At 37.8% G+C, this 213,624-nt stretch overlaps 2 protein-coding genes and 1 long non-coding RNA gene across 3 annotated transcripts; 1 reads left to right on the top strand and 2 right to left on the bottom strand.

Moving 5' to 3' along the window:
- The first annotated feature begins 493 nt into the window (after positions 1-493).
- LOC134670034 (uncharacterized) lies at positions 494-73,838 on the top strand. The gene is made up of 16 exons (XM_063527702.1): positions 494-559; positions 21,984-22,171; positions 36,209-36,306; positions 41,032-41,166; positions 48,797-48,925; positions 49,126-49,239; positions 51,533-51,658; positions 52,586-52,714; positions 66,297-66,426; positions 67,086-67,208; positions 68,221-68,310; positions 69,260-69,383; positions 70,006-70,094; positions 70,712-70,841; positions 71,984-72,075; positions 73,088-73,838. The coding sequence occupies exons 1-16, from the start codon at positions 556-558 to the stop codon at positions 73,229-73,231; spliced, it is 1,845 nt and encodes a 614-aa protein (XP_063383772.1). The 5' UTR covers positions 494-555; the 3' UTR covers positions 73,232-73,838.
- A 7,595-nt stretch (positions 73,839-81,433) lies between these two features.
- On the bottom strand, positions 81,434-131,814 carry LOC134669867 (atrial natriuretic peptide receptor 2-like). The gene is made up of 9 exons (XM_063527485.1): positions 131,810-131,814; positions 131,318-131,530; positions 119,285-119,425; positions 118,555-118,684; positions 86,812-87,053; positions 86,245-86,339; positions 85,552-85,770; positions 83,172-83,263; positions 81,434-81,556 (listed from the first exon to the last, which is right to left on the bottom strand). The coding sequence occupies exons 1-9, from the start codon at positions 131,812-131,814 to the stop codon at positions 81,434-81,436; spliced, it is 1,260 nt and encodes a 419-aa protein (XP_063383555.1).
- A 28,481-nt stretch (positions 131,815-160,295) lies between these two features.
- Positions 160,296-183,061, bottom strand: LOC134670040 (uncharacterized). Its single transcript, XR_010099008.1, has 3 exons — positions 182,949-183,061; positions 173,577-173,669; positions 160,296-160,328 (listed from the first exon to the last, which is right to left on the bottom strand). It is a non-coding gene; the product is annotated as an uncharacterized LOC134670040 (long non-coding RNA).
- Between the last annotated feature and the right edge of the window lie 30,563 nt (positions 183,062-213,624).

Consider the following 213,624-nt stretch of genomic DNA (forward strand, 5'->3'; position numbering starts at 1 on the left):
AAGAACAATTTACAGTATAATAAACTGTACTTAATTAACAAATACCTATACAAATAGCCGAATGCGTAATGGGCACCCTACCAAGGGCAAAAAAAATTGCTAGGTATTTTTAATTATTAGCCTTAGTTATTTTCATAGTAGTTAGTTTTAGTTTTACATTCATTCACTTATTACCTACATAATAAATATAGTTACCTTCTAAATAGCCCCATCCAACCTCAACATTTTACATGCAACAAAGCTTGTCAAATACATCCACCAACATTCTAACATTTCTAACTCACCCAACCTCATTCCTCTATTACAGTTCATACAATCATCAACTCTAGCTCCTGAACAATAAACATCGATTTCCCATAACACGTACTGATAGATACGAGTATTATGTAGTATTATTATACAAGTATTATGTATAGAGTGGTTCTAACCACCCTTATCTCAGCTATTCCCGTTTTCCCTATTCAGTACCTCTGAAGCCGCAGTGCCGAACACACCCCTTGCGGTCTGTATGCGGGGTAACGTAAACAATTTGTTATAAGTGAATTGATTATACAAATGGGTGAGTGAATTGTTTTTTAAATTTGAATTGAGTGGTTGTTTATATTGAGGAATGGATTATGCTTATTTTGTTTTCGGTATAATACCGGCTAAAAAGTTACCCTGACGAATTCAAAGAAGTTTTGTTGTGTTAAACAATAAAAAAAACCCAGATAATGGTGACTTGAAAAAGCTTTTAGCATTTTCATTGTGTTTTTAAATCATATTAGACACAAATGTCCTAAGACAAAAATAAGGTTAAATAGGATTGTAGGTATTTGTTATCTGATGATGATGTTATTGCGTTCGATGTGTGTAGTTTTAAGCTTTTACTGTACCACACTTAGATTTTATGTGGGAAAAAATCATCATCTTTTATTATTTTTTTCTAACTAATATTTTTAGGACTTTCGGGAGGCTGTGAAGCTTGAATATATATATTTTTTTAATTTTGACCATTAAAGGGTTAAGTATGATCAAACATCGCTCTTAAATTATTAAAAGCAGCTGAAAACTAAAACTAAAAAACATCATTGCTTTTACATTTCTTTAGATGATCAGTAAGTTACTTACATTACAAATAAACCGGCCAAGTGCGAGTCGGACTCGCGTTCCAAGGGTTCCGTATATTACACAATTTTTAACAATCAGTGCCGGATTAAGATATTTTGATGCCCTAAGCATTTCTAGGTGCCCCCTCTCCCTAGGCCCCTAGGGTCATCAATATTACATTGATTTTTTTGGTAAATTGAGAGAAGTTCATTGCCGCATTACAGCTGAGAATGGAAATCAGTCACATCATTTTATCACGAAAATTGACAGTGCCGCAGCAGTAATGTTGCAACAGAGTAATGCTGTTGCAGTCGCCACCCGAATGTCACCTTTATCATAGCTTAGAAAGTAATAGAAACGGAAATTTTTCGATATATAAACGCAATATGATAGACAGTTGTATATTTTTACTTTTAGTATGGAAATCAGTTACATCATTTTATCACAGAAGTTGACAGTACTGCAGCAGTAACGTTGCAACAGAGTAATGTTGCTGCAGTCGCCACCCGAATGTCACCTTTATCATACCTCATAAAGTAATTGAAAACGCGAGCGAAGCGAGCGCGAAAATTTTTCGATATAAAAACGCAATTTTACTTTTAGTCCCAACCAGGCGCGAATCCAGGATTGCATACAGAGAAAGGATGGGACAGTTTTCTATCAGCCTAGCTTCGCATAGGGCTCGATATTTAAGGGTCTCAGCGAGGTTGTTTTCATGCATAAAATATGCAAGAAAGCAGAGCTTGGAATTGAATTGGCGAAGTGTGAGAAAGGCAGTAGGCCCAGCTGCGAAAGAGGACAGCTTGGATTTAGATCCACGCCCAAGTGTAATTAAGGCAGAAGATCAACTTTGCCGTAAGGCAGAACACTGTTAACAATGTATTTTTTATGTGAAACGTGAGTGAAATCTCTTTAAAAAATCCGCAGGGGTCGGATCAAAAACTGTAATTAAGTCCGACTCACGCTTGACTGTACATTTCTAATAGGTTTTCCTGTCATCTATAGGTATAGACCTATTTTATGTATTTTTTTCAAAATTTTAGTCCTAGTAGTTTCGGAGATAAGGGGGGGGGAATGGTCATTTTTTGCCTATTTTCTTGAATAACTTCTAAACTATTTATTCGAAAATTATAAAAAAAATATATTTAAGATCCTTACAATCTCTTTCATTTGATATGTAACATGATATAGTTAGAAAAAATATTTTTTTTCATTTTTTCATTTACCCCCAAAAGTGGCCCCCATGTTTAAAATTCATTTGTTTACGTTACATGTCCGTATTTGGGTCACAAACTTACATATATGTACCAAATTTCAACTTGATTGGTCCAGTAGTTCCGGAGAAAATCGGCTGTGACAGACGGACAGACAGACAGACAGACGCACGAGTGATCCTATAAGGGTTCCGTTTTTTCCTTTTGAGGTACGGAACCCTAAAAACGAAATATTTATTTACGATACAAGTGCGAAAAAGAGGAAATTCGTAATAAGTGGCGATAAATTCAAACACGACCGATGGGAGTACTAAAGAGAGAAATATACTAACAGAATAAAATAAATATTTAAGTGGGGCTCCCATACAACAAACATGATCTTTTTTGCCGTTTTTTGCATAATGGTACGAAGCCTTTTGTGCGCAAGTCGGACTCGCACTTTGCCGATTTTTTTATTTAATATTTACAGCGTTCAAGTTTAATACCTAGTTACTCATCTATGCAACGTTTTATATCGGCTGTAAAGAATCGGTTGTAAACATTAAATTATGAGATATTACATAAATTACCTAATTTATATCGTTATACTTCATTACTTATTCATACTTATCAAACCATATTAACTGCGATATCGATATCTATAGTCTGTATCTTTAGGTATTTAAATAAAAGTAAACAAACAATTCGTACATTTTCGGGTAGTTATAACATTTATTGGTTAACCAAATACAAAACCGCCTGGATCAGTCACTGAACGACCTGACTTTAACCTACATTATTTGTGACGTTCCACAGCAAAAGGTGGGCGCTTACGTCGCATAGTGCGCCGCAATAATAATAGCGTCAGCGCTAACCGCCATAAGGTACCTTTACCCGTGGGTGGGATATTCTCTTTACTAGGTATATATCGTATCTAGTAAATCTCTAATTCATTTCCCGAATCGCGCCGTTAGCGTTTTAATGGACGCTCGGAAGCGTGTAGACCATAAATAACGTTGATATAGCGTTATGCGTGCATTTTAATTGCTATGCTGGATGTTTATTTGAAATAGGAGTGCAGAATGCAGCATATTAGCTCATATGGCGTGTCTAGATTGAACTAGATTTTTACCCGACTGGGAAGGAAAGGGTTTTTGAGTTTTTAATTATGTTTGATAGAAATCGATTCAGCTTTTTGAAAAGTATCAATTATTTTTCAAAAGGTTAAAAGGCAATTATGGCTGATAACGTAGGGAGTTTTTTTTTATTTTTTTATTTAATCGTTATTTCCATAGAGTTAAATATTTCATACCGCTATATTATTTATACATACAGCGCGATTTGGAAAGTGAATTAGAGATTAACTAGATACGATATAGTAAAGATAATATCTTTACTATATCGTAATAGTAAAGTTATTAACTTTACTATTTCATATCTAGTGAATCTCTAATTAATTTCCCGAATCGCGGCGCCAGCCGCCATAAGGTATCTTTTGCCGTGGAACGTCACATATCTTTACTATTTCATATAGTGCATCTTTTATTCATTTCCCGAATCGACCCGATAGGTATATAGATATAATAATTGTTGTTCCTCAAACGTTAAAGTCAGAGAGTTCTTCGTGAAATTTCTATTTTAAAAGAAATCTCTTAGAGAACTTATCTTGAAGCTTTGTAAAGGAAATCCTAGTAACTTTTCCCGGAAAATGAGCTGAACTCAGTAAAGTATTTGTGAAGCTTCAACAATTTCTTGTGGAATTAATTATTGGTTGAATTGATTGAACCAATTATGATGAAAGATGATGATCAATTAGCTTCACAATAGCACAAGCAAACCCCGTCATCAATATTTCACTTAATTGAAAAGGGTTAATTAAACTATGAACCCTTAATTCGCCATTAGTATATAACTTCGCCTTAAGTAGCATTTATAGCCTGACAAGTTCTTTTTTAGCCCTGATATAATGTCGCTACAAACAGCTTACATATAGCAACAATACGTGTACGTCATGAATAGTCGGGACAGTGTGTATTGGCATCGTGCAAGAGCGAGTGAGGTATACAATTATGTACATGTGAGTTGTAGAAGTATGTTTCCCAATCGAAACCCAATCGAAAGAGCATGTTTAGTTGATAATTAAGTATGAATAATTTACCTATCCGCCATAATTTGATTCTAAATATTCGACCTCCGTATATATATTTACCAGATTCAGTCACTCGTGGTGGTAATGGCTCATTCTTATAATAAATATTTTTGATTATAGCACTAAAGACGCCTTAAATGAGAAAAATAATAATTAAATAATTAATATTCATATTTAGTACAAAACTAACCAGTTTATTACAAACTCACTATGAAAATCAGTACCCGTCATATCAACAAATAATTTCACAACATTGTTTAATGGAATGCTACTGAATCCCGTATCCTTTTTCTGTCGCAAGTATTTTAATGTATTTAAAATTATTTGTTTAGCATCGGTGTGAATTTTTTTGGGCATTTTGATTGCAAAATCTATTATTATCCTGAAATATTTACAATCATTTTCGATTTGTTTACATCGGTGACATTCAATGACTTTCAATGTCGGATGTCAAACAAAATAATTGCCATTAAAATAAATTAGTTCCATCGAAAATCCGCAACGTGGCGAGGGCTAAAAAGGAACTTGTTAGGCTTTAATCATAATTTCCTTTGTTCCACCCAGACAACCAAGTTTGATAACTGATTAACTAGACGCACTATTTCTTCCGCGGAGATAACGAGTTATGTAAGTGGAAGTCTAATTCCATTTTCTTACAAGGAAGGGTACCCAACTGTCCGACTCCGATTTGATTTATTTTGATATATGTTATAGAGTAGTCTAAAATAACGGACACGTATTTTTTTTAGCTGCCCAAACTCAACCTGTTAGGAGAAAATGGCCTTCAAAGTACTGAAAATTGACCAAACCTTCTAATTTCTGAGAAGAACTTTTTCAAAAAAATTGATAATTAATTAATTATTTGATAGTTAACTAATTATTTTCGTTATATTTTGGAGAACATGAATAAAGAATATTATGGGGACGTGTTTTGTTATTTCACCACAAACTCATTTTTTATATAAAAATATATTTAGTATTATATTATATTATACATTCAAATACAAGTACTGTGGTTTGGTGTGACCACACCAAATACCAATAATTATTGCCCTCGCAAATTTTTTATATTTTTTTTTTTAAAAGACGGTAGTCTATGTCATGTGATTGTTCTTTTCTTTTCTGGTTTTTACTTGTGTATTAATTTTCTATGTTTTCCTTGCTATATGAATAATAATGTTCATGTTTTTTTTTTAAATCAATGTAAATAATTTATTTGTGTGTCGTTGGCGTAATACGTGTCGCCATTAAATTTTAGATTAAGTCAGGTCCCCACAGAAAACCAGCGCCACGGTCTGCCGCGGCATCATGCTGAGTGGGGATCCTATTTTAGCGTCCTAATCTGTTTTATGTCTGCATACTTTTCTTTTTTTACATGTACTATGTTGTGACGTTAAAATAAATGTATTTCTTCTTCTTCTTCTTCTATATATATTTTTTATATAAAAAATGAGTGAATGAGGTGAAATGACAAAACACGTCCCCATTCTTTATTCATGTTCTCTAACATATAACGAAACCAGTAATTAATTATCATTTTTTTTGAAAAAAGTTCTTCTCAGAAATTAGAAGGTTTGGTCAATTTTCAGTACTTTGAAGGCCATTTTCTCCTAACAGGTTGAGTTTGGGCAGCTAAAAAAAATACGTGTCCGTTATTTTAGACTACTCTATAGCATATATCAAAATAAATCAAATCGGAGTCGGACAGTTGGGTACCCTTCTTTGTTAACCCTTAAAGCGTTTCTGTCACTTTTTTAGTACAGGTCCGAATTCAGCTACTAGTTGTCTAGGGGGAAAGTATCTTCCGCAAAGAAAACTAGTTGTCTGAGTGGAATTGTTCTTCCGCGTTCGTAACCGAGTGTGATAAGGTAGTTGTCCAGGGGGAACGTACTTTCCGCGTAAAAAACTGGTTAACAATATAATAATAAATAAATAAATAATAATAAATATTATAGGACATTCTTACACAGATTGACTAAGTCCCACAGTAAGCTCAAGAAGGCTTGTGTTGTGGGTACTCAGACAACGATATATATAATATACAAATACTTAAATACATAGAAAACACCCATGACTCAGGAACAAATATCTGTATCATCATACAAATAAATGCCCTTACTGGGATTCGAACCCAGGACCATCGGCTTCGCAGGCAGGGTCACTACCCACTAGGCCAGACCGGTCGTCATATGGACTAAGATGTCCTTAAACATAACCGAGAACAAACCAAAACCTTCCTACTAACCCGGGGCTAAGCGGTTAAACCTTTAACCCAGTATCAATTTGTACTGGTAACCATGATTACTCCAGGTTTAATCGGTTAACCCCGGGTTAGTGGAATGGTGGAAGTGACACTAAGGCCCACTTGCACCATTCCACTAACCCGGAGTTAACCGGTTAAACCTGGAGTTGCCATGGTTACCCATATAATTTGACACTAGGTTAACGGCTTAACCGCTTAACCCAAGGTTAGTGGGATGGTGCAAGTGGGCCTAAGTTAATTTAGCGCCACTTCCACCATTCCACTAACCCGGGGATAACCGGTTAAACCTGGAGTTATCATGGTTACTAGTATAACTTGACACTGGAATAACGGTTTAACCGATTAAGTCCGGGTCAGTGGGACAACTGGCGCTTAGCGATGTTAAGGAATTAAAAAGAAATAGTTTGGCCATATCTATCTGTCCGAGGCTTTGTTTCGTCTGATCGTTAACTAGTGTTAGAAAGCTGGAATTTGGCACGGATATGTAAAGTCATCCTGCATTATATGTTGTGATAGAACGGTAAAATAAGAACTATAAAAATAATCGCTCCGAATAAAAATGAGTCCCACCCCCTCTAACTTTTGAACCATGGGTCCAAATATTATGAAAGAAAAACGTGAAATGAAACCTTAATAAATGCTTTTAATGAGAACTACAGCAAATATGATCGGTCCAGTCATTTTTGAGTTATTGAAATAGTTATTTACCTACGATACAAGTGCGTAAAAGAGGAAATTTGAAACGAGTGGCAATAAATTAAAACACGACCGAGGGGGTATTTTAAATCGACACGAGTTGCGAATTACCTATTCGCACGTGTATCGTACAACGTTTTACAGTACATATGGTCCTTTAAACTTTCGACATACTCACGAAAAGTGCTATTTTACGCTCTAGTGCGGGAAAATAGGACCATACGAGTATGTACTGTAAAATCTTTTGTACTTAGTAAAAAGACGTACAAAGTGCTGCAAAGGTAAGTAGGTACTCCCTTATGCTTATAATATATATGATACTTACTAATGCCCCCGTTTGACACCCATTTAGACAGAATAGTACTACGAAACCCTACACTGAGGATAGCCCGACATGGCCGATTTTTTCAGTATACATATACTACCGATATATTTAGCTACGTTCACATTTCCATATTAATATCGTTTTCAAGTAGGCGTACACGTGACGTGTGAGTTGTTCATTTTACGTGAAAATGTTCAGCGGAATGAAATAAGAGAATTTAATATTTTCCTCACGAAAGGCATAATTATGATATGATATTTAAAACTTCCGCGTTTTGAACACATATTAACTCACATTTATCGACGGGTCTAACGCGAAATTTATTCAATTACCTTTATTTACCAACGTGTTGCAACATTTCGACACAGGTTTCACTGGTCGTGGTCGCGGCTAACTGATATTCCAGCAAAATGCCAAAACAGAGATTTGTGCAACTACCCGACGAAAAATGTATGGAAAAGTTTGGGGTAGACATCACATTTTCAAACCACCCGCTACACAAAATGTTAATTATGTGTAGCGGTCTACATAGTGTGGCTACATTTTGGTCTATCTAGCTCATTCAAAAATGTTTGATAAAAATTACCGGCTTACAGTTTCCCATTATGGCATTATGGATTTAATTCCCGAAATATCAATATTCAGTTAAGGTGACAGTCCATTTCTAACGACAGCTGCATTACTGTTCATTTTACTGTGGAAAATGACAATAACAGCGACGCGTTCAGTACTAGTAGTGTAGCTGCTGTCAGAAATGGAATGTTACCATTAATCAATGAAACTGTTTATGCTCATTAAATACGAGTAAGTATTGTGTTAAAATCTTCCGGAAAACGGGCATTTTGTTTTGGCAATATAATATAGTGTAGTTGACATTTTGGTTTGTGTATACATTTTACTAAAACTTTAATCATAAAGCTGTTCAGAACATTAACAAGTCATGCGTTTAACCAGCAAGAAATTAATATCATAATGCCCACAGGAAAGACTCATAACGCTGAAAAGATTTTGACCCTGTCAGGCAACTTAATATTCACAGCATATAGGATGCGGAAGACATTTTATTATATTAGCCATCCATCTTTTTTGAGCCATCTCACTTAAATGTCGCTTTTTCTGGGGATATTATGAGAGAGTCACCGTCTGGCAGATAAAATTTGATATTGTTTTATTTATTAGGCATGCGTTTGGTTTTTTGTTCCTTAGTCCAATATTTTGTTTATCGTTTTAACCAGTAGCCTAGAATATTTTAGATTACATCAACTCTTCTTGTCTATCCTGCTAAGTCCTGAGTTCCTATAAAAATAACATATTAAAATCGAATTTTGAACTATAATGGAATAAAAGAAAGTTCCAAATTCAAAACTGCAAAAATGGCTCTGGGTCTTAGGAGGCTATACACACAGTGAGCGCTGCCTCTAGGGGCCAGCCGGTACAGACGGACAGCATTTGAACTGTACCGCAGCTGCAAAATTCTAGTTAGCATACACTTCCGATGCAGTTGATGTAACTGAAATAACATTCGAGTTGTAGTTTCTCAAACTGCAATAGGACTGCATTACAACTGCGCACGACGACGACGACACGATTTCCACGACGAAATGTTCCCTGACTGAGTGTGCTCGGAGTGCCACAAACAGAGAGAGATGGAGGAGTATCGCAACAGCCGCAATAAACATAGAAAAGGACAACCCATAACCACGACCACTCTGACAAGAGTGTGCGACTAAGGAGGAGGACAACTGCGCAGCTAACTTGCAGCTAGTGGGCGTTCGACAGGAATGCATGCTTAAGCGGGCCACTCACACACCTGCCACAGGGGCAATACCGGTCGCACGGCGGTCGGAGCAATTTTAAGCTGTTTTCTACACACTAGCCTGCCACACAGTGTGTAACTGATAGTCCCGCTGAACGCACGTCGACGAGAATGGGTCCTGTGTTATCAAAGTACCAAAGGATTGGTCCATTTGGTTCGGTAGTCGCCAATGAACTGACTGGAATTGCCCCAATCGTACTACACATGTAACAACCTAGCAGGGCGGTAGATACAATCTAGGGAGCTAGGAAGGTCTTGCGCCCCTGCCGCCCTGCTGCAGGCCCAATCTAAAAATTGCCCCTGCTTCTCTACACACATCACAATTAAAGAGGCAATTAAGGGTCCAATTCCAATATTGCCCCTGCGGCAGGTGTGTGTGGCCCGCTTTACGGCAAGCGGACTGCGCTGTTAGTTTACAGTTCAGATGCAGCTAAGCCAACTGCATTGGAACTGCATGCAAACCGCCATTTTGCGGTTGCGGTGCAATCCAAATGCTGTCCGTCTGCAAGTCCCATGACATGTGAAATGGCAGCATTCACTCAGAGTAACCCTTTTATTTTACTAACTAATTGTCGAAAATGGCTAAAAGTGTCGCTTCAAGTATTGGTACTTAATACACAAACACCTTACAAATGGTCGGAACACCAAAGTTGTTCAAACTTTTTCAATGCCGTGAAATTCTATTGAACCCGCGCACTCCATTAAAGTCGTTCTACGATACACTCCAAAATACGCCAACATAAATCTTTTTTAATATTATTGATACTTTTTCTCACAATATCCATGACCACTATTCATTGAGCCTCCAAGTATCATGGAACTCGGGCGTTATGTAAGTAAATAGCACGATCCCTTGGACTATACAGAATGGTTCTTTTTTACACGATGGCATATTGCCAAAAAGGCAACGTCTTTGTGCCTATGGCTTTAAGGAAAAGGGTTACACTTCATAATTCAGTTTGTGGCTGTCGTGAATTATACTTAACACATTCATTGCTGCTAAGTGCTACGGGTTACGCTCGTAGCGCGTAGCTACGTCTTCGCCGTATGGAGCACGAACAGTGTGCCCGACAGTCGGGTTTTTGCCGCTAAATGTGTTAGACCTCGTTTATAAAATCTCATTTACCCACGCCATGTAGGTACTATTTGTTTCGTTGTCATGGGAAAGAAATACTATTATGTTTGGATCAACGACCAAGAGTAAAGTCTATATTATACAGGCCCATAGCAGGTCCCATAGTATAAGTTGCTCAATGTAAGCCCAAAACCTCCCAGGCAACGGGAATGCATTAATTTTTAGCCAGCCTGTATATAAATACAAAAACAAATCGTAATCTAACAAGGAAGGGTACCCAACTGTCCGACTCCGATTTGATTTATTTTGATATATGTTATAGAGTAGTCTAAAATAACGGACATGTATTTTTTTTAGCTGCCCAAATAAAATAAAAAATATATATAATAAATAAATATATTTTTATATACAAAACGAGTTTGTGGTGAAATGACAAAACACGTCCCCATTCTTTAGTCATGTTCTCCAACATATAAACCAGTAATTATATATCAATTTTTTTGAAAAAAGTTCTTCACAGAAATTAGAAGGTTTGGTCAATTTTCAGTACTTTGAAGGTCATTTTCTCCTAACAGGTTGAGTTTGGGCAGCTAAAAAAATACGTGTCCGTTATTTTAGACTACTCTATAACATATATCAAAATCAAATCGGAGTCGGACAGTTGGGTACCCTTCCTTGTAAGTTGATGTTTTGCAACGTATTATGTAGGTACTTACTTTTTAGATGATTCGCTTAGATAAATACTTTTAAACTTTACCAATCCAAACTTATCTTATAATAATCTTACTCAGCTAAATATCGTAATATCTTTCAATCTCTGCCGCAGTCGAAAATAGAATTATATTTTTTTCATCTAAATGAATCTGTCTGCCCTTATCAGAGTTCAGTCATGCAGTTTCATTACACATTGTGCTAAAACTTATTCTATGTGTCACATTCGATTAATCCTTTGTGGAGGTTGCAATACCTTGCAAAATAAAATATCTTTGGCATCTTTTGGCTAAATGGTTTGATTTGTCTATAATAATGGAATGTTACTAATATTATATTATATTAGACTTATATTTAACTGACATGGACAAAAAGTTAATAATCATAATCATAATAATTTATTTATAAAACCAATTTATACGTCATTAACAAATAATTAGTAGTAGTATCTAAATATAGTAGGTACATAATTTACTAAAATACATGGTACTTATGATAGTTATTACAATAACATAATAAATACTCGTATGTTATGTAGGTACTACAGATGTAAAAAATGTGGAAAATACAAAAAAGTCGGATAATTTCTCGGAAGCTTTTATTTTTTTTTTTATTTTTTTTTTTTTTGAAACAGAACATTTCGATCCCGGCCTGTACAATAATATGAGAAGTTTCGAAACTTTGGAAACTTTCCTTTGACACATTTGTAGTAGGTAGGTAGATAAAAAAATCGTTCATTAAAGTGCCAATTACATATTTATTCACATACAATATATATATACAGTGGTACTACTAAACGAAATTAATAACTAGCTTAAATCTAAAATAGGCCCCTGGGGCATTGTACCAACGGTTCTGGCGGCATTTCCCCGCTGTATCGCAATGCTGCATGTAATGCAGTGCCGATTAATTGTTATTTTGTTTGGAAATGTGAAAGAGGAAGGATAAAAAAACTTAAAGTTCACTATTTATTACTAAAGGTTAGATCCAAATTAGCAAGTCAAAAGAAGCAAGGGGTTTTTCTTTAATGGAAATAAAACTGCAAAGGTATTTGCAAGCTAAATGGGATTTGTGAGCGCTCTAGTAAAAAATGTTTCATCAGATATTTGATTATATCTCCACATATGCGTTCAAAATCACAACTTACGGCCAGCATAGAGATAAACCACTTTATTATAAAATATTTCCAATCTTTGAAAATTCTTTATATTTAATAATAATTTAATGACGCATGAATGCCCCAATGCAGATGCCGTCCGTTACAAAACTTACCTAGTAAAAAAGCGTACTATACATTAAATGATTTTTTTAACGAAAATATGGATGAATAACCGGCACAGAGAAAAGATAAGTTTGGAAAAAAGGTTACAAGAGAGACCATTGTAAATCATACATTAGCCCTTAGGAACTGGCTTAAGCCTATAATGCATGTTATCTCATAAGTTAGTGTTAAGTATTGCTATACCCTTACAGGGTTCATGTGGAACTGTACTAGTAGTTTTTAAGAACTGTATACTAATATGAGTGCAATAAACAATTCTGATTCTGATTCTGAACAATCAGGCATTAAAACACTCGTGTGATGTTTTTATGAAACTTGCTTTTAGTTCGTTTCATAAACTCACATTATGTGGCAGTCACATAAAGTACTAGAACTCGTTATATCCAATTAAATTAAATATTTTAAAAAATGTTTAAATTATCCTGGCTTGAAAAAGCAATTAAGTATAATTACTTGTATGCCATTGAACTCTTGATCGAAGAGTTGCCTTTGATTTTTCAGATTTATACCTAAAAGGACAAATAAAGCTGAAAATTACCTCATTTTTAATTAAAATAGGTTAATAGACTTAAAAGCGGCTCGAGTTATTTATTTACCAACCTTTTAAGGAACGTTAAAACGTTAATTATATCAGCTACAAAAAGTGTAAGAAAACGCTCCGAAAAGCAGTGGCGGATTTCCCATAAGGCACAGTAGGCCCGGGCCTAGGGCGGCACATTGTGACAAAAAATTCGCTGATGATAACAAAAAAAAACTCAAAATTAGACCAGGCAACAAATTCTCAAAAAAGTACCTATAGAGGGAAATGCTTGCAACACAATTTTTGACTTTGTACCTATTTTTATTTGAACTATCTAGGAGGTGAACATATCAAAAGTCCCCGGCCGTAGCCCTTGAGCCAGAGAGAGGTCTCCGAAACTGCCGGACCAATTAAGTTGAAATTTGGCACACATATGTAAGTTTGTGACCCAAAGATGGACGTGTAACGTAAATAATAGTACATTGTGCAACATGGGGCGTAAGTTGAATATTGCAAACGAAAGTAAGTTAAATCGCGACGGCTTGCCGGAGCGATTTATAGGCTCGAGTTTGCAATATTATTACGCCCCGAGATACACACAATGTTTTTCATCACACTTGCGATACAAAAAATAAGTTTATAGACAAAAAACTGTTAATTATGGCACTAGAAACTTCATAACTCCCTAGGGAAAACGAAATTTCTATAACTCCCGCTACGCCTACGTACAATTCCACATTTACTGAGCGAGTGTGATGAAAATGAATTTTAAATATGGCCTCCATATTTTGGGGGGTAAATGAGAAAAAAGTTTTTAAAAATAAAGTTTTTCAAACTATATCGTGTTACATATCAAATCAAAGAGCTCATTGTAAGAATCTCAGATTTTTTTTATAATTTTAGGATAAATAGTTTAGCAGTTATTCAAGAAAATAGTTTTTAATGTTTTTGTAGGTACATGAAAGTCAATGTTATTGGTAAAACTGTCACTTAAAATGAATAAGTATTTGCTTATTTTTTTCATAAAACCTATGTTCCTAACATCATGTCACAAGGACGTATAGTTTCTAAGATATAATAAGCGAAAAACCGAAAAATGTGACCTTCAAACCAAAGCCTCCAACTTTTGATATGTTCACCTCCTAACGAGTCCAAAAAAGTTACTAAGTAAAAAATGTGTCCCAAGCATTTCCCTCTATAATATATCTTTCCGTTGCCTGATCTAAATGTAGTCAATATGACGGGTGCTGATGCTGAGAAAGGGGCGGCTACAAGGCTTGGGGCCTAGGGCGGCAAAGACTGCAAATCCGCCACTGCCGAAAAGCCCTTCAAAATATGACGTACGAAGATACAGAGACTAATTATAAGATTTATAAGCAATATGACTGAATTTACAACAGGATAAGTAGGATAATTATCACGATAAATGTATTACTGTATTAAGTTGCTAAATTATAATGGCTACAAATATAATGACCACCAAAAAATACTTTGGTACCCTAAATAAAAAAATCATGCTTACTCGTACCAAAAAAAATTACTGAACACCAAAAAAATAAGGCCTAAAATTACAAATGTACCGCCATTTTAATTACGACTGCACTTCAAATTGTATTCGAATACCAAATATATTGAATGATTACCAAAAATCATTAATGATCACCAAATCTTGAAGACCAAATAAATGCGATATTTTCACCTAAATAAACTACTGTGATACCAAAAAATTTATACATATTACCAAATAAAGTAAAATGATGCCAAAATTACTAGCCCCTCCCGCTCAACCCCCGTACCTCGCACCGCATAACTTAGGTAGGCATACTGAAATGCTACTAGAAAAGTATGTTAGGTTAGGTTTGTACTGCTATCAGTTAAGTGGGCTAGGTTAACACTGCGACCCTTACAGAAACGAATTGCTACTAGAAAAGTGGGTTAGGTTAGGTTTGAACTGCGACCCTTACAGAAAAGAAATGCTACTAGAAAAGTGGGTTAGGTTAGGTTTGAACTGCGAACCTTACAGAAACGAAATGTTACTAGAAAAGTGGGTTAGGTTAGGTTTGAACTGTGACCCATACAGAAACGAAATTCTACTAGAAAAGTGGGTTAGGTTAGGTTTGAACTGCGACCCTTCCAGATAAGAAATGCTACTAGAAAAGTGGGTTAGGTTAGGTTTGAACTGCGAACCTTACAGAAACGAAATGTTACTAGAAAAGTGGGTTAGGTTAGGTTTGAACTGCAACCCATACAGAAACGAAATGCTACTAGAAAATTTTGCTTTGCTTTAATAGGATAGCAAGATTTAAAAATTTGGTTATAATTTTACATTAAAATGGAGTTCTAATTTTGGTGGTCATTTACTATTTTTGGGTTTACAATGATTATTTTGGTGTCATTTTATTTAATAGGATAGCACGATGTAAAAATTTGGTTATCAATTGACATTAAATTGGGGTTTGAAATTTGGTAATTATTTACAATTTTTGGGTTAATAATGATTAATTTGGTGTCATTTCCTTTAATAGGATAGTAAAATGTAATAAAATTGGTAATCATTTCACATTAAAATGGTGTTATAATTTTGGTGATCATTCATTATTTTAGGGTGGTAAAGTAGATTTTTTTGGTATTAAATTTTATTAAATCTGGTGATCAGTTAAATAGCAGCCAATTATAATGTGTTATTTGTAAGTGAAAATTAATTAGTTTGAACAATGTTTGCCATACTTCACGCCTGAAACACAGGGAATCGTAGCTCAGGCACATGTAAACTATCACTATTTTTAAGTCTTTGTTTTATATGAATGTAACCATGAAATACGTGTTTTTTGAATAAATTATGTTATGTTATCTTATTTTATGTTATGTTATGTTAAGGAATGTTAAAACGTTAAGGAATGTTAAAGTAACGATCAGTTATAATCAGATATTGTCAGTGGCGGATTTGCCCTAAGGCCCGGACGTAGATCGGCAAAAAATTAGGGATGGCAAATTTTGACAAAAAATTCTCTCATGATAACAATAAATACCTAACTTAAAATGTAGTCAATTTGATGTGAATGGTGTGGGCGGCTGTGAAGTTCCACAGGAAAAGGTACCTTATGGCGGCAGGTCCATAAGGTACGTTTACCCGTGGGACGTCACATATGTAAGTTGGGTGGCAATGCAATATTATGGTATAATCGAGCTGATCAGATAATGGACACAGGAGGCGGCCATGGCTAGTCTGTGATAAAACAACTCCACCTACCTAATTATATTTAAAGGGTAAAGCTGCTACCCAAAGGTTGTCTGGAAGATAGAGATCGCTTTTTAGCGATCAGACCGCCTGTTGTTACCAAGTCTTAAGCATGTATTTCACTTTTTGTATTTTTTAACTGTATGGTGCAATAAAGGATATTCACTTGCAAAGAAAACGTTGCGTTGTAAGTAAAATAAAAGCTTCTAAAAAGGCTTGGCAGCCATTCAAAGCTGATATCATTTCTTATCGAAAAAACTGTTCGTTTGTTGTTTTGAAAACTTTACCCCTTTTCAAATTTGTTTCGGTGTGATAATTTTTATTTTAACTAACTTTTATACTTTTACACATCAGGCTCAAGAATATAGGGTGGATATGTCGCAGTCGGATCGTATAATCCGCCGTATTACATTACGGCTAGCCGTTTTCAAAAACAGGGGCGTTTTGAAATGCGGCGGTTTAACGATTAGCCGTATTGAATGCGGCTGAATGAGAATCCGCCGGAATGTATTCGGCGCCATACGTTCTTCAACACGGCTAGCCGTAATGTAATACAGCGAGTCATTAGCCGCCGCTTTGACAGTTTTTAGTTCCCATTTTTAACACTCGTGGCGCTGCCTGACAAACGCTGGGGTGTCCATCAAATCTGGAGTTTGTCGGACTGTTTCTTTTCAAAAAAAAATTTCCTTCGCAACTTAACTAGACGGAGCCCCGCTTCGCGGGGCTCCTATTTCTGAGCGGTTTGCCCTTCGGGCATCTGAAGCTACCTAACGAACCTAACCTACCTACCTATTGATTAAGTGAGACGTCCGTGAAAACATTACACTTTGGGGAAAAAAGCGTAGGTAGGTAATTAGGTTAGGTTCGTTAGGTAACTTCAGATGCCCGAAGGGCAAACCGCCCAGAAATAGGAGCCCCGCTTGCGGGGCTCCGTCTATTTAAGTTGCGAAGGAAATGTTTTGGAAAAGAAACACATGTAGTGCGGTGGGACCATGGTAGAAATAAATTAAATTGCAAACATTGTCAAACTCCGGTTACGTAGGCGACCGAAAGAACTGGTCACTCTACAATGTACGATGCGGCTAAACGTGGGCCGCCTTATTGAAGAACGTATCGCAGTGACAATCCGGCTAATCGTCGAACCGCCGCATTTCAAAACGCCCCTGTTTTTGAAAACGGCTAGCCGTAATGTAATACGGCGGATTATACGATCTGACTACGACAGATATACCGGGTGTGGCCTATAATATGAGCAAAAAATTTAACTGTAGGCTGTATTCCTCATACTGATCAACATTTGTTCAGCGACTATTAAAAATAACTTGTAGTTTGATTTTAAAAGTTATTCAAAGACGCAACGTATTGCGAATTTTGTTATGTTTAAGGCTTGACAAGCAACGTCAATCACAATGATATGGCGTGGCGATGGCGTCCAAGGCGTCCATTGAAGATAATATTTATTTTGTATGAAAAATAGGGAGTCTAAATACTTAATAATTTTTAAAAGTTGTTGAACAAAGGTGTCACCGTTTGAGGAGTACAATCTATGTTTTAATTATTTGCTCGTGTTACATGCCACACCCGGTATAGGTACAATAGTAAGTAAGGTCCTGTTAAATAATAAATTATTAATAAGTTAAATATTTTACTTTTATATTCATATTAGAAGTCCGCCAAGCTGAAAAATGACTAGGCCGGCCATGTTTGCCGCATGCACCCATAGAGGTGGGCCAAAATAACCACGGTATGGGTGTCACAAGACGGGTGAGGACCTGGTAGGCCCAGACGGAGATGGCGGGACGACATGGACGCATATCATATGGCTCCTCTACACGATGGGCCAACGCCGGCCACTCCAAGAGACGCAGCCATGCGGAAGAATGAGATAGCAAGAACACTTGCTCCCTCTAACGCATAAATGCGTCCCTTGGAATGGCCGGCGTTGGCCCATCGTGTAGAGGAGCCATTAACGACTGGCCGGAGATTGCTCAAAACCGAGATGAATGGAAATCGAAGGGGGAGGCCTTTGTCCAGCAGTGGGACACCGTATACACTATTTTTATTAATCACCAGCCTAAGAGTTGAAATAAATAAAGAGTTGAATAATAAATAAAAAAAGTCAAAAGGCCTGTTAAATGATGAACTAAAAAACCGGTCAATTGGGCGTCGGACTCGCTTTCCAAGTGTTCCGTACATTACTAAAATTTTAACAATATAAGTACTTATTTTTGTATGAGGAACGTGAATGAAATGTCTGTAAAAAATAGGGGCTGGCGTCTAGCCCTAGTCTGTGGCCATGAGTAAGCCCATTCATAATAATAATAAAAAAAACTAAACAATTAAGTCCGACTCACGCTTGACTGCACATTTCTTACAGGTTTTCCCGTCATCTATAAGCAGAAAACAATTTGTGTATTTTTTCAAAATTTTAGACCCAGTTTAGGAAATAAAGGGGGGGGGGAAAGGTCGGACTAGGGCATGCAGTACCGGTCCCGGTACCAAGAATTTCATTTCCCGGTTCTGGGCATGGCCGGAACCGGGATTCCCGGGAATTCCCGGTTCTCATATTCCCGGGAATTCCCGGGAGCATGCCCTAGGTCGGACGTAGGTACTTATCACAACAAGAGCACCACGACTATAAATTCGACAGCATATTGCACAAAATATATACAAAAATGTACAAATGGCGGACTTAATGCCAAATGGCATTCTCTACCAGTCAACTATAGGGCCAAACAGTTATATCTACTGTTGGTGCAGACAGAGAAATATATCTATTAAGTGTAGTAAGTATTATAAATTACATAAATAAATAAAATATAAATAAACTACTACATAATTACACAATACATACTATAAATATAATATATATATATATAATGGATATTATTCGATCTCTTGTTTTAGCAAATGCTTACGCAATATCCGCTTAAAAGAAAACTAACTTGGAGCTTGTCTAATATTTAGGGGGAGGGGGGTTTATTAAGTCATAGGATCACTTTTTTTCATCAATTCAATTTTCGATCAATTTTTCCTGTAGGAAGCTTTTAAGCAAACGTCACAATCTCAGCTCACGACTAAAGAGAAAATAACCACTTACGATGTAGACACGGCTGTCAAATCATGTCAGGAGCTATTTCGCTGATTTTGCTTCATTGAACCCACAGAAAAAACATCCTCCAGACTGAGCATAGTCGCGCCATCCCCTGCCACGCATACGGTAATTTTACTCCATGTTCGAGTCGAAAGTGTGTGTGACGTCCGTGTCTTTGAACGGACCAATCACGGCACGGGACTTCGCTCACCTCGTCCCGCGCACCCCCGCATTTTTGGCATCATCGGTTGCATGAAATAATTGCTCTAAACTCGTTCTAGAGGATTCCAAGTCTTTGATTGAACCTCGTCTTTGGACCTAGTGTTCATATTGTGGGTATTTCGGGATATGTTTACCGATATGTTCTGTCTACAAAATGGATATTACACGGATATTTATACTCCTACTATCGGCCAGTTAACATTACATATTTTATACGAAATTATATTTCATTTTCATTTTCATCTTTTCAGCCTATGATTATACGTCCCACTGCTGAGCACAGGCCTCCTCTCATGCGCGAGAGGGCTTGGGCTATAGTCCCCACGCTAGCCCAATGCGGATTGGGGACTTCACATACACCTACGAATTTCTTCGCAGATGTATGCAGGTTTCCTCACGATGTTTTCCTTCACCGAAAAGCTAGTGGTAAATATCAAATGATATTTCGTACACAAGTTCCGAAAAACTCATTGGTACGAGCCCGCGACCTCCGGATTGAAAGTCGGGCGTCATATCCACTCGGCCACCACTGCTTCAAATGAAATTATATTTAAATCATAATAAATAAGTAAAACCAAAATATTAGGTACTTTGCTAATCCGCGAAAAGATAATAACGTGCTAGTCAATCAGTGCTAACCGTTATACTTACTTGCGTGTTTTTACATGCAATTAATAATGTTCCCATCCTCCAACCGTTAAAATAAATACGCAAATAAATATAATAAACCAGCACCAAAAGAACAATGCTCGACACGTGTTTCGCCTCTCCACGAGGCATCCTCAGATGTTGCCGGACGTCAGACCGTTTAGAGGAGGATAATACCAAAGAGAATAATAGTATAGAGGGGTCCTGTCATAGTAAATTTTGTAGTCATTGTAAATTTACTCTGACATCTATCGACACACGACTAAAACTCAAAATAAAGACGAATAAAATTATCAAAAAAAATTATATATACCTATGGATAAATGATTTTATTATTTTTATAATCATTTTGATCCATGTTCATTCACTCATATCTATGTGTTAAAATTGTTAAATATGAAACGGTGTCGTCACGCCATCTAGCCGGGCATAGGCCAAAGGTGTGTGCGCCATCTATCCGAGAATGACTTTTTCTTGATTTCCGAGGCACGTTTTTTTCTTAGACTTTATTCATCTTATACGAAGTTACATATGTCTTTGATAATAAGCAAGTACCTAAATATAACGGGTTAGCAGTGATTGACTAGGTACGTTATCTTTTGCGGATGGGATGGGTAATAGTAGTTTATGTGACTGCTACATAATGAAAGGCATTAAAATACGAGTGTGGGTTTATGAAACGAATGAAATGAGTTTCATAATAGTATCACACGAGTGTTTTAATGCCTAATTATGTACAGTTACATACACTGCTTTATCTACACACATATTATAAACTTTCTATGATATATTCACTAACTTCATATTACAGCCGACTTTGCTCTCTGGCGGAACTCGCGGATATGAGATGGCGTTTCCGAAATATCTTTATCGCACATTTTACACGAAACTTTTGTTATAGTTCCTTTAAAAACAACAAAACAAATTATATTTTACTTATAACGTCATCTCAACTGATATTAGAATGGGGGTCAAATCAAATTGCTTTTTTTTTTCAGAGATGTTCGAAATTTGAAATGCATTACCAAATCGATTTTGATATAGTAATGAAGCTATTACCACATTTTCACAGATAAAAAATTTGCTGCAACAAAACAGTTTATCGTAATGTGGGCCATTATTTACGAATTTTGAAGGCATCATAGACAGTTTATGATATGTGTGTAGATAAAGTAATATTTTGGTTTTAATTGATATGTATTTCCGCAAAATAACGCCTGATTCTATTCATTATTTGAATCATAATAGTTGTGTAAATATGGTCTAAAGTTACCTGATTTATATGAGAATTAGCTCCTGCCCACGATGAAAACTATTAATATATCCTTTCCCGGACCTCAAAAAGTTCTCTCTATCAAATTTAAACAATTTTTTCAATCAGCATCATTAATCCACGTAGACAAAGTCGCAAGCAGTAGCTAGTAAGCTTATATGTATGATGACGACCAGTCTGGCCTAGTGGGTACCCTGCCTGTGAAGCCGACGGTCCTGGGTTCGAATCCTACTAAGGGCATTTATTTGTGTGATGAACACCAATATTTCTTCCTGAGTCATGGGTGTTTCCTATATATGTATATTGCTCTCTAGCATCCATAGCTTTGCTTAGTTTGGTACCAGGTTGATCTGTGGCTGCCCCCCCTAATAATTCCATATGTTCCACAGCTTCCCCCAGCTCGGGCAAGCCGGACCGCCGCTGCCGTCTCCGGCGCTGGTGCCGCAGCCGCCGCTGCCAGCTGTGGCGTCTGCTGTTACTGCCGTTCATCCCCATCCTCGCCCTTATCGTGCAGACTACGCTCTCGCTGCGGAACAGCGTCACCAATGGCAGAGAAGTCGCTGATGTGGAAGAACAAGTGAGTCCTAGCAAGTATATGTTCTACAGCGTCCCCCAGCTCGGGCAAGCCGGACCGCCGCTGCCGTCTCCGGCGCTGGTGCCGCAGCCGCCGCTGCCAGCTGTGGCGTCTGCTGTTACTGCCGTTCATCCCCATCCTCGCCCTGATCGTGCAGACTACGCTGTCGCTGCGGAACAGCGTCACCAATGGCAGAGAAGTCGCTGATGTGGAAGAACAAGTGAGTCCTAGCAAGCATATGTTACAGCATCCCCCAGCTCGGGCAAGCCGGACCGCCGCTGCCGTCTCCGGCGGTGGTGCCGCAGCCGCCGCTGCCAGCTGTGGCGTCTGCTGTTACTGCCGTTCATCCCCATCCTCGCTCTGATCGTGCAGACTACGCTGTCGCTGCGGAACAGCGTCACCAATGGCAGATAAGTCGCTGATGTGGAAGAACAAGTGAGTCCTAGCAAGCATATGTTCTACAGCGTCCCCCAGCTCGGGCAAGCCGGACCGCCGCTGTCGTCTCCGGCGCTGGTGCCGCAGCCGCCGCTGCCAGCTGTGGCGTCTGCTGTTACTGCCGTTCATCCCCATCCTCGCTCTGATCATGCAGACTACGCTGTCGCTGCGGAACAGCGTCACCAATGGCAGAGAAGTCGCTGATGTGGAAGAACAAGTGAGTTATAGCTCCATGCCATTTCCAGAAACTCAATTGACTATAATGTGCAAATAATTATCGAACCTGCTCACATCATTTCACAGGAATTGGTTGAGAAATATGACCTGTAGGGGAAAATAGCTAAACGTACGAAAGCATTTTTGCCCAAGCTGAAACGGAGAAGCTTTTCTTCACCCGGTTAATCAAAAAATAATAGACAGCTACATATAAGGTAGCATCTTTCATTCTCGACCTCAATGGCACTTATGATCAGGAAATATGGAAAGATTAAGCTTTGAATAAGGGCGTAAGTAGCACATAACGCGATATGATAAATTGGCAGTTCTCTATGCGATGACAGCTCGCGAATCGTAATCGTTGCTAGGTTGCTAGGGTAAGACCACCAGTGAATGAACACTTAAGCAATTCTCCAAGTTTGAAAAACCATTGCTCAGCATTCATTAATAATTGGAATAATTAACTGCAATTTAATCAATCGTCATTTAATAAATAAGAAAGTAATTTCTGCGCTTTTTAATTACTTTCATAGTTTTTGAGTTATACCAGAATTTACCAAAAACTACCCAAAAACCTATTGAATGAACAGAAAAACTATTGAATGAACACCGAAAAACCCAGTGAATGAACATTATTTAACTCTTTTTAATTAGCATAATAAAATCATTTTTATCACAAATACCGTTTCCGGCTCTATTTTAATAGGTATAGCGATAGCGTTTATATCTTTTTATCCCTCCATATTGACTTCGAATCGATTAGAATGTAATAAAATGATGGTTATTCACGAATAACATAGAAACCCGTTACATATTAAAAGGAAAAAATAAAATCAACCATTAAAACAAGAACCAACGTGCATATTTTGATGAAAAGGGGTCATGCTCACCAAATAATGCTTAAAATAATAAACTTGTCACTGCATTGTTCGTGGTTACACTGTTCATACATAGAATTAGTAGAAATCCAATAAATGAACAAGCCAAATTTTGTATTGTTCATAGATAGGCATGACAAATCTAGTAAATGGACTATAGAAATTTGGTTTGTTCCAATACTGGCTAAATGAATCAGAATCGTTTTCTATGCAGAATCACAAAAAACAAGCTCAATACGATTGCGTTTACATATACATTTGGGAAAAAAATGAAATCTACGCGACACCAGTAAATGAACACACTGTTCATTTACTGGTTTCAGAACATTTGATGAGCCAGTAATGGAACTATAAAAAATAAAGACTTAATCGCATAATACGCCGACAAAGTGTCCATAAATAGAAGGTTCAACTCTTAATCTAACCAAATAACTAAACTTTGTACTGGTAAAGATTAAATAAGCACTTCATATGTTGCTTCAAACGTACGCTGTTCTTATCTGGGATCTAATATTTCCATACAAAACTTCAAATCCAGAAATACGTAAACTTCAAACGCCAGTCACATCCTAACTGGTCGAAAATAAATTTATTACGGGTTGTCATTGCATATGAAATAGAGTTGTTAATAAGAAAAAAAATAAGACAAGTGGAAGAAATTGCTATATTTCTTATTTTAGACAAAAAACGTGATTTTGTTCATTCACTGGGGGGTGTTCATTCACTGGAGGGTTTACCCTACCTAATTCAGTATAACTGTGTTTCTTAGGGCCACCATCCCAATAACCCGGGGTTAAGCGGTTTAACCGTCAACCCAATGTCAAATTGTACTGGTAACCCCATGGTTACCAATGGTATGGATGGTAATGAGCATCTAAGGCCCACTTGCATCATTCTACTAACCCGGGGTTAACCGGTTAAACCTGGCGTTACCATTAACGCCAGGTTTAACCGGTTAACCCCGGGTTAGTAGAATGATGCAAATGGGCCTTAGATGCTCATTGATTGGCCTCTACGACCGTTAAACCAAACCAGCGGACGAAAAAGATTTTTTTTAAAGCCACAACTTACCGATGCCAATGCTCATTGAGGGTTTCCGCGATCGAAATTTTCACTAGTGGCAACACCGTGACAAGAGGCCTTTTTGACAACTGCTGTCAAAATCCTCCAATAAAAAAAAACATGGTTAAACATCATTGGTGGATTATGACAGCCAGACCTCTCGCCACGTTGCTGTCATCTAGTGAAAAACTCGATCGCGAAAACCCTCATTCTTAAAAGTCCTTATCGACCCTGAGTCACTGTCAAGCATAGAAGGTAGGATCGCATAGAAGTGGTATACGCGTGCCTCCGTGAGAGACAAAACATACGCAAATGCGACACTGTGATTCGAATTCATTTGTTGCCCACCATTCTCCATACTAATAAAAAGGTGGGGAACAAACAAAAAGTGAGACTGTGACAAGGACAAGCAATAATACCGCTTTCTCTGCTACTCCTACTGAAAGATACATAAGACTATCTCGTTCTGTCAGTTACCCCCACCACTCATGCCAGATCCAGGTATATCCTAGATTCATGCTGTCAAGTGACAACTACTTATGCATCCATCTCTTTCTGTTTAATACAAACTTACGAAACAAAATGATGACATTTGGTGGAAAAAATGCAGTCAAATTGTTTCCTAGACTTCGCCGTATCGTCTGCGTGACCGCAATTTTAAATTTTAAGTATTGACGTCATTTCATATCTGCATAGCTCCCACGGTCTTACAGTTGACTGCGTATTGACACATATTAATGTTCAACTACAATATCTATTGACACATAGTTATATTGGCACAATAGAGTCTCAAATATTGGCGTAAGATTTATATATTAGCGATACATTGTACATATATGGTGCTTTTACCACACAAAACGTGTTTATGTCGAAAATTTAATGGGCCATAATAATATTATTATTGTACCTACTGTAAAAGGTTGTACAATTATACACGTGCGAAAACGTAATTCCCAACGACGGGCGATAAATTGAAACACGACCGAAGGGATTGTTTTAAATCGACACGAGTTGCGAGTTCCTACTTTTCCTTACTTACCTTAATGGTCTCATAATTCTCATACAATGTCAAGTTAATAGGTATATTAGGTATCAATGGGGTTTGTAATCAATTGTCTGAATTTCTGTAATTGAGACATATTGTTTCCTTTGGCCATTAATGGAAATTCGTTCGTATTAGTCACTTGCACGTGTATTTATACCACAATAGAAAAGTCGATCAGTATGTCAACTGGGCTACGAGTGTGAAAGTCGTAATAGCCATTTCTAAATAAATTTGGAAACCTATACTTGGTCAAGCAAATCTTGTCAGTAGCAAACTGCGGCAGATTTGAAAAATCGCGGGTTAGCAACACTGTTTTCGAATAATTCCAAAATCAGGCATCATTTGTGTTTTATCTGTGGAATGTGGATCGTATTATGACAGCCTTCTCTTGTTTGTTTACACTCTGAATCGTTGCTATTTCAAGAGAAATTTCTGCTGTTATGTCACCATTTAACACCAATATATTAAATAAGATTGTGCATGAACTCAATCAAAGTCAAGGTGCCTATACAATGTACAATCGTGCTCGTTGATTGTAAATATTTGTTAAATTTGAATTTATGATAGTTACATTTTTTGGTTCGATATGCATTGCTGCTTTTCTTAGCGCAATACTGCTCTTTGAGTGTTTGACTTTGCTCTACATTGCTACTGACACACTTTGTCAATTGTGTCAATTGTGACGTCTTTGTTTGAAAAAATGTCAATTTTGACACTTGTTTGACACTGACATAATCTAATCCATATCGTTTCAATATCTAGTATTTGACGTATCTCATTGTTCGAATACGGCTGTGAGTAGAGATGCAACGGATAGTTGTTTGGCCGGATACCGGATATTCGGCCTGACCATCTGCCGAATACCCGGTATCCGGCCGCCGAATATTCGGCCAGCGGCACTATACTATACTATACAATATTTCGGTTTTTCAGGTGCGCAATCTGCAGGTTTGACCTGTTTCCTACAGTTCGTTTTTTTCAGCATTAGAAAGAACTTGCAAGAAGGTAAGCGATCTTGACATGTCTTTTAATTGAAAAACACTTTATAAAAATCAAAAACTATTACTTATGAAAGCAGAAGAATATAAATGATCGTATTAGATTCATAATAAAATTGTTACATATTTGCCATAACTTATTTTTAAAAGTGTTTTTCAATTAAAAGACACATCAAGATTGTTTACCTTATTTCTAATGCTAAAAAAAACGAACTATAGTATACGTTCGCGCGGACTCATTTCTAGGTTCGAAATGAGTGCGCGTGCAAGTCAGTGGAATGATTAAATTATTTTAAAATAATAAACAATTACGATTATGACCGTGTCTGTTTCTTAAATCCAATTTGTTTACTCCGAAATCAAGCAATGTTACTATCCGGTATCCGGCTGGATAGTAAGTCACTATCCGGTATTCGACCGGATAATAAAATAATGGCCGGATAGGCCGGATACCGGATAGTAACCGAATATCCGGTGCATCTCTACAATTCAGTCTCAAATATTGGCGTAAGATTTATATATTAGCGATACATTGTACATATATGGTGCTAGTTTACCACACAAAACGTGCTTATGTCGAAAATTTAAAGGGCCATATTATTATGTACCTACTGTAAAACGTTGTACAATTACTCGTGCGAAAACGTAATTCCCAACGACGGGCGATAAATCGAAACACGACCGAAGGGATTGTTTTAAATCGACACGAGTTGCGAGTTCCTACTTTTCCTTACTTACCTGAATGATCTCATAATTCTCATACAATGTCAAGTTAATAGGTATATTAGGTATCAATGGGGTTTGTAATCAATTGTCTATATTGTTTCCTTTCGCCATTAATGGAAATTCGTTCGTATTAGTCACTTGCACGTGTTTTTATACCACAATAGAAAAGTCGATCAGTATGTCAACTGGGCTACGCGTATGAACGTCGTAATTTTAGCCATTTCTGAATAAATTTGGAAACCTATACTTGGTCAAGCAAATCTTGTCAGTAGCAAACTGCGGCAAATTTGAAAAATTGCGGGTTAGCAACACTGTTTTCGAATAATTCCAAAATCGAGTATCATTTGTGTTTTATCTGTGGAATGTGGATCGTGAATGATAGCCATCTTGTTTGTTTACACTCTGAATCGTTGCTATTTCAAGAGAAATTTCTGCTGTTATGTCACCATTTAACACCTATTAAATAAGATCGTGCATGAACTCAATCAAAGTCAAGGTGCCTACAATGTACAATCGTGCTCGTTGATTGTAAATATTTGTTAAATTTGAATTAGGTAATGATAGTTACATTTATTGGTCCGATATGCATTGCTGCTTTTCTTAGCGCAATACTGCTCTTTGAGTGTTTGACTTTGCTCTACATTACTACTGACACACTTTGCTTGACAGACTTAAAGATGTAACTTACTTACCGTTTTTTAAGCATGAAACATGAAACATTTTTACAAGGTACAATCGACGTCAAAGATATGTTTACACTTTTGCACCTTGTTCCTTTGTAATAAGGCGAAAAATGTAAACATATCTTTGACTGTACTCAGTTTTATTACTGTTTAGCTAATATAAACTATGTCCACGTTGACCTCATTTTTTAGCGATGTGACAAAGGTGCCGGCTAGTGTAGGTAATAGGGATTCCGATGTTTTATTGAGGAAAAGATAAATTACCTATCATTTCAGTAGCTGATGTATTATTTATTGTTTTGGTTTTTTCCGTAGAGCCAAATATCTCCAGTTACTAAATACTGGAGACGCCTTGGCTGTAATTTTCTGTACAAAACAGTGGGAGCGGCACGCCAAATGTATGGTTATTTGTACATTATTTGTACGTAACGTACAAATAACCATGTCACATAATCGTCAGTCCATACAAAAGCTTGCACAACTCTGCAAGGTTTTCGGCAGAGGAGTAAGCTCTTAAAGGCACTCCGGTTATTAAATGCTCTAAGGTTTGTATTTATAAGTAGATAGGGATTGACCATTTAGCGACGGGGCACAACTAAAAGGCACTTGGAATGTTACCAGCACAAAAAATATTATATTATATTCGGTTTTCAACTTACCCCAACGTACAGTCAGCAGCAGAAGTTGCTAAGCGGGCCAGGTGTTCAAATTGATCTTGACGCGACTTTATCGTTAAGAGAATAACGTGTCAAGGTAATTTTGAACACCTCGCCCGCTTAGCAACTTCTGCTGACTGTACCTTAACCCTATCTTCTACAGTATTTTGTTCCCGTGTAATTCGATCTTTGATCCTTTGAGTAAAGAAAAATGGAGTCTGTCAAAAGATACCCTTGTCATAGTAAATTCCCCGTAGGTAAAGGATTAAGCACTGAGAACACGACGCTTAAGCGTTTATTCACGCTTGCATTGAGCTTGCTTGTTATTGAGTTAAGCTGCCGTATTCGAACTTCAAGATATTCACAAGAGACGACATGTCCTAGATTCATTCTAGATACGTTATATGTAGTTTAGATATCAACTAGATCTCTTTTGCAGCGCAATTCGGGCAACCAATGTCACTTTTACGTTAAATAGCGTAAGATATCTATTAGATGTGAATTGGATCTCTAAGTCATATCCTGAGGAAATCGTTCAAGAGTATCTCCAGAATCGCGCAAATGTCAAATTTGACAGGTTAGATCTTAAACATATCGTTATCGTATCTTGGTGATGTCTAAAAGGTATCTAATAGATGTCTATTTCAAAATCCGAATCGGGCCCAATGCAACGGATAGTTGTTTGGCCGGATACCCGATACCGGATATTCGGCCAGACCATCGGCCGAAAATTCGGTATCCGGCCGCCGAATATACGGCCTGCAAAACGCACAGCGCACCTGAAAAACCGAAATGTAGGTATAGTTCCATCTACATTTCGGTTTTTGAGGTGCGCGTTGTGCAGGTTTTGACCTGTTTCGTAGTGAACGTTCGCGCTTTCTATTAGGTTCGAAATGACTGCATGTGCTGACTGCATAAACGAATACAATTACGACCGTGACTGTTTATTATTCCAATTTTGTTTATAGTAGGCCACTATTCGGTATCCGGCCGGATGTTAAAATAATGGCCGGATACCGGATAGTAACCGAATATCCGGTGCATCTCTAATTAACACGTTCGCGGACGCGGATTGCATAGCATCCGTTTTTGCACTACTCCTGGTGACGCGCATGCTATAGCATGCGTTATCCGTTTTAAATTTCTGCATTGAAATGCTTATCAATCCGCTTTACCACAGTATAATATTATTCACCAACTTTTCCTCTACCAGTCACCAGATTCAAAGTTTGCATACTGCCATTTTACATAGTTTTATCGAAGTTAAAAATTATCCTGTGACGTCTCCAATTGGGCCCCCCTTTCTGTGACGCACATGCTATAGCATTCGTCCTTGTATGGCAGCTCCCTTAGTAGCCCGGCAGGTGCGTCTGGGAGTAGACACGTGCAATTTGGGTGAATTTCGTGCGCGATAGCCATTTTTACGGATTGTTTATAACATCATAATTAATGTTTTTCTCACAATTTCTTTAAGTTTTTCAATGTGTTTTAATAAACAAACATGTTTACTTGTGGTTTATTGTGCTACAATCAAATTTTGATAAGGGTGAATGTGAAAAAGTGAGGCATGAATGTGTATACCTATCATTCAATTAATTACGTTACTAGTTATAGTTTTGATGATATAATTGTGAATTATAAGCCTGCTGGTGCTGGCGCTCGATGATCACTTCTTACAAGGTAAGAACGTTTATGACAAGTATTGTGGGATAATTCTTGTATATTTCACGCCTTATGTTTGGTGCAGATGCATCCGAAAAAGAATATAAAGTTGGGTGAATCATCGCTTGACAGGAAAAGTGGTGGACGCTTTACGTCCAGAACTTAAAGCGGCGGTGACTTACAGGGAACTCAAAAAGTGTAATGCGGTAGAGATTGACGATTTTGAAAGTGGTGGTGACGTAAATGTTGCGTATACCTTGGACAGCTGGAAGAAAAAACCTCTCTCTTTTATGAGAGCTCAACCGGCTCCACTCGGCTCTCTGCAACATGCCATGAGTGGGCATTTAGATTCTTCAGACATATTATGCGGTCTCCAACGCATGATGTGTAGTATCACATAATTTTAGGTCCAATGAATGACGAACGTGCTTGGGATGGGGCATGTATGAGAAGGACATAATATTACAATGATAAGAAATGGGGGATCAAAACAGAAGTAGAAAAATGTTTGAAGAGGTCAGCAATGAGTCTTTAGAGCAAAAATCTCGCCTCTAGGAAGTCAGAAGTCTCAGCCATTAAGTCCATCAAGTACGATGAATGAATGCTATAACATGCGATGTCATATAAAGATCACATCTTGACTACGTCATGTGACGGAGATGCTTATGCATCCGAATTGTATAGCATTTGTTGTCACATAGCGTATAAAAAATATACTTCATATTGACGCGGATTGCATAGCATCCGCCTTGCATATAGCATTACGCGTCATATACAAACCTAAAAGATATATTTGTAGTGACAGATATGCTATAACAGTCGCAAAATTTCCATACAAAATTTAGGTGTCCAAATGGTGTGACTGAGCGTCCGCGAACGTGTTAAGGTATTATTTAAACATCCGGGCTGAGAAGCTTTTGCATCCAGTAGGGTGGAACCAGATAAGGGCTATAGGGAAATCAATAGATGCCAAGAGAAAATTTCAAATCATACCACTTGTAATACGAAGTGTTACTTAAAATAGTTACAATGATACGACTAGTGGTTCTGTTAGCTTTCTAACGGCGCGATTCGGAAATGTATCAGACATTCACTAGATATGAAATAGTAACGATATGTGATGTTCCACGGCAAAAGGTATCCTATGGCGGTTGGTGCTTACGCTATTATTAACGCCGCTCCAATATGATTGCGGCCATAAGGTACCTTTTGTAGTGGAACGTCACATATCGTTACTATTTCATATCTTGTGAATATCTAATTCATTTCCCGAATTGCACCTTAAATCCCTTTAGTCGTAATAGCCTCGTAAGACCCAAAACAATTTTTACGCTTTTGATTTTGGAACTTTCTTTTATTTCTATAAGCGCCACTTGCACCATCCCACTAACTCTGGGTTAAGCGGTTAAACCGTTAACCAAGTGTCAAATGGTACTGGTAACCATGGCGACTCCAGGTTTACCCGTTTAACCCCGGGTTAGTGGAATGGTGCAAGTGGCGCTAAGAGTTCAAAACTCGATTTTAATATGTACTTGTACAAGTACACGGGGACTTACGAGGATAGAAAAGCTCCACGCTCCCCTTAAAGCGCTGGTAGCCTAGCGGTAAGAGCATGCAACTTTCAATCAGAAGGCCGCAGGTTCAAACCCCGGCTCGTACCAATGAGTTTTTCGGAACTTATGTACGAAATATCATTTGATATTTACCATTCGCTTTTCGGTGAAGAAAAACACCGTGAGGAAACCGGACTAATCCCGATAAGGCCGAGTTTACCACCTGGGAAGGTCAGATGGCAGTTGCTTTCGTAAAAACTAGTGCCTACGCCAATTCTTGAGATTAGTTATCAAGCGGACCCCAGGCTCTCACGAGCGTGGCAAAAATGCCGGGACAACGCAAAGAAGAAGAAGAAAAGCTGCAGTAGTACTCGTAACAGATGCTCGGTATTTCGACTTTTTATCAAGCTTCAATTCGAGGGTTTATTTATTAAGACGAAACAGGAGCTGAGGTTTAAACATTTTAGGCAAATATACCCGTCTCGCTAACGGAAGCGGCTCCTAAAACTAGTGCGATAAGGACAAGGCGAAAAGTCCTGCGTAAAAAACTCAGAAATCGAGGTTTCGTACTCCTCTGTTTCCTCCTCCAAAACTTAACCAATCGTAACCAAATTTGGAAATCTAAATGATTATGAAATTATCTGTGTCGGACCGTTTTGATTTTTTGGCTAATTGATATCAGTTTTTAATACCACGGCTCTCATTGCGCCATAGTCAATTAGTCCATTTTAGCCATTTTTGAAGGGCTCTAGCGCCTTAAAAAACAAAAATATCAAAAAAGCAAAACGGTCCGACACAGATATTGACAATATTAATCTGTGTTGAAAAAATCATTGCTCTAGCTTCAAAAACCACGTAGAAAAAGGAGGAGTACGTTTGTATGGAGGAATGACCACTCCTGTTGGCTCTTAAGGTTAAAGGCAAAATAATAACATAAATTACTTAAAAATCACAAATCATGAAAAAGACTCGAGGACTTTTATAATAGCACAAAGCGCAATCATGTAATGAATCTTATCAGTGATGTTTTCAGACAAAAGGACCTTTTCATGTTTTATTATACAAAATTATTTTCTAGTTTAAATATATTATTATCCTTTTTCGGAGTCATTTGAAAATGCCCATACAAAATGAGTGTGACCTCTGCCATAAGTAACACACATGCCAGGGGCATAGAGGACCGGCCCCACAATTTAGATACCTATTAAATTGTAATTATATTATCCTTCTTTATATAGGTAAAGTTGTAAATATATATTTATATTATTTAGTGTAGCCATACGATCAAATTATAATAAGTAACACACAATTTTATCTTAGCTGATATTGTAACCAAAATACATTCTCTGCATAAGCTTCTTCCATACAGCATAATGGCTGATCACAGAGGGCGTACCGCAGAAAACGAAAAATAGTTATTTGTACAACAAGAGATTAAAGTTTGATATTTCTTCGAGTGCTTATTTTGAGTCCCGTGCAAGCGAAAGATTCTATAATAGATCTATCTGATTCTAATTTAGAGAATCTAATTTAGAATCTTGAGCGTAGTAAGGGATTCAAAAGCGCACGAGATGTAAATAACTTTGATCTCGTGTAGTACACAAAATTTTTCACCCTAAGCAGTGAGAACATACCTAGAGGGACAGAGATAATAGAACCCAAGTATATGCTCACTGAGTGAGAGACACTCGGTGAGCAAAATGCGATTTTGCTCACTGAGTGAGACAAAATGACTCAGAAGAAGAAAAAAAGAAAGAAGCAAAGTACCCTTGTTCGAGCTGCTGAGGTGAAAAAAGTTTTTCGCGATTGGCACTCAGGTTGGACTCAAAAAAATCTCACTAACAAGACATGTCACAAATCATGTTATCTCTCCCTAACGCATGTTGTGTTCTTTTTCTCGCATTTTACACTACTTCAGTGAAGCAGTCGGCACGTTTTCCCTAAACAGTGATACTGATTATGCCACTCACCAAGAGCAACTTTTACCAAAATTTTTGAGATTGTTTTGGCAACCAAATTAATATTATGTGATAAAATTCTGATATTCTGGGGTAAATGTTTGTGTTTCCATCAACATTAAGGTTCAATCGCTTTTGATGCAGATTTAGACGTCAATTCGAGGCTTTGTGTGTTACTGTGTACATTCTGATGTCATAATAATTGAGCGACATCAAAAAAGAGGAAAGAGAGCGAAATTTGAAAGGATCTTTATTTAATATATTCCGAAGACGAATGGGCAGATTTGGAAACATTTTATTTTTTTGTTTACGAATTGGTCTCATCCATTGTTCATGTTCAACCATCAGGTCGTTTTATAATAGAATCCTGATGAAACAGTGGAAATCTAATCAAATATAGTCTAAAATGTAGTCTAGTTAAATATAGTCACAGGTCCTTTTTGCTGCGCCCTGTCTGGGCGTAAGAATACAGCTACGGTATCCCCTGCCTGTCGTAAAAGGCGACTAAAAGAGTTCTTAGGGTCGGAGACGGTCGGTCGGTCGCAGCTAGGGACTGCGACTGAAAAAAGAGGGGACCCGCAAAGGGGCATAATGCTAGGACGGCACTGGCGCGTTCATTGGAGATCCCAGAGCCGTTCAAAAGGCGCCGAGGAGGACAACTGGGAAATTTTAGTTGGTGACAGTCCGACATAACTTCCGCGCTGTCCTTGTGGTGCGGAGGTATAACGGATTTTCCTCCCAATAAAAATAAAAAAGGTCCTTTTTGTTAGAATGTCACAGATTATTCCATCGGTTCCTCGTTGCTTTATTTATGATAGCCGTCTGTTAACCAGCGCGTCACGTGGCGGCGAGCGCGCGACTTGACACTGAACAAATTAGTGCCGGGAAATATTGTACATGGAAAAAAGTTAGATCGCCTTTTAGCTTGTTGCTGGGCAGGTTTTTTTTATATAATTTTTAATTATAAAGCACTTAGGCTATTTTATTACTAAATCAAATCAGGTATTCTTTATAAAACGTCGAAACTTAGTAAACAATACTATGGGGTAAAGGGGCCCAGAGATTACCAGTTCGCTGGACGATAACAGCCTGTCAGTTAACTATTCGGAACTGTCACCTTTTGCGTTTAGAGCAATTATTTCATGAAACTGATGCTGCCAAAAATACGGGGGTGCGGGTGACGAGGTGAGTGAGCTCCCGTGCCGTGATTGGTCCGTTCAAAGACACGGACGTCACACAAAGCCACTTTCGACTCGAAAATGGAGTAAAATTACCGTATTTGTGGCAGAGGGGGTAGAGCTACTATATGCTCAGACTGGAGGATGTCTTGTCTGTGCGATTAACTTACAGGCTAATATCGCCTGGCGAACTCGTAATCCGTGGGCCCCTTTTGTAGTAAGATAAAGGTATCGTAAGATGTTACACCTTAGGTTGTGTTAGACCAGAAGCACTTTTTAAAGAACCCAATTACTAGACAGATATTTTTAAAACTTGATTAACATAAAAATATCCCGTTGAATCAGCCCTCCGAATAAAAATCACGCCTTGACGGCAATTGGAAACGCAATTTAATTGTTTAGCTACAAATTCAAACTGTTATTCGAATAACTGTTATTTACGAGTGTACAAAAGCCTCTATAAATATTAAGAATAAAAAAAACTGTTATGGACCCTTAAGCCTGCGTTTTCCAATGAGGCGGAAATGAGAGGAATCAACCAATAGCCGGAGAGCTAGCCACCACCGCTGAACAGCTGCCAGGCGCCCGAATTAATTAATAATGATAGTAAGGCACACTAACTAGAGGGATTTCGTTGCTCTATAAATATAGGTACCTATTGCCGTGGCCAGCTCTTAGACCACAATTACATTGGTTACACAATACTATCTCGCGGAGCGGACAAGCGATGTAGGCCAACCAATACTGTTGTTATTGTTATGTTGTGTTGTTGTTGTTGTTGTTGTTATTGTGTGTGTGTGTGTGTGTGTGTGTGTGTGTGTGTGTGTGTGTGTGTGTGTGTGTGTGTGTGTGTGTGTGTGTGTGTGTGTGTGTGTGTAACCAATGCTGTTGATTGACTTTTCTCATTTCCGCTCGTCTCTGACTCAGACTGATGGTGGGACCAAAATAACAAGAACTCTGAAAGTAATATTATTTTTCTGGTTTGTACAGGTAAGCAGAGCTACAGAACTGGGCAAGCTTGTGACAAGACTGCAGCAGGAGCGGTCAGAAGTGGCTTTCTTCATCTTCACCAATGGGAGTACTTTAAGGTAACTTGTTGATTTACTATACCTGTATGTATGTGTTATAACTTTCGTGATTGTTGCTATTTTAAACGGGTATCCATACCTAATGCCTGACAACAGTTTATTTAACCCTGAGATAGTGTCGCTTCAAACAGCTTACTTATGGCAATAATGTGCGTACGTCATGTATAGTCGGGGTAGTGGGCATTGGCTTCATGTTGATACTCTTATAATGTCAAAATATTTCTTACAGATAATTCGGTTCTTTCAATTTACCTATTCGTCAAAATCTAATTCTAAATATGCAATATTTATATATTCTTCGTTTTCTGACTCTGACGAAGTCTGATTTTCATCAGATGTTGTGTCGCTTTCAGGACCACCAACCTCGATTATAAAACGTTCAGTCTCCAATTCGATTATAGGACGTTTATTCCTATAATCGTCTTCAATTTTTTTAACATGGTCACAGCAATTGCTCCAAATTTCTTGAGTTACTTCCTATACGATAATAATTTATTAAAAATGTATAGTAGTTTATGTGACTGCTACATAATGAAAGGCATTAAAATACGAGTGTGGGTTTATGAAACGAATGAAATGAGTTTCATAATAGTATCACACGAGTGTTTTAATGCCTAATTATGTACAGTTACATACACTGCTTTATCTACACACATATTATAAACTTTCTATGATATATTCACTAACTTCATATTACAGCCGACTTTGCTCTCTGACGGAACTCGCGGATATGAGATGGCGTCTCCGAAATATCTTTATACGAAAAGATACGAAACTTTTGTTATAGTTCCTTTAAAAACAACAAAACAAATTATTTTTTACTTATAAAATAATTAAAAGATAAACTGTACGTCAAATGGCGGCAAATGAAAACTTTTTTCACGCACGTCACGCATTCGTAGTTTTTTTTAAATTCAGAGACAAACTAGAGTCGGGGTCGATTACCATATCGTCCGATACCAACTTACATGCGAGATTTGTCAATATTGTATGCAATTGTCATTTGATTTCGAATAAAACGTCATCTCAACTGATATTAGAATAGGGGTCAAATCAAATTGCTTTTTTTTTCAGAGATGTTCGAAATTTGAAATGCATTACCAAATCGATTTTGATATAGTAATGAAGCTATTACCACATTTTCACAGATAAGAAATTTGCTGTAACAAAACAGTTTATCGTAATGTGGGCCATTATAATAATAATAATAATAACCCCGCAGGGGCAGCTTGTGGCGAGCTGACGGTGAGTGGCGACACCGCGGACCCCTATTCCAGAGGGCCCTGTCATCTGGCCCTCGCCTCTGTGCTTGCCTTGATTGGCCGGCCAGAGTGGAGTCGCAAGAGCGGGACCTATGCTCCAAGTTGGAAGTGTAAAATGTCATAACGCCGGCGGCCCTTGAACGGATTACCGGGATCTGGCTACCGCAGACTCACCTCTCGACAACCTCACAGCCGCTCCAAAGTGTTGCCCTGTTGTCGCACTGTGCGTGCGGCCATTGCGGGGCCAACTCAATGAGTTGGCGAGTCACCACCTGTCTTATACAATTTTGAGACTGATTGTCACGGCAGGTGTCCGCTAGTCTCTCCCATAGCCCATTATCCAGTCCATCCAACTTTCAAATCTATAGCCCATGACCTTAGTTCCCATCGCAGCACAAAAGTGCTGCACTGCAATAGTCTTTGCACCTGGCGGGGACCATCTCTTGATGTATCACATTGTGCGTTCGGGGATGGTATCCGCCACGTGTATCCCTTGCTTTTAGATTAAAGTGTCTTAAAGGGCCTCTGCGCTGTTGGCTTCGGCCCCACGTACGCCTCCCAAAGGTTCGGGACCCCATGGTCCCGAGATATGGAAAAGACATACAAATAATAATAATAATAATAAGATTAGATTAGATTAATTAGATTTCATCAACTCTCAATAGCCCTTACACCCTGGCGGGTGCTGCCTCTGCGTGCGTCCCATGACACGGGTAAGGGCAGCATCCGCTCGGTGTACCCCTTACATTTCATTAAAGTGTCAAAAGGGCCTCTACGTGTTGGCTTCGGCTCCGCGCACGCCTCCCAAAGGTCCGGAACACCATTGTTCCGTGATGGGAAAGACATACAATAATAATAAAATTCTTTATTGTGCACTACTAAAGAAAAGTACATAATAGAAAAAAAAAAACAGGACTTAAATGAGTAGGTAACAACAGGCGGACTTATCTTATTATTATTTACGAATTTCGAAGGCATCATAGACAGTTTATGATATGTGTGTAGATAAAATCATTAATGATATAGACTGAATTCAAAATATTTTACATAACTAAATTCTAAACAATAAAATAAGTTTCATGAATTTTATGCCTTATGGCCGTATGGCACATAAGACCGATATGGACCTAACATGTCATCACACTAATGTTTTGTCCCTTTTTATGGTATATCTCTTATTTCCATGGTAATCCGAATCGGATTCCAAGTAGCCAAGTTAATGCAAGCCACTCACTGTAATTGCTTGCAACATGCATGAGTCATTAAGTTGATTGTGTCCCGTCCACACCTTCACTTAAAGGTGACAGTCCATTTCCAACGACAGCTGCACTACTAGGGAATGCAAATCGGTTATTTTTTGTATGGAAATAACCGCGGTTTCGGTTAATAACCGATTTTTTCCATACAAAAAATAACCGAAAATAATCGATTTGCATTCCCTATGCACTACCATTCATTTTACTATGGAAATTGACAATAACACCGACGCGTTCGTGCTAGTAGTGCAGCTGCGGTCAGAAATGGAATGTTACCCTTAGGATGACACACGCTAGAGCGGACCGTGCCCGGGACGAGGCGTCCGACGCGTCATTTTCTATGACGGCTGATCGGTGATCACGTGGTGCTTTCCATAGAAAACGAAGCGCCGGAAGATGCGGCCCGGCCTCGGCCCGATCTAGCGTGAATCATACTTTAGTCTTAAGCATAGCTACCATTCCCACTGGACTTTGACATGTTATTCAAACTTAAGGCCCTATATATTTTACATTTTATATATTTTATTTCTGTGTGTCTGCTCTGGCATCATGGCCTCTAAACTGATGTGCCTAGTACTGTAAATAAATAAGTTATAAGTGTTCTTTACCTCGAACCAACTATTTTCTGTTTGGCCTAAATGTTAACCGGTAAAGAATGACGTGTGGCATTAACCCTTATCTTGGCATCGTAACACCCGTGATACATGGAACTTAAAAAAATCTAGCAAGTTCACTTTATTACCTAACAAAATAATTCTACCATCAATATGTCGAGCTACCCTCCTTACTTATAGAAAAAAATAATGGGCACGAGTGTCATTGTAAATTAATTAGTAATAATCAACATGGCGCCGCGGAAACAATAGATTTCGGTTCGTACAGGAAGTTTTGCATTTATTTCTTATGTTAGTATATATTTTTCCATAATCTACATTTTGATGTCTTTACTGGCTCTTAATGCATACATATTTACAATGCCTTTGAATTTAAAAACATTTAATACATAGAACCTTACATGAAACTGTTATGTATTATATTTGATACAGTGCCAAGAACTCAGAAATGTACATATCGAAAGGATTGTATTACATTTAATACATTGCCAAGTTATCGTCAAAATAGATTTATATGATTTTTTTATTTTTTTATTTTTGTGGGGTTACAAAACATGCTTCAATTATAGAATATTAGTTGTCGTATTATTTAGTTATTTAACTTTGATTTTTTTAAGAACTAGATGTTATTTAACTATATATTCGTATGCTGTAGCACTATTGCTACGCCGTAGCCCGTAGCACGGAAAAATATGTGTATGGCAAAAATGGCCCCAAAGTAAAAAAAAAAAAATTTTTTTTACTTTTAATTATTTGTTTACTTTTCATATTTTACTCAACTTTTTGCTGACGACTTTTTTGAAACTTTACGGGATCAAATTTTCCGCCCATGTGATCAGGTATTCGTAGATATATTTTATATTTACAGGTTTAATAGTCATCTGATGCTTTAGATTGCGTTTAATTAGCAGTAAATGCTAATTTCTGTTGCATTACATGTTTTATTTTTATTAAAATCTACATTTTTCTTTTAAAAAGTAGGTAACTATTTTGTCGAGTTATTGGCACTGTATCAAATATGATACATATGATTTTCCGAAACTGGAAAATCCTGGATTTTTTTTCTTATTTTTTAATAGTCTAGTATGCTCAGTAGGTGACAAAAAACTAAAAAAATGTTTATATTTAAGATATTTTGAGCCTTGCCAAGATAAGGGTTAAGTGGGCCTTTTGTGACTGTATATTTTTTTACTGTGCAATAAAATTTAAATAAATAAATGCACCGACTTAAGCGCAGCTGGTTTTGCTTAAGGACTGATTTAATTCACTAGATGACAGTGTTCTCATTTGGTCGGGAAGTGTTTATTTTAGGAAGTTTTAATAGCTAGCTTAAACTTTCAACCAGGAAATTTTAAAGATTGGTAGACGAAAGACGTAAATTTGCTAAATAATTGGCAACTTTCGATGTTAATTGCCATCAAATGTTGCTAATTTTAGGCAAGTAGCAAATTTTAATTTTCAGTAAGTAGCAACGTCTGCGAACGATGCTATTAACCTTATTAGAATAAATTTAAAAGTAGAAAAATTCTGTCTTGGGTGAGACTTGAACTCACGGCCTCCGGAAAAAAAGTAGCTAATTTGTTTTTATTGCAGATCCAATTTATCAATGCGTTTTACGATGACTGACAACGCGCTGCTGCAGATGGGCGACCTCCCGCTGCTGGCTTTCAAGAACAGACGCAAACCGGTCGACGAAGAGACGTTCAGGACAGAACTCGGAGAACTCAGGTAAGTAGGTACAGGCTTTTTATGGTGTCTCATCATTCTCTTGCCCTTGTCCCATTCACTTGGGGTCGGCGCAACATGTCTTTCTCTCCACCCCTCATAAATCATAAATTATTTATTTGCGTGAATAGGGTCAGATTGCAGTTGCCTCTCTTTACGCCCGTCATTTCATCATTCACTTGCGTTCGTTTCATATCATCTCTCACACAGTCCATCCACCTTTTCTCGTACTTCGTTACTTACCTACATATTCATTCGTAATACGACCTTTCGGCGATTTGCCCTTACTTTTTCTGTTTTCATGGGGTCTAACACACGCAGAAAAGGTGTTATGATATTTTATTAAGATGCCACGTCTGCAAACGATGCCATAAAGCTTAGAAATAAATCAAAAGTGAAAAAAATCACTGTCTCAACAATATAGGTAAGCCTTAGTCTTTTAGTACACCTGCATGAAATAAGATCTTTTTCGAGCAAAGGTGATGAAAATTAAAATTGACGACGTTTGCTTCAACAATTGTTTGGTCCAAAATATTACCAGACTTCGCTCCAGGCAACGATGCAGATGGTCGAAGATCGAGCAGTGGTAGAAAGAATAACCCATACATAGGTAGGAGTTACGTCCTTCAGACATGAGATCACGACCACGAAGTAGAAGTTTCAACAATATTCTTAACTTTAGAGAACACAAAATATACCTGGATTCGTGTTAGCACCGTAATAAGACTTGGGGCTGATTTAGACGGCGCGTGAACTCGCATTGCGATTTTAGTTACATTGCGGACTGTTGGTTACGTCCAATTCAACCGGCCGATCAAAACCCGCAATGTAATGAAACTCGCATGCGAGACCTCGCATCGGCTAAATGAGCCCTTACTCATAAAAACTAATAACTCTTTAAAGTTTCTCGTAAAGTTTAGTCGCTCGTAAAGTTTTTCGGTTCCACATCGTTAGGGCTAAAATAATTTCTTACTGCCTCGGCTAACAACGTAATTTTGCACTTATACGAAAATATATTTCGGAGAGATAAAGTTAAAGAATAAAGTTCATATTATTATAATAGATGGTCTAAAGTTGCCTGAATATTTATTAAAATGTTGCCCGTGGGAAATCTAGACAACTGGAATAATTTTGAAAGCGTAAAAACTGTAATCGTAGGTACAGTCAAGTGTAAAAATATGGGTGCACTCATGTATGTATGTATGTATGTATAAACTCTTTATTGTACAAAACACAAATTTATGGCACAGGATAGGCAGTACAAAAACTGTAATCGTAGGTACAGTCAAGTGTAAAAATATGGGTGCACTCATGTATGTATGTATGTATGTATAAACTCTTTATTGTACAAAACACAAATTCATGATAGGTACTCAAAAATATGTCCCATTGTTCTGTTCGCTGAAATACGAGCTTACATTCCCAGACAAGAATAGTACCTATTTTCTAAAAAGACTTATATAATTGCACCTGTGATTATTAACCGACTTCCAAATCTCAAAGAAGGAGGTTATCAATTCGATTGTATGTTTTTTCTAAAATAAAATAAGTTTAACTCAACTTTCACGTTGTTATAATTTCGAGAGGGGATTTTTTTTCTTGTATTTGTAAGAGACAAACGGCTCGATTCGGGAAATGAATTAGAGATTCACTAGATATAAAATATGAAATAGTAAAGATATGTGACGTTCCACTGAAAAAGGTACCTTATGGCGGCTAGCGCCGCGGTTCGGGAAATAAATTAGTGATTCACTAGATTTGAAATAGTAAAGAAAGTCACATACGTTCCACAGCAAAGGGTACTTTATGGCGGCTGGCGCTTACGTCGCATAGCGCCTCAATAATATTGAAGCGGCGTTAATGCTAGCGTAAGCGCCAACCGACATAAGGTATCTTTACCCCTGGACGTCACATATCTTTACTATATCGTATCTAGTTAATCTCTAATTAATTTCCCGAATCGCGCCGAAAATGTAAAGTAGGTAAGTGAACCTACCTTAAGTTCATGTTTTATGACGGATGGGCCTCACAAGATACCTAAGTATTAAATACAAAACGAATTTGTTTTTGGTGGTTCAGAATTCATTAAAAGCAACCCTCCCGTATTGGCTTACAAACAAAAGTAAACCAACAAATAAGAAAAATAATTGAATTGTATAAAAAACAATTGAATTGAAAAAACAAACAACACAGGTTCAGCGCCCGATTGACAGTGAAATCAATTAAATGGATCGCAATCAATCGTCATCAAGATGAATTAAGTAGTAAATCTGTATCAGCGTTCAGGTGAGGAAAAATACTGAGACAATTGTACTAGGATTAATAGTTTTACTATTAGAGTTTATTGAATTTCGTTAAGACGGGGCGGAAAAGCAGGAAATTAGAAGGGGAGAAAAGATTTGATGGGCTGTGCGAATCTTGCGACGGAGTAATGGCTATGGCGCGGGTTTTACCTAGGTACCTGTTATCTCAATTACTCTGAAAAATTATACGTCCGTTTCAAATTTTGCTCGTCAGATCCCTCGAAAATATCACTTACTATTTTTTAATAATAAAATTATACTACTATGTACCGCAGTGTACCGATATATGTACAACTGAAAATAAATAAAAAACAGACATGTTTTTGTGTTTTCTTTCTATCAAGAAAACTTTAACCTTGCAAAGGTTTTGGTTAGAGTTTGCACTTGCAAATATAGTCTAGTTTCCGTATAATTTTTGCATGGCATTTGCTTTGGCTGTCACTATCTATTTGATGCTGACTGTACCTAGCAGTGGCGGTGTGTCCATAAAAGCCGAATTCCACCGGTTTGCCTGTTTTAGGACGTTTGAGCAGAGTTGTAAAGGACATATGTAATATTGTCTTCGGTTACCGCGGCAGTTGCTCATGAAATAAAACTATTGAAACGTTGACCACGAACGCTGTAAAGGGTTCGAAACGTCGGGATGAATTCAATATACTCAATATAATTCGTTTCAAGTCTTATTTCATGTAAATATGTAAGCAAAATGGATATGTTTGACGCGCCGCCACTGGTACCTAGCTAATCTAATGCTAAATTAGACAATATTAGGTACTTCAAAAGACAAGTTTGAAGATTGGAAGCTTGAGAAATTACTTTCTTTTCTAATGAATGTTAAGAAAATATGTGCATCCATCATGTCCGTCGAAACTTTTATGTCCTGGCTCATCTTCAATCAAAGTTGGAAAGATACTTTCACTATAATCTACTTACTTCATTCTTATACTTTTATTTTCTTTCTGTAATCTAAGTACTTAGGTATGATTTTCCATAGCTGAATTGTTTCTATGTGGTTTTTATTATATTTTTTATGTACCTACTTGCACATTAGACCAAGCACAATAATACAATATATCGGATAGTCATTGATGTATGGATTAAATATTTTCTATTCGTGTACAATTTCACTGATCTCATTGAAAGTTACTTACGCATTCGGCGCTTCGTCACTCATTTAAAGAATTCATTGAAACGTCAACTTAGTTAGGTACCTATTTACAAAATTATTACCAACTTCTCTGTGGATGATAGTGACATCGGTGGACAATGGCTGCAACCAATGCTTTAGACACAAGTGGCACAACTATAAAACGTGTTCAAGCATTGGTTAAAGGAATTGCCTTCGAGACTTTTCGCGTTTTGCACTAAAAGCTGCGGTTTCGTGATTGATGATGATATTTTGGTAAAAAGTCAAACTTCTTTTTATGTAAAGGGAATGATTAGAATAGAATACATTTATTTATGTCTCATCATGGGTGGTTACATAAAACAGGTTATAAAACGAACAGATGAAAAAAGGACTACACATACGCTGATTTTCGTTAGGGCCCTAATTTAAGACTACTTAACAATAATGAGAACATACAGACAAAAAGATACTGATTAGAGTGATTAGGTACCTATTTATATAAATTTCACTTGAAACCTATTGTTCAGACATTGCGGTTTGGGGAATTCTTGGTATGAACAATTGAACATTTAAGTAATATATATCTATCTACTCACATATGATTCATTGCAACTGTAGTTGCGAACTGTCACCCGTATTTTTACATAATAATAGAGGTCACTGAAAAATACCAATCATGTGAGTGGCTATATGTGTGTAACAATTTCTAGCAAAGAATACTAATACCAGACATATGTTACTTGAATATGTCTGCTGTCGTTTTTAAGTGAGAGTTTCAAAACAACTTTGATTGTACGGGGGTGGACTTTAAATAAAGTAATTAAAATTTCAAACTGTTTTTGAAGTGGTTTTTTTTTAAATCGATTATTAAAGATATTATATGTTATCTATTTAAATGTATCTGCACACTATATAAACTTAACTCTACCTTGTATCGTTTTCTTCCCACTATTATACTACCACTCCCACAAATGCAAGGCTAAAGACCCAACCAAGGCTACTTGATGGGTTTTTTAATACCCCTAATGGATATAATCTGACACACCCTGTCATATACTGGCGTTTGTTATAGTTTTTATCATTTTTATAATCCCTTATGAGCATCCCATCGCGTGTAAAGACGCCTACACCACAAAATAGATAAGTACAGAAGTCAATCACATGTATGTACTTTACTTTTCATACCTACGCTCGGCGGTCGCTCTAGGGTTGCGATTGTTGCGAACTATGACTTATGCACAAAAAACTATCGTGGTAGTGGCACTCGTATCTATCATATCGTATCTCGTATTTAGTTGTTCGATTTATTGTTGAGGATGCAACGGGAAGAATGGAAATATAAATAACATTAATAACTCAAATGGGTATTTTAATGTTAATGTCATTGTCATTGTTATATTACAAATTTGCCACAGAAAATATCTTGCGATGATTCCGAGGTTGGCGAAATACACGATTATTATATTTTTAAGTGTAATAAATTCGCATTCTCATGTACAATGTAATAAATTCGCATACGCATTCTCTCTGAAACCACTGGTAGCTTAAAAAACGACAATTCACCGTTTAATGTTGAATTTAAACAACCGTCCACTGTACAGTTATAATAACTTTTTGTTTTGTTTCTCCATTATTGCACAAAAAAGTTCACAGACGCGTGTCTCAAGCGGATGGCTCTCGCGCTCGCACTGGTCCCAACTGGTCCGAGATATCGTGTCCGTGAGCAGTGTCTATGTGTGCGTTGCTCGAGCGCGCTTTGTATGTAGATTGATTTCTGTACCTATCTGTTTTGTGCCTACACATAAGAGGCAAAGCATTTACTAATACACTTCAGCAGGGTTATGATGGTCGCACTTTATGGCTTATGGTGTCACCTTGGACACGGTCAGGCGTGGCTCACTCCGCGATTTCGTCGCTTTGGTACAGGTAGCTAAAAGTACATTCCACACCAATTTTGGGGAAAGCCATAAGCCGCGCGTGGCGCTGTCGCCACCTAGCGGCCATATCTGTGCTGATCGTAATAGACGCGTTTTGTTAGAGAGTGAGTCTTCTGTACCTAGTACTATTGTCTATTATTTATTCTGTGACTGAAACGTGACCATAGGCCCGCTGGTTAAGCGACGACAGCTGAGTGGTTTAAGACTTAAATCACATAGGATGCGACTCTGTCCGTCCTTGCTAGGACTCATTTCTCGGTGTGATCCGAGCAGATACAGAGATAGCCTCTGTTGTTCTGATGTGCGTAGCGACTTAAATGAAATAATTATGTTTTACACTTACATGTGTTAAGTAGTCCTTTGCCTTTGTCAACTCTTTGAACACCACCCTATCATGTGCCGCGCGTTATCGACCTTGTCCGAATGCACGAAGGTTGATATTGGGCTATAGCCGCGCATCAGTTGACGCCTATGGTAGTCAAAGGTTTAATCCAAAAGCATTAAGCAAAAGTATTACATTTTAAAAGCCACAACTATACTCTGTATCTTAAGGTATTTAAATGAAAGTAAACAAACAATTTGCACATTTTCGGGTAGTTATAACATTTATTGGTTAACCAACCAAATACAAAAGCACCTGGATCTGTCACTGAACGACCTGACTTTAGCCTACATTATTTGATCATGTAATGTCAACTGGCTTAAGGAGCCATTTGAGGGTAGATTTTGTTTACTTTTATTAAAATACCTAAAGATACAGACCAAAGACGTTAAGTTGATGACTAAGAATAAACATACAATATCAAACGATCGTTTTTCTATTAGTGTCTTTTAGCTAAGTACTCTCATTTCAATTAAGCCTCATCACACTTGGAAAAAGAAAAGGCCCATTAAAAGTATACGAGCACGCTTGCCTACACTCATTCATGTTCAAGAATAGGTCCTTCATAAAAGAGACAATACAGATTTTATTGTGAATTTATTGCTGCAATCGTAAAAACGAATCAGGTATATAATCTTGAGGCGTGTTATGGGGACGATAACGTTATGGAAATGTTGCTTTGTTTTATCAGTAAAATAGAGTGAACGCACCTTCCAATGGTACCTATTGATAATGCTTTGTATCTACCATCGCTACTATCGCCAGCCTTTATTAACTTAACGTAGACCACCTTTTATTAGTTGCAGAGACAGGGTAACGAATGAGAAAGTGCTAAGAAGCACTAATGAAAGGAGAACTATCGTGAATACCTACTATTGAAAATAGACGCGGAAAAATGATTGCACACTTAATAATACGACGCGTCCACTTCTTTAAAACTATCCTGGAGGGGAACATAATCATAATACCTTGGAGCTTGGGACGGATGCTGGTGTGGGATGCTACCTGTGTAGACACGCTGGCACCGTCCCACCTCCAACGGACTACTGTAAGAGCGGGCGGGGCGGCGGAAAGCGCCGAAATTCTAAAACGTAACAATTATAAGAGCCTCGGTAGAGAGTACCATTTTGTACCATTTGGAGTTGAAACTCTAGGTCCATGGGGTCCCAGCGCGCTTAAGTTGTTCGCAGAAATCGCGAAGCGTCTGGTTGACGTTACTGGTGACCGAAGAGCTGGCGGCTACCTCGCACAACGTATCAGTATTGCGATACAGCGGGGAAATGCCGCCAGCATCCTTGGTACAATGCCTCAGGGGCCTATTTTAGATTTAAGCTAGTTATTAATTTCTTTTAGTTGTACCACTGTATATATGAAATGAAATGAAATGAAAACATTTATTTTCAGGCAACTATTGGCCCATAGATAAATACCTTAAAACTAGCATACATATTAATACAAAATATATCTTAAAACTAAAAACAAAATTATGGCTGCGATGCAGTTCGCAACCCCGCAGTGTCAGGGAGCCGGCCGCGGAACCGCCGGAACTTGACACCCTTCGGCCAAAACTCCTCCTTGGTGAAGGTCGCTAGTTGTTCAGTCGGAACGCTCATATATATTGTATATATATGAGCATATATATTGTATTACAAGTTAAATAAAACCTTGTATCATAATACCTAAGGACAGATATAAGATAGGACGTAAGCAGGGTAGAATTAAACCCCGACGCAGCTTTTTAGAACAAGTGAAAGAAAAAGTAGGTGTCGTATCAAAAAGTCTAAGAGCTGGCGCAAGATAGGGAAAACTGGATGATACTCCACCGACAAGAGAATATCTCTTAATGATGATGAACATTAATGACTCACTGTTTAATCCCCAGGGACAGCATATACACGGAAAAGTCCATGAATATGACAGATGTAGTGGAGTGGTACACCAACGCTAACGCGGCGCTGCTCAACCATCTCACTAAAGAAATTAAGGACACAGACAGCAGTACCATATGGAGGTAAAGCAAATACAATTCTTATTATAAATCTCTTGTAAACAGATTTAGGTGTCATAAACTAAAAAAAAGTGTTCAAACCCTTCAGTGGAAAACGGTGTCTTCAGCTTACGCCTGAATGAATGAATGAATTACTTACATGAATTAATATATAACTAGTTCATAAATAACGAATAGCTATTGATACAACAATTTTGTTTTAGATATTTAGTTGGCTTCAAGAACATTCTGCGCAGCATAGAATGCAAAGGCATCGCGTCCGTTCTGGGAATCAATTACTTTGGGCGCGGTACATTGCAACCGAGAGCACACGAAAGGTAGGCAATATTCTAAATTAGATCTCTTGAAAATAGGTAATACAGATAATTGGAGTGCGTTATGTAATAATGAGTTAAGCGACCATCAACTTCCTCGCGTTATCCCTCGGGTTTGCTTATCATCTAATCCCGAGAAATGGCGTAGGCTACGAAACCGGTTACGGTTACGGTTACGGTTACGGTTTTTACGAAAGCGACTGCAATCTGACCTTCCAACCCAGAGGGGAAACTAGGCCTTTTTGGGATTAGTCCGGTTTCCTCACGATGTTTTCTTTTACCGAAAAGCGACTGGTAAATAACAAATGATATTTCGTACATAACTCCGAAAAAAATATTGGTACGAGCTGGAGTTTGAACCCGCGACCTCCGGATTGAAAGTTGCATGCTCTTACCGCTAGGCCACCAGCGCCTCAATGAGTTAAGCGACCAAATCAAAAAATAATGTTAGGAATCGATAGAAGGATCGATAGAAAACATGATAAACTATATTTCAAAACTAATTTATTCTGTCTTATTGCAAGGGGTGGAATTAACCGCCATAAAGCCTACACTGACTAACAGGTCGCCGGACGATATCGGCCTGTCAGTTAGAACAAAAATATGACAGCTCCGAACAACTGACCGGCCGATATCGTCCGGTGGACTGTTAGTCAGTGGTCGGCTTAATAGACTTCGTTAGAAGATATTCGCATATCGTTACGTACCTAATGTATGTCATTTATGTCAGTACTTAATATTGAAATCAAGACGTAGCAGTGTTGCCAACTCGGAAAAAATGCTAGACTATTGTCTAGATTATGCCAAAATTATGCCAAAGTTTTTTGAAATACCTAAAAAAAATGCTAAAATGTCAACTTGAAATTAGTTACTGACAAGATCTGCTTGACCAACTTTATATAGTCCGTCGACGTCCATCCGTCCACAAAAGTCAAAATTCATATGAAAATATGAACCACATAAGGCGATGGCGCATATTGTTGCTGCCAAGTTGGTGCAAACTTGGCTTAGACTAAATTATGCTAAAAAATATGCCAGATGCTAAATGGAAAATTTTGGTGCCAAAGCAAGTAAAAATATGCCAGATCTGGCATCAATTATGCCAAGTTGGCAATGGCAACACTGAGACGTAGCTTCAACAAGAACTCGAGCGTTGAATATAACATTAGGTGATGAGAGGTATTGAGGGAAGAGATTATATTAGCTACTACCTTACTAAGGCCCGCTTGCACCATTCCACTAACCTGGATTTAATCAGTTAAACCGTTAACCCAGTATCAAATTGTACTGGTAACCATGGTAACTCTATGATTTAACCGGTTAACCCTGGGTTAGTGAATGGTGCAAGTGGCTCTAAGTAAATCATATTAAATAAAAAGTAAAACATTTTCATAAACGTACTAAATAAAACAAAATGTTTAAGCAAAAATTATTCATGGAATAAAACAATGTTTATTTACTCGTCTGGCCTACCTATACGGCCTTAATTTTGTTATCATTATTACATATTTTAAATTTTCTCAGTCTACTCGTGGCCACGTGTAATGCTAGTAATGTAATGGGCCCGAAACGTCTGAATGTATTTTAAATGAACTATAATATTTACGCGATTTAAACTGTTTTGAATTGTTTTATATCACGAATAATTACGTCGGTAGCCGACGACAATATTCTTTTCAGGCAATTCTGCATCTTTTTACACTCGGGGCAAAAATACGTTGAAATTTTTTTTACTGCGGCATTATTGTTGATAACTTTAATAACAATAATAACAAACGTTTGTCTTTATGTATCAAAGCTAAATTAATATATTTTCAAAATAATAAACTTACGTTTTGTTTTAGTTAATAATTTTGCTATCTATTTAGTTTAATTTTTAATGTCATTTTGTAAGATGTGTAAGCTAGAAATATTCTTTGTCAACGTAATTTTTGGGCCACCCTGCAATGTAAATTTGTAAAGCTTTCAATGTTAAATTACCTAGTTACCCCGCGTTTATAACCCGTTCCTTTGTCAGATGAACTTCAGTTCTTCTTCTTCTTCTTTCTCGCGTTATCCCGGCATTTTTCCACGGCTCATGGGAGCCTGGGGTCTGCTTGACAACTAATCCTAGGAATTGACGTAGGCACTAGTTTTTACGAAACCGACTGCCATCTAACCTTCCAACCCAGAGGGGAAACTAGGCCTTATAGGGATTAGTCCGGTCTCCTCACGATGTTTTCCTTTACCGAAAAGTAAATAATTAATCGTTCAATACAGTCACTTCAGTTCAATTCTTCTGAATTCGATTGTACAGATTCATAGCACACCTGGTCCTTGGGAGAGATCTATTGGACAACACCTTGAACTACGTGCCTTCGCTCATACCACTGCATGTGGACATCAAAGAAGACAGTCCGGAGTACAAGGAGTTGGAAAAGAAGTAAGTGTGTTTAAACACAAATATTTTATTAATTTCTATTTTCTCTAAGATTCATTTTTTGTTTTTTAGGGTTCCGTACCCAAAGGGTAAAACGGGACCCTATTACTAAGACTCCGCTGTCCGTCCATCCGTCCGTTCGTCTGTCAGACAGTTGAAATTTTCACAGATGATGTATTTCGTTGCCGCTATAACAACAAATACTAAAAAGTACGGAAGCCTCGGTGGGCGAGTCCGACTCGCACTTGTCCGGTTTTTTTATTTTATCATTTGTGACTCCATTTTGGTTTTCACGGGCCTATAAATCCCGGTCTTTTGATAGGCTTGCGTGAGGATATCAGATCCAACACGTAGAGGCCCTTTGAAGAGCATTAATGTCATGGTAGAACGCCAGCTGGAACCCGTTCACAGGTGCAACAATAGACACCCATGAGTCTCAGCAGGCATTATCATTTTATTAGTAGCATATTATGGTGTCCCACTGCTGGGCAAAGGTCCCCCCCCTCGATTTCCATTCGACTCGGTCTTGAGCAATCTCCGACCAGTTGTTGAGATATGCGTCCAGGTCGTCCCGCCTGTTCGGGCTTGACCAACTGAACTGAACCGGGACTGAACCGGGACTGAACCAGATTCTCGCCCGTCTTGCGGCACCCGTGGCTATTTCGGCCCACCTCTGTGGGTGCATGCAGCAGACATGGCCTGCCCAGACCTATTTCAGCTTGGCGGTCTTAGTTCCAATATCACATCAGTAATGCGCGTTTTTGACCGCAGCGTAGAGTTACGGGTTCGGTCAATCCCTTTTACTCCCAGCATGCTGCGCTCCATAGCTATTTGGCAAACCTTCAATTTGGTCTTTTAGCACCGTAGGTTAGGACAGGCAGAATTCTTAAATAAGAAATTATACTAATTAATACAAAACATTTTGCCCAGGAACCAGTTAATCGTGGACAACAGTCTCCAGACTGGGAACCTGACTGAGGCCATCTCTTACTTCGACCAAACGACGACTCTCTTGGACAAGCTCCGCGCCGTACAAAAACAACTACGGGGGTATATCAGGTAACAAATGTAACCTCGAGAGGCCATGGTAGGAACCTATAACGCTTAGGGCCGCTAACGCTCTAGTTTCCTAGGATAGCTGTGCCGTCATATAGCGGCCGTCTCCATAGAAATACTGCGACATCAATATTTAGCCGTATTATTTAGTATGGAGACGGCCGCTATATGACGGCACCGCTATCCTAGGAAAACCGATCTTAACCGCTAACCCAGTATCAAATTGTACTGGTAAGTACATAGTAACTAAGGTTTAACTTGTTAACCCCGGGTTAGTGAATAGTGCAAGTGGCGCTTAATACATCGAAGGAATTTTAATATATTTTGTTTGTTTCATTTCGTTATATTTTGAAACAAAACGTAGATATATACTAGAGATGCAACGGATAGTTGTTTGGCTGGATACCGGATACCGGATATTCGGCCTGACCATCGGCCGAATATCCGGTATCCGGCCGCCGAATATTCGGCCAGCGGAACTATACCTTCATTTCGGTTTTTCAGGCGCGCATTCTACAGGTTTAACCTGTTTCCTAGTAAACGTACGCGCGGACACATTTCTAGATTCGAAATGAGTGCGCGTGCAAGTCAGTGGAATGATTAAATTGTTTTAAAATAATAAACAAGTACGATTATGACCGTGCCTGTTTCTTAAATCCAATTTTTTTACTCCGAAATCAAGCAATGTTACTATCCGGTATCCGGCCGGAAAGTAGGTCACTATACGGTACCCATCTGGCCGGATAGTAAAATAATGGCCGGATACCGGATACTAACCGGATATCCGGTGCAACTCTAGTATATACTCGTACAATCCATTTATAAGATAAAATCGTTTAGTGAAACGTATTTGTGGTATTATCTATGAAAAGGGACCTTATTGTCGATGGCGCTTACGACACTAACATCGATGAGCACAAAACGTAGTAGTAGAAAATTGGAGATTCTGGCCCTTTTTAGTTATTTTGATTTCCAATTCAGCAATTAAGTTTCTTTGATTACTGAATCATTCAATGTTGCTGTCTATCCAATGCGGAGGTCAATTTATGTTATGTGACACTGATGAACTGATCAGTCATTGGGTTTAATGTCCCTTTGTAGTTTTTTTTATAAATAACTCGTATACGGTGACTTGTAGCAAAAAATGTTCTGATACATAAGTAATCTACATCAAATTGTCTACATTAAATATTCTATACACTTTTTCGCTAGGTTCAATATTTAAAAAAATATTTAAGGTGGAAAGTTAATTATGATCAATTGTCAATAGTTTTTATAAATAACTCGTAAACGGTGGCTTGTACAAAAAAATGTTCTGATACATAAGTAATCTACATAAAATTTTCTACATTAAGTATTCTGTACAGTTTTTCGCTAGGATCAATCTTCTTCTTCTTCAACCTAGCGTTTTAGCTAGCGTCCAGTCTTCAGCATCCTCTGGTATGAGATTGTTCTCTTCCATGTCCGTTATCACGACGTCTAGCCAGCGCTTCTTAAGCCTACTACGGCCGCGTGATCTAGGGCCTTGGACAGTGAGGTTAAGGCATCTATTTCCGACGTAATCCACCGGTCTACGGCGTATATGGCCATACCATCGGAGGCGACTTTCCTGCAGCTTATCCACTACGTCACGGATTCCGAGGCTGCCACGGATGTGTTCGTTACGTATGCAATCTAGTCGCGTAACGCCACACATCCATCGCAACATCTTCATCTCCGTGACGTGAAGCTGCTGGACATGCCTTCCGAGGATAGGCCAGGTCTCGCTACCATATAGTTGGTATTTGTAATATGGGCCTTGTTGCCTGAATTAAATATCTAAATAAATAAATAAAGACTGGTCGGATGATGCTCTTGTACACAAGGCCCTTTAGCTTCACTGGTATCCTGGGGTCGAAGAGGACACCGGTTACTTCTCGCCATTTTGCCCAAGCAGCGCTAATTCAGGCTTGGACGTCGTGATCGATTTCACCCGATTGGTGCAGCATGAACCCAAGGTATTTTAATTTATTCGTTTTCACGACAAATTCGTCTCCTACCTTTATGGGGTCAGGGTCCGTGCCGCCACATGCCATGTACTCGGTCTTCGCAACATTTAGTTTTAGACCGTCGTTTTCTAGCACACCCTTCCATTGGTTCATTTTATGCTCCAGTTTCTGTTTGTCCTCATCTGTAAGTGCAATGTCGTCAGCGTACATGATAAGCCATGGAGATGGTTCGTGGACTTTCGCTGAAACTACGCTGAACAGAAAAGGACTCAGGGCTGAGCCTTGGTGAACACCAACTGTGATCGGGAATGGGTGAGTAGAGTATCGCCAACGGTGGTCCTTACTATGGATTCCGAGTTGTGGTACATGTCTCGAATCATGTCAACATAGGTTTGTGGCACATTCTTCTCCTTCAAAGCCCACCAGATTACCTGGCACGGTACGCAGTCAAAAGCCTTTTGTAGATTCAGAAAAGCCATATGCAAGGGCTTTTTCTTTTCTCTGTAGGCTTCGACTAGCATTCTTAGGGCAAAAATGGGATCTATAGTGCCACAGTCAGGACGAAACCCATACTGACATTCCGAGACAGTGCACTCTTGCCAGAGCCTTGAGTCGATTACGCGCTCGAAGAGTTTCATGGTGTGACACATGACCTTAATACCGCGGTAGCTTCCACAGTCCTGTACACTACCTTTGCCTTTATAAATTGGTGTTATAATGCTCAATCTATATGAGTTGGGCATCTTGCGTCTGATGAGGATGCGATTAAAAAGGTCGGTAAGTATGATCACACCACGAGGACCTATCGCCTTCCACACTTCAATAGGTATGTCGTCAGGGCCCACGGCCCTTTCGGTTTTTCATGTTGCGAAGGCAATTTTGTACCTCGTCTGGTATAATAGGGGGGCGTTTTTAGAATTAGAGTCCGTCGCGTAATGGAATTCCACACACCAAAAAAAATTTTTTTTTGACTAAAAATGGGTTGAATTAAATCTACTATTTATATTTTTTATGAAAATGTTACTTTCTTTCTATATAAATTATTTATATTCCTAATAAATCACTTTAAACTGAATGACAGCGAATGTGACGATCCATTACGTTACAAGTTTTAGGCAGGTTTTAAGTGAAGATCGGAGTGTTTTAAGTGAACCAATTTTTATTTATTGAAATACAAAACAATATTAATTTTCTAAAAACTAATAACAACTGCAATACTAAGTATTACAATAAAGTTATTTAAAGAAGTCTTTCCAATACGTCACATTTTTCGTTTTAATTGTTGCTTTGCAATCATTTTGTTATAAAAAACGTAAGGTAAAGGCATTATAAAAAGTTCTTTTTAATAATTATCATATATTATTCTTGCAAATGAGATCGAAATCAGTATCAATTATCCTAAAAATTAATATAAATTCTAATAAAATCAATCACAGCCACAGTAGGACAAAGTAACGTTATGAACCATAATATCGCGTTTAGGAACTACATGAAGGGTTTACATGTGCGGAAAATAGCTACTTAATTTAATACCTACTTAATGTTGTACTAAATTAAATAATTTAGTAATTAATACCACGGACGTAGAAAGTTAACTGGATGGCGGACATTGGCCAAAAAGTGTGTCCACATGAGATAGTCAAGGTGGGCCGTTGTATCTCTCTCTAATTAGGGTGACCATACGTCTTATGTATGTGGGATATTAGGATAACATTTAATACATATATAGTTTGACCAGGATCTTTTCTTAATCGTGCATAAGTTATATTAGTAATAGAAATCATACTGTCTTTTCGCCTAAAAAGGGATGGATATAGTTTTTTTCTCTTCTGTAAAACGCTTCACACAACCTTAGGTACTTAATTTAGTTGTTCTAAAAGCTGTTCTAAATGGTGTGTTCACATTACGGCACATATGCAATTAAAACTACACGAGGCGAGGAAGAGAACCCTATGGAGGAACCTGGTCTTCAACAGAAGGATATGATGTCACGATCCTCAGTATTGAGGGACCAACTGAGGAAGAAGAAAAGCTGTTACTAGTAGACGTAGGTACTGGACCACGAACATGGTCGATCGTCAGTCAGGTCAGATCGGTGGTCCGCCGTAACGTCTGTCAAGAACGCAGGTATGAGTGAGAGATATAGAGAGACAGATATGCTGACAGAACCAGAGGGTCTACTGCGAACGATGTTCGACGTGTTGCCTCTCTGTCACACTTACGTACGAATTTACAAGTGCGAAAAAGACGCATCGGGGTAGGCTCTCAGGACAGTGGAGGAATTACATACAGTCTTTGCCGCCTTAGGCCCCAAGCCCTACATAGCAAGCTCTAGCCGCCCCCCCTTTCTCAGCACCCATCATATAGACTGCCGCCCAAAATATCTGGCCGCCCTAGGCCCGGGCCTACTCGGGCTTAGGGCAAATTCGTAACTGCCTCAGGGTCGCGTGGGTCCGCTACGCCCGCTTGCTATCGTTTTTAACTAGGACGCTTGTCACTGGACCATAGACACCGAAGTTTGCAAATCGCGAGCATCTTTCTCTGTCACTGTAATTACTCCTTTATAGGAGTAAAAGAGAAAGATGCCCGTAATTTGCGAACTTCGGTGTTCACGGTACTAGGCCACCTATGCGAAAAGAGAAGAGTCGTGAAATGTAAAGAAACTAGTGATGTGCCGTTCCTAGTAAATTTTCCAAAGAGGGTAAATTCCCAGTAACGTTTCTGGTATCGTCCCAAAAGTCAGTAAATTACGATAAAGTTCTATTTTTCTTTTATTATCAATGTGTTTATTATTTTTATAACAATGCATAAATGTGTCTGTAATGTTTAAGGACTTTGGATTACAATTTTGGCAATTATTTATTCCGTATTGGCTCTCATTTCACCAATTTAAACATGCCGAAATAAATACATACCTATTTATATAAACTTACTTAAGTACCTAATAAGAATTGTGTAACACTGATTCTCATCGTGCCGACATCATGGTCACCCTAATGAGTTTGACAATGTTGTCTTGTATTTTTATCGCAAAATGTAATAATTGTGGCTTCCTGGTGAAACAATATTCCACAATTAGAAATTCTTTCACTCCCACAACCTTTAACGCAACATTTATTCACCATTTTTAGGAAATTTTGCATTCACGTGTTTTGATAACATGTCATAACGATAGGGATACCAATTAACATTCAAAGTTTCTACAATGTCTACCACACCAAAATTAATGTTTTTTTTTGTTGTGCGCGTGCTTGGTTAAATCAGTTAATAATATTGACATCATACGTATTTACAAATTTCTTAAAAGATATCAGAACCTTACTCTGAATATAGCATTTAAATAATATAAGAAGTTATTTAATTTGAGTAGTATATTGATATGAATACTACCACAATGGTATATTTTTAACATTGGCAACATGTGGGAGTGAGACACCGCGACCCACCTTTTCTATCTCAAGTGGACCGTTTTCTCTAGTCTGGTACGAACATCTTTCTAGCTCGGTGATAAAGTTTAATTTAGTATGGCAAAAAAAGTGACAGTGCAGTCCATCTTATAAGTCCATGATTAATACCTATTGTTATAGTTTAACTTAACAGATTTTGAAATTTCCTGCAGTAATTATGCTTTCGACTGCAGGAGTATTGCAGCACGATAATACTGCCGACTGCATTACTGCTACAAAATCAAAATAGATGTTGCTGCCCAGTTTTTTTACATTTGCAGTTAGCAGTATTATCGTACTGCAATACTGCTGCAGTCGAAAGCATAAGCTGCGCCTGCCACTAGCGTTTCTTAGGTCGAGCCGCCACTGGTGCTAAGTAATTACTAGTAGGTCGAGTAGTTAGAAGAATATAGCTAGAATAAAATTATTTGTGTGTTTTTAATATCACTCTACCTACTATATTTTGGCAACTTAAACTGACGGCATGTAAACCGTGCATTTTCATTCCATACGTCACGTTTTTTTGTTCCACTAATACATCACGTAACGTTTTGGATGTGACGTAGGCATGCCGGTTGGTTAATAAAGCGAAATAGCGGTCTGATCGTATGAATTTTCTTAATTATAATTATTTGATATCATACAACACATAATAATCTAACGTAATTCATAAATATTTAGTCAATAATTGACTCCTTATCTTCAGTTTAATTCAGTTCGTCGTGGAAAACAAATTTCTGCACATCGTGACGCACAACCTACACTAGCTTTTTTCGAGCCCAATTGCCTTGTAAAACCTAAACACCGGGTAATTATAGGAACATAATGTTACGAATGTTACGATCATGTAAAAATCCGTATGATATTAGTAGATTTTTGCTACTAAGTTGGTAAAAACTCCGTGACGTTGGTGGAAATTCCACTACGTCGATATTGAAGGACAACAATAAATTAAACTTTAATGCATATTTTTACTTTAGGTGCTAAAAAATAAGGTTTTTAATAGATTTTGGCGGTATGATCTTATCACACAACAACCAGGTTCGGGCCTAGAAGGAGCCAGATATACAGGGTGAAATTTAAATCACTGGCCATATTCATTCCCGGCACTAGGTTACACTTAAGGAATCTATTTAGCGAAAAAAAGAGTACACTTTTTTTTAATTTTTATTTTTCAATTTTTAAATATTTTCCACGAGTCGTGGTCACCCTATTACCACAAATGTAAACAAACCTAATAGTAGGTTTTAACAACAACACCAGCAAAACCCTTATCTGACCTTCACTAAACCTTATAATCGTTGCAATAGGGTCCACTCAGTTAGTGTTGGCGATGGTAGGCAGGTTTATCAATTTCGAGGGTAGTCTAAACTAAACCATTCCGCGCTAGCGGTAAACATAACGGTAAGCATAAATGATTAGTCACTCGTCACTCGCCAACCTTAAAATAATAATCTCGCGCGTACTAAGGTTAAAAAAAATGTTTTCGAACCGGGAATATTACGAATTGGTACGGTGTTATTTATTAAGTAGTGAGTGTTTACGTGGTGCACAAAGATTATACGAAATGGAATCCGTTCCACGCCTTCGCAGACAAGGATTGAATCCAAGAGTACCATCTCGTGGGACTTTCGTTCATTGCGTCGATTTTTTATCAAATGTACGTAAGTTGATTCAATTTTTTAAATACGCCTGAATGCAAAGATTCCTGACCTAGTTTTTATTCATTGTTTTTAAGCCACGGACGTTTTGTTAATAATCATTAGTCAGAAATAACATTTTAGATTAAAAATGGGTTGCCTTTGCATTTTGACGGTTCTAAGCCCGTTAATATGAAAGGAAAAATTAGCAACTTATGTAGGTAATCTCGCTGCAATAGGGTTCATAATTGGTGACGCGATTGCAAACAGCGGGAGGGGCGGGGTGTCAATGACCTTAACTGATAAGAGAGAAGCGGGTGTAGTGGGTAGTTGTCGGTTCACCATAACGTACGAGGTTTTTAGGACAACTTGATGATGAGTTATTTCGAAAAAAATGTACTGAGCGGTATTAAAAGAAAAAACACGTGTTTAATATTTTTTCGAGTTCTTTCGGTTGTTTCAATTTGGCCAGTGAATTAAATTTCACCCTGTATAATATTTGGATCCAAAGTATGCAAAGTGTGCATGGGACACTCAAAAATCATCTCCCTTTCTTCAGTTTTTGTCCATTTTCTTTACTTTAAAGTACCATTTAATCAGTTATTTTTACCATAAATACTCAGGTAATAAATCACTTTACAATTTTTGTATACATGTAGTACACTTTAAAAATAATTTTTAATGACTAGAAACTTAAAAGATATTGACATAATAACTCTGGAATCCTATATAGTTTGGACCCCGTGGCATAAGAAAAATAATTTTTAATGACTAGAAACTTAAAAGATATTGACATAATAACTCTGGAATCCTATATAGTTTGGACCCCGTGGCATAAGAAACTCGAAGAAAGTTATGTAAATAACATGGTTTCAATGTTTAATCGTTTTCTTCTTGCAATATTTGATAAGAACAGCCCTCTAAGACGCAAACGTATTGCAGACGAAATATGTCCATGGATAACTGATAATATCAAATTCATGATGTTACTTCGTGATGAAGCATTTAAAAGAGCGCATAATTCTAATTTAGACAAGCATAAAAACTATTATAAACAGCTGAGAAATCTGGTTACCTTAAGCATTGAACGCGAGAAAGAAGCATATTTCACCCACTACGTAAATAAAAACAAAAAAAAACCTAAATTGTTATGGTCACATCACATCTAAAAAAGACGACTATCTTCAGTGATATAATATTTAAAACTTACAGTACTAACTAACTTATTTACTTGCTTTTTAATGGGACATCAGTTAGCCGCGACCATGACCAGTGAAACCTGTGTCGAAATGTCGGTAAATAAAGGTAATTGAATAATTTCTTCCAAGAGAAACCTGAGCACCTCATAACCTACACGAGTGGGTTACACTCCACCCAGATAGACTACCTACTCATAAGTCATGAGTGACTGAGTCATGGGTGTTTTCTATGTATTTAAGTATTTGTACAAGCCTTCTTGAGCTTACTGTGGGACTTAGTCAATCTGTGTAAGAATGTCCTATAATATTTATTTATTTATAAGAAGGAGCCAAATCAGCAAAGTATCTAACTGCAAAGTTATTCGAGAGGTGGCGTAGCTACTTTAACGAGTTACTGAACACGCAACACGCAAATGTGTCTCCTCCGGAACTGCCCCCTAATCTTGGACTTGTTGCCCCTATTATACCAGACGAGGTACAAAATTGCCTTCGCAACATGAAAAACCGAAAGGGCCGTGGGCCCTGACGACATACCTATTGAAGTGTGGAAGGCGATAGGTCCTCGTGGTGTGATCATACTTACCGACCTTTTTAATCGCATCCTCATCAGACGCAAGATGCCCAACTCATATAGATTGAGCATTATAACACCAATTTATAAAGGCAAAGGTAGTGTACAGGACTGTGGAAGCTACCGCGGTATTAAGGTCATGTGTCACACCATGAAACTCTTCGAGCGCGTAATCGACTCAAGGCTCTGGCAAGAGTGCACTGTCTCGGAATGTCAGTATGGGTTTCGTCCTGACTGTGGCACTATAGATCCCATTTTTGCCCTAAGAATGCTAGTCGAAGCCTACAGAGAAAAGAAAAAGCCCTTGCATATGGCTTTTCTGAATCTACAAAAGGCTTTTGACTGCGTACCGTGCCAGGTAATCTGGTGGGCTTTGAAGGAGAAGAATGTGCCACAAACCTATGTTGACATGATTCGAGACATGTACCACAACTCGGAATCCATAGTAAGGACCACCGTTGGCGATACTCTACTCACCCATTCCCGATCACAGTTGGTGTTCACCAAGGCTCAGCCCTGAGTCCTTTTCTGTTCAGCGTAGTGCTAGACAACAGTTTCAGCGAAAGTCCACGAACCATCTCCATGGCTTATCATGTACGCTGAGGACATTGCTCTTACAGATGAGGACAAACAGAAACTGGAGCATAAAATGAACCAATGGAAGGGTGTGCTAGAAAACGACGGTCTAAAACTAAATGTTGCGAAGACCGAGTACATGGCATGTGGCGGCACGGACCCTGACCCCATAAAGGTAGGAGACGAATTTGTCGTGAAAACGAATAAATTAAAATACCTTGGGTTCATGCTGCACCAATCGGGTGAAATCGATCACGACGTCCAAGCCTGAATTAGCGCTGCTTGGGCAAAATGGCGAGAAGTAACCGGTGTCCTCTTCGACCCCAGGATACCAGTGAAGCTAAAGGGCCTTGTGTACAAGAGCATCATCCGACCAGTCTTTATTTATTTATTTAGATATTTAATTCAGGCAACAAGGCCCATATTACAAATACCAACTATATGGTAGCGAGACCTGGCCTATCCTCGGAAGGCATGTCCAGCAGCTTCACGTCACGGAGATGAAGATGTTGCGATGGATGTGTGGCGTTACGCGACTAGATTGCATACGTAACGAACACATCCGTGGCAGCCTCGGAATCCGTGACGTAGTGGATAAGCTGCAGGAAAGTCGCCTCCGATGGTATGGCCATATACGCCGTAGACCGGTGGATTACGTCGGAAATAGATGCCTTAACCTCACTGTCCAAGGCCCTAGATCACGCGGCCGTAGTAGGCTTAAGAAGCGCTGGCTAGACGTCGTGATAACGGACATGGAAGAGAACAATCTCATACCAGAGGATGCTGAAGACCGGACGCTAGCTAAAACGCTAGTTTGAAGAAGAAGAAGATTGATCCTAGCGAAAAACTGTACAGAATACTTAATGTAGAAAATTTTATGTAGATTACTTATGTATCAGAACATTTTTTTGTACAAGCCACCGTTTACGAGTTATTTATAAAAACTATTGACAATTGATCATAATTAACTTTCCACCTTAAATATTTTTTTAAATATTGAACCTAGCGAAAAAGTGTATAGAATATTTAATGTAGACAATTTGATTTAGATTACTTATGTATCAGAACATTTTTTGCTACAAGTCACCGTATACGAGTTATTTATAAAAAAACTACAAAGGGACATTAAACCCAATGACTGATCAGTTCATCAGTGTCACATAACATAAATTGACCTCCGCATTGGATAGACAGCAACATTGAATGATTCAGTAATCAAAGAAACTTAATTGCTGAATTGGAAATCAAAATAACTAAAAAGGGCCAGAATCTCCAATTTTCTACTACTACGTTTTGTGCTCATCGATGTTAGTGTCGTAAGCGCCATCGACAATAAGGTCCCTTTTCATAGATAATACCACATTTTATTACATGGATAAAGCCCTCCATAATTCTCCTGCAGGTGCTGAAAGTTCACGAATGTAACCTTAGACCCCTATAAAACTTTATTGGAAGTTTAAAGCTATGGGTAGCTACGTAAATAATCAACTTGTACAGTCGCCATCAGATATATCGGAGCGGCCGAGGTGTTCAATAATATCTGAACACGCACTCTAACGCCTTGACAACAGAGGCGTGTTCAGGTATTTGTGAGCAACTTGGCTGTTCCATAACCATTATAGTATAACAAAGCTGGAGAACGATTCAGATTTATCTATTTGTTAAGGTTTTGAATTGGTTTTGATTGGACCATGACGATTGTATTGGTGACTGGCGTGCATCTCACCAGTACCGTCTTTACTATAAGGGCACACGGGGCCCGTGCCCTGGGCCCCCATCCTCAGGGGGCTTAAATTTGCTTAAATTTGCTTTCTTTACTTTCCAAAAGGGCCCCAAATTCATATGTGCCCAAGGACCCCAGCATAGTTTAAGACGGCCCTGCATCTCACGCACAACTTTTACTTCCTCACGATTTATTAAGCATAAAAATAGGTAGCTAATGATGTACCCAAGAGATATGACATGCATAATTTGAAACAGAAATATACTTCCAGAGATATAGAGTAAAAACGTTAAACCCCACGCTAAATCTTCTAATCGGGCCTAATCTTTTCTTCCTTTCTAATTTCCTGGCTGTACGCCTCCTCTAAATTGTTTGAAGAAACGTCAATTTTTACACTTGTTTGACAATGACATATCCGATCCATATCATTTAAATATCTAGTATTTAACGTATCTCATTGTTCGAATCCGGCTGTTTATATTTATCTCAAAGTGCAACAATTTCCACAGCATCTAATATCAATCTAGCCGCTCCACGTTGCAATCGCATATAATTGAATACGTGACTCGACCAGCCGACCGTTGCCATTTGATTCTCAGGCTTAACTATATTAAAATATATCTCAATTTAAATTGCCAGTCGTTGGGTTAGCCGATATTTGTTCAGTGGGTATAAATTTTTATTAGATTAAAGGTCGGGATTTATTAAAGTGAAGCTGGGACTTTTTATTATACCTTGTGGCCGCTTTTATAGAGTGGTTTTCAAGGAACCGTAACATTTGAAATCATTGATATAAATTATATTGTCTCCTTTGTTTTTTTTGTAACAATGTACATATTATTATGTATACTGTGTGTTTAGCAATGCACGCACGAGAACTTTCCAAAGTTGCGAAACTTTCCACATGAGAAATTATCGGTAACTTCTGAGAATGTTCTCGAGAACAAGAATTTATTTATCGTAGTTTATACCATGAATATTCACGATAGTTTAGGTGTAGTCCTTACCCCCAGAAAATTCCGACTTTAGGTCGTCCGCTTCCGGTCAGAAAACGTATGACGGCCCGGCCAAACGGTCAGACTTAGGTGGGGGGTGCTCGACCAAATGTCATAGACGGACCCTGGCAGTTTTTGACGCCGCCATTTTTTTTCAATATGGCTGACTTTTTCTTTTTACTTTTTTAATTTTGTCCTAGCGCGCTGAAATTTTGGTCACGGAATCTCAGGGTCCCCTAGATACCTATGAAAAAAAAAATTTGGTAAAATGCTACAATTGCGGGAAAACTGGCCACTTTTATTTTGTATGGCAACTTTTGAACGGTGCGTGATAGGTAGGGGGTGCTCGACCAAATGTCATAGAGGGCCCCGAGATAAAATAAAGTGCATAAAAAAAAATCAAAATGGCCGACTTTTTTTTTTAATTTTTTCAAGTTGGTCCGAGCGCGCTGAGATTTGGCATGGCGGGAGACAGAGGCCTCTAGATTCTAATGAAACAAAAAAATTTTTTGGAAAAAGTTGTCGAAAGTCGAAATGTTCTCTGAAATACAGTGAGAATTTAAGCAACTTATTGGTAAACTTATCACATCAACAAAATAGCTAACTGTAATAGACAATAATACTTATATGCATAATAACATTTAGTTTTAAGTTATGCCTATTTAAACTTTATTTCAAGTATATTCTCTTATTTAAACAATAATTTCCATGTTGCAGGAATGTTCTGAGAACATTCTCGAGAACGTTTCCGCTTTTTGGGAATGTTCTGCAATTTGTACATTGCTATGTGTGTTATTGTAGCAACATTCTTCGATTAATTCATGAGGTGTTGACTTAGGGAGTGTAGGCATACAAGGATCCACTGAAAACGCAGTTTATCGGACAAGCAAAAATGCAAGTCTAAACTAATAGTAATTTAGACGACAATCAGAATAACAACCCACTTTAACATATAAATTACTTATATACTATTTTCTTAATTATTCTTTCAAAATATTTTAACACATTCAGTGCTAGCGCGAGCTACGCTCTACAAGCGTAGCCGATAATATTGGAAAAACCGTATGTAGCGAAAAGCGCCTACGAACAAAGAACCGGGTCACTGGCAGTGAATGTGTTAAAATCGATATACAATTCTATAACTGAAGTATTGAAGGATATATTAAAAGCTAAAGGTACTTCAAGATCTGATAATTTGCGTTAACTATCCATTTTCGGAAGAATCGCACACGAGTGAAGTTTAAAAGCTATTCGCCAATAAGTAGCAGTACATTTACGTGACAATCGGCTACCACGAGTTTGCATTTGACAGTTACCTTGCAGACTGCATGAACTTTATCACATTTTCTTCTCTATCGCGCCAATGCATCAGTGCGAGCGAAGTGGACTGATAGGACTTTAAACTAAGGTTACTCGTATATCCTAAAATCTTGACTGTGATATCCAGGGAAGGAGTAACAGAGAGTTTGAGGGAGGCGCGTCGCAGCGAAGCAGTATGCGCTGGCATTCTGGTGCTGGTGTGTGTGGTGTCACCCATCATCATTGCTCTCGTCAGGACAGCCGTCAACACTATTCAGGTTTGACATATTACAGTCTATTGAGTGTCTTGCAGCTGGACTAATGTCAATAACGGCCATACAAGAGTCTCTCAAACAGCCTATACATAGCGCGACGGTTGCAGCAATGGAGCAACGTCACTGCCATCAACACGTCAAACCACTTCATTCCCATCAAGGCCGCAAGAGGGCGCTCGTTCGTCACATCACTAATTCTCTCCTTTATATCCACGGCTTTTTTCGGGCCGGTTGAGAAGGAAGGAGTCTAAGCCGTCCAGCCATTTTTCTGTAGTAGGGTATATTCCTTGACCTTCCCTGGCGCCCACATGATTGCTCTAAGTAATCCAGTTAACCTATGTAGATGCTTCGTTATCAATCCCGTCGTCGGCTCTCAATCCTTTAATGTATTACCCTATCGCGAGCGATTGCGAGCGATTTTAGCTCTTAGTGAAATGGTTTAGTATAAATTAATTTGACATCATTTAAAAGCTAATTTAATAACCCTTAATCTGATGTCTCTATTGTTTAAGTGTTTTATTTATTGTTGAGATTGTCGGCCTTTTGAAAAAATCGCTTGAGCCCGTAGATGTGCGATTTCCGTGACTCTGAGTTCTTCCTTGCTACCCGTACGAAAACTCTACGATTTGCTAGTGAAACTAGTCATAAAGTGGTTTTTACAGGTATATGCCACAAACTTGGCCGAGAAGGCACGAGAACTGGAATACGAGAAGGAGTTGAGCGACTCTCTCCTCTACGAGATGCTGCCAGCTACCGTGGCTAAACAGCTGAAGCAAACCCAGCAGGTAAACACACACACACACACACACACACACACACACATACACACACACACACACACACACGCTCGCACGCACGCACGCACGCACGCACGCACACACACGCACCCACACACACACACACACACACACACACACACACACACATACGCACGAATGCACGCACGCACGCACGCACGCACGCACGCACTCACGCACGCACGCACACACGCACGCACCTACGCACACACATACACACACACACACACACACACACACACACACACACACACACACACACACACACACACACACACACACACACACACACACGATCCTGTGGCACCCCATCTAAGGCGGAGTTGGTTATTTTAGACGGTACTCCTCCAATGGTTAGTCCGTCATCCCCCCTGGTTCCTCCGAACCAAGTGGCATGCGTAAACGCATTCCCAACGTAAAAAAAAGGCAATAGCATGGGCCATAGACCGGTGACCCCTCGGTTTAAGTCCAAGTTGTGCAGCAGGGTTAAGATTGAACAATGATTTTATAATTTTACTTAGTCAACTGCAGCTGCGTCCCTGATACACCTACCCGTTACCATTTCCTTCACTGGAAAGCTACTGGTATCAAATAACACACTTAAAGCAACGCACTTATTTAGTCCACTGGTCTCACCAAGAGTATTTGGGCTACAGTTCCATGCTTATACACTATAAGCTATACAATTTGGGACTTCACAACATGGTTGAATTTTTCGAGAATGGATGCAGCTTTTTAATAATTAATTATTTTACTGAAAAACAAACTGTTTTCAAACGATATTTCGTACATATATGTTCCGAAAATTTACTGGGCATTGGACTGATTGCATGCGGATTGCATACGTACTTCTCATACTTACAAAACTTCAAACAGTCCGTAGCAAAAAACGTCGTAAAAGCTCCGGGTAGAATAATGCCCATGGGCTTCCAAACCATTTTGCATTCTCCCTTTATGGTTATAAAGTTTAGAATTTAATGTCTTCCTTACTTGTTTTCAGGTCCCGGCAGAGTATTTTGCCTCGGTGACTGTCTACTTCAGTGATATAGTCGGATTCACTGCGATTGCTGCCGTGTCCACTCCTTACCAGGTAAAATAGCTAATAAGGAAGGGGAGAGAAAATTCTTGTAACTAAATATACCTGTTTCCCCATGATTGTATATTTTTAACCAACTTCGAAAAAGGAGGAAGTTCCCTTTCGTTGGAAGTTGGAACCTTTCCTCGGAAAAAATCCAAATTGTAAACGTTTTTGACGTGTCATTTGAGGAATACAGGGTGTTACTGGCCATCGGGCTTTAAATACAGGGCTCAATTCTACTCGCTAAACTGAGCTACTTTTATTATGGCACCAATCCCGAAATCCCGAATTTTTTTTTACTTTTTCATACATTTTGGCTGATCAGATGTCGACATTTTCTATGGAAAAGCCAAAAACTTTTCCCCGATTTTAGGGTTGGTCCCATAGTAAAAGTAGCTCAGTTTAGCGAGTAAAATCAAGCCCTGGAATTAAAGCCCCATGGTCAGACACATACTGTATAATTATTTGTACCTATTATTACATTATTATTTGTAACAGTGAATTATTTACGACTGGTATTAACAGTTAGTCATAAGTAGTCAAACTGAAACTTATTCGGGTATCTAATTAAACAACATTTTATTTAATGCAAATATTAAATTAATATTGTAATGTGTAATGTGTTTTATAGGGGTTTTATTAAATTTTAGATTGTTAACCACAGCTGTATTAGTTTTCATAATTAAATAGTCTACAGATTTTAAAGGCCCAAACACCTAACCTAGACATTAATTAATTGTACATATTTATTGATATGTCGAGTATAGGGAAAATTGTTATATATACCTGTATAATTATGTTACATTGATTTGTAATTCTTCATCTCATTCTTTCATTCTCAGCTACGATTTACTAAATTGAAATAGATAACTAGATTGCTTAGATTGCCTGTTAGGGTAGATTTGCTCTAAACACTGTCTATGCTTTTACCGTTAATTAAGTTTTTCTCATCATATTACAGGTCATCAGTTTCCTGAACTCAGTTTACAAGCTGTTCGACGACCGTATCGAGTGCTACGACGTCTACAAAATCGAAACCATCGGTGACTCCTACATGGTAGCCTCTGGGTTGCCCGTTAGAAACGGTAAGGGGCGTTTTCTAAAATAAATATAGAACACCTGATTCTTTCAAATCTGGAAAATCTTGGGCTCATTTTACTCAGAATCGACAGCATTCTCGATCATACAATTAAAAAAAGATGTCCCAAGATGTCCATTCCATTACGTCACGTTTTATTTTTATTTTTTTCACTTGTATATGCGGAGGTAGTGGAATGTACAATTTTCATACAAATTTTCGGATATTTTTTTTATCATCAGGATTGAATATATTATGCTAGTGATTCTGAGTTGAAAGAGCCCAAAAACACCAGGATCTGTGAGAATCAGGTGTTTTCGTTTTCACATTTGATGCTAATCCGCACACCGCTCAGAAGTGCGAGCGGGACATCGCTTTACACAAAACCTACTAATCGATGCAACCAATGTAAATTCGAGAAAGAATACACTAGAGCATTGATAAATTATTTCTCGACTTGAGTGATAAGAGTAGACGCATTGGCCAGAGACCGTGCGCATTGCATGGTCTACCACCTTGTGATTTAAATCGAAAACTTTAACTCGACATAACACTCCACGCCAAAAAATAGGGACCTCCCATACTCCGTACAGTTTGCGCCCGGTCCTTATAGACTTTTTTCATTGCAGGTAACAAACATGCCACGGAGATTGCTAGTATGGCGCTAGAGCTGCTAGCGGCCACGGCACACTGCAGGCTGCCACACCGTCCCGATCAGGTACTTAGGTAACTGTCTCAGTGTATTTGTTTGCCTTTGCTTGCCCCGAAGCTTACTGTATAGCTATACTAAAAACATGCCACGGAAATTGCCACTTTGGCGCTAGAGCTACTAGCGGCCACGGCACACAGCAGGCTGCCACAACGTTCAGATCAGGTACTTAAGTAAATGTCTCCGTGTACTTGTATGCCTTCGCTTCCGTGCAGATTGTTGTACTGTCACAATATAACATGCCACGGAGATTGCAAGTATGGCGCTAAAACTGCTAGATGCCACGGAATATTTCCTGATACCACACATCAGGCCAGTAGGTACTTAGGTAATGGGTAACTGTCTCTGTGTACTCGTTTGCCTTGCATGTGGCGTAGCTTATGCTCTGTCTAGTAGTCATAATAAAGAAACAAATATGTGACGAAGATTGCAAAAATTCTTAGCGTTACTTAGAAATCAAAATGTGTTCAAATACTGCATTAAACATTGAACAGATAATTTCCAAATGACATCATCATGACATCATCATGACATCACTCGGGGATGAATAAATGATGATTCTCACTCGCTGTTTTAAAAAAACTTCTTTATTTCGCAAATAAACCGACTTATTTCTTCATACACAGACGTTATGCATGAGAAGCGGTATTCACTCAGGGCCGTGCGTCGCGGGGATTGTCGGAAGCAAGATGCCGCGCTACTGCCTCTTTGGAGACACCATCAATACAGCTAGTCGCATGGAGAGTACTAGCGAGCGTAAGTTTCCCAAATATAATAATATTAATGTGTATATATTTGATAAATATTAGTAAAATTGGCAATAGATACGAGCCACTTGTGTAGGCCCAATAGGATTCGGTCCTCAACTAATACATGCATGAGTATGAGTCTCTGTAATTATTATGTTATACTAATTGTCAAGGAATTTGATATCTGTAATAATTTGTACAAGAACAATGAAAATAATAAGAGTTTGATATAGATTGTCACTGTACCAAGGTACGAAATCACTAATTAGGTTCCATGGCTGCATATTATGCTTTTCAAACGTAGGTGAGGTTTAGATACAAGATAAACTTATATATCCAATGGCTCAGGCTCGGCTGCTAACCTCGACTCCCTACAACTATGTACGTGGTGTACTGACGTGCCCAAAATGTGCTCGAGTATTTAGCAAGAAGATAGGGTACGTGAGCCACCTAAGGGCGCACCAGAGAGTGGATCAACTGCACTCTATCGGGCACACAGTCGGGGTATCTATTGTTTCCCATAATAAAGTTTAAAGTCCTATTGCCCTATTCGAACTTCAAGATATTCACAAGGGACGATACGTTCTCGATGAAATTTAGATACGTTATAGTTTAAATATCAACTAGTTCTCTTTTGCAGCGCAATTCGGGCAACCAATATCACTTTTACGTTAGATAGAGTAACATATCTATTAGATGTGATTTGGGTCTCTAAGTCATATCCTGTGGAAATCGTTCAAGAGTATCTCCAGAATCGCGCAAATGTTAAATTTGACAGGTTAGATCTTAAACATATCGTTATCGTATCTTGGTAATGTCAAAAAGATGTCTAATAGATGTCTATTTCAAAATCCGAATCGGGCCCCTAATGTATTGTTTGTTCACATTTTCTTTAGTCATAATTTGGTTTTTCTCAGAAGCGCGTAACTTTTCAGGATTGCCATAAAACAAACCTAACTTATCTATAGGATAGCATTACAAAAATCCTGAAAAGTTAACGGTTTCAGAATTATGACTAACGATAATCTGACAAACAAAGGGATCAGTCACAGGGATACAGTCGCTGTGGCCGAAATCGGTCTGGACCGCATCATCATCGTCTATAATCTTAATTTGTAATTTTTATAAATGTATAAGTATTTATTTTAGCGATGAAGATTCAAATCTCCGACGACGTGAAGAGAGCTCTGGACCGGAACGGCAGGTTCATCACATCCCCTCGAGGGGTAGTTGATGTCAAGGTAAATATTTAATTAATTTTTAAAGGTAAAACTTTTCATAACTATACCATTTCTCTATAGACATTTGGTCATCAGTTTTATCATCTCGACCCTAGCCAAGATGATCATCGTTTGCGCCGTAGCAAGCGAATCGCTGTCTCTCTATCGTACTAATAAGGAAGTGTCATAGAGATACAGATAGCGTTTTGCTACGGCGAATATGATTGTTGTCTTGGCTAGACCCTCTGGTCGGAGAGCCAAGCTGCATAGTTGGCCAAGCTACAGCTCATTGTCTCGTTTCTTTCCTTACAGCTATAAGATAAGATGCTGGATTGAAAATGGCCGGTCCGACACAGATATCTATCCCAAAAATATAAGTGAAAATAAGTGAATAAAACAAAATCATGCATTTAAGTGATGATACGATTCGCTTCGTCTTTCGCCTCGCCATTCCCACGAGTGTATAATGCCATACCTCATTCGAGTCTCTATTGTTTTTTTTTTATAGGACATTCTTACACAGATTGACTAAGTCCCACAGTAAGATCAAGAAGGCTTGTGTTGTGGGTACTCAGACAACGATATATATAATATACAAATACTTAAATACATAGAAAACACCCATGACTCAGGAACAAATATCTGTATCATCATACAAATAAATGCCCTTACTCACCTTACTGGGATTCGAACCCAGGACCATCGGCTTTTCGCAGGCACGGTCACTACCCACTAGGCCAGACCGGTTTCCCATTGAATTTTAAGTTATAATGTATTGCTGTCCGCATTTTCGTTAGTCATAATTTGTTTTTTTTTTCAGAAACGTAACTTTTCAAGATTGCCATAAAGGAAACCAAACCTTAACCTAAACTATCTACAGCTACCTTACGAAAATCCTGAAAAGTCAACGGTTTCGGAATTATGTCTAATGTTAATCTGACAATCATTACATTATGACTTTCAATAATTATTAATAATGTCAATTAAAAGGATCCGATCTCATTCAGCTATTATTATGGCCCTTTATTTTCAGGGCAAGGGTGAGATGGTCACGCATTGGCTAGAGGGTCGGTCGGGCCCGTCGCCGGTCCGTCTCTCCTCGGGCCTAGATACCAGCGCTCCCAGCTTCCTCGCCCGCATCCATTCCCAGCGAGGCCGGGACAACAGATCACATTAATATTATCCAACTTGAGGCTAGAAATGTGGTTGGCAACTGTCAAAGGTTTGCATAGATGGCGCCATCATAGCTTGCATCTTTTTCTATGAGATTTGGTTTAAAGAGCTGGGCATCAAAAAAAAACGTAAAATTGACACAATTCTAAGAATTGTCAGGGCAAGCTATGATGGCGCCATCTGCTTAATACTTCGACCGACGAACCCCATTATGAGTCGTTTTCACAATGAACATCTAAAGATGAATTTTTGTCCTTATTCATAATTAATTACATTATTCATAATTAATTACACGGGGAAAACAATGTTTTTTGTGTTGATTGTGAATTTAGGAATGATTACTATGATTAGCCATCATTTGGACATACATACTAAAATTTGTTTATTATTTTTCGTATTGTATAAATGTTATTATTTATTCGAGTAAATATATGTGTTTGATATTAATCTAAGACATACCTAGTCAATCAATTCAGTCATAAAACTCATAAATGTCTTTACTTTCAACATTTTTGTAGCTGCCAGTACCTATTTGTAACGTAATTATAACCAAATTGTACCAAATAGATGTTTATTAATTTATAATAAAGAGAGAAGGAAAACGAGGGGAATTAAGAGTAGTTTAAATTAAAATAAGGATATATTTTATACGCGAACGGGAGCGAAGTTACAGAAATATAATTATGTACTAATACTTAGTTGCGGTTTTATTTTTATCATATTTAAATGACTAAGTACCTACATATTTAATTTGCTGGTAAAAAAATATAGTTTAAATTAACATTATTTTAATGTGACATGTAGAATATGATACCACCCCGGAGCCCAAGAGGGGATTTTTGTAGTTACTCGAGCGCGTCAGATTAAGATGTGAGGGATATATTGCTACTCCGTGGTACCTTAACCACTTTGAGCCGTTGTAAAAAAAACCGGGCAAGTGCGAGTCGGACTCACGCACGAAGGGTTCCGTACCATAATAATAAAAAAAAAACAAAAAAAAAACAAAAAAAAAGACGGTCACCCATCCAAGTACTGACCACTCCCGACGTTACTTATCTTTGGTCAAAAATCACGTTTGTTGTATGGGAGCCCCATTTAAATCTTTATTTTATTCTGTTTTTAGTATTTGTTGTTATAGCGGCAACAGAAATACATCATCTGTGAGAATTTCAACTGTCTAGCTATCACGGTTCGTGAGATACAGCCTGGTGACAGACGGACGGACGGACGGACGGACGGATAGACGGACGGACGGACAGCGAAGCCTTAGTAATAGGGTCCCGTTTTACTCTTTGGGTACGGAACCATAAAAAGCTGTAGAAGCTCTCCTGCTCGCTTGAAAAAAAAAAAATTTTTTGTCTTCCTATCACCTAATCTTTCGATTTTATTAGATCTCTACGACGCTCGAGTAACTATCCATTTAGCATCGCCGGATCCCCAACTATGACAATGTTAATTAAAACTACACCTCTTACATCGATTTTTGGTCCCTATGACAGTTCCTTCAAGTCTCTTTTAGTGGGGCTTAATTTGATGACTAGGTACTATGCCATAATACGCACGAGAATTGCCTCGTTGCTCTGCAGAGTGCGGGCCAGCTCCAACGCTATCCTGGCTACTGTAGCGGGCCTATACGACTCACCTATAATGGGGCATTTTGAGTGTCTTAAATAAAGTCTATTTTAGTGTACCGAATAAAAAAATATAGACTTTAGTTGATCATTATTGTTATTGCTGTCTGTGTTTGTTTGTCGCTTTCTGCTTTTGTACCAACAACTTTTGAATTAAATTAATAAAAAAAATAGGATACCCTAAATGAAACAATTCATAAACATTTATAATAACATTTAATTGACACTTCGTTAATACAATAAGATTGGCCTTGAAGTTTCTTAATGTGTAAATAATTTATATATCTTACAACGACAGGGTCATCGTTACCCTTATATTCGAAAAACTTAACGATATCTACAATAGATGAAACAGTTTTTTCATGAAGTTAAAGATTGATAAATAAAAAGGCCATTATCTGAATATTATTAAATTTAAGTTTTAGTTTAAGTCTGTCAAGCCATTTCTGTCAGTGGACAAAAGCAGCAAATTCAAAAAATGTAGGCGCGAAGGGTATGGCCATAGACTAGGAATCCTCTAGACCGAGTTTAGAGCAATTATTTCATGCAACCGATGATGCCAAAAATGAGGGGGTGCGTGGGACGAGGTGAGCGAAGTCCCGTGCCGTGATTGGTCCGTTCAAAGACACGGACGTCACACAAAGACACTTTCGACTCGAACATGGAGTAAAATTATCGTATGCATGGCAGAGGGGGTAGCGCGACTATGCTCAGTCTGGTGGATGTCTTGTCTGTGGGTATGGCCCACAGAAAATTTTAATTTCGCGCCTTGCTACTAACAAACTTGTTTGACCGGCTATAGCATATTATTTTCGGTTGCATCTTAATATTTTTGACATGGCTTGAGTACGGTGACAGCTGTCATCTCCATAGCTTAAAACACAAACGGCGCAATTCGGGAAATGAATTAGAGATGCACTGGATATGAAATAGTAAAGATATGTGACGTTCCACGGCAAAAGGCATCATATGGCAGCTGGCGCTTACGCTATTATTAACGCCTCTCCAATATTCAGCCGGGGAAATGGTACCTTTTACTGTGGAACGTCACATATCTTTACTATTTCATATCTATTGGATCTCTAATTCATTTCCCGAATCGCGCCGAAAATCTCGCAAAATAGAGATTGTTACGCAAAACTCTACGTAGAGGGCGCTACTAGCACAAACAGAGGGTCTACCGCGAAACACGAAAATCAAAATTTTGTCATCTGCCTCTCTATAACTCTTGCATACGAGTATGCGACCGATAGAGAGGCAGATAACGAAATTTAGTTTTTCGTGTTTTGCGGTGACGGTGACCCGTATCTTACTTATCTTATTGTTTTCGGGGGCCCTTGCGGATACACTTCGACCCATAGGGATCTTGTGTGCAATTACTTACCCCCTAGAGAAGATCCGTCAGCTACTCAAGAGCTTTTCCCACCATACCCATGTGTCGGATGATGGAGCTCATGGGTAGCGTTTTAAAGTCCTTTGGTTCCAGATATCCTGCTCCAAAGTCCTTCATTCCTTGTCTGGCGAGGGCGTGACATTCACTCATTAAGTGTTTCACTGTCTCTTCCTCTTCACCACACATACGACAATCGGTGTTGTCAGAGTGTCCCATCCTGGCCAGAATTTCTTTGACCCCGTAATGGCCAGTAAACACCCCCGTTATGATTTGGAGTTGTCTTTTGCTAAGTTTCCAAAGCTTTTTGCTCCAGCCGGAGTCTACTCCTTGCATAAAGAGATTTGCATGCTCGGTAGACCCGTAAAACAAATCGCTTTGATGCATCCAGTCATAGTGAAATCATGTCAAAAAACTGTTTACGGCATAATATGTATAAGTTAATCTATGGTTTACAATATGTGCTAGTGCTGCACTCTGGTGGCAGAACATTGCAGTAATACCCCCTATTGTCTAGAGATGAGGATGACAGTTGTCACCGTACCCAATCTAAGTGAAAAATACTTAACTGAGGCTAAGTGAGATATATCGGAGCGGCCGAGGTGCTCAAAAGTATCTCAACACGCACTCTATAACGCCTTGACACTAGAGACACGCAAATCTGCACACGGCCACAGAATAAATAGTAGTACTAGGTACAGAAGACTCACTCTCTAACAAAACGCGTCTGTCACGATCAGGCCGCGTAGCCAAGATGTCGATCGCTTACGCTCCGTAGCGATCGAAACGCAACTGTCACTGTCGCACTAATATGGAAGAATGATAGAGAGACATAATGCTTGTCGTTGTCGAAGCGATAGCGATTGTAACCTTGGCTAGGCCGGCTGCACAGATATGGCCGCTAGGTGGCGACAGCGCCACGCGCGGCTTATGGCAAACCCCAAAATTGGGGTCGAACGGATGTACTTTTAGCTACCTGTAGCAAAGCGACGAAATCGCGGAGTGAGCCACGCCTGACACGGCTTCAGTGCGTGAGCGAGACAACGTTGTGCACGTATAGAGCGAAGTCCTGCTCGCACACCGGAGCGGCATACAATGTGAGGACCTTAGACTGCAAAGAGTCGGACCACTCTAAGTTTCCATTCTATGCACATCTATGGCGCTCCCATGGGATATGTATGCATCATCAGGCGTGACTCTCACTCCGCGATTTCGTCGTTTTGCAACAGGTGGCTAAAAGTACACCCGTTTCACACCAATTTTGGTGGCTCGCCATAAGCTGCGCGTGGCGCTGTCGACACCTAGCGGCCATATCTGTCCTGATCGTAACAGACGCGTTTTGTTAGAGAGTGAGTCTTCTGTACCTCGTACTATTATTCATTCTGTGGCATCGTGTAAAGTCGTGCGTGTAATCTTAGCGTGGTCAGAATCTGTATTGAAAAATGGCCGACATACGACATTTAAATCTTAAATACTTGGGCGACCAACTAAGCTCGAGATATCACGATCCTTTCTACCGTTAAAGCATTCTGGAGAATAGTTATAACGCTTTATAAACCCAATGTTTTGAACATATACAGGGTTTATAAAGTACTTTTCACCACACCAGCTCGGAAAGGGTTACTTTGCACTTTAACTGATAGCAAAGTTGCATTTTATTCACATATGAGGCAAAGTAATCAAATGCAAATTTCGAGTTGTTTTCTTATTCCAATGATGATTTTGGATGATAAATATTTAATAACATTCATTTGGATTTGATTTTGTTTGATATTTCACATTTAATATTTGCTTCGGGTTGGTGTGGTGAACAATGTTGTTTCACTCGGGGGCAAATTTTGTTTAACCCTCGTGCTTTGTAACCCTCACAACGCTCAAGATTCCATTTTTTGAATTCGCTTGCTCGGGTATCAATATTAATTAGCACGAGCGATTAAACAACTACTTTGCCCCCTTGTAAAACAAATAACTATTTTCACCACACCAGCTCGTAAAGGCTCTCTTGATTGTTCAAAAACTGACGAGAAAGTTGCATTTTATCACACAAGGGTGCCAAAGCAATTCGATGCAAATGAAATGAGTTGTTTTCTCATGAGAAATTGCAATTAGTAGGAACATGATAATTTTTAATTATAAATATTTAATGTATTCATTTGGATTGATTTGTAATTTTTGGCAGTTTGTCACGTTGGTGTGGTGAATTTTTTTGTGTTTTACTCGGTAGCAAAATTTGTTTAATTCTCGTGCGTTAAAACCCTCGCAACGCTCAATATTCTACTTTTCGATTAGCTACGCTCGTGGTTCAATGTAGGAATCTTTCGCTTGCTCGGGTATCAATATTGGCACGAGGAAATAAACAAGAACTTTGGCTCCTTGTAAAACCAATAACCATTTTCTTTTCTAGCTAATAGAGCCTACTTTGCAATCATTTATTTAACTACTTACTGTCATAAATACTCTACTTAGGGCCACTTCCTACTAACCCGGGGTTAACCGGTTAAACCTGGACCACGGTTACCAGTACAATTTGATACTGGATCCACAGTTTAACGGGCTAACCCCGTGTTAGTGGGAAACTAGTGGCGCTTACTGACTTAAATACACTATTTAATGTGTTATAATAGGTATGTACAGTTATTTTATAAGAATTATAATACACTAGACCTTTCGTTTCGATATCTGTCTGTCATCAATCATTTATAATTACCTACTTGGTCCAAAACCTTCGGGGACTAGTTGGAATAGATTTTAAGATACCTATGTACCTCGTCTATGGACGTCGTAAAACTTTTGACATTAATTTGATGCCCTAATTTGCATTTACATTTTTTTTTAATAATGTACGCAGATTTGGCCAATGCCTCGATATTTTTTCGATTTTGTATCGATAAACGTGTTTATTCTAAGTTCTAAGTGTCGTTTGTAATAATGTTTTTGTTTGGGAAGCTATATACTTGTTATTCAATTATTTACACCTGTGTTGGCAGAGGGTACCTAATGATTCTCCGAAAAACTTTTAGCAGATCATCGATTCGCCGACAACGATTCGCCGAACATCGTTTTGCAGAGTCATTTATTTGTCAGTGTAACTTTTGGTCGACTAACGTTACGTAGACTCTTGGTTCACATACCGTTCAGTTCGCTTCTGTGTAAATTAGCAGTACCTAACTATTATTGGACGATTTCCATTTAGCAGAGTAATCGTTTCGTTTAAGCAACGTTTAGTCGAATAACGTTTCACACTTTATATATAAGTCGTTATTTTCGAAACAAAAACTTTTTGCAGAAATAAAGAAAACCCATATAAAGGATGAAATATAATATTATCCTATTTTAAGTAAATTATGGTTCATAAAAAATATTATATTTGTATGGTTTAGCTTTATAATATTTTAAACTTTCGCGTTTTGAACACATATTAACTCACATTATAGATGAGTCTAACGTGAATGTAATGTGAGTTAATATGTGGTTTAGCTTTGTTTTGCCGGAAATGTTTCTATAGATTTTTGTTTCACAGAAAAAAAATTCAAGTAATTTCAAATGGCAAAATCTTTACACACTTCAAATAATTTTAGTTCGGATTAGTTATGGTTCACCAAAAAATTTAAACATTGGTTTAGTTTCAAGGACAATTTGTTCATGTACTTAATTTCATTTCACAGATTCATGGACCTGTAGAAAAGTTACTTCTTATAAATACGGTTTTAACCAAAATTTAAGATACAGAATGGTCATTTAGTCGAATTTTATTTATTGAGTCGTTATTCGTCAATTAACGCAATCTGCTTTTCTGGAAAGAATTAATTTTTTAGGGGTCGCAGTTCTAACCTAACCTAATCAACTTTTCTGGAAAAAGTTCGTTTTTTTGAGGGTCGTAGTTCTAACCTAACCCAATTTTCTGGCAACAGTTCGTTTTCTTGGGGGTCGCAGTTCTAACCTAACCTAACCCACTTTTCCAGCAACGGTTCGTTTTCTTAAGGGTGCAGCTCTAAACTAACCTAAACTGCTTTTTTAGCAATTTCAATGAATACTACGAGTATGTGAAGGTTAATTTAGTAAAGTAATAAATTAGAGAGAAGTTTTTCTAGTCAATATTAATGCCAAATGAACATTCGACCTATTGTGTTTCGACCAATGGTTTCTCGGTTAATTATGACAGTTACTAAATGATTATTCTACGAATAGTAAATATGCGTATCAATTTTCTGCTTATTGACTACTCTCGCAAACGACTACTATGCGTAATGAGATTCGGCCAATCGTTACTCTGCCAAAGAACCCGTCGGCGAATCGTTGTCGGCGAAACAAAAATCGGCGTAATTTTTTTCGGAATATCAATAGGGCACCGTTGGCAGAATATGCTGTTAAGAACCAAAAAATATATAATATCTACATACACATACATCGTTCAAATAAAATATTATTAGTATTATATATGCTTATGACTTGGGCTTATGATGATATCAAGTTTGATTATAAAACAGGTATTTTTTAACATTTTCTTCATAACTAATATTTCTAATGTAATTGTACGATTTATCAGTTTCAACTAGCCCCCTTTTTCGAAATTTACACTCCATACTTTCGTATACACATTAGCTTGCTGAATTTTTTAATATATCTAAATATGTTGATACGTACAACGTACAATACATAATTATAAGTACATATAGTGTGATACCTTAAGTATTTTAACTCTTTGGATGTCTAAAACTCATATTTTCATGGATCATGAACGCTTAATAAGCATTATAATGTACAGTCGAGTTCATAAGTAGGTATACATTTCAGCACCTTAATCCATTGCAATAAGGTGAAAAAATTTATAGATATTTATGAGTTGTAAACTGGGTCGTATTTGCTCCCTTGCGACCATGAGCCCACTTTTTCATATATAATTCTGCACCTATGCAAATGAATACATGTAGGTATATATACATGGTTACCACATTTTTCTTTCAGTTAACAATACAGTTTTTTAATAGTCCCGATTTTTAACATCACCTAAGGCCTACTTGCACCATCCCACTAACCCGGGGTTAACCGGTTTAACCGTCAACCCAGTGTCAAATTGTACTAGTAACCATGGTAACCCCGGGTTAGTGGAATGGTGCAAGTGCGCGGTGTAAGCTTGAGAAATAGTCACTTAGTTATTGCAAGGACACAATTTTCGTCTAAACGTCTACGATATGAGCATTTCTATGAAATCCTGGTCGTAGTCCTTGAGTCGGGGGCCACACGGACTTTCGATTTGGAGCCCTGCGAGCTTGCCGACCAGCCAGAACGTCTCCATCTGGCCTTTGCCCTGTAAGTATTATAATGAAAATAAGTTAAATAAGGTCAACATGGGTAACAGGCACATAACAGAAAAAGTAAGGGCAAATCGCCTAGCGCGGTACGGGCATGTGATGCGGAGGGATGAAAGTCATGTGACGAGAAAGGTATTACGAATGAATGTGGAGGGAAGTACGAGGAAAGGGAAACCGAGGAAAAGGTGGATGGACTGTGTGAGAGATGATATGAAACGAATGCAAGTGAATGATGAAATGACGGGCGCGTGTGGAAGAGAAAGACACGCTGCGCCGACCCCAAGTGAATGAGACAAGGGCAAGAGAATGATGAAGGTTAACTTGGGTAGACCGGTACAAGTCGATTCAAGAAAGATGGCACGAATGGAAACAATGACTGAATGGAAATATCTACATATATATGTGTATAACAGATAAACCAATAAGGGCCACCCCACACAAGCGACTTTTGAGCGTAGGCGTCCTGTCAACGCTATAGAAGATGGCGTCGCTGCGCAGTTGCGCCAACGTTGCGTCAAGCAGCAGCCATAGAGTTGACTAGACGCCGACGCTCGACGCTAGTGTGAGGTGGCCCTTAAATGGTGGCTCTGGTTGTATAGTGATACATGTGTCAGTCAGCACATACAAACAGGTATAATTCGTTTCATTCATTCCATTTTAGCCAGCTTTTGTGACCAGCCTGTAAGTGTGGCATATGGGTAGGTGTGGCTGGTCTTCATATTGGGGCATGTCTACACATTGATTAGTGTTTTTTGCGAGTTGATACATTTGTTACTTATATTTACTTATATTTACTGACAAATTTACGAGTAATAAAATTCATTCATTCCATTGTCTAGCGTGTTTTTGCGCAAGAAATTCCAAAGGGTCTAGCAGGCTAAGCGAACAAGAAGTGCCCCCAACGACGGATTTGGTCATTCTTTCAGGTGGTGTACTGGCAGGTCCTAAGAACTCTCTATGCTTAATATCAGTCCTCGATCTTCTTTTGTTTTCGAGTTATTCAGGATAATGTAAAATCATCAGTGTATCATTGAAACTGTCATATTTTGTAAACCATTCAAGTTAGATTAACCAAACAAAATTATATACACTGATGATTTTACATTATCCTGAATAACTCGAAAACAAAAGAAGATCGAGGATTGATATTAAGCATAGAGAGTTCTTAGGACCTGCCAGTACACCACCTGAAAGAATGACCAAATCCGTCGTTGGGGGCACTTCTTGTTCGCTTAGCCTGCTAAACCCTTTGAACTGGTTTTTCCATGGTCTTCATAGCGGTTATATCTAACATGCGTAATGGCCCTGGGGCGTACTTGCAAATTACGAATACCATAGTCTTATAGTTCCTAATCCAGAAAAATAATAATTCAAGTCGAATATCTGATACTTATTACAAATAAATAAAGTAACACACATAACAATAACAACCTTATTATTTTTTTTTTTCGGATGAGAGGAATATACCTAAGGACATATCTAATTAAAAATGTTTGATTATAAGATATTTATACAATGAAATGCTGAAATTGTTTTACCATAGCGAAACTTTAATATTGGTAGTTTCATGATGATTCAGGTAACAATAACATTTAGTTCAATCATACTTACAGGAATATCTTTAATGCCTCTCGATTCCACCTCGTACCCACCAATAAGGTCTAACGCTATCTTTGTCGTATCTGATATGTGGATTTTCATCGCTGCAACAAGGACAAGAAACCGGTTACCAAAGTACTAGGGTTTTACGTGGACATATAGTTTGTAGATTTCTAATAGGCCCCGACAGCTAATCCTTTGTCTATTGTTAAGTAAAACCGCTCCTGCTACCACCTGCATAAAAAATCGTTCGTTCACTTTACCCAGGTATTTTTTTTTTTTTATCTTCGTATTTTAAAGGGAACCTGTATCAAACGGGACATGTCGGCTCCGTTGGACCTCTACATTACCTACATCACACACACATTACCTACATTATATTATCTAGTTTCAATAAATGTTATACTAGTTATCAAAAAAATGATACACTAATTTTGCAGTTTTAGATAGAGGTTCCACCAAAATCGACTGAAAAACCCCAACATCCATTACTTTATAGCCCCCAGCTTCAAATAATTGTGCCCTCTTGCCTCGAGTCCGGACACATTCCATTAAGAAGTGCTGTACATCTTCGACGGAGCCGCAGATATCGCAATTGGGCGAATCTGCTTTCCCCATCAGATGAGCAAACTTATTTAATGGAATGTGACCGGACCGAAGCCTGTGGGCACGTACAATATTCGCCCGGTTTATTCCCCAGGTAATTGAATTACAAATCCTATGAAAATTGCAATAAGATTCAAAATGAAGTAATGGATAAATATTTTGTTAGGATATGTGTGGTCCGTCCAACTCGCTGAGTTGAACGCTACAGAACCAGTCTAAAATATCGGAGACCGCACCTACACTGGTTTTTTGAGCGTTGGACTAGCCCGCGCTCAGGTGCCAATTAGAATAATTAAGACCCTTTTTTGCAGGTATGAGCACGTGCAGTTTTACTTAACAATAGACAAAGGATTAGCCGACGGGGCCTATTAGAAATCTACAAAGTATACCTAGTAGACAAAACCGTACTCATTTACAACGGGTAGTAAAAACTTCGAACTAAAATAAATAAGCGATAATAATTTCTAAGAGGCAGGCTGTCTAGCCGTAGCTACGCAAATAAATATAAATTGGCTGTTTGTTTGATTGACTGATTGATTGATTAAATAAATTCTTAGTAAAAACCTTTAAAAAAATTGACTGTTCAAATATTTAAAAATTATCGAAGATCGATTCGGTCTAAAAAGACAACTAAAAGTGACATTCCATTTCCAAATGCAGCTGCAATACTGTTCATTTTACTATGGAAATTAACAATGACAGCGCCGCGTTTCCATAGTAAAATGAACAGTATTGCAGCTGCAGTTGGAAATGGAATGTCACTCTTATACTGTAGCCAATTCTACAAACTGTATAAGTACGAGTAGGTAGCTATCATGAAGCGTGCTGATCATTTCGGTAATACCTCAAGGATGTTCATAGAAATTTGGGCAAACTGCATCTTCACCACCACTAATGCGCAAAATATTAATTAGCTCCAACACAGTGTACTTTAATGGAAAGGTCTGTCTATAATCCAGTAAATTTGTCGAATTTTGTAACCTGGCTCTTTTGCGTCAAATCCGGTAGTTCTGATTTTCTGCAGACTTGTTTATGATGTTGGCCCAATGAATAATCCAAGTTTGTGACCTCGAGCGCCGAACGCAACTTTGTCAAAAATAGAATAAACCGCATTTTTTTTAGATTTGGGTGATTATAACCCTAAAGTACTAGTTTTTGGTAGTAACTTCCTAGGTCGTTTTTAAAGTAGACTAAATTTGCTACAATAAGACACTAGAATTGTCTCTGTACATCTAATATTTTCCAAGATAAAGCCTTTCAAAATTTTATATTAAAATTTTTATATTTTTAAATATTTTTTCAAAATATTCCATAAAAAAATGTATGAGTGATACATTTTTTTATGGAATATAAATATTTTGTAGAACGTGCCGGTGATGAATTCCATATAAATTACCAACCTAACCCCTATATTATAGCTAAGAACTGACGTAAAATTATAAAATTTTGAAAGGCTTTATCTCGGAAAATATTAGATATACAGAGACAATTCTAGTGTCTTATTGTAGCAAATTTAGTCTACTTTAAAAGCGCCCTAGGAAGTTACTATCAAAAACTAGTACTTTAGGGTTATAATCACCCAAATCTAAAAAAAATTGCGGTTTATTCGATTTTTGACAAAGTTGCGTTGGGCGCTCGAGGTCACAAACTTGGATTATTCATTGGGCCAACATCATAAACAAGCCTGCAAAAAATTAGAACTACCGGATTTGACGCAAACGCAAAATGTATAATTTTACTGTATTACTAGTCCAAATACAAGATCCCATTTTTCCCCGTATCTTACCTTCCCCCGTACTTTCCATACGACTCGCCGTATTGATAGTATCACCAAATAGGCAGTAGCGAGGCATGCAAGTCCCCACCACCCCCGCCACGCAGGGCCCCGTGTTGACGCCGGCGCGTATTTTGAGGGCTTCACCGGGGCAATGGGGGACTGTTGCCCCGTCCAGTGCCCGCATCAGTGAGAGAGACATGTCCGCTATCTCTGATGCGTGCTTGTTTCCTGGAAAAGAATAAGCTTTGTAAATACAAGCTCTTATTTAACTTGCCCTGTTAGTATTTAAGTTTGTTAGTTAGCGTGGGCAAGCGTGGGTCAAATCTCGGAAGCTAAATTTGACACTTCCCGATTTCCGATTGAGCTAAAAATTTGCATCGTACCATCGAGCTGATCTGATGATGGAGACAGGTGCCCATAAGAGCTCAGAGATGAAACAACGCAACATAATTGTAGTTAGGGTTTTTAGAATTGTCTCGATGATATTAGTTGCCCGTGGTAAGAAAAGTACAGTCAGCGATAAAAGCTTCTACCAAAAATGTTTTTTTTTTTGCCAATTACCTATACTTCTTATATGCCAATGAGTTGCGTCGGGAACGAGGGGTGGGTTGTTTGAATAGTTTTAGTAGGTTTTATATGTAAGATCTACATAACTTTGAATAGGAAACTGCTTACATACAGAAACTTGTAGAAAATACAAACCGTTTCGTTGAGGCAAGCCAGAGACAGCCATGTAGGCGTCGCCTATAGTTTCCACTTTGTAGACATTGTACTGCGTTATTTTCTCATCAAATAACCTGAAAAAAAGAGGACAAATACAATCAAAGAACAAGCAAGTGAGCGTTTCTTATATTTTTTGCCATTTTTATATATTGTGAACTTTTTTTTGCCACTTTTTTGTTATTTCTACTCAGAATCACAAGCTCTTTCGATCCTCATGGGATAAAAAATGTCCCAGAGTTTTTTCGTATTGTATTAACATTTCCCCATATACTTTGTATGGCGGTAACAAAAAGGAAAGTTTGAAAAACTTATGGAAATTTTAGGACACTTTTCTTCTCCTATAAGGATGAAAAGGGCTCGCGATCCTGACTATAAATAATACAAAAGTGGCAAAAAAGGTCACAATAGGTATACAAAAATGGCAAAAAATAAAAGAAACGCGCTCAAGTAATAAACTAGTGGCTCTGTGAACCGCAGACCCCTGCGAACCCCCGTGGCTCCGTCATTATTATTATTTTAAACAAAACTGTATTTCTAGAACCTCACCTGTACAGCATATTGAGCATATTGATAATCTCCATAGGCGTACTATTGGCAGATATGGATGTGAACCCCACAATATCGCTGAAGAATATGGTGACGGCATCAAACGCCTCTGCCGGGACGGTCTTCTGCGCTCGCAGCCTTTGCAGCACAGGCATCGGGAGCATCTTAGACAGAAGCAGGTCGCTTTTCTGCTTCTCTGCCATTAGCCTCTGGGTTGTGGTTGCGATGGATGAGGAGAATCCCTGAGAAAGAGACGAGTACTCTTAAAACAACAATTTTGCGTTAGTCCCCGTAATAATATACGTCAATAATAAAGAAAGTTTAATAACTTTCATTTGAAAGGATATACCTACGTCTTGAAATGAACTAAGGTAATATACTTAGAACAAAATTTAATTGTTATAGTGCTTTTTTTTTAATTCTCTTATTATGAGAAAATAGAAAAACAACACTTTCATTTCATATTTTCGCAAGTTTAATTTTAAGATAATCTGTCCTGGAAGGTATTGATGAAAAATCTCGTTTTCTAAGAATTGTGTTTTTTCTTGTCAAATTGTAGATTTTCTTAAACTTTGATGCTATTCTAGTAGTCAGTACATATTTTCATTGAGTAGGTACATTTTAATTCAGAGTAAAAAGCGGCTTTTGGCGGTGGGTTTGTGTGACTCTTAATAATCTTAAATATCAACAATTGAACATAATATAAATATTTGTGGCGTTCAAATAGATTCAGTGAACATATTAAACTACAACTTGAAGGCCCAATTCTGCCGATCAACAAAGAACGGTGGAGGGAGCTGTATCTATGTCAGGACCGGAATCCCATGCATCGAGCGAAAAGAAGTCATGGAACTTGCAATTGAATCCCAGTTCGAGATCTGTGCTGTGGAGTGCATCGGACTTGACCTCGTCATCGCGTGTGTATACAGACCCCCGAACGGTGATGTACCTTTATACCTATCTATGCTAAATAAGCTTTTAAGTTTTAATTTTATTCAAAATTATAAGGTGATAATAACTGGTGATATCAACATTGATTTAATACCTAAATGTAATAATGTAAAATTCCTATTAAATACAGTACATCAATTTGGGTTTAAGCAACTAGTAAATGTACCTACTAGGATAACTAATACATCAAAGACCTGTATCGATCACGCATATAGCAATATAAATAAAAATGACATTAAATCTGTATCGTGTTATGACTTGAATTTATCTGACCATTTCTGTGTATGTATAATTGTTGACATCTCAAATAATCAATTAACTCAACTTAACCATATTTCTAAAAGATCATTCACATTTCAACGAAAAAATGACTTCACTCAATGTCTTAATTTTTATCAATGGGATCAAATTCTTAATAAAAGTGACTGCCCTAGCAAAACAACTGAACTCTTAATGAATGTCATCAAACATTATTATGATATCTATTTTCCTATAAAAAAACATTTAGTAAAAAATACTGTAAGTGTGTGGGTCAACGAAGCTGTAAAAACTTTACGTAAAAAGATAAACAAAATTAAACAGGTTTTATCATCGCACTCGCAACCTGACAGCACTGAGTCACGCACCGATCGGCTGATGCTGCAAAGTTTAGAATGTGACTACTGGACAACGTTGAGGCAAGTACGTAGTAATTTTATTAACAACCTTATATCAAACAGTAATGGTGATAACATGTGTAGAAGTGTATGGCGGGTAATATCGGCAGAGACGGGCAAAAATATGAAATGCAAGGGCGGTGCAATTGATGTATTTGTTAGTAAGGCTGCGGGCGGCAGCGTCGGCCAGCGTGCAGCCGCTGCCGCCGCGCAGCTAAACAGGTATTACATTGATGTGAATGTAAACAACTCAAACCCGTGCGCTCGCACCGCGCTCGCATATCTAGATCAATACCTACAAGATGCACCGCCTGCACCCTACATGTTTGAACCATTCACGTTGAATGAAATATTAATAACATGTAAAAGAATTAAACGCAAAAAATCCAAAGACAACAATGACATGTCTACTGAAATTATTGACTGCTTCCCGCCGGTTGTAATCTCATTATTCCTATTATTATTCAATAAGTGCATCCACGCCGGAGTATATCCTGATAGCCTAAAGGAAATTAAAGTACAGCCTGTTTACAAAGGCAAAGGTGAGATGCACCTACCTAAACATTTCCGCCCGATATCACTGATACCAGTTATTTCAAAAATATTTGAGCGAATGATGAGCAATAGGATAATGAATCATATTACATCTAATAACTTATTAAACCGGCAGCAATATGCCTACCAACCCGGGCGGTCGACGGCGGACGCGGCGCGCGATGTTGTGACGCGGGTGCTGGCGCACCTGGAGGGCGGGCGACAGGTCGCTGCGGTGTTCTGCGACCTGTCGCGCGCCTTCGAGATGATCGACCACTCACTCTTACTAGCCAAACTCTCCCGCTACGGTTTCAGCGGAAGTTTTCATGATGCTGTTGCCTCGTTTCTAAGCAATCGAAGGCAATCTACATACGTGCTCAATACGAAGTCAATTCTGGAACCGTTAGGATGTTCTGCTGTTCCTCAAGGATCCGTGATGGGCAATAACTTGTTTCTGGTCTTGGTAAACGATATCACAACCGCTTGTCCCTACCCCGAGTATGTGATGTTCGCAGATGACACCTGCATCATAGTCAACGCCGATAATTTAGACAACTTAAAATTGAAACTTTCCCACGTAATGCATCAAATGGCCGAGTGGTTTACGGCAAATGGTATGTTACTAAACGTTGATAAAACTAATATAATACATTTTCAGTTAAAAAAGACACACAACCCAATAAATATAAAAGTAAACGATATCACAGTTCCCCAAGTAGACACGACAAGGTACTTAGGGTACATGATCGACGCCGGGCTGACGTGGGCCGCGCACGTCGACCACATGTGCGACAAGCTGTCCTCGGCGTGCTACGCCCTGTCCAGACTCGCGCCCACCCTGTCTGCCAATAACCTACGTAAAGCGTACTTTGGATATTTTCACTGTGTCTTAATTCAAGGAATTGACTTATGGGCCACGTCGGCCACCTGGGAAAGACTCTTTAAATTACAGAAACGTGCCTTACGCATCATTGATCGGAAACCACTCGACCATCCGGCGAAAGAAATATTTAAAAATCATAAGATTTTAACCTTGCCAAGTATATATATACTGACAGCTTGTAACTACATACGCGAGAACCTACAAACCTACCAAACACTAAATAGGACGTCACGTAGGCAACCGCTGCTAATAGCTCCGAACCGGCGGCTGGCGAAGGCCCGTGCAGCGCTCAGTGTTGCCGGGGCGAGCATATATAACCATGTTCCTCTAAACATAAAAGAGGCTAAAACCAACGCTGTATTCTCTAAAAACCTGAAGGCAATGTTAATGGACCTAGCGTGTTACACTGTCTCAGAGTTTCTGCAAATGACCAACCCGTTGACCCTAACACATCAAATACCTAATATGTAAATCATAACCTGTAGGTATGTTTACTAAAAACAAATTAATGTAATAAATAATTTTAAGGTAATAAACTTAATGCATAATGTAAATAATTGACTAATTATGAACTGTGTGTACCTATTATGTGACTTATAAATATGTATGTGATATTTACGAATAAATGATCTGAAATCTGAAATCTGTTTCTGTAATACATATATAACACTACTAGGTCAGTCGCATATGTGACGCTAAAACGACAAAATGATTCAATACCCATTAATCCCATTATTTAATAGAAGTGGCGTATGACGTTACTAGAGGGCGGAGTACCGGTGGCAAATTTCACACTAAATGTATGGAGTCGCCTAAGTATTCTTATGATTAAATAAATAACGAATAAATGATTAATTTTGCATAATAGTTTTTAGGAACTTATAGAAATTATCTTACGAGCATACAAATATAATGTAATATGTTGTTAATATCTATAATACTTAATAATATGTTTTCTTATCAAAACATTATCATTAGGTACTAAATACTAGACTAAGAAGTTATACCTGCCAAACGATATATTATTTTCAAGACCATTCAATTACAATTGAGGACTGGAATTATGTGTTCGAGGTCCTCCTTACAATCTACACTTAAGTGCGTATCCATGTTATAAAATGACTGGACTATGGCCACATGTTCCTGGTTTTTCGGAGTGAATCGGTTTCTTAATTTATTTAAGATCCATTTATGAGTGGAAAACGATCGCTCTACATCTACCGATGTCATGGTTGCATGTTTAAGGACTTGTTTATAATTTTCCATTGTAATCATATTCCTTAATTCGTCAGCATCTGGGTTTCTATCTAGAACCAATTCGAGTTTATTTCGCACGGTTTCACTTCCGTGGAGGCTTAAAATAGTCCTAACTATATCTATTACCAGAAAACTTTCTTCTATCGGAATTTTAGTGCATAGTGTTAAGTACTTACTTCCAATTTACGAGTAGGTACCATACTAAGTACATTAGGTAAATGAATAATTTTATTATTCAAGCCTAAAACAATATTTTTTATAAAAACGACTCCATACCTTTTGTGTGAAATTTGCCACCGGTACTCCGCCCTCTAGACGTTACAGACCATAGTTTATACAGTTAACTTTTGTGAACCCTATTTACGTGGACATAAGGTCCATTGACGTTCAGCTAAGAATGTCACTCTTATTATGTATTCATAGGACCTGAAAATATGTCGGAGATGACTCACTCGTGAGTCATGCCGCTGAATGAAATAGTATTAATGAATGAATGTGATCTCAAAGGAAAACTAAAATTATAATTAAATTACTTAATATCACCGTTTAGAACTATTTAAGGAATATCAATTTCATTGGTATCCTTCCCGTTACCAACTAAGAGGAAAATGTTAATGAACTTAATTAAGCACTTACATTGTGTTTTTTTTTCAAATTACAAAAAAATACTGTATTATACACAGCCAAGAACTTGAGTCAACTGTAAAGTGTTTGTACGTACAGTTGGGTGTGCAAGTTATCTATATTTATGAGCCTAGAGCGCATGTCGTAGTTGAAGGATTATAACATTTATTGAACTGGGGCCAAATTCGACATGTACAACTGTCAAATTTCGCATCCACGTCAAATCAACAGTTGATTTTATTGCATACTGAGTGTTGATTCCATCAACGGTGGATAATATCATTTGGTACAACCAGTACAACCAAAACTCAACTCTAAACTAAGGATGGTTCGGTTTGATTTGCTTGTCACCCTAACTGTGGATTGTTAATGTCAAATTTTGACATTGTACGTATTCGAGAACTTATGATTTTTCCCACATCAACGGGAGATCAACACGATACGTCAAACGTCGCTTGTCGAATAGGGGAACTGATGTAACTAATGGCCCGATTCCAACTTTAAGATACGTCAGTTAATAGATCTAGAAAAGATATGGATTAGATTAGATATGTCAGTGTCAAATGTGACGTTTTTTTCAAACAAAAAAATCACTTTTGACAATGACACATCTAATCCATATCGTTTCGAGATCTATTAATTGACGTATCTTAAAGTTCGAATAGGGCAGTAAATCTACGATGTAATTTTAGGCGGTTATCAATATCATATCAATGTCATCATACTGATGCAGTTTACGCACGCAGCGCCATTGTTGTTTCGGTAGCTTTTGTAGAACGAAAAGTAGTCATAATTATTCTTGTATAGGTAATATTCGTTAGTCTGTGCGGAAAGAAGAGTCATGGAATGAGTGGGGCCCAATACATACCACGACTCTTCTCTTTCCGAACAGACTCTACACACCAGATTTTTATTCTCCGACTAACCTCCGACGTTACTCCAATGAATAATTAAAATGAAACGTACCTGCTGACGTATAATTATAGTGTTTATTCCCACTTGACTGTTCGTTAGTTCGTTACGTAATGTAAACGTCTCGCAGAAGAGGGCTTCCCCGTATTGGCGTATAAATCATTCAATTAATTAATTATAATTATGTTTTTCTACGTAAGACCTACAACTGCCTGAGTCGCATACTAATGTGATATATTGAATAATTTTACGGTTTAGACTCACTTGTTTTTAGTGAATCGCGCGACATGTTTCGGAGAGCCTGGGTCTCGTTTCTCAAGCACTAACAGTGCGAGCAGCGTTCACGACGGCCGTGTATCGCGCACAAGTGAGTCTAAACCGTCAAATTATTCAATGTTAGTAGGTATGTCTCACAACAGCTTAAATTCGATTAATGTGATGTATGTTTGTAAATTTATTAGTTGTGCCGAACAATGCGTTATTGTCAAAGCAAACTGAGATACATTTTCATTTCTGGGTAAAAAAAGGAATAGTATACTTACCTAATCTTATTAGAGAAACTGACATACATTTTAGGGCCGTCGCATCTAAATCCGAACTCGGACTCATGCGCGTCTACAGTACTAAATTATTTGCATTTTGTCAGATTTACTTTATGGGTTTTACTTTATGGGAGATTTACTTCAGATTTACCATGGACGTTCAGATCTGTCAATAATACCTAATGCTTTGAATGATGATTCCTATAGGTCCCATGTATGAAGTTGAACTATAGGGGGCAGCATAGTAGCCGTCAGATTTTTGGCGCGAGGCGTAAATGTGTCGTTATGCTTCCGATGTAGCCAGCCCACAAGATGGCAGAACCGCACAAGGAAACGTACCGACGAGAACGGTAGATGGTAGCACTTGTTTTGGCAATGTACATGTACACATATGTTTCCGATTCAGGCCACAAGATGGCAGACCCTCCAACGCGCACGGTCCCTATAGCAGTTAATTTTATATGTAGCTGTTACGTAAAATGAATATCGGTATTTTTTTTTTGAAGTTTAGCATAATAATTTATTAAGGAATGTAACTTTTAAGTAAGAAAAATACAGCAAAAATATATTCTTCAACTATTTTTAGCTATCGGCGTCGGGTTGATTCATAAATTTCATAGAGTTGTTCATGAAATTGATATTTATTCTCTGCGATGATGATTGTACCATCAATAATTTTAGCATCCCTCATACACACTACTTTAGATAGTTCTTTTATACGTATATATTTTAAAAGGCATTTTGCGTGGTTACTTCGATAATCCTTATTAATAATATTTATAGTTTTAGTGACAAACGTGAAATTTCGTGCCGCACCGTCGGTAAATTATTGTAAAATCCTCCGTCATTCCTCCGTGATATTTACCTACCCTTGAGAATCACGTGTATATATATGTTTATATGAACTTTTCTTGTAGGTACCTAGCGTTATCCCGGCCTTTGCCAGGGTCCGCTTTCCTACTTGCTTTCCTCCACTTTGCGCGATCCTGTGCGTCGTGTCATGTGAGCCCGTTCATGCTCATATCTTTCACAACATCGAGCCATCGCTTTTTTGTGTTTATATGAACTTATTATATTTCATGTAAAGGTTAGGTGTCGTCATATTTATTAATATTACGTTACTAAGTTATACTGAATGAATGGAAGGTTCAATATATATTACTGTATGAAATGCCTACGTTGCTACGCAATGCAAAGTTCATCGAACCGGCTCGTCAAGTCGTCACAGACCGGCCTGCTGCCTTGACCTGTGGACATAATTATTGTGAAATATTTGTTTAACACATCAGAATGCTAAAATTAAACAATGTATTGCCAAAAATATATCGGCGCAGGCTAAGCAATATTGTAAGCATGGCGTCACGATAGATAAAATTAAAAGAAGGCATTTATCCCTAGTAACAATTCGTCAAGTAGGTAATCTTGATAGTCTGTAATGTTTCCTAATTATGATTTTACAAAGATATAAAAGATTTCATTGAGTTTACATTTTATTTAAAGATAAAATGGTTTCATAATACCGCTACTTTAAGAAGCATTTTAATTCTAAATCCGAGATAAGAATGGCCAGATCAAATTTGTGAATTCAGCGCAAGCTTTGCTTAGTTCGAGGGTAGGTCGATCTGTGTAAAGGGGCCCACTAATTAACAGTCCGCCGGCCGGTATCGGCCTGTCAGTTGTTCGGAACTGTCAAAATTCTGTTCTAACTGACAGGCCGATACCGTCCGGAGGACTGTTAATCAGTGGGCCCCTTAAGATTGTCTCCAGATATTTATTATTATTATTTATTTATCAACAGATGCCTACAAATTCAATTGACTATACCAGATTATTTGAAGAATGAGAAAATCTTCTTTTTACTTAAGGAAATAGTCGGAAATAGCATCACGATAGACGGACTTAAACATATTAGTATGGACATTATAAGAAGAAAAATAGTTACTTATATAAAATTACACTTTTACATTGATGTGGGCTAGATACTTTGATATCAGTAACATCTAACATAATAAACGCGAAAGTATTGAATACATCGAATTAGTCTATAACAACACAGTAAAGTAGGCTTGGATTAGGCCACAAAATGGCTGATCCCCCAAACAGTCAAATCCGCACGATCCCCATTATTACGTCGCAAGGGTCATTTTGGGCTCCATTCATTTACTTTGTCAAAGCCTTTTGTTACTTACGTCGATAACATTTTATATGTAAGTCCACTTAAATAAATAGATGCTGAGACGGTTTCGTACCGTACTCAAATAACAATTCCTGTGGTTAAACGCGATATACCTATTCCTTTAAAATAGTTTTGCATAATATCAAGAGTAGGTAACTATCGCAGTAACCTACGACAATATTACGGTACGTACCTATAGTTGAAGGTTTCCGGTTTGGATCGTTCTTTCATCCGGTACTTCAGATGCTGACTGTTCCTACCTGACCTGACCTATTCAAGGGATAGAAGGCATATAACGTTTCAATTCTCTTTGTATTGGGCAATTACTCGGTTGCCGACACGTTGATTTTACAAAGATATAACGACACAGAAACGACAAAGAAAGCCAAGTTCTTGAATGAATGAATGAATGAATATATATTACTACCACCACAAACCTGTGTCGAAACGTCGGTAAATCAAGGTAATTGAATATAATTCGCGTTAGACCCGTCTATAATGTGAGTTAATATGTGTTCAAAACGCGAAAGTTTTAAATATTATATTTCAAATATTACTACTTATACTAACTAGCTAGCTAAACACATGAAACATGGTCGCCCTAAATCTACTTGGCGCCGTTCTTTGGAGCAAGAGCTGGGTGTATTGGGGGTGGGGTGGGAGGAGGCTGCCCAAGCTGCCCAGGATCGAAGTCAGTGGAAGAAAAGGATTCGAGCCCTACACCCCAGCAGGGGGTAACAGGATGGAAAGAGAGAGAGAGAACTAGCTAAACTAACTACATATGTACAAATAAAGCTAAACTTACACACTACGATCTTAGCAATGACCTGCACCTATGCCGTCAACGCGATTTTATATGCACTAGATGTTGTGGGAAGTAGGCAATAAAGGATGTCTTCGAGTCATTTCACCCGGGTTTACCTGCGTTACGCCATCGCCAGCAACCTCAATGTCATCGGACACACTGACGCAGTCAACCCTTTTATATTGAGGCTCGCTCGACCTAGGTAACGTTAAAACCACAACAGACGTCTATTGATGACACCTTCTGTGGCGCAACATCACTGATGCATCGGCCAAAGGTTATTTAAATATTTAGATTTATTATAAATAGGGTAATATAGGCAACGTGTCCTTGAAATGTTTTTAAAGATCATCTTAGTGTTTCCTTTTAATGTCAAAATATCTGGGAGACCGAGCTGTGCTCGGAAAACATATGAACACTCAAAAACACGCGTTTTCCCAGAGATGAGACCTAGCTAGATCGATTTATCGCCCCCGAAATCCCCCATATAGCAAATTTCATCGAAATCGTTATAGAGCCGTTTCCGAGATCCCCGAAATATAATATAGGTATATAAATAAATATACATATAAATAAATAAACAAGAATTGCTCGTTTGAAGGTATTAGACAGGTAGATAAATTACCATATGAATGGTCATGAATACGTGTAAAGGCTTAGGTTCTATCTTCGATAAAGATAAATAGAAGGAACCTGAGGGCCGCGAACCACGTTCGACTTGTTGCCGTCACACTTACGTACGAAGTTACAAGTGCGACAGAGAGGCAATACGTCGAACGTGGGTCGCGGTAGGCCCTCTAGAGCTGCTACTGAAACGGCTGCCACAAGGAACAATTTCCGTACAGAAAGGACTCTTACTACAAAACCGAAGTTTGACAGCGATTCAGGGAAGATTCATGCTGTCCCTTTCTAATGGCTCCTCTACACGATGGGCCAACGCCGGCCACTCCAAGGGACGCAGCCATGCGGTAGAATGAGATAGCAATATCACTTGCTTCCTCTAACGCATAAATGCGTCCCTTGGAGTGACCGGCGTTGGCCCATCGTGTAGAGGAGCTTTAATGTATGGCACTATCCCTTTCGGCTATTTAATTGCACCAAGCAGCATCGCCTGAAACAAAAGTGCATACTCACTGCTCTTACTAACCCTACCATTAAAACGTCATAATACTAGTATTGCTGAACTCTCGGGGACTTTCAGCCTGGTACGTAAGTATTATTTATACTTATACTAAGTACTACAGACTTGAAACAAGTTAAGGGATGCCCCTAACGACCTAACCTGTTAAGGGATGTCCCATAGGATCTAGAGGTACATTCATTTTAGTATGAATCATCCAGGTTCTGATATACGATTAATTTGTGTGATTCACGCGTATAATACTTACACACATCGTTTAATTAGGCTTTATTTAAGACTCTTAAAGTCATAACCATATAAGGCAGCACTGCTTTTGCTAATAGTACAGTCATCAGGCTATATTATTTTATATAATAGTCATTGTCGTAAAGGAAAAGCTTAATTTTTCGTCTCATTATGAAAGCAACTTTTTACGCTAGGTTTTTCGGCAATTTCTTCGACGATCTTTTGTATGAGAGGTTAGGAGTTTCCAAAAGCTTTCTTAATACGAGTTAATTTTATTTATCTTTTCTATAGAAATGTCCTTCCCAGACTACTTGTTAAAAGCTGTACCTATGATGTTAGAATAAAATAATTATATTTAATTCGTTAACACATCCGTTTTTCGGGACGATTACGACCCATAAATAAGAAATAAAGTACACTTTGGATTTGAATGTATTTATACTTTTATAAAGGACATGTGTGTGACAAGTTCCTCGCGATACGACCCTAAAGTCTGGATGTCTAGCCAACATGCCAATGATTTAGGCTCCGTAGCGAACGAAACGCAACTGTCACTGTCGCAGAAATATGGAAGAGTGATAGAGAGCTTTGTCGTAGCGCAAGCGATTGTCACCTTGGCTAGACATCCTGGACCGTTTGTGTCGTTTGCCTGTGAGTAAGTGCTGCCTGTTGCGTCATGCGTCTACGCAGCCGAGTGAGTCAACTACTAATGATCCTGTATTACATAGATTCCTAGAGATCCCAATCCTAAAGGGGCCCACAAACTACCAGTTCGCCGGACGATATCAGCATGCCGTTTGTTCGGAACTGTCACCTTTTGCGTTTAACTGACAGACTGATATCGTTCGGCGAACTGGTAATCTGTGGGCCCCTTAACACGAAACGGCAACATTTAAAAACCTGCAATAACAACATGTTTTTAAAACTAAGTTGACACTTTGCATACCGTGAAATGATGTTGATGTGATGATGCGCATCCGGAAAAAAAAACCTTGAGCTTACGCTATCAAGGTATTTTTAAGTTGGGTAAGGTTTTCCCCACAATATTGCAGTCTGTGAGTTAATTATGAGTGTGTATTGTTTCTTTGTTAAATTTCGTAATAGACTCTATTTTCTTGTATGGAATGACAGGCTTTAACAAAAAGCGTAAAGTGTTAAAAAAGGTAAATGTGAATAGCAGTGGTGGCGCGTCAAACATATCCATAGGCAAGCCGGGACTAATTTGGCTTACATATTTCCTTTACAACTCTGCTCAAACGTCCAAAAACAGGCAAGCCGGTGGGAATCGGCTTTTATGGACACGCCGTCACTGGTGAATAGGTATTAACAAGAAACGTTATCCATGTACTTTTTATAAAAAAAGCATTTATATTTAAACTTTCGAATTACCTAATTTAATTCTTCCAAAGTTCCCCCTATTAACTTCTCTCAACTTGATATCAATGAAGTACCTACAGAATAAATATAAATATATAAAATTTAGAAATTTACCTTAATTTGGTAGGTACTTATTAGGAAACTGAAAAATAATATTCGGGGATTTCGGAGGTCGATCACAATAAATGAAAATTAATGAAAAATATTTATATCGAGCAACTATTTTTATGGACTCGTACACAAATCACAATAAGTACCATTATTTATCCTTTTTAACGATTTGTAATCCAAGGATTACATAACAACTTAACATTTTTTTTCGATCTGTCTTTTACATGGATTTAAAAATCATTATGCAATTTGCTCAACTATGTTATCCATTTACGTCATTATCATTATATAGTGCAAATGATATAAATGATTTCCCAAGTCTGGAAAATCCGTTTCCTTCTGAATTCGTCACATCATAAGGAAAGCCGGCGCCCGCGCACGCGCCTGTTTTACATAAAACCAGCAGCAAGGCTCTGCGTAGACGCATTCACGTGTTAGCACGCGATCAGAGCACACGTCCTCCGAAGTACTCTAAAGTACCTTAAGTAGTAAGAAATCATGTGGCCTTTAAGTGTCATTTTGTGCCTATGCGCGACAGCCCTAGTTGCAGCCATTCCAATACAATCAGACAAATCGATCGCGAGTGAAATCGGTGTCTCTACAAGCGATATGGACCGTAAATCGGAAATATGGATACCGCAAGATGAAAAAGGAATGCTTCAGTTGCCTATGGATAAGATAGAATCAGTGCCCAGTGATAGAGTAAAGAGGATGAAACGCAGCGTTATGCCCCGGATGTGTCCGGCGGGAAAAATAAGAATTGGCGGGATTTGCATGCAACGCGAGACGTGTGAAGAGTAAGTTTTGAACATTCTTGCATTTTTTTGTCATCTTGTAGATAAATAAATATATTTTACATTCAATATCTAACCATAGCCTGCTTGCGGAAGAGGTGGGCCGACACGGCGGCATACAAGCACTCGAATATTTTAAGCACGAACTTATATTTACTAGTTAAGCATTTTTATTAATATAGGTAATTACTGTTTACATAATGAAATATACTATTACTTGCAAAATAATATAAACAACTATGATCATAAGGGAATGGATTAATTCATAATTTTTACACTAGTAGATTTCGTTTAAAAATGTTTACATTGATATAGTTACTGAATTATATGGTCAGTCGGAATTGAACATTACAATAAATATGCAAAATTAATAGATACTAATATAAATAAGTAGTACTAAGAATAAATAATAAATCCTTAAACATGTCATTCATGATACACAGTAAATTCTCAAGAAGTGGAAATAGGATATATACGTACGTTACGTTACTTCATTCAAGCTACTCAAGTATTTAAAATGATATAATGGTACAGAATGACAAGCCATTTAACTATTAAATTGCTATAATTGAGCATTCAATAACTGCGGTCAGGTAATAGTAAATATAATTAGTAAATATATAGATCACTTAGGGAAAAATAATCGCAGTTTCCTTTGGCCTTTAACAAATAGGTTTCTCCGTGTCTATATACAAAGCTCGTTAGTTTTTTATTTATTTATTATTTCCTTTTTTAAATCGCGATATCTCATTTGCGGCGTTCTTAAATAGAGAAGCACATCTTAGAAAAAATATATGTACTTTAGAAAAAGTTGATTTTTCCTCATTTATTACTAATTGAAAAGCACACGCTCTTAAGAGACCTTCGCATGGCCTTAACAAGCAAAATGTCGTATGAGCGTCCTAACAACTAACATTTAGAAGCCATTCAAAGTATAAAAGTAGGCAACATGTAATAGGTATAATATAAATAACAAGAAGATGGCGCCGCACTTCTAGACGTTAATCGTTGTTGATTGATGTAATTAGTGATCGTAAATAATGTATTTACAATGTTGTTATGCTTTTCCTTGTATATACTACACACACTAGCAATGTTTGATACCTATCAAACGCTAGTGCTAAACTGCTACCTAGCAGTAAGTAACCAATAGTAATGAATTATGGAAATTACTCATGCAGTATTAGATTAGATGCCTGCCTGCGTAGCCATCAGTGGCGGCGCGTCCATAAATGCCGTTTCCCACCGGCTTGCCTGTTTTTGGACATTTGAGCAGAGTTGTAAAGGAAATATGTAAGCCAAATTAACCCCGGCTTGCCTATGGATATGTTTAACGCGCCGCCACTGGGAGCCATCATTTATGCTCCGTAGCGAACAAAACACTACTGTTAGGTACTGTCCACTATAATTAAATGGGTAAACATTAAATTAAATTTTCATATTTTTAATTTGAATCCTCAATAATATATCCTCATCCAGCCCAGCAAACTCAGTATAAATTTGAACCAAATTATTTGGAAAATAGAGTTGATTTTTCTTTGGTTCACGTTTTGAGTAAAAAAAATAATTTTCAGTGTAACCTAAACCTAACCAGGCTTTTTATTCATTACTATAAAATGGTATTTTTTTTTCTTTTAAAATCACAACGGACAGGACGAGGGTATTGAAATAAATTTCGTCTGTTTGAGAAGGCGATGAACCTAAGGAAAATGCTACTTGATTGTGTATGAAAGGTTCTAATTATTATGTAGATAGAAACGTAAGTGTATTGTAATAATGTATATTAGGCCTTAAGAAGTTGAGTAGGGAGACCGAGGTGAATTGTGACAGAGGAGAGTTGTGACATTGTCGATTTTTTGGAATCTAATAATAATAACTGTTAGTGAGCTCGCAACAGTGTGCGTTTGTTAGCTCGCAACTTGAACTAACAAACGCGCGATATTTCGACCTAGTTTTTAGTCAATAGATATCAAAAAATCGACAATGTCAGAACTCTCCTCTGTCACAACTCACCTCGGTCTCCCCTAAATTTACAGTATCATAATTAAATATAATTTTGACGAAAACAATCGTGAAGTTTATACAAGCCAAATAGACATAAACGCTCTCGCTTATAAATGTCATAAGTACTAAGTTTTTTTGACATTGAGTCAGGAGATGACGTTAATTATATCAAACAAAACAAATTTGTTCTTCAAGATAAAATGCAATGCAATACTACCTACTTTATTACATGCACAATGAATAATTGTTATATAAATAATTATCACAGATTATTTTAACAAACCGGTATGTCAAAGTAATATAGGTTAAATTTGAATGGCGAAAATTTTTCTGCGTCGAACACTAGTACTTCTACTTTAAGGCGCCCACTGATTAACAGTCCGCCGGACGGTATCGGCCTGTCAGTTAGAGCAAAATTTTGACAGTTCTGAACAACTGACAGGCCAATACCGTCCGGCGGACTGTTAATCATTGGGCCCCTTTACATCATGGCGTATATTGAACGTATTTCGAGCGTATTTTGTACTTAGTTGTATGCAATTTGCAGGCCAATTTGAACGTGCAGCTGTCATCCGCGCGAGCGTATCACTCGCACTAATACAAGTCAAAGCGAAATGATTCCTTTATAATTCTGATATCGGTTTAATGTCAGAGCACGTTCGAATTGGAACTGTAAGCCTAACAAAAATAAAGCTATTAATTCGAATGTTGCGTGTATGTCACACTTTCAATACTTTCAAGAGTGTTGAAAGGAATTTTATCATTCAATACTGATGTAATTTAGTATGTGTCACCGAAGCGATCACAAATTGGGAATGTATTTGTAGTCATACATATCTGTGACAAATAGTTCACAGAAAACTTACCTCACTGATTTTTATAACTACTACTTACATTGGACATTTACATTCTAATAAAAATTTAATATAGGTACTCATAATAAATAGGCACCATAATCCATAAGTGCGCTTACATATGGTCCGATCCGAGATCGAATGTCGGATACATACGACCACAAACGAGTAAAAAAGCGCCTGTATATCGTACCTATTTTCTTCATTGTATAAATATTTATTTATAAAAACATAACCTTAAACCAAAACAGAAGGACTTGATGCCAAATGCACTGTCTAGCAGCTGTTTTTCTCCAAGTATCATCTGACATCCGATTTCGGAGCGGACAATGTAAAAACTCTGTAAATATTTAAGAAATCGGATGACAAAATTATAATCTCTAACATAATAAAGATTTACCCTTTTTAAATGATTTTTCGATACCTTATATAATTATTATATTTATTTATTTCTTAGTTAAAATCAGCATAAATGAACATATTCCTTTCTTTGTTTCAGAACGGGGGATTGTTAGCAACATAAGAGCAATAGTGTCAGTTTTATGCAAGCCTCAAATACGCAGCTTTAAAAAAGAAACTTTTGTTAAAGTGACTTTTTGTTACCAGTGCCGTTTAAGGACCATCCATTATGTTTACAATGTTATTTGATAAAACTATGAAGTTCGAGTTCAATATTTGGTTCTTCGTAACAATCTGCCAAGAACGCGCACTCAGCTTCTTTGGTCATGTCATGCGGTCTAAAAGCACGACCTAGAAAGGCAGATTATCTTGGGCCAAATAGAGGGAAAGCGAGCGCGAGGAAAAGCACCCACGAGATGGTCTGATGTTGTGAAGAGGGTGGTTGGCGGCCACATGCAGTGCGTGACCCATATGGCCTATGATCGCACACTGTGGAGACGTAACATACATGGTCGAGATCTTCATCAATGAGGGACCGAGGAAGAAGAAGAACGATCTGCCGGTAGATACAGTGAGCATCAAATACATAGATAGTGACGACCAAAGTGGCTAAATAATCGGAACACATTTTTATTTTTAAAATAAAAGGTTTGTTACGATATACTTGGCCACGTTGGTCGTCAGTCGCCACTCTATTCAATGCTGAAATGTAAATAGCTGTCAGCAGCATGATACGAGTATAACGAAAGAATTTAGACTTACCAACGTTATAAAAAATTGGCTGTTGAGTTTGATGGCGTTCGGTTATTTGTTAAAGCCTAACTAAGTTTGGTTGGCCAACGAAAGTGATTTGGAGCAAACGCCTAAAGGGGCCCACTGATTGACAGTCCGCCGGACGGTATCGGCCTGTCAGGTAGAAAATTTTGACAGTTCTGAACAACTGACAGGCCGATACCGTCCAGCGGACTGTTAATCAGTGGGCCCCTTTAATTATACTACAAATAATTTGATTACAACGAAAACAATTCTGAATACTTTAGACATTAGTAACCAAATAGTTATTAGAATGTAAATACCTCAACTAGTCGGTTATGTATTTAATACCAAAACAGTTTGTGTGTATGTGTATGAGTTAAATAGGCCAGTAAGTAATTAGCTCATAGTGATCTCGTGTGATATATTTATTGTTTAATCCGTTGGAAAAATGCAAAACATGGTGCTCTCTATTTCTTGTAAATTTTCAGTATAAAAAAAAGCATTGTCTCGTTTTGACTTGCTTTGAATTTAATAGGAACGTGATTATTTGGTATATCCTCTAGCCGCCCAGACGTCAAAACGTGCCAAGTCAAATGCAATTTTGTCTTGTCAAAATAAAGATTCAAATTGGAATGAAACGGGAGACCTTTTAATAGGACTCTGGGCGGCTAGAGGAATTATTAATGAAAATGTATTCATAGATTTTAATTTATCTACTAGCTATAAAAGCTTTACGTGCAGGCGTATACTCGTACTAACATTGTAATTGTACTTGTTCAACTACTTTTTCACTTATTTATTTATTTATTTAATAAAAGACACTGTTACATGGCATTACAGTGTATAGTCAGGCCGTAAAAAGTCTGCAGCGATTTTGATAGCCCATGCAGAACAAGTGTCATTTTAAACGTCAAACTTCTATGAAATTATGACGTATACATAACACTTACACTGCGTGGGCTATCAAATCCGCTGCAGACTTTGTTTGGTGCAACTATAGGTAAAAGCGATAGTGATATAACATAAGTGTCAGTTACGCTTATTCTATTATTATAAATAGTTATTTTTAGCTAAGCAATAAGAGCGGATGCTTAAATACAGTATTAAACCATCGTACGTTCCAATAAAAGTCATTATTAGTCTAATTTTAACCTTCAAGGGGCCCACAGATTACCAGTTCGCCGGACGATATCAGCCTGTCAGTTTATCACAAAAGGTATATGTGGCGAATAACTGACAGGCTGATATCGTCCGAACTGGTAATCTGTGGGCCCTTTTACTTAACTTACCTAACTTATATTTATTTTATCTTTAAGGTTAAGTAACTTAAGAATTTTTGCTCCTATTTACCGTGTTTTTATTGACTACTTATATTCAATTGCTATAATAAGGCAGCACGCATTTTATAGAAAACTAAGTTATTGTAAATATGTATTGATTAGTTGTGAGATTTTAAATAAGAACACGGTAAAATATGTATTGAAGAATATATTCATAATTTAAATAATTTATGTTTAAGTAGGTTTTATCTGACTTTGATCGCTGGGATAACATACCTACCTACTTAGATTAAATGGTATTTTAGATTAGATACTTCGTGTAAATTATTATTTTTAATTTTATTGTCAAGCTAACGCAAACTAATTAGAGTGAGACCAAAAAAAGTCTGCAACAATTTTGATAGCTCGCGCAGTACAAGTGTTATTTTAAACATCAAACTTTTATGAAATTATGACTTATAAATAACACTTTGCGCTGCGTACGGTATCAAAATCGTTGCCAGCTTTTCTTGGTGTAACTCTACAGATAATGAGATTATACATTCCTTAATTAAGTATTAACTTTGTATTGTTGTTACTCGTACTATTGACATTACAATATAGAATATTATAACAATACAAATGTTGAAGAGTAAAGGTTGTGTTTGTATGATACTTGATGATTGAAATATTATACAATATTTATACATTTGTAATATGACTGTTTTGTTATATCGAAATACAATGTAAAACAAATGTTATTGGTTTTGTTATTAAAACATCAATTTTTAACGAATGAGTTGTTTTCCTGTTTTCTATAGCTTTCCATATATTATACCTATAACAAGAGCAAGACATACCTAAATAAAGAATTCCAATGATGATTAGGTATATTGCTGCATACGATAATGACACTAAGGCGCAAATATCTGATATACACGGTGTAACATGAGGAAACCTAATAATTTTAACCACGCATTTCTGAGTTCAAAAGAAGGAAAAAATGTAATATGAGTTTAGGTAAATTTCGCCAAAAAAAACTTTTTTTTTGTTTTGTTTTTTCAACTTTTTGAATGTATTTGTACATGAGAAATAAATGTTATTGGTAAACTTGTCACTTAAAATTGATTTTTACACTTTTTTTTTCGTAAGTAAGTAACGTAAGTGTTTCCAAAGTGTTTCTTGTCATTTTTTGACATCTATCAATAAGGATATTTAGACTACGTCCCATAGCAGCAACATCGCCATCAAAAAGGCCTTTTACACTATGTAACAATAACAACTTGTTTTTTTTTTAATTAATATTATCTATCAAACTAGGCGAATTTCAAAAAAGTTTATAAGACATTTTTGCCTCTAAATATAATCAGGCTGTGAAAATTATTCGGTTTCCTCATGTTACACCGTGTATTGATATTACAATTATTCACCGAAAACGGGACGAAAAACCTTCAGTAAGCATTTTAAAGAAGCATACTGTAACATTCCATCAAGTACTTATATTATTCACTTAAAATGTCTTTAGCGACAGACTAGAAATGTTCCATTTATTTGAAAAGCATAACGCATGAATCAATGTTTTGCAAAAACAAAGGATATACATTTATTTAAGTCTGTGATATTTCTGTAGATAGGTAGGTAGTCTAAAAAACATTTAACAAAGATTAAATAATTATTCTAAAGGGGCTGTTCCAACTTTAATTTTCTACACGGTACTTCGAAAAACAACTGTTTATTGATTTATTTTAAAGTAAGAAGTATTGTTCAAGTTATTTCGGTTATCGGCCTTAATAATGAATGACACACCAACTCAAACATATTACAAAATAATACTTTTGAACTGTGGGTTGATGTTTTAGATTCATCATTGCGAATTTCCGCTTCTACTTACTAAGATATACTGCCGTATTCGAACTTCAAGATATTCACAAGAGACGACACGTACTAAATCCATTCTAGATACGTTATAGTTTAGATATCAACTAGTTCTCTTTTGCAGCGCAATTCGGGCAACCAATGTCACTTTTACGTTAGATAGAGTAAGATTAGATGTGAATTGGATCTCTATGTCATATCCTGTGGAAATCGTTCAAGAGTATCTCCAGTATCGCGCAAATGTCAAATTTGACAGGTTAGATCTTAAACATATCGTTATCGTCGTTCGTTATGGTGATGTCTAAAAGATATCTAATAGATGTCTTTTTTCAAAATCCGATACGGGCCAATAGATGTTCCGTCAATAAATTTCAATATGGCATCGTACTACGAAGTAATAGATAAAATGTATCCAATTTAAGACGAAGATTTTCAACAAGTGTATTTTTTACCTTGCCTCTATTTGCCTCTATGCCAACAATACTGCAGAGCATTTTCAGAAAAAAGGGTAACGACAGCTTTTGGATTATTTCTACTCAGGACTATCGAGGTATCGATTTAAAAAGGAAAAAGAAAATACAGTTTTATGATGAATTTTCACATACATTCTCCATGGAGCGTCACAAAACTGACACCCAAAATTTGTATGAAACACTGGTGACACTTTATATCTTTGTTTTAGTCAATACCCAAGAGTTGATAGTTTTTCAAAAAAAGTTAATGATACACATTTTTTCTAAAAAGTCCCTACCGATAACACACAGCCGAGGAACTTGATTTTTGTATCATTTGGTACATGTTACGCCAAAAATATATTTTCAATGACTGATGACTGTCCTAAACACTAGGGGCCCACTGATTAACAGTCCGCCGGACGGTATCGGCCTGTCAGTTGTTTGGAACTGTCAAAATTTTGTTCTAACTGACCCTTTAACTCTAACTAACCCTTTTACACATAAATTGATGCGTATACAGACAAGTCGAGCCCACAATACATAGGTAGGTAACCAATAAAATGATTTCCGTTGTGTGACGTGTCCTGCACCTTTACTAAGAGTCCAGGGGCAAAACGATGACAGACCCTTTACGCCACATTGACACAATACATTGTACAGTCGCCATCAGATATATCGGAGCGGTCAAGCCGCTCACAAATATATGAACACGCCTCTATTGTCAAGGCGCTAGAGTGCGGGTTCAGATATTGTGAACACCTTGGCCGCTCCGATATATCTGATGACGACTGTACCAGACTTTTAATTAAAATTTAGGGGAATGCGTCAAAAACCTACATAATATTCTAAATTGCAACAGAAATAGGTGCTTAACAAAAATTGTATGTAAAGGTCATAAAGCCAAATTAAAAAAAATATCACGTTGTTTTTACCCATGAGTTTTCATATAAAGCCGTGATCGCTCCGAGCAAGATCAGTCACAATATAGCCGTACAGCTGATCACATACTATCATGACGTCGCCTCTTATTTGTGCCTTCTGCGTCGCTGCCTTCGCGCACCTTATCGCGAGTCAACCAGTAAACAAAATTCACAAAAGGAAAATGTACGCGAGTGAAGAAATGAATAAAAATAACCAGTTTAAAACAGTGCCAAGTGTTGGTGTGAATAATCGTATCGATGAAGAATTTGATAAAAATGCAATGGTAATGAACTCGCTTGAACCAGATAAAATAAACAATGATTTTAGAACAGTTTTACGGAGTGGAAATATAGTGCGCACAAAACCAATTGTTGTTGAATCGTACATAAATGGACAACGAAGAGTGCGGAGACACATTTTTACAACAAAATGTCCGTCAAATAAGATAGCAATTGGATCTGAGTGTTTTACGTGTAGAGAGTACGTATATACCTATACTTTATATTTTAAGAAAACCTATATTTAGTCAGTGTAGTCGATTGCTTAAAAGAAACACTCGAAAATCCTTAACAAAAGTTAATTGTTACTTTTCAACATTTATACCTGTATTACATATACAAACAAAACCTCTAGCCGCCCAGACGTCAAAACTTGCCAAGACAATTTTAACTTTGTTTTGACAAAACAAAGATTCAAATTAGTATGGAACAGGAGACCTTTTTATAGGTCTCTGGGCGGGTAGAGGACAACCTTCCTTTAATGATCTGGCGTTACAACATTACCATTAGGTACCTATAGTATTTTTTGCTATAAACATATTTTTAAAGTATTCGTTTATACATACATATACAGGGTGGAAAGGCACGACGATCCTTTCCGCAAAAGGCGGATTGTTTAGCCTAAGCTCTACATTTTCTCCATAGAAACTATGTTAATATGGGCAACCGTTTCTAAATTATGGCCTTTTAAACATCCATGCAAAAAACTACTTTGTTCTAACCCTAACAGGTGACAAGGTCAATGAACTTACTAGTAAACAATCTGTATACGATAGGAAATTGTACTAATTTGTTGCCATCCAACTATTCTTAGGTCTGCTTACAACACGGTAAGAATCGTTGCAGGATTTTCGCTTTCTTAGTGGTTCCACTTGTTCAATACTTGAATAAAGTAGTTATGTTATTCCTTAATATTAATAATACTAACCACAACATTGTTTACAACGACAGTTTAAATATTGTGACATTGACAACCACTCAAAAGTACGCAATCGTCTTATAAATATCTCTGGTTTCCTTGACTGATAAAAAGGTTTTAGTTTCTTAAGACGTTTCACAAAATTATTTTCGAATAATTGGAAACTATCTAAAATAATAAAAAATACAAGTAGGTTGTGTTTGATAGACCAAATGAATTTGCAAAAATGAAATATCTACTAAGAATACATCAAGAATAAATAGGTACTTCTTAAATACCTAACTAACAAACCTTCTTGCGTGGCAGAAAATAGACAAGAGTACAAGACGTCTGATGTTTGAAATTAAATTGTCATTGAACTTTACTTATCTAATGTCATATTCTTCAAATAAAATACCGTTGTTAGATGCTTGTGGTTATTTAAATTTGTGGGACTGTGTAAAAGATATGGTGTACCAAACGGAATGTGAAACTGCGGACGAAATGAGACATTAAAGGCTAATTGCTGCTTTTGACAATCTGCGGAGGAAAAATGACGAAGAGCTATCGCATGGGCAATGTGCGCGGGCTCGGGTGCGGGCTGCGGCGTACATTATAATAAGACACGGAGGTACATTTGAAAACCGTATGTGAAGAGAAGATAGTGTTAAATATTGGCAAAAAGTAATTATCTAAGGAAGTAATAAAATTGTTTGTAATATTTTTGCATTCATTTGATTTATTTGTCATTTATGCGTCATTCATACATCATTGCGATTCTGTCAACGATCGGAAAAAAGCGTAAAGTCCCGAGCTTTCCCGACGGAGATCCTTAACCTAGCCGTCCTTTAGCCGTCATGTGCACATGCTATAGGGTTATCACCACAGTTAAAAAGTAGAAAATTTGGTATTTTTATTTTTTACTCAATTAACGATTCTTACCATTACCAATCTGCTCTGTATCACTTAAACGACCTAATACTTCCGGGAAGGATCGTCGTGCCTTTCCACCCTGTATGCAATATGTATATTCTACGTCTGTTTACATATTACGTCCAAGCTGATAATTATACGTTAACACTTTCCACATAAGTAATTGATACAAGGACTTTAAATTCGGATTTATAGTTAATTGAATAAATATAAATCCAACTATTTCACCTTAATTCTTAACGTTTGTAGCTACTGAGTCAATACTGAGGTCGATATCGTATAAGAAGCTCAAAAGTTTTACCATCAAGTGGCATAAGCGTACGTTTATTTATTACTGGTGTAATTTTGGGCATGCATTATGAATTGATGAGTTTCATGACCGCTTGCATACATCCGACGCTACTATCGTTGCCGATGAATGGTTTCAAGAGCCGCCAACAACTCTTCCGCTATTAATACTTTAGACCCCCATGACTCCGCCATTTTGAAAAAAAAAAAACAACTAAATTGCCAATAACAGTTCTATGTACATATGAAATTATCGGACCGGCTTGTAAAATATCACTAGAATCTGTTGAGATATTTGATCTGTACGTGAAAGCAGAGCTGGACAGCCAGACAAACATACGAAAGTTTATTTGCCCAAGCTGAAAAGGAGACGCTACGCTCGCAGTTTGCGTTTATTCGGTTATAATTATGAAAAAAAATCTTACGTTATTATGTGTGTTTTACAATATTGAATATTTCCTACATGACACCACGTATTTATTACGTAAATAAATTAACCCAGTATGAAATAGGCTTAGAAGTTAGAACCCAGCGGGAACCATACCCGCAACCATTGACTCCGATGGAATCCTTTTACGTACGACAATTTCGCCATAAAGCCGACTTACGGTTGCAAGCCTGCAGTCTGGTGGTAACAGTAGCCGTGGCCACACGTAACAATGGAGCCAATACTCCTATGCGTCATAGCGATTTCTTCCGTCGCGTGTGATCCGTTATATCGAAATATCAAAGACGCAACTACAGTGTTTACAAATGCTGTTAGTGAATCAAATAATCCGCCTGCAATCACGATAATGAACCAAAGTGTGCCTTCTAAAGTTAATCATGACATAAAAGTTAGATTAAAGAGAAGCATTACAGCAATAATAATCAATGGAAAGAAAGTTTGCGCTCACGGCAGGATATTACTCGAGAACGAGTGTTTTACATGCGAAGAGTGAGTACATAATTTGACATTTCCAGATATAAAGCAAATTAATAACAACAATAACAAAAACAAGTTTATCCAAAGGCAAAATGAACAATATACCTCTTGGCCCATAAACATGTAGTTATGTATTTGTTATAAAAAAAATCCTATATTTACAAATTAAGCAATAAAAAGGATGTTGAACGTTAAACTTGTATCTGCATTAGGCACTAAAAAATCTGTCTTTATTTTTCTCAGTATTATTTTAATGAACCTGTTCACATTTCCAACCAACCTTGTACAAACGGCAACACTCTTAACTGTACATCGGTGGACCTTATGCCTTTTGTAATAAGGTTTACCGATGGACAGTTAACAGTGTGGGCGATGGTACAAGAAAATACGTAACTAATTATACTAAACTTACGTTTGTTGACCTCATGTACACGAAACGTTAATTTATAAAAAATCTTTACATACATGTACATACTTATTTATGATGCCAACGCGAAGTTAAAAAATATTTACTTAATATTTTTGTATCACCCAATGTAACTTTTTGCAAGTCGGACTTCTAAACGATAATAACAGTATTTTTTAGTTTTAAAGTATACATATAAAAGTTATATAAGCTATAAACTATATGTGATGGAGGGCATGATGCGATAACGATAAATATCAAAAATTGAAATACTAAACTTTTACAGATGTAGTGCATTTGTTTTCCATCGTATTCTCTCGGAAACGTCCGTATTTATCATGCTACTTCAGTCAACCTCGGTACCTTTTGTACCGGGACTGAATGAAATAGCAAGACACGTACGAAACGCGTTTCCGTAAAAATAATTATGCACTACATCTGTATAGAGAAACCTCTTTTATTTTATTTAACGTCAATTATTAATTACATCGCTATGAGTTGAATGCCAGATCACAACCAAACTGTCTATGTTAATGGTCACATTTCAGTGTAATAAGTTATTTATTTTTATTTTTTACAGAATAAACTACGAAGATGATCGATGTACCTGAACTATGCTTGAACCAGCGATGGAGTTTCAATATTGTGTACTCGAAAGAGTAGCCGTCATCGATGACTGTATAGAATGAAACCAAATGTATTTATTTTATTGAATAAGCGGACGCTCAATAGGTTAACTAAGTAGTTCCAGTTTTAACAGGTGCCCATTTCTAAAACGCTATTAGACTAATATTATTAGTCCACGAACTGTCAAGTCGTACGTGTTGCCATGGCAACACACTAATAATATTAGACTAATACCGTTCGAGAAATAGGCCCCAGGCGGGCTAGCACATGATTGGCGCGACACTTGGAGGATATAACCAACGGGGACGCCATGTCAATAATTTTCGGTACAAAATAGTCTGCCGTTTTTTGCGGGGGAGGGGCACATCAAATGTATACGTAACGTCAACATAGCCATGTCAGATAAACGTCAGTCCATACATGTGTTTAACATGTGGTTGACCATTGGCCGCCTTTTTTCGACAGAGGGGAACGCCTGTTAATGACCACTCCGTTGGTTATATTCTCTAATGCGCGACAGTATCTCACGGCGAGATAGACTACCCGTCTGTCTTTAATTAACATTGTTAGATAGAGACGGGTAGTGTATCTCGCCGCAAGATACTGTCGCACCGATCATGTGCTAGCCCGACAGGCTGGCTGACATGACGTGAGACAAGGCGAAACATTTTACGCTTAAACAAAACCGCATTACATTTGTAAATGACCCATTAATAATCAAAGTAACTATAGAAAACAACAATGTCAGCTCCATTTTTACCGTCTATAATATTAAGTCTTTGTTTATGGAGTATTCCTAGAAATTGTCTACCGTTCTCTCATACAAATGCAAGTTTTTCTGAAAATTTGCAGGTACAATAGGAGTTTCTTCTGCTTTTAAAATATAATCATTGACTTGAAACGTTGAAAAAATGTAGATACTAACTACGAAACGATTTAATTTCGTACCTAATATACGAAATTAAATGTGTTTGTACGGGACAGCAAATGGAATGCCTCTTAAAGTTTATACAGTAGTTTAGAATATTTTTATTTGTAATTCCACGAGTGTCATATTTATGAACTTTAGTTTTTATTGTATAAGTGATTTAGTTAGACGTAGACTGAAAACTGAATAAGTTTAAAAACAAGATTGTGTATGCATGTAATAAGGTGTTGATAATTATGAGTATATTGAGTATATTATGGTAAATATATTCTAAATATATATAAGGGTAAAATGCTATGTTGTTCCAAAATGGCATCTTTAATCTTAATGTTTCACGATAGAGCAAATCATAACACCAAAAATTGCCAATACAAATGCAAATTTAATTTGTCAAAATATTTTTGACAGTCATATTCCCATACAAGTACCTACTCGAATACTACATACATCAGAAATGAAGAAATATTAAGAGTATCGATCGATTCATAGTCTTTCTTGTCATTGCTTTTTTTATTATATTTTATAAGCCAAACTGTTGCCTAATTATGAGGTGCCAATGGTGCCATTACTATAACTTAACTTATTTTTGTGTAAATACTTTTATAATCGATTTAATTAATATTTAATCGTTTCAACGGTTGTTAAAGTCAATTCATGACGTCCTAAGTACTATACTAGGATTTACCTATGACATTATTTATACGTAGGTATTGTAAGTATGATTCACTACGGCTGTGTAAAGTGTAAATTATTAGTACCTATTTAATTTATTGAAAAATACTTTTTAAGTTATTAATATGTCTAGTGCATCATAGAATGAGTCTATGATTTAGTTTTTTATAATTTGCAAATCCAATATTATAAAAAGCTTGATTATACTGTATTCAATAGGGACGTAGCAGAATTTAGCAGTAAACTCATGCATAATCTGTGACTATCGCGTAATTATGATTATTATAATATTTTATTTAGTATTGTAAATTTTCCTACCTCTATTCAAGTTTTAAATATGAACTGGAGATAATAAATTGTTTAAAATGTTTATTAGCGTATTATTGAACTACACTAACGAGTAAAATTAAGTCGCAAATTTCAAACTCGGGTAAATCCATCTGTCAGATTATGAAATTTTGGTGTTAAGAATAGAATAGGGTAGATATTTGCTGAGAGTGTCGAATGGATTTACCCGAGTTTGAAGTTACGCCTACGTAAAGCCTACGTAGTTTTCACATAGGTAATAGTGACTCACTCAAGGATAGTCTGACCGATAATCACATCCACTTGGTCAAAAATGACCGATTGGGTTGTCGATTCGTTCAAAATAATGGCCTCAAACTTTAATGGCAAATCACACTTGTCTGTTTTCGAATGCATAATTTGAGGTTGCCAGGAAACCAATAGGTATTTTTTGCATATGGGGACTACTACATGTTCTGGTTTCCCCTAATTTGACACATTTTGGAACATTATACGCCTGTCTTATGGCTCCTCTACACGTTGGCCAAACGCTCCGCCAACGCTTGGCCCATGAGTTGGCCGTGCCTTGGTCGGAACGCTACTACACGTGGCCACGTATTCGTCATTTTTAATTTAAAAAAACCCAAAAAGCATGAACGTCCACCCTCGACCGCGTCCGAGCACGCACTGCCGATTGGGCCACGTGTAGATGCGTACCGCAATCGCTTGGCCAATCCCTTGGATGTGCGGCCGAAAAACGACACCGCGGCCAACTCATCGCCATCCCGCGCGCCAAAAGCCAACCGACACCAATACCCCCTCTACACGTTGTCCCAACATATTGGACCAATAGGTTGGGCCAACGTGTAGAGGAGCCATATGACGTACAGTATAATAAAATGAAAATAATTTGGCCAACAGAACTTTTCGAACCATTTACATTTTGACTTTCGTCACAGCTCGAAAAAGTATAGAAGAAAATTATCACGTAACAGGTTTTTGAAATAATTATATTATATAAGGAAAATCTACATACCATACAATAAAGTATAATTTCTACCGAACGGGCGGAGTCGCAGCGCATTTCACATTTGTACGGCCACAGGCCGGTCGGCTCCTTGCGGACGCGTACGGCTTCGGACGGACCCCATCGCTTTTGCCATAAATACATAATATATAGGCACATTGAAAGGCGCTCCTGTGCGGTCCGACTCCAGGGGCACATTTCTCGAACGGTATTAGACTCATAGTATTAGTCCACGAACTGTCAAATCGTATGGGTTGCCATGACAACACACTAATAAAATTAGACTAATATCATTTGGGAAATAGGCCCCACCCGGTTGGTGGGAATCGTACATAACCATGAAAGTAATCGAAAAGTCCTTATTTGGTATGAATATTCAATCTTATATTATCCTTCATTTAACGTCATTACGAACGTCATAAAGATTTGTCATTTAAGGTGGTTCGCCTAGGTTACTCAAAACTTAACTCTCGCTAGATGGCACCACTTTTGCAAAATTTCAGATTTAATTTTTTTGTGAAATGGTCTTGGTATTTGTATACTTAAAAGTATGTTTCGCGCACTCTTTAAGTAAATATTGAACTATTAAAATAAACATTGAATACTTCATTGTGCAAAAACCACCTTTTTAATTCGACGGAATGTTGCTGTCACGTTTTTTCCTACTATTACTCACACATGCAAACAGTGTTTCCGTGATCCTTGTAGTAGACAATTTCACACAACGTAAGTATGTTGCAATAGCGTAACGGTATGTTCGTGGAAATACGTGCAAGAGGATTGGGGTTCAAGACTGGTGCGAGTAGGTAGTTTCTTTTTGTTTCTCCTTTGTGTTATCTTACCTTTAAACGAGCAATTATTAGATATATAATTATTTATTTATATATTTGGATGGTATCAGAAACGGCTCTAACGATTTCGATGAAATTTGCTATAAGGGGTTTGATCTCTTAGCTAGGTCTATGAGAAAACGCGCATTTTTGAGTTTTTATGTTTTGTAAGCTTTGGTCGGTCTCCCAGATATTCAATCTCCGCTTGGCAACTAATCCCAGAATTGGCATGCGCACTAGTTTTTACGAAAGCGACTGCCCTGACCTTCCAACCCAGAGAGTAAACTTATTTGGATTAGTCCGGTTTCCTCACATTGTTTTCTTTCACCGAAAAATAGGTATCGGTGTATAAATAGGTAGGTATCAAATGCTATTTCGTACAAAAGTTCGAAAAATCATTGGTACGAGCCGGGGTTAGAACCCGCGACCTCCGAATTGCTTTCCGCTAGGCCAGCAGCGCTTCCCCCACATACTCAGTGTTATCAGGTTTTTTAAAAATCAAAAACGATTACTTATGAAAGCAGAAGAATATAAATGATCGTATTAGATTTATAATTGTTACATATTTGCCGTAACTTATTTTTAAAATGTGTTTTTCAATTAAAAGACACGTCAAGATTGTTTACCTTATTTCTAATGCTAAAAAAACAAACTATAGTAATAATTGTGTTTTTCATTCATAGACAAAATCCATTATTTTTAACCACAGGAAATTTTATACACTTCTTTTTAGGGTTCCGTACCCAAAGGGTAAAACGGGACCCTATTACTAAGACTTCGCTGTCCGTCCGTCCGTCCGTCTGTCACCAGGCTGTATCTCACGAACCGTAACAAACAACAAACGTGATTTTTGACCAAAGTTAAGCAACGTCGGGAGTGGTCAATACTTGGATGGGTGACCGTTTTTTTTTGGTTTTTTTTGTTATTTTTTTTGCATTATGGCACGGAACCCTTCGTGCGCGAGTCCGACTCGCACTTGCCCGGTTTTTATTGCAGTGAGGATGTCCTGATTGTAAAAATCAGAGAGATTAGGTAGAGTATAATTTCTAATTATCTTTGTAAAAATAAAAGAATACGTGTAGCCCATACTTAATAATCGATTTATGATAATAAGAAAAATTAAATAAAAATAAAAAAACAATACGAAATTTAGGTGTAACAAAAATACAAAAAGTTATGTTCCAGCATACAATATGACTGGGGATCGAACCGGGAATCTTCCGTTTGCAAGCAAAAAAGCGACTGTTTGCATAACACGCCATGATAGTTCTTAGCTAAGCTGACGAACTTCTCGCTTAGGTCAATTAACTACCTGTCAAGTATCAGTGTCAACAAAATTGCACTAAACATGACGGCACTCCAAATTCGAGCCGTGGTCAGCCCGGCAACGTCGGAAATGGTATGGCAACGTCGCATATGTATCTGTACACGACATTTGTGACACACACATACGTAAAATTGATGAAAAGTTAACTATGATTTTTGCATGATTTCTGTATGAAACATTGTTTTCCTGTTAATTTCGCGCAAACGAATATTCGAAAGAAGATAAATGCGGAAATATTTGTGTACTAATAGTGTGTAGTTACTTAATGAGCTTTGATTGAATTTTGTATGAAAAGCGAACCACCTTAAAGACTAACTTGATACATCAGCCTATAATGATTCGTATCAAAACCCACATTTATTCATTCTACCCTTTCAATGCCGATGAAGGAAAACCAACGGAATCACTTTTAACATTATGATAATTTCCATAAAACGGTTACAAGGCATACGAGTATATGTACGTATTACAGCCAACTAATATTTAAATACTTGAGGGGAAAATGCGTCATTAGGTACAACGACGATTGTTTTTCTCAAAAATATCCGGTAAATTGGACTTACTGGTTACTAAATTATGTGGCGAAATGCATAAGTTTAGATAAGGTAAGACAAACATTGGGCGCCAGAGAAATACTTGTAGATAATCCTCATGCTGTTTCTATTGCCCCGTTCATTCACCCAGTCAGCCGCAGAGTAATAGCTTCTCAATTTTTAAAATGAATTCGCAAGATCACCTGAAGTTCACCTAGTCTCGTAGAAGGCATTTTTATCAATCTTTCCTTTGAAATTAAAATATATCTACATACCTGCATGGTAGTAATAGTGTTCCGTAGCATGAGGACAAGCACCGGCGTCGCGATCAGCAACGCCACGAATATCCCAACACCGACTCCGAGGGTCCGGCGGGCTGTCCACACTTCGTGCTGCACTGATGTCCTTGAGAAATACAAGAGAATTCACTAAGTTATCAGTAGGTAGGCCTGGCTCAGGGCTATAACCGCGAAAATCGAAGTTCGCAAATTGCGGGGATTTTTCTCTGTCACTCTAATTACGCCTTCATTGGAGTAAACGAGAACAATCCCCGCAATTTGCGAATTTCGGTTTTTGCGGTAGCCGCTCAGGAGCGGCGCGACAGTCTGCCCGATTCGAACTTTAAGATATGTCAATTAATAGATCTAGAAAACGATATGGATTAGATAGAAATAATTAATTGACGTATCTTAAAGTTCCAATTGGGCCGAGAGAATCTAATGGCTTTCAAGTAAGTATATTTCTAATAATGCATGCAGATTTAATGAATACGCTGCGAGTACGCACGCATGTTTTCTATAGATGATGACAGACGATTGCTAAAGACGTATGTTATCACGCAAAATAAGCGCAAGACGTCAAATAGTTACAATACGATACAATACAATACAATACAATACAATACAATACAATACAATACAATACAATACAATACAATACAATACAATACAATACAATACTAAAGCCATGCCATTCATAGTCGTACCGTCACCAATAGTTAAGTACCTGATTACACTTCTGAATCCATACTGAAACCGCCTCAGCATGTCCAAACAGGTTTTCGAATCCTTTGCATAGTTTGGTCCATCGTTGCTCTTTATATCCGGCATTTGAACAGTATCGTTTATAAAGAACGAAGTCGTGTAGCTGAAACAAAGGAACCTTTATTTAATTTTAGCGTGATATTTATTGGAGTTATTACGATAGATAAGGTAAACGTACTGATGCTCGACCCAGTGCATGTCATCTTGAAACTGAAGTCATTGTGAATAGAGGTGACAGCAAGGTGATGACACCTTGCTGTCACCTCTATTCACAATCACAATATTGGGCATTAGCATGTCGAGCACTAGTACGTTTACCTTATTTGGGCTACTTAGTTGAGAGTAGGTAGTTTTCGTGATTGAATTCGAAGCTCACATATCTCTCGTGTAATTATGTTAAAGTTCGTACTCATGGAATAAAAAACAAAAACAACACGTATTAATATACGTGGCAAATTATAATAACCTTCTTTGCTGCAATAAGTAAGTTTAACTTGTATTTTTTTCTAATTCTAATAAGTATTCATGGGGTCTTTCAATCCCATACCGGAGTGAAGGGTGTTATGCGATGCGTTTTTGTTATAAATTCTTCTATGTCAGCGATGCGATAGGTAGCGTCTTTGGAGCAGCGATGTGACCGACCCTTTATTCTAACCGAATTCGATTCTAATAGACAGCTATCAAATTTTGAAGAAGTAATTTAGCTTTATTCTAAACTACCCAATGCTCGATATTTAGACATTACACAAATCCTCATTAAGAGATGGTCTTTTGAATAGTAGGTATCTTATAAATGTTAATTTAGATTATAAACCGTTTAACTAAATTTAATGTGATCGGCTATTTTTGAATGATGAGTAACAAACACCGAAACATGCAAACTTTCACAAATTTATAATACTTGTTGTTGAGTGTGCGCACCCACACATTGCCTCCGACGCGACGGTTTTGATAAGACATAGGTACATATTTAGGCAATGACATTTAAGTCTCCTACGCAAAATAACTTAAGGTCGCGCTTTGCCCGGTAACATAACATTAGAATATTACTTTGATGTCATCAAATGGCGTTCTCCCGGTATTTTTTACGTACAAAAACAGTACCGGAACAGGGAAATACCGGGAGCATTCGTTGATGCCGAGCCTAGAAGAGATGACAACTACATATACATTGACCAATGCTGACCGAAGAGAAAAAATATCTCTGGATGACAGATGCAACAAATAGTCCCGTGATCAATTCCATTACTACTAACAACTCTGACCCACTCCTTAATTTGTGCACTGTTTAAGATTAAATTTCAATATGCATGCAGTTCGTTTTAACATTGAAGTTAGACCTCGGTAATTTTTATAAAGTCGTGAGCGCTAACCTCTGTACAAGTAATATTAGCACAGTTAATACAAAAGATCCACTGTTAACTTTGATCCACTGTACCACAGTACAAGAACAGTAGTGAATCTTCATAGAAATGTGCCGCTGCCGGCTTGAATGTGTGCGTGCGCGCCGGACGCCGTGTACGCACGCGCTGCCACGCACACATTAGCATAAAATACGGGGGAAAACGGTGGCGGCAGTGTGGGCTGTACCGCGACTGTGATCGCGTGCATTCGAGTACGCTGCCCACCCGCTCGCATTTGTCTGCTCTCGGTAGGCCTCAGTACAGCTCGCCGCGGTCGTATTGTATTGTAGGAACAATTGCATCATAAGTCAGAAACGCACATGTGACACCCTTAATATAGGAACATCCATTGCCTACGAATACCGCTTAGCGTTACTTGTTAGTCTCCATAGGCTACGGTGGCTAAAATCGAGAAAAAAAACTCTTTAAAAATTGAATTTAGCGCTGTACAAGTACCAGGGCCTCATGAGTTACGAGAAGGTGTCGTTGACCAACCCGCCGTGGGGCGCGGGGCGCGGCGGCCGGGTCGCGTATCAGTATGAAGGTACAATAAAAGTGACAACCCTAAGCGCCAACGCAAGAGTAGGCAAATAACTTCCCGAGCGGCCTTAGATTCACTACTGTTCTTAGTGTACTGTGACTGTACCCTGTACTCTCCCCTACATATAACGTGAATAATAAAATAAGATCTAATCATCATAGATATGTCATGAAAGACATTTACTGGCTCATTGTCCTCATCGATACCTCTAACCTCGATTGTACAGTCAGCAGCAGAAGTTGCTAAGCGCGCCAGGTGTTCAAAAAGATCTTGACGCCACTTTATTGTTAAGAGAATAAGAGCGTGTCGAGGTAATTTTGAACACCTCGCCCGCTTAGCAACTTCTGCTGCTGACTGTATGTTGTCTCCAGCAGAAAACTATAAATTATTTATAAACACAGCTTCCATGTGTAATCTTATAAATCAAGATCTATTTATAATTAAGTATACCCTACGCTAGCCAAGCGAATTGTATACATTTGCATAATCGACGTCATACATACTGATTAGGTTGTATCTCTCGCCGCGCCGTTATATCAGTACATTTTATGTAAGCGCTTTGATATAACACTGTCATGCTTATATTGCTTATATATGTTACATTTTACTCCATGAATCCTCAAAATACTTGTAGATATCTACGTACATATAGTAGGTCAAAAACATCCAGAAAAACCTCTTTCCTCTGGACGATATGGTAAAAGTTAACGACACGTTTTTGTTATTTGATTTGAAATAAAATATCGTGCCTGTAAGGGTAAAGCGTCAAAATTTTGTTTTTCTTAACATTTCGATGTCTACAGGAATGAAGCGAATTTAAATTTATGATTTTGTAGCTTAAAAAAAAACTATTGTGTGATGTATTGATGTATGAATAAACGTATGAGTTTTCGAACTAAAAAGCTTCTAAATGCTTAAAAGCCCGTCTAATATCACAATCTCAGTCTGCCGCGTCAATATTTCCCAGAATTTTTAAGAAAAACCCTTTAAATACCTAAAGCACAAATTGTAACTTATTATCAAGGAGTAATAATAACTTAAGTACGGGATTCCCGTGTTAAATTGAGCACGCGTGCCGACAAGTGGTTTTGGCATGCGACCAATGATTACGATCTGTGCAGTGATTCATAAAACCTACGTAAGTACATTGCTGAAGGCGATCCAGTATAATCGGAACCTCTAGATACAAAACAACTATGTACACCTGCAATAATATGTTACTCTTCGAAGGCCGCAAAATTATGTGACACGCTCTTATGGCTCTACAAATTAGAGCGTGTCAGATATTTTTGCGGCCTTCGTTGTGTAACATATTATTGCAGGTGGTTGTACCATCGAAGAGTGTATTTAGTATTTACCCCACCCTTCAACGAGAAGAAACATACAGTCACATATAAAGCCAATATATCAAAAACAATCCCCAACCCTTATATACAATCCCAATAAAAATTTCGTTAGCGCGATGTAGAATTCGCCGCTCTCGGTACAGCGCCATCCTGCGTGATATTTGGTAAACCTTTTTATATGAAATGCGTACTCGAACGAAGGTCACAGTATACTGGCAAGCCAGAGGCGAACTGCTTATTAGGAATAATCGGTTTATCAAGTTTGTAAATGATTCCATCTTAAGTAGGATAGCTTGTTTATAAAATTCCCACGACCTGCTCTAGTTAATGATCGTAAGCTAGTGCTAGTAGATTATGAGTCGATCATTTCACACTTCGTCATGAGGTATTCCCCGACTATTTACGGAATCACCTTCGCGTTTATCCATGCCACAGTACACTAAGAACAGTAGTGAATCTAAGGCCGCTCGGCAAGTTATTTGCCTACTCTTGCGTTGGCGCTTAGGGTTGTCACTTTTATTGTACCTTCATACTGATACGCGACCCGGCCGCCGCGCCCCGCGCCCCACGGCGGGTTGGTCAACGACAACAACCTTCTCGTAACTCATGAGGCCCTGGTACTTGTGTAGCGCTAAATTCAATTTTTAAAGAGTTTTTTTTTCGATTTTAGCCACCGTAGCCTATGGAGACTAACAAGTAACGCTAAGCGGTATTCGTAGGCAATGGATGTTCCTATATTAAGGGTGTCACATGTGCGTTTCTGACTTATGATGCAATTGTTCCTACAATACAATACGACCGCGGCGAGCTGTACTGAGGCCTACCGAGAGCAGACAAATAAATGCGAGCGGGTGGGCAGCGTACTCGAATGCACGCGATCAAAGTCGCGGTAGAGCCCACACTACCGCCACCGTATTCCCCCGTATTTTATGCTAATGTGTGCGTGGCAGCGCGTGCGTACACGGCGTCCGGCGCGCACGCACACATTCAAGCCGGCAGCGGCACATTTCTATGAAGATTCACTACTGTTCTATGTTCTTGTACTGTGTCCATGCCAAGCATCGAAATATGTACTCTACCGCCTTGCCAATATGAATCCCATAGGTACGTTTACGTATGTAGGTATACAATATCCTTCGCACCTACGCATGCACGCAACACGCATGACTTCGAAATTTGCACTTAAGGCTTCGTCACGGCGTGAGCGTTTTATATGTAAAAGCGGCGCGTCCCGCTCACGCGCCGCCCGGAAAACGCGCCTGTGTGACGGAACCTTAATTATAGTTAGACCAAGCTATGCAGGGATTTAGATAACCCAGACGGTGATAGTATTATTTTAAACCTCAAACTTCTATGAATTTATGAGTTATGATGTTTAAATAACATTTGCACCGTCTGGGCTATCAAAATGTATGTAAATGTAAAGTTTCAAAGCGTCCACTGACTACTTTAATATGAGCAATAATCATGTATGTAATAGGAATAAAAAAAAAATTTGATGATTTCTTTTGATTTATTTCAAGTACAGTCCTAAACCGTCTTCATGGAGTCTTGTAGGTACCTATTTACCTAAGACTAAAAAAAACAATGTCTCATTGCGGAACTTTGTTCTTACAACGGAATCACATTATTCATAGTAGCAAACCTATCTGGGTGCCTAGCCAAGGTGACAATGGCTTGTGCTACTAGAACGAAGCTTTGTGTCTCTCTATCACTCTTCCATATTGATGCGACAGCGTGACAGTTGCGTTTCACTCGCTACGGAGCGTAAACGTTTCTCACTATCAATCACTATCACCATCCTGGCCCCAATTTCACATCGGTGACAGGTGCGACGAATTGTAAAATCACTATTGCTGACGTCACAGGCATCCATGGGCTACGATTACCACGTACCATCGGGCGGGCCGTATTCCTGTTTGCCACCATCATTGTATTATTTAAAAAAAACTTTATTATATCGAAAAAAAAACAGATATTTCTCCTGCGAAGTTTCTGACAATTGTCAAAGATTTAGAAGAATTGTAGGTAATTCTTGACAGGTAATGAGTTATATGTCGGAATTTCGTGACAATTGTAGTGTTTCTTGTGACAATTGTCATAAACTTAGCAAGAGAAATATCTAATTTTAATTTTTAACAAGCAGAAACGTCTGCGAACGATGCTATTAAGCTTTGAATAAATTTAAAAGTGGAAAAATTACTGTCTTGGGTGAGACTTGAACTCACGGCCTCTGGATCGATACTCCAGCGCTCTGCCATCTGAGCCACCAAGACCTCATCCCTAGCCAGCAAATCTTTCCACCATATTATAGGTCAAGGGGACCCTTAGCGACATCTACCGTAAGAGTGTTATACTTCTTAAACGGCTACCGGAGTTCCAAGTCATATTGGAAATTCACCAGTTACGATGTGCTGCCCATACTAATTTTAATTTTTAACAAGCAGAAACGTCTGCGAACGATGCTATTAAGCTTTGAATAAATTTAAAAGTGGAAAAATTACTGTCTTGGGTGAGACTTGAACTCACGGCCTCTGGATCGATACTCCAGCGCTCTGCCATCTGAGCCACCAAGACCTCATCCCTAGCCAGCAAATCTTTCCACCATATTATAGGTCACCATATTATAGGTAATTTTTCCACTTTTAAATTTATTCAAAGCTTAAGAGAAATATCTGTTTTTTTTCCGATATCATACAGTTTTTTTTAATAATACAATGATGGTGGCAAACAGGAATACGGCCCGCCCTATGGTATACGGTAACCGTAGTTCATGGATGCCTGTGACGCCAGCAACAGTGATTTTACAATTCGTCGCACCTGTCACGTTGGTGAAACAGGGGCCAGGCGGCGTAGCACGGTCGCGTTTTTATCCCTTGTCACCATGCCTGTCACGTTCTAACAAGTATGTAAGTGCGAAAGAGACGCCCATAGTGATAGTCGATAAAAATGGAACCGTGCTGCGCCCGCAGGTCTCATCGGAAGATCAGCGCTGGAAGCCACCAGCAACATGCTGATATGGGGCCATTTCGTAGCACTTTAATCTTATTTTGTGTTTTCTTTTTACGAGCTTTTATTTACTTTCACCTGACCGTTGTCTGCCTGTAATCAAATCTTGTAACTTAAATTTGATCCACTTCCCGGTTTCCGATTGAGCTGAAATTTTGCACACATACCTACGTAAGTCGGGTGACAATGCAATATTATGGTGTCATCGAGCTGATCTGATGATGGAGACCGAGGTGGCCATAGGAACTCTGTGATAAAACATCGAAACCTAATTGTGTTAGGGGTTTTTAGAATTGTCTCGATGAGTAATTAGTTGCCTGTGGAAAGAAAAGTACAGTCAGCGATAAAAGCTTGTATCAAAAATGAAATGTTTGCCAAAAATGTATTGTCTCGATTGTATGTGCTTACGAATAAATACTAATCTATTCTAAACAATTGGAATGTTGTTTACGCACCATGACTTTAAGCTGTACAGTCAACTGCATAGTTGACACGATAAATCTTATTTCTTAGCGATGAGTAGCAAATATTCTAGGTACGTGTGACAAGTAATAGGCTTTGATACTAATTTCTTCCATACTAAAATTAATCACACACGAATTCCTACACAAGCCGGTACCAAACCGGACCTTAATCCGAATCTGAGAACCACCTACGCAATATTGATACAATCATATGATTTTATGGAATTCTTACATGCATACACATTTTATGTTTTCCGTTCCATTGAGGGATGTGGTAAAGATTTGCAAGAAGTTTTATGCAAAACTGTTTACCATACCACAGAATGAATAATAGTACTAGGTACAGAAGACGCACTCTCTAACAAAACGCGTCTGTCACGATCAGCACAGATATGGCCGCTAGGTGGCGACAGCGCCACGCGCGGCTTATGGCAAACCCCAAAATTGGGGTCGAACAGATGGACTTTTAGCTACCTGTAGCAAAGCGACGAAATCGCGGAGTGAGCCACGCCTGACCATACTCAATGCGCACTAGTTAAATTAGTTAAATGGTATAATTAGTATGATTCGTAGAAGTATGATACATCATAGTAAGAATGACATTGCAACTAAAAGGTGGCGGGTTGTAAGTCGTCGTAAATACATCGTTTTTTTTTAACCCACTTTACGTCGATACCTCAATGACAGCTGTGGTTTTGACTCATCAGGAGGCAGAGGCACCAAGGAAATACCAACTAGGTAGATAGATACCAACTAGGTATATCAACTGTAAAAAAAAACTATCCCTACCTTGCTTGGTAGGTTGAACTTGTGAGTAGGTGACAATATGATTAATGGGGTTGCCAGTTGTGTTATTTATGGCCTGGATGCCAGTATTTTAAGCCAAAACTCATAGAGATAGATCAAGAAATCTCTGCAGAGTTATTGCCATGCAGTGTTATTTATACGTCATAATTTCATAGATTTGTGACTTTTAAAATAACACCTGCACTGCGTGTGCTGTCAAAATCTCGGCAGACTTTTCTTGGTCTGACTCTATAACAAAACTAGAGAAAAGGGAAACGTATGATGGTGCCTTCTATGCAAACCTTTGACAGTTGCTGAACCCATTGATAAAATCTGTCCTCTATGTAGAACATTGTAAAAGTGAAACTATGGGCCCGATTCGGATTTTGAAATAGATATATATTAGAAATCTTTTAGACATCACCAAGATACGATAACGATATGTTTAAGATCTAACCTGTCCAATTTGACATTTGCGCGATTCTGGAGATACTCTTGAACGATTTCCACAGGATATGACTTAGAAATCCAATTCACATCTAATAGAGATATCTTACTCTATCTAACGTAAAAGTGACATTGGTTGCCCGAATTGCGCTGCAAAAGAGAACTAGTTGATATCTTAACTATAACGTAAGTATCTAGAATGGATCTAGTACGTGTCGTCTCTTGTGAATATCTTGAAGTTCGAATACGGCAGTATGTGTGTTCATCATCGTAGTGAGACCTAAGAGCATTTAATAACTGGAGTAGCCTTTGAAAGCTTACCACTCTGCCGAAAAACTTGCACAATTGTACAAACTTTTTTATGGCCTGACATGGCTATTTGTACGTTACGGAGAAATCATGTAGAAACAGCAATACATTTGACGTCCCCTCCCCCCGCAAAATCGGCAGACTGTTTCGTACAGAAAATTACAGCCATAACGTCTCAGTTACTAAATGCCCTTATTAAGCAGTGAGATGAAATCCATGCTTTAATAATCGAGAGACTGAACGAAGTTATTAATTATTTATGTAAATTACTGTTAAGATTTCTCAAATTATATAAAATCTTATTGAATCATATGAGTTATCATAACGGTTGTAATCAAATATTACGTGCCCATATCCTTTAAAAACAAATATTAAATTTATGATCTCACATAATATATTGACCGCCATTCAAACCGGTAGTCAGTGAGTCAGAACCGGTCACAAAATATTACTTGAGCTCCCGTGATAGTAAAAATATACTACAAACTTTTTAAATAATTCCTTTTCTTTCAAGTCTAGCAAAGTCGTAATGATTGCCTACAAGCTTTTCTTGTACTTTAACCCATAAACCGTTATTTTGTACACATATTTAATTACACAAACGGGTCTACGGGTCGGGGTTTGTTGGGACGTCGGTCTTTCCGTGACCACAGCTGGTGCAACTCAGCTGAAACGTCGGAATTAAAGGTAAAAACAATGAAATTATATCACGGTAGACCCGTTTGTGTAATTAAATATGTGTACAAAACGCGAGAGTTTAAAGCGTTATTTTGTATTTAGGAGCGTTAATACGGAAGTGTACGAATAACAACAGAGAGCAAAGGGCTTCCGCGAACGACGTTCGACGTGTTGCCTGTCTGTCGCACTTGTAAATTCGTATGTAAGCGTGATAGGGAGGCAACACGTCGATCGTGGTTCGCGGTACGCCCTCAGGTCTGGTTAAAGTAGCTAGTTGGGAGAAACGTGATGACTCAAGGCCACGGAATTAAGACGATTGGCATCCGTGGCAACCAAGCTGACCAAATTTAATTTTGCTTGCATGCCATTATGATACTAGTTGCTTACTACTTTATGACCTAGAATAGCAAACTCGTCGCGAAGTGCATTGGTTGTTGCTATGTTGTTATCTTTGTAATGTTTGTTTGTGTACACTTATTCATGATTTTTAATCTTGTATGTCAACTTTCACGCATATTTAATTACGCGCGTCTGTTTTAATATCAATGCAATAAAATACTATCTTAACGGATACATATTACTACTGATAATGATAAGTGACACTTCGAGACAGTATTTCTGAAATTAAAATTACTTGTGAAAGTTTACTTGCGCGGTATTCATGGGCCTTAGATAAATTTAGTGTTAAAATTTGTATGTCTGTGCCGGAAATAGGGAGTCCTTTATTGTACAGTCGACGTCAAAGATAATGTTTACATTTTTCGCCTTATTACAAGGGAGTAAGGAGCAAAAGTGTAAACATATCTTTGACATCGACTGTTCTCATTATCAACATAGTAGCGAAAATGCATCAGGACCTCTACACGGACCACACTAGCTCCTTATGTTATAATAAATGCGAAAGCCTGTTCGGATATTTTGTTTCTCAATCACGGCTGAGCTGATTTGAAATTGACATGAAATGCACACAGAAAAAATACATAAAAAATAAAAACACATATAATATTTACATCTGCTATGAGTACAACGTGGTCAGGTACAGCCGAGTTCACAAACATCTTCACAAGCCAACATTTCAAAAATATTTACACGACCTTATTGTCAGAGTCATAGAGGCGTGTAAATATATTTTTGGAACGATGACTTAGTAAAGATGTTAACTCGACTATATACATAGGTGCTTTTGACACGCCTTTGATTGTGTGCTCAACCACTAAACCCCTTATTCATAAACGCGCTACAAACCCCAATTAGCTAATAATCGTTTGTCCTTATCTGGCATTTTGGCTTATGTATTTGTAAGAAAGGAATAAAACATAATTTAACTAAATCAAGTCCGTAAAGTTTTATGAATAAGGGGGTAAGAGGTGAATAGGTTTGGCAAATTGGCACTTTATTATATGACTTCTTTGTGGACTAAATAGCCGAAAGGAAAGCACCTTAAAAGAACGTGCAAACAAAGAAAGTAAAAAAAGAAAATAAATCTAAAGCGAGCCGTAATTTGGCAAGAAAGGCCAAACAACTCGCTTTAGAAGCCTTTCTTGTCGAGTTTAGAATAAATAAAGCTCCGTAGCGTCAATTTGTAGAAAGTGTGAAGTCATCAGTCGGCAATTTTCTTATCCCCGTAAGTCCCCGTGTACTTGTAGGTACAAGTACAAATTAAATTCGAGTTTTGAACTCATATAGAAATAAAAGGAAGTTCCAAATTAAAAAGTGCCAAAATTGAACTGGGTCTTATATTTTTCCTCCAGCGACATACCGTTAAGGTGCAGTGAGTTCTGGGGCCCATTTCTCGAACGGTATTAGACTAATAATATTATAGTACACGAACTGTCAAATCGAACGGGTTACCATGGCAACACACTAATAATATTAGACTAAAATACCGTTCGAGAATTTCCTATGTTCCTTTATTTTCTATCGAGCGAAAGTTGTTTAATTAATACTCGGGTTTCCGATCGATGAAAATACTGGAGTTTCCAAAGGCCTAAAGATTGCAATTTTTTCTTAAAGCGACACAATTTTTCAAAAACTCCGCTGGCTAAACGCAATGCATCTTCTTCTACCTAGCGTTATCCCGGCCTTTGCGTTCGCGCTCATATCTGCTTTCACCACATCAAGCCATCGCTTTTTTGGTCTGCCGTGGGGTCGGGGGCCGTCAAGGGCTAGGTTAAGGTTAAACGCACTGCATCTTAAAGAAAAATTTCTTTCACGTGATAATCACACTATAACATCGTGTTTTCCTCCGGGATTTCTATGACTCTCTCTTCTTAGAGTCAATGACGAGAGGGGTCATAGTCACATTCATTGTTAACTATAAATACCTACTTAGTACTCGGTATTCTACGACTATTAATATATCTAAATGATGCACTCTTATACGTATTAGTAAGCTAGCAGGAAATGCATATCAACTATGCAAACACTAGTTAATTACAAGCAAACTATACGTCAAAGTTAATATGAGTTCATGGTGTGTGAATAGATTAGTATAAGTCAGATGAATACTTTGTAGAATAAATTAATATAATAGGTCTTTTTACATTCCCGATAAGCGATACTTAAAATATGATCTTGATTTGATATAGATATCTAATCGCATTGCTTCTCGCTTGTGTGCTATGCTTAATTTAGCCTTATATGTATAGAAAAGGACCAAAAGGGTGAAAGAATTACGCAAAATTTAACCCTCACATTCAGAATCATTGTGGGAAATATATTTCACCTGCCTTACAGAGGCTTAAGGCGTATTTGGGTAAATTTGAAAAATTCAAAATGTCGGGTAATATACTTTAACTTGATGGAATTTCGGATGTTTTTCGGAATCCGTCGACATTTAGAAGTCGTCGGAATTAGTTGTTAGTTTCGTTAACACATTATTTCAACATTCCTTTAACCCGTATTATAATATTTCATCTTATTGAATTATATTTTATAATTGTTGATTATTTATATTTATTCTTGTAAAACAACATCGCACGTAAAAGTAATTTTTTTTTAAATTATACTTACTAATCAATGATAGTCTGCACTTCTTCATACTCCAGATGATCTGCCTTCAGATACTGCACGGCCGCGTCCAAGTGCTCAACACCCGACGCCAGATTGCCGGTTACGCGCGCTGTTGCTGCATCTATCTCCTCAACGGTCAGGTATTGCAGGTCTGAGTGGGCGCGGGAAAGCTTCTCACGGGCCCTGACCAGCTCGTAGGAGGCTGACAGCTGTCTGGAATTGACAGATAGGTTAATTAGTGAACGATATGTCAGACAGAGGCAGGGTCAATAGCTTTAAGGTGACAGTCCATTTCCAACGACAGCTGCACTGCAGCTGCTGTTTATTTTACTATGGAAATTGACAATGACAGCGACGCGTTCAGTACCGGTAGTGCAGCTGCGGTTAGAAATGGAATGTTACTATTAGAGAAGAGAGACATTGACAGACGGTTTGGTGCTTTAATTAAGCCTAATCATTATTTGTTTTCGTATAACACCAAAGTGTCCTTACAACATTTTCAAAAACTCTGTTATTCGGTATACATTGACCGTTAGATACATCGGACCGGATAAATCGCTTACAAGGAAATCTAACCGCAGGTAAAGGTCATGTAATCATTCACTTACCACCTCCGTTATAAGATATGACTGATAACAGGTCTCGGACACTGAGTCATGCGACTCATGCGTGACTCATATGGCACGAGTCACACATGAAGATTCGTAAATCGGTAGTTGAGGAAGCTGTGTGCGCTTACTCACTGTCAATAATCGAGATGGGACACCTCAATGGGAATTAGTTGTGATTGGTCACAGTGACGTCTGTGTTAGTATAGTTATTAGTTTGTCTAAGATACTGTCAGTCTGAAATTTAAATCCTGGTAAGGGTATTTGGATTATAGAGACCGTGCGTGTTGTTCGTTCTGGCATCTCGTGACCTCAATAGAAACAATTCACGCTTCTAAGCACGTGCTACCCCCTTCTCTTCACGATAGCTCTATTTCGCATAGTACCATCTAGTGGCTTAAAATTAAAAGTACCTATTGCTGTCTACAGTTCATGCACGCTCCCTTTATTTTTTTGCTTGATTGTTATAACCGTTGAAGTAGGGACTTTGGAATTTAAAAGATTCAAAGTTGTAAAGTAGAAAATAATTTACGTATTTGGAAATGGGGTTGAAGGTTTTTTTAATGACTTCTACGTTCTAAGCGCCCTGCGGCGGTCTTAGGCTAGTATAAAGTAAAGGAAAAATTCCCGGTGAATTTTTTTATTCTTCCTTTAATTTAGAAAATAAAATTGTAGTATCGCTTGCAGACGTAGGTCCCTGCTTGATAAAAAATAATGTATTATCAATAAGTCCTCACTTCTGGGTTTAAATATCATCCCATTGACAATAAGAAAGAGTCCAGTCCTAGTAAAATAACGACAAACACAAGTGTTTCAAAGTTATGAACCTCTGCACCCTGCTTTATTTTCTTCTATTACCAAAAAAACTGCGCGAACTTCGAGTCAACAATATTGGCGAGAGGTCGCACAGGACCGAGAAAAGTGGCGCTGTCTTATGTCGGAGCCCAAGTCTCATTTTGGGTCGCTGAGCCAACGAAGTAAGTAGTAGTAAGTAACAAAAAAAACTGGTGCCCTTTTAATCCCTTAAAGGACACCAGGTTTTTTGCCTGAGCTTTTCTTGAATTTCCGGAATAACTATTCAGTTATAATCAAGTTTCTCTCGTATTATTAGACCTCTAAATTCGTGGCAAACAAGCGGTCCGGAGGTCTGCCATACGACACAGGCCCCGTAGACAAAATGCCAATCGCTAACGTAGTACGTATTAGCTAACGAAACGCAACTGTCACTATCACACTAATATGGAAGAGTGATAGAGAGACACAAAGCGATTCGATGGCGAAGCGAAAGCGATCGTCACCTTCGCTAGGCCGCCAGTTTGGTAAGCATTATGAATTGCCGTCATAAGCTTACTTTGTGCGGATCAGTCAGTGGCCCCAGAAGGCAAAGGATTAAGCTGGAAAAGGGTAATCTCTTTAACTGAATAAAAAAGGACCTCCGACCGTGATAATCCTTTTTGGGGTTCCGTACCTCAAAAGGAAGAAACGGAACCCTTATAGAATCACTCGTGCGTCTGTCTGTCTGTCCGTCTGTCACAGCCTATTTTCTCGGCAACTACTGGACCAATTAAGTTGAAATTTGGTACACATATGTAAATTAGTGACCCAAAGATGGTTATGTTTTTTTAGAATTTTTAAATACATAAGTTCGAAGTTATTTAAGAAAATAGCCAAAAAATTACCATTCCCCCTCCCCTTATCTCCGAAACTACTGAGTCTAAAATTATGAAAAAAAATACACGATATTGTTCTTTACCTGTAGACGACAGGAAAACCTATTAGAAATGTGCAGTCAAGCGTGAGTCGGAATTAAGTACGGAACCCTACAAACGCGAGTCCGACTCGCACTTGGCCAGTTTTTAAATACTTATGCTTTGAGATAATTGCTTCGGAGCGAAGCGAATAAAATTATCCCTTTTATTCTATTCTAGATTAAAAATGCAAAGGTATTATATAATTAGTCCTTTATGCGTGGGCCACACTAAAAGTTTTTTTCTTAGTGGCCAGTCTAGGAATTATCAGAATGCCGTAAGTATAATAAACAACTGTTTTTCACATTAGACTCACTATGGCCTATTGGCATACTTTACGAGTAAGCATAGGTAAAATTTAGACCACCATGTATAAGTATTTTTGAATTGAATAAGTGCAATTTAGGTATCTCGCAATAAATATTTCGTGTTTAAATCGAAAGCGAACGATTTACATGCAAATCGAATCCTTCATTGATATAATTTAAAAGCGGTTGGTACAATTTAACCGATTTGTCGGCTAACTCATAGTCTCATAGCGATGATAGCCCATTAAAGTAACACATTTTGATTATGTTACGTTAATATATAAAGATAGATAATCACTTTCTCATTTAATATAAGCCAAGATATTAAGTTTTTATATGCAAAGTGATTCGCGTGCGAAACTATCTTCATAAATAAAATATCCACGTTTAACTCAAAACTGGTAATGGTACAATGACCGCCTTTACATTAATATTAGTTATACATATACCTACCATCCAATCCATCCATCAGCCGCCCCATGTGATGGCGCGGATTGAACGCAGTAATGCGGTAACATCTATCACTCATTTTATCGACGAAATTGCCAGTGACATTTCCGTCATTAACGCAGCGTACTACGTAGGCGAACAACACGCGAACGCGAAGCGAATCGGTGCGGGGCGGGGTGAATCAATCCTTTGATACCTATAGAAGTGTCCTACGTGGGCGATCTCGTGGCGAACGCGAACGCCTTGGGCCCGCCGCGTCGTGCCGCGCGGCGCGTCGCGTCGCGTTCGCGAGTTGTTCGCTTGTTACGTAAGACGTAGCGTAGACGTAGCGTAACGCTGCAGCCGGAGCGTTCCAAAAGTAATGCTGCTGAAGCGGATCCCTTCACAAAAAAAAAAAATGATCTATCGAGCACATATTAAAGTGATTTCATTAAGACTGATTACAATATCAACTAATGTACGTTCGTTTGTACGTAACGTACAAACTGTAAACTTTACTACTTGGTTCGGTATTATTATATTAATGCAATTTCAATTGTTATAAACGTTTTTTTTCTCAGTGTTTGACATACCTACCTAATTATTGGAAGTAATAATGTAATGCTTGTCAGATTATAATTAGTCGTAATTCTGAAACCGTTAACTTTTCAGGATTTTCGTAAGGTTATCCTATAGATACGACCAATATTTAACCCTTTACCAGGCGTACATTTTAAAAATGTCAAATGTCAGTCTCACTTATCGAATATAGAACACATGTTTGAAGTGCCGTATGTGGGGAATATACACCGTGTTTTTATTGAATTCCGATAACTTCGGGGTATGGTTAAGTACGTTTAAGAGAACTAAATGGCATAGTTAATTAAAAAAAAATTTTTTTTTGCTTAATTTTTTTAATTATGTTTAAAAAGTAATTAAATGTAGCATGTAGCGTTGTTGTAACACGGGCATTACATTTAACTCAACCAAACAATTGAAATCTGTGACATATCAATGTCATTTCGAACATCGATCGATCGAGATTGTACTTAAGTTTAGTAGCAAATGTATGAACTCATTCTAAACACTAATCAATATGTAAACCGGCCCTAAGGCAAGTGTACACGCTTGTAGAGGCCTTATAGGAAAAAAATAAAATATTGATTATCTCCGAAATGGAGTTAATTAGAATACCGGTGTCTTTGAGAAATTTACTTGATTTAAGCTCAGGAATGCACCCTTGAAATTAACGGAAAACAAAACAAACACGGTGTATATCCCTTAGCCTGGTGAAGGGTTAACTTGACGCGTCACAACCAATCAGCGCTATGGAATCTAGAGAATAACGAAGCGCAACACCCGAGCATTAACTCGGAATTCCCTTGGCGATGGCAATCACACGGAAAGGCCCGAAGACAATTTTCCTGCTCAGGAAACGTTATTATAAAAGTTAATGATCTACCACTTATCAGCGGTTGGTACCTATAGACATTGTAGAAATTAAAAAGTGGCAATGGCAACATCGTACTGTCGTCCCGTTTTCTTAGATTGATTTGAAAGGGATGGCACTACGATGTTGCCACTTTTTAACTTCTACAATTTCTTGTCGGTATACATATAAATATGCATTGAATTATGAAAAAGATTGTACTTATTTAATGAATTTCGTACTGCCACAGTAACAACTACCCCCACCATTTTCGCGCTAGTCATCGCATATAGGTATTTATGTTTAGGACTTTATACTGAATGCATTGATACCATTATTTATCCATATCCGAGATGACATGAATGAAAAACAACCTGGAACCTGTTCCGCCGCTCAAAAATAATCTCGTATGAATTCAAACTTTTAATATCGGTTATTCGGTTATTATATTCATTGTACCTATAAAAGGAAATTGTACATACATACATATATTTGGCTACAAAATATACCCATTGAAGTCCGATTTTGCGTCCGTTGCGACTTGCGAAGTGAAAAGTGACGCTAATCGGATTATCTGAAAGCCTATTGAACTCTATTATTTGGATCTAATTTTTCCATTCAGTCGGTATTCAGGGCGCATTGACTTTTATATGAGTGTTATTGAGATCCGTTGCGAATCAAAATGAGATAAATTTGCTAAATTTGAATAGATTTCCACTTTTCTGTCCCTTATAAGTACATATTTGATATACAGGGTGATTCAGGAGACGTGAGCAGGACTAACACTGCGTATTTCGTAAATTATAAGCAACTGTTTCCTATCAGTATTTGTGAGGTTAACGTTAATTTTCTAGTCGTGTTGAAAAAAAAAAGTTATTAATTTGTTACGACATGGATGGTCACCCTAACATTAGAGTACTAAACTACCGATATTCTGTGTCAAATTGAATGTCATCACTGTCATCACGGTCTGATTACTTTTGAAAACTCGTATCTCACTCAGGTTTGACATTTTATTTTCTTCGTAAAAGAGGTTTTATGTTTATTAATTAGGTCTTGTAGGGTGACCATGATTGTAGAGAATTTAATTTGCCCTCACCAAAAAGTTGAAAAATAGGAAAAAGTGTGGTTGTTTCACCTAAATACGACGGTGATTGATCGATTATCAGTTACTGAGTGTGCAGGATTATTCCTGCTCACGTCTCATGAATCACCCTGTATATTTATGTGTCTATTTTGTTTGTATATTATGTCATAATATTATGAGTTATTATTTTTCCCGCAACCCAAAATTTGTCTGGAAGAGATCGCTTTTAAATGATAGGGCTGTCTAGGGTTACCATACGATATTTGCCCGAACGGCATATAATGTTACTGCCATTTTGCGACTATACCTAAATTGGGACTTACGGCCCGATTCGAACCTAATGGCTCCTCTACACGATGGGCAAACGCCGGCCACTCCAAGGGACGCATTTATGCGTTAGAGGGACCAAGTGATATTGCTATCTCATTCTACCGCATGGCTGCGTCCCTTGGAGTGGCCGGCGCTGGCCCATCGTGTAGAGGAGCCATAAGATAAATACTGTCAATTAATCGATCTCGAAACTATAAATTAGATATGTCAGTGCCAAATGTGACTGAAAAATGTGTGTGAAAGCCTTTTCACGTGATATTCAGAGAGTTGGCTGCAAATAAAACATAAAAATGTCACGACGACAAACTCGAGTTTGTCGTCGTGACATTTTTATGTTTTATTTGCAGCCAACTCTCTGAATATCACGTGAAAAGGCTTTTTTAATACAGTTGCTCAAAAAGTGCTACTTTACGTAGCTGTTTAGAGTGCGGAAAGTTGGTTATCTCGAACTTGTGCTTTTTACTTTTCCAATTTTTTTAAATTTATACTTGTTCCAATTCACGACTACTTATTGATGAGTGTTAATATTAGTTTCCTTTAAACGTTGTAATCAGCATAAAAACCTACCGTTAATGTAAGAATACGAAAAATATTACATATTTCATATTTAATTACTTACCTCTTCATCATTATAACACGTTTATTTTTTAATATTCAATATTGAAAATTCCGTTGTTAATAAGTTGACTGAATGGAACGGAATAGCTGCCAAACGCCCATAGATATAATATACTTAAAGACGACGTCTAACCGAGCTGTCACTGTTACCACTTTTGTTTAGTGTACGATTAACAATGTTTTTCTTATTTTTTCGCAACTGTATTAAAAAACGTCGTTCGATACACGTGCGGAAATGTCATTCTTCACTCGTCCCGAGTCTTGCCACTCGCCTGCGGCTCGTGGCAAGATATCTCGGTACTCGTGAAGTAATGACATACCTTCCGCACTAGCATCGAAATGTACTATAATATCCTTCCAATAAAATAAACCAATGTATATTAGATGAAATAATGTTTTGATGTTTGTTTCTTAATTTCAATCATAAAACATTACAAGTATTAATTAGTTAATTTAAGTTTTATCCCTTTCTTCAGACACAGATTAAGTCGATTAACCCTATATAAGGCACAAGGGTGTCAGGAATTATGCAAAATTGAATCCTATCACTATGAAATAAAGTTCAAAACCAGGTGGGAAATATATTCCCTCTGCCTTATAAAGGCTTAAGACAAGCGATTTGAGGCTTGTAGCGAGTTTATGAACAACGCCATTCAAAAGTAAATACAAAAGTCGAATATTTGTTTTACAATAACAATCAACTAGCTTTGCTAATTAATTTAATTGAGACTGAGCCTTTAATAATTACTTACAGGCCAATTCGAACGTATACTGACATCAGAATGTAATCTAAATGATGTCATTTGGTTATCGTGCATTTCGTTCGTACTTGTCCGTAGTATGAGGCATGCTATGAAAGTGTAGGAAGCGAAAGAGGTATGTTAGAATTGTAGCAAGTGGAAATCCGTGGTCTCTGCATACCCCTCCGGAAAATAGGCGTGATTATATGTATGTATGTATATATGTTGTCCGTAGGTACGTCTATTAGCGCGAGCTGTGACATCATTTATATATCATTTGGAAGTCAGTTCGAATTGACATTTTACTTAAATGATCGATGATGAGGATGACACGTATATTGATGTTAATACTGTTTACTTTTTAGGGTTCAGTAATGCATAAGTAAATACAAATACTGTTTTGGGTCATAAAAGAAGCGAAACGGCCGCTATGGCATTTGATTCAGCTTAATAAGTTTGATCTAGAGTTGATATTTAAGATATTCCTAATAAATTGTATATTACAGTAAATATCGAAAATTTCGTCACTCGAAAATCGGCGGAAAACCACGAAATTTTTGAAATACGAGCGATAGAAAATGGGGTTCTAGTAGTATTGACTACTCATTTTCAATTCTATTAGTATAATTTAAATGCCTAGCAGTGGAGATATTATTGAACGTACACGAAATCGAGCAGTTGAATCTCAAAAACCGGCCGCCTGGATTAGAACTGCCGACCTCCGTATTGAAAGTCGGACGTCAAATCAAATCGGCCACCACCGCTTTTATTTTTAGTGTTAGTATTTCGAATACTCATTCTCACCTCGCGAATGGCACTTAATGGCGAAATCGTCGGGTGACAAGCAAAAGTCATTAACTAACACTATTGAATTTATTGGGCAATAAACCGTGTTACAAGTGTGAGAAAGTGCATTGTTACTTTAATTTTTTGATAGTACTTAGTGACTTTTGCTTGTCATCCGACGAAATATTAATGCAATAAATAGATAATTTTACCAGTATTTACTGTAAACTATACTCGGAATAGTCGGAATCCTCTACCAGTATTTACTATACTATACACGGAATCCTTCGTATGAGAGTGGATTCCCCTTTAGACCTGTTTGAATAAGAGCTAGTAAAACTGTTTTGTTTTTATTCGAATGGCGACAAACACAAACAGTTTAACGGTATATTTCTTCACGGCTCGATTCGGGAAATGAATTAGAGATTAACTAGATACGATATAGTAAAGATATGTGACGTTCCACGGCAAAAGGTACCTTATGGCGGCTGGCGCCGCGATTCGGGAAATGAATTAGACATTCACTAGATATAAAATAGTAAAAATATGTGACGTTGACGTTCCACGCCAAAAAGGTACCTTGTGGCGGCTGGCGCTTACGTCGCATAGCGCCGCAATAATATTGGAGCGGCGTTAATAATAGCGTAAGCGCCAACAGCCATCAAGTACCTTTACCTGTGGGACGTCACATATATATCTTTACTATATCGTATCTAGTTAATCTCTAATTCATTTCCCGAATCACGCCGTTACTCTCAGGCAAAGTAAACAAGAATACAAAGGGCTGTTTAGGGATCTTCACATACATAAGTAATTATACCTATAGGTACAGACGTAGAGGAAAATGCTTGCTAATAAATATAAATAACCTAATCTATACTGATGGTATCACTCATTTTCTCATCCATCTTCTTCACAATGCAGAGATAAGTAAAGTTTGATGAAATATACCTATTGTTGGACAACAAAGGCCTTAAATGTATTAATACTCTGGGCCCGATTCGGATTTTGAAATAGATATCTATTAGATTAAGATTGAGGGGAAAAGACGCAGAGGAAGGCCCAGGCTCACATATCTCAGCCAAATAAAAGAAAAAGTTTCTGTCGTGTCGTACGAGGGAGTTAAAAGGCTGGCCCATCAAAAAGAAGAGTGGCGATTACTCCACCGACAAGAGCATAGCTCTTAAATACTGATGATGATGATGATCTATTAGATATCTTTTAGACATCAGCAAGATACGATAACAATAAATGTTTAAGATCTAACCTGTCAAATTTGACATTTGCGCGATTCTGGAGATACTCTTGAACGATTTCCACAGGATATGACTTAGAGAGCCAATTCACATCTAATAGATATCTTACTCTATCTAACGTAAAAGTGACATTGGTTGCCCGAATTGCGCTGCAAAAGAGATCTAGTTGATATCTAAACTATAACTTATCTAGAATGGATCTAGTACGTGTCGTCTCTTGTGAATATCTTGAAGTTCGAATACGGCAGTCTTTCTTCGTGCCAGCCACCGTAAAAAATAAGCTAAGGATGTTTGTATCTAGGGCAGGCGTGGCTCACTCCGCGATTTCGTCGCTTTGCAACAGGTAGTTAAAAGTAAGTACATCCGTTCCACACCAATTTTGGTGGCTAGCCATAAGTCGCGCGACTCGCGCGTGGCGCTGTCGCCACCTAGCTGCCATATCTGTCCTGATCGTAACAGACGCGTTTTGTTAGAGTGAGTCTTCTGTACCTAGTACTATTATTTATTCTGTGTCTAGGGTCTGTGCGACAAGAGAAGAGTCGTAGAATCCACTACATTTCATGACTCTTCTCTTTCCGCACAGACTCTAGTTGTTTTTTAATTAGGTTAAATTTGACATGTTCGAAAATTTTACGAGACGAGAGAAATGAAATACTACTTTTCACCACACCAGCTCGGACAGGCTTACTTTGCACTTAAAAAACTGATAGCAAAGTTGCATTTTATTCACATGTGAGGCAAAGTAATCAAATGCAAATTTTGAGTTGTTTTCTCATGTTTGCTGGTAGAATTGACTTTTAAATGATGATTTTGGATAATAATATTCATAAATATATTTAATAATATTCATTTGGATTTGATCTCGTTTGATTTTGTTTGATATTTTACATTTAGTATTTGCTTCGGGTTGGTGTGGTGAAAAATTATGTGTTTCACTCAGGGGCAAATTTTGTTTAACCCTCGTGCTTTGAAACCCTCGCAACGCTCAAGTTTGTCTGGTAGAAGTCCCAGGCCACTACTAAACCACCAGAATAATAATTGAAATGTAGAGACGCTTCTCACGCTTCGATAAAAATGTGTCCAATGAAATTGAGCTCTTGTATCGCCCATAATATTGAATCATGTAGCGAACATGAAATAAGTACCTATACAGTGTGTAAGTCTAATACGGGCGATAAATTAAATCGGACATAGTATTCATTAGTGTAATCATGAAGTAAAAGGTTTCTTAAGTTGCAGTTCACCTGTACTGACCTAAGCCGGGTTTGAGTAAATGGCTCTATGTGTGTATGGAATGCGGAAGTGGCACAACATTTTTGAAAAACATTTTTGAAAAACATTTTTTTTTCAAAAACCGATTAGCGTCAATTACAAAATATTTTTTTGTTATTTTAAGAATAATTATTAAAAAGCGAATTTGTTCAAAAATGGATATGGCACAAACGTATTCTCAGCCGACGACGGGTCTCACCTACATATGGCCGAGCTGGTGGTCTTCACCCGCGACTCCAAGTACAGCAGCAAGCTGGACCCGATGTCGTCATACACCTCCATCCGTTTGTATAAGTCGAGTCCTCTCGCGTACCTGGTACATGTAATACGAGACAGTTGGCTCTCACCTCCATATGGCCGAGCTGGTGGTCTTCACCCGCGACTCCAAGTACAGCAGCAAGCTGGACCCGATGTCGTCATACACCTCCATCCGTTTGTATGAGTCGCGTCCTCTCGCGTACCTGGTACCGTAATACGTGACAGTTGGCTCTCACCTCCATATGGCCGAGCTGGTGGTCTTCACCCGCGACTCCAAGTACAGCAGCAAGCTGGACCCGATGTCGTCATACACCTCCATTCGTTTGTATGAGTCGCATCCTCTCGCGTACCTGGAACCGTAATACGTGATAGTTGGCTCTCACCTCCATATGGCCGAGCTGGTGGTCTTCACCCGCGACTCCAAGTACAGCAGCAAGCTGGAGCCGATATCGTCATACACCTCCATCCGTTTGTATGAGTCGCGTCCTCTCGCGTATCTGGTACCGAAATACGTGACAGTTGGCTCTCACCTCCATATGGCCGAGCTGGTGGTCTTCACCCGCGACTCCAAGTACAGCAGCAAGCTGGACCCGATGTCGTCATACACCTCCATCCGTTTGTATGAGTCGCATCCTCTCGCGTACCTGGTACCGTAATACGTGACAGTTGGCTCTCACCTCCATATGGCCGAGCTGGTGGTCTTCACCCGCGACTCCAAGTACAGCAGCAAGCTGGACCCGATGTCGTCATACACCTCCATCCGTTTGTATGAGTCGCGTCCTCTCGCGTACCTGGTACATGTAATACGTGACAGTTGGTTCTCACCTCCATATGGCCGAGCTGGTGGTCTTCACCCGCGACTCCAAGTACAGCAGCAAGCTGGACCCGATGTCGTCATACACCTCCATCCGTTTGTATGAGTCGCGTCCTCTCGCGTACCTGGTACATGTAATACGTGACAGTTGGCTCTCACCTCCATATGGCCGAGCTGGTGGTCTTCACCCGCGACTCCAAGTACAGCAGCAAGCTTGAGCCGATGTCGTCATACACCTCCATCCGTTTGTATGAGTCGCGTCCTCTCGCGTACCTGGTACCGTAATACGTGACAGTTGGCTCTCACCTCCATATGGCCGAGCTGGTGGTCTTCACCCGCGACTCCAAGTACAGCAGCAAGCTGGAGCCGATATCGTCATACACCTCCATCCGTTTGTACGAGTCGCGTCCTCTCGCGTACCTGGAACCGTAATACGGATCTGTTCGTAATGTAATAATAAACGTTGGGAGAAATTTTGATTAATAGTAAATTATTATTATTATTTACGTACCTATTCAGGGCTATTTTATACGGCCCAATTCGACCAATGCTTATACAATATGCTTAATGCTTATGCTTGTCACGGCGATACAATACCGATATGTCGATACTTGTCGATTCGATATGTGGATAATGGCTGTGACGTATTCTGGTCTAACTGTAAAGGGGTTCACATAGGTTTATATTTTGAATATTATTTATTCCATTCTAGAACCTTGTCATAGCAAATAGTTGAATACGTTGCCATGTCAGTCTGAAAAACATCCTCATCAATCCAACACCTATTATTGTAAAATTTTCTCTGTAAATAAATTGTGCTTCGTTTAACTAATCGTTTCTGTGATTTGCGTGACCATAACAATGGCGATAATTTTGACACTGACATCGGTATCGTATCGCTGGGATATATATTTTATAAGCATACATACATACATACATACATACATACAATCACGCCTATTTCCCGGAGGGGTAGGCAGAGACCACGGATTTCCACTTGCTACGATCCTGACATACCACTTTCGCTTCCTTCACATTCATAACATTCCTCATACACGCTCGCCGGTTTAGGGTGCTCTTGACCTGGCCTTTCTTCAGGATTTTATAAGCATTGGTCGAATTGTGTTGCCAATAGCCTATATCAGTGTTTTTCAAATTGTGGATCCTCAGCCTTAAAACAATACATAAGCGAAACATTTTCCTGAGCGAAAATGCCCTATAATATTTATTTATTTATTTTGCCCATAACAAAGAGGGTCACGTCATGAAAAGTTTGGAAAACAATGGCCTGTATAGTGAAATTAATGAATAATTAGGATCCCTCTATAAAAATACGGCAATGCATCCAACTAAGTTCAAATAAAAAAGCTAGCCTAGCGGTATACTACAGCGTAGATATTAATAATCTCATTTGTCCGGCAAAATAGACGATGCCGATAAAAAATAGGAGGGATAAAACATTTAATCTCAACAGTTTTTACTGTCCACTTTTTATCTCATTTCCTATTTTCTGCAATATCCTTTAGTAATAATTTGCATTCTCTAGAAGTTAATAAGCAATCCTAAAGAGAAAGTTCTCAGAAGTTTAATAAGATTGTGTTCATAATGGAGGCAGTTCAAAGAGTTTCCAGTGCGGTACCAACTTGGTCTTCCTGTTAGTTAACTAACTACTTAGTTTGTTACTAATTAGCTGACCATAGCTTGTTTGTTTTATTCCCATCACTGCTATATTTTTAGGTTTCCGTACCCAAAGGGTAAAACGGGACCCTATTACTAAGACTCTGCTGTCCGTCCGTCCGTCCGTCCGTCTGTCACCAGGCTGTATCTCACGAACCGTGATAGCTAGACAGTTGAAATTTTCACAGATGATGTATTTTTGTTGCCGCTATAACAACAAATACTAAAATCACAATAAAATAAATATTTAAGTGGGGCTCCCAAACAACAAACGTGATTTTTGACCGAAGTTAACGTCGGGCGGGGTCAGTACTTGGATGGGTGACCGTTTTTTTGCCTTTTTTTGCATTATGGTACGAAACCCTTCGTGCGCGAGTCCGACTCGCACTTGCCCGATTTTTATTTTATTTCTAATGAAGAAAGAGGTTCGGTATTCCTGTAAAATAAACTATGTTGGTATCACTACCTCATCACTACACCGCATAAAACAAAGTCCCCCGCCGCGCGCCGCGTCTCTCCGTTCGTGTGTATGTTATGTATGTTCGTGATAAACTCAAAAAGTACTGTAAAGTCTTTATGCGGTTTTCACCTAAGTATCAATAGAGTGATTCTGTGATTCTTGGGGAGGGTTTAAGTTTATAATTTGTTAAGGTTTTGTGTAACGTGCAAAGCCGGGGCGCGTCGCTAAAGATTTCTATGAAAAACTAGTGGTCAAACATTTTGTCGGTCGAATGACTATCAACTTTTACTTATTATAAATATACAGAGGGTACAGCGAGCTGTAAAATAGCATAAATGCATTACCATTATTATAACTAATTCGTTTTTTTAGCATTAGAAAAAAGATAAACAAACTTGATGTGTCTTTTAATTGAAAAACACGTTTTAAACATAAGTCACAGCAAATATGTAAAAAAAACCGGGCAAGTGCGAGTCGGACTCGCGCACGAAGGGTTCCGCACCATAATGCAAAAAAAAAAACATAAAAAGCAAAAAAACAAAACGGTCACCCATCCAAGTACTGACCACTCCCGACGTTGCTTAACTTTGGTCAAAAATCACGTTTGTTGTATGGGAGCCCCATTTAAATCTTTATTTTATTCTGTTTTTAGTATTTGTTGTTATAGCGGCAACAGAAATACATCATCTGTGAAAATTTCAACTGTCTAGGTAACACGGTTCGTGAGATACAGCCTGGTGACAGACGGACGGACGGACGGACGGACGGACAGCGAAGTCTTAGTAATAGGGTCCCGTTTTACCCTTTGGGTACGGAACCCTAATTATCAATCTAATACGATCATTTATATTCTCCCGCTTTCATAAGTAATAGCTACCTACTGATTTTTAAAAAACGCGTTCAATTAAAAGTCATGTCACGATCGCTTATCATCTTTCTATGTTAACAAAAACGAACTAATTCATTCATAAAGCGGCCATGCATATTTGCAGTTAGGGGGTCATTATTTAATCGTATGGCAAGATTCGAGTCGCTTAAAGTATTAGGAAGTATATAGTCCTCCACATCGATTTCGATGACGGCGACCTCAGCAATCAAGGGATTTTCCTCTTATGAGCTCTTATGTGGCTGGCCAGGCCAAACTTGTTTTTAAAAACTCTGTCACATTCACGGCAGTAGAGTTGACCGGCTGTGTTGTACGTATACACGTAGGAGGGCTTAGGCCTTTCCTTGCGTAATTGGCGTTTTACGTCTAGTGTCGCGAGGCGGTTTTCCTCAAACGACTTGATGGATTCAAAGATGGTAGACCGCCAAGATGACCGCTTTGCAGCGAGCTCCTCCCAACGTGCAGGATCGATGACACACGCGTTTAGGTGACGCTTGAGCACGTCTTTATATCGGAGATATTGACCGCCGTGCTTTCGCTTACCCTCTGCTAATTCTGAGTAGAATATAGCTTTAGGCAAGCGGCGATCGTCCATCCGGAGAACATGCCCACACCACCTCAACTGACGCTGCATCAATAGTGCCTCCATGCCGAACACCCCGGAACGACGCAGCACCTCAGAGTTGGGAACACGGTCCTGCCATTTAATCCTCAGTATAGATCTTAGACATCTTAGGTGGTAAGGTAAGTAATTGTAGGCGGTGCTTACAAACTATTCGATTCGCAACTTCAGTTCGTCCGAGATGACAGTCAGTGACGGGTGGCTAAATTGATTTATAAAAACAACGTTTTTTTGTAATTAAAAATGTTTTCATGTGTCGTGAAGTGGTGCAGAAGTTATTTTAGTTCATACCAAGGATAGTGGAATCACTTTTCACTTGTAGTAAACAGATAACTTCAGTAAAATTTGGAATAAACATGACGATTTGTTTTCAATACTACCGTGCTAAGCTAAAACGTAACAACTGCATACGACTTTCATAACAACATACGACTTTTTAAATTGCGAGGATAATAGGGATGGTGTTATGCCAAATGAAGTAGACTATTTTATTAACTTGTGCTTGGTTTAGGTATTTTCTATATAATTATAAATGTAGTAGGTAATGAATTCTTTCTTACAGATTTGTATTTTCCTTTTTTATTTCATGAGATGGAGCTGTAAAAAAACTACCTCATTCTTTCAAATTAATAATTAAATTTGATATTATCATTTCACATTCCTTTCCATTCAGATTCCCACAAGATGCTATTCGCAGAGAACTATGGAAAAAAGCTGTCCAATTAGAGAGACATGAAATTAAGTGGATGCCTGGAAAGATATCTAGAATATGTTCTACTCATGAGATATAACTCGTGAGATAATCATACCCGGTCTCCTATATGTAGATACACTTCTACTGAATTAATTTAACAAATACACACATTATCTGAAAATGTTGATCATTCGAATCCACCCTCTACCGTCACATATATGTAGGTTCTCTCTCAAGCCATTTCCGTCAGTATAAAAGAGCGGCAAATTTAGAAAATGTAAGCGCGCGAACGGGTATGGTCCCATACAAAATTTTAATTTTGCACCTTTTTCTACTGACAAACTTGCTTGACCGGCTATATACATATAAAATATTTCCATTGGAACTGAAAGTGGGGATTTATTGTGACTCCGCCTATTCAAATATTTTTGACCCGATTCGTGTACCCATGTGAATTTTGCAGGCTGTATAGCCAGTCCGAATTCTAAGATCAAGTTTACCATACATTTACAATGGCGTACTTGATCTTAGAAAAACGGACAGACTATACCTGAACGTGACTTCGCACTGCCATACAAATTTATAATAAAATATACAAAATACTTATTATAGCGGAATACATTTATACAACAATGATATATTTACTTATGTTGATTTAGTCTGTCATTTCATAACAACATTTTAACTAGTTATCTTTTAACCTGCATTAAATTATTATACGTGAATTTTTTGACTGGTTTTTCAATGTATGGCATAAACCTATCCCTGTCCAAGTCATATTCTAATCAAATATGAACCGCAAACTCTCAGCGGCCAGTACGTACAGCAAGAAGGTTATTAGCGGATTAATGTCGCTGATTGGTAGTTATTGACATTATATGCATTTCATCTACACTTAGCTATGTACCATTAGTGTAATAAGGATGACTATTATTTTGTTTACCAGCTTTGATTACAGGCTCTGTAAACGCGTCGTCTTATTTAAATGTAGGCGTAATTTTGTATGTGTGCTAATTTGGCCCGAGAATTTGAACGGTAATGTTCCTAAAGGCGGTTTCCATACTAAATATATGCGCTCACTGACTATATCCAATGTCTTGGCCCATAGGGCTGTGTCTTCACTAGGAGCGAGCAAGTCTTCATGGTTGCCAATAAACTTTCTCTTAGGGCAGTCGACTATTATGTGCTGGATAGTCTGCTTTCGAGCTCCGCAGTCACACTCTGGCGAGTCTCGCCACCCGCACTTGAACATATAATCGGCACAGCGTCCATGTTCAGTTCGAAGTCGGTTGATCTGGCACCATTCCTTTCTGGGAGCCGAAAAACATCCTGGCTTTTTTAGGGGGTCATGTATCTGTTAGATTCCTATTAGTTTAAGTTAGTTAATTTGATTAGTATAGCAACATGAGTAATGCAGGTGCCCTCAAAACTTTGTCATCAACCAGTCGAACACAGATTACTCATCGATGTTTAGTGGTTTTCATACCACCTGGGTGAATCACAACTCTCATCTTCACCGCATTCCTTTCGATATAATCCAATAATTGGTCATTGGTTGGCCGCAATGTTGTCATATGATTGGAACTATAACTACGTATATTATTTTCCTATAATATGTTGAAAGATAAAAATTACATTGCCTACTAACTAGCAGATGCAAGATGGTAAAACCCGATTTGATCGAGTAATTGTTCATTACAACGCGAGTTTCATATACGTTGGACATAGTTATATATTTTTCCAAAAAATATTCCCTTGGTCATACTCATAAATATCATAATATTAAAACATTTCTTGTTTTCTGCATTTAATTAAAGGAAAACATAATATTCCCTAAAATGATACCTAGGGGGACCTAGCTAAGACAAAGAGCACTGTAAACTCTTTAGAAAAGTTTACGAAATATTATTTAAGGATATATGTGAATAAATAAATATGATTACTTCAACATTTATACAGAGATGGATGTCTCATAAAAACTTTAGATGTATGTATAATAAATAAGTAGTTAATTATTCAATGCTATAATAATACAACTAAATTGACAGGTTGTCTTACCTATTTACATAAAATGTTAGGCTGTTTCATGTCATGAATCAGCACTACGCAATCCGGATCCATCAATTATATATATGTGCTAATTGCAAAATTAGACGGCGCGCGAACTCGCATGCGATTTTAGTTACATTGCGGACTGTTGGTTACGTTCAATTCAACCGACCGATCAAAAACCGCAATGTAATGAAACTCGCATGCGAGTTCTCGCACCGTCTAAGTGAGGCTTGTGGTAATTTTGGTAATGCAACCTCTCAAACTGAAAGCGTATGTATGAATACACATGTTATAACAGACTGGAGTAGGCAGTGTTGCCAACTTGGCATAAATGATGCCAGATCTGGCATATTTTCACTAGTTTTGGCACCAAAATTGTCCATTTAGCATCTGGCATATTTTTTAGAATAATTTAGTCTAAGCCAAGTTTGCACCAACTTGACAGCAACAATATGCGCCATCGCCTTATGTAGTTCATATTTATTTTCATATTGACTTTTGTGGAGACGGATGGACGTCGACGGAATATATAAAGTTGGTCAAGCAGATCTTGTCAGTAGAAAAAGACGTTAAATTTGAAAAATGTATGTGTTTTAAGTGTCTAATTTCAAGTGACATTTTTTTTTTAGCATTTTTAAAAAAACTTTGGCATAATTTTGGCATACTCTAGACATTAGTCTAGCATTTTTTCAAAATCCGAGTTGGTAACACTGGGAGTAGGTATAATAAATTAAGCGGTGAGTCCGTAATGTTAGTCGAAACATCTCTCGACATGTTTACGTGTTTATTTATGAGTTTGTGTTGCTGTGTCGAGACGGGGCTAATTTTAAACATGGTTGATTCTAAGTCAACTCAATCATAAATTAGTTGAATAGCTTTTAAATGAGTCAGTGATGTGTGAATAAATATAGGTACAGTCATCAGCAATAGTATCTTACACAACTAGGGCCGCAAAAATATATGACGCGCTCTTATTGCGCTCCAAATAAGAACGTGTCACATATTTTTGCGGCCCTAGTTGTGTAAGATACTATTGCTGATGACTGTACCTATGTAAATGTGAAAAGGTTCGCGTGAAAAGGCGTTTTGTGCATCTCTAATTTACTAGAGATGCTCAAAACGCTTCACCGAGTTGAAAAGATTTATTCATATCTTTCGCTTGCAGTGATATAGGTACATATATCACTCATTTCGCTCAGTGGATCTGTAGACTGTATTTTTCATGAGTGACTAGAGAGAAGTCAAAGTCAAAGTCAAAAATACTTTATTCATGTTATTCATGTAGGCCTAGTAACAAGCACTTATGAACGTTTTACATAATAATATATTATCTTAAGCTAATTATCAGAGCAATTTATTGAAGTTAATATTATTCCATAGTAATATTGGATTATTATACAGATCAAATTTAATACTAAGAATTTCACAAAAAGATCGTCAAACATAAAAAAAAATTGTATAAAAAATACTAGTCTAGAAAGTTTCTAGAATAAAATCTAAATGTCAATAGCAAATGTCAATAAAACTTAACAAAGAAGTACATACATTGAATTATCTATTTCGAGTCACCATTAATCCCACGTTGTTTTATCACTCATGTAGTCTTGTATGGTATAATAAGCTTTAGAAATAAGTTTACGCTTTACATAATTTTTAAATTTATTAATTGATAATTCAGTAATATGGTTTGGAAGTTTATTATAAAATCTTACACAATTACCCATGAATGATTTTTTAATTTTATGGAGCCGTGTGAAGGGCACTGCGAGCTTATGTTTATTTCTAGTATTAATATTATGAATGTCACAATTTTTCCTAAAATTAACAATATTTTTATGTACATACAGAATATTCTCATAAATATATTGACAGTGCACTGTCATTATGTCAATTTCCTTGAATTTATCTCTAAGTGAGTCTCTATGGAGTGAGAGATGTCAATCAAGCGTCATTCGTCGTTTAAGGCCACCCATACCCACAAATTTCGTATCGTTAAATGCCACCAAAGACATATGTAACTTCGTATAAGATGAATAAAGTCTAAGAAAAAAACGTGCCTCGGAAATCAAGAAAAAGTCATTCTCGGATAGATGCCGCACACACCTTTAGCCTATTCTCGGCTAGATGGCGTGACGACACCATTTCATATTTAACAATGTAAACACATAGATATCAGTGAATGAACATGGGTCAAAATGATATAAAAATAATAACATCATTTATCTATATACATAGGTATATATTTTTGATAATTTTATACGTGTTTATTTTGAGTTACCTATAGTCGTGTGTCGATAGATGGCAGTAAATTTACAGTGACTACAACATTTACTACGACAGGACCCCTCTATACTATCTATTTTTTTTGATGCCACCTATGTAGTTACCTATAGTTGGTTAAACCATCCTTTTCTTTTGGGTGCTAGTCATAGTGTAAGACAAAGTAGTATAATTATCTCTGTCTATGTTTGGAATGACACAATCGTTTGACATACTATATTTAAAAAACTGTCAAAAGTAAATATTTTTAAACGTATTAAAAACCTAATAATTCCATCAAGCAATCAATTAATAAGTCAAAGTATAATTAGTATAAATTAAAAGTATAAAACTGGGTCAAGCAAACCTTGTCAGTAGCAAACGGCGGCAAATTTGAAAAATCGCGGGTTAGCAACACTGTGTTCGAATAATTAGAAAATCGCGTGTCATCTGTGTTTTATCTGTAGAATGTGGTCGTGAATGACAGCCATCATCTTTGTTTACATTCTTGAATCGTTGCTATTCCAAGATTTTCAAGAGATATTTCTGCTGTCACCATTAAATACCAATACTTATATCTATAATTGTGCATGATCCTAAGCAAAGCTAAGGTTCCTACAATGCCTATGTGCCAACTGAAAATCGAATAAAATATTAAAATCCAGTAACGTGTCTACCTGCGGAAGCAATGATTTTATTCATACATTCTTGTTTAACGGCATAGTCTGCTTCTAATTTTATTTTGTGATCTTCTAATTTATTAATAATTTTGATTAACATCGTTTTTACACCGCTTTTAAATTGTCCGTCCATATCAATAACAATTTCAAAAAAATTCAATAAACCGCGAGTGACATTTTGAATTGACGTTACGTAGGGCGCGCGGAAAAAAAGTTTTGGTTCAATGTACATTGCTGCTTTTCTTAGCGCAACACTGCTCTTTGAGTATTGCCCTACTTTAGTTTGCTTTACATTGCTACTGACAAGATCTGCTTGACGCACTATAGTACACAAGAAATTTAAGACATAAAACATAGAGTTTAACACTATGGGCCGCCATAAGGGTGACTCACGTTAGACTGGGCCGTGTCCGGGCCAGAGCTTCCGGCGCATCATTTTCTATATAAAGCTCTTTAGCCCCCGAGCATAGTTCTATTTAAGAGGCTAGACTCTTGGGGCTAATAACCTTATTAAGCCCCAAGAGTCTAGGCTCTTAAATAGAACTAGGCTCGGGGGCTAAAGAGCTAAATAGGCTTTTAGCCTTTTAGGCGTCAAGAGATGAGGCGAGCCCTAAAAAAAGAGCTAAAAGGCTCGTGTCTTTTGGATCACTAGCTGCGAACGGTCCACATTAATCTTAATCGTTAAGACGATTAGTTATTTAGGCAAACTAACGTAATTAAGAATACCGATATCTTTACCTAAGTTATTCGTAGGTTATTTTAGTTAGGCAGGTACTAAATTCCAGTTTAATCGGATATTAGGATCTAGTTCTGAAGCTAAACAAACAAATAAATTAACTAAGATACTACTTAGGTAATATATTTGTTAACAACAAACAAATAAATTACCTAAGTAGGTAACAAATATAGCAAGTTAGACAGTAGGGAAGCTTTTAAACCGAAAGCACGGTTACAAATCCAATAATCTGATAGTTTCAAACCGTCGAAGAGTAAGGCTCTCCCCTGATATATCGACGCGCATTCGGCAAAAGCCGATAGGAAAAAGCTTTATGTCCACGCAATAAGAGCGAAAAAGCCGTCGACGCGTCGGCAGGCGCCGGCCGATACGAGCCGAGCCGAATGACGACTTTTTCGCTCTTATTGCGTGGACATAAAGCTTTTTCCTATCGGCTTTTGCCGAATGCGCGTCGATATATCAGAGGAGACCCTTAGGAGTCACAAGATCTTAGCCGCCGTACAGTCACCTGCAATAATATTTATATGTTACACAATGAAGGCCGCAAAAATATCTGACACGATCTTATTTGTAGAGCCATAAGAGCGTGTCACATATTTTTGCGGCGTTCGAAGAGTAACATATTATTGCAGGTGACTGTACAATCGACGAGGTTACGCTCGTGTTGTGTTCGTTTAATAAAAAACCGGACAAGTGCGAGTCGGACTTGCCCACTGAAGGTTCCGTACTTTTTTCGTATTTGTTGTTATAGCGGCTACAGAAATATATCATCTGTGAAAATTTCAACTGTTCATGAGATACAGCCTGGTGACAGACAGACAGACGGACAGATGGACAGCGTTTTTACCCTAGAGCGTATAATAGTAGCAGTCGAAACGCCCCAAAAGTATCTGCCACCCTCTAATATTTTTTTCCAAATAGAGATAGGTAAATCTTTATGTATTTACAGTTACCGTTAAAAAAGGTTTGGCTACAATCTATTAAATTTTTTATACATATTGAGTCATAACACTGATTTAAACTTTCACGATTATTAAACATTATCAAACTGCACAACGGGACTTAATCGCGTATTTAAGTTTTAAGATTGACCTCCGACGTTTCGAGGACGGCGTTGTCCCCGTAGTCTCGGAGAAGACTGGCTCAAGTTGACATCAACATCTTCTAGCCGCGCGAGTTTTTCGAACTACCCGCACTTGATCTTATTTATCATATTGAGTCATGTTTAATTTTATAAGCTATTAGAAAATGGTAAATACTTCTGATTTTTTGCTTTTGATGCTGACTGTACAGTCAGCCAAGAAAGTGGTTTACCACTTTTCGACTATATCATCTGATTGATAGTCGAAAAGTGGTAAACCACTTTCTTGGCTGACCGTACCAGTTTCGCAAGAGTAGAATTAAGTAATTAAGTACATACTATAAGTATACTGATGTTAGAATGATAACTGAATTATGTCATTTATACCTATTGTGCGTTTCTCTCGCACCAATACATGTACGGAGAAGTAAGAACGAAATGCACGATAGCCGAATGACAAAATTTAGATGTTATTTTGATGTCAATGTACGTTCGAATTGGCTTAACAGTAATGCTACTCTCGCGAAACTATCGCCTAAAATGGACCCTATTTCGGCGGGCCCCTCTTTGCTGCCTTTTGTATATGACATGTATATCAGTTTACAATTTATATAGCATTTAGTGTTTCTACGTAAAATAATAGATATTTTTATAAAAATAATTTATTTCCTAATAGTGTTGTCACTCTCGATTGTGAGACGCGCTATCGATAGCGATATCGGCATCAATTTCCGGCTGTCAACAAAACTCGACCTCCACGACGCGGGTGGAGGCGTCGTCTAACTACTTACCCTGTACCTATACGGGCTATGCGCTAGTCTTTAATTCCTTGTAGACCTCGTTTACAAAATCTCGCTGAAAATGGCACTCTTTTCTATTTCTTCGTATAGGAATCGCAATAAGGCTATCTTTCTCTATCAGAGCGTCTCAGGCTCTTGACTTATACCTTCAATATCATCTATCATGTTATATAAAGCAGGCCACTGACGAGCCTTCCATATGAATGCCGTTACAATGGATTCATCCATATGGACGGCATCATAATATTAAACATTGTACGTTTTTGACATTTGCGGACCGATTTTGGATTGCAGCCACGCTATTTGGATTGTTGGAAGGCTCGTCAGTGGCCACCTAACCTTTTAACCGCCAGCATTTTTTGATCGAGCGTGCTCGTGTCGCCACCGACAGTAATTGTACCACGCAGAGTAAGGTTGGCATAGTTACGGCAGTTACAAATGTGCTGTAAAAACCAAATCAGATCTTTGTCTTATTTATCAGACTGTGGCGAAATGAGCTGGATATGTAATGTCTTATATATCAGACTCTGGCGGTTAAAGGGTTAAACTTGTATTGGAAATTACTATGGCTCAATTGGCACAATAGCCTTAAAAAGGTAACTCAGTACAATTTATAGCCAGTTTTCAGTATATTACGCCTATTTATGTGCAGAGGAACATAAGGCGAACTCTCGAAACATCAATCATCTCTCAGAGGGCGTAGTCGAACGTTAGAGTGCTAATTTATGTAGGTATACAATAAGAATAAGAATCGTTTCTTTATAACATTATATCTTAGAGGATATAACCAACGGCGGAGACGCCATGTCTAAAATGTTCGGTACAAAATAGTCTGCCGTTTTTCGCGGGGGAGGGGCACATCAAATGTATAGGTACGTCATGTCAGATAAACGTCAGTCCATACATATGGTTGACATGTGGTTGACCATTGGCCGCCTATTTTCGACAGAGGGGAACGCCTGTTAATGGCGGCTCCATTGTTAATTACTCCGAGCATTATATAAAATAAAATAAATAACATTTTTGAATTTATACAGATCAAATCACACAAACAAACTGTTATACAGTTTGGCGGAGGTTGTACCTATCATGTAAAAATATGCTGTTCCGTGAATAAATGCTTTATATATTTTTTTTTTTATTATTTTACTAAATGTTTCAGTCAATGTAGGAAGGGCGGCACCTTAGAGGATAAACGGAGACGCCATGTCTATAATTTTCGCTATAAAATAGTCTGCCGTTTTTCGCGGGGGAGGGGCACATCAAATGTATACGTAACGTCAACATAGCCATGTCAGATAAACGTCAGTCCATACATGTGTTTGACATATGGTTGACTATTGGCCGCCTTTTTTCGACAGAGGGGAACGCCTGTTAATGACCACTACATTTGGTTATATTCTCTAAGGGCGGCACCGTCGACTCAACTATAATTTAAATCTTATAATTTATTATTTATTAATGCATTTCCCCGCTGTATCGGCAAACTAATCCGTTGAAGGAGGAAGCTGCCTGCGGCGTGCCAGCTCCGCAGGCGCCGGTGACGTCCGCTATCATTTAATTAATTTTCAAATGCACATATTGTACCAACTTATGTACAGTAGATATGCTAAACGCTTCAGCATGAGTCATCAGATGCAGCTATCTCTTGTTTTTATTTAAATATATTGAGAGTAATGGCCATTGACAAGGAATATGGAAATTCAATTTATTTTAAGATATCATATTTGAATAAGAGGCACACGAAGCTGCCGCTGAAAAGCCGCTTCCATACAAATGATATGGTTTAATTACATGAAACTTGGCCTAAAAATCTACATAACATATATCTATGTCTAGTATAGTCAGCAGCAAAAGCTGCTAAGCGGGCGAGGTGTTCATAATTACATTAATTACCTTGACACGCTCTTATTCTTTTAACAATAAAGTTGCGCAAAGATAATTTTAGAACACCTGGCCCGCTTAGCAACTTCTGCTGCTAACTGTACTAGTTTAAAATATATGATACTTACTTGAATTTTCATCAAATGACATGTTTTAGAATGTTGTTTTAAAATGTGACTTAGTATTGGGTGTATAAAAACTCAGGTTTTTTAAGGCATTTCATCGAAACATCGTTCAATTGGCGTTCAAATATAACTGATATTGGTTTTATTCTTATATCACAATTGATTCCGAATAATAGTTTAAGATTATACTGTAGATGACATTTGATGTAGGTGAGATCTAAGCTATTTATTTTGCATGACGCCTTCTGTCAGAGTACCCATATTATATTTTTGTAAATATGCACACACTCACTCACACACTTATATATTATGATTATGATGTATCTTATGCCGCCCAATCTGTTGCGATGTAAATATGTTTCAATGGAATTTAATTCTTAAAACTTATAAAGTACTTAGCATTTCTTAAGGATCTTAATATTTTAGTACAATGTTTTTTCTCTAGCACATCTTATGTCTCCTCTTCACGTTGGGCCAACGCCAACGCCAACGAGAGACGCATTTATGCGTTAGAGGGAGCAAGTGATATTGCTATCTCATTCTACCGCATGGCTGCATCCCTCGTTGGCGTTGGCGTTGGCCCAACGTGAAGAGGAGCCATTACCCGCCCAGAGACCTATAAAAAGGTCTCCTGTTCCATTCTAATTTGAATTTTGTGTTGACAAAAACAAAATTTCATTTTGCTTGGCAAGGTTTGACATAATGGGCGGCTAGAGGTTACTTAATAAAGTGTAGTAAAATGGATAGGATTGGACTCACCAAGATAATTGGTTTTCTGCCCTTAACTTATATATTTTAATATTTATATAATGTAAATGCATACAGTAGCGACCAAAAGTATTTTGACAATGATAATAACTTTGGTATTGTATGAAACATATTAGTTTTTACAAATGAATTTTTGATGATTTAATCAATGGCTTAAAAGCTTCTTGAAACACGTAAAAAGCTTAGTTTCATCGAATGAAAATATAAACTTGGCAACAAAAAATGACAATTTACGGGTTCAAAAGTATTTTGACACGGTTCTTTTTTACAATTTTTTTGAGAACAGAGCCGCAGAATTTAAATATTTTGGAAGTAATTACATCTGAATACTTCTCTTAATATGCCAAACATAAAGCATATTCGAACGATTTCAAGCAAGCTGGTGCGGCTGCACTTTAGAAAGATAAGTAGCAAGCTGAGGTTTCGCAGAGTTTTGGTGTATCACTGCATCTGATTTCTGTCTGGAATAAGCAGTTCAAGGCTCGAAACTGCATCACAAATAAGCATAGAAGCGGTTGTCCTCGAAAAACGACTTCTACAACTGATCGTGTACTAAAAAAGATTTCAGTAGAACACCCATGGAAGCGTACAGTAACAATTAAAAATTAACTAAAAAATAACTATAATGTAAAGGTTGTTGTTTTTACTATTAAACTACTCTTAATAGAGCATGGATTACATGGTCGACGCCCATTAAAAAAAATATACATATTTCAGCAAAGAAAAAGGTATCCCAATTAGCATTCGCGATTCGTGACAAGTTGTGGACAAGTTCCGATTGCTCAAAAACTTTATGGAGTGACGAAAGCAAGTTTAATTTAATGTCGTCGGATGGTATCAAGTATGTGCGTCGTCCAAATAACAAAAGACACGTTGTGCGATACCAGGTACCCACCCAGTCTAGCCTGGTGGCATTGGTGGCCCTAACGTAATGGCTTGGCGATATTTTTCTCGCCATGGAGTCGGGCCTCCCGTACGAATTGATGGGATAATGGATCGATATGTATATGAAAATTTACTCTACACACAAATGAAACCGTATACAAAAGAAAATATGCCACTTCGCTGGGTTTTTCAGCATGATAACGACCTCAAACACAAATCCGATCATGTAAAGGCTTCTTTAATGCAAAAAAATCTAGGTTTTTGAGTGACCTAGTCAAGGTACTGATCTTAATGCTATAGAGCTTTTATAGAAAGCGTTGGATCGTCCAGTCTGAGGTGCACAAATAATTCAAACAATGGGGTTTTTTCCAAGGTCTTCAGTCAGAATGGGCGAACATACTATATGATCATATACAGAATTTAGGGGACTCTATGCCGTCTCGATTTACTGCTGTGAGGAAAGCCAGAGGATATGCCATTAAATATTAATGAAATGTTTTTTTTTAACCGTCTTGCCAGTTCAGCTAAAGCATTTCATTTAAGTGTCAAAATACTTTTGATCTACCTGTAGCGCAAATTATCAGTTTTAATTCTAAGTCTGTTGTTTAGTTTTAGTAATCTAAGTGGAAACGTAACAAATGAAGGGTGAATAAAATATAATCGTAACGTAATGATTAAATATATACCCTATTCATAAACATATTGAAAGAAGTTCGTTTGTCAAAATACTTTTGATCGCTACTGTATTTGCATATACATTTTAAGGCCTGATTCGAAACAAATTTGACAAATTCAGAGTGATTTTTCTTGGATATTTTCTAGCTTACTTTATATATACACTACGACATTATAATTATCAGAATCACAAAATTATTATACCAAAAAATTTTTTTTTTATCAATTCTAAGATGATCAAAAAAATCAAATAAACGCCGCCGTCTTTTTAATTAGGCGCCAAATTGCTGTCAAAAACTTGATAAGTATGGAAGAAACTTGCACATAACTAATTTCCAACATAACCTGTTACCTAATATTATACCAATACTGAAAGGTAATTTCATTGCAATATCCATGAAACAATGAGGATCTAGACATATCTTCAAATATCTGGCGTATCAGGAATTTCGTCGATGTGGTGTCAGTTACCGGGCATTGGTTACTTTTCGACAGAGAAATCGACACCAACATCACTAAAAGAAACGGTTCGCAGCTTTAGTTTAATAATGCGGATTTCCAATATTACTTTGATAATATTTGGAGATGATCCACGATGTTTATGAGGCAATCAGCATGCTTAAGCCAGTACCCTCGAAATCGGACCAAAAAACTTGATTCAACAAAGTCCCACAGTATTGACCTATTGAACGGTATGGAGTGGAGTGTCCAAGGAATTAGTTCGTTAAAACTATATGCAATATAATATTTCAAAATAAACATTGTTCTTGATAGGACTCAAACTAAGAAACTGTCAAAAAACACTGTCGGATGTATGATGGAGGGCATACAACAAAACTAACGACAGGAGCGGGAAGAAATGGAAAATGATGAATTTACTTATAAATAACAATTTTTAAACAAATTTTCAATAAATTATGGAAAAACAAATCTTGATTCAGCTAGCTTCAGTACCATTAATAGGGTTTTCAATTTGGCAGATTGAATTCGAATCAGGCCTTATTTAATACTTACGTACTGCTCCTGGCGTCCTCTCGCAAATGGCTGCATGTAATTGAAATTAGAAATAATAATAGTTCGCCCTTGGTCCTTATTTGATAATCGAGTGATTTTCGTTATTCGGACACCCGAACTAATCTAATTAACCTTTTAACCGCCAGCAATTTTTGATCGAGCGTGCTCGTGTCGCCACCGACAGTAATTGTACCACGCAGAGAAAGGTTGGCATAGTTACGGGAGTTATAAATGTGCTGTAAAAACCAAATCAGATTTTTGTCTTAAGTATTTATCAGACTGTGGCGAAATGAGCTGGATATGTAATGTCTTATATATCAGACTCTGGCGGTTAAAGGGTTAAGAGCCAACAGGAGTGGTCATTTCTCCATACAAACGTACTCGACAGTTTCCTCCGTGGGTTTTGATGCTAGAGCAATGATTTTTTCAACATAGCTTAATATTGTCAATATCTGTGTCGGACTGTTTTGCTTTTATTGATATTTTTGTTTGTCAGGCGCTAGAGCCCTTCAAAAATGGCCAAAATGGCCTCATTGACTATGCCGCAATGAGAGGCGTAGTGCCTATTCAAAACTGATATCAATTAGCCAAAAAAGCAAAACGGTCCGACACAGATAATTTAATAATCTTTTAGAATCTAAAAGATTATTAAATTATAATCTTTTAGAATCTAAAAGATTATTAAATTATCTTTTAGAATCTAAAAGATTATTAAATTATCTTTTAGAATCTAAAAGATTATTAAATTATCTTTTAGAATCTAAAAGATTATTAAATTATCTGTGTCGGACCGTTTTGCTTTTTTGGCTAAAATTTAGATTTCCAAATTTGGTTACGATTGGTTAAGTTTTGAATGAGGAAACAGTCGAGTACGAAACCTCGATTTTTGAGATTATAACGCAGGATTTTTCGCCTTGTCCTTATCGCACACTTCCAAAACCTTATAACTAATGATAGAAATACAAAAGTACCTAAGTAACTCTGTCTGTCTTTCCGTTAGTTCTTATCGAGATTGTTTATTCGAGATTAATAGAGAGAAATTTGGTTTGAGTTTTAGGGCATAGGATAGTTTTTATCACGAAAATCATTCCTTAAGGGAATGCAAAGGAGGGTGTATTTTTCTATGGAAGTACGAAATCTACGCAGACAGAAAATATATCTAAGTACGTTACTGTCATGAATGTCATGATGTTCAAATTTAAACGTAAATATCGTACGTGTTTTCTAAATATGAAACAAAATACGACCGTTGTATTTATTTATTCTATTAAAATCAGACGGGATTCGATATTGTATAATATACACCGTGTTTTTTTTTTATTTCCGTTAATTTCAAGGGTGCATTCCTGAGCTTAAATTGAGTAACTTTCTCAAAGACACCGATATTCTAATTAACTCCATTTCGGAGATACCTATTCAATAATTATTTTTTTCCTATATGCCTCTACAAGCGTGTACACTTGCCTTAGGGCCGGTTTACATATTGATTAGTGTTTAGAATGAGTTCATACATTTGCTCCTAAACTAAAATACAATACAATCTCGGTCGATCGATGTTCGAAATGACATAGATATGTGACAGATTTATATTGTTTGGTTGAGTTAAATGGAATACCCGTGTTACAACAACGCTATATGCTACATTTAATAACTTTTTAATCTTAGTTTAAAAATAAAAAGGCGTTTTTTTTTTAATTAACTATGCCAGCTAGTTCTCTTAAACGTACTTAACCATACCCCGAAGATAACGGGATTCAATAAAAACACGGTGTATATACAGTGAAACCTGGTTAAGTGGGACCTGGATAAGTGAGAAACCTCTATAGCTGGGACTCATGGTGCGGTCCCGACACTTTAGCAATGAATTACCTCTGTTACTGAGAAAAAACGAACCTCTATAACTGGGATTCGTTGTTGTTATTTTATAGTCACATTGACCTCTATAATTGAGACAGAGAGTGTATTTTACCTCTTTTACTGAGACTATATTTATAAGATTACATTTTCCTAATTGTTTTTTAGAATTTTATAGGGAATTGACTTCTGTATCTGAGATAACGTCAATCTCTGACCTCTCTAACTTGGACTTCATTGAACAATTTCCGTATTCTTACTAACTCTTAGTCTATCCACAAAATTCCGCATTTGCCTAATTGTGTCTAAACAACTTCAAGTTTGATTTAGTTAATTTATGTAAGTACTTAAAACTATCGTAATGAAAGCTGAAATTTTGATAAATAACACGTAAAATAAATTTTTATTTATTAAATTTCTAAGTCGCAATGAAGTCCGTATCAAAATTAATTGAATTAAGCTATCCTTTGGAAAAATCATTCAAATTAAATTCAAAGAAATATTTAAACAGACTTAAAAAATATTTAGGGATAAGGATTATTTTACCTAAACATTTAAAGATATTTACAAAATACCTTATTAACCACCTCTATAACTGAGATATAATCCTCTATTCTCACCTCTATTAATGAGACCCTCTGTAAATGAGACAGAAATTTATTTGTACCTGGCTAACTGGGAGCCTGGGTAAGTGGAAAACCTCTTTAAGTGAGACAAATTTGCTCGTCCCTTGAGATCTCACTTATCCAGGTTTCACTGTATATAGGGATAAACACATAATATGAAAGGATGTATAAAACCTTTTCTTGTCACTCATTGCCATGGTTACATCCCTTGTCACTTCATCCTTGTCACAGTTGTCACTTTATCCATCTACCTACTAATAATAGTAGCATAAAATGCTGCTAAATTTTTTTGGTCTACCCGAGACATAGGGATGTCTTTAGTTTGTACAGTCAGCAAAACGATAAGCTTAGCACCTCCATAGCATCACAGAATAAATAATAGTACTAGGCACAGAAGACTTACTCTCTAACAAAACGCGCCTGTTACGATCAGGACAAGTATGGCCACTAGGTGGCGACAGAGCCACGCGCGGCTTATGGCTAGCCACCAAAATTGGTGTGGAACGGATGTACTTTTAGCTACCTGTAGCAAAGCGACGAAATCGCGGAGTGAGCCACGCTTGATAGCATACAATATGCAGGTATGCAGAGGTGCTAAGCAGCTTAGCACCTCTGCAAGCTTAGCCTAAGCTATATACTTATAAACAAGTCAACGACATAACCCCTCTGTTTTGACATTGCCTCAATCATAATTTAATAACAGCCTGCCCCAGAGAATACATCTGTGCCTGTGCCTGCATCTAATTACTAGAACCCTTTACACATAATTTGAAATATGGCGTCGTAGCAATCATTGCAGATAATTTATACAGTGTGTTTTCTGTAACAGGGGCAATAAATTAAACTGTAGGCTGTACTCCTCAAACTGACCAACATTTGTTCAGCAACTTTTAAAAATAACTCATGGTTTGATTTTTATTACACTTTAAAGTTTATTCTAAGACGCAATGTATTGCAAATTTTGTAATATTAAAAGCGTGACAAGTAATGTCAAATACACTGATGTCAGCGTACATTGAAGGCAATATTTATTTTGTATGAAAAAGAGGAAGTCTAAAGGATTCATAATTTTTAAAAGTTGCTGAACAAATGTTGGTCAGTTTGAGGAGTACAGCCTTTAGTTTAATTTATTGCTCCTGTTACAGGAAGCATCCTGTATAATACATACTAAGACAAGCATCACTATTATAAAGGTTCGTCTCATCTGAGTATAATTTGCTTTCACTTGGATTTCTAACTTTCAAAGCGTTGAGGAGGCGATTAATTTATAAATTTTCTTACTTCTGTATTTATTCTCCATATTTACAGCTGACATGAAAAATACGTTTAATGAAATATATTTTAAACTTTGAGCATAAAAACTAAAAACAAGGGACCGCAAATTAGAAATACTTGTAAGGAATATCAAGTAGAGCAAAGTAAGCCCTATCGTACAAGCAGTCTTAAGTAGTCTCGTTAAATTATACTAAAAGTAGATGAAAGGAAAATATTCGCAAAATAAGTCCAGCAAGTATAATCTGGCGGCCAATTCTGTTTAAACAAAATGTATGTGTAATTTTGATACGATCTGGCCCCTGCTTCACCAACGTGACAGGTGCGACGAATTGTAAAATCGCTGTTGTTGACGTCACAGGCATCCATGGGCTACAGTTACCGCTTTCCATCGGGCGGGCCGTATTCCTGTTTGCCACCATCATTGTATTATTAAAAAAAACTTTATGATATCCGAAAAAAACAGATATTTCTCTTGCTAAGTTTATGACAATTATTGTCACAAGAAACACTACAATTGTCACGAAATTCCGACATATAACTCATTACCTGTCAAGAATTACCTACAATTCTTCTAAATCTTTGACAATTGTCAGAAACTTCGCAGGAGAAATATCTGTTTTTTCCGATATAATAAAGTTTTTTTAAATAATACAATGATGGTGGCAAACAGGAATACGGCCCGCCCGATGGTAAGTGGTAATCGTAGCCTATGGATGCCTGTGACGTCAGCAACAGTGATTTTACAATTCGTCGCACCTGTCACCGATGTGAAATCGGGGCCTGTAGTAGTGTAGTCGACACCTTTTATCCAACCCCACGACTATTACATAGTTTTCGTCGTTGGAACTGTCGGTATCACTGTCATATTGTAAATTTATTACCAGACGGTTCTAAAATATTAGTGAAGCCATCAGTACTATAATTAATGCAGATATATAATACTGTTTTATCGAGCAAGCGCAATTCATCGATAAGCAATATCGACTTTAGCCGCATCTTTGTTGACAGCTCGGTTTATTGCCCTATCGGAACGATCGCTTGGCGTCTATTATAGTCTAGTGCAGCGGTCGGCAACCTGCGGCCCGCGGGCCGCATGCGGCTCGTGAACCTGTCACTTGCGGCCCGAGTGCCGCCTTGGCTATTTTGTATGTAGTAGTGACAAACGACAATGTTTCATAAAGTCATAAATATTAACAAAGTACGGCCCGCGTCACCTCCGTTAACTACTATGTGGCCCTTGGCTGCTAAAAGGTTGCCGACCGCTGGTCTAGTGGTACCGTTTGAGCGGGCCAAGGGCCGTAGAGGGCTACCGGCAGCTTACGAGCCGTGTCATCAGGTATCTCATGGGCACCAATAAGTGCAAGCGAGATGCCTTATGAGAAGACTATTTTTCCATCGCACCAATCAGTGTCAGCCGTTGACGGCGTTGACGCCGATTAGTGCTCAGTATACCGTCTTTACCATAAGGGCACGCGGGGCCCGTGCCCAAGGCCCCCCATCCTCAGGGAACCCCAAAGGATAGACAGTAACAGTATATTTGACTACCCATAATAAATATAGGATCATAGTAGAAAAATGTTAGTTTAATTAGCTTTCTTTCGTTTCCAAAAGGGCCCCAAATTCTTATGTGCCCAGGGGCCCCAGCATAGTTTAAGACGGCCTTGTTGGTGCTGCACGCGCACTCAGAAAGTTTTCACATAGTTCGACGTCGGTACGGATGTCGAGTGATCCTTGAAGAAAAACAGCTGCTGAGTATCCCATGGTATGGGGCTATTCATAAATTACGTCATTTCAAATTAGGGGGGGGGGGGGTCTGGACATCGGATCATGGTAGCATGACGTAGGAGGAAACGGGGTCATTCGAAGCATGATTTTAGGATGATTTTAGGGGGGGGGGTCAAAAATCGTCAATAATCGATGACGTAATTTATGGACAGCCCCTATTCAGTAACCCTTTATTTTTAACAATAAATAATTATAAAATGAGTAAATAAATACAGTTTATACAGTTTGCTTCTTTGTTATCGTGTCGGACATCCGACATCGTATTGGATCCGTGAAACGTTCTCAAGTTTGTAACAAAATAGAATCTAGCACACTTTAAATTGATAAAACACAATCGGTTTTTAGGTTATGAGAATATAGTGAAAATTTTGGTGTTAAAATAGCTGCCAGGCGAGTCAAATGTATAAAATGACATCGGGTCAGATAGCAAAACCGGTGTCTCGTTCCAGTAACGGAACTATCAAGATTTACCTGAATTCAGATATACATTTCACGGCTGAATTGTAACATTAATGTAACTGAGTTTTACAAACGGAATCATTTATTACATATCTTTTTAAAATGAACTTTAAAATTTAACACGTGCACTTTGGGATATACTTCTTCATCCTCGCGTTATCCCGGCATTCTGCCACGGCTCATGGGAGCCTGGGGTCCGCTTGACAACTAATCCCATGATTTGACGTAGGCACTAGTTTTACGAAAGCGACTGCCATCTGACCTTCCAACCCAGAGGGTAAACTAGGCCTTATTGGGATTAGTCCGGTTTCCTCACGATGTTTTCCTTCACCGAAAAGCGACTGGCAAATATCAAATGATATTTCGTACATAAGTTCCGAGAAACTCATTGGTACGAGTCGGGGTTTGAACCCGCGACCTCCAGATTACTTCAGTCACTCATGCCAGTCGCATGTCATGCAGTGACTGCCTGCCGGATTCGAACTTTAATATACGTCAATTTAATAGATTTGGAAACGATATGGATTAGATGTGTCAGTGTCAAAAGTGACGTATTTGTTTGAAGAAACGTCACATTTGACACTGACATATCTAATCCATATCGTTTCTAGATCTATTATTTGACGTATCTTAAAGTTAGAATCGGGCCGTGTGACTCATGGGAGCATCTCGCAACAAGCTGTGTGCAGTGGAGGAACAGCCTTTTAAGGGGTAGGTAAAGGAAACCCGTAATAGGTCCTGGTTTCAAGACTTGGCCCGAAAGCGGGCAATAAAACACATGCGCGATGAGGGTCGCCTCGGTGCGGGCCCTCTTTTTACTTAGTCACAAATGCGGGCGATTATGCCGTTCAAGGATCGGGTTGTAAGGTTGTTGTGTTGTCGGGTATGTTTTATTGAGGTTGTGCAATAAAGAGGATTTGTATTGTATTGTATTTTATTGAATAGTCACTAGCGGCGCTGGCGCTAGATCATAGATGCTGCTTAAATCATCTGCAAAGATGCGCAAGGCCTGAATGAATGATGACATTCTTTCAAACATATATCACACATGTTGTTTGACTCAAATATAACCTAAATGTCAACATACCTCAAAATAAATAAAACAGTGTAAGCCACAATTTATAAATGTGTAATTTAAGGCCTCACAAACCCGAACCTCATGATTAAAGACCAATGAGCAGCATCGATCTAGGTTTAGCAAGCCTGAGACGTTCTGTAGGCGTATTATGGATGGCTTTATGCACGTTATAAAAAAATTATCACTTGAACATCGCGGGATAGAAAGTGAAGGACACCGTTTTATCACACTGTGACGATAAATAACTAATAGATACCTATTCTTGCTGATCAACATTTAATCTGTCTCTGAATGTAAGTGTCTAATAAAATCGTGACTGCTTTGAAAAGAACTATTAGTATCTTGTTCTGTCAATAAAAATAAATATGTGGTAACTATGTATGGTATGCATACAAAGTTACTGCGTTTTAACTTTGAGTAGCAGTGCGAGATACGAGATTTTTTTTCCAATTAGTGACGAAATGTTCTCTTATGTAAGTACCTCTTCAACATTTCTCTGATACACAATCGGAAACAGCCTGATACACGGATGTGAGCACTTTCTGATTGACTATTCTTTGCACACCGTGCAGTTGATGTTACTATTTATTCGAATTGAAACATGCAAATAAATATATGAATGCTGAGCCAGCGCCTTTTCTGTGCCACGACACATGACTTCATATGAAATGTAATAGTTAAGAGTTTTTAGTAATTAAGTTGTTTTGCATGTTTTTATCGTGTACTTTTCAATGCCTTGTATGTTGTGGGTATGAATAAAGAAATTATCTATTTATCTATCTATCTAAGTAACTCACAAGCAATATGAAAACACATTTTACGCAACTATGCACAACACAACCGCTCAATATGTCGTATGATTTTCCATCTAATTATGCCTACCTGTCTCGTCGAATGATGGTATCTTCCAGCTCCTTCAAATCTCATTTGCTTAGTTTATTCCATTTTATCCAAGGCCATGAGAGAAGATAGGTCTGAGAGGTATAGTTTAACCATTCACTATAGTTCGTTTTTTTTAGCATTAGAAAGAACTTGCAAGAAGGTAAGCGATCTTAAAATGTCTTTTAATTGAAAAACGCTTTTTAAAAATCAAAAACGATTACTTATGAAAGCAGAAGAATATAAATGATCGTATTAGATGCATAATTGTTACATATTTGCCGTAACTTATTTTTAAAATGTGTTTTTCAGTTAAAAGACACATCAAGATCGTTTACCTTATTTCTAATGCTAAAAAAAACAAACTATAGCTACCTGACGATACTAAGTAATTACTTGTTTTAGCTGCCGCCCGAAGCAAATATTGGTTTAATTATACAGGTCGTTATTTACGTAAAAAATTACCCCAAAATTCAAACAAATCCACTGGACCGCGACAAAAGTTATAATCGCAAATGGGAAAACTTCAATGCTGATGTTTATACTGTTGGAGTTTACTTTTTATTCATTATTAACGATCACTTTCTTTTTTTAAATTAGGTGACTCTGGGTTATGTTGAAAAAATAACATTTATTTTATTTTATATAACTTGGTAACAATAATTTCAGTCAGAACAAAAGCGATTACCTTACTCACCGGTTATTCTGTCGTTTTTTAGGGTTCCGTACCCAAAGGGTAAAAACGGGACCCTATTACTAAGACTCGACGCTGTCCGTCCGTCCGTCTGTCATGAACCGTGATAGCTAGGCAGTTGAAATTTTCACAGATGATGTATTTCTGTTGCCGCTATAACAACAAATACTAAAAAGTACGGAACCCTCGGCGCACTTGTCCGGTTTTTTTTACAGCGAAGGCAACTTTAACCCCAATGTGACGCCAATGTAACTGTCACTGACGTTTCTTATCAGATAATTATGGAGGGTAGAGGTAAGGAGAAAGCTCTCATATGGGGTAAACAGCTCTAAAAGTGTCCAGCAGGGTATCGTCTTGGGTCGTCCCATTCGTTTTTCGTCAAGTTCTTAAATTAGTCCTATTCCTTTTTCGTCACTCATTCTACATTGAAAGCCACTGACGATTGTGACGAATGTAGCATGAGTGACAAAAGGAGATAGGACTAATTTAAGAACTTGACCAAAAACGAATGGGACGACCCAAGACGATACCTCAAGCAGGAAGCAAGCTTAAAACTGAATATTAATTTGAAATTAATTAGAAATTTTTCCAAAAAAATTATCTACAAAATTCCAACCTGAGCAGGCACACAAAACTGCCCTTGTGTTTTGTGAGCACAAAACTTAATGAGAATCGATTTAGAATTGCGACCTCTACGGGGGCCCGTTGAATAAAGTTGTCAAGAACTGACTTGATAAACAGGCCAACGTGCCCTGTTTATTAAAAGCTTGTAGCTTGTAATACAAGTGGAAGTCCCTTTCTAACAAAAGCTGTCAAAAAGGGACTTCCACTTGTATTACAAGTTACAAGCTTTTGACAGTGGGGAGACACTCCTAACTTCGGTCGAACTCGGCTCCGTTCGGCTCAGCATTGCTCCGAGCAATTATTAAGGTTGGCACCCTTGACTTTCTTTTGCGTGGGTACACTACATAATTCCGAAATATTTTATGCCGAATTTTAGAATATCGAATTTCATTATTCCGTTTTTTAAATACTCGACCCATTAAAATTCCGACTGTCGTAATTACGAACGATGAAAATCACGAAAGTGTATATTTCCGAATAGCAAAAAAGACGACTTATTAAAATTCCGAACCACATAATTCCGAATATAAAAATTCCGATAGTGATAAACACCGAATTTAACATTTACGATTTTTGAAATCACGAATTCCAAAATGCCATAATTCCGAAAATTTGAATACCGATTCCACGTAACTCCTATTTTAAATATCCCCATTTTTTAAATTCCGAATTTATCGATTCGTGCTCTGCGTCTGCTCCGGCGCTAAGGGCAAAGCACCCCTTCGCCCTTGCGTATCAAAGCGCAGGCACAATAAATGCTCACCTCCGCAGCATTGGCTTACTGGTCGCCTTCGGCGACCAACAGTTTGTTTTCGTGGGGTCGCAGTTCTAATCTAACCTAACCCACTTTTCCGGCAACAGTTCGTTTTCTTGGGGGTCGCAGTTCTAACCTAACCTAACCCACTTTTCTGGCAACAGTTCATTCTCTTGGGGGTCGCAGTTCTAACCTAACCTAACCCACCTTTCAGGCAACAGTTTGTTTTCGTGGGGTCGCAGTTCTAATCTAACCTAACCCACTTTTCTGGCAACAGTCCGGTTTCTTGGGGGTCGCAGTTCTAACCTAACCTAACCCACTTTTCTGGCAACAGTTCGTTCTCTTGGGGGTCGCAGTTCTAACCTAACCTAACCCACCTTTCAGGCAACAGTTTGTTTTCGTGGGGTCGCAGTTCTAACCTAACCTAACCCAGTTTTCTGGCAACAGTTCGTCTTCTGGTGGGTTGCAGTTATAACCTAACCTAACCCACTTTTCAGACAACAGTTCGTTTTCTTGGGGGACGCAGTTATAACCTAACCTAACACACTTTTCTGGCAACAGTTTGTTTTCGTGAGGTCGCAGTTCTAACCTAACCCACTTTTCTGGCAACAGTTTGTTGTCGTGGGGTTGCAATTCTAACCTAACCTAAGCCACTTTTCTGGCAACAGTTTTTTTGTTGGCTCCGCATCTGCTCCGGCGCTACGGGCGTAGCAGCCTCTTCGCCCTTGCGTAGCAAAGCGCAGGCACTAATGCTCGCCTCCGCAGCTTTGGCTTGCTGGTCGCCTTCGGCTTTTGACATACACTCTAGGAGTAGGACAGACAAGACCACGTGGATAGTGGGGTGCTCCGATTCGGATTTTGGTTAATTAGACTTAAAAAAGTGCGTTTAAGTCTTATTTTGAAAATCACGAATTTTTTTATTCCGAGTTTACAACAAATCGAATTTCCGAATACCGAATTACTTTATTTCCGATCGGTCAATGATTTTTCGGAATAGACAAATTCGGAAAAAATATTTTCGAATTTTTTCTAAATCGGAACTTTAAGCTTTCGTCCATATGAAAATCGGAGTTTAAGTATTTGGAAATAACAATGTCGTGATTTTCTTCTTTCGTGGTTTTCAAAGTCGTAATATCGATATTTCGATGCTCGATTGTGAAAATCGAGGTTATGAAAGTCGGAAAAACATATTTCGGAATATTTGGGTGTTCCCCTTTTGCGTGCATGACCACAGACAAGATAATCACTTGAATTTTGACAACCCTAAATAGCCGAAAGGGATAGTGCCATATATTAGAACGAGATAGCATAATTCGACCCTGACCCGCTGTCAAACTTCGGGTTTGTAGGAAGTGTCCATTCTGTACGGTAGTACTATTATTTCTTCTGTGCTTTTGATAAACAGGACACAGGGGCCCGTTGAGAAAAAAAAATTGCCCTAGAAACGGAAACCTTCGCTTTCTCTCGGTCAATAAGTTTTGAAATGATGACAGCATATTGATAAACTTGTATAGTAGAGAGAATGTTAAACAGACAATTCGTTAGTGCTTTTGTGGTTCAGTAACTTGGAATTTACGCCGAGCGCATTAATTTTGTAGGATATTGCTGGCAGTCAAATATATTATTATACAGAGAGATAAATTGTTACATATTCTGGAGTTCCGAAATATAAAGTTATGTAAGTATATAGCTTTATAGTTCGGAACACCAAAATATCATAGTCTTCATGTTTCTATACCTGTTCCTTATTGTTTATCAGTTGTAGGTAACAAACATCAATCCCAGGACCTTACATTCAAATTGGACGTGCTGTCTAGGCCAAAACATAGAGGCGTGAAATTGAATATCCATTATATAAAAGTTTCTTTCTATAGGTAGGTATCACAGAACACAATCATTAATATTTTCTGTGGTGGTTACTTGGTTATCACGAAAAAAGTTTCAAGCCGTGTATTCCCTTGAAAACAGCAGACTTTCAAGAGAATCAACTTTTGGAAAGAGACGCAATATGAGTGCGCGATCTACCATGGTTATATTATCAATATTATCACACATTAAACGGAATGAGAAATTCCTCGCCTTCAACCATAAAGAAAATATGTGGGGTATAGTGAGACCAAGCTAACTCTGCACAAACTTTGCAATGACAAAAGTGTCACCACAAACGTCAAACTAACTTAAACTATGAAAATATGAGATTTACTGGCTTTAGTGGGGGTGCTCACCCCCACATACTGTTACGTCAAAGTATATGCCGAGTTGGCTTACGGCTTCCACAAACGTTACCGATAATTGAATGCAAATTGCATACATTGTGAGGCATTTGATCGATCGATTAAATTCGTTGCATCTACTTAGCCGGCACCTAAAGTATGTTAAATCGCATGCTATTTGTGCAAGGTTTGTGCGATACGCTACGGCTCTTTAAGGGGCTCACTGATTCACTGTCCGCCGCACGGTATCGGCCTGTCAGTTGTTCGGAGCTGTCAAAATTTTGTTCTAACTGACAGGCCGATACCGTCCGGTGGACTGTTAATCAGTGGGCGCCTTTAGACGGACTTACGATGCATTCGCGTAGTTAGGTGTGGACGAAGCGACCTTAAACTTAAGGGGGGCTTTTTATTACCTAGGAAATACACTGCATTCACTTGGCTCCGATGCCTCTTCTGCCATACCCAACTTTCGCTAGCATACATAAAGTTGGGTATGGAAGAAGAGGCATCAAAGCCAAGTGAATGCAGTGGAAATGAGAGCGTTGAGAAGTGTGTGTGGCGTGAGATTGTAAAATAGAATTAGGAACAGTGTTATAAAGGAAAAGTGTGGACTGGATGTAGATGTAGTGACAAAAATTGAGAAAGGTAGGTATGTTCAGATGGTTTGGACATGTGGAAAGAATGAGTGAAAGAAGGCTGACAAAGAGAGTGTATGAGGGAGAAGTGGAAGTGGGAGTTGGAAGGGGTAGACCTCGGCGGACTTTCTCTGATCAGATCGGGGAAATCCTGAAGAAAGGCCAGGTCAAGAGCACCCTAAACCGGCGAGCGTGTATGAGGAATGTTATGAACGTGAAGGAAGCGAAAGAGGTATGTCAGGATCGTAGCAAGTGGAAATCCGTGGTCTCTGCCTACCCCTCCGGGAAATAAATGTATTTATGTAATACACATTGAAATAAAATGGCCCCGCAGACTTCGCCCACGACTAGATTAGTCCACGCTATGACTGTGTAGAAGACGAAAAAATATAAAATGCTCACTATAACGTCATTCGCAGGCCATCCGCGAGGAGAGACGGCGGTAGACTCTCCAGGTGGCCGTTCGTTGATGTGAACACTTGCAGCAGCTTGTGTCTGAAACAAAATTGGATTTACACAGTTAAAATATTTAATTTCAGTACCACTACGTACATACATACATACATACATCACTGGCTCAGTGACCCAAAGAGGATCTTGGCCTCTGACACAAGAGAGCGCCCGCAGTTGGGTAAAGAAAAGGAAGAAAAGAAAAGAAAAATCCTATACTATCTATCCTATTACCAAATAGGATAGATAGTATAGAGGGGTCCTGTCATAGTAAATGTTGTAGTCACTGTAAATTTACTGCCATCTATCGACACACGACTATAAGTCAAAATAAACACTGATAAAGTTATCAAAAAAATTAATATACATATATGGATAAATAAATTTATTATTTTTATATCATTTTGACCCATGTTCATTCACTAATCCACCACCTAATCCAATTCTCTAATAATACCTAATTCTCTGGACCATCTGCGGATAACCCATATGCTATAAAATTTACGATGTCCGGACTCATTTACTAACAGTAAAATTAAATTAGTTAACGGTGTACATCTGTAGACGATGGTAATTAGGACCCAATTAAGTACAAGTCTAGGCTAGAATTTCCTTTGAATTCAAAGGGCCGTGTGGGCCGTGTGTAAAGGGGACCAGCGTGTGAAGTTACAAACAACATGTTAATTGGCGTTCCATTCTGCACACACGATACCTGTTTGAAGCTTTGTCATTAGTATACCTATACAGATATAGTGCATAATTATTTTCCATCGTATTTTCACGGAAAAGAACGAAAGTCTTATGCTAGTTCAGTCAGTCTCGGTACGAAAAGTACTGAGGTTGACTGAAATAGCATGACAAATACGAAAGTTTCCGAGAAAATACGATGCACACTGACTTCATCGATTCGAAACCTGATTTCTTGACTTTCACTCGATAGAAAAAAACACCAACATAGGCATAGATCTAAAACAAAAAAAAATTTGTAACAAAACTGTTTATAAAATGCGCAATTTTATTTTTGATCAAAGTCATCGAACATTTTTTTTTGTTACTTACAAAAAATCTAAAACATGATATTATCTGCGATCCCGGACATACACAGCTCGTGCTTATGCTTAGTGAGAATGAGAGAAGAACAACAAACAATACCTAACACACAGGGCTTCAACTGTATTATTCTTCCCTGTGACAACTATGATACCAACCTTTACCCTATTTTACTGAGACCTTGTCTTGCCTGACTTATAAGGCGTAAGGGTGTCTGAAGTTATGCAAATTTGAACCCTAATACCTGTGAAATACATTTCAAAATCAGGTGAGAAATATAATTTATCCGCCTTTTAAAGGCTTAACGGCAAAATGAACAACTTAGTCTTGAGCAAAATATACCTACTAACTTTTAATGGTTTCTGTAAAAACTTCATTACGAATAAAGGGGTAGGTATAAGAAAATTGTTAAACATCGCCGTGAAAGATGAACCAACTTGCTAAAGAAATTCTATCTCACACCAATTTAAAGTTTTACTTGCATTTTCACTAGGGGACCCATTCTGAAATTGGGAAAAATAACATTGCTAAAGTTGGTCAAGCAGATCTTGTCAGTAGAAAAAGGCGGCTTTTAAAAATGTAGGCGCGAAGGGATATCGTCTCATAGAAAATTTGAATTTCACGCCTTTTTCTACTGACAAGATTTGCTTGACCATCTATATCTTATGTAGGAAACAGTAAATTAATTTTCTCGATATCGAAGTTGGACCCATAATATACAGGATGTAACAAAATAGTGGGGATCCGTTTAAGCATATTGGGTATCATGGCTATCATGTTCTGATTAGGAAAAGTAGAAGAAAATTTATTTTGACATGAAAAATTATTATTTTTCTATGAAACAAGTAGTCCAAGTCGGCCAATCCTCCATATGAAGGCCAACAATTTTTCACGTCAAAAATATTACCGAATTTGACGGTATTTTTGAACTGTCAGCCTGATACAGGGTTAAAAGACACATCCTCTGGTTGTGCTATGGCCAGCCTAGAAGTGGAGTGTTTATACCGCGTGTGGCCTTTAATATGAGCATAAAATTAAACTGTAGGCTGTACTCCTCATACTGACCAACATTTGTTCAGCGACTTTTAAAAATAACTTGTGGTTTGGTTTTTAATACACTTCAAAGTTTATTCTAAGACGCAATGTATTGCGAATTTTGTTATGTTTAAGGCGTGACAAGCAACGTCAATCACCATGATATGGCGTGGCGACGGCGTCCATTAAAGATAATATTTATTTTGTATGAAAAATAGGTAGTCTAAATACTTCATAATTTTTAAAAGTTGATGAACAAAAGTGTCACCGTTTGGAGCGTACAATCTCTTGTTACAGGCCACACCCGGTATATTACCACCATCTATCCGTTGTGTCACGTAACTTACGATGCAACCCGCAAACTATTTGCTATGGTGCTCACGTTCGACCGCATTCCCGTTTTAATAGTACCTACACACATTGCTGTTGTCGCCCAAATGTGTTGCATCTCTTTCCATAGTATAGTAATAATAAGCGATACCAACTCTCTCTTCTAATTCGGTCCCTCACTGCTGAGGATCGCGACTCTGCTTGCTAATTTTTCCTATGACAGCTCTCCACTTCTCCCTGTTGGTTGCTTTGTGGAAAGCGTTGCTTAGTGTGATGTCCATCTGGGCGGATATTTGGTCTCACCATCTCGTTGGACTTGGTCCTCTAAGCCGTCTGCCGTCCACCTTTCCCATCACCACTAGTTTCTCCAAGTTATCAGGGTCTCTGGGAGCTACGTGACCGAAGTATTTCAGTAGTCGTTGAAGATATAAGAGATACAGATGTTTCAGAAAAAACAGGAAAGTAACGTAGGCACCGAATTGTTATAGTTCGTTATATTACACAAAATTACGGATGTCTGAATAGGTCAAGCTGTCTAAAAGTGGCCACCACTTGGTCATCTGCCCTACTATCATAATGAAACACTTAACTAAGGGTGTGAAATTGTTTTACGTTATTAATTTATGAAAACTGTTGGAGCTAAAATACCCGGTGGGGAGCAAGGAACAAAGTACCTAGGCACATTTTACGCGTTGGTAAATTAGTTAGTTCGGGTCGGAAATAAGGACAATACAATATGGTTACCTACACGATTACGCAATTACGCTTTAATAAAATCAATAGAAAAAATATCAATGCAGCGTGAATGCAGCCATAGACAAAGGGAACTTAATTCTCTTTGATGCAGCCTACACTGAGAGAAAAATCATCACCAGGAATTAAAAAACAGTTCTGTACTAGGGGAATAAATGAAGTTTTAGTAATAATTATGGACGTTTCACTATTTCTGTAAAGTTTATTTATTTCTACAAACAGCTCAGTAATCCCAAATATAATTTCAACTAACAGATAATAGAAATTGCAAGAACTAATAGAAATTGCAAAAGTCAATTTGTTCCTATTAGTTAACTCTCCTTGTCCCCGGATTAAGTTTATTTTTGTAATAAAATTCTAAGTGTATTTTTGTTGTACTTTTCTCTCAGTGTACAGCCTCGCCTTCAAATAAACTTTAAAAACCATTCGAATTATATTATGAGCAACATTTTGAGCATTGCCAAGGAATGGAATTCCTTGCCGGCGTCTATATTTCCGTGCTCTTATAACCAGGCAACCTTCAAATCAAGAGTGAACAGGCACCTTCTGGGCGAGCTCGCTCCATCGTAGGCCACGTCTACGCCTCGGCTTGTCTGTGGCCATGAATAAGCCCATTCATAATTACTTAAAAAAAAGAAATGTCATTTTCTACATAATGTTATAATAAATTCTTCTAAAAAACCGATTTTCATTTAGCTGCCCCGCGTTTTACAAAGTTCTTTGTGGGTCTTCTTACAAAGTTCAAATGACGAAATTTGATGAAGCCTTCGAAGGGACGCCCCAGCTCATTTGAATACTTAAGTACATATTCAGATTTGTTTTGTTTCATGGAACAAAATTTTTTTGTTAAATTTGTGAACGGTACAACAGATTTTGAAGTGATTCTAACCCAAAATGAATGTATTATTATTATATATTTAGTAATGGAAAACCAGGGGAGAGGCCTTGCCCACCAGTGGGAGAGTGGGACACTGAAATATTGCTGTTGATCAATTAGCAAATTAAAGGCACTGGTCCCACCGCGAGCTAGTAAGCTATGAGCTATCGGCTATAAACACGAACAAAAAATAAGCACTCCCGTGTAAATAAAAGAGACACGGCGATATTTATAGCTCACCGCTGGGCGAGTAACTATAAATATCGCCGTGTCTCTTTTATTTACACGGGAGTGCTTATCTTTTGTTCGTGTTTATAGCCGATAGCTCATAGCTTACTAGCTCGCGGTGGGACCAGTGCCTAAGGCTCTGAATAGATTTCCATTGGAATTTAACAAGCAGATTTTACATATAATTTATATATTATTTCTTACTAATGTAACTAGTTTTCACAACTGAAAACCAGTTACAGACGTATATTACGTAGGTACTCGTATGTTACAAACTCGTCAAACTCTAGGGAAAGCGAGTTTTAAAGGTAACATAATTATATTTGTTGGAAGTTTTACTACTCTACTCGTTTTGTATTCTGAATGTACTCCGTAGAAGTGTAGACATAGGCAATAATACCCATTCTATCTATCCTTCGCGATTTTAATATTACGCGTACAGGAATATACGAGACCCGGGATGCTAATAAGAGCAATAAGAAATGGAATTTAATAATGAATAGATTCGCTCGTACAAAAATGTCCCCAAGTATACAGTGTGGAAAAATAAGTCGGGCCCTGGAGGGAAACTACCTTAAATCCTTAAGCTGGCTCATTTTACTTAAAGGAGATATTCATTTATTTTTAAAAAGAAACAAAACTGCATTGTAATATTTTTTTAAACTCGCTTGCCTCGTCCAGGTCTCGAACCGACTTAAAATTCCAAAAAATAAACACTCGCCATTTTATTCTACTAGTCGAATTTTAATGATAACATTTCGCCAAGAAACATTGCAGTTTTGTATCTTTTAAAAAATAAAGGAATATCTCCTTTAAGTAAAATATGCCAGCTTAAGGATTTAAGGTAGTTTCCCTCCAGGGCCCGACTTATCTTTCCACCCTGTATACTTGTATGTGTTAAAATGTTTAGACGAGAACGGTTTCACTCACTTGAATTTTTAGTCGCCATTGGCGACATGTTTCGGGCCCGTCGGGGGTCCTTCCTCAGGCTCGAGTTACGAGCTAGGGTTAGGGTCAGGGTCGAGATAGGGTTGTACGTGTTATAAACCCTTAAACTAAACCTAGAGTTATCTAGGAGTCGAATTAGTCGAAACCCCTACGCTATTGGTAGACAGACAACGCGAGAACATTAATGTCGTTTAAGTACTTTTATTGTGTATTGTGTGATTTATCTCAGTGTTTTATGGGCTAAAAGCCTGAAATAAATGATATTTTATTTATTAACCTCTAGCAGCCCAGAGACCTATAAAAAGGTCTCCTGTTCCATTATAATTTGAACTTTGTGTTGACAAAATAAAGTTTCATTTTGCTTGGCAAGGTTTGACGTAGGACTTGGCTAGAGGTTAAAATTTACAACACGTGTTATTCAAATGTTGCAGAGCTCCAATAAGGCAGGACTTCTTGAAATTCAGGTTGAATTTTAACTAAGAATATTGAGTTTAAAGTTTTTAACTAACTACGCGGAAGAAGTTACGAGCAACTATTGGCGCGATTCGGGAAATGAATTAGAGATTAACTAAATACGATATAGTAAAGATATGTGACATCCCACGGGTAAAAGTACCTTATGGAGGTTGGCGCTTACACTATTATTAACGCCGCCGCTCCAATATTATTGCCAATATTATTCGCTATGCGACGTAAGCGCCAGCGCCATAAATTAAGGTACCTTTTGGCGTGGCCTTTTACTGTGGAACGTCACATATATTTACTGTTTCATATGTAGTGAAACTCTAATGCATTTCCCGAATCAAGCCGTATAGTACAATAGTATGTCTAGATTGACCAAGGGATAAAAGGAAGTGCCTTTCACCTAAGTTAAACACTCTACTTTTATTTTGAATACCTACGGTATAAAGGAAAATACATGTACATATATTTTAAAAAGTAAAGTATAAACTGTTGTAGTATTTCTTGAGGGTACTTCCACCTAACAATTTAGGTAAAAGTATCGTTATTTATAGAATGGAATGTAGGAGTAAATTCTTATCGTAAAAAAATAATAAAAAAACGCACTTGGAAAGTAAAATTCCCTAGAGCAGAAACGTCTCACTTTCGTCATACTTCATAAATAAACAAGTACTTTCAGAGCATAGGAAATAAAAAAGGCATCTCTTCGAACTCTAGTTTAGAGGTTTAACAAATGCACATACCCACAGATGTAATGCATAATTCTTTTCCATCATATTTTCACGGGAACGTACGAACGTGTCTTACTATTTCAGTCAGTCTTGGCAAGAGCCAAGACTGACTGAAATAGTAACAAGAGGTACAAAAAGTAATGAAGTTGACTGAACTGAAGTAGCATGACAAATACGAACGTTTCCGAGAGAATACGATGGAAAACAATTATGCACTACATCTGTATTATTATTTAAAAAGACGCTTTGCCGTGACATTCTGATAAAATAATTGAGTTTATCAGAACGCCATTGCCAATTTCAATTCCCACAATGAAACCACGAACTTAATTTGCGTCGATGTACGTTCCACTGCGTATTCGAGTCGGATTGGTGTTACCAGGTAAAATATAACGAGCGACGAGGGATCTTTTATACAAAATAACAAGCAAATAAAAAACCCACCCAGGGTTCCGTACTTTTTAGTACTACCTCTGTTTCACGCTGTCAATTGTCGTCTGACATTGTCAATTTTATTCACTGTACATTGCTGGTTCAAAAAATGACAGCTAACTGATATGATACAAAATAAGTTTTTTCACCACACCAGCTCGGAAAGGCTTACTTTGCACTTCAAAAACTGATAGCAAAGTTGCATTTTATTCACATTTGAGGCAAAGTAATCAAATGCAAATATTGGGTTGTCTTCTTATGTTTGCTGGTAGAATTGACTTTTCAAATGATGATTTTGGATGTTTAATATTTAATAACATTCATTTGGTTTTGTTTGATATTTTACATTTAATATTTGCTTCGGGTTGGTGTGGTGAAAAATTTTGTGTTTCACTCAGGGGCAAATTTTGTTTAACCCTCGTGCTTTGAAACCCTTGCAACGCTCAAGATTCCATTTTTCGAACTCGCAACGCTCGTGGTTCAATTTTGGAATCTTTCGCTTGCTCGGGTATCAATATAAGCATGAGCGGTTAAACAACAACTTTGCCCCCGAGTGAAACAAATAACTATTATAATCCAGTTACTAAGTGCCGTATTCGAACTTCAAGATATTCACAAGAGATGACACGTACTAGATCCATTCTTGATACGTTATAGTTTAGATATCAACTAGTTCTTTTTTGCAGCGCAATTCGGGCAACCATTGTCACTTTTACGTTAGATAGAGTAAGATATCTATTAGACGTGAATTGGATCTCTAAGTCATATCCTGTGGAAATCGTTCAAGAGTATCTCCAGAATCGCGCAAATGTCAAATTTGACAGGTTAGATCTTAAACATATCTTTATCGTATATTGGTGATGTCTAAAAGATATCTAATAGATGTCTATTTCAAAATCCGAATCGGGTCCTAAAACTACGTTCGTGTAGCCAATTTACTACACAATTACGAGTATATAGATTTTGAACGAATTTTGTACTAAAGGGACCGGTTGGACAAATTGGGACAATGAAACTGTCATGTTAGTAGGTCAGCATCATTTTCATTACCAGTAGGTAAGTAAATAGATATATATAGGTATGTATATGTATCTATTTTTAGGGTTCCGTACCCAAAGGGTAAAACGGGACCCTATTACTAAGACTTCGCTGTCCGTCCGTCCGTCCGTCCGTCTGTCACCAGGCTGTATCTCACGAACCGTGATAGCTAGACAGTTGAAATTTTCACAGATGATGTATTTCTGTTGCCGCTATAACAACAAATACTAAAAACAGAATAAAATAAAGATTTAAATGGGGCTCCCATACAACAAACGTGATTTTTGACCAAAGTTAAGCAACGTCGGGAGGGGTCAGTACTTGGATGGGTGACCGTTTTTTTTTTGCTTTTTTTTTGTTTTTTTTTTTGCATTATGGTACGGAACCCTTCGTGCGCGAGTCCGACTCGCACTTGCCCGGTTTTTTCTATCTTACTCTTGCTTACTACTTAAACGTACATTTTAGATTTTGGAATTTTTATATTATTTCCACTCAGAATCACGAGCTATGCTTATTATGTTAGAATGTGTAATGTTGTAACATATTTGTTGTTGTAAACCGGACAAGTGCGAGTCGGACTCGCCAACCGAGCGTTCCGTACTTTTTAGTATTTGTTTTATAGCGGCAACAGAAATACATCATCAACAAAAACATACCTAAATGTGAAATGAGAGCCAAGGTCAATATTAAGAATAATATAGGTATGTGTCGTTGTTGACTCGCCGACAAAAGAATTGAAATCTATATGGGTGCCAAGTTCTGTGTTGTGTTGTGTAGAAAGTCCTGAAATTATAAAGGATTTGACTTGGCTAGTTTTTACGTATACTTTTCTAAAATTTGGTTCGTTGGTAAAAACTAGCACTGTTCATGAGATACACCACAAAGAAACACAAAAATCCTCCTGGTGACGGACAGACAGACAGACAGACAGATGGACAGACGGACAGACATACAGACGAACAGTGGAGTCTTAGTAATAGGCTCCCGTTTTTACCCTTTGGGTATAGAACCCTTAAAATAAAAAACCAGGCAAGTGCGAGTCGGACTCGCGCACGAAGGGTTCCGTACCAAAAAGCAAAAAAAAAAACGGAAAAAAAATGCAAAAAGAAAACGGTCACCCATCCAAGTACTGACCACGCCCGACGTTGCTTAACTTTGGTCAAAAATCACGTTTGCTGTATGGGAGCCCCACTTAAATCTTTATTTTATTCTGTTTTTAGCATTTGTTGTTATAGCGGCAACAGAAATACATCATCTGTGAAAATTTCAACTGTCTAGCTACCACGGTTCGTGAGATACAGCCTGGTGACAGACAGACGGACGGACGGACAGCGAAGTCTTAGTAATAGGGTCCCGTTTTACCCTTTGGGTACGGAACCCTTAAAATAAAAAAAATATATTTACAAAATACTTTGATATGTATTAAACGTTGACACTTACATGTTGCCGTCCCCTGACCGGTTGCTGTCGGTGAAGAAGTGGCTCATTTCTTGTCGTTCGTCTTGTACCGCCATGATGGCCTCGGCCAGCGTCAGAATTTCAGTCACCTACAAGATAAAGCAAGTGTTAAACTAAAATCCTATCTAGTAAACTCTTTACCAGACTGATATTTCAAAAATGGCAGATAAGCCGTATGTGGAGAAAATATATGTATATCCCTTAGCCTTAACCTCTCACTTGCGGCCCGCGAGCCTCCCTCTGGCTATTTTGTATGTAATATCGACCAATGACAATGTATGATAAAGTTATAAATATTAACAAAGTGCGGTCCGCGTGCTATGTGGCCCTTGGCTGCTAAAAGGTTGCCGACCGCTGCCTTAGCCTAGTAAAGGGTTAATAACCAACGAATTCCAACGAAGATTTGTTGATACTTCTGATAAATCTGAGGTGCTGATATATTTGGCATGAAAACATTTACTATACAGGGTGGCTAAAAAATAAGTGCATTTCCCCAAAACCTTTCTGGCAACAGGAATACACTTATTTATTTTTGCCAGCCTGTATACATATTTAACTCTCGCGTCGAATTTGATCATAGGGACAATGACAGTACAATTATATATGAATTAAAATTTTATTTGGGAGTTTAACAGTTTCATTTATTTAGAAATGTAGCATTTAAGTGATAATATAATACGTTGAAACATATTCCCTTAATTATTTTTCAATGAAGTTCTTCCCTAGATATGAAGAAACTGCCATCTTTTGACGCGAGAGTTATAACTGAGCTTTAAATGTGACGTCCCACGGGTAAAGGTACCTTATGGCGGTTAGCACTTACGCTATATTAACGCCGCTCCAATATTATTGCGGCGCTATGTGACGTAAGCGCCAGCCGCCATAAGGTACCTTTTTCCGTGGAACGTCACAAATGTAACAGTATACTCTACAGAAGTATGCAGCTTATTACGATAGCTGCCACGCGCGTCACGTCCTCGACAAAGTGTCCTGTTGTCACGTTTTGCATACTGCACGTAGGGTTACCAGATGACAGGAATTTTCCTGACATGTCAGGAATGGGGACGGAACACGAAAATGTCAGGAATTTTTTGAATGCATAGTTTTGTATAAAGTACCTTATTAATCTTATTATGTATTTAAATTAATACAAATAATAAATTTAATGGGTGTCCATCGCTAACGGCTAGACCTCCCCCCCCCTCCCCGTCATATCAAAAATATGAATGTCAGGAACAATATTCAGAAATCAGGAATATTGTCAGGAAATTTTAAATTTATATCTGGTAACCCTAACTGCACGCGCGCAACATCGTCCTACAAAGAGCACTCGAGCTGTTAAGCGATCCTTTTGCAAATACTCGGCTTTTAGCGTGCAAGTATTGAACTATTAATACTACGTATACGGCGTTGGCGGTCGGGTGGACGGCATTCGGAAGATTGCGGATCACTTCCGGATGAGATTGGCACAGGACCGGGATAAGTCGAGGCCGTGTCGCCGAAATATTTTTTTAGCTTGTAAGATTTTACTATTGTACGTATGTTATTTTGTAAGGTATGTACGAGTATCTATGGGCCTTAGTTGCCTGCTAATAAATGATATTTGATTTATTTTGATAAGTAAGTGACGTACTCGAGAGCGGCCTGTGATCAGCAGTGGGCGATAATAGGCTGATAATGCTGATAATTATGATGATAATGATACCGGCACAGAGAACCAGTACTTTATAACCAGTATTGCGCAACTGAAATAAGCGGTCGCCATACTAAATTAGTACGGAAGAGCATATGTGTGGTGACCTCGATTGATTTTTGTGCTCCGCGTAGAGGTGGTGTGTGATCAAGGGAGCTTATCTCAGAATATAGATACTAGGAGGACTCCAGTGTCGTCGATAACTTTGTCATGATGGTCAGATTCTGTACATTGACAGCCGTCTGAGAATGCAAACTACAAACACTTATGTTGAGCTCACCTCAGAGTATAGATACCAGGAGGAGTTGAGGGCTGTCGACAACCGTGTCATGATGGTGAGGTTCTGTACGAGGACAGCCGCCTGAGGAAGCACACTACAGACACTTGTGTTGAGCTCACCTCAGAGTATAGATACCAGGAGGAGTCCAGAGCTGTCGATAACTGTGTCATGATGGTAAGGTTACTGTACGATTACAGCCGCCTGGGGAAGCACACTACAGACACTTATGGGCATTTCTCAGGAGGGCCGTTTTTACGTGTCCGGGGCAGTAATTGATTGAATTTACTGTTCAATAAATCTGAATTAATTTAGGCATGATCTTCAGCTTATATTCTGTCTGGGACACTATCAAATTATTTATTTATTATTTATATAATACAAGAAAAAGAAATTCAAATGCCAAAAATGATGTTCGGTGGGCGTGTCCCGCACCCAGATTTTATGAAACAAAAAATTATTACTCAAGATGGGGCATTAGATCGGAGTTATTATGGGTATTCACGCATAGGGTATTAGTTAGCTTATCATATTCTTTATATCACAATAATGTGTTTGCTCAACACATTGAATAAAACCAAATTTACGATGTGTCCCGGGCTAGGGACTGATATCGGTGTAATTTGCAAAACATGTCAGTACTCCTTCAAAGTTGTAGACCAGGAACTCAGTGTCTCAAACATAGTATGCTTTAGTTGTGCCTTAACCGTTGAATAAAGTAGAGGTACAGTCACAGTACAATAAAGTGATTTTTTAAACGTTTCTCCGTCCTTCGCTGGGTTTGGTCCTATGTTTTTTTTAGATCGGTGGTGCAATTTACTCCGAAAGTTTTAGTGCAATTATCGTTATGTAAGTGATTAAGAAGTCATCGAAAGTACGTAAATCCACCATTATTACATCTCCTCTGTATCGTTCATGCCATTTCTGTAATTGCTAAAAAGCGATTAATTTTGATATCGCTGGTGTTGATTTCCCTGGTTTCGGTGGATTTTTTGACCACCGATATCAAAAAAGTGATCACTGAATTCAAATCCTGCTTTGTAAACTAGTTTGTTGTACTAATTTATCATGTCTTAAAAGTGAAAGATACGTTGTACAGTCACCTGCAATAATATATTACTCTTCGAAGGCCGCAAAAATATGTGACACGCTCTTATGGCTCTACAAACAAGATGGTGTCAGATATTTTTACAGCCTTCGTTGTGTAACATATCATGACTGTACAAACGTAAAATTATGTTTGTAAGTAAATTATGTCATAGTAGGTACACAAAATCACTAGTTCACTATGAGTAGTTTTTTAGACCAGACGTATAGACCCAATGTTTCTTTCTCTGTCTTGATATTCTTTTCCAACCAATTAAGTAAATTATGTTCGTTCGTTCCTCTGTATCACCGGAGGCCCTACACCTCGATACCTTTAAACATGTCAGCCATGTTAAATAAATGTAGTCAATTAGATCCCACTTCTTTTAAAATAACTTGTGTATGTAAGTACTATGCAAGGTGAACCCAAGGGACAGGATGTACAGAACAAGGGATTAAAAATAAAATAGCATTCTAATGTCGAGATCGCTTCAAAGGCACTGAGCTACTGGTCGATATTTCTAAAGGATAGCCATAGACACAAATTGAAGACAGCAAATGTTTTAACAATCCTCAATGTCTTATGTCTTTGTCAACAACTTTGTTACAATTTAGCTCAAGTGTTTGAGGGTGCTGGAGATCATAATTAATTGGTAATTAGATCTTCAAGCATTACTCGACTACTTCAAATATTATAGTTTTAAATTGACGGAGTTCACGCTTTGAAACTCTTTTATTAAAAAAATACTTGTTTTCCGTATTGCATCATATTGCTTTATAAGTACATTAAATATTGAATGAGCATTAAACACCACTCAAGAGTGTATTGTTTATCGGGTGCAGGTAACATAAGTTTTTTTTAGATGCGTGTGCGGTCGGATTGCGTGAAACAAACATCTTCTCCTTCATGGATATAATAATGCAATGAATAAATGATTATAATGTGCGAATTTGTGGTCGACAATGTCGACATGTCTGAAACTCGTTTCAGGCCCACACATCACCCTATTATATGAGGCCAGTCATATAGTGTGGGATATCTTCTAGAGATGTTGATTTAGTCATATAGATCTAGAGACGTAATTTGGTTATTTAAAAATCTTGAGTCTATATCTATTAAATTTATGTAAGCTTTCGAGGTCATTAGCCTTGTTACATCGCTTATCAACAAATAGGATTGAAAAATATGATTAAAATAATTATATAATTGAGATATAAAACCTAAATGTGATTTTGGTGTAAGCATTATTGAATTCGGTGACGCAAATTGATTTCAGTGCCTGCACATGATTTCGGTGTTTTTTAAATCTCAAATATCTTGAAAACTATAAGGTTCTAATGGAGGCCTCCACTACCAATATTTTTTATATTAAGGGCAGATTTTAGGAAATAAACTCGCATATTATATAAGTTAAAAAAAATTTTGGCACCGAAGTCAGGCACCGAATGTCATCTCTGAGAATCGCCCTTATGTTGAGCTCACCTCGGAATATAAATACCAGGAGGAGTCGAGGGCTGTCGACAACTGTGTCATGATGGTGAGGTTCTGTATGATGACAGCCGCCTGAGGAAGCACAGTACAGACACCTTGTGTTGAGCTCACCTCAGAATATAAATACCAGGACGAGTCGAGGGCTGTCGACAACTGTGTCATGATGGTGAGGTTCTGTACGATGACAGCCGCCTGAGGAAGCACACTACAGACACTTATGTTGAGCTCACCTCGGAATATAAATACCAGGAGGAGTCGAGGGCTGTCGACAACCGTGTCATGATGGTGAGGTTCTGTATGATGACAGCCGCCTGAGGAAGCACAGTACAGACACCTTGTGTTGAGCTCACCTCAGAATATAAATACCAGGACGAGTCGAGGGCTGTCGACAACCGTGTCATGATGGTGAGGTTCTGTACGATGACAGCCGCCTGAGGAAGCACACTACAGACACTTATGTTGAGCTCGCCTCGGAATATAAATACCAGGAGGAGTCGAGGGCTGTCGACAACCGTGTCATGATGGTTAGGTTCTGTACGATGACAGCCGCCTGAGGAAGCACAGTACAGACACCTTGTGTTGAGCTCACCTCAGAATATAGATACCAGGAGGAGTCCAGGGCCGTCGATAACTGTGTCATGATGGTGAGGTTCTGTGCGATGACAGCCGCCTGAGGAAGCACAGTACAGATACCTTGTGTTGAGCTCACCTCAGAATATATATACCAGGAGGAGTCCAGGGCCGTCGACAACTGTGTCATGATGGTGAGGTTCTGTACGATGACAACCGCCTGGGGAAGCACACTACAGACACCTTTTGTTTAGCTCACCTCAGAATATAGATACCAGGAGGAGTCGAGGGCTGTCGACAACCGTGTCATGATGGTGAGGTTCAGTACGATGACAACCGCCTGAGGAAGCACAGTACAGACACTTGTGTTGAGCTCACCTCAGAATATAAATACCAGGAGGAGTCGAGGGCTGTCGACAACTGTGTCATGATGGTGAGGTTCTGCGCGATGAGGGCCGCATGAGGAATGAAGCACAGTAGAAGCATCTGCGTGACGTATAATCGGCGACCCCGTCTGCAGAAAAATATCATCAGTTGTAGTGTATGACGTACAGTTACCTGCAATAATATGCTACCAACTCTTCGAGCGCAGCAAAAATATGTGACCGGCTCTTATGACTCTACAAATAAGATCGTGTCAGATATTTTTGCGGTCTTCGTTGTGTAACATAATGCAGATGACTGTAGTATGTAGTAGTAACACACCTATTGTGTGGCGAAGAGGTAGAGACAGTAATACACCTAATGTATGAATGTTACGCCCTCGTCAGACAGAATGAAGGACTTTGGAGCAGGCTATCTGGAAGCAAAGGAATTCAAATCACTTGGAGATGGTTGATAAAGCTCTTTAGTAGGCAAAGGTCGATCTTAAGGGGGCGTTTTCACAAAGGATTCCGATGGGTCGAAGACCGAAGTGTATCCGCGAGAGCCCCCGAAATAATAAGATAAGATAAAACATCTATTATTAGACATTCCTACTCTCTTGTACTTCACAGTGAAACGTTGCGTTATGTAATTATAGGGTATAGGCAAAAAAAGAACCATCGTAATAGCAGAAAAAGAAACTCATTGTGGTTTTGCGTAAGTACCTAGGTACATTATATTGTAGGTACACATCAAAAATACAATATTTTTATCTTCGCTACTACTCAGTTATTTAAGCTGGAAAAAGGGGTCAGGGATAATGAGAAAGAATAATATGTGTAATACAAGGTTTTATTAACAGAGATTCACTGTTGACTTTTACTGCCGGATTTTGAAAGAAATTACCTAATTTAGTTTTTTAAGATTTTTCAAACATTGACTAAAAACACTTTTTTCGTAACTCGATTGCTGTGAAGGATCTTACATATACGAAATATACATAATATATGTTAGTCTTTAACGTCTCTAAGAACTGATCGGATTTTAATTTTAAACTAATTAACACAAATGTCTTGGTCAGAAAAACAGTTTTTTGGCCATAAATTCTTCAACTTTGATGCCAAATATCCCGAATACAATGAACTTTAAAGTAAATATGGGATACAATATTACTTAAAGCCTTTGCTGTTAATATGATAAGCTATAAAAACATTATGAATATTAACTGAGGGATTTAGATCGAAGGTCAGTGGCGCTAGGGAGGCCCTTAATATTTAATATGACAAAGTATTGAGCTCATCAACATCTTCGTAAGCCCAATTTCATGTCTATCCGGTTGTATCCGGTTATTCCGTTCCGGTCCGGTATATTCGTTGTATCCGGTTGGAATATTATTTCGTGGGTAATGGCTCGATATCCCGTTTCCGTGACAAACAAGTTCCTTCTTAACTAAAACAACAATGTTAATATAATTTCTAATACTACCTTCGTCCAGAAATGTCTAATATAGTATAAGTATTTATCATGACATGAGATTTTATTGAAATTATTACGATGTTTAGGCTGCATTTCCACCAGAGATGTACGAGAATGCCTTGCGAGGGATGTGTTTTTAAGAACCAATAGAATCACTCCACGCTGAGCGAGCAAAACAAATGAAGTGACTTTATTGGTTCTTAACAAACACATCCCTCGCAGCGCATTCTCGCACAGCCTCTGATTGAAACGCAGCCTTAGGTAGGTACTTGTTGTGACAAAATATTGCCCATAGTTGCAACCGCTATGTGGCGCTGTCGTCGTGCACGGTCTCAATACGAGTAGGGTTTGCACGACGGATCTGAAATGTATGGGATGATCCGCAGATCCGGATAATTTCATATATTTCGGATCCAAATTGCAAACCCGAAATACGAGTAATACTTATATGTCTGAATGCTGCGCGCTCTTTCAATAACACTTCATCAAAACTCATCGTGAAGTTTAGATTCTACACATAACTTATACATAAGTATTCAGTAAGTATGTAAACAACTTTGTAACTAGACAACACAGTTACAAAGTTGTTTCACATCATTGGTGCTTAAGTGGTGCTAAAGAGACCGAGATAATAGCTGAATTGCTCTTGAATAACTTACTACCCAGACACAACAATATTTAAAGCACCTCATCTCTTAAAAACACTTCATCAAAATTCATCGTCAATTTTATGCTCTAACACATATGTTTTCCTACAAAGATGTTTCACATCATTCGATGCTAAAGAAACCGAGATAATCGCGAAAAATTGCCCTTGAATAACTTACGACCCAGACACAACAACTTTTATAGTGCTAAAGACAAAATTAAAGTATATACGAGTTCTCTTATCCCAAGGTAAAATCCCTTATATGACTATATTATTATTAATGACTCCTTTTTTTTGTTTTATTTGCACGCGTCTTAAGTTATCTTATCTTGCTGTTTTTGGGCTTTGTACAGATGAGTTGTAACAATATGGAGACACACATTTTACTTAAAAAATTATGTCCCATAGCTCTCATTTCGGCGAACTTAATAGGACTGTGTGACATTCTTGAGTAAGTATATGCACGAGTAAGTTGTAGGTTGTAATTTAAACTTGACTGTACCTATAAATTCTTATCGAAAAAGGGTGAACCATAAACCCAGATTCTTATGGGTCTTTTCTGCATTTGCTTTACGGTCAATCACAGCTTTTAATACCTACGCTGTGTTTTTATTTACGTTAAAGGAAACTCAATGGTATAGTTAATTTTTATAAAATAGTATTAAAAAAGGAATTATATAAAAAGTAATTAAATGTTGCATTTATAGCGTTGTTGTACAGTCGCCATCAAATATATTGGAGCGGCCAAGGTGTTCACAATATCTGAACACGCACTCTAACGCCTTTACAATAGAGACGTGTTCAGATATTTGAGAGAACCTTGGCCGCTCCGATATATCTGATGGCGACTGTACCTATAACACGGGCGTTTCATTTACCTCAAGAAAACAATTGAAGACTGTGACATCAATGTTATCCCGAACATCGATCGTCCGAGATAGTACTTATATTTAGTAGCAAATGTATAAACTCATACTAAACACTAATCAATATGTAAACAGTCCTTAAGGCAAGTGTACATACGCCCAAATTCGTACGCCCAGATAAAAATAAATTATTGAGTACCTAAACCTGATGGCAAGTCACGGACTCTTGCCAGGACAAACCTTTGTGACAGACAGCCAAACAAACCTCGCTCATATAATTCTTAAAACCAATAAAAGTGCCACTACGTTAGTTTTGGAGACAGCAGTGACTGATCATAAATCTTAGTGCTCTCGATAGATAAATTAAAATCATATACGGCCAACAATATCTTACGAATAACGACATCTGAATGAAATTAATACCTCTACTTGCACCGAAATCTGAAAACCTTCCCACAACGATGTCAACGTCAATTAGCCTGAATATTTAATTTACTCTTCAATTAGTACTCCAAACAACCGCATTTTGCACAGTACTCAGAATTTCTCGCATTGAAATTAATTATGACGTGATGTATTTGGGAGCCTGTTGTATTTCACGCATTCAACCGAACTTATTGATATTGAGCACGAAATTTCGAAATTTCATTTTCGGATCAATCGAGTCGTAATTGACATGACCTCATCTTGACATGGTTAATGGTAACTCGATCTTGGGATGAAAAATTGGTTGCCTCAAACATGCAATGAAATATTGTCGTTATGTTCCTTATAATAGGCTTTGAAGTAGCCCGTTTCAGGCGCAGTGGCTTGAGAGAACTGTATGTAATGGGATTTTCACACAAAATTTAAGGCAATCGTCTTTCGATTCAATGCACAATATCATTGTTACGAATCGTTCAAAAATGGACTCATTTTTGATCCTGTCTTCGTTAGGTTAAGCTATTAACATTCGCAATTAAAAACGCCGTTCATAAATTTTCTAAATAATTTAATTTTATGTAATAAAATAATTCATAATTAATATAATTTTAATTGTCAATTTTTTAGTTAAAATATGCAATGCGATGTATAAATCCAATCAATCAGTATCTATATGTCAAATTTAACTATGGCAATTTTGTATTCAAAGCTTTGCCAGTTATAGAGCTTTCAAAAACTTTCTTGAATCCCAACGACAATCCACTTTGCCACTTATTGTATTTTTGTAATTTTGAGAGTAAACCAGCGTTAAACTACAGTCCGCTTATTATTTCACCACTTTTACAACACCTGAGACCAGCGAAGATTTTACATGGTGTCCTTACGAAGCCTCTGAATTTCGAGAAGGCAAGATTGTGGCATCGAGTCGAGCTATTCAACGGACCTTCTTCAGTGAAGCCGTGGGTCATCCAGGTTGGCGCAGGGCACATCCAGCTGCGTGCAAGTTCCAGAGTTGACTTTCATCGCGTCCCATCAGTCAGGACAAAACAGCGTAGGACACACCTGAGACCAGCGAAGATTTTACATCATATTTTTTTCTAATTGCGGGATGGTTTAGACTTTAGAATAAGTGAAAGAAACAGTAGAGGCCGTGTCGTATCAAAAAGTGATATGAAGAGCAAGATGGGGAAAACTGGAAGATACTTTACCGACAAGAGAATATCTCTTAAGTTTATAATGATGATGGCGGGATGGTTAATAGACTAAATAAAATATCCACGCTAAGGAGGAGGGTAAGTGTAGGAGGGTAGACGAGGTGAAATTCAATATCTGAATCTCTATTTATTTATTTATTTTATTTAAACTTTATTGCACGATAACAAAATGTACAAATGGCGGACTTAATGCCTTGAGGCATTCTCTACCAGTCAACCATTGGGTCAATCAGAAAACTTGCAAATCTATTCTTTAAATTTGCAAATTTATTTTTGAATCTATTGTTGCATTGGTTAGTGAATAAATTCAGAAACTATCGTTCTTATACATATATCACCAGAGACCGTAGACAATATTCATAATCCTCTGAACTCATTGAGCAGATAGAAATTCAGATTCCTTCTTTATTTTAGCTAGTGTTTATTAGCCCTATAAGCGTTATATTTGTAGTGTTTCCAGTGCCGGATTTACCACTAGGCTGAGTAGGCTGAAGCCTAGGGCGGTAGATTTTAGGGGGTGGCAAATTTGGGTCAAAAAAATATTTTATTTGCAGTTCAGATAGGGTCGACCAGAATTTTGCCGCTGCCCTATTTATTTGTAAAATTTAAATAACAAGCATTATCAATTCTGCCGCCCTCTGTCGTGTCAAAACCCTTTATATGAGACAGACAGACGGCCAGACGGACAACAAAGTGATCCTATATGGGTTCCGTTTTTTTTTTCTTTTGAGGTTGAACCCTAATAAAAATGTAGGTACTTACTATTTTCTCGAGAAAATTTCGCGCTCGCTACGCTCGCGTTTTCATTTAGGTACCTACATTATTTGTGACCCATCTCACTACATTGTGAGTTTGGGATGGTCGGCGATTCTTGTGTCTTCGTGGTATTGAATCTCACTAAATTGTTCCGATCCCATGCCTAAACTCAGGATAGAGTGCTCTCGATATCAGATACAAGCTTATTAGATAGCATAGTCCCTCGAGGAGACTCGATGCCAGACCCGACCGAACTCCTTAGCTACATCCAGCCTGGCTGCCAATGCGTCACCTTGATTCTCAATGGCCAAAACCCAGCGGTACCCACCGGTCACCGATCAGATCAGGCACATATAACGAGGTCGCATCGTCAATTCGTCATTGAGTGACATAAACGGCCCATATAAATCTGTATCTCTATCTAGTGACGTCACCTTATATGCATTTTAATATGGCTATGGTGTGTTGTACTATAAAATTAAACACCTCAAATTGGAAAGTAATTTAAAAAAACCCATAAGCGAGGCGGATAGGGGCGGCAAAATCGGCATAGCCTACGGGCGGCAAATGACTAAATCCGGCACTGAGTGTTTCTACTTAAAATAAAAACAAATTAAAATATTTTCAGAAAATAATTTAATTTGCTCTAAAACTTTTCATAGTATACTATTTTGTTGAAGGAATTAAATGGTGGGTTAGTTTTTTATTTTTTATTTATTTTCAGGTAATTACAACACAATATCTAAGCTTAATTACAAAAGTATCGTTAAACCAGTAAGGTTTGTCTCGATACTCCATCCGCGGTAGATTTTATACAACAATATAATATCTTTTAACAACAACTTGAGAAACTACTTACATATTCAGTTATTTTGTTTATTTAACCATCGTTTTGGCTAAAACATTTTATGCGTCTTGCAACGTTGACATGTACGAAAAGTATACCTTTAACTTTTTTTTAAATATAGGTGTTTAAAATTATTCGGTATTTAATTTATATAGCAAAACACGTGTACTATGAATTTATGATCCAGCATATCCATATACATACATCCCGCTGCGGGACTAAGTCTCCCCTTTAACCTACAATATGAATATGGATAGGCAAAACCACTAACCCTTGAGGATTGATATCCCTATACATCATTGATAAGATTCGCCGCACACGTATTACGACATATTACCTACAGTTAGAAGGTTAGAACCTCGATAACACAAATCATTAGGGAAACGACAAAAAGTTCGTGTTAACAACTAACATGTCAGTCTTCTTGTTCTCTTCGCCGCTTCTGAGCGGCTACCGCGAAAACCGAATTTCGCAAATTGCGGGGATCTTTCTCTTTTACTCCAATGAAGCCGTAGTTAGAGTGACAGAGAAAAATCCCCGCAATTTGCGAATTTAGATTTTCGCGGTTATAGCCCTGTTGTTTGCAGTACGCCGCCGCCGCGCCTTGCCGCTCGTCGCTCGCGTCGAAATAACGCCGCTTCGAGTTCGCGATAAGACCGCTCACATAGGATACTTCTTATACGAATTAAAAGATTCTTCCGCGTCGCACTGCTCCGCTCCGCCTTCGAGTCTCATTCACCTACGCAGGACGCGGCGTTAGAGATATAGAGGTTAAATTCATTTTTACGGAAGTAAAAATTGTACTGGATCCGGGAAAGGAATCGCTTCTTAATGAGGTTAAATAAAGACCTCATGTGTTGTGTGTGTGTGTTCTGGTGTTATGGAGGTTAGGCTTTAGGAGCAGTTAATTTCGCGATAATGGAGATTTCGTCTTCTCAGGGTTCGAAATATCGAGGTTACACCGTAATTATTTAATTTCACTGCAATACTCGTGTAATGATTCATAATCACTTGTGATAAGAGCCTGAGGGGCTCTAGAATAGCATTCAGATTACAAAATTCTCAACTTGATTATGTCTTGAAATTATACGAACTTGACAATACTCTCCGCTCTCCGCGAATCCCGTGTTTTATCAAGATCGTCTCATATCACAAATCAAAGTAGGATTCATTCTTCTTCTTATGGTGCCGTCTCCTGCAGGAATTTGGCTATCGGGCTATTTTTACTTTTGATCTATATCTCGAGCTTATTACGGCACACGAGTTTACGGTCCCGTGGGAACTTTCGGGCATGCGCGAATTGCGTGATGTGGAAGCAAAAAAAGATACTTAATCGTATTGTCTGCGTGTCTTGTGCGAAAGAATTCTAGAACAGGCAAGGTTATTTGATTCCCTTTTTCTGACAAAGGGACAAAATATGAAGAAAAGTAGTCATCGCGTTTTTGACATGTGTAATTTGTTTCTGATTTGTTTCGATTCGACGATAAATGGACTAATAGTCATGTCAAGACCATATCACATCAGTTGACTACAGATGTAGTGCATAATTATTTTCCTTCGTATTTTCTCGAACACGTTCGTATTTGTCATGCTATTCAATCAGCCGGTACTTTTTGTACCGAGACTGACTGAAATAGCAAGACACATTCGTACGTTTCCGTGAAAATACGAAAGAAAATAATTATGCACTACATCTGTATAGTAGACGCGAATCGAATTGACGACCGGGGTCGTATAAAATTTCTCATCTACACCCGCTTGGTCGTAGGTAGGGGTGAGAGAGATAGTGATATGATCCCGATAGTCAGTTTGGTTTACGTCTTCTATAATCATATTGGGATTAATTTTCTAATATAATTAATGGATCTTAACTATTGCCTTTATTTATTTAACTTTATTTATTTAAGGCAATAGGATCATTAATGGATCTTTATTATTAATTGTGCTCTAACGATATTCACTTTTTATAGTAGACGAGATTAACGGTCCCATAGGGGAATTGTCGGGAATGTACAAATAACGCGGTGAAGCAAAAAGCAATAATCGTATTGTCTGCGTGCCTTGTACAGAAGAATCTAGATAAGGCATAGGTTTGGATACATTATTTATTAGATAAGTTGTAAGTTCCTCTTTTTATATTGCAACGGTGGCAAACAAACGTGCTGCCCTTCGATGTTAAGCGGCCACCGCAGCCTTTGGCCACTTGCTAATCTAGTTGAGTTACACACACTTTTCTGACCCTGAAGATGGCAAGGGACCGCTGTGTTAACAGGTTCAGGCTCTTTTTTCGACTAAACGAATCATAAATGCTTAAAAAAACAGCCGTTGATTTGTACCGCAAAACAAAATAAAGGAAAACCATACGAGGCAGCAATCGCACTGCGATAGTGGGGGGTAATCTGTAAACCCAAGGAAAAATTTCACGACCACAACATTTGAAAACTGTAACCCCACTGCGGGTTTTTGAAATATTCTCCACTTAAAAAAGACAAATCGATTAACAGCCCTACCATTCTGATATTTCCAGTAGTTTCATTAAACACCATTGTGAAACAAACGAAATATTAATACAGATGTTGTGCACAATTATTTTCACGGAAACGTACGAACGTGTCTTGCTATTTCAGTCCGTCTCGGTACAAAAAGTACTGAAGTAGCATGACAAATACGAACGTTTCCGAGAAAATACGATGGAAAGCAATTATGCACTACATCTGTACATATACAATCATCATTATCATCATTTCAGCCTATATACGTCCCACTGCTGAGCACAGGCCTCCTCTCATGCGCGAGAGGGCTTGAGCTATATAGTCCCCACGGATTGGGGACTTCACATACACCTTTGAATTTCTTCGCAGATGTATGCAGGTTTCCCTTCACGATGTTTTCCTTCACCGAAAAGCTAGTGGTAAATATCAAATGATATTTCGTACAAAACTCATTGGTACGAGCCAGGATTTGAACCCCCGACCTCCGGATTGAAAGTCAGACGTCATATCCACTCGGCCACCACTGCTTCTTGTACAATACATATGTGTACAATTAAATCGATGCCCTTTCTGTAAATTGTAGTGTAAAAAAAGTTACAAATTTCTTTCTTGTTGTTCGTATTGCTACAAAATTAAAACTGTTTCTTAGTTAACATTTTCTCATTTACAACATTCATTGCTGCAGGAACTATTATGCTAGGAGATGTTAGAAAAATAACTGGCTAGCAAAGGTTTCCCCAGACGCTAGCAAAAACAAGAGCAATCTGTTTTCTAAATCAACGCGAAGCCAGCTGCTATTTACTCTCCTTGGTGAAACAACTTGCAATGGTCCTCCACCTGACTGTTTTTCTGTTCATTAATCATCCAAGAGGCAGTATGGTCATTTGTTTATTTTATTTGAATAGGTACCGTTTCTTGGACTGATATAACTATCGTGGCCTAAGATGCTTTTTATCATTTGTCACCACCTGCCGCCTGTCATTTTCTAACAAGTATGAAAGTGCGAAAGTGACGCTTGACATGACAGGTGATAAAAATGTGACTATGATATCCGTTAAAATTGATTATTTCATGATGCGGCAATCATTTCATGAAATAATCGGTTGGCATCTGTTCACTGACTACACTTGCACTGCACTTCCTACCTTTTGTAATGAAACACTTTCTTGACAACTTATTATTACTCATTTATTCCGAAACCAAATTTACTATATATAGGGGCTGTGGAAAAATCTTAATAGCGCGAAGTAGCCGACAGAACAGCGACATCTACCGTGAAATTGGGCAACTATAAAACTAAACATTACTACATTCAACAGCTTCATCATGAAAAAGTCAAACCTATCGATCGTAACCATATCATGTTATTTTACATTACTCATGTCGGTATTAGTATGGCAATCACATCACATAACTTATAATTATACTTACCGATATGATTGACATTATTATTGTCACGCACTTACCAAATTTAATAACGTTCATAGCAGAAAAATATCTAGGTATAGAATATTATTCCTGTGTGGGCGTTGTGGCATAATATTCAATAACGTCAAAAGAATGTTGAATAGAGTTTGTGCACCTATTAAAATAATTTATAACTTCGGAGATATTCTAACTTCTGTCAAAACTTTTTGCGGAAAATATAATTAGTTTTACTTTTGTTTTCTCAATCATTAGGACGAAAACGGCCAAGTGCGTCTCGGAATAACGATAAGGATAATCATCGAGGTTGCCGTAGCTTAATACGATACGAAAAAACTACAATTGTACTAATGTATAGGCAAAAGCAATTTGTAATACAACGTAAGTCCTTTTAATAACGGCCGGTATAGAAGTTGTATCGATTGTACATTTTGCATAAACTTAAAAAAGGGAAATAATTTTCTATAAAAGTTTTCATGAAGACTTCCGTTCTTGAATGTTAATATATTATTTTGACCTACGATCCGAGGTTCAAACTAACGACACCCCACACCAATAGAAAGACAGTCGCCATCAGATATATCGAAGCTGCTAAGGTGTTCAAAAATATCTGAACACGCACTCTAGAGCCTTGACAATAGAGGCGTGTTCAGATATTTGTGTGCACCTTGGCCGCTCCGATATATCTGATGGCGACTGTATCTACATCTAGTATTCAAATTGCAGTAAGTAGAGAAGAGTAAATAAAGAATCCTACAATTATTCATGTTAAACAACAAGATATTTCTCCAATAATAACCTAATAAAAAGGGGAGTTTAAATAAGTGGAAATCAAAGCCGCGCGCAGTGTTATTCCAATTATTTGGGTACAGATTCGTTTTACAATCGTTATGTAAATGAATACAAACTGCCTGCATAATGCTTGATAATAGACATTTTTAACTTGTTGAATGAATACGAAGGAATTATTATTTGAAAGAATTCGATTTTCCACATCTATAAAATGCATTGATACCCGTTTGTGGGAATCTATTGACGATAACTATCGTCGACAGTTTTAAATCTATGAAACCGTAAAAGCTTTACAAACATTTACGGAATTTGTTTTTCGCTCTAACTTTTATAATACCTATGATGTCATTGATGTCTGCCTATGGAGCCGATGGTCCCTGGTTCGAATCCCGGTAAGGACATTTATTTGTGTAATGACACAGATCAGTTCCTGAGTCAGAGTTGTTTTCTATTTATTTAAGTATTTATATATATCGTTGTCGGAGTACCCACAACCAACCACAATACAAGCCTTCTTGAGCTTACCGTGGGGCTTGGTCAATTTGTGTAAAAATGTCTTATAATATTTATTTATACAATAAATTGTGTAGAAATATTTTCCATAATCTCAATATCCAGGTAGGAAAATGGGGACTACTTTTGTAAAGAAAAACGGTCGCCCATTATCGTTTTATATTTAAGTGACATGATTGAAGTTAAGTGAAGCGACGCAATTGTACAAGACCCGCTACGCGACAAAATGGAACGCAAATCCAGTCTTTGCATTATTCAATTCCTCTCGGGGTACATCTCATCGTTCACCCTGTATAACTGCATATTAATAAGAAAATATTGGAGATACCGATAACGGAATAACAGTTTCTAGTTACAGTCGATTTTTAATATTAATAGCTAACGTTTACGATCATTAATATTTCATCTCGAAGGAACATCTTTATGCAAGAAGATCCGTGCACTATTTAATAACAAATAGGTACTTTAACAATAAAACGCTTATAACAAAATGTAGTGTTTTATTATACAAAATTGTGTTATTTTCGTCACTACACTACTATAGCCGAGATTTGTACATGTACATACATGAACATACTAAACCATTACTCGTACTAAGCTGTCTAAATTCTCATATAAACTCTGCTCCAATTTTCCTACTTAATAAGTAGGTGAGCCTACTTGAACTAAATGTTTGCGAATACCTTAAGGATACATTAAGGATTAGATCCGTCAGCAAATACTTTATTTGATAAATATGTAGGCATCCCACTTAGTAAGGCAGCTTCGTCGTATTGTCACCTCTATCCTACATAATTGAAATACGGCTGAATACCTACTCATACGGATGAAGGATTGCCTAGGCAAAAAACGTGTTGTACCAACACTAACTACATTAAGTAGACGCAAACCAAGCTGACGACCGGGGTCGTAAAAGAGAGAAAAACCTCTCATTCACACTCCCGTGGTCGTAAGGAGAGTGAGAGAGATAAAGATATGATTGATAGATTTGGTTTGCGTCTACTACAGGTACTTTCTTTTCGTAAGAAAACGTTGACAGCCGGTGCGTGTGAAGTTTTCCTCGCGCAGCTCTACTAATATACGGCCCCGACACTATCATGGATACTGACATTACTTTGACGGAATGACGTTTTTAGTGATAGTGTAGGGGGTGTCATGAAGGAATGACGGCAAGTAATGAAGTTTATTTTAATAATTTCCGTCAGTGTTGGAGTTATGTCAAAGTAATGATACTAGAAATAACATTATACTGACAGTGAATTGATTAGAATGATGAAATCAGAAATGACAGAAAGAATGATGGACGATAATGAAGTTATTAAACATTTTAAATATTTTTGAAGAAATGTCAAAATAATGACATTATACTGATAGTGAGTGGAGCGCATCACTCTAATCCCTCATTCCGTCATTTAAAGTACTTTAGAAGAAGGTTTTATACTAACAAGAGTCATTACTGGCATTTAAATCAATAAGTGAAGTATACCTACTCTATTATCATTGCTCTAAAGTTTATTTTCACTTGACTCTCAAGAAAAAAGGAAAACATGCAGAATACGATGCATAAAGAAAATCTCTGTCCCTTTCTAAAAATTTTCCATACATGAAATAAAAATTAAAAACCTTTTATTTTAAGTTATTTACAACAATTTAAGTATATTTTTACCGGAAAACGCGAAAATCGAAATTTAGTTATGTCTTTTTATCGTTACAATATGCAAAAGTGAGGATGATGATGATGAAAAGTGATAGAGAGGTTAGATAACGAAATTTCGTGTTTCGCGGTAGACCCCCAGATTGTGATGGATTGTGGTAGTGGCGCCCCCTACGTAGAGTTTCGAGTAATATTCTCTATTCAGGGAAATAGAATAATATTACGCAATACTCTGCGTAGGGGGCGCCTCTAGCACATACTGAGGGCTTACCGCGTAATTTCGTTTTCTGCCTCTTTATCACTCTTGCGTATTCGAGCGTTAGAGACTAATAACGAAATTTAGATTTTCGCATTTCGAAGTAGACCCTCTGAATTTGCTAGTGGACCCTACGCCGACTTTTGCGTAATATTCCCTTTTGCGTTTTATTTCGTGCATGGAGTTCAATATATTTTTTTAAATATGGCCAACATCCCTATTTAGTATATTCTGTATAATATGGTCTTATATAATAACATGTTGTAAGTATGCACCTATCCTATAAGTAAACTCTCTGGTTTATGGCATTATTCATAAACGCGTTACTGGCCTGAATTAGCTATGAATAGTTTTCATCTTCTCGTTTTGGTCTTTATCTCTCATTTTGACTTATGTATTTGTAAGAAAGGGATAAAACATATTAACTAAATCAGGCCTGTAAAGCTTAAAATGTTTTATGACTAATTGAGAATGAATAGTTAGTGTTTATGGTTGAATGTTCCATATAAGACTATCCCGTTCGAACTTGCTTTATGACGGACTCTTTTTTTTATACCTCCTTACTTCGAACCTCCACAGATAATGTTTTTACTAAACGTCAGGTCAACCGCAGAAACCCCGACTAGTTTTAATCAGCAAAATCCTAACCACTTTTTTAATAATTATGTACAAGTATTAGTATTTCGGATACCCCAAAAACCTGTGTCTTAGTCCTTCCCTCAGCATAATATATAGAATGCGACCGAAAAATGCGGTACTAAAGACTTTTTCATAAGGATCTGAAACGAAAAGAGATACTCAGATAAAGTTCGAAGGAACACAATATAGATCTTTAAGACGAAATAAATTGCATTCAGTTTTCTTCAAAACATCAATTAAATTTCTGCCATAGCCGTTTTTATTTTACTAACCAAATAAAAACAAAGTATTTTTATTATAGGTAAGTTAACTAGGTTACATATCAGGTACCTTTTTTCTTAACCAAATACGTATACATTCTTACATAAAAGAAGAATCCACTAGGTACAGTCAGCGTCGTATAGTAGGTAGCATCCAAAGTATTCAAATAGTTCGGTACACCATATAATAGGTATGTATGGCGTACCGAACTATTTGGATAGGTACTTTGGATGCTACCTACTATGATGCTGATCGTACTTTAAGAATAGTTTGATTCCCGGTTCGTGGTAAGAATAAAAAAATATATTTGTATACATTTTTTAACTACCAATCTTTCACACAGTCATGACGCACGCACGCACGAAAAGGTTGAAACAAATAAATATTCTTTTTAGTTACCTATTTCTTTTTCTGCATTTTTCTGGCTCATCGGGTATAGAGTTGCCACAGTAAATAGTATAGTTACGACAGGTTAGAAATATTTGAATCGATGCTGGAATAATGTCTTGATTTTGTGTTCTTCAAAACGTACACTACAACATAACTAAGAACGGTTAGGAAAATAATAACTTAAAATCCCCGTGACAAGTAATGATGAAAATACTGATAGAAATACTGATAAGTGTGTGGGGAGATTTAAGAATGTCATGACCTGAATGGACCAAACGCTGGAGCGTCATGAAATTTCATGTCATTGCTAATGATAGTGTCGGGGCCGTAATACATATCCATACTAATATTATAAATGCGAAAGTGTGTCTGTCTGTTACCTCTTCCCGCTTAAACCGCTAAACGGATTTAGTTTAAATTTGGCATAGTGATAGCTTGAATCCCGGGGAAGGACATATGATAGTATTATGCCGGAAATCATCCCTAAAGAGAGTGAAAAGGGGAGGGTTGGAATTGAGAGTTGATAAATTGCCTGATAATTGATGTAAGCATTAACTTATCAAATTGAATGATTGCTATTACACTTTCTCCAGGCGCTATACTTTAGCTACTGTTACTGATCAAAGACGCGGGCAAAAGCTAGTGATACTATGTTTGAATATTGTACTCACGTGGACGCAGGGTTGATGTGAAGACAGCCCACTTTGACGGTTATAACGTTCGGGAGATCCGTCGTTGGCGTTGTGCAGTGTGACCTGGAGGTATCCACGCGGAGCACGTTTGAAGTCATGCTGTAAACAAATATTTAGGATTTATAGCAGGCAAAAATAATGACAATACTTTTTAGAATCCGTATATTTTTGGCTGCGTCGTTAAGTTAGGGTTTGGGTTCCCAACGGTTGATAATTTTGCCAACTTTTGATTTTCAATAAAAAACCTTGATAACCTGGTTTGGTAGTAAAGGGGCCCACTGATTACCAGTCCGCCGGACGATATTTGACTGTCAGTTAAAAGCAAAATTTGACAGGTCCGAACAACTGACAGGCTGATATCGTCCGGTGAAATGATAATCTGTGGGCCCCTTAAGAGTCACATCTTCTATATCCCTAGCTAGAAGGTGTCGGTGTGCGATCTACGGGCCAATTCGGGTTTTAGTTAGGTATTCTATGTGATTCCGTTATGATACAGAACTGTCAGTGTCTAAAGGGACGTTTTTGGTTGAAGAAATATCACTTTAGACACTGACAGATTCACAGATCAGTATCATACGAGTCGCTTAACTTCAAACTCGGGTAAATCCATCTGTCAGATTATGCGATTTTGGTATTGAGAAAAGGTAATAGGGTAGAGATTTGCCGAGATAGTCGAATGGATTTACCCGAGTTTGAAGTTAAGCGACACAATTATCGGAATCAGAACTAATAACTAAAACTAGAATTGGCGGGTTTGTCACTTCCTTCATTATGCTTGTTACAAGTTACATTACAACACTCCCTAAAATGCCTATAGAATATTTTTGCTTATTGCTCAAAAGCGGACAAGGACAATGAACATCATTGTTACACAACATTTCCCACAAAACAATTTTGGTCGACGTTATTAGCCCCAAAAACCTTGTCAAACAGTTTCAACCGCCACCCATCACGAGGTCGTAACACGCTTCGCAGCTAGCTCCAATAATGAACTATATCACCAAGCAGCAAAGTCGAGTTTCCAAAGATTTAAATAGTCAAGTTGCGAGGTAGCTGAAGTAATAAATGTTATTTGCATTTCCCGCTACTACCACGCGCCGCAGCGCTTTGATCCAGGGCGAATATGTATGACAGTTGGTTGAGTGAACGCGGGCAAAGCGAGTTTTCGGGTAAAACAGTGTAAACTCAAAATCGGTAATAAATTATAATTACATATTAAAGTCTATTTTCGAAATCACCGAGTATTTTAAGTTCCGAAATGAATCGTTAGTTGAGTATTTTAAGCTCAACACAAAATGCCTCGAGCCTCCGAATAAAGTCTGCGCTAACGATTTATGATGTAGGTTTTATATAAACTGTAAAGAAAAAAGGTGTTATTGCATGATTTATGTAACTAACTCATGCATACGTTTAGAATTTTTTAGTTAAAAAGTTTAGAGCTCTCTGAAAAGGACTGAAAGGACTCAAGACTCTAAGTTTAGAGTTCTCTGAAAAGGACTCAAGACAAAAAACTCGAGTGGAGACGCGAGTCTTTTGTAGAGTCTTCAGGCCTTATTAAACTGTTGAAACTTGTTTTTTTTTAAATGGTAGAGACCAATTTGAAAAGAAAAACAAGTTTTGACTTGATTATTAGAGTCTTCTCGAATCGAAAGCAAGGGACTTAAAGGTCTCGGCCAACACTACTCCCAACTCTGGCCCGCGATCCTGCCAATCCACACAAAACAGCTAAATAAATACTACACAAACCGGCCCGCAAAAAGGAAGCGAAGGTCAGGACGTGCCCGTCGAGCCCCTCGGGCAAAAAAGTTTAGAGACCTCTGTTTTATAGGGAAGTACATAAATTATAGAATCTGTAACAATTCTGGCATTCTTCTTACGCTCTACAAGCCTCAAATGGATAATATAGTTTGTCCTAATGTACTCGTATTTGTAATAAAGGGTGTCCACAACTGAACACAATTAAACTATTAAATCTGTTAAAGTTTTTTGATATATCAAAATAGTTGAATAACATATACATATATGAGAATTATGGTAACATTCCATTTCTAACCGCAGCTGCACTACCGGTACTGAACGCGTCGCTGTCATTGTCAATTTCCATAGTAAAATTGACAGTACTGCAGCTGCGGTTAGAAATGGAATGTTACCAGTTGTCAAGCATGATTGGACACTCTGACAACACCGATTGTCGTATGTGTGGCGAAGAGCCCTCGCAGGACAAAGAATGAAGGACTTTGGAGCAGGATATCTGGAACCAAAGGACTTAAAACGCTACCCATTAGCTCCATCATCCGACGCATGGATATGGTGGGAAAAGCTCTTGAGTAGTTGACGGATCTTCTCTAGGGGGTAATTGCACAAAAGATCCCTATGGGTCGAAGTGTATCCGCAAGGGCCCCCGACAAAAATAAGATAAGATAGTTGTCAAGCATCAAAAATGCAAAAGGTTTGCTGAGTTATAATAAATGTATTATGAGTTGTACGTGAGTTGTTTTAATGTGGAGACACAGATAACCGCCAGGGATATTGTCTCACACAAAGGAATAAATGCCGTAGCTTCAGAGAGCGGAGTTTTTGAAAAATCGTACCGTATTATTAGATCAAAATACGGTTGCGTAGGCGTTTTTTATGTTTAATCAAATATTTAATCCGTACCTATTTTTGTTGTTTCCAATTGAATCCGGTTCTTTCTTTGATCTTAAGCCTAATTTACACAGTTCAAGAACCTGCATGCAATTTTCGTTACATTGCGGTATTGGGTTGATCGACTGAATTCATTGTTTTTTTTTTCATTATTATGAGCCCTTATTGTTCCACTGCTGGGCAAAGGCCTCCCTCTTATTTCTCCACGTATCCCTATCCCCCCCAGTCTCCCACCATTCTCTGTTAAAGGTGTCAAGCTCGTCCCTCCATCTCAGACGAGGTCTGCCGTGACGCCTTAAATATGGCTCCTCTACACGATGGGCCAGCGCCGGCCACTCCAAGGTAGGACGCAGCCATGCGGTAGAATGAAATAGCAATATCACTTGCTCCCTCTAACGCATAAATGCGTCCCTTGGAGTGGCAGGCGCTGGCCCATCGTGTAGAGGAGCCATTACAATCTGTGGAACCCAACGGGTGGCTGTGTTGGCCCACAGATCATCCGGCACAGATCAAGATCAAGAATATATTGTATTCTATAGTTATTATCATTGTATCGAATAATGCATGCCAGATCTTGAACAGTCTAAATGGGACTTCAAAGTCAGTCTAAGAATAGTCTGTAGCGGATTTGATAGCCCTCGCAGTGAAAGTGTTATTTTAAACGTCAAACTTCTATGAAATTATGACGTATAAATGACACTTGCACTGCGTGGGGTATCAAATCCGCTGCGGACTTTTTTTGGTCCGACTCTACTTATAATATATGTATGTGTGACATAAAAAGTATTACATTTTCTTCTAAATAAATAGGCCATAAACATTTTACGGCTCGATTCGGAAAATGAATTAGATTTCTACTAGGCTTCTACAATTTACGATATGGATAATTTAAAGATATTTGTAATATAGGTATGTCAAATATGACGTTTCCGCGATTCTGGAGATCCTCTTGAACGATTTCGACAAGTTATGGCTTAGATATCCAAGTCACATCTAGTCGATATCTAATGTAGATCTAGTTGATCTCTAGATCGTCTCTAGATCTTGTGATTATCTCGAAATCCGAATAGGCCTGTTAGTGTGAGTTAGCGTTATGCTTACTTCCTATGGATAGCATAAATTTAATGGATTTTAAAGCTAAATGTGGCCTTTCCTCATAGAAGTTTGTATGCAGAGGTGCTAATAAAATAAGTAAGCGAATAGTTTTGCTAACTATACGTGCAAATTGCCCTGTATAAACATAACTTTTAACCTGTTTCCAGTCGCCCCTCCTTGGCGAGCTGTGGATATAGGACATCAACAAGACACAATGACTCTTCAAAACATCGGACGGCAAATCCACGGGGACTTGAAGGTGGGATAATTATTCACAGGGTTATTCACAGGGATCAACATATTTGCAATGTAATGATAATAAGTTTTTGGCAAAAATTTCATTTTTGGTACAAGCTTTTATCGCTCACTGTACTTTTCTTTCCACAGGCAACTAATGCTCATCGAGACAATTCTAAAAACCCCAAACACAATTAGGTTTCGTTGTTTTATCACAGAGTTCCTACGGCCACCTCCGGTCTCCATCATCAGATCAGCTCGATGACACCATAATATTGCATTGTCACTTACGTATGTATGCAAAATTTCAGCTCAATTGGAAACCGGGAAGTGGATCAAATTTATCTTGCAAGATTTGATTACAGACAGACAACGGTCAGGTGAAACTAAATAAAAGCTTATAATAAAAGCTTGTAAAATATATGTTCTTGATGGAAGTAAGTTGCAGTTAGTCATACTGGTGTTATTAATTTGACAGACCTACGTAAAAAGAAGTAATTATATGCATAATAACTTTTGAATTTTCTCTCGGAAAACGCCATTTTCATAAGAAGGAACTGCTGATACCTGTTTGTTAAGTGTTTGTTGTTAAGGATTCATTAACCTGTAAGTGTAGGTATACGGTTTTTAGTTGAACGGATTTTTCAGAATACAAATGACTATTCGGCTTAATATTTTATTGTAAATTCATATTCTGTTTTAAGAACACATTCCGTGTTAACATATATTGCATACGTTGCGTACGTGGGATAAGTGTGTCCCAGCCTTTATTCCTTTGTTATGACGCCAGACGTTAAACAATTCGATGCACGGTTTTATAAGTACACAGACATAACTAAATTGTGCACAATGCACAACTTAATTACAGTTAGCCTTTTCTTAAACGGAAAATTGAAAATATAAAATGAACTCTATTTCATTGAACATAGACTTTCTATTTAAACTTTGTTCATGTTACAACAAAATATTTTTCATTGCGCTAAAACGGACTGCAGAGCGATGCCGCTTACTCCATTGTTAACCATGCTCCAATACAACCCGATGCTTTTTGACGTAAGTATCCTTTGCCACAAGGTGCCTTTAAACGTGAACGACACAAAGCGTATAAAAATCAACCTACCATTGTAACGTTGTTAAACGACACATGAACAGAACGGAACGATGACAGAATTCCAATTTCAAACCACCCGACAGTTGCAACTGTAGAACTTTTTCAATATACTAGTTCTGTTCTTGCCAATTAAATCAACTTTGAAATGTTGTGAAATGGGAATAGTTTTTTGTGAGGCATTTTAGAATGTTTCCGGAAAAAAATGGAATTGTGCATTTGGAAAAATTCGTTCGCCTCATCACGGGTCCATGGGCTTAAACGTCACTCACTTTTTAGGCGTTGGTATGCATTTTTTGCATTTGATTTTTAATGTCAGCGTAATTTCAACTGCCGTATTTTTTTGCCCCGACGCAAAAAGTGTGGCATTATTTATATATTTGACGCCAATATCCGTCTGTCTGTGCGTGGTCTCGTTGTTCTCCAATGGATGGACCTATTTCAATGCGATTTTTTTAACGTGATAGCGAGTATCCTTAGAATAGAATAGAATAGAAACAGTTTATTGACAAACTGTGTACAGAAGATGACATTTATACAAGAACATTGTCCCAACAGTTACCCGACATGGGCGTGCAATGTTTACTTACATCTACTTAATACCTATATTTACATGCAAATTATGTCTTAAACTAATTAGTTAGGTACTACCTAGAACTAAAAGTTAGATTTCGTCGATCCTTGCGCTGGTTCTTAGCTTATGTTTGGTAGAAATTGATTCCACAGTCTGAGGAGTATCAGCTCTTTTTCAAAATAACGTAAGGCTTTTTTGGCATAACTAAAATAGATTTTTTTTTATCATATAACGTGCGGATTTTTTTTTAATTCAATAGTTATTAATACTGCTTTATGCAATCATCATCGAGAGAGTCGTCTTTCTTTACAGAAACGCAGGTTTTGACACTAACATATCCGATCCATGTCGTATCTTTAGAAAAATTTTGACGTACATATCTTAATGTTCGAATCAGGCCGTAAGTATTCAATTCACTTAGTAGGTTTGTTGTTGCTTATCCTGTATTCTACCCACTCGTTTTACTTGAATCCCTTTTCATTATTCTCTTTACAAATGTACCTATGTTAAACCAAACAAATAAGGTTTACCGGGTCAAAATTTTTAACAAACAAACCCTTTTTCGAGTAATGTTTTCAGAATTATTTGGACTTTGGAAACAGCCAGTTAGGAACTTTTTAATTAATACCTTTTAATTACAGTAGGACCTCGCTAACCCGGACGGGCAAAAAACAAGCCGTTAACGAATAACAGAGGTTTCCAGATTATCATCTGCAAAATGTTAACACGTTCGCGGACGCTCAGTTACACCAGTTGGACACCTAAATTTTGTATGGAAATATTGGGACTGTTATAGCATTCCTGTCACTACAAATATATATTTTAGGTTTGTATATGACGCGTAATGCTATGCAAGGCGAATGCTATGCAATCCGCGTCAATATGAAATATATTTGTATACGCTATGTGACAACAAATGCTATACAATTCGGATGCATAAGCATGTCTGTCACATCACGTAGTCAAGATGGGATTTTATATGACATCGCATGTTATAGCATTCATACATCGTGCTCGATGGACTTGATGGCAGAGACTTCTGACTTCCTAAGGGCGCGATTTTTGCTCTAAAGACTCATTTGCTGACCTCTTCAAACAATTTTCTTCTTCTGTTTTGTTCCCTCTTTGCTTATCATTGTAATATTGAGTCCATCTCATACATGCCCCATGCCAAGCACGTTCGCTGTTCATTCGACCTCAAATAAATAAATAAATAAATAAATAAATATTGGGGACATCTTACACAGATCAACCTAGCCCCAAACTAAGCAAAGCTTGTACTATGGGTGCTAGGCGACGATATATATACTTATATAGATAAATACATACTTATATACATAGAAAACACCCATGACTCAGGAACAAATATTAGTGTTCATCACACAAATAAATGCCCTTACTGGGATTCGAACCCAGGACCATCGGCTTAGCAGGCAGGGTCACTACCCACTAGGCCAGACCGGTAAATTATGTGATACTACCTACAAATTATGCGTTGGAGACCGGCTCTAATCTAAAGGCCCAGTCATGGGTCTCATAACATGTTGTAGAGAGCCGAGGGGATTCCCTCTGGTCGCATACCAACTTTTGTCATATTTTAAATTGTCATAACACTTTATGTATAAAATTGTAAGTCATAAAAATCTTTAGTCAGAATTAATCCTGAGCATAACTGGGTTTTTGTCATAAATGAGTTATGTCATAATTTTTATAGTCATTAATTTAATTTGCATAAAATTTTAAGTCATCTGCTTGATATCCATAATGGTATTTCGTTCGAAGTATTGCAGTGCATAGTATTAATATAGACATAAAAAATTAAGTTATATATTTAGTGGTTATAATAGTACGTTTTTTTCATAAATTGTACAAAGCATGAATAATAAATATGTATGGTTGTGAGCAACCTATGAAGCAAATGTTACTTTAGTCTTAAATGCCATAATCATAACCACACAAAGGCCGTAGAAAAGAGGAGATCGAAGGAGAGGAGCCCCCTCCAGTAGGAGAAACGGTTTTATAAAAAAAACTAATCATAATAGGTAGGTTAGGTTCGTTAGGTTTCTTTAGATGCCCGAAGGGCAAACTACGCAGAAATAGGAGCCCCGCGTGAGCGGGGCTCCGTCGAATTAAGTATTTGGAGGGAGATTAGGGAAAAGGTATTTTTCGAGGAGTTGTTGAGAGGCTAAAATTAGTTTCTTAAATTATTTATGTAAACCATTATGGTTGAAAATTATTATGCTACAAAACGTTATACGTAAAAACATTATAAGTATCGATAAATATACTGTTAGGTGGTATGACATTTGATTCATTATAATCAAAACCTATATGCACAAAAAATATATGACAACTGCTGAGTATGTCATCAAATATTATGGCTAAAAATGTATGACACAATATAATATGACTTTTCATTTGTATGCGCAATGATGATTATGACACAAGTTGTTATGTGCATCAAAGATATGACCTAAACTTGTATGCAACCCAATATGGACCCAGAGCCGAGTTGCAATGTTGAGCTCTCTTAAAATGAGAGGTTTGTTCTTCTAGCTGTCCAAGGTATACGCAGCATTTTACGCCAACACTACTTCTCAAAAGTGTCAATATGTACCGCATTACACTTTTTCAGTTCCCTGTAACGCACCGCCGCGTTAAGTTCTGGACGTAAAGCGTCCACCACTTTTCCTGCCAAGCGATGATTCACCCAACTTTATATTCTTTTTCGGATGCATCTGCACCAAATACAAGGCATGAAATATACACAGAATGATACCACAAATGCGTGTCATAAGGTGCTTACCTTGTGGGAGGTGATCATCGAGCGCCAACAGGCTATAATTCACAATTATATGACCAAAACTATGACTAGTAACGTAATTATTTCAATAATAGGTATACACATTCATGCCTCACTTTTTCAAATTAATCGTTATCAAAATTTTACTGTAGTATAATTAACAGCAAGTAAACACGTTTGTTTATTAAAACACAATGAAAAACTTAAAGAAATTGTAAAAAAACATTAATTACGATTTTATAAAAATACGTCAAAATCGCTATCGCGCACGAAATTGACCCAAATTACATGTGTCCACTCCCAGACACACCTGCCGGGCTACTAAGGGAGCTGCCATACAAAGACGAATGCTATAGCATCCGCGTCACAGAAAGGGGGGCCAATTTGGAGACGTCACAGGATAATTTTTAACTTCGATAAAACTATGTAATATGGCAGTACGCATTATTTGACTCTGGTGACTGGTAGAGGAAAAGTTGATGAATAATATTATACTGTGGTTAAGCGGATTGATAAGCATTTCAACGAAGAAATTTAAAAAGAATAACGGATGCAATAGCAGGCGCGTCACCAGGAGGAGTACAAAAACGGATGCTATGCAATCCGCGTCCGCGAACGTGTTAATATTATGAAAATCACATAAGGAAAGAGGTCGGACACGTGACCGCTTCTACATACAGTAGTGATGGGCCCTGAACGCGGGTTGCGTTAAGGGGCCCACTGATTAACAGTCCGCCGGACAACACAGGCCGATACCGTCCGGCGGGCTGTTAATCAGTGGGCCCCTTTAGGTATACGCACCGTCTACTATCTAGGCAGGCGATTGTAAGTTACAAAATACATTTGCTCCGACCACAAAAACTCTGTATCTTTAGGTACTATATATTTAAATAAAAGTGAACGAAATTTACCCTCAAATGGCTCCTTAAGCCAGTTGAGGGTAGATGAAAACATTACATGATCAAATAATGTAGGTTAAACTCGGGTCGTTCAGTGACTGATCCAGGCGGTTTTGTATTTGGTTGGTTAACCAATAAAGGTTGTGACTACCCGAAAATGTACAAATTGTTTCTTTAATTTTATTTAAATATGTAGGTACTTGTAGTCTGATTTGAATTAGTCTGTAAGTTACAAAGCACAGAAGGGAGGGAGGCACTGCACTTGTGTTAATGAAAGCAATTCTAGTTAGCTTCGTATTGTTTTAGCAAACTAGATTGTTGTTGTTCCTATTGCCTTTGGGAAAACTAAGTGTTTAACAACGTACGTAGTCAGCGTTTTCATCAAATTAACACTTTAAACTCTCACATTTCGTACACACAAATCGTTGCTTATCATGAACAGTGGTACAACTAAAAATGAAATGCTATTG

The sequence above is a fragment of the Cydia fagiglandana genome, chromosome 13 (assembly GCF_963556715.1).
Source record: "Cydia fagiglandana chromosome 13, ilCydFagi1.1, whole genome shotgun sequence".
NCBI lineage: Eukaryota > Metazoa > Arthropoda > Insecta > Lepidoptera > Tortricidae > Cydia > Cydia fagiglandana.

Coding starts and splice junctions, on each gene's coding strand:
- LOC134670034 (XM_063527702.1), top strand. Junction 66,427..67,085: donor CAGCCGTCAACACTATTCAG/GTTTGACATATT, acceptor TGGTTTTTACAG/GTATATGCCACAAACTTGGC. Junction 70,095..70,711: donor TGCCACACCGTCCCGATCAG/GTACTTAGGTAA, acceptor CTTCATACACAG/ACGTTATGCATGAGAAGCGG.
- LOC134669867 (XM_063527485.1), bottom strand. Junction 87,054..118,554: donor ACACTATTACTACCATGCAG/GTATGTAGATAT, acceptor TCTCTTTCTCAG/GGATTCTCCTCATCCATCGC. Junction 85,771..86,244: donor TGGCTTGCCTCAACGAAACG/GTTTGTATTTTC, acceptor ATTCTTTTCCAG/GAAACAAGCACGCATCAGAG.